Raw genomic sequence first — 288,358 nt, 5'->3', positions numbered from 1 at the left:
TCTTCAGCTCTTTTTGTCTTTTCAAAGGCTCAGCTTCTCCCCTTTGTCTTTTCTCTTCACTTGTGGGGTAGCTTTTCACAGTTGGTTCCCCATTGTCTGTAGTCCCTTTGTGTTGGGGTGCAGGCAGGGGGATTTCTCTGATGTATGGCTTGATATCGTACAGGAAGATCCAAGCTCTTCTTCCTTGTAGCTTGACTGCAGATGGAGTAACGTCTTCAACTATGAATGGTCTGTTGAACCTTGGCTCGTCCCACTTTTTCCTTGTGTGATTCCTCACCAGGACGGTGTCCCCAGGAAAGATTGAAGGAACACAGATTCGGAGCTGTGTCTGCAGTAGCATCTCCTTCTGTGCTGCCCTGCACCCTTTTCGTCATCGCTGCATCTGGCCTGCAATTACAGTAAGACAAGATGTCATGCAGTTCAAGTAATTTTGCATTTCAGACCCTAAGATTTCATTTGTCGGCTGAACATCACACCTAGCTCTGCCTCGGGGTGTCAGGGGAGTGCACATCCTTCTTCCTGTTGCTATTTGTGTGGCGTAAGGTGGTGGTCAGAACCAGGTTGGCTTCTGAGTGCATACAGTGCCAGTGGGAGGCAGTGCAGTCATCCTTTGTTTAGAGTAAGCTTCAAATTGGCTATCCTTTCCTTTAACAAGCCGTTGTGCTTCTCATAGATCCCATTACCGTGTGGATGATATGCCGACGAGAACTTGTGCTTTATACCAAGCAACAAGCTAATATTTGTTCAAAAACCTTGTTGACAAAGTGAGCCCCATTATCTGATCTCATGACTTCACATACTCCCCACCTGGGAAATACCTCTCTCACTAGAAATTTGGCCGCACAGGTAGAGTCTGGGTGTGGACATGGACCTGCTTCTATCCATCTAGAGAATGGACACACCACAACAATTAGATACCTGTACCCGTTACATACTTGAATCATATCGATGTAATCGACATGTAAGTGCTGAAAAGGTCCATTGGGCCTTGGGGTGACTCCTAATTACTTTTAGTGTGTGCCCAGCCGTGAACTGCTGGCAGATCATACAGTTAATCATAAAAAATGCAAAGTGCTCTGGTAAGTTTGGTATAAACCAATCTTCAGCGAGCGTTGCCGCAAGATTCTATTTTGTCATATGTGCTGGATAGTGTAACTGCTCCAGTCCTCATTTTAACAGGGCTATAGGCATTACTGGTTTACCAGTGCTGTCTTGTCACCGCAAGCTTTCGGAGGGGTTTAAAGAACAGCCTCGCTGCTTCCAGAGATTCTTCTCTTCCTGCGGTGCCTCCCCTTGGAGTTCCATTAACTGTGTTTGCCCCATGTTATTATAGCTCTCAGGTTCATTTCGTTCAACAATCATCTTTTCGTTTACATCTACGTCCATTATGGGTTCACCCTTGGATGCCATACGCTTGGCCTCGGTGTCTGCTGATTGATTTGCTCGGGAGATAAAATCTGTCCCCTTCGTGTGGGTGGCACATTTCAAGACCGCTAAGCCCACTGGGAGCTGTAGTGCCTTGATGAGCCTGTCCAATAAGGCTGCGTGCTGCACTGGCATGCCGTCTGCTGGGAGGTAGGCCCTCCTCTTTCATCGGGCTAGCCTTGCGTGCACTGTTGATGTCACATAGGCGGAATCACTGTACACCGTCACTTCCTGGTCTGCGTGATTCTCAATCGCGAGTATCAACGCCAATAATTCTGCAGCTTGTGCTGAATAATGAGGTGGTAATCGTGCACTAAGGAGCACTCGAAACTCTCCATTTGCTGTGTGCTTCATCACAGCGGCTCCTGTCAACAGTATATCTTTGCCCATCGCTTTGATCAATTCTCGAGGAACCGTCAACGAAGACAATTGCCAATGCATTTTCTTTCACTCTGGGAATCTCATCATAAAATTCTTCATAGTTTGCGCAGTCATGTATTGGCTCTCCTTAAGTGACTGGCTCTGCTATAAACATAGCTGGGTTCACTACCTTACATTGAACGATCTTAATCGACGGATTCAATATGATCACTTCATAGGCAGAAGCTCTCCGAGATTTCAACGTGCCCTTTGGCTTCTCCAGAATAGCAAATAGCGCATGCTCAACATACAACGTCATTGAGCATCCCTTCACAATGGTTGTCGCTTTATCTATGGCGAATGCTGCAGCAGCTAAACTTTGTTCGCACGTGAAGTGGCCTCTCATCACTGGGTCCAAATTCCCACTTTAGTATGCCAGGGACTTGTACCCCAATGTGGTTCTCTGTGCGAGTACCGTCGTCATGACGCTGCCATTTGTGTGCGAGAACAGGTAGAATTCCTCTGCATAGTTGGGAATCCATAAAACTGGTGCCGTGCAAATGGCTTTCTTGAGCTCAGTAAACCCTTCCTCCATGGTCTTGGACCACACGATTTTTTCTTTTGTCACCTGTACCTTCTTTAGGGCCTGTAACAAGGGCTTGGTATATGAGCTGTAGTCAAAGACCCACGCTCTAACATAATTGCAAAGACCTAAAAAGCTCTGCATCTGTTTTATTGTGTGTGGCTTAGCTGTGTTCAGTATGGCTTTAGCCCTTTTCGGAGTAACTCTTTTCCCATCATGTGAGATCAATTGGCCTATATACAGCACTTCTTGCTGACAATATTGTAACTTTTCTTTGTCCACTTTATATCCTTTCTCAGCTAATATAGTCAATAGCTGAATGGAATCGTGTCTGTACTTTTCCTCTGTGGTGCTGCAAATTAAGATGTCATCTACATATTGCAAGACAACACTCTCTAATGTGATATAACTTAAGTCCCTCTGTAGGACTCTATTGAAAATTGAGGGAGACTCACAGTACCCCTGGGGTAACCTCGTGCTTTTCAGACGCATCTGTCTGAAGGTAAATGATGTCAGACCTTGTGAGTCTCGATGCAATGGGATTGAGAAAAACGCATTTTTCAAGTCAATCACCATGAAATATTTTGCCTCAACAGGTATATTACATAGGATCGTGGCCGGGTTCGGGACTAAAGGGAACTCCGCTTCTACAATATCATTTATTGGGCATAGATCTTGAATTAGCCTCCAAGACCCTACCCTTGATTTCTTGACAGAGTAAACTGCGGTATTGCATGACGACTGACGTTAATAAGATGCCCTGTTCCATTAGAGCCGAAATTGTCTTGAAAAGTCCATCATCTGCCTCCCTAGACATGGGATACTGTCGTACCTTTGGTAAAATGGCTCCTGGTTTCAGTTAAATTTTGACTTCTACTCCTTTCAATAAGCCTACTTCACAGGGGCCTGTGGTCCATACTGAGACAGGCACCTGGGCCACATCGACCTCAAAATATTCAGGACGGTTCTGTGCCAACATCATTCTCTGGGGCACTTCTCTTTTGATCATATTCGCTCAAAAAGTGAGATTCACTTCAACTGTTATTTCTTCAGCATCTGTTTGTTCGTCGAACAGATCGTCATCCGTGACGTCAGTCAGCCTGTAACCTTCTTCAATGCCGATCACTGTGCCCCATTGTTGGCCTTCATCATCACAACCATCGATCAAAGCCATTTTCCCTCGCACTATGGCTGTGTGCATCATCAAGGGAAATACTTGTCCTTTCTCCTCGTGCATAGGTATTCTTGGTCTAAATAAAAACTCGTCTGGGGTCCTCATGGTTTTGTCTTCAAGGCCTGGTAGCCATGCCATCAACTCCAGTACATACACTCTAATTATCTCGCATACTTTCAAATAGTGCATTCCTGGAGTCGAGCATACTATGCCCTTCTCTGTGAATGAGATCGTTATGTTTAACTTTGTCATTAAGTCTCGTCCCAATACATTTACTGGGGTTTGCCTTGAATATAACAGTGGCATATTCATGTCACATTCTCCTATAGAGACTGGAAGTGTGTCAGTAAAAGGAACACGACTTGTTGCTCCTGTGAAGCCCTGAGTGTTTATAGCATCGCCGGACAAGGAAAACTTGCCTTCATGTATACACGAGCGTGTCGCACCCATGTCAACTAAGAAGGAATATTCTTTACCCCCTATAATGACATCCACCCTTGGCTCCTGGTGAGGGTCATGTATCATTGATAGGAAAAAACAGATCAGGTCTCGCAGTGAGCTGACCTAGTCCATATACAATCTTGTCCCATTTTGCGTGAAATGTCTTCCCCCATCACCAGTGTTAACTCTCATCCCATCGTTCACAGCTTGACCTATACTTGTTGTTTGTGACATTTGCATCGGTGACTGTTGGGACTGTCCCTGTGGACAACTTATCAAATTCTGAGGTTGCGAGCTTAGCTGTGCTCCTGGTGTTTGAGGTTGCACCATGCGATTCTGCGCAACTCATTTCCTCCCTGTTGTAATAACACAGGTGGATTCACCATACCCTCCTTCGTTCCTTGGTTGTTTTGCACCGTGCCTTGACTTCTGCATGTGTGTGCTAGGTGCCCTGTCATCCCACACACCCAACATATTGGTGGTGGTCTGATCATTTGCCCATTTGACATTTCCTGACTTCCATGTTGCATGTTTTGGAAACCTCCCTGATTACTCTGCCATCCTCTTCCTCGAAAGCCTCTCTCTGGGGTTAAACCCATTATTGCCCTGATTCCCCTGTTGATTATTGGCCTGCTGCCTGTTTGATCTTGTGTTAGTTATCATTGCTCCTTCCATGGCGTATTTTGACAATTTCTTCTGCACTAATTTCGCCTCTTCAACTTTTCATGTAGCTTCTTTTTTGCGATTTTGCTCTTGCAGCAGCCTGCAATAGTGAGCTATGGTCAACTGTATTTCAGACCACGGTTTGGCCTCGATTCCTACTAATTTCTTGAGCTGCTTCTGTACCTGATCTGGCAGCCCATGGCATAATATATGGTAGAACACGGGTATAGATGTCCCCCAGATTCCTGCATTTCAAGTACCCATGCGTCTTGGAACTTCTGAATGTAAAGCAAAGGGTCTTCTGACGCCTTCATTTTCCGTGACATTATAGCTCCCATGCCGGAAGTATTCGGATAGAGCTATTGTAATGCTCTCCATACTGTGGCTCTACAATTGTTAAACAGTGCTCCGTCATGTACGGTATTGACTGTAGTCATGCCAGGGTAACCTGCACGTGTCCACACATCGTCAGCTCGATCACCAAATATGGCGATTAAAAGACCTTTAATATCCCCAATAGCCAACGTGTTCCCTCCCGTCATTTTCCCTAACTCATGTATCCATTTTCCGGCTCCCGAAGTCAGCATTGGAAGCTTGTTTTTCAGGTTTTCCCTATCCATGTGTGGCCATGTAATATACTGCGGTCTCGCTCCTCCCTTTTTGAGCAACGGAAATTGGGACGCATACTATATCTGTATACGGTAATGGGAAGAGGGGATTGGATAACTAGCGTCAGGTGGGGCATCCAAGCCCTTCCTTCAGAATGACTACTGTAAACGTCACAAAAAGTATGTCGTCTTTGTTTCTATGGACTATAGGATCCTAGATTACTTGGTACATTGTGACTGGGTTGATACCCCGTCACCTTGCACTTTTCCACTTTGCCTAGGAGCATGCAGAATGGTCGGTCAGGTGCAGGGTGCCCGTCAGTTCCCCTAGCCTCCCACCAACCAGTAGCACCATTCATCACTAACCCACTGGCCCTGTGTCAATTATTTTCTGATTTGTAGGCCTCGATGCTGCCTCTCTGGGAGAACTCGGATATCTGTGGATGGCTCCAGGATGCGCGTAGGTGTGACGGCCCCAACTCTTCTTGCTTGGCAGGTCACGTGTCTTGGGCACTGTGAAATTGTCTCCATGTAATTCATGTATTTGATTTTAGCTTTCTGTCCACCAAATGCCTTCTGCTGCTTATTGCGACTCATTTGAACAGGATACTCCGCTCTTCTTGTCATAAATTGTATTAGCCTGTGTCAGCTTAAGATGACCTTGGTTTCTTTGCACGGGCCTCATGCCTCGGAGTTTCATTTCTGTCCTTGGCTTTTGATTCCTGTGTTTGAGGGCCTTCATTCCTGGGGCCGCTGGTAACTTACGGTTGGTCCTGCCCTTTTGCAAAGTGGACATGTACATTATATAAAGTGCTCCTTTTGAGGTAGATATGTATATGTGGGCGGGATCAAAACGAGAGCCGGGCAACTGCTTTGCCATCCAAAGACGACCAAAGTCCCAAGAAAGAGCTGTTTGCGACAGTAATAAACTCAAAGACTAAAACACTGTTTTGAACCACTGTACAGTGCACTTGACCCAGTAGGAAAGGACCAAGGACACAGTTCTAATGCAAGATGAAAAATCTTGTTGATTGCCACATTGCTCGTTTCACTCTTTCCACTCTCACCAGTGGCGCTTCAGTCAACTCTGATCTATCTTTGTGAAGTTGTCCGTTTACCCCTCAGTCATTACACTGCACAGTGGTGTGTCCTTTGTTACTGCTGTTAGTCACTTGGTCCCGGAAAAGTAGCAAAGTGGCTGGCTGCTATGGTATTTTGATGCCATTTGACCCAGACATTTTGTTTTGCTGCTTGGGGCTTTTTCTGTGAGGATTGGCAATTTTGGAAACGTATGCCCGTTAGGCATGATTGTATGCAGTTTCCTTTGGGAACACTACCACAACCCTGACTACAGGTAATAGGAAACCCAACCTTTTGTATAAGCTTGTACTACACAGTTTTGGTAGTGTGTTCAGCAGCCAGGCTTATCGCAAGAGGGGTCAATGTGAGCTGTAGGGGAGTTACACAGAATTCACAGTGACAAGCATTCAAATAAATTGATAAACAATTAATTTATCAGTCAGTTAGAGTAAGCCTTCATCAGAAGGGAGCAATATAATATTAACACTCCAATATACTTCACAAAATACACACTCTTAATATTTCTAAATCAGTAATTACCCTTTTGTGGCGGCCCACAGATACAACCCACACCCTCAGGTGACTTCAATAGCTAGGGTGCCGGGGACATTAATATATCATTGTTGCATTTAGAGTCATTTAAGAGTAAGTCAAAGGTATATTAGAACATACAAGAGACCACAAATATTCTTAAGCAGGCAAATACTTTCAGATCCCCCAATAAGAGTAATTCAGTAGAACAGGCTAAGCCAAAGTCACTGGGCAAAAGTCTGTATGAGCTGAAGCACTTCTTTGCAGGTAATGTCTTTGCACAATGTTTTAGAAGTCTTTGAAGAAAAAGAAGTATCAATGTAGGGCTACAGGCTGTTAGACTTGTGAGTAGTAGAAGATGCACGCACCGCTACAGCAAGAGGTAAGTTCTCTCAGACTTTTCACAGTACCTTTGTATTGAAGAAAAAGTGCAGCAGATGACTTCTGTTCCTGAGCAGCTCTGCAGACTCAGTGTGCGCTTACTTCTGTAGATGAGACCACCCCTGTTAATTTTTACATGCTCTTCTTTAGGCCACGCCTTCAAGTTTCAGGCCATGCCCATCAGACACACCACACCCCCTAATTAGGCCCCCCCTCTCAATTTCTTACCCCCACTTAAAGCACTGATTAATACTATATTAGTCAGGGTGCCCATCTTTTTGGGTTTCAGTTGGGATGCACATCTGTGATAATGTGGAAATGACTTCCACTCCCACAACTCCCAAACACAACCAGCCTGCTTATCTAGCTTGCCAATACAAACAGTACAGGGGATGGGGCTAGACAAAAGTACAGAAAGGGAGCTAATAGTCCTACAGGGATGCGCTTGCACTCCCAGGGACTGGTTTAGCCTTCTGGGCTTCTCTCCTTTCCTAGTCTGTCCTGTGGCCTTAGTGTCTCATGAAATATGGTACAGTATTAACACCTAGGGATAGCCCCTATATCTCCAGAGAAAAGGGTCACATGTATTATAGGTGTCAGTGGCGAACAAGCCAAGTACAAGGGCCCACTCTAAAGTGTCCATCCTAATCCCTGTTACCTAACCTACTACTCCCAATCACAGGGATATAGGGCTCAGCTAGCTATTGGTTCCCAGCAAAGTCCCAGGGATCGAACATTCAGTTTACTTGTTGAGTTTCCTTTTGGTTGAGGTATTGGCACTCACCAGCAACAACCTCTTATTCCGCGTTGCTTTGAGGAATTACCATAACCCCTTTCACGGGAATTAGCATTCACTTAACAGCAAGCATTTTTTAACCCTTGCCAGGGCTGTTGTCAAGCTGAAGTCATCACCAGCCAGACAAGGGCTGGCCACCAACCCCTCCGCACCGGCTCTGATGTTTCCCATCTTGTCTTTGGCAGACACCTTTAAGGAATTGTCAACTAACATTTGGGTGGAGGTGGATATGTTTGAAATTGCTGGGAGCCACTTAGCTCCTGCTTCTAACCTAGGAGAGCTTGGTTAACTTAAACCCAACAGTTACCAGGAGCTACTTTCGGGTTCCTCAGGCCATTTGGTGCCTTAAAAACAAGCACACGTGACATTAATTTACAGTGTTTGAGAATATAAATGAGGAAGAATTAGGACATATCTAGGACATATTTCAAAATAATGGGTCATACATAATGGGCAAAAGGTTAGTGTGCATCACATGGACATCCTGTCCACCCTCTCCTTCCCTCCCCCCAAATCCCTCTCAGTCTGTGCCTACAGACCACCCTTTAAACATCCCTACACCGTCCTTCTCTTCCTTTCCTATTTTCTTCCCTGACCAGGTCGCTAGACGAGTCCGATCTATGAAAGCTTGTCAAAACAGGTTCATCCCTGTTCCTCTAAAATCATCATGGACCACATTGACACCCTCGCCCCAGCCCTTGCTGATTTATTTTGCAACCACTCCTTTGCCTCAGGATCCTTCCCCTCCCCTCTGAAGCACTCCCTTGTGCATCCTCTTCTCAAGAAACCCACAGCGGATCCTTCCTGTCCGGCTAACTATCGCCCAATTTCCATTACCTGCTTTCTGGGAAAACTCCTGGAAAAGCTGGCCATCTCTCAGCTTAACCTGCATTCAGAGTCTTTTGGCTGTCTCCATGACCACCAGTCTGGCTTCAGAATGGTCAGAAGCACGGAAACTGCTCTCCTGAACATTCATGAAGATCTGCTCTCCAACCTGGAGTCTAACATTCCCTCTGTCCTCATCCTTCTTGATCTCTCTTCTGCCTTCGACACAGTCAACCACACCATCCTGCTCAACTGTCTCCGTGATAACTTGGGTATCACTGACAGGCTCTGGCATGGCTGACCTCTTTCCTCTCTGATCAACCCTCCCAGGTCCAACTGGGGTACTTCCTATCATCTATCTTCCTCTCTACCTGTGGGGTTCCCCAGGGATCTAACCTCTCACCCTGGCTCTTCAACCAATACCTGGCAACTCTCGCCGACTGCACTGCCATTTTCTGCTCAAATTTCCAGTGCTACGCTGATGACAGTCGACTCATTTTCTGGCTGCCCTCGGCCACCTCATCTCCCTTTCTTATCTCTGACTGCCTACCTGCCATTCAAGATTGGTGTGCCGCCAATGATCTTTGTCTGAATGCCAGCAAGACTGAGATCCTCCTCATCGGCACATCAGCTCCATCCTTTTCCCTTACTCTCTGGCCGGCGTCCCTTGGCCCTCCTCCTACCCCTACCTGCAAGGCTAAGAACCTCAGTGTCATCTTGGACTCCACACTTTCCTTATCCGCCCAGATCTCTGAGGTATCTTAAAAAGTCAAACATCCTACTGCACCTTCTCAGAGGTACTCTGCCTTTCCTCTCCTTCCCTCAGAAGCTCACTGTCTCCCAAGCTCTGGTCCTCTCTAGGTTAGACTATTGTAACAACCTCTTTCTAAATCTACCTGCCTCTACTATGCGCCCTCTGCAACTTATCCAAAACAGGACTTCGAGACTTGTCCTTGGCCTCAAGCCCTGGGATCATATCTCTCCAGCTCTGAAATTTCTCCATTGGCTCCCATTGGATGCAAGTATTAAATTCAAAACCCTCTGCATTGTCCACAAGACTTTCTGGGGCCTGGGTCCAAAATACCTTCAGCTATCCCTCCGCAAATACCTCCCCCCTTGAGCTCTTCGCTCCTCTACCTCTAACTCCCCCCGGGTCAATAGTTTTTCAAAGAAACGAGCTGGGGGTAGATCTCGATCTTTGGCTGGGGCCTCCCTCTGGAACAGCCTCTCTGCCGCTCTAAAACCTGAGGAGAACCATCTCCGGTTCCGGAAGCACCTAAAGACTTTCCTCTTTGCTTCTGCCTTTGTTCCCCCTCTCCCCTGCTGATCTGCTCTCTCTTGGCACTGTGCACCTGAAAACGCACTGTGCACCTGGCCACCCTCTGTCCCCTGGGCTCATGTACCTGCTCACCCTGCCACCCTCTTGCACTGCCTCCTGGCCACCCCTTGCACTGGGGACTGTATCCGTACCCAAATAGCCCCCCCCATTTTTCTTCTTTTTCTGCACTTATCAGACTTACCCAGTCTGCTGCCTTAAACACAGCACTTGCCACTTGCTGGTTGCACTACCAGTTTAATGCCTCCATTTTCTATTGATTTATTATTTACCTGCTCTCCTCTGCACTTTCCACTCTCCCCCTTCCATGCACTTTTTCCCTTTCACATGCACTTGCGCGTTCTCAATGTCACTGGGCCTAGTAAGATAGTTGTTGTGTTCTCCCCTTTTCCCCTCTCTTGCCTAGTCGCGCTCTGAAACACTTGTGTACGAGCGCGATACAAATAAAATATCATATCATGTGGAAGTTAGATATGTAGTGAGCTCTGTACCCGCTCCTCCTTCCCCAGAGGTAACTCCTGCTTACTGGGTGATGCTGGTTACCCAGGAACTGGTTTTAGCTCCTGCTAATCGAATCTTAATTTTGACCCACAGGAAACCTATTTAGCTTGCTTGGAAGCCGCTTATGCGCCTACAGCCAAAGCGGATTCAGCTTCCTAGTTTCTCGAGCGGATTCGAAAATGGTGCAATTTAATTGCATGACAGAAACCAGAAAATCACCAACTATGAAGCAATCTCTCCTCTCACTACTTTGGCCCATTTGGGTAAACACTACATACTGTAAGATTTTAAAATACCCCGAGCAACAGATTGTGACACCCCTTGCAATCTGGGTTTCTGCTTCACCTATGCCACGGAAACAGCACTCAAGCATTCCTCAAACTCCCTCATCATTGCTCGCCCCTTTACACTGTCAACCTTTCCACAATTTTTCTCTCGTTCCTTTGAAAAGGTCAACCACCATGTCCTCCTATTCTCTCCAACATTGGCATCTGTGACGCTACCCTTGACTAGATTGCCTCCTCTCCATTCCATGGAACATTGATGTCTCCACTCCCTTTGGGGGAAGGTCTAAGGATCTGTTTTTGCACCACTTCTCTTCACACTCTACACCTCGTCTCTGTAAATTCTCTCCTCAATTGGCTTCTCCTACCAACTTATCACAGAAGACACACAATGCCTCTTCCCTTCCTACACTCTAGACCTATTCTCCAAGGCCGACGTCATCTACTTCCCAGCTCCCAATGCCACGTCACTCTCTACACTTGCCGAACCGTTTGCCCTTCTGACCTCATAGCCCAAGGCTGCACCCATGGACTCCTATGTGTCAGCAAAGTAAACCGTTGCTGTTTATCACTTCCACTGATGAGGTAAACCTACAGAATATATACAAGATTTGCCCTCCCCGGTCACCCCCAACAATGCCGACTCATTCGGCTTCTTTATCCTTCTTGCTCCCTATCTTTGGAATGCTCTAATCCTTAACATCAAGAACACTGCTATTCTTCGGCCTTCAAGGCAGCTCTAAAAAAATCAGACCCTAGACAGAAGATGGGCATTTGACAATGTCCATGGCATCACTCAACCCTCTATCTCCTAGTCCCCAAACCCCCTCTTTGGACTGGATTACAAATATTCGTAAATACTGTAAGTGTCACAGATGTCCTCTGTCCATGGTCCTACTTGTATCTTCCCATTCATCATCTGGATCACACACCGCTCACAAAGCACCATTCACTCTTGTATTGCTCCTTGTAATGGGATTTTGATATTGCAGTTCTTTGTGAAGTGATTCTGATAGAGGCGCTTGCCCTTCGCCTCAATAAAATACCAAGGCTATCTACCACTTTGGCAAAAAAGGTATAGGAGGTAAACGCTGAGGGGAAAGGCAGTGGCACCACCTACTCCGATAAAGCGAAACTATTGCTTCCGGGAGTGGGAAGTGGGCAGAGCAGCAGCACCAGAAGGGCCTGAACGCTGTGCACGAGGCTGCTAGCCATTAATCCTAGCACAACAAGAGGGCGAGTAGGAGGGGCCACTCGACCTTTACACCAACAATGACGCTCAAGCTCCACACTGATACGAAGGGCCTGTATTGCCAGGGCACCATATTCCATCGTTGGGCAACCACCGATTGAACAGAGGCCAGTAGGCACCAGGAGAGAGAAGCATTCATTGACACCATGTGTGGCAGAGAACCTAACCTTAAGCTGGAGACGTGTATCCTTCAATGGCAAGGAGGCACACAGAGGATGCCCTCCCATGCAGCGAGCCAGGTCTTAAGTGAAGGGCGCTGAACAAGCACGACCCAACAAAGTACTATAGCAGCCTTCTCAGAGGTGGCGCTTCATGCAAAAGTGACAGTGCCAATATCTGTCCTCGAAATGTTGGGACCAAGTCCATCACGGATGTGACGGGTATGAAAGGAGTCTGCCAGATATCTATATAGTGGCTCTGGGTAGGGAGTGCAGACAATTATATTTTAGGAAGGAATAGAACGGACAATACAGACTAGATTTAATTTTAGTCATGGTCACAGATATTTCAGTGCTACATTTTATGAAGCCTATTCGACCTCATTAACAGTATAGGGGAAACTCCGCCGTACCCCATTTCCGTTGCTGTCACTAATTTTGGTGGCGATTCCAAAAGTTAAGAGAGTGGTAGCGTTGCTCCCCATTTTGGAGTCCCGTAGGTTTTCACTGGGGATTTGGAGCACTTGCTGAGGGCAATGATTACCCTATGGTGAATTCTCCTATTTTTTTTTTTTTGAGGCAACGTGGAGGACAAACCCCCAGGCAAGAGGTGGACAGTCTTTCTTCCACATCAACTACAACCCCGTAATATGGCTGTGAGGAAAAAGCAGCAGTAATTCTGTTACCACCACTTTTCTTAACCCAACACCATTCTTAAAACGTGGACCAGCGTGTGGAAGTCACGACTAACCCACCAAGTAGAGAAAACATTTTGTAGTTATTGAGTCTCTGCACACGTAGGTTTCAAGTCGGTTATGGAAACATACAACTGGAGTTCAAGGTCAGCTATGTTCTGCGGGGGTCCACCATATTCGCTTGGAGTACAGGATACAGACCGATAATGGTCATTATCATGCCAGTATAACCAACCTAAGAGAAGGCACATAAGAGACGGGCATAGTCAGATGGCTTCAGGGAGGACGTAGAGCGCTCGATTTAGCAAGAAGAGATATCAAGAAGGCAAGATCACAGAACTGAAGAGAATGCATAAGGCGTAACTAGAAAGAAAGCAATGGGTTTGGGGAACAGTGAACAAGTGTATAAAGACATTACTGAACCTCGTTGGTTATAGCCAGAACCTTCAGCCTGCAGGGTAGAAAGACATGTTTAGTAAGTGTGGCTTTGACGGTGACGACAATGGATTTACAGGTTTGCATAACATAAAACCATTTACAGTTTTATTGTGGAGTCACTGAGAACAGATCAGTAACTCATGGTCTTAGTGTATGGCATACGTACATACACAGTTGATCGTGGCCAGAGATTCTAATGTGGCACTGCATATGGAGTTAGATAGGTCGACTCCTGGCAAAAAGCCTTTGTCGCTGGCCACCGTGGGGGTTGGAGGATTTTGGTTACTGGATGTCTGGAGAACCTTGCATCCTGCGGATCGGGATCTTTCCTTTTATTCCTCCGTTCACGACATGAGATCGCATATTGATTACATTATGGTGGGTCAGGATCTTGCTCATAATAACATCAGTTGTACGTTTCTGCCGAGAACGCTGCCTGACCACTCCCTGATTCGGTGGCACTTCCGGATGGGGGGGATTTGGTTGTAAGGAGGCCTCACTGGTGCTTTAAGGGCTCAGCTTTGGTGAATGTGGTGTATCGGAATGAGGTCCTTAAGGTTATGTCCTTTTTTGCTACAAATGAAGGGTTGGTGGCTTTGGCCGATATCCTCTGGGAAACTTTCAAAGTGGTTTTGCGGGGGTGCTGTATCTCGATAGAAAATGGAGTACTTAAAGTGATCCAGAGGAGGCTGGGAGGGCACGAGACTGAGCTTAAAGAGCTCCAATCTGTAAGCGCAGATCGGGCATCGGGTGACAACCTGGCAGCGATCTGGATTGCTCTTGATCACTTCACTTGGTGCAGTGATATGGTGAAGAGGGGAGGCATTTGGGTAGCTTGATGCGGGGAAAGAGGAGCCAAACTGACATTCCTCCGATTAGGCGGACAGGTGGTGTATTGGTTTCAGAGCTTGATGCAATCCTTGAGGATTTTAGAGGATTCTACGAGTGATTGTATGCAACTAGGGAGCAAGCGGGTTGTGCAACTATGAGGTCTTTTGTGGGAGAGGCTAAGCTGGCGGGCCTTGACAATTCTGCTAAAGATGTATTGGGTGCCCCCATTACTGGCGATGACATTTTGAAAACGATCAAAGGCTTGCCAACGTCTAAGGCCCCGGGATCTGATGGCATCACCTCAGAGGTTGCAGATTACTTAACCTAGGTCTGGCAGGAAGCACTGCGGTCAGGGTCACTGCCCCGCACGATGTGGAAGGGCATCATCTCCTTGATCTTGAAACCTGGCAAGGACCCAATGGACTGCACCTTTTATCGGCCAATATCCTTGATCAACTTGGAAACTAAAATATTTTCAAAAATTCTGTCAGATAGTACATCCAGATCAGAGAATTTATTGCAGGACGCTCTACAGCGTTTCATCTACGAAGACTGCAGTGCTAGCCCAGATAGACCCCTCCATGCAGGCGGTTGGTGCGCTTTTTGACATGGAAAAGGCATTTGGTTCGGTAGCTTGGGATTTGCAGTTCTGGGTCAAGTGGGGCTTCCATCATATTATTTACGATGCATGGAAATCTTATACTATGGGGTGACTGCACGGATTGATCTTTTTGGTATGCTCTCAACATCCTTTGAACTGGGGCAGGGAACGCGACAGGGTTGTCAGTTGTCCCCTCTTTTGTTCGTAATGGCAATGGAGCTGCTTCCGGTCCGATTGAGAACGCTGCACAGGCACCCTGGGCTTACATTGGGGTGGGGGGGTGTCAGGGAACTAATATCCCTCTACGCGGATGATGTTAATTTATATGTTAAGGAGCTGGAGAGTAATATACAACCACTCTCGCAGGAGATCGAAGCATTCGGGATCATATCTGGCCTGCAGGTGAACTGGTCCAATTCCAAATTATTCCCATTGAATGAGGCCACTCTGAAGCCTCTAGGGTCAGTCGGGTTCCATTGGGAACAGACTTGTAAGACATATTTGGGTATCGTGATTTCTCAGAAGCAGATTACGTTGGCTGACAGATAACCACAGGGTGAGACACTTTGGGGGGAAGATTGAACGGTGGGCTTCACTTCTGGTTTCCCTGATGGGCAGAGTTGCAATTATAAAGATGGTGATACTTCCTACACTGTCATATTTGTTCCTTAACATACCAGTGTGGCCTGGTTCTCAATTTATCAAAGAGCTACGAACTATGTTGATTAAGTTGGTATGGAGCCCTAAAACTCCTAGAATTAAATGGTAGACACTGACCGGTACGTGGGAACAGGGGGTGTGTTAAATGTGCCCAGTATGGTTCCAGGTCTTAAAATCGCTGCAAAAATGCCCGTTTGTACAAAATATCGCAGCAAAAAGGCTATGGTTTTTTGTGCCACAATCATGTAAAGGATGCGGGGGACACCCCCGCAACCCCCAGACCCATTATGCCATTTAAGAGGAGCGGGGGAAACTCCTGCTCCCCTTAAATGGTATAATGGGGTCCACCTTTACCAGGTCATACCACAGCATTTTTGTCGCGATATTTTTTATTGGCGACATTTTTGCCACAATTTTATTACCTGTATGGAACTATTATTTGGCAGCCCAGGTCTCGTTTGCGTGGCACTGGATGCCGGGTTCGCTCTCGTTGCCACATGTGCACATTGAGAGACGGTCGGTTCATCCACCTTCTTTGCACAGCATGCTAGCGTCCATGTGGGTTGACAACAAGTGCCCATTTGACCCGGTCTCTTATACCGTCCATACATGGCAGAGATTGTGTTCAAAGTTGGGGGTGTTGGGTCTGTAAATCCTGGAACTGCCGGCCTGGGATATTCAGTGTATTGCCCCAATGTGTGATGGTAGGATTAAAAGGGAGTGGTCGAGGCTGGGTGTTAGAAACATGTTTGACTCTTATGTGGAGGGGACATTTGTTTCTTGGGAGCAGGTTGAGGCCAAGCTCGGGCCACGTTTTGGGCTGACATTCCACTATAATGGGATCCATGAGGCGCGCTCTGGGCTTGGTCCGCAAGTGTTTGCTGTTCTGAAATATCGTGTCACCTTGGTGAACGCTAGGAGAGTGGTGTCCACGATTTACCAGATGGTTCTGGGTTCAGCTCCTAGGGTGACATTAGCATGTAGATCGCAGTGGTCAGGGGATATTGGGTCAGATTTGGAAGACAGGCGGTGGCAGTGCATGTGCTTGCATACCAGGGAGGTGGCGATATGTTCAAGGTCTAAACTTATGCAATGTAAAATTCTCCACCGTGTATATTTACCCCCTTCAGTTCAGATGAAATTTGACAATTCTAATGATGGAAGAGGCCCTAGATGAAATTGGAAAACGCTGGGTTTTCTGGGAATGCCCCTCTTCATTGTTGTTTTGGTGGCAAGTAATCGAGATGACGGGCGTATGGTTTCTTGTGAAGTGCACCGAGACATTCTATGCTGTTTGTTTGGGTGACTCCCAGGGGTGTCCAAGGGCGGGAAGAAATTGTCTATATCCACGATTCTTTAATGCTCTGGCCTAGTGCTTTTGCTCCAACAGCAGCAAAATGGCTGCACGACTTGGCATAGTGCTGCGATGCAGAATACGAGTATTGCAAGTTGTTGCCTGGGAATTCTAAACTAAGTGAAGTGTGGGACCCGGTGTGCGCTTTTTTTTATTGGCGCGTGAAGCTGAAGCTGCCGATGAAGCAGGCATAGTGGAAGAGAGCGTCGGTGCTTGAGGAGGTGTTATTGGGATGAGGGTTTGGGATCAGACGGTACGACTTATTTGTTTAGTATGAGAATGTCAATGTTGTATTCGAATATACTGTGGGGATGAAGTACGGCTGATAGTTTTGGTGTCCTGCCCACCAGTGTGCATAGGCGCCTAGGACGTTGATGAGGGAGTGTTAAAAGATAGCTGGTCGCCGTATTATGATTTGCATTTCTAAACTTATGGTTTCTTCCAAGATGTACTATGTTCCCCAGTGTCGAATGGAATGTGAAACGGTTTATAAACAAAGCTTTGACCAAAAATATATGTGAGCGCAGGGTGTGTGGAATGAGCCAGTGCCTTCCACTAAATTACCAGGGAGCGGTGTGCAAGGGGACAAATGGGTTAGCTGTACAAACTACGTTTACATCCTGGGTTCTGTCTATGTACAAAGAGCAGTGCTACATATCGCCTTCATTCGAATGGATACCAGGGCTAAAAATGCATAGGAAGATGCATAGGAAGATTACATGGGAACAGAATTAGGAAAATGCCTATATTTAAAGGGGAGGCGGGGCCTAAAATGAGTGGACAGACAATAGTCAACAAACAGTTTTACTAGTCTCAAAGTTCCCAGATCTAGTGTTGCAAATGCAGTGATAGTTAAAGTGAGCCAAGCTATTCCATGTACAGCTTCCTAACGATAGACTGCCACTCCCATCTCTCCTTGACACAGTGGACCGTCCATCCCTCCTTTAGAGCATCTGTGCATGTGGCTTTAATGGTACTCTGCTTTGATGGTTTGCCTCCCCATCCGACCGCTCATCCTTTCCTGTAACTTGATCCTCCTCTCCCAATCCCCTTCCTGTGGGTGTCCCAAGGTTCTTCCCATGGATCCCTCATATTCAGGCTCTACCCCACCTCCCTAGAGTACCCACTAATCTTCGTTTCACAGCCAACCCTTTGCTGATGACACCCAGACAATCATTTGCCTTTCCACCCTTCACCGCTGCCTTTTTTAATAACATTGCTTACTGCTGCACAGCCATCAGTCACCGGATGACATTACGCTGGCTGATGCTGAACTCTTCCAAAACAATTTTTAACTTCGTCCAAAGCGAAGACCACTCTCCCATCTCCTGCTGACCGGACAGCCACACCCCATCAACAAAGGCGCGTAACCTTAGGGTACCCTCTGAATGTAGCCGAAAGCTAAAACTGTTCATTACAGCCAGTCCAACAGCTGGGCAAATCAATCTCCTCAATGTAAGAAAAAGTGGCCCTCACGCCACACACAACTCAGCCAAATTGCTAATTGCTGCTCTTGCGCTCAGTAAACTATTACTGCTCAAACATACTCCTTTGTTCCACCCCCTAACTCCTCCTCTCTTTTTAAGAAAATCCTGAACTTTCCCCTCGCTCCCTCTACAACCTACCCCATCCCTCCATCACCTCTGCACGCCAGCACCATGCAGACTGGCTTAATGCAAAAATCACATCCCATTTAAACTTCTCCTACTCTTCAAATCCATCCATGGTCTGGCCCCCCATACCTTGCTGTTTGCATCTCCCTGTACTCGTTCACAAACCCCAATTTCCTCCTCCCTCTTTAAACTGTCCCCTGCACTCCTCCACCTCCTCCCATATCCACCCTCTCCTTACTTGCTCCACTTTACTAGAAAGTGCCCCCGCCGATATCAAAAGGATTTCCATCTAAAAACGCTGCAAGACCAGACTCAAGCTCCACCTGCTGTTCTGTGAAGGGAATCCCACTGACCAAATTAACTCCAATCCACCCTGGACTGACACTGAACTCCTCTGTTCAGCTGTAAAAATGTAAACTATGATAAATGTTATGTTATAATGCATTTGTATAGCGCCTTATGTACCATTGGTATGATCACAAAGCGCTGTGGGTCGAAACACTTGTGAATATGCACGCTATAAATAAAATATATCATAACGCCCTCAGGGACCGTGGTGCGTATCAGTTGAGAGAGTATGTAGCATATAGTGCTTGTGTGCACTTGGTATGTGAGCAGTCACAGTGGTTTGGACAGGATGGCTGCATTCTAATGCTAAGTCTGGTGCAGTGGATGTAAGGGCTCATTGTAATGTACGCATTATGGAAGGTGGTCTCAGAGTCTGCATTCTGCCTGCCGTGGGGCATGTTTAAGAGATGTGTGCCACTAGGCCAATTTTTTTAGTGGGGTATAGCTGTGTTCTACCAGGCTGTTGAGGTGCTCTCCTAGTGTGTAGGCCGAATTGATAGGGGTGTAGCTGCGTTCTATTGTTTGGTGGTCTAAAGTGCAGAGTGAGTATATTTGTAGGAACAAATGTCTGTGGTTATCGGTGGGTGGCCGCCATACTTGGGATGCTTTCGGAGCTCTGTGTGCTGGCCGTCTCTGCCCTGGTGGTTCATGGTAGTGGATTTCAGAGTGATAAATTGCAGGTGGGTATTTTGTGTTATCTAGTTGGGCCGTCCTTTTCTAGACGGTCTATAGTCGGACTCTGATGGCCCATTTTCCAGGTCCCTGAAGAAATTTTAAGGTGGGTTGCTGGCTGGTTCTTGGGTTATTTAATGATTTTCCAGGAAGTTTAGCTAAGCATAGCCAAGGCAGCACAATCCGGACATTAAAGACAAGCATTTTTCAACATCTGTGAGCAATCAGAAGGTAGTAATTTGCCATAATGGGCTGTAACCTAGTATTTAAATGATCATTAAGTGAGAAGAACAAGTTACTTTCTTACCTGGTGATGTTCTTTCGATGGGATGGTCCGACGACGTATTCCATATCTATGACAGGTAATGTCCAGAGCTGTGCTGCTTCGGAAAATCTTTGGCGTCTGCGTCCTGCGTCGATAACGTTGATGCGCCGTCCCCGAGGACCTCCTCCGACGGCCGACGTCACCCGATGTGATAAGTAGGACGCACGACGCCCATAGCATCAGTTATAGTTTTTTTGCAGAACGTGTGCCACCAGTTTTCTGCCAGTCAGACACACAAGGCCTTGCGGAACGCAAGCTGTAATCGCAAAAGAAATTCTGCAGCGGGGAAGGCAGGGAGGGAGCGATATGGAATACGTCGTCGGACCATCCCATCGAAAGAACGTTACCAGGTAAGAAAGTAACTTGTTCTTCGAGGGGATTGGGTCCTCCGACGTATTCCATATCTATGACAGACTACCAATGCAGTACCAAGCAAGGAGGTGGGAAAGAATTTAGAACACAAATTTAGCATGCCCAATCAAATTGCGGAATAGAGGACTGCCGTGCAAAAGGCCAGATCCTGCCCTCTGATGGAATCGAGGGAGTAGTGACGTACAAAAGTATGCACTGAAGCCCAGGTGGCTGTATCACAGATGTGACGAATAGGAACTCCCCTCTGCAGGGCAGTAGACGCAGCCACTCCCCTGGTAGAATGGGCACGCAAGCCAGCCAGAGGATCCTTACCCGCCAAGCGGTAACACTCGGAGATAGCTAAAATAATCCAACGAGACAAAGTCTGTTTCGTCACAGCTTGTCCCAAACGCTTTCCAGCGTAACCAATGAAAAGTTGATCGTCCACTCTGACCCGGGACATGCACGAAATATAAAAGCTCAACGCTCTCCTAGGATCAAGCCTATGGAGCCTCTCCTCTTCCTTACCAGGATGTGGAGGAGGATAGAACGCCGGAAGAACAACCTTCTGGCTCAAATGAAATTCCGAAACCACCTTCGGAAGAAAAGGAGGACGAACTCTAAGGACAACCCTGTCCTTATGAAACACAGTGAAGGGTGCCTTAAATGAAAGTGCCTGTAACTCACTCACTCTGCGAGCGGAGGTAACCGCAACCAAAAACACAGTTTTCAGAGTTAACACCCTCAAAGGGCAAGAATGTAAAGGCTCAAACGGAGCACCCATAAGAAACGTAAGAACAAGGTTCAAATCCCTACCGGGCACCAGAAAAGGTGACGGAGAGAACCCATTAGTGAGCCCTTTCAAAAACTGCGAAATTAAAGGAATCTTAAAATAGGAACACTCTTCAGACGAGCGCTTAAATATGGACAGCGCCGCCAGGTAACCTTTAATGGTCCCCACTTGCAAGCCCCTGTGGGCCAAAGAAAGCAAAAAAGACAGAACCATGGGAATGTAACAGTCAAAAGGATCCACATTCTTAACTCTGCACCAGTCGCAGAACTTTCTCCAACGGCAACGGTACAGAGACTTTGTTGCCGGCCGCCTGGCCGAGAGCAACACCTCCATCACGTCTTCAGGGAGGTCCCCAATCCTTATACCTCAACCTTTCAGAAGCCAAGCGTGAAGGGTGAGGGATCTGACCTCTGGATGGACACCCTGACCCCGCTCCCGTGAGAGCAGATCGTCTTGGTAGGGAAGACGACGTGGAGGGCAGATGGACAAGTCGAGAAGGTCCGGGTACCACATCCTCCGGGCCCATGCCAGAGCAATGAGGATCACCCGGGAACCGAACCTCCGTAACCTCCGCAGTACTTGCGGGATGACGGGGACTGGAGGAAACGCGGACAGCAGTGGGAATGACCACTCCACCACGAACGCGTCTCCTAAGGCTCCTTTTGGAGGAAATTCCCGCGAGCAAAACCTTTCGCACTTCCGGTTGACACTGGAGGTGGAGAGATCCACCTGAGGGGTCCCCCAAAGGGCGAAGATCTCCAGGAGAATCTCCTGAGCCAGCTCCCACTCGTGAGAGATCGTGCTCTGCCTGCTCAGAGCGTCCGCCGTCTCGTTGTCGTCTCCGGCCAGATGAACAGCCGAGATCGAAACTCCCTGCCGGATGGCCCAGAACTCGAGCTGCATCGCCTCCCTGCACAGCGGAAGTGACCCTGCCCTCCCCTTTTTGTTGAGGTAGTGCAAGGCCACCGTATTGTTCGTTAGAATCAGGACACTCTTTCCACGCAGTCGGCAAAAAAGCCTTCAGGGCTAGCCTGACGGCCCTCAGCTCCAACAGATTGATATGGAGTCTGGACTCCGACGGAGACCAACGACCACTGACTGTCAACTCGTTGGCATGAGCTCCCCATCCCGTGAGGGATACGTCCGTCACGATCGTCACCTCCAGCCAGGGCAGCCAAAATAGGGCCCCCTTCATCAGATTGCCTTCGACAGCCCACCACAGAAGGACCTGGGCTACCGAGGGCAGCACCTGAACAGGGTCCGACAGCCTGACGGAGGACTGAGACCACTGGAGCTCGAGTGCCCACTGCAAAGATCTCATCCGCAGACGAGCCTCTGGCACCCGAAGAATGCAGGATGCCATGAGGCCGAGCAGTCTCAAGAACTCGGACGCTGGGAGATCCTGGGCAAATTGAAACTTGTTCACCATCTGCTGAATGTGAAGAGCCCTCACCTGGGGAGGAAAACACTGCACCAGGGACATGTCGAGCACTGCTCCGATGTACTGGAGTCGCTGCGTTGGTGTCAAATGGGACTTTTTTAAAATTGAGGGAGAATCCCGCCTATGAAGGGAGTGGCAGGTGACGGACAGATGATCCAGGACTTGCTCGGGAGAGCTCCCCCTGATCAACCAATCATCCAGGTAGGGGTAGATGTGAATCCCCCCTTTCCTGAGATGCGCTGCCACCACCACAATGAGCTTGGTGAAAACTCTCAGGGCGTAGGTCAATCCGAACGGCAGGACCCGAAACTGAAAGTGCGAGTCGCCAACCTCGAATCTCAGGTACTTCTTGTGCCTGGGATAAATCGGCACATGGAAGTAAGCATCCTTGAGGTCGAGAGACACCAACCAGTCCTGAAGTTGAAGGGCCTGGAGGACTTGAGAAAGAGTCACCATCTTCAACTTGTCCTTACTGAGGAGCTTGTTCAAACCGTGCAAGTCCATGATGGGTCTCAATCCCCAGTCTTTCTTCGAAATCAAAAAATAAGGGGAATACCATCCCTTGTTCCTCTCTGCTACAGGCACCAGTTCTATGGCGCTTTGCTCCAGCAGGGCTTGAATATCCTGCGCAAGGAACGGATCTGGACTCTGCAAAGAGAGGTTCCCTGGTGGATTGTCGTGAGGCCTCTGCCGAAAAGGAAGACAGTAGCCGTGGGTTATGATCTCCAGAAGCCACACATTCGAAGTAATGGCTTGCCACTCTACAAGATGCTGCGCCAGCCTTCCCCCAACCGGCGAACCATGGGACCTGGCCTCATGACTGAGTGGTAGCGGCTGCGGCGTTGCCCGAGGGCAACGAGGCAACTGCCCGAGCAGCCTTGGCACCTCGAGAACCTTTGTTTCCACCTCTGGCACTCTTACGATGGCCTCTTTGACTGCTAGCTCCCCTCGCTTTACTGAAGGACGAGTAATAGCGAAAGGAACCTGCCCTCCATTGCTGTCCCCTAGGACGAAAAGGCGTAGGTTGGCAAACTGCAGCGCCCAACGACTTCGCTGCAGCTTTGGAGGTCTGCAACCTCTCAAGGCTCTCGTCAGCCTTGCTGCCAAAAAGGTGTTCACTGTCAAAGGGCATGTTGAGGAGCCGGGACTGCACATCAGGAGCGAACCCAGACTTCCGCAACCACGCAAACCTGCGTATTACGGTGCTCGCCGCCATGGACCGGCTGACACAATCTGCCAAGTCCAAACCCGACTGAACGGCCTCACACATGGCATCCTTGCCATCCTGAACCATAGCAAGGAAACCATCCCGTTCGTCTCCTTCGGGAATATGTTCAGCCGCTAATGCAACACAGTGCCACAGAGTGTGTGTGAAACGAGACAAGGCACATATGGAGTTGGCCGCCTGAAGCGCCATACCCCCTGCAGAAAACACTTTCTTCGCCCAGCCGTCAAAACGTGTGTCGTCCTTATCCAGAGGGATGGTAGGATACGACGCCTGCTTTGCCGGGGCCGTAGCCGCCGGCACCACCAAACTCTCCGGAGTGGGGTGCCTAGACAAGTAGCAGGGGTCGCTACTGGCTGGACGGTATTTTCGCGACAAAGACTTGCCCACTGCCGGGAGGCTCTCCGGAGCAGTCCAAGCCGCCGCCACCCTTCTCTGCAGAGCCATATGAAACGGCAAAACCGGGTCAGTAGGGGGACCAAGATAAAGGATGTCCGTGAGATCATCCTGAACGAACTCCCCTGGGGGAGCAGACCAACCCAAGTACTCGGTGACCCGAGACATAAGGTGCCGATATGAAGAATCGGCATGAGTGGCAGGCTCCGGCCTACAAAACTCCACCTCCGGAGAGATGTCCAGTCCACTGGCATCATGCAGCGACTGCCTCAGGTCATCAAACTGGCTATGGCCCGAGATAAGCTCATCTGGAACCGTAACTGGAACCAAGCTGTCATCAGAGCCTTCATCACCCTCTGAAATGTACTCCAGGCGGGGAGAGGTAGACCCCTGGGGACCAAAGCAGTGTCTGACCTTAGCCAGAGCCTTCCTCCTAGGGGCTAATCCCGTGCCACGTGGCCCCTCCGACACCACCACCTCGAAAGACGTCGAGGGCGCCGAATCGGCATGGACGTCAGCTGCAGCGGTGCCAGCATCGACGGCGTCGACACAGGCCTCGAAGCCGGAGCTCCGAGCGTGTCTCTTGACGACCTAGGCACAGGATCATGCGGTCTCGAGCGCGTCGAGGACCGGGACCTGGAACAGGCATGGCGAGAACGGCTACCCTTGTCCGAGCAGGACCTCTCCCGCGAGCCGTGCCGACCACCCGAGCCTGAAGGCGTATGAGCGGTGTCTCTCGACCGGTGCCGACCGACCCCACTCGGAGGCGCGGACGGACCGGTGCCCTGCGATTCAAGAATCGCTAGCATCTGCTTCCCGAAGGAAGCCCATTCCACCGATGTCGCTTGCATGGAGGGATAAGTGACCCGCCGACGGGCGGAGTCTTCGGAAGAGGACGGGAAGGCGACGGATGCCGGCGCTTCCGGGAATGCCTCGAAGAGGCGGAGGAGTGGCAAGACCGACTCCTGGAAGGAGACCCACTGGACTTCCGACGATGACGCGGAGAGTCGCCCCTCGAGTCATCCGTCGAAAGCCCCGCAGACCTCGACTTCCGGGGCTTAGACACCCGGCCTACCGACAGCTTCTTCTTGCGTTCCCGCAAGGCCTTTGCCGTGAGCGACTGGCAGTCGATACAGTCGTCCGTATCGTGGGCCTCCCCGAAGCACCAGAGGCAGGCGTCGTGCGAGTCTGTGACCGACATCTTGGACCCACAGTCCCCGCATTTCTTGAAGCCCGGACGCGGGGTTGAAGACGAAGTAGACATCGCCACAAACAGGTCTTCACAAAAAACTGAACAGGTTTAACGAACCGAGAAATGTAAAACAGCAAACTCCAAAGAGTCGAGGCGTACCGAGATTCACGAAGCGAACACGTTCGTGGAAAAAAGAGAACTGAGGCTATGGGCGTCGTGCGTCCTACTTATCACATCGGGTGATGTCGGCCGTCGGAGGAGGACCTCGGGGACGGCGCATCGATGTCATCGACGCAGGAGCCAAAGATTTTCCAAAGCAGCACAGCTGTGGACATTACCTGTCATAGATATGGAATACGTCGGAGGACCCAATCCCCCTCAAATTATTCAATCTGAGCAAACAAAGTTATTAACATGTTAACTAACTGTATAATCCACGAGTTTCTTGCAAACAAGGCAATAAAAAGGCAATCGGATATCATGTGTAAATAAGGCATGACTGACTCTTGATTCAAGAAGCAGGTAGCACTATAGGTAAAATGCATACTTATAAGGATTAGCATGTCACTAAAAAGGATTAGCGAACTAAAGTAAATAGATTGACCAACTATTCAAATGGAATTTTGAAGATAAAATAGCCCCTTAAATCACAAGTGATTTCCTTTACATACAACCGTGTTAGTGAAAAGAGTAATAGCTATTCATTTAGGATACCCAATTGTAATTATTCAAATTAGGAATAATAGGCAACTTGAGAACAAGTAATGCAGCGTCAAAGGAAACGTTGAAACGACAAAAATGGCAGCAGCGTGGCGACGTCATCGCGCCAACAAATGTGGGCGTGGTGACTTCATCATGTGGCAGCATCAAGCGCCATAAAAACCTGCAAAATACAGTCATGATCCGTGCATCGGATCGGCTGTACGTGACTGGGGACAATTGTATCCTCACTCGCTCTAGCTTCAACTTAAAAGGTAAGAAATTAAAGCTGCAACCTGCATTCCGTGCTAACCCTATTTTCGACTTTAAAGTGTATTAGACACTTAAAAGCATTAAGAAAGCTGAATATTTTTCTTTTTGCTTTCTTTTTCATGTCTTGCTCTAGCCATTTTTAAAACTAAAAGTCTGGAGGATAAGGATTCATAAACTTAACACAAAAAAAGGAAAAAAGACAAATGCAATTAATCAATTTGAAATATCTTGAATAAGCAAATCTGAAGTACCCTACGGTGAGTGGCTAATTTTAGCCAAAACAAAATATGGGATTACTTTCCCCAGAATGTAAAGATCTATAATCACTTCTTGTATTTTTTGTCTATGTATTATGAATGGGGAAATATTACATAATCATTTAATTTGACTATCATAGATTCTCTCCTGAAGGGAATACATTATATTTTGCAAACTACTGAGTGGCTAAACTTATCATTTTGGATCTCACTTTGGAGGCCCTCTAATGTAAACTTGGATTAACACAAAAGGAACAAATTGTAAACAATGTAAAAGATTATCTGAATCAGTTGGCGCAAGAAACAGGTCATCCTCAATAAGAAAATATGTTCTACTATTCCTACAGTCAAAATAGAGTTATATACCTGTGCTGACAACTATTACAAACCTATGAAGAGTTGGACTCCCCAAAAGACATGCATTACTTACCGTAAAAGCATTTCTGGCGATTGCATCTGCTTAGATTCACATGCTGTGCATATGGTCCGACATCCAGTGGTAACCGCAGAGTATTGCATGCACCTTGTCTTTCGAGAATCGAAAGGGGACGTCGACATGGGCCTGCCTGTAACACTATCCCTATGTGACGTGTAGTGTATCCAAGATCCCTCATGCGTCGAGGTCCCTCCAAATTGTATTTCTTCTGCCAGAGGGAGCCTTATGACTATCGGGAGTGAGTACAGAAAAGAGAGAAAGTGGTAAGACGGCTGTGTTCCTTCCATCCGAGCGGGGAGGAAGGGTGGGCGCATGTGAATCTAAGTTGATACAAATCATCAGAAATGCTTTTTTACGGTAAGTAATGCATGTCTTCTGAGGTTTGTTAATCGGCTTAGAATCACATGCTGTGCATAGACTAGCGAGCATTACCCGGAGTTGGAGGTGGGTTGTGAGAAGGAACAGTAGTGAAAAGATGTCTTAGTACTGCCTGTCCCACCTGAGAATCAGACCTAGAATGAGTGTCTAGGCAATAGTGTTTTGTAAAGGTGTGTACAGAACTCCAGGTTGCCACTTTGCAAATAGATTCAAGGGGAACATTTGCAATGAATGCTATGGACGAGTCAGTGCCTCGAGTGGAATGTGCTCTAGGCTTGAAGGGCAGCTCTCTCTTAGCAAGAGTGTAGCAGAGTGTAATGCATTTGATAATCCATCTCGACAGAGTGGATTTGGAGACTCCGTCTCCTCTTCCTGCCGCCACTGAAACGAAAAACTGATTAGTCTTTCTAAGTGGTCGAATTCTTTCCATGTAGAACATGACAGCTCTGCGTACATCCAGTGTGTGCAGGGTTCTTTCTCCCAGGCTTGAAGGATTCTGAAAGAACGTTGGTAGTTCTATTGACTGGTTTACATGGAACTTGGAAATGAATTTAGGCGCAAATCTAGGGTGAGTGCGCAGAACCACCTAATCTTTGTGAACTGTTACAAAGGGATCTAGGATCAAGAGCGCCTGTAGTTCACTTACCCTCCTGATGGAGGTAATAGCCATCAAAAAAGCAGTCTTAAGGGTGAGGTCTTTCAGACTTGCCATGTGCATGGGATCGAAAGGAGCCCCCATAAGCCTAGTCAACACCACGTTTAGGTCCCATCCGGGAGCCGGGTTAGAAATGGGAGGGTGAATTCTCTTCACTTCCTCCATGAAAGCCTTAATAACTGGTATCTTCCACCATGACACTTTCTGTTGTGATGTTGTGTAGGCTAAAAGTGCAGCTAGGTGCACCTTTATGGAGTTGAAGACCAGGCCCGAGTCAAGTAGATGAGTTGGGTATAAAACAATGTGTGTGGGAGAGCAGTTAATCGGGTTAATGCTCTTTGAGTTGCACCAGATGACAAACGTTTCCATTTACTGGAATAGCAGTATCTGGTGTTCGGTTTTCTTGCTTCCCAGAGAATGTCCATACATCTCTGAGGGAGTTGCAGGTGTCCAAACTCTATGACCTCAGGAGCCAGGCCGCTAAGTTCAACGTCTGCGGGCATGGGTGAAGCGTCTCCCCTCTTGCGACAATATGTTGTACGGGCAAGGCAGTTTGACTGGAAAAGATAGGGACATCTCCATCAGATGAGCAAACCAGGGTTGGCGGGCCCACATGGGGGCCACCAGTATCATCGAGACTGGTTCCTGGTGCATCTTGTGCACAATCGTGTTGAGAAGGGGAGTCGGGGGTGGGGGGGAAAGCGTAGACACATTTCCCTGACAGCTGTGGTGCTGTCTGTGAGGTTCAGGATCGTCTTCCCCTGCAGCTGTGTCTGGAAAGCTTTTAGTGCTTTGAACACTGCCAACAGTTCCAACAAATTTATGTGGTTGGATGCTATGTTTGACGACCAAACTCTGTGCGCTGTTTGTTGAAGCAGGTGAGCTCCCCACCCTGTAAGAGACGTATCTGTGGTTAGAGTGGCTTCCATTGCGGGGTGGTAAAGGATTTCCCTTTCAAGAGGTTGTCCCTCGACCACCACTGCAGCGAGAGAAGGAGGGCCGGCGAGACAACTAGATCGTCCCACTGTCCGCTGGCCTGACACCACTGGCTGTTGAGCCACTCTTGCATTGGGCGTATGCGCAGGCTCGCGTGAGGAACCAAGTAGATACAAAACACCGTCATTCCTAGCAGTCGCATAGCCTTGCGTACAGTCACCTCTTGACTGGCTACATACTGAGGGATCTGAAACAACATGTTTTGGACCCTCTCGTTGGAGGGGAAGATGAGGCCGTCCTTTGTTCGAATTAGAGCCCCTAGGAATTATTTGACTTGACTGGGATCTAGACTGGATTTCTTCTCGTTGATCGAGAATCCCAGACTGAATAAAAGATCTATCGTCTTTTGGGTATTTGACAGACATGTTTCGCAAGAGTCCCCTGTTATGAGCCAGTCATCGAGGTAAGGATAGACCGGGACGGATTGCCTGCGCAGATGTGCTGCTGTCACCGCTAGTACCTTTGTAAATACCCTTGGTGCAGATGCTATGCCTAAGGGTAGTACTTTGAACTGATAATGTTTGTCCTGTATCATAAACCTGAGGTATTTTCTGTGCGCTGGCAACATTAAAATATGAAAGTATGCATCCTTCATGTCCAGTGTTGCCATGTAATTCCCGTGATAGCAGTGGAATTACTTCCTGTAGTGTGACCATGCAGAACTTTTGTGGCTTTACAAACTTGTTCGCTTGGCGCAGATTTAAAACAGGGCGCATGGTTAGATCATTTTTGGGTACAACGAAGTACACTGAATAAAGACCTTCTTTTACCCGAGACAGAGGTACGATTTCTATGGCTCCTTTCTCCTGTAGTGCTTCGACTTCCTGCAGAAGAATGCGAAGAAAGTCTGGTGTCAGTCGTCTTGCTCGTGGAGGTCTGAATGTTGGGGACCGGTTGATCTCTATACAGTACCTGTTGGCTACGGTCTTTAGCACCCACTGGTCTGTAGTTATTCCCACCCATGCCTGAAGAAACTGTTAGCCGGCCCCCGACCGGAGAGGCATTGGAGGGGACCCGGATCTTCGGGTCATTTCGAACCGGAGGCCGGGGAGCCTCTGGGGGTAGAGTTCTGGCCTCTACATTTGCCACAGCATTGTCTCCTTTGGGGATACGGGGTGGTGTATCCGCTATTTCCCTGTGTAGAATTCCAATTGTTTCCGGATGAGTATTGTTGCTGAGGGAAGCGTTGGCCACGAAAAAGCCGTTTGGACACAGATGCTCTTCTTGTAGAGGGTTTTTGTGTAATCTAATCCAGTGTTTTTAAGGGGTCATGTTCCTTTTTTGCGGTTTCGAGGGCCTCATCGACCGTTTTCCCAAACAAGTTGGATTCTTCCACGGGTTTGTTTATTAGTGACGCCTGCGTCTCTGGCTTGAATCCAGAGTTCCGTAGCTATGCATGTCTTTTCAGGAGTGTGCCAGGGATCGACCAGCAGTTTCTGCAGAAACCAAAGTATTCTTAAGGATGCTCTGGTTCACCTGTCTGCCTTCAGTGACAGTGGTGAGGAGACAAGTACATAGGGGTTCAGGAACCTCCTGTAGTACAGCCCACTGGGCATTGGCGTAGCTGGCAAGCAAGGTATTGTGGTTGGCAATGCGCGTTGAGAACGCTCCCGCAACCGTGATCCTTTTCCCAAGGGCGTAAAATCGTTTACCTTCCTTATCAAGGGGTGCCTCGCCTGTTGACAAAGGGACCCCTGCCCGCTTTCGAGTGGTAGTCACCACCAAGGAGTCCGGGGTGGAATGACCTCTGATATACAAAGGATCTGATGGAGAAGGGCGAAAGAGATTTTCTATTCGCGGGTTGACATCTCTTGCGAGAGCCAGTGTTGATAAGGATGGTGCCAGGCGTTTTTTAATTGAATTGAGGAGGGGAATGGCCTGGCTGGTGGTTTCTCCTCAACGATATCTTCCACAAAGTCAGCTTCGGGGACCGCCTCATCGGTAGCAATTTTAAAGTGATCAGCTGCTTTACGTAACATTACGTTAAAAGTCAACTGGTCAACCACTGGCAATGGTTGTTGCCTAGTGGGAGCGGACTGGGGAGAGTCCAGGTCCAGGACATCAGGGTCTTGATGATCCGAGGATTGCCATGATTAGGGGTCACCCACATCTGGGTTCTCTTCCCAGCCCTCTATGGGCTCAGGCATTTCCTCAGGGTTGATGAATTCCTCATCCTGGGTATCAGCATGAATGTCATCCTCCGTAAAATTTGAATTGTATATATCCTCTTGTAAAGAGGGGTCAAATAGTCTTGAAAATTTAGCTCTGGGGTCCACAGGGCTCTCATCCCTTGGCCTCCTTGGTGTGGGTTGTTCTGAACAAGAAAACCTGCCCAGCCTTTCCATGCAGTTCTCAAACTTTTCTCTAGTCCAAACCGAGGATCTAGAATGGTCTGGAGGTGGAAAAAAGTCTTGAGCGTGTTCATCCGTCGAAAAGTGTTGAGATTTTCACCTCATCGCCGAGAATAAACCATTGCCCTCGGAGAACTCCTCCTGAGGTATCGACGGAGGTGAGACGTCTCTGTGCCTCTCCTTCGACTTATGGGTGGGTTCCGGTACCCCCCCCTAGGCCATCCTTGTACCTCGACGGATCCCTGGGCCTTTCCGTGGGCCTCAGTGCATCCCTGACGTGCCGTTTCTGAGAATCGGCGGCGACAATCAGGGCTAAGCTGCCGGCGACGTCCTCCAAGGTGGGGAAGGTGCGCAGCTTCAGCCTGCGATTGCGAGGGGGTCCTCTTTGCCGGTGTCGGGGGCCTTGTCCTCAACGGCTGACTTTTTCTGTGGTGCCGGGGCATTGTCTTCTGCGACCGCCCTCTTCGGCAAAGAAAATCCGCGCATCCTTCTTTGTGATCGAGGGGCAAGCACCGTCTGTGCCTATCTTTCCAAGGGAATTTGCTCCTACAATTAGGGCAAAACCTAAAATGAGTCCTCTCCATAGCTGAGGAAGTGTAGAGTGACGAAGACCGAAAGGGAAAGAGAATGGAAAGGGAAAGGCATTCTCAATGTGTATAGGAATGTCCACCCGACCCCACTCTCCCTACTGTATAGGCCGGCGGAAGGCCCGGCAACGTGGTCGGCAGAACCGACTGGATCACCGTCCGTCGAGTGCTTTAAGGTTTTCGGCACAGGTCTGGAACAGTCATGGAAATAAGGGACGCATAGAGTAATATTGATATTTTATATAATTATTCGACCAAGGGTCGATGGGACAATAAGCAAAGTCTTTGACAAGCTCCGCATCAAGGTGACCAGTATGCTGGGCGGAAAAAAAACAATATGAGGGACCTCGACGCGTGAGGCATCTTGGGTACACTACAATTCACGTAGGGATAGTGTTACAGGCACACCCATGTCGACGTCCCTTTTTCGATTCTCGAAAGACAAGATGCAATACTCTGCGGTTTCCACTGGATGTCGGACCATATGCACAGCATGTGATTCTAAGCAGATTAACAAACATCAGAAGAACAAGTTACTTTCTTACCTGGTAACGTTCTTTCGATGGGATGGTCCGACGACGTATTCCATATCTATGACAGGTAATGTCCACAGCTGTGCCTCTTCGGAAAATCTTTGGCGTCTGGGTCCTGCGTCGATGCGCCGTCCCCGAGGACCTCCTCCGACGGCCGACGTCACCCGATGTGATAAGTAGGACACAAGACGCCCATAGCCTCAGTTATAGTTTTTTCCCAGAACGTGTGCCACCAGTTTTCTGCCAGTCAGACACACAAGGCCTTGTGGAACGCAAGCTGCAATCGCAAAAGAAATTCTGCAGCGGGGAAGGCAGGGAGGGAGCGATATGGAATACGTCGTCGGACCATCCCATCGAAAGAACGTTACCAGGTAAGAAAGTAACTTGTGCTTCGAGGGGATTGGGTCCTCCGACGTATTCCATATCTATGACAGACTCCCAAAGCAGTACCAAGCAAGGAGGTGGGAAAGAATTTAGAATACAAATTTAACATGCCCAATCAAATTGCGGAATAGAGAACTGCCTTGCCAAAGGCCAGATCTTGCCCTCCGATGGAATCAAGGGAATAGTGACGTACAAAAGTATGTACTGAAGCCCAGGTGGCTGCATCAAAGATGTGACAAATAGGACTACTGCAGGGCAGTAGACGCAGCCACTCCTCTGGTAGAATGGGCCCGCAAGCCAGCCGGAGGGTCCTTACCCGCCAAGCGGTAACACTCGGAGATAGCTAAAATAATCCGACGAGACAAAGTCTGTTTCGTCACAGTTTATCCCAAACGCTTTCCAGCATAACCAATGAAAAGTTGATCGTCCACTCTGACCCGGGACATGCGCGAAATATAAAAGCTCAACGCTCTCCGAGGATCAGGCCTATGGAGCCTCTCCTCTTCCTTACCAGGATGTGGAGGAGGATAGAACGCCGGAAGAACAACCTTCTGGCTCAAATGAAATTCCGAAACCACCTTCGGAAGAAAAGAAGGACGAACTCTAAGGACAACCCTGTCCTTATGAAACACAGTGAAGGGTGGCTTAACTGAAAGTGCCTGTAACTCACTCACTCTGCGAGCGGAGGTAACCGCAACCAAAAACACAGTTTTCAGAGTTAACAGCCTCAAAGGGCAAGAATGTAAAGGCTCAAACGGAGCACCCATAAGAAACTTAAGAACAAGGTTCAAATCCCAACCTGGCACTAAAAAAGGTGACTGAGGGAACACATTAGTGAGCCCTTTCAAAAACTGCGAAATTAAAGGAATCTTAAAATAGGAACACTCTTCAGACGAGCGCGTAAATATGGACAGCGCCGCGAGGTAACCTTTAATGGTCCCCACTTGCAAGCCCCTGTGGGCCAAAGAAACCAAAAAAGACAGAACCATGGGAATGTCACATTCAAAAGGATCCACATTCCGAACTCTGCACCAGTCGCAGAACTTTCTCCAACGGCACAGAGACTTTGTTGCCGGCCGCCTGGCCGAAAGTAACACCTCCATCACGTCTTCAGGGAGGTCCCAATCCTTACACCTCAACCTTTCAGAAGCCAAGCGTGAAGATTGAGGGATCTGACCTCTGGATGGAGAACCTGACCCCCCTCCCGTGAGAGCAGATCCTCTCGGTAGGGAAGACGACGTGGAGAGCAGATGGACACGTCTAGAAGGTCCGGGTACCACGTCCTCCGGGCCCACGCCGGAGCAATGAGGATCATCCGGGAACCGATCCTCCGTAACCTCCGCAGCACTTGCGGGATGACGGGGACTGGAGGAAACACGTACAGCAGTGGGAAAGACCACTCCACAACTAACGCCTCTCCTAAGGCTCCTTTTGGAGGAAATTCCCGCGAGCAAAACCTTTCGCACTTCCGGTTGACACTGGAGGCGAAGAGATCCACTTGAGGGGTCCCCCAAAGGGCGAAGATCTCCAGGAGAATTTCCTGAACCAGCTCCCACTCGTGAGAGATCGAACTCTGCATGCTCAGAGCATCCGCCGTCTCGTTGTCGTCTCCGGCTAGATGAACAGCCGAGATCGAAACTTCCTGCTGGATGGCCCAGAATTCGAGCTGCATCGCCTCCCTGCACAGCGGAAGTGACCCTGCCCCCCCCCCCACCCTTTTTGTTGAGGTAGTGCATGGCCACCGCGTTGTCCGTTAGAATCAGGACACTCTTTTCGCGCACAGTCGGCAGAAAACCCTTCAGGGCTAGATTGACGGCCCTCAGCTCCAACAGATTGATATGGAGTCTGGACTCCGACGGAGACCAACGACCGCTGACTGTCAACTCGTTGGCATGAGCTCCCCATCCCGTGAGGGATGCGTCCGTCACGATCATCACCTCCGGCCAGGGCAGCCAAAATGGGGCCCCCTTCATCAGATTGCCCTCGACGGCCCACCACAGAAGGTCCCGGGCTACCGAGGGCGGCACCTGAACAGGGTGCGACAGCCTGCCGGAGGACAGACCACTGGAGCTTGAGTGCCCACTGCAAAGATCTCCTCCGCAGGCGAGCCTCTGGCACCAGAAGAATGCAGGATGCCATGAGGCCGAGCAGTCTCAAGGATTCGGACGCTGGGAGATTCTGGGCAAGCTGAAACTTGTGCACCATCTGCTGAATGTGAAGAGCCCTCACCTGAGGAGGAAAACACTGCCCCAGGGACGTGTCGAGCACTGTTCCGATGTACTGGAGCCGCTGCGTTGGTGTCAAATGGGACTTTTTTTAAATTGAGGGAGAAGCCCGCCTATGAAGGGAGTGGCAGGTGACGGACAGATGATCCAGGACTTGCTCAGGAGAGCTCCCCCTGATCAACCAATCGTCCAGGTAGGGGTAGACGTGAATCCCCCCTTTCCTGAGATGCGCTGCCACCACCACCACGAGCTTGGTGAAAACCCTCGGGGCGGAGGTCAATCCGAACGGAAGGACCCGAAACTGAAAGTGCGAGTCGCCAACCGCGAACTTCAGGTACTTCTTGTGCTTGGTATGGATCTGCACATGGAAGTAAGCATCCTTGAGGTCGAGAGACACCAACCAGTCCTGAAGTTGAAGGGCCTGGAGGACTTGAGAAAGAGTCACCATCTTGAACTTGCCCTTCCTGAGGAGTTTTTTCGAACCGCGCAAGTCCATGATGGGTCTCAATCCCCAGTCTTTCTTCGAAATCAAAAAATAAGGGGAATACCATCCCTTGTTCCTCTCCGCTACAGGCACCAGTTCTATAGCGCCTTTCTCCAGCAGGGCTTGAATTTCCTGCGCAAGGAGCGGATCCGGACACTTCAAAGAGAGGCTCCCTGGTGGATTGTCGTGAGGCCTCTCCCCAAACTCGCGAACCATGGGACCTGGCCTCATGACGGAGTGGTAGCGGCTGCGGCGTTGCCTGACGGCAAAGAGGCAACAGCCCGAGCGGCCTTGGCACCTCGAGTACCTTTGTTTCCACCTCTGGCACTCTTACGATGGCCTCTTTGACTGCTAGCTCCCCTCGCTTTACTGAAGGACGAGTAATAGCGAAAGGAACCTCCCCTCCATTGCTGTCCCCTAGGACGAAAAGGCGGAGGTTGGCGAACTGCAGCGCCCAACGACTTTGCTGCAGCTTTGGAGGTCTGCAACCTCTCAAGGCTCTCGTCAGCCTTGCTGCCAAAAAGGTGTTCACCGTCAAAGGGCATGTTGAGGAGCCGGGACTGCACATCAGGAGCGAACCCAGACTCCCGGACCCATGCAAACCTGCGCATTACGGTGCTCGCCGCCATGGACCGGCTGACACAATCCGCTAAGTCCAAACCCGACTGAACGGTCTCACACATGGCATCCTTGCCATCCTGAACCATAGCAAGGAAACCATCCCGTTCGTCCCCTTCGGGAATATGATCAGCCGCTAATGCAACACAGTTCCACAGAGTGTGTGTGAAACGAGGCAAGGCACATATGGAGTTGGCCGCTTGAAGCGCCAGACCCCCCGAAGAAAACACTTTCTTCGCCCAGCCATCAAATCGTTTGTCGTCCCTATCCGGAGGGATGGTAGGATACGACGCCTGCTTTGCCGGGGCCGTAGCCGCCTGCACCACCAAACTCTCCGGGGTGGGGTGCCTAGACAAGTAGCAGGGGTCGCTACTGGCTGGACGGTATTTTCGTGACAAAGACTTGCCCACTGCCGGGAGACGCTCCGGAGCAGTCCAAGCCGCCGCCACCCTTCTCTGCAGAGCCATATGAAAAGGCAAAACCGGGTCAGTGGGTGGACCGAGATCAAGGATGTCCGTGAGATCATCCTGAACGAACTCCCCTGGGGGAGCTGACCAACCCAAGTACTCGGTAACCCGAGACATAAGGCGCCGATATGAAGAATCGGCATGAGTGCCAGGCTCCGGCCGACAAAACTCCACCTCCGGAGAGGTGTCCAGTCCACTGGCATCATGCAGTGACTGCCTCAGGTCATCAAACTGGCTATGGCCCGAGATAAGCTCATCTGGAACCGTAACCAGGCCGCCATCAGAGCCTTCATCACCCTCTGAGATGTACTCCAGGCGGGGAGAGGAAGACCTCTGTGGACCAAAGCAGTGCCGGACATTAGCCATAGCCTTTCTAGGAGGAAACCCCGTGCCACGGGGCCCCTCCGACACCACCGCCTCGAAAGGCGTCGAGGGCGCTGAACAAGTCGTCGCCGGCGTCGACGTCAGCTGCAGCGCCGCCAGCATCGGCGGCGTCGACACAGTCCTCGAAGCCGGAGCTCCAAGCGTGTCTCTCGACAACCTAGGCGCCGACGGCTTCGACGACCCCCTCGGAGGCGGAGGCAGAGCCTCGAGAGAAATCGTCGACGACCTCGGCGCCACAGGCGTTGATGTCTTCTTCGAAGACTGCACAGGATCACCTGGTCTCGAGCGCATCGAGGACCGGGACCTGGCACGGGCATGGCGAGAACAGCTACCCTTGTCCGAGCGGGACCTCTCCCGCGAGCCGTGCCGACCACTCGAGCCCGAAGGCGTACGAGCGGTGTCTTGACCGGTGCCGACCTACCCCACTCGGAGGCGCGGACGGACCGGTGCCCTGCGATTCCAGAATCGCTAGCATCTGCTTCCCGAAGGAAGCCCATTCCTCCGGTGTCGCTTGCATGGAAGGATAAGCGACCCGCCGACGGGCGGAGTCCTCGGAAGAGGACGGGGAAGGCGACCTATGCCGGCGCTTCCTGGAATGCCTCGAAGAGGCGGAGGAGTGGCGAGACCGACTCCTGGAAGGAGACCCACCGGACTTCCGACGATGAGAGTCGCCCCTCGAGTCATCCGTCGAAAGCCCCGCAGACCTCGACTTCCGGGGCTTAGAAACCCGGCCTACCGACAGCTTCTTCTTGCGTTCCCGCAAGGCCTTTGCCGTGAGCGACTGGCAGTCGACAGTCCGTATCGTGGGCCTCCCCGAGGCACCAGAGGCAGTCGTTGTGCGAGTCCGTGACCGACATCTTGGACCCACAGTCCCCGCAGTTCTTGAAGCCCGGACGCGGGGTTGAAGATGAGAAAGACATTGCCACGAACAGGTCTACACAACAAACCGAACAGGTTCAACGAACCGAGAATTGAAAACAGCAAACTCCAACGAGTCGAGGCGTACCGAGATTCACGAAGCAAACACGTTCGCGGAAAAAACGGAACTGAGGTTATGGCCGTCGTGCGTCCTACTAATCACATCGGGTGACGTCGGCCGTCGGAGGAGATCCTCGGGGACGGTGCATCGACATCATCGACGCAGGATGCAGACGCCAAAGATTTTCCGAAGCAGCACAGCTGTGGACATTACCTGTCATAGATATGGAATACGTCGGAGGACCCAATCCCCTCAACATGTAGTTTCTTTGACTGTACCCTGTGCAAAAAAAAATAGTTACTTCTGTGCCGCCGGTGCAGGGGTGTAGTTTATTTCTAGGTAGGCAGGGGTGGCCTCTATTGATCATGTAGCACCAGCTATGCATTGGCAGTGATCTAGGTGCGTGCAGCTTTTAGCTGCATAGGCCTCAAGTCCTTTGGTCAATAGGGTGACTTATGTACCCTGACTGGTCGTGCTTTTCTGGGGTTGAAGTAATTAATTAATTTGTCAACCGTTTTCTGTGGCTCTCCTGTTGTGTTTCAGGTTGGTGCTGGTTCTCACAGTACTTTGGGCATTGGGGGATGCGTTTATGGTCTTGTGCGGACTCTTGGTAAATGCCATATTTTTATGGTTTTACAGAAGGCCATGCAGTCCTGGATGTGTCGAATACAGGGAGGTAGCGAATTCCATAGAGTTGGTGCCAATGTCGAGTAAGCTGACCCAAGTCTGGCTGAATTGGAGGCTGGGATCATTAGGAGGAGGGCTGTGCTTGACCTAATGGTGCGTGTGGGTGGTAGCGCATAGTCTTCTCTGCTTGGTGGGTAAAGCACATGATTTTGAAAGTGGGCCTTCGTCCAAAGGGTATCTAGTGGAGGGTGTGGAGAGCAGATGAGATGTGGTCCCTTTGTCCCAGTGCAAGAAAGAGGTTAGCAGCTGCGTTTTGAACTCTTTGGAGTTTGTTAAGTTGGTATGCTGGAGCACTCGGGTACATGGAGTTTGCATAATCCAGTCTGGACATGACAACTGACATAATAGAAGTCAATCTGTTGGGGAAGGAGGGATAAGGGAAGATGCGTCAGCAGCCCGAGGTGGTAGTGACAGGATTTGGATACATTATTGTTCTGGTGGGACAGGGTTAGGCCCGTGTCTATTGTGCAGCTAAGGTTTTTGACAGTGTTGGCGGTTGGGGGGGCCGAGGGAGGCTGGCCATGGGTGTGGTTGCGGCAGTAGAGCTGTGCTACCACATACCATGATCTCCACTTTCCCTGGGTTGAGAAGGAGATGGTTTCTAGTCATCCATTGGTCTATATCACTGAGGCAAGCTGCTAGGTTGGGGGGCTGGGGGGTGATCAGAACTCATCTTGGGGATCCTCAGGATAATTTGGGCGTCGTCGGCATAATTGTAGCAGGTGTGGTTTTGTGAGCGGATGATGCCTGGCAGCGGGGTCAAGTAGAGGTTGAAAAGGAGCGAAGAGAGGCAAGCGCTCCGGGGTACCCCAGTGTTCAATGGGTGAGCTGAGGAAGTAAAAGGGGGAGAGATAATGATTTGTTTACTGTTAAGGAACGAGGCAATCCAGTTGAGTACCAAATCTCGGATTGCAAGGGATTGGACCTGATCGAGGAGGATTGAGTGGTTAATGGTGTCAAAGGCTGCTGAAAGATCAAGGAGAACCAGAGCGGTGCATCCTTCAGAGTCTGCAGTGACTGAGGTATTCCCAGATCAAGATCAGTGTGGTTTCAGTTCCATGGCGAGGCCGGAAGCCAGATTGAGCGGTGTCTAGTAGGTTGTTGGATTTAGCAAAGAGGTGGAGTTGAGAGTAGGCAGAGCGGTCGATGAGTTTTGCCAGGAATCTGGTCGAGATGGGCCTGTAATTGGATGGCTGGAGGGAGTCGAGGCTTGCCTCTTTCAGAAGGGGTTTGATGAGCGCTACTTTGAATAGGCCTGGGAAGAAGCTGGAGGTGAAGGAGTCCGAGTATGGGCCTAGCCTGTTCCCCTGCACAGGTGAAGATTTCTTTGAGGAGGGAGGCGCGGCAAGTGTCAACCCGGAGGGTCTGCTGCTGGACAGTAGTTTGAGGAATTCCTCACTCAAGATCGGCTTGAGGGAGTTGAAAGTCAGCGCTGCGGGGTGAGAACTTGAGCAGCGGTTGCTGTGTGAGATCGGAGAGTTTGGCATCAAGGGTGGCCGTCCTGTCCAGTGCTGTCCTGTGGAAGTAATGCGAGAGGGAGTTGCAGAGCGCTTCCGTGGGGGCAGTAGGGGCGGTGGTGCAAGTGGGTTTCACGAATCCCGAGATGATTATGTGGAGCTTTTTACTGCTGCTGCAGCAGTTTAGGATTCTTTCATATGGTAGGTTCTTTTGGCCTTTCAGATCTAGGATTTGTAGTTAAGGTGATAGGGACTTGCTAAGGTATTTTTCTATGCTCGCAGTTTGTGCTCGAGGGAACGGTTATGGGTTTTGACAGTCTTCAGGCGGGGCGTGAAACCATTTGGGGATTGGTCCTTTGCGGGTGCGAGAGTGGGTCAGAGGGAGGAGTGAGTCGTTGAGCCAAGAGTCAAAGGATTTGATAGGAAGTGCTCTGTCCTGTGGTTGGTTGTGAGCGTACTAAGACTTCAGCCAAGTCAGGGAGTACCTTCTCCTTGTTCCAGCATTTGTGGTTGTGTGGTGAGACCGGGCATACCATGGGTGATGGGGTCGGTGTGCAGATAGAGAAAGTTAGGGATGAGTGGTCTGTCCAGAGGAGGGTTTTGGGGCTGGACACCGAGACGAGGGAGAGGAGCTGAAGATTTTGGCTTCATTGGTTCAGTGCCTCTAGGCTGTTGACCATGGTTGGGACATAGGGTTGTTGGGTATATCAAACCAGATATTGAAGTCTTCCAGTGGTGAAGGACGGTTGACCAGAATGATAACTACTGAGTCACAGAGATTGCTGGCAAAGAACAAGTTACTCTTACCTGGTAACGTTCTTTCAATGGGATGGTCCGACGACGTATTCCATATCTATGACAGTTCTCACCACAGCTGTGCTGCTTCGGGAAATCTTCGGCGTATGCGTCCTGCGTCGATGACGTTGATATGCCGCCCTCGAGGACCTCCTCCGACGGCCGACGTTGCTGGATGTTATAAGTAGGACGCACGACGCCCGTAGCCTCAGTTGTAGTTTTTTCCCCAGAACGTGTGGCACCAGTCATCTGCCAGTCTGACACACAAAGCCTTGCGGAAACGTAAGCTGCAATTGCATAAGAAATTTTGTAGCTGGGAAGGCAGGGAGGGAGCGATATGGAATAAGTCGTCGGACCATCCCATCGAAAGAACGTTACCAGGTAAGAGAGTAACTTGTTCTTCGAAGGGATTGGGTCCTCCGACGTATTCCATATCTATGACAGACTCTCAAAGTAGTACCAATGCAAGGAGGTGGGAAAAGAATTTAGGAAACAGAAATTTGGAATACCCAATCAAATTGCGGAGTAAAGGACCGCCTTGCCAAAGGCCAGATCCTGCCCCCGGATGGAATCGAGGGAGTAGTGACGCACAAAAGTATGTACCGAAGCCCAGGTGGCTGCATCACAGATGTTACGAATAGGAAAACCCCTCTGTAGGGCAGTAGAGGCAGCCATACCCCTGGTAGAATGGGCCCATAAACCGACCGGAGGCTGCATCGCCTCCCTGCACAGAGGAAGTGACCCTGCCCCCCCCTTTATGTTGAGGTAGTGCTTGGCCACTGTGTTGTCCGTCAGGATGAGGACATTCTTCCCTCGCACAGTCGGCAGAAAAGCCTTCAGAGCTAGCCTGACGGCCCTCAGCACCAACAGATTGATATGGAGTCTGGACTCCCGACGGAGACCAACGACCACTGACTGTCAACTCGTTGGCATGAGCTCCCCATCCCGTGAGGGATGCGTCCGTCACGATCATCACCTCCAGCCAGCGTAGCCAAAATGGAGCCCCCTTCATCAGATTGTCTTCGACGGCCCACCACAGAAGGTCCGGGGCGACCGAGGACGGCACCTGAACAGGGTCCGACAACCTGCCGGTGGACTGAGACCACTGGAGCTTGAGTGCCCATTGCAAAGATCTCATCCGCAACCTGGCGTCTGGCACCAGAAGAATGCAGGATGCCATGAGGCCGAGCAATCTCAAGAACTCGAACGCTGGGAGATTCTGGGCAAGCTGAAACTTGTGCACCATCTGCTGAATGTGATGAGCCCTCACTTGGGGAGGAAAACACTGCCCCAGGGACGTGTCGAGCACTGCTTCGATGTACTGGAGCCTCTGAGTCAGTGTCAAATGAGATTTCTTTAAGTTGATGTAGAAGCCCAGCTTGTGGAAGGAGTGGCAGGTGACTGACAGATGATCCAGGACTTGCTCGGGAGAGCACGCCCTGATCAACCAATCGTCCAGGAAGGGGTAGACGCGAATCCCCCCTTTCCTGAGGTGTGCTGCCACCACTACCATGAGCTTGGTGAAGACCCTCGGGGCGGAAGTCAATCCGAACGGCAGGACCCGAAACTGAAAGTGCAAGTCACCAACCACGAACCTCAGGTACTTCTTGTGCTTTTGGATGTATCGGCACATGAAAATAAGCGTCCTTGAGGTCGAGAGACACCAACCAGTCCTGAAGTTGAAGGGCCTGGAGGACTTGAGAGAGAGTAACCATCTTGAACTTGTCCTTCCTGAGGAGTTTGTTCAAACCGCGCAAGTCCATGATGGGTCTCAATCCCCCGTCTTTCTTGGAAATCAAAAAATAAGGGGAATACCATCCCTTGTTCCTCTCCGCTACAGGCACCAGTTCAATGGCTCCTTTGTCCAGCAGGGATTTAATTTCCTGCGCAAGGAGCAGATCAGGACTCTTCGAAGAGAGATTCCCTGGTGGATTGTCTTGAGGCCTCTGCCGGAAAGGAAGACAGTAGCCGTGGGTTATGATCTCCAGAACCCACACATCTGAAGTAATGGCGCGCCACTCTGCAAGATGCTGCGCCAGCCTTCCCCCAACCGGCGAACCATGCCTCGAGTACCTGGTTTTCCACCTCTGGCACGCCTACGGTGGCTCCTTTGACTGGAAGCTCCTCTCGCTTTACCAAAGGATGAGTAATAACGAAAGGAACCTCCCCTCCATTGCTGTCCCCTAGGACGAAAAGGCAGAGGTTGGCGAACTGCAGCGCTCAACGACTTCGCTGCAGCTTTGGAGGTCTGCAACCTCTCAAGGCTCTAGTTAGCCTTGCTGCCAAAAAGATGTTCCCCGTCAAAGGGCATGTTGAGGAGCTGGGCCTGCACATCAGGAGCAAACCCCGACTTCTGCAACCACGCAAACCTGCGTATCATGGTGCTCGCCGTCATGGACCGGCTGACGCAATCTGCCATGTCCAAACCCGACTGAACGGCCTGACACATGGCATCCTTGCCATCCTGAACCATGGCAAGGAAACCATCCCATTCGTCCCCTTCGGGAATATGTTCAGCCGCTAAGGAAAAACAGTTCCACAGAGAGTGCGTGATACGTGACAAGGCACATACGGAGTTGGCCGCCTGAAGCGCCATACCCCCTGAAGAAAACGCTTTCTTCGCCCAGCCGTCAAAACGCTTGTCGTCCCTATCAGGAGGGATGGTAGGATACAACGCCTGCTTTCCGGGGGCGTAGCCGATTGCACCACCAAACTCTCCGGAGTGGGGTGCTTGGTCAAGTAGCAGGGGTCGCTACTGGCTGGGTGGTATTTTCGCGGCAAGACTTGCCCACTGCCGGGAAAGACTCAGAGCAGTCCAAGCTGCCCCCACCCTCCTCAGTAGAGCCATATGGAACGGCAGTACCGGGTCAGTTGGTGGACCATGGTCCGAGGATATCCGTAAGGTCATCCTGAAGAAAATCCCCTGGGGGCGCAGACCATTCCAAGTACTCGGTGCCCCTAGACATAAGGCGCCAATACGAGGAGTCGTCAAGAGTGCCAGGCTCAGGCCTACAAAACTCCACCTCCGGAGAGGTGTCCAGCCCACTGGCATCGTGCAGGGACTGCCGCAGGTCCTCAATTTGGCTATGGCCCGAGAGAATCTCGTCTGGCACTGTATCAGGATCCATGCCATCATCAGAGCCCTCATCTACCTCTGAAATAAACTCAAGATGGCGGTAAGAAAGCACAGAATGTGGAACAAAGCCATGCTTGACCTTGGCCAGAGCCTTTCTAAGGGGTTCCCCCATGCCACGGGGTACCGCCGACACCACAGCCTCTAAAGACGTTGAGGGCATCGAATGAAATCGGCGTTGACGCCGAACGCGGCGCCGACAGCATCGACACAGACCCCGAGGCCGGAGCCCCGAGCGTGTCCCACGACAGCCTGGGCGCCGATGGCGTTGAAGGCTTCTTCGGAGGCGGGGCCTCGAAAGAGTCCGTTGACGACCTCGGCGCCACCGGCGTCGACGTCTTCCTTGAAGACAGCACAGGTGCACACGGTCTCGAGCGCGTCGAGGACCTGGAATGGGCATGACGAGAACGATTCCCCTTGTCCGAGCGGGACCTCTCCTGCGAATCGTGCCGACCACCTGAGCCCGAAGGTTTTTGAGCGGTGTCTCTCGACCGATCACGACCGACCCCACTCGGAGGCACGGACGGACCAGTGCCCTGCGATTCGAGAATCGCCAACATTTTCTTGCCGAAGGAAGCCCATTCCTCCGGCGTCATATGCTTGGTGTGGTAAGCGACCCGCCGATGGGCGAGTCCTTGGATGAGGACGGGGAAGGCGACCGATGACAGCGCTTCCGGGAGTGCCTCGAAGAGGCAGAGGAGTGGCGGACCGACTCCGGGACCGAGAGCCACTGGACTTCCGACGACGACACAGAGAGTCGCCCTTCGAATCGTCCGTTGAAAGCCCTGCAGACCTTGACTTCCGTGGCTTGGACACCTTTATTACCGATAACTTCTTGCGCTCCCGCAAGGCTTTGGACGTGAGCGACTGGCAGTCGACAGTCATCCGTGTCATGGGCCTCCCCGAGGCACCAGAGGCAGGCGTTGTGCGAGTCCGTTACCGACATCTTGGACCCACAGTCCCCTCACTTCTTAAAGCCCAGACGCGGTGTGGAAGACGAGGTAGACATCAATCATGAAGAAAGACTTCACAATACGAACAGGTTCGAAGAACCGAGAAAGAACAGAAACTCCAAAGAGTCGAGGCGTGCCGAGATCTCCGAAGCGAACACACTGGTGGAAAAAACAGAACTGAGGCTATGGGCGTCGTGCGTCCTACTTATAACATCCAGTGACGTCGGAGGAGGTCCTCGAGGGCGGCGTATGGACGTCATCGACGCAGGACGCAGACGCCGAAGATTTTCCGAAGCAGCACAGCTGTGGTGATTACGGTCATAGATATGAAATACGTCGGAGGACCCAATCCCCTCGAAATGTCTGTCGTATCCCGGTGGCCTGTAGAGGAGTAGGAAAGTGGGAAACAGGGAGAGTCTGACCAGAAGGGATACAGTTAGCTGTGCATGGCTGGGTTTCGGTGAGAGAGATGGATATGTGGGGTTTGTGAAGGATGGCTATTCTGCCACCTATGGTGGCTCTGTTGTGGGGGATGAATAGTCCGGAAGGAGGGAGAGGGGGGCTGATGGGCGACTTGTTTAAAGTCGTCCCTGAAACATGTTTCAGTGACGAAGATTAGATCGGGTTTGTCAGAGGAAAGTAGGTGAAAGATGCTGTGTCAGGTATGGCCACGGAGCAGGGATTGAATAAGAGCAAGGTGACTTGGTCGGGGGAGGTGGTTCCAATGGTGGTGGTGGCCGGATGGACATGATGGGCCTGGGTAGCTGTGGGGGTCAGAAGCACCGGGAGGCTGGGCGGTGGGAGAGGCCAGAACAGTCTGAATAGTCAGGGATGATGTTTGAGGGGGTGAGGGGGTTGGAGAGAGGGAGTGGGGTTGGGTCAGAGCGGGATGAGGGAGTGTAAGGTGGCAGTTTTGCAAGCAATAAAGGCCTATATAGCTAGGTCTGTTTTGCTGTCCACGTCTTAGGTTTCTGTATCCCATTACCTGCTACTCAATCCTAGATACCCTTCAACGTATTGTAAAGACAACCCATTACATTGGTCTCTGTACTCTTTCCTATGTATGCAATTTCTCGTCAAAATGACACCACAACAAGCTGAAAAAAGAATTGGTGCCACTGTGAAACAAAACTGGGTCAGCTAGTTCCATCATTGGTTTTGAAAAAAATTACTCACTTTGGTGTTATTCGTCTGTCACGGTGCAGGGTTTTCCTCTGTATCGCCTCTTAAATCAAGTGCCCCACCAAGCCCTAGAAATCTTCTGTAGGCCCTTTTATTTGCCTTGTAAGGTTTATTGACAATGTTTGTGATACTGATGCAGTCGGCGGTAGACAAAAGGTACTTGACAGGTTCAGAGAAATGCCTGAACCAGTCAGTGAAACACATCCTTGCTAAGTAGTGTATGTTTAGAAACGTGTATACTTTTGCCTTTGAGGCCAATTGCACCTATTCCATGACAAACATCTACTTTTTGAGGTTAAATGCCTACATGTTGGGGATAAGTACCTCTGAAGGGCTAACACTCTTTATGAAAAGCAAACAGTTTAAGTTCAAGCAACATGGTGATAAGGTTGGCCTTGAAAGTGCTTGTGGTTAAACCCATGCATACGAACAAGTTCTAGGTAGGTTGCAACTTGCATGCACACATCACAAGGGGCCTAGTGCTCTCCGCAAGGAATCTTAATCTAGTTAGGGGTGCACCATTCATTCTCCCCGCCCTAGAGGTGTTGCATTGCCCACTGCTCCCAAGTGAACATGTGCATGACCTCAAGACTGGATTTAGGGCAAGATCGTTGCATCTGTTGGAGCAGCTGGAGTTCCGTCTGGTTCAGTTGCTATGAATTCAGTCACTGGTGTTTCCTGCCGGTTCCAATGAGGTGCTCAGGCTCTGATGACTTGTGCAGCAGTATTGTCAAGTCTCCGAGGCAATGTGATGTCAAACAACAATGTGCAGAAATCCATGCTGCCAACAGGGCTCACATGTGCTCCTTTATTGGAATGATCCAGTCCTTCACCCATTCTAGGTATCCCTACATTTTAAAATGCTTCTCTATCCCCCACATTGTTCTCCTCTGTGCTATGGTGACCCAACACGTGCCTCAGTACTCCCCTGTGTGCCCCTAGCCCTCGTTCATTCACCTACCCTCCCTGCTGAACTTTGACAGTGCTTTCACACAGGCCCTCCATCACTTGTGCTTTTTCTTTCACTGCTCCCAGGTTTCTCTCCTAGCCATAACATTCAAATGTTGCTTAACCCACTTGCTTTACTCTCTTTGCCTTTTTCTCCCTCTCCCCCGCCAACACCCACCACACACTGTCTCTTAAGCACCCCAATCCTTCAGCACACCATAACAAGGTTGTCTCGTCATCAATACCATATCATATCAATATAGATGCTCAACCCAGGATTCGAAACCAAAGAAACCCATGACCCGATAAAGAAGCATAGAATGCTAGAGAAAACAGGCTTACAATATATACTTTAATAGATAGATTTATATATATATATATATATATATATATATGTATGTATATAGATTTTTTCATATAATTCTCCAAAGCGATACCAAAATGAAAGAAATAAATATAATTTCACAGAGTGCAGTTATTATTGTGATGGGTTCACACAGAGTTACATGCAGTCGTGGGTGCAAAGTTTGCCTTTTCCAGAACACCATGCAGCAGAGAGCGAGTTCTATCCCAGGGTTCAATGGGCATTTAGAGGTCCTCCATTCTAGGAGAATGCATAAAGCCGTTCGTTCCAGGAATCCATGCGGTGGTCTATGTGTCCTACGACTGCATGCAAAATTAGAGGTCATAAAAGCCAGGAATCCATGCTGAGGAGGTTGATATCAGAATTCTGTGAGGTGGTGGTACTCTATATAATCCAGAATTACTTGAGATAGCAGCTTGTCTATAACACAATTCGACACAATGGCAAATGGCACACCTTTTCCAGAATTCTGTAGGAGGGCAAATGTCCTCTATCCCGAGATTCCATGCCAGAGGAGATGTCCATCACAGAGATCAATGTGATGGTGATCAAGGTCTGTTCCAGAATTCGCTTGGACAACCAACAGAATTCAATGTGTTCACAGAGGTTGTGTCTTTACTATCGTGATGAATACAGATTTATGAGAGGATGTCTATCTAAGAAATTCATGTGATGGAGGCCACCTTTGCCACAATTACTTGTAATCGCAGGGAAGGACTTGTGTAGGTAGGGTGGATTGCTATGTTTCCAAGTGCTCCTTGAAGATTATCTTTTCTCCCAGAAGTCCTAAATGGAGTGAGGCCAGTGGTTCCGAAATGTCCATCAATGACATGGATAGGCTTGGAAAGGTTCATGCAGTGGTAGGGCTTTGGAGAGTTCTCAAATGATTTCTCCCTGGTGTCCATTCACAGGCCTGCTCAGTCTCTTGAAGTAAAAATAGGAGGCATAAGGGTTGAGGGAATGTTTAGCAGGAGTCCACTTGGTGGCGATGGGAATCGGAGGGTACTTTGCTCAAGGTTCCTTGAACTGGTGATTGGAACTTCCCTGGGTTCCCTTCAACTTTTCCCCTTGAAGTCAGCCACTGTCCCCACGGCTCTGATGTTTCCCTGTTTGGGTGAGCAGAGGAACTCCCAGAAAGAGAGAAGAGCTGGAAAGAGTGGTTGTATGCAGGCGAGAAAAACCATAGTAGAGGCAGAGCAGTACAAAAGTGAAAAAGACAGTAACGGGTGAAAGATCGGAAGTTGAAGCAGAGACACCTCAAAATACTCATTACTCCATGTTCACTCATCTAACATCCCATCCCATCTGCCATTACTAATATATATTCCAATTTTTCATACACCTGGATCTTGCCCACCCCTATAAATACTACTTCTTTCATGCCTGCTCTGGTTTGGCATTTTTTCTTCCATCCTTATTCTGCGTCCCCTTTCCTTCATCCATATTGGCCCCCAATGGCACCCACATAGTGCTAGCCACTTCTTGCACCTTTACTCTCTGTGACCCATGTTCTGTTTGCACGATCACTGCACTTCCAATCTTGCCTCTAAGTGTGTGCCCATTCCTCATCTGCCAATGCAATCTTGCCACTCCTCCTACATACGGTCCTCTCCTTATCTTCATCTCCAGCCCCTCTCTCCTCCAGTTCACGCTGTCTATCTTCACCTCTCCCACGTGCTTGCTAAGAAGAATGAAAGTGGTGGCTAGTTTGACTTGGACCAGATCTTCGCACTTCCCCGAAGTCTGTAATAAAAAAAACACAAAAACCAGAAGAAATCCAAGTCAGTGACAGAACCTCCAAAGGACATCAACCCTCCCCTTCCCTGGTGGGCAGTACTTTGAATGAACCTCTACCCTCCCACAGTCCAGCACAATGAACACTACCTAGAAATCATGGTTCCCCTAACACACCCCATGAGACTCTGATCCCCCAATTCTGCTAAGAAATAGCGCCTTTCCCACATGAGAATTACCAAAGCACATCGAATCGCCATTCAAATTGGACAACCTTCAAAAAACATCTATCCCAACTCCTCTGTGCCTACAAATGCTCCAAAAACGTTTACCTAAATGCCACCCAACTGAAGTACTAGGAAAGAACTTTAACAATTCCCTTCTAACGAGCACCCTCAAAGTCACTTGACCAACTACTTCCCAGCCAGAGTTCTGCGAATATACATCCACTTCCTTCAACTCAATCATGGGCATCTTCATTACATTCATTAGTGCTATTTTTAAATACATATCATGTGTTACATTTACCTGCGTTAGAGGTCTCCAAGTAAATACCCTAGACTATTGTTTCACATCTGAAGAGATCTTTTTGGATATCAAATCTATGAAGATTGAACACAGAGAGGGTAGTGATCACCTCGCCCTGTGGGTTAAGTAGAGTACGAGTTTGCAGAATCCAGGCTCTAAATCATATTGTAATGAGCTGCATGTAAATCAAGGTGGTAATAGGGTGGCATGGAACTGGCATAATATACAAATGTTCAATAATATCTGGCCAGCCATGCACCTGTAAACTACCTTTTTTGAGCAAGTAAACATTGCCCATACCAGAAGCTACTCGGAGAGGTGGATGAGGCAATGCCAAGATCCAACAAACCTAGAATCCAGCACAAACATTTTTATGATTCAGAACTACAACGCCAAAAAAGAGTTGCGGAGGGCATCACGTCTGGTAAGCGAGAACGCGGAAGCATGACTTTAAGAACTGCTATACCAATTGGTTGCGTAAGCATAAATATCAGCACCTACTAGCCGACACTCAAAATATGCTTAGAACATTGGCACAAAAGAATATTCGTGAGTTTTGGTCCACAATCAAATCGGATGCGAGTCCTCAAACTAGTATCGAGATAAATCCCATTTCCGAAGAGAAATGGACCTCGCATTTTGGGAACATATATACGTATAATGATGGTAGTTTGAACTCCGTCATCCAGTATACTGATAGGCCTTGGACTTTTTGTAAAAGGGACCTGGATGTTCTGGTTAATCTAATTACCCTTAGTAATAACTCTAGAGCCCCAGGCCCAGATGGTCTAGCAGCGGTGGTCCCCAAAGGTAACACACACTTCTGGGCGAACATTTTACTGGCTATCTTTCAGAAAGCGATTAGATTGAGAACAAAAAAACTAAAAAAGTCCTTATGCGCTATCAATGTGCCGATCTATAAAAAAGGGCACCATATTGGTCCAGCAAACTATAGACCTATTTTGCTGTTAGACGTCCCTTCGAAGATGTTTGCCGGATGGCCTGCTGCTTCGAGATCTGCAGGAATGGGACTGTACGTCTTTCAGACAGGTTTTTGCAGGGTAGAGGGGACAACTGCCAGTGGGTTCATTCTTGGTTTGTTCAAGGACATGGAGAAGTCAAAACCACTAAATATTGCATTTGACTTCTTTCTCCATGGCCTTCGATAGTGTGAATAGGAGCAAACTGTGGGCAAAGTTACGACTTTGGGACTGCCCAGCACCTTTAACTAGAAACGCGTATTGCCCTACACGTAAACACAGGCAGTGACTGATATCAGCCCCAATAAAGAGTGAACGTGGACTGAAAAAAGGCTGCCTCCTGGCACCCCTTTTGTTTAACCTTTTTATTTCAGACATTGCCACGGCCTTTACTAACGCTGCTTTCCACCTTCTATTGCTAGAATCCCGGTGAATTATTGGTTGTATGTAGATGATATGGCCCGATGGCTCACACTCCTATAGGCCTGTAGCAGCAGTTGGATTTGGAAATGTACACAAAGGCAAATGATTTAAACATCAAGGTAATCAAAGGTCATAATTCCGTCTTGGAAGGAAAAACTTCAACGGGTGCTTCGGTAATGTATTAGAAACTGTGGGCAATTTTAGTTATTTGGGGTTTTACTTTTATGAATCTAAGAGTGAAATCGAACTGTTAAAGCATTTTTTTTTAAACCTATGAAAAATGACTGCTTTGGTGGTCCAGACAATGCAGATAAATAAGTACGGCCAATTAGCATTAGTTCTAGCTATCTAATAAGATAACAAGAACGTAGTTCCTGTTATATACAGTGCAGAAACTTTGTTTTTTGTCTTGGAGACAAATTGGATAAAACTTGAGGGTTTATTTTGGAGGCGAGTTTTAAAGCCTCCCCAGGGAGTCCCGGACCAAGTAATAAGGTATGAGCTGGGTTTACAGTCTATTGCAGTAGTGGTGATATGGAGAACTTGATGTTGGTAAAAGTGATTTGTGTAGAAGAGACCCCGTTTGGTGGCATTTGAGGCAGCTAATGGACAGACGGCTCAGTAGACCTTTGAACAACTTGGTGGTAAAGTGCCAAGAGTCTACAACATTATGACTTGGGCCTTGAATTGCTGCAGATGGCCCTGGGTAGGCAGACTGATTGGATAAACACCATTGAAGAGGTTTGTGGGTTCCATCTATACTCAGGAATATTAATAGAGGTTAGGCCTGCTGGTGTTCTCCCTCCTTACTTGCAAATGTTCCCAAGACAATATTGGCGACCACAATTAATAAGTCTGCGCTTCAATCTCTTTCCCACTAAAGAGATCCCAGGAGGAAGGGAGGGGATTGACCCTTTATGGAGGACTTGTAGGCACTGCACAGAGAGAATTAAAGAAACAATGCATCACCTCTTACTGGAATGCCACGCATTAGCTTCTCGTTGCGCATTCACAATTCAGGACTATAAAGTTTTATCATCTGGCCTAGTTTGGCAATATATTTTAACACATACATCAAATAATTGAAGATTTGCCACGCTGAGCTTTCTAAAAGAGTAGTTTAAATGACAGTGCCACGGGTGATTGCTGCAAGGGGTTATAATTAGTTTTATATGACGTTTTATACTGTTTTTTATTTACGTGTGGACTATGAAAGAATATTGATGAAATGGGGTTTATTTAGCTACAATGATTATTGTATGAATAGATAATGTTTACATTTTGACAAGGGTTTGATAAGAATGAAATGTTTCTTATTTTGTTTTCTGTCTTTTTGCAAGGGTTTATGGTTTGTTTCTCGTCTGAGGAAAAGTTCCTTGTTGAACTAATACAGTCAAATACAAAAAAGATACAAAATTAACAAGAAAGCAGCGAGGCAGGGACTGTATACAAAACTGTGCTTTTAAGGCAGCCAACCTACTCCACAGAGGAACATTTCAGCATCAGGGCAAGTTATTTTTTGTATATGAAGTACAGAGCAAGGGTTGCTTAGTGGGGCATTTATTAATTTAATAACTATACCCACAACTTAGTGCTGGTGTTACATGCAGGTAACATTTTATAAATGTGATCTTCATTCATATTCACCAGCACCAAAAACAATATTAAGTTAATGCTGAAGGATGGCTGGGGGGAGGGGGCGAAGAAGAAAAGAAAAAGGAGTCATTAAAAAAGCCAAGCTACTAAATAGGATTTCTCAAACCAGTTTGTCCCACTTTAACGTCGGCAGAACCGAGAAAGAACATGAGCTTTCTTAGCTACATTATTAGCCCCGAACACACAGATGGAAAAAACAATAAAGAGAGCTGGACACTGTTCTTTTACTCATTAAAACGAATGTCACCCACATCATTTGATTATCTTCACTGTACAAAAAGGTTTACGCATCTTCCTCCTTGGAATGATCAGCCCGCCAGAAAAGGAGAGCAGACAGATGGATTCTCTGTGGAAGAGGCGTGCGCTTAATCGTACCTGCACTGGGAACAGAGGGCCGGACTACTTATTTAGGCAAAGAAGATAGGACCTGTAGAGATATCCAAGTCTCTGGTGAGAATGTTAAAGCTCGCGGTGGTCACGCGCGCTCTTGTGATTGTTTAGCGAGAGCCGCGTGACCAGGTGGGCGGTTGGAGTGAGAGGAAAAATAATTGTACGTGACGAATGTTGGTTGGGGCTCCGGGGAGCTCCGTTTTAATAAACGAACTCTTACCTAATTCATGGTGCCGTGCCTTCTTCAGTGGCGACGAGGCACGGAGCTCGCCACGGAGCCGGCAGAGCGATCCTCTGTGGAGAGGCAGAGTGCTGGGACGTCGGAATCAGTAGCGGACCCCAGACGCCGTGCAGAGCAGCACACGGAAGTGGGGGACCGCAAGAGGACTGTCTCCGCAGCAGCCGGATGGTGAGGTGCTGCAGGGAGACGGTTTCCGCGGAGAAGGAGGATCGTAGTGCTTTTTGTTCCCCGCCTCGGCGGCTCACTGACAAGAGCCAAAGCAGTCAATCCAGGTCAGTAAAGCTTCATTGGACACAGAGGTGAGGAGTGGAGGGGGGTGAGGCTGGGCTAAGCAAGCACTAACAACAAATAACAAGAGGGGGAGGCACATTAGAGATACACTCCAAAATGAAAACAGGGCCACCTGCATTATAAGACAGTGCCACCCAGAGGATACAGATGGTATATAAAAGTGAAGTGCTGCCAAAAGAGGTTAAATAAAAAGTCAAGGTTTAAAGAACTTTGGAGTAGAGAATAGTATAGCCAAAGAAACATTGTCAGTGGGGAAGGAGGAACCAGTTAGTGACTGTCTGTGGAAAAAAAGTATATATATATATTGGAACCAACAAATCGGGATAATACAAATAAAATGGCTGCAGCAAGTATGTCACCGCCACCACCGTTCCTGGCAGAACCAGGTGCCCCGCCAATTAGGTGGGACAGGTGGAAGAAGTTATTTGACACGTATTTCATTGCCATAGGAGGTGATAAATTCGCATCACCAAGGAAAGAAGCGATTTTGCTGCACAATTTAGGAACCGAAGGCAGGAGCGTTTATGATGGGTTGCCAGATCTTCCACAGCAAGGCCAAGGAGATGTGGATCAGTATTCAATGGCAGAAAGGAAATTGGAAGTTCATTTTGAAGCTAAAAAGAACATAACATTTGAAAGACACAAGTTCTTCCAGAGGGTACAAGATCCACAAGAACCTGTGGAAAACTTTATTGCAGCGTTAAGATCCCTTAGTCACATGTGTGAATTTGGACTACTCACAGACTCTCTGATAAGAGACCAATTGGTTAGATGCACGAACAATATAAAAATACAGGAGAGGCTATTGTCAAAAGATGCATCACTGGAGTTAGCCATAGACACGGCAAGAAGCATGGAACAGACCCATAAATATATGAATACTATGAAAGGAGATAAGTCAGATGGAGAAGTGGCAGCAGTGAGGGGATTCCGTAAAGGGGTTCCTAACAAGGAAATAAGATGCTATAAGTGTGGGAGTAACCGCCACATATCAACAAGTATGTTCTGTCCAGCAAAAAATATATCGTGCCTGAAATGCAAGAAAAAGGGTCATTTTGCGAGAGTATGTCGTGAATCAGGTATGGTACAGAACATCGAAGCAGGAGGAAGAGTACATGAACAAGAAGAGGACCATGCAATGGGAGTGAGCCACCAAGCAAAACATGTGCTAGAAATATTGGAAGTTTCAGATAAAGGAGGGGCACCTACGGATGTGTTCATGATCAACGGGAGAATAGTAACAATGAAAGTGGACAGTTGTTCACCGTGGACTTTGATGTCGAAGGCAACGTTTTTGGGTTGCATGCAGGGAAATGTAAAGCAGTTGAAAGAACATGACATTGAACCCTATGCTTATGGAAATGTAAAAATTGAGATTTTAGGGATGTTTCAGGCATCCATCAAATACAAAGGAAGAAGCTGTGAAGCTGAGATATATGTTACTCAAGAAGGCTCGTCACTCCTGGGGTGGGGTGAACAGTGGAAGTTAGGGATCAGAATCCAAGCGAATGCGGAAAGGCCTATAGATGTAGCAGAGTTGAAAGATAAATGGGAGAAGGAATATCCTAGAGTGTTTCAAGAAGAATTGGAAATGTTAAAGGGATTTGAGCATCAAATCCGGTTGAAAGCAGGAGCCAATCCTAAAGTGCACAAAGTGAGGCCAGTGCCTCATGATTTAAATGAAAAGCTAAAAGTAGAAGTGGAATTGCTACTTCAAAGGGGAATAATTGAAAGGACTGAAAGCTCCGAGTGGTTGTCGCCGGTGGTGGTAGCAGCTAAGGCAAATGGAGACATTAGACTATGTGTAGACCTGCGAGATCTGAACAGAAACATCTTAATAGATAGACATCCTTTGCCGATAATTGGTGACAAGTTATCTGTGTTGAACAATGCCAAGATATTTTCAGTTATTGATCTTTCACAGGCATATCATCAAGTCCCATTGAAAGAGGATTGTCAACATTTGACGGCATTTATTACAGTGTTTGGAACATTTAAGTATTGCAGGATGCCGTTTGGACTCGCCTCGGCGGCGGCTGTATTCCAAAGGGTGATGGAGACAGTGTTGAATGGAGTAAAGAATATAATTGTGTTTCAGGATGATGTACTAATTTATGCCGGTTCCACAGTGGAACATGATGAGGTGTTAAGACAGGTGTTAAACAGATTGGGTGAGGCGGGGTTAACTGTGAAAAGGAGCAAGTGTAAGATTGCAGTAGACAAAGTGGAATATCTGGGACATGAGATAGACGAACAAGGGGTGAGACCTAAGAGGAATTTGGTGGAGGCCGTGAAAGTTGCGCCTGTGCCAGAAAATAAGGAACAAGTAAAATCATTTTTGGGGTTAGCTGAATATTATCATAAGTTTGTGAAAGATTTTGCCAGAGGGTCTAATCCTCTTAGAATGTTACTCAAGAAAGGGGCGAAATTTGAATGGTCGGTAGAATGTGATGTGGCTTTTGAGAGAGTCAAGAAAGCAGTATGTGAAGCGCCCTCCATAGGAAGATTTGATCCCAAAGACAGGAGTGTTTTGGTGGTTGATGCGAGTATGCTTGGACTGGGAGCAACATTAGTGCAGTATGACAAGGACAATACGGAAAGAGTGATTGCATTTGCGTCGAGGACACTAAGAGGAGCGGAGTGCAAATATTCCGTTATAGAAAGGGAAACTTTGGCCATGTTCTGGGCCGTAAATCATTTTAAGTTTTTCCTGTGGGGAAGAAGGTTCGTAGTCAGGTCAGACCACAAGCCCATGGTTCAGCTTTTTGAGAGTGGGAGATGGGCGTTAGGCTCTCCAAGGATTAGCAGATGGGGTTTGGGGCTTCAAAATTATAACTTTGATGTGAGTTACTTGCCGGGAAAGAGAAATGTGGTGGCGGACCGTTTGTCCAGGCTACCGGTAAACAAGGATATTGTTGAAGAAAAGGAGACAGAGGAAGAGTCAGTAGTGGCTGAAATACAGAGTGCAGTTAGTAAAGAAGAGTGGATACAGGAAGAGGATCTAGATGAAGATCTTAAACTTGTGAAGTATTGGACTGTGAAGGGATGGCCAGAGAAAGGAGAGTTAGAGAGTAAATTCAATACCTGGTGGGAGATAAAGGATGAGTTGAATTTGTGTGAAAACAGACTAAGGAGGGGTAGATGTGTTATTCCACCACAATCACTCAGGTCTGTGTTGATAAAACTGGCACATCAGGGACATCCAGGAGAAGCCGCCATGAAAAGGAAGTTGAGGCAGAATTATTGGTGGCCAGGAATAGACAGAAGTGCAGAAAGGTATGTCAAGGATTGCATGATTTGCCAAACTAGTGACAAATGCAGGGTGGTAAGAGAAGCACCATTAATACCTAATGTAGTGCCTTGGAGTAAGTTGGCTGTGGACATAATGGGTCCAATATCAGGTTTGGGAGATGGATTAAAATTTGTGTTTGTGGTGGTGGACTATCATTCTAAATGGTTTGAGTGGGAGGCGGTGAAGGAAGTCACGGCTAAGGAATTGATTGTGTTTCTGGAGAGAGTTTTTCTTAAAGAAGGAGTGCCTGTGGAAATTGTATCGGACAATGGGGTACAATTTGTGTCAGTAGCAATGAAGACATTTCTTGCAGAGTATGGCATCAAACACACGAGAACGGCATTGTATAACCCTAAGGCTAATGGGCTTGTTGAAAGGGTTAACAGGTACATAAAAGGGGGTTTACAAATGGCCATGAAATCAAGACAACCATGGAGAGAAGTATTAAGGATGTTAACATGGAATTATGTCACTACACCACACTCGGTAACTGGTATATCTCCATTTGTGTCAATGAAGAGTAGGGAACCAGGAACAAAGTTATGTCCAGGTTGGTTAGGCATGGCCAAGGTGGTGAATGTGGATCGGAGCCACATAATGAAACTCATTGCTTTGAATCAAGAGAGGAACAAGGAATTGTTTGATGATAGGATGAGAGTGAAGGAACAAGAATGGAAGATTGGAGAGATGGTGTATGTTAAAAATCCCAGACTAGTGAACAAATGTGTAGAAAGTAAGTTCCTGGGACCGAAGAGAATTTGTTCAGTAAAAAGTAATGTTGTCATTTTGGAAGGAGGAGAAGTTTGGTCTAAAGGAAGGTTGGCAAAAGTAAGGGACGTGAAAGAGAGTAAAGTGGGAGAACAGTTAGAAGGAAAAGAAGAAAAAATGAGAAATGGAAAGGAATTGGAAAAAGAGATGAAAAAGTGTGGTGACAGAAAAGAATGATGATGCTGGTCTGATAACCAATGAAGAAGGTCCGCATAGGTCTAGGTCAAAGCCAGTATGGATGAGAGATTATGAAACTTGAAATTTCATCTTGAAATGCAAATTGTATGTGGATTTAAATAAGAATATGTTAACACTTCATATTTAAAATTCAGATAACTCTTAATTTTATTGTGTTCATTATATAATAAGTTATGTTTTCTTTACTCTGTTAATATCAAATTATCTTGTTAAATTTTCTGTAAAGGGGAAAGATGTGTAGAGATATCCAAGTCTCTGGTGAGAATGTTAAAGCTCGCGGTGGTCACGCGCGCTCTTGTGATTGTTTAGCGAGAGCCGCGTGACCAGGTGGGCGGTTGGAGTGAGAGGAAAAATAATTGTACGTGACGAATGTTGGTTGGGGCTCCGGGGAGCTCCGTTTTAATAAACAAACTCTTACCTAATTCATGGTGCCGTGCCTTCTTCAGGACCCCTACGGGAGTCGGTGAAACAATTAGCAGACTACTGGGAAGTCCTTTGAGAGATATCCAACAGCAAAGAATGTGGTGGACTTGTCAGTCAACAGTGTACACGAGGAGATGCTCTTGGCTCAGATGGGCAAGTCTACAATTGATGCAAAGTGTAAGATTATGGAACACCATTTTCAGTGTCCAACCCCTTCCGTACCCACATAGATGAGAGGACGGATGAAGTCAGAGACAGAGACATGAAGTACTATAGGTCTCGACCAGAGGAAATAGGAGAATGACATGTAGTCGTGCCATACTCCGCCAAGGAGATTTTTCCCATAGTGCATTCATGGTACCCATGCACAGCCAAGTAAGCAGAACCATCTTGAGCACAAGTCCCAATACCAAAGGCAAAGATATCAACCCAAGGGAAGAGGAGAGGCTAAGCCTTTGACAGCAGTAGTAAGCCATATACAACTAAAACACAAGGTCAACGTTTTCAATTCTCCACTTCAGAATATCTAGGTTTAACAACTCATTGCGAGTCATCTGCCCAGTTTGGCAGTCGATCAGAAAAGACAATCCACTGATTAATATTGTACAGAATTGTTACATTCTCATGTTAAACAGTTCCTGACCATGCATTCATTGAGAAAAAGGCACACAACTCAGAATAACTAACGGCTGGTTCAGGAAGTCTGCATACTCTAGGAGAATTCCTTCAAGACCGTACCCAGGCACCCTAGGCACCATAGGGAGTTAACTACTGCTACGCCCTAGTGGAAGATGGGCATAACTCAGCTCAGGCCCATTTTAGACCAATAAGTAAAGAAAGAAAATTCAAAATATTGGCACTGATTTTCACACAACAATCACAAAATTAATGGATGCGCCGCATAGACCTCCATGTTACATGCTCACACATACCTATTACCAAAGAATACCCATCATTCGCGAAGACTGAATCACCACCACAAGCGATTTAGTGCATGGTAGTAGGAGCATTCCTACCTGGATGACGAAGGGAAGAAATGTTCTCTCAAAATATTGAGCTCAAACTATTGGACTTGCCAGTGAACACATTTGCCAGTGCAAATTATTAATTTCTTGAGCAGGCTTATTTTTCTTTTGAAAGAGGAGCACTTCAATCAAACAGCATTTTCTCTGAAGGACTCCTTCAATGATGGCCAGCGGTCGTGAGGAAGAAGCAACAAAATGCTCTGTTTAAAACCGGTTGGATCACAAACATTGGTGCACGTTTCAGAGGGCAGCATATAGAGCAAAATAACCGTATCAACACAAACTGGCTGGGCCTATTTGTCGCTGTAAGTTCGCATCCACAAAAAAGGACAAAACAAGGATCCCAATAGCAACCAAAGTGTGCATCTTCGCCACTAGGGCTTATCCTGTAGAGTGCAGCGGCTTAGGATGGGGTTGGACAGTCCATGCTCTCAGTAGGAAGCCTCATTCGGACTGGTGGTTCACCAGGGAGTTCAATTTTCCCACGCTTCAGGGCAGGGCTAGGAGATATGCCTAGAGAACAGGCACTGAACTTCAAAAGAAGGAAATCCAAGCAAAACATTGAGGTGTAGGGGACAAGGGATAAAGGAAAGTCTGTGTAGGGCCTAAGCTAAAAGACCAAAAGTGTCCAATCCTCATTTTATTTTCAATCTGCCGAAAGTGTGAACATGACTGAGCTCCAAGTCACTCAGAGGTGAAGGCCTTTTTGAGTGCCCCAGTACAATTCTTTGTCTGTGACTTCATCCTGTCTTTGCATTTTTAGGCCTTGCTAAACTCTCCACCTGCCTCTGACTGGGGCCTGGTACCTTCTGAGTAATACAGGAACCAGACCACCCCACCTGCCAGTCCCTCTCAGCATCCTTCGCCGGGACTTTCCCTTGGGTCCCCTTTCCGGCCTATCCCTACCCAGTCCTCCTACCCAATGCACTTGCCTCCCCTCCCCTCTCTTTCCCCTGGCACTTGCCGCCTCAGCCTGTACAGCACTTACGCCTCCTCCCCTTTGCACTTCTACCTCTACCCCCACCCCCTTGCACTTATCTCCTTAAGCATTTGCACAGCAGGATTGTCACAAGGCCAATATAACCGCCTGTTTTCCTGTTGCTGTTTTTTTTCCTCATTAGATCCCATGCTCACCCCCCCCCCCCAACCCCTTTTTTGTCTTGTGCTGCCTGGAAACACTTGTGTATAAGAGCCATACACATGTCCAATAAATAAACATGGCCAAAAGGCTAGTATTTTTAGCTAGCACCATATTGGGCCTCTCTTGCTCTAGGGCTTCTTTTTTGCTAATACAATTAGGCATTCCCCCACCTGGTTATTTCTGGGTAGAGGTTTCTCCTCTTACCCCCACATTGGTTCTCAAGGGCTAACAAGCGTTCATTTATGCTGGTAACCTTGCAGCTGCCATCAGAGCTTATGTTAAAGTCTTAGAATATTTCTCGCCAAGTCCTGGCCCCCGCCAGTATTTGGGCCCAGGGTCTCAGAGGGGCTAACTGTGTAGCCTCTTCAGTTATATGCTGTGGCTTAACTGGCACTGCCACACCCTTCTGACGTGCCATTTTGCCAACTGCCCTTCTTTGCTTGGCCAACAAAGGTTCTGCTTCTCAGATTCAGATTGTTCTTCCCTACTCACTATAAACACCACTTTCTCCCTCAATCTCTCTCAGGAATGCTACTCTAACATCCACAAATTCAGGTGGCTTGCACTGCTTATTCTAAAGGGAGTCTTAGAATGGTTGTCCCATAAGTGCTTTGATTTATAAGTTATTTTTCTCATTTGTGATTGGTCTTTCTTCAATGGTCCTGCCACCGCCTCCTTTTTGTGGCCAGTTATTCCATTTACCTGCAGGGGATTAATATGTTTGAACATGAGGGCCTTGGGTACTGTCGGATTCCGTTCAGAGGTTACAGGAACCCGACCGTCCTTGTGGGATAATGGAACCTTATCTTAGGAGCCCATTGATCTGGTGCAATGGTCCACGTGTGACAGCTCCTTTTCCCGCTTCCACTGCATCCATGGTGAAATGTGTTTGCTGTGCGTTTTCCCTGATTGGAACTTTCTGCTAGACTCCTGTCATGGACCATCCTAGAGCTTGCACACTAGACATACTACCTATTAAATCCTTAGACAAACACGGAACTGTGAATGGGTGCAGTGAATGAGTACAGAATGAACAGTCAAAGCACCAGCTCATCCTGCGTAAACTAAATAGTGGTTCTTGGGATGGTTTTCTTTGGAGTTTAAGTACAGGTTTGGCTTCTGAACTATTGCCTCACTCTCCTCTATCAAAGTGCATTTCCCAGACTGATATGGTGTACCTTTTACTAATACCGCCAATGGTGTCGCTCTCTGGGATCAGCCCTATGCTACTGGCATGGGTCGCATCACAGAGGGGGGTACCTCCCCTGCCCTGGCTCCCACAGTTTCCTCAACTCCACCTACAGGTGATAAACCGAGGACATCGTCACACAGCAACTATTCATCTCCTCTTGGTGCAACACCACCATGCACCTTCACAGTGTCTCCAGGATCAGTAATTACAGGTGTCCAATTGGGACATGCAACAAATTATCTTATGCCAATGGTTCGGTCACTATGGGGATTGTGGTGCTGGGAAGAAAGCATGCTGCATGGGGGTCCAGTCCAGTGCTTTTGCAATGGAGGCTGGTGACTGATAATCCCTGTATGGATGAATGGGAAGCCAACGTGCATCATTTACAGGACATTTCCTACATTATAGATTTCCTGAAATTGTGAGCACTTAAATTAGTGCTCAAATCATTCCTTTCTATCCATAACATCAAATTAGATAATGAAAAATGACACCACAACCAACCACCAAGTACTATCTAAACACATGCAAACATGTGATACAAGATCCACACAGCCTGCAAACGATGCCATGGTATGCAAGTCAACTACCAAGCATGGAAATCGTTCAAGACAAAGCAGATCCCTTCCATTAAAAAAACAAACGGATGAATCAAAGGTTCAGACCCTACAATCATAATGGCCTATTGCAAAGTTGAATTGTGTGAAGAAAAAATCAGAACATTGGTGACTTCAAGTCCCACAGTGCGCCACGTACTGGGACAAGGAGGAACTCCGATGCAGGCTAGTGGTTCCAATGGCCCCAACCCGATCGGGACTTTTGAATATACACGGCCCCCTCAGGTGCAGGCCATTATAATAAGAGAGTGGAGTAGTAGAAACCACCTGTTGCAGGAGAAGCAGAAGCGGAAGAAGAAGGGAAACGCCAGAGCCGCTGCTTTTGTTAAAGCCGGTATCGGTCCTGATAGGGATTCCCAGGTTTATAATCTGAATTGCAGAGGTCGAGCAGCAGAAGGTGGTATTGCAGAAAGCTTTTTCACTGGAGAGAAAGGCTCTCCTACTGGCTCGCAGTGTCCCAATGGCTGGCGAGCACCAGTGTTCACTAGGAACCAGGGAAGCTCCTTTCATGTTTGGAGCGGGCTGCAGGACGCGAGAAACAGCCTGCCGTTCAGACAGAGTCAGAAGCAGAGCGAGCAGGGGCAGCAGTTCGCACGGACGCATACACAAAAACCATAGAGTTTACCAGAAAAGGATAATCCCGGTACGCTCTATATGCGACCGCTGACTACTAAATATTTTTGAATACCAAACTAACTTAAAGAAACATGTATAAGCAGTATTACCAAAAGCCAGCTAATTGCAAACACAAATGCCAAGCAAAGAAGGGGCAACACAGAAACAAGCTAATCAGAAGTAGCATTGTCAAATTAAAGATGGGGCAATCCTTTACAGAGCTTATAAATTATGTTGGTTGAATGATAAAAGAACTTTGTGGCAGGAAGATTGTAACTGTTGTTGCCAAAGTAAAGATGGGGCAATAATTAAGCAAGATAACAACAAGCATTTCCTAGCCAAACAGAAGCAAGATTAAGAAAGAAACATTATAAGCAGTTTGTTGATATGGAAGTGGGAAAACAGAAGTGGCAGGAGAGAGGCCCTCCTGGTATAACTTCTTCAGGAGGAAGACCGCAGAGCAGCATTGCCTGTGGCAAAATTAAGAGTGCAACAAACAAATGTTTAACATGTTTTCCTAAACGAAGTTGTGAATATTGATGTGGTTAAAAGTTGAAGACTTTACTAAAGATTTGAAGTAGACCTGACCACAAAGTACTTCTAGTAGGATTAAGAGCTTTTTGCCCTGGCACATGAGTATACAAGCATAGGGACCTTTTATGGTAGCCCTGGCAGGTTAGTGGACCAGGAAGAAATCATTAAAGTACTGTGTTGTGGCTGGAGGATTTGATAAGAAGAAGAAGTGGCAAAGTCACTAAACTGTTTTAATGAATTGTGGAATCATCCTGATAAACTTTGTTGTTGATAAAGAAGAATTTGTTTGCTCAAGAAGAAATAGATAAACAAAGATGATCTTCTTGAACTATTGGTTAAAGTCTGAGTGGAAGTCTTTTGGAGCAAGAAAAATGTTATGATCCAAACTTGGTTCTTATAAAGGTACTTGCCTATTTGAAATTTTGAGTGAAAATCCTGCATTGAATCTGGGGAAGGGGGACTGTTCAAGATTACAAGAATATAGTTATAAGGTCTATGTTGAACTTAACTGTTAATTCTATTACATTTGAATTTCTATACATTTCCTTTAGGAGTTTAATGTAGGTTTAAGTGTGAGGGATACATTCCTTTTGTTACAGTGTTTTCCTTTAGTTTATTTTGATAGCCAGAGAAGTCCTTGTTAGGTTATTATTATAATTGGTTATTTATAACACGGTTAATACCCAGATGTTTCTAAGCACGGACCCGGGGATCGAACCTGCGTTACTCCACGTCGTCTTGCTTCCAAGGCAAGCGCGTTGCCCCTGAGCTATCCTCCCGAGGTTAGGGATAGTGAGGCGTTTATCCAACCTTTTTTAGTAAATAAAATGGCTTCTTTTGAAAATCCTTTACCAAGTTGTCCGCCTCACATTTCTGACCTCTCACAAAACCTAAATAGGTCTTAAATTACGAGGTTCAGGAACAGTTATTCAACCTATGGGAAAGGACACGGTTAGACTGTAACAAACCAATAAAAATGTCCAGAGTTGATGTGCAATTCACAGTGGAAAGCCCTTTTAGGGAAATGTGGGGAGTATTTCTTTGCTCTTCTCTGCCAATGCAACTTCGTCTGAAAGTAATACTCAGTTGAAGCAGTGAAAGGATTTAATGATGTAAATAGCCCCAACGGTTGGTATTCAGGACATTTTCACATGTAACCACAAAAGGGGACTGCTGTGAAGACTGAATAATCTGTCAAAAGTGAATCGCAATGTATAACACCACTGCATGCCATTGATTAACTTTGCAGCATGCCTCACAAGTACTTTCAATATGTACATTTAAATTTGCCCTTAGAAGCAAAAATTACCTCCCACACGGTCTTCCTATTCCTTAAAATATTGTATTTGTGAAGCCTAGGAAACTGCTAAAACCCCACAACACATCCGGGGGCAAAATAATACCATTGTATCCTCTATTTTTTGCTAAACCTGGCATACAATTTATTTCCTTAAACATTGATCTAGAATCCATTGTAGCGTAGCAGACGGATCCTTCCCAAGAACCTTTCTTCAAGATTCAAGTGATTAAAGATTTACTTGAAGGCTTAAAAGAACATCAATCCATCAGTGAGGTGACTATCGCCTCCTTGGGAGCTGAACTAACACTGGCAAAAATAACATGCCGCTGTTTGAGCCATTGCACAAATACACCCTTCATCCCCTCTCTCTGAAATAGCCTGCTAGAGAAGATGATCCATTCGGTCAAGCCACTTTGAGAAATCCAGGTGGCTTGGCATATTTGGTGTCCATTATGTGGGCATGGAGAGTGGGCAAGACACAGGATGTGTGGACTCCTGAAACTTAAATAACATTCTTAGAAAGTAGGGCTCATTTCTTCTGCAGGTAGTCTAAGTTTTGCTACCATAAAGTCTTCCAAATGCTTTCTCTCTTGCAGACAGGTCTCTTCATATCTCAGATGCAGAGAGGACACTTTTTCTCAATCTTGACAGTACGAAAAAGATCAGAAATTCAAAGACATTTGTGATTTATGTTGATATTCACAAGCAGTATTTCCTGCTAAGAAACTTTGATTCGCTGCAAAGATAGTCTCCTGCATTAAGATAAGCCACTAAAAGGTTAACAAATGTCTTCCATGCAGGCTTAGGGACTACTACCATATGAAAGGGGGCAACAGCAGCTCTTCTCAGGTATGCTCTGTTATGTGAAATATGTAATGCAGTTACATGGAAAAATAATACTGCATACTTGTATAGCGTTCCATGCCAGACTCCTCCAGCTTCAAAGTGCTGCAATAACAGGTGTTGGTGCCCAATTTTGAAAGGTACTTGATTTAATCTTGGAAGGATAAAGGGTTAAGTTGGTCCTGCCATGGGTGTCAAACGCAAAGTGTAGGCTGCCCTCATGTTGGACGCCAACACTTTACAACACTTTGCAGCTGTCCACAACTGACTGATGTCAGTCTGTATGTTTACCAAGCTTTACTGTGTACACTGCAAAACCAGAGCAGCCACTCAATTGGGTCAAGTCTCTTTGAAAACTAGATTTAATTAAGTTGGATTATTTTCATTTATCCCTTTTTTTCTCCCAATTACACACCGTCCATTCGACACAGATGGGATTGCTATTCCTTTCAGTTTTATTGATTAATGACAATCCTGTGATGTAGAAAAACATAAGGAAAACAATTTCTTGTAATCCTACTTCACCATGGGTATCTTAATTAAATTGATAACTATCCCATTCACCTGCACAGAGAAATAAAGAAAACGATTAGAGAAAGAAAAGGTTGATCACTGATCTGTACATCATGTACAAATGAATGGACTGACACCACTGTTGATGTACGAACTGGGATGGTCTTAAGATGACCAACCTTCTATAGATCTAGTTCACATAACCTGCTGGTTTCCTTGTTTTATTCATCTTTTTATATAAAAGAGGGATATAGAGTAGTATATATGTGTTCTCTTTGAAGGTGAACCAGGTGCTAATTCTTAAAAACAAAAGCCAGATATGGTTAAAGTGTTGCGACATCATACACATAGGCACCACATATTCACGAATTTATGAAGTTATTTATTTTATTTATTTGGATTTGTAGAGCGCGCTAGCAGCCGAGGGCATCGAGGCGCTGTAAGAGAGCTAAAGGAGGCTTACTTGAAGGCTACAATGAAGCAGCCCATGAGATAACTTGTTAATTTTACAGGGTCACAAGTTTTAGAACATAGTATGTTACTTAACAGAATACATCAGACAAAGAGGTTCGTTTTGATTGCTTAGCGAAACGCTGAGTGAGAGTCAATGAGCCGGAGGTGTGTAGGGAAGGCATTCCACAAGGTGGGTGCGACTGAAAGGAAACTAGAGCCTCCTGCACGGGCTTTGCGTGTTCTAGGGTTAGATAGCAGGTTAGAGTACTGAGATCTGGATGGTTTGTAAGTAGAGGGTTTGGTGATTCTTTGTGCTAGACAAGGAGGAGCCAGGTCGTGGAGACACTTGTGAGTCAGAGCTAGGGCTTTGAAGATGATCCTTTGCTTAACTGGAAGCCAATGGACCGGTCTCCTGAGTTCTGAGATGTGTTCTTTACGCGAGAGACCTGCGGCGGCTCTGAGCGTTGTTGTTTTGAATGTTAATGAAGATCCAATGATGGAGAGCTTACCCAACTCCTCAGTAACCAGGGCCTCAAAAAAGCTTTTAACGCAAATCCTATTCAGCCTGACATTCACAAAAATACACAGACACCCTCTCTCGAAACAAAAATGTAGAATCACCAGAAAAGCCATTTGAGCCTCTAACCTCAGAGAGTATGTACCTTTCATAAACATTTGAAATGTTTTCCTAACAAGATGTCCACCAAAGAGCCTTAAAACGACTTCCTGAACAGATCCAAAAACATTGACTACTCTTTCCTCAAACAGATAACCATCAAGCGTGACAAACCCACATACTTCACCACAAAATAACCTGGAAAAAGCCTTGAATCCAAAGCCTCTCGGAAACCGAGAACCTCAAAAAGCCTCATACACAACTCTCTCAACCAGAGAAATGCCAATGAACCTCCATCTGAAAGCCTTTCCTAGCCATATAAACTACAAGTTTCAAAACCCACTCGTCTCTAGAATAATCTGACCTTCAAGAACTTTTAATTCAAATTCTCTGTTGAAGTCCCACAAACCTATAAGCTACTTGCCTCTACCAAGAAGAGATCCTTGGCATATACCCAAACACCTGCCACCAACATGAATACCACAAAATACAGCAAACAATGTAACCCCCAGTGACCCTAAAAGGAGCATCAAGTCCTTCCCAAGAGCACCGCAAGGAGCATTCAACCTTATTTTGTTGTAGCCAGAAAAACAACCAGTGTCCATCTCAACTCCTTCCCCTATGAAACACTGTTTAAAGAATCGTTCAATACAGCCCCTTTCCAAGAGATCTTCCGAAGACCCTTTCTAAATCCTTCCCCTACCAGAGGCTCACCATGGATACTTAAACCTAGAACCATACGCTAAAGTGAACCACCAAAAAGCCCATCCAGATAACTTTCCAAGGGCCTCAATCCCAAAACAGTAAGCAGGGAAACTCCAAAATGCTTTTATGCCAACTCATCGGGAAGAAAGAAATTCAATATTCTAACCAACCCGCTTTCAAACAAGAGGCTACAACAAGCACCTAATCCAACACGGTCCCTAATAAACCCCCTAAAAACTATTCCATTACCAATTTCACTCCTACCATCAATGAGAGAACATGAACATGCATTTGGTTAAACTCCTTCCTCCAATCAGTTTATCCATAGAACATTATTGTGAACTCTTAACCCAGCATAGAACCCTAGGAATCAATATACTGCTTGCCATCAAGGAGAGAATGTTCAAATAAAAAAATGTAAAATAGAAAAATAAATCTTCCTCTACAAATGGGACAATTTCCAAAGAGCAACTGCACTAAGAACCTTCCAAGAAGACTGGTCAACTCTTAGTTTAGGATTATTTTCTGTTATTCATGCAAAGAACCCTGTAAGAGCATGAACCGAAACACATTCACCCCAATTCTTTCCCTTGAGTATATGTGACTCGCCTTCTTTAATCAAAGACATTCCTAATAGAATCTACCCAAACTCTAAAATGAACACCCCAAAAGGCATCTACTCTTGACACAATAACCCCAAAATGTTTCTAGTCCAATTTTCCATAAGCAGAATTTTAATAGAACACATACACTTGCACATCCCTCAATGAGAGAACCCCCATGCAACCGTGGAATATTGTAATGTGGCATGTAATCTTTTGTGGGTTTTTAGATCATGGGAGGACTTGTGGTAGATGGCCTTCGCACGTTGGATCAGAAGTGGACATATAGGATCTGCACATGTTGCTAGGTCTCACTGAAGCAGGAGGAGTAGATGTCCTTTAGAAGTTCTCCTGTTGGCATAGTTAGTTGGGAATGGGTGCGCAATGGGAGTGCTTCATCGAGCAGCGCATCACCTTTCAAAGATACCATGGCAAACGCTCTCTCCTTAAATCTACCTCAAATCCTCCACAAACATTTGCTACAACCCATTTGTTCAACAACAAAAAAGCTCGAAAAACCTAAACGTGAACTGCGCCCAACAGTGATACTCACCAAAGACAATTCCATCCAACTCATACCATCAGCTACCCCAAAAGCACCTGCCTCAACTATTTCAAACCCCAATCAACCTCCAATAGGAATATAGCTTCATTGTGCCAGAGAACAAACTATATGTGCACTATGCTTTGCTTACAAAAAAGTGTCTGCCAAACCCTTTATCTATCCACAAATAAGGTTACCAAGTACAACGTTTCAGTTTCCCTTCACACCCATTTTAGAGGGCACTACCCCCCCAGAAGCCTGCGTCAAGGAGTCACCACCGTCCAATCTGTCACTTCCCATTCTCTTATGACGCCCAACTCAGAACATTATGTGCTTCATCTTATTAAAGGGTCGCCTGTGACGGCGGGATGGGATATATTCACTTCAGACGCCGACTCTGGCACGTCTCAGTAACTACACAGTGACCCAACAATTTGAACCCAGCATGCCCTCTCAGATGTGCGTGTTTGGTAGCTTCTTGCAGCTTTTTCCCAGTCTCAGCACTAGGATACCAGAGGACAGGTTCAGACTGCGTTAGCTCCAGTAGATATTTGTACTTTAGGGCGTGAGCAGCTGTTGGCTCAATCCCTGTGCCGTACAGCAGCAAGTAAAGCTTCAGAGCCTCTATGTTTGAGAGATGTTCACTCATACCCAGTTCATTACCCACAAAGCAGTTCTTGATTTACAAAGGGAGTCTTAATTCATGTGAAAGTTACAAGCCTTTATTGTTTACGATAACAGAACATAACTGTCCTCTCTTGCCCCAAAGAATCGACTTCGCTCCTTCCCTCTGTAGCCATTAACAACTAAACTAAATACAGCTTCTGACAGCATTCTGAAAGGTATTTAATGAAAGGAAATAACTACAAGTCAATCAATCGTTCATGCAATAGCCTTTCCTGAACTTTCATCAGCTAATCAAAACCCAGAATTCTACATTGTCATAATATTAATATTGCCCCCTCCATGCTGTGATGAGAAATGGGTGTGCACCATTCCAAATGACATCAGCAAGTATCTTCGTGCTGCTCAGAGACACAGGTCTGACAGTTTGCGGTCTAGTCAAAAACATGTCACTACATTATTTCCAAAAAAATCTGCTAAACAGGTCCTTTGAGTCAATAGATGTGAATAAACCAGATCCCACATTGTATCCAAGAGCATTAGTCCATCCATGCCCTTTGCTGAAAAAGGTGACAAACGGAGTCCTCCACAGATCAAAGCATCGAAGCCTACTTCATTGGAGCTAAAAATATCAACTGACTTTCTCTGTTCTACCCAAAGGCATTGCTCAACTGATCCAATTACGCCCTGTGATGCTCCACCCTATAAATAAAATGCGTCACTCACTCCACACTATGTAAACTCAAATCACAAATCGGCAATCTGCATTCTATGGAAAAACATGAGCCAACAAACGCTCACCCATTTACTCAGACAGCAGCTATTAGGCTGAACCCAATCTTGAGCATTCTTTAAAAAAAGCTGTGTACTAACCAGCGCAATCTGTACTTGCCACAAAAGATGGCGCCTTAGGAGGTGGGTGAAGAGGGCAATAAGTCCATACTGGCTCAGACAGAGTTCATGGGGATGTGGTAGGAGAAAAGCATGGAAGGCGCCACCATGTACAGTCCCCCCACCTCCCACCACAGTTTCCAGATGAAAAGTCTCATGTTGGGGGCGGAGAGGAGTAGGGGGCTGTAGCCAGGCCTCACCCTTTGCCCTTTGCCGCTTTTTTGCTGGGCTGCCTCTGGTTGGTGCCGGCGGCAGGTTCTCTCATCTCCACCATGTGCTGTTCAGGGTCCTGTGACGTCACAGCAACTGCCGCTGCTGTGGCCGCTGCCGTTGTCACCTTGATGGTCTTTTTCAAGTTGGCCACCTGTAAGGAAGAGGAGAGGCTCATCAGTGTGTAATCACAAGAACGTTTCATGGGCCTTGCACTCTTTCCTGACCCCTGGTTTAAATTCAGGTGCAGCAACACAAAAAGATGTATGATAGCTATACATGTGGTGGCCTTTCTTTTAAGACCTTTCCTGTTCTCCTATTGGCTCTATGACTGAGAACGGACTGTGCAAGCATGCCTTTGCCCTGAAATACATCTATGGTTGAGTAGTCCTAGGGAGCTGGTTATTAGTGGCATCACAGAGAACTCCAAAGGAATTTGTCATTTATCTGTCAAGGTCTGTGGCCGAGGAAGCTTAGGGTTTCATCTCAACGAATAAAAACCTTAAGCAAGTTTAACTTTCAGGCCATTCTGTCCCTATGGCCCTTGTGCCCCCCCAGGGACCCTGCTCTTCTAGATCTTCTAGCTGTATGGTGGAACCTCTCGCAGAGGCTCGCTTTTCCATTCCTTCTTCGGACTATGGCTAGGGACTCGGCTGCCCTCTTTCGTAAATGTAACTGGACTAAGGAGCCATTGCTAAACTTCCTTCCTTAATCTGTATGGGTAAATGCTCCACAGGAGCTTGCCTTTCTGGTCATCCTCTCTATATCAGGCAGCTCCTATGATGCTTAAATGTATAGCCCCGCTTGTACGGTACATTTGCCATCGTAGACCCTTTTCAATTTCCATGGTGGAGGATGGTGGGGAGTCTGCCCTCTTAGTATGTTATGGTCAAGTGCTTTCAGGGATCATGCCATTGTAGTGCATTTATATATTTCTATGGCCGAGATCTACTAGTGCACTTGCCATCCTTATCCAATGGCACTTCCACTTAAACACTCACCCTTTCATATGAAGAGCCTCCCAGGATGCAACATTGCTCCCAAGAACTCACCTCTGCTTCAATCTGCTGGGTGACACTCAGATGCTGCTCCTTCTGCTGGTTGGCCCGGCTGACTTGCTCTTCAATGCCGCCAAGCATTGCCTCACATCCCTGGCACCTGGTAAGGAGAGAGAGGTGGGTGGGACAAGGGGTCAGACATGAGAAAAACAGACTAGGCCGTAGGTATAGGGTTTTGAAAGCAGAGGGTGCATGGATCACAGCCGCCAGTGGTACCAAGGAGTAATGAACACACACAGTGCTGTTATGTACACGCAGTGCAGTGGCCTACAATCCCATATCTTCAACAAAAAAAGGGCACATTGGTTTTAAGTGTCCATCTTCAGTTCTATGTCAAGGCCAGATCATACTTTTATTTCTTCAGATAAGGGATTGTTCGTTTCCCATTCCTGTAGTAATCACCACGTTCTACCACAGCTCTGTTCCTCTCCATAGAAGAGAAACATGTGGCTGCAAGATACTCCACAGTGAGCTTCACTACAGCGCCTTCCTGGGCAACTTACAGTTTCTGAACAACCCAACAAACTAAGTACTTTGGGGACATATCAATCCCCTTAAGTAACTTTCTTAAAAGGAGATTGCCCCCCCCTCTCCCCACCTGTCTATCGAAATGTAGCCTCATGGGAAAAGCAATCTTAGAACATTTCACTTGCCTATAGGTCATGGGTGCAGTGATAAATGGGTTTTCACATTGGAAAAATGAGCATTGTGCTTTAAACCGTACGCTGTACTATATGGCTAGCAATGTACTTCCATGGACAAGGACTCGGCTGAGGTGGGATATTCCTTCGCTCAGAACTCCGATACCTCCAAGAGCCACTAAACCGCCTCGGTTCCCAGGTTGGCCCTGCGTTTACTTTCATCTCAAATGCAACCGTCATTTTGTAAACCATTCTTCCCGTCATCTTTTGTTCGCTTATAGTTAATATGGAGTTGTTTTGCAGACATACTGGCACCTAGAAGAGGAGGCTGTCCCCTCCTCTGACCCTTTACTGCCCTGAAGGTGCACCTGTAGAATGTGGATGTTTTCATTAATTCACTTTAATCATAAAACACGAACATGTTGCCCATGTTCGCATTTAGTCATTTTAATTCCAGTCTCACTGTTGTTTCCACTATCTTTCCAGTCATATACGGTGTGTCAAAAATGTATAGTTATTGCACCATCACCCTGGGTTTGACACTAGGTACGTCCCTTCCTGTACTCCCACTCACCCTATCCCACCTGTCATTGGTATGTTCCCAAACCTTGAAAGACGGGGGTCTGGTCCCTCCCATAGGAGGATGTTGCTCCATTACCCTGTGCAATCCAGACCCTCTTCCAGGGAGCCTGTGCCACATCCAGTTGAGCCCAGAGGACGTGTTGCTGGGCGTTCAATCCTGCACTCATATTTGATTTCTGTTAAGGCGACTACGCTGCGTTTGCTCGGTCGCCTGCTACGCCGCATGCCACGCAGGACATTGAGAGCTAATCCAGGTACAAAGCCTGAGATCCAGATAGGAGCGAGGGAGAAGATACAGGATATGGACTTGCCCACTGCCCTGCCACACATTGCCTGCTGCAGTTTCCTCAGACAGAGGAGAAAGAAAGCCGTCAGCTTGGTAAGTTCTTTCTCACTATGCAGGAAAGTCTGGCGGTAGAGCTCTGCTCTCGGCTGCCCTACGCTAATTACATGGAAGTACTCACTATTACGAACCCTGGTTGGTCCAGGCCTTCAACAAGCGAGGGCCATTTGAGCAATCAAGCTTCCGTTACACTGCGCTCAAGGTTTTAACGTTAAAATATCTGTCATCAAGAAAGACTCGCAATCAGGCACTGTTGGGCTTTGACCCATGACTTTGGAACAACAATGGAATTTTGCTTGGCATCTTCCCCATTACATTGTAAGACAGGGCTGAAGACATTTCCAAATGCCATTTTCTGACTGCAGCATGTTTTTCCTATTTGATACGAAGTTATGTTCTTTAGGGATCACAGGGAGTGTAGCCAGATACCAAGAAAGCTCATCCACCTTTTCCCACATTGCTATACTTTGATATGATCAGGCACATGATCCCAACCGGGCAGAATTGTACAAAGGGGATTTTTGCAATCTTACTTAGAAATTCCAGAGCAGTACTCTAGTATCCTCTAAGGATCATGAATAATGTTTTGAACTGAGCTCACCTCCGACTGGTATCCAGTGAAGTCTCTCAAAGAACAGGGTTATATGATCTTCAAAAGTGACTAGAGGGAAGAACAAGTTACTTTCTTACCTGGTAACGTTCTTTCGATGGGATGGTCCGACGACGTATTCCATATCTATGACAGGTAATCACCACAGCTGTGCTGCTTCGGAAACTTTTTTTTTTTCGGCGTCTGCGTCCTGCGTCGATGACGTCGTCGAGGACCTCCTCCGATGTCCGACGTCATTCGATGTGATAAGTAGGACGCACGACGCCTGTAGCCTCAGTTGTAGTTTTTCCCCCCAGAACGTGTGACATTAGTCAACTGCCAGTCAGACACAGCCTTGCGGAACGCAAGCTGCAATCGCAAAAGAAATTCTGCAGCGGGGAAGGCAGGGAGGGAGCGATATGGAATACGTCGTCGGACCATCCCATCGAAAGAACGTTACCAGGTAAGAAAGTAACTTGTTCTTCGAGGGGATTGGGTCCTCCGACGTTTCCATATCTATGACAGACTCCCAAAGCAGTACCAGAGCAAGGAGGAGCGAAAGAATTTAGAATCAAAATTTAGAATTGACAATCAAATAGCAGAGCAAAGGACCGCCTTGCCAAAGGCCAGATCCTGCCCTCAGATGGAATCGAGGGAATAGTGACGTACAATAGTATGTACTGAAGCCCAGGTGGCTGCATCACAGATGTTGCGAATAGGAACACCCCTCTGCAGGGCAGTAGATGCAGCCATACCCCTGGTAGAATGGGCCCGCAAGCCAGCCGGCAGGTCCTTACCCGCCAAGCGGTAACACTCCGAGATGGCCAAAATAATCCAGCGAGACAAAGTCTGTTTCGTCACAGCCTGTCCCAAACGCTTTCCAGCGTAACCAATAAAGAGTTGATCGTCCACTCTGACATGCGTGAAACATAAAGGCTTAAAGCTCTCCTAGGATCAAGCCTATGGAGCCTCTCTCCTCTTCCTTACCAGGGTGCGAAGGAGGATAGAATGCCGGAAGAACAACCTTCTGGGCCAAATGAAATTCCAAAACCACCTTCGGAAGAAAAGAAGGATGAACTCTAAGGACAACCCTGTCCTTGTGAAATACAGTGAAGGGTGGCTTAACTGAAAGTGCCTGTAACTCACTCACTCTGCGAGCGGAAGTAACCGCAACCAAAAACACAGTTTTCAGAGTTAACAGCCTCAAAGGGCAAGAATGCAAAGGCTCAAACGGAGCACCCATAAGAAACTTAAGAACAAGGCTCAAATCCCAACCGGGGACCAGGAAAGGTGACGGAGGGAACACATTAGTGAGCCCTTTCAAAAACTGTGAAATTAAAGAGATTTTAAAGTAGGAACACTCTTCAGACGAGCGCTTAAAGATGGACAGCGCCGCCAGGTAACCTTTAATGGTACCCACTTGCAAGCCCCTGTGGGCCAAAGAAAGTAAAAAGGACAGAACCATGGGGATGTCACATGCAAAAGGATCCACATTCTGAAGTCTGCACCAGTCGCAGAACTTACGGCAACGGCAACGTTACAGAGACTTGGTTGCTGGCCGTCGGGCCGAGAGCAACACCTCCATCACGTCTTCAGGGAGGTCCCAATCCTTATACCTCAACCTTTCAGAAGCCAAGCGTGAAGGTTGAGGGATCTGACCTCTGGATGGAGAACCTGACCCCCCCCTCCCGTGAGAGCAGATCGTCTCGGTAGGGAAGACGACGTGGAGGGCAGATGGACAAGTCGAGAAGGTCCGGGTACCACGTCCTCCGAGCCCACGCCGGAGCAATGAGGATCATCCGAGAACCGAACTTCCGTAACCTCTGCAGCATTTGCGGGATGACGGGGACTGGAGGAAACGCGTACAGCAGCGGGAATGACCACTCCACCACGAACGCGTCTCCTAAGGCTCCTTTTGGAGGAAATTCCCGTGAGCAGAACCTCTCGCACTTCCGGTTGACACTGGAGGCGAAGAGATCCACTTGAGGGGTCCCCCAAAGGGCGAAGATCTCCAGTAGAATCTCCTGAGCCACCTCCCACTCGTGAGAGATCATGCTCTTCCTGCTCAGAGCGTCCGCCGTCACGTTTTCGTCTCCGGCTAGATGAACTGCCGAGATCGAAACTTCCTGCTGGATGGCCCAGAACTCGAGCTGCATCGCCTCCCTGCACAGAGGAAGTGACCCTGCCCCCCCTTTTTGTTGAGGTAGTGCATGGCCACTGTGTTGTCCGTCAGGATCAGGACATTCTTTCCTCGCACAGTCGGCAGAAAAGCCTTCAGGGCTAGCCTGACGGCCCTCAGCTCCAACAGATTGATATGGAGTCTGGACTCCGACGGAGACCAACGACCGCTGAATGTCAGGTCGTTGGCATGAGCTCCCCATCCCGTGAGGGATGCATCCGTCACGATCGTCACCTCCGGCCAGGGAAGCCAAAATGGAGCCCCCTTCATCAAATTGCCTTCGACGGCCCACCACAGAAGGTCCTGGGCGACCGAGGGCGGCACCTGAACCGGGTCCGACATCCTGCCGGAGGCCTGCGACCATTGCATCTTGAGTGGCCACTGCAAAGATCTCATCCCCAGGCGAGCCTCTGGCACCAGAAGAATTCAGGATGCCAAGAGGCCGAGCAACCTCAAGAACTCGAACGCTGGGAGGGTCTGGGCATGCTGAAACTTGTGCACCATCTGCTGAATGTGAAGAGCCCTCACCTGGGGAGGAAAACACTGCCCCAGGGAAGTGTCGAGCACTGCTCCGATGTACTGGAGCCGCTGTGTCGGTGTCAAATGAGACTTCTTTAAATTGAGGGAGAAGCCCAGCCTGTGAAGGGAGTGGCAGGTGACGGACAGATGATCCAGGACTTGCTCGGGAGAGCTCCCCCTGATCAACCAATCGTCCAGGTAGGGGTAGACGTGAATCCCCCCTTGCCTGAGATGCGCTGCCACCACCACCATGAGCTTGGTGAAAACCCTCGGGCGGAGGTCAATCCGAACGGCAGGACCCGAAACTGAAAGTGCGAGTCGCCAACCGCGAACCTCAGGTACTTCTTGTGCTTGGGATGGAATCGGCACATGGAAGTAAGCATCCTTGAGGTCGAGAGACACCAACCAGTCCTGAAGCTGAAGGGCCTGGAGGACTTGAGAGAGAGTAACCATCTTGAACTTGTCCTTCCTGAGGAGTTTGTTCAAACCGCGCAAGTCCATGATGGGTCTCAATCCCCCGTCTTTCTTTGAAATAAAAAAATAAGGGGAATACCATCCCTTGTTCCTCTCCGCTACAGGCACCAGTTCTATGGCGCCTTTCTCCAGCAGGGCTTGAATTTCCTGCACAAGGAGCGGATCCGGACTCTGCAAAGAGAGGTTCCCCGGTGGATTGTCGTGAGGCCTCTGCCGAAAGGGAAGACAGTAGCCGTGGGTTATGATCTCCAGAACCCACACATCTGAAGTAATGGCACGCCACACTACAAGATGCTGCGCCAGCCTTCCCCCAACCGGCGAACCATGGGACATGGCCTCATGACTGAGTGGTAGCGGCTGCGGCATTACCTGAGGGCAAAGAGCCAACTGCCCGAGCGTCCTTGGCACCACGGGTCCACCTCTGGTACCCCTGCGCTGGCCTCTTTGACTGCCAGCTCCTCTCGCTTTACTGAAGGACGAGTAATAGCGAAAGTAACCACCCCTCCATTGCTGTCCCCTAGGACGAAAAGGCGCAGGTTGGCGAACTGCAGCGCCCAACGACTTCGCTGCAGCTTTCGAGGTCTGCAACCTCTCAAGGCTCCCGTCAGTCTTGCTGCCAAAAAGGTGTTTACCGTCAAAGAGCATGTTGAGGAGCCGGGACTGCACATCAGGAGCAAACCCCGACTTTCGCAACGACGCAAACCTGCGTATCACGGTGCTCGCCGCCATGGACCTGCTAACGCATTCAGCCATGTCCAAACCCGACTGAACGGACTCACACATGACATCCTTACCATCCTGGACCATAGCAAGGAAACCATCCCGTTCGTCCCCTTCGGGAATATGTTCAGCCGCTAACGCAACACAGTTCCACAGAGTGTGTGTGAAACGAGACAAGGCACAAATGGAGTTGGCCGCCTGAAGCGCCATACCACCAGAAGAAAACACTTTCTTCGCCCAGCCATCAAAACGTTTGTCGTCCCTATCAGGAGGGATGGTAGGGTACGACGCCTGCTTCGCCGGGGCCGTGGCCGCCTGCACCACCAAACTCTCCGGAGTGGGGTGCCTGGTCAAGTAGCAGGGGTCGCTACTGGCTGGACGGTATTTTCGCGACAAGGACCTGCCCACCGCCGGGAGACTCTCCGGAGCAGTCCAAGCCACCGCTTCTCTGTAGAGCCATATGAAACGGCAGTACCGGGTCAGTTGGGGGACCAACATCAAGGATGTCCGTGAGATCATCCTGCACAAACTCCCCTGGGGGAGCAGACCATCCCAAGTACTCGGAAAACCTAGCCATAAGGCACCGGTACGAGGAATCGGCATGAGAGCCAGGCTCAGGCCTACAAAACTCCACCTCCGGAGAGGCGTCCAGTCCACTGGCATCATGCAGTGACTGCCTCAAATCGTCAAAACTGACTATGGCCCGAGACCAGTCCATCAGAATCCTCATCCACCTCCGAAATATATTCCAGGTGACGAAAAGAAGGCACCCGAGAGTGCTTGCTCTTAACCAGAGCCTTCCTAGGGGGTTCCCCCGTGCCACGGGACACCTCCGCCACCCCGGCCTCGAAAGGCGTCGAGGGCGTCTAGTGAATCGGCGCCGGCGTCGAGAGAACAGGCATCGGCGCTGAGAGGATCGGCATCGATGTCGAGTAAATCGGCGTCAACGTCAGATGCAGCGCCGCCAGCATCGACGGCGTCGACACAGTCCTCGAAGCCGGATCTCTGAGCGTGTCCTTCGACGACCTGAGCGTCGACGGCTTCGACGACTTCCTCGGAGCCGGAGCCTCGAGAAAACCTGTCGACGCCCTCGACGCCTCAGACGTCGATATCTTCCTCGAAGACATCACAGGTGCACACGGTCTCGAACGCGTCGAGGACCGGGACCTGGAACAGGTACGTCGAGAACGAGTCCCCTTGTCTGAACGGGACCTCTCCCGTGACTCGTGACTTCTTACGTTCTCGTAAGGCTTTGGACGTGAGCGACTGGCAGTCGATACAGTCATCCGTGTCGTGGGCCTCCCCGAGGCACCAGAGGCAGGCGTCATGCGAGTCCGTCACCGACATCTTGGACCCACACTCCCCGCACTTCTTGAAGCCCGGACGCGGGGTCAAAGACGAAGTAGAAGACATGTTCACACAAAGGACTTTCTCACAAAAACGAACAGGTTCGAAGAACCGAGAAGAACAGAACTCCAAAGAGTCGAGGCGTTAACCGAGATTCACGAAGCAACACGTTCACGGAAAAAACGGAACTGAGGCTACGGGCGTCGTGCGTCCTACTTATCACATCGGATGACGTCGGACGTCTGAGGAGGTCCGCGACGACGGCGCATCGACGTCATCGACGCAGGAAAAAAAAAAGTTTCCGAAGCAGCACAGCTGTGGTGATTACCTGTCATAGATATGGAATACGTCGGAGGACCCAATCCCCTCGAAGGTGGGACTAGAGGCTGAATCAACATGGGCAGCACTGAGTCTTTAGGTATACGCTTTGCTTGAGGTTTTTGGTAACCTGAATTAGCAGCAGGTTCACAGGAGGGAGAGGTTTTGCCCACACCTCTCGCATTAGCATGAAAGGGTTGGACCACATAATTCTTGCGCTGATAATAAGTTAGAGGTTTTTCATATAAAAGATTTAATCAGTGATTAAGGTAGGTCAGCCAACACGAGTTTCGAACCATCAGGGTCTTTCTCAAGGCTAAATTAATTCTTGGCTGCCCATGGTTGATTGGTTGCTGGCTTGCTTTGTAGACAATTCTGTTGGCAAAAGTGGATTCAGATTCCTTGGCTCCGTTGGGTGATTGGCAGTGGGCCACAGGCAATGTTCCCTCTAAATATTTTTCTCTATGTGCGGAACCGGTTGGCTGTTGTGCGCACATTATTTTCCATGTGCGCAACTGACTAATGAGGTAAGCCACTTTGTGAGCTACCGTCGCAGAAGAGAGTTTGGAAAGGAATTTCCTTTTCCCAGCCACTACAATTCTTTAAAAATCTTACAATACCTTTTCCAAACACATGGGCTAAAATAAAATATGTCAGTTAAATAAGATGCAGGGAGATGCTAGAGATTGCACACACAGAACACATGGTTATATTGAAAAGCCCTCAGCAGTCAAGCGTAGAAAAAAAGGAGGTGCTGTTGTCTAGATGGGTACTAGAATTTCCTATCCTTTAGCACACACGCAACACATTTCCATCAGTGTACTGCTGAAACGTGAGACTTGGTCTTTAAAATGTTCTGCTTTGTTAATCATCTGCTTCCACCCATACCCTTCCCCGGCACCTGTGCTTGCCTCCAATACTAGTTGATAGAGCACTGTAAAAAGTGAGGGATTGTAGCAGTAAACACTCAATGGGATATTTGCAGACCCACAATGCTTTGCAAGCAAGGCATATTTAAATGCCTCAACATATGATGTGAGTTTTAAGAATGTCATGACGCTGCATGTGCACAATTCTTTTGCAGTGCATACAAGTTTGTTTGCAACATACCCCACCCTTATATCATTGTGTATGATTACACAAGTGCTCAGTGAAACTGTTTTTGTATAGAAGCGAGTTACCATATAATGTGTGAAGGTCTATGCCCAAAGGAAACAATGCAGATTGTGTGAAAAGCATTCTCCTGTCTGAATATCCGGTGCCTTGATACTATGGACGTTTAATCCCAGGCATAGTTCATACCCATTATGCCTTGTAGGCTAAGTAAATGATATTGCAATGTTGCTCTCTACTTATAGGTTAATGTTAGTAATACAAAAGTAGGAGACACAGAGCATCACATTTGTCTTTTCAAAATATTTAGAGGGCAAATTAATATCGGAGATGCATAATGTGTTAACTTACAAGGGGCCCGCTTCAAAGCACTTGTGTGACTTATGTACAAAGAAGAGGAAGTGTGGGATTTGGTTACACTTCCAAGTAGCCTGCCTACTTACAGTCAGTATCCGATATTTCAGCTGGTAGTTAGATTATATAGTGTGGGTGACGCTTTTGGTAAGGCACAGTAAGTAACAAAAATTCTGGCACGTGCACATTATTCATGTTACAACAAACATAAAACAAGTGGATGTAGGTACACCTCTACTAACCTTTCGCAGAGCCAAGAGAGGAAGAGTCAAGATTGTCCGGTAGTATCTTAATGTACTCTCGGGCAGAAGTTAGAGTCATAAGGTAAAAGTGTGGTATCAGGTTTAGGAGTCAATGGGTGGGGAGGGAACATTTTTGGTTAAGGTCTGCAGGCATATCTTGGTTAGATTCTTCTGTTCATGGAGCCAGTTTTTCATATTCGTTTTTAACCTCTTGTGTTGTATTTTGCCGTTAGGGATTTTAGGTGCATAGTAGTGTAATGCAAATGAGCAGAATATCAAGACTATTTGCTTATTTTAAGAGAAAGAAATGTTCAAGTAATTGCTGTGGCTTGTGCCTTATTAAATCTTTTTGAATAGGTGAGAATTGTCTGTGTGCGCTGCTAGAAATCTTCTGAGCGTCACCCAGAAGGAAGCTGGGCAAGCGCACATGCGCACAGCTTAGAGGGATCATTGGCCACAGGTATCTGTGGCTTGGTGATCCCAACAATGTTGGCCCCGGTGGGCTTCTGGGCATTTCAGCTCCTGTTCTCCCCGACTGGTCTCTGGATAGTGACTGTCACTTCGATCCTTGGGGTGTAACCCCAATGTCTTTACTTGATGATTTAGGCGTTTAAGTCACTCCACCGCCACTCATCAAATCATCTGGCTTCAGGACACAATCACGCACATTCCTTACTGAGCAAAAGGACCCTTTAAAAAATGTTAAACCTGCTTCATCTGGAGAAAGGCAAGCAACTACCAATATAGAAGTCACTGTCATCATTTCTTCCACTTGCCAATGCAACCATGTCCTCTTCATTTGGGCTCATTGGAAGACGTTAAAGTCTTAAGTGTGGCAAGCAGAAGGCAGCCTACTTTTATGCACATTTCAAGTAAAGATGCTCTGTTCATCTGAAGTCAACATCCAGGGTGTAATTTGTGCATAGCACACACGGATCTTTGCTAGGGAGAATTCTCATTTCTGTGCTTATTCCCTTCAACCTTAGAGACCCTCAGCTATTATGCTGAACTTTAGGACTTAATTTTAACCCTGGAGTGAGTGAGACCTTTTGCTCACTCATGTGTTTTGACCCGATTTAGATTATGTTTCCTCTGTTTTTTTAGTCTGAAAAACTCCATAGGCTTCTACTTTTTGTATGGTGACACACACAGCACCTTCAGTGCAGTGTCACAGAGTCATCCTTTAGATTTCTCATAAGGTTTAAATACCTGTTCTTGTGTGAACTACTGTTCCCAAGAATAGTAAAGTGACATTGACTTTACTTCCCTTTTCTCTTTGTAGGTCCAGCACACACCATCTTATGTTGAGTGCTGGGGGTTACCTAGTAGCCCCTGATCCTACATTCTCATGTAACATTCGTTATGTTACCCTCACTATTTTAAACGGCTGATGGCAGTGGTTTGGTTTAATGTTCCTACCATTGTGCTTTTCTACAGCAAGCTGAATCCTCAGCTGCAGTATAGCACCAATGGGTGACCATTTTGTCAAAATGGCCCTGGTCTCCTTTTTATGCCATTTTCTGTTTGTGAGGTCTTTCTTGGATTTTACTCTGTGCCCAAGCCAGGTTTGATCTCTTGGTTTGTTTTGCCTTTGGCGGGCTTCAGTCCTGAAACGGCTGGTTTGGATGACTTCTTCCCTTGGGTTAGTGGAACCATCTTCCCCGATTGGCTGTACTACTTCGCCTATGCAAGAAACGAGTGCCAGGGGTCAAGAAATCCGTAGTCTAGTGCAATGTCTACTGGCAGTCACACTACCAACTTCTGTAGTACATACCTATACCAAAAGGTGGGTTACCTAATGCCAAGCAGGTAAGTGTTGTGTAGTCTCACACAGTGTTACTACATCAATTCTTACCTAACAATAGTACATGGCTGTGATACAGACAACATCCAGAGGGCCATGGCGCTGGAAAGCTACAGAGGTAGCCTTAGTAGTACAGGTGGCTGGCATATGAATCTATATGAGCATTACTTCTTACGCAGCATTAAATGATCAGGCTGATATGCAGTTTAACAATTACAAGAATTGTTTTACCAGGGTTAGAGGAATGGTCTCTTTTAAAAGAGATTTGCAAGCACATCTTATCCTGCTTCTGTATGTACTATTCTAATAGAATCCATGTAAGAACGTCTGGTGAGGATGTGGAAAAACTCCATGCAGTAGCTCTGCATATGTACTGCAGGGGGATTTTGCTAAAAAGCAAGAGTGACATTTTTAGTCCTCATGCTCCCAGGTATTCCTAGCAAATCCTTGCCAGCCAACTTGTAGCATGTTTGCATGCATTCTAAAATCCACCCTGCCTATCTTCCTTACTGACTGCTGTGCCTTTGCTTTTCAAAAGTTAACCGTTGTGTTGTGTAAACTCTCTTGCATGTAAATGACATGTAAGGGCTCTTCTAATCTTTGAAAGTTGTATTCACCAATGGATTTTGGATTTTAGATGAAAACATGCAATTCTTTTGTTTAAACCAACAGAAACCCATTAATCCAGCGATCTGATCCAAACACTTTAGAAAAAAGCTGTTTTGTGCTATGCAATTAATTTGTTTTCTCCCTCAAGAGACCCAAATTACTAAAACCAGTGGGAGGCGGGTACTACTGCTCCCATGGCATGTGAAAATGGTGTGGGAAAAACCTCAACATTGAAAGCATATTTTGTTATACGCACATCTTTTGCTTGTGTGCAGTTATGGTATTCGCCAGAGCAATTTAATGTTTAGTGTATGTTCCTTTTAATGCCGAAGGTTTTCTCCAACAACTAGTTGTTTATGTTACATGGGAGAAGCTGAATCTGCCACAAGCTGGTCTTAGTATTTCAGATTCAGACGTGCAAGTAAGTGTGTGCAGCTCGCTTACCAGTCTTTTGGAAGCTACAGCTATTAGAAAACACACATTTGGGAACATGCTCACACGGGGCTTGTATGCACCAGCCCAACTGTAGGATTTGAGAGCCTGGTCAAGGCCATATTTAGCTTTCTGTAAAGCTGGATTGCTTTAATTGGGGGTAGAATCCTTTAAATAGATTCTTTATGCACAGGTGTTTGGGTGGATCAATTACTGGCGCCTGACTGCAAGAAGTCACTTCAAGCAGAAGACAGGTGCCTGCTCAACGACTTCTTTAGGATAGCAACATACTGTTATTCGGAAGCCATGCAATTTGATTACATCATATGAAATATGACATGTTTGACATTGCGATACTACCGCCGGTGGAATTGGAACATCTGAAAGTTACTGCATGGACATTTTGAACTCTGCATAAAAATAAAAACGAGAATTTATTTGGTAAATGTATCAATGTATTTGTTTATGCTCTGGACAACAAAGTGTGCTGTCATTCACTGAAAATTGGACTAAAAAAAGGTTTCTTGCAAAGTATAAGTGCTAGTGTTGAAGAGAGAATTTACCACCATTGAATGGAGACTACAGAGTCAGAGAAGAAAGATATCACCACCCGCATCTCATTCAATGCTCAAACCACAAGAATGAAAATAAAATAATTCTCTGTTGCTGATGCAATTGTTAAAAAAAAAAAAAATACTTTCATGTGATTCTGGGACTCCTAGGAAGCATCATTCCTGGAAGAGATGGCGGTTACGATTGATATTCAGATTCCACCCTCTGGGGGCAGGGGGGATATTCTGAAATGCCAAACTATTTGTATCCGATATTGAGTGGATCTTGTCTTATTATTTTGGGACCAGATTGATGGTTCTTCCACTAAATTGAACTTCGCAACTTGTAGGGTAGTTCCGCTACTTGTAGGGTAGTTCTGCAACTTGTAGGGTAGTTCCGCTACTTGTAGGGTAGTTCTGCTACTTGTAGGGTAGTTCAAAAAATGAAAAAGCAATACCATGCCTGCTTGAACAAAAATAAATTTTGAATTATTTGTTTTCTTTTAAATTGTACTGATTGTTTTATCATGTGGACTAATGTACTTAGAATTATTTGTTTTTAGACTTTAAAAAAGAAATTCCTAAAACGATATAAATGTAATGTGAAAGGTTTAAGAAACACTAATAATTGGATAGAATTTTTTTATATGGTGAACAGAAAAGACACTAGCCAAACCCAGTCAAGGTAGAATATCTGAGCAGTAAGGCTTAGACTCAAAGGTGTGAGTGTGGTCGAGGGGTACAATGAGACACCCAGAGCACTGTTTGACAGAAGATGTACAAACATATCCAATGATGTATTAGGCCTCTGAATACAGTCTACGCAATGAAAACCACAGGTAAGTATTATCACGCAACTATTAACATATACATGCAATATTGGGGTTTACAGAACACCAACGCTTTACCTTTAAAATAGTTATGATATAGTTAGCAATTTTAGGAGCAAGCATGTGAGTTAACCTTAGACCAGGTCCTTAGTTTTTAACAAGCTAAACCATGCCTAGTGCCCACAAGTCACCAGTTCCAAATATGTACTTTGCAGGAGGGTTAACTATGTGATTCATTATGGGTAGTGTAGATCGAGCTGGGAGTGAAACACCATCTTAGGAAACATCAGCCACCTTGAAAGCGAGGCCTAGCGCCGTGCTGCAGCCAGGGCAGTAGGACCGGAATATAGAAATAGGTGGGTGCATGAGTGTTTGAGTTGCAGTGTGGGCAGCAGTGATGAAGACCAAACTTGCAGAGTTTCATAAGCCGCTCATTGTTTCCTACTATCAGTACACGTATCCCAGAAGGAATGCAACCTGCATGGCCATGAGGGGGCCGAGAGCTTCCAGTGAGAAGCTATCCCAAGAGAAGGAGGGCATGAGCCTCCGACCTTCACCAGTCTAAAGTTATAGTGGCCTGATAACCCAAGAGACCCCAACATTCCAGTGTGCCACACAGCTAGCACCAGACCACAAAACTGTTAGCATACCAATCTATCAGAAAGATCATAGCAGTACGGGGGAAGAAAACAAATCTGAACCCAGAGAGGGAGTATTTGGAGTGGCGCGACATGTTTGGGATCGAGCTGGGTTTTTTGTAAGTAACAGTGACCTTGCAAGTAAAAAAAATAAATAAATACATTTTAAAAAAAAGAATGGGGCTGCAGGGGTGTCCCAAAACACTCACTCACTATACTACACAGTATAGCATGTTTGCGTGGGAAATGTACAAACATTTTGTATTCGTGCATTTCCCATGCGAACATTTCCGTCATGGGAAAATCTGCCACAGAGATATCACGTAGATCCTCTTGAATAGCTGTCCCCCATTCTGAATAAGTGTACTGCGGGTTTTATAGATCTTGGTCTGCTTTGTGCAATCCTAAAATAGCGTAAGGAGTTATTGCTTACCTTAATCTGTGTTCCACTGATATAAAAAAGAAATGCAATAGTTTATTACAACATTAGGGCTTACTCACCTGGTATAACTGAAGGTTATCCTGAATGTAGTTATAGGCTCATACTGCTCCATGAATTTGTGTTCCACTATTCAGAAAAGTATCCAGATAGCAGGGTTGGTTTACTAAGTGATTTCTTAACCGAGTGTCACTGCATGACTGACGGGGTCTACTAACCATGACTTACTGTAATGAATCTAGAGGTAACTTGTGGTTTGACTCACCCTGAATAGGTTTGTTTTATTGATTTGTAGGGCGCACCAAACCCTTAGGTAACCGGGCGCACAACATAACAAGAATACTTAAGCTTAGTTACAGGCATAGAGGGGTACATAAAGTACATAGAGGTACAGGAAGGAAGCATACACGTAAATATAATACTGCAATCATAAGTCTTAGTGGTCGTTAAGGCGTAACCAGGTGAGGGTGTTGCGTCTGAAACTGTAGTAGGATTGATCCCTTCTGAGCTCAACTGGTAGTGCATTCCAGTGCTGGGCCGCTTTTACTGGGAAGTGGTTAGCTCCTGTTTTTTTTTGTCTGAATCTAGGTATTTGAAGGCAGTAGGAGTTGGATGTCCTGGAAGTTCCTAAGGAGGTTTTTCTAATTATTATTTCCTTCAGGTATGGGGGCTGGGGCTTTGTTATTAAGACATTTGAAGGTTAATGACCGTTTTAAGGAGGATCCTATTGCTAATTTTCAACCAGTGATGGTTTCTCCTAGCATTGGATATGTGCTCTCTGGTGGGGAGGTTCAGGGCCGTTCTGAGCGCAATATTTTGAAGTGTCTGTAGTTTGTTGATGTATTTGTTGGCTCCTAGGTACAGTGCATTACAGTTTTCCAATTTAGATAAAATGAGAGCATTAGCAAAGATAATGCAGCTGGCTAGTGAAAGGAAGGGTCTGCATGCTCTGATGAGTTTGCAGGTGTAAGCAGTGGATGAGGCCAGGGAGTTTACCTGTTTTTTTAGAGTTAGCGTGGAGTCCAGATAGAAGCCGAGTGTCTTCACTTCTTTGGCGACTGTAATTATATTGCCATCATTGTTGAAGGCGCTATAGTTAGTGTCAAGTTTTTTTTAGGTTATTAGCCGAGCCCAGGATCAGGATCTCAGTTTTATCGTCATTCAGGCAGAGGCCATGGGTTGCCATCCATGCCTGAATGAGGATGTATATTTTGTTTACTAAAGCTGTATCTGAGATGAAATTGCCAGAAAGGGGAATGGTAGGGGATTGGATGAAAAGGAGGCATTAATAGGTTTAGCGATAAAGGGGGCTAGGTCTCTAGCCGCATCCTTAATTATTGGGGCCGGACAGTTGTCTCCTTTGCAGTTTGACAGTTTTAGGGATGCAATGATTTTTTCAGTTTCCTGAATGGAGACTTTGGAGAATTTAAATGGAGCCAGATCAGGCTTGTCATTAGGAGTGGTGGTGGTTGGTATTTCGGCAAGGGGGAGAGCGGCTTTTTTAGCTGCAATTTTGGTTTGCAGTGGTTTTATTTTATTTGCTAGGGCATTCTGAATGCTGGTGCACCATTGCTTGTCTTTAGTAATGTTGTCTGGCGAGGGTATGGGGGATTCTAATTCCCGAAGGATCACAAACAGTTCCTTGGTATTGGAGCATGCTTTTGAGATTCTTTCATTGAACACTTTTTTTGTTTGGATAATTTCTTTCTTGTAATTGTTGGCGTTTAGGTTTAGTTTATTTTCTTCGGTTGGGGAATGTTGCCATATGGTTTCTAGTTTCCTTTTTTCCCATCTAAGTTCTTTAAGGTGAGGGGTGAACCAGGTGTTAAGGTGGGTCTGTTTGCTCTTGCGTACCTTCAGTGGGGCAATGGTATCAAGGAACTTAGTCATAGTGTCATTATAGGAATCCACCAAAGTATCTGGGTCGGAGTTGCTTGGCAAAGCGTTAATCACAGGAAGGAGGAGAGGTAGGATGTGGACTGGTGTGCTGTTTTTCTTTTATCTAGTGGGAAGAGGGGGTGCCATCATTTTATCTTTATCCATTTGATTGTTTAGTGTTAAGCTAAAGTAAATTAGGTGGTGGTCAGTCCAAGGTTGGAGTGTAGTTTTAGTGATGACTGTTGGGCAGTTTAAGGTGGCTACCCAGTCTAGGGTATGCCTTCATCATGAGTAGGGGAAGGACTTTTTGGATGAGGCCATGTTCAGCTAGCATGGTAGCTATCGCTTGTGCTTGTTTGTCAGCCGGATCATTAAACCCTAGGTTGAAGTCACATAAGATAATTATCTGGGATGAGTCTTTTGTATGGTTAGCTAAGAGGCTAGATATGTCCTCTTGAAAATGAGCCTATAGGTCCCGGTGGCCTATATATAAGGTAGATGGTTAAGAGTGCAGCATAGGGATAGAGGCAGTTTCGCCAAGAGTAGTTCGCAAGATTTAAGTGGGGGTAGCGTGGCTAGTCTTAAATCCAGGTTAGCTTTAGCAAGGATAGCTAGGCTGCCTCCTCTAGAATTAGGTCTGTCCATTCTTAAGAGTTGATAGCCCACTGGTAGCGCTAGTGTGAGTGCTGGGCCTTCTTCCTCATGCAGCCAGGTTGCTGTGACCACTAGGAAGTCAAGGTTGTTGGATGTTAGAATATCTGCTATTTCGGTGGCGTGAGCTACGACAGATCTGGCATTGATCAGCGCTCCAGCTATCGTAGTTGTACTAGGTGATCTCTGAAGTTTCAAAGTTACTGGTATGTGTTCTTTCGTTTTAGCTTCTGAAGTGGTTTGCATGTGGGCTTGTGCCATATGCAAAGTGGTATGTTTAGAGGAGGTACAGCGGTTTAAGTAGGTGTTGCTAGTCACTTTGAGTTCGTAGAGGGAAGAGTCTAGCTTGAAGCCTAGTATTTCTGTTCAGTGTAGGACAAGGTGCATATTTAATTTGATCCATGGTTATCAAGATTATTTGTATGAACAGCAGTGGTAAGGATAACAGCAGGGCTTTGCTGGCATACAGAGTAGGGCAGTTGGTAATGGCTACAGTAGACTGGATCAGGTGGGCTAAGGCTAATACCTAGTTAGCGTAGGCAAGGTCAGGCTAGATTCAGAATAGGTATGGTAGGCTGCGATAGTCTATGTTCAGCCTAGGCACAGTAGTTCGTAGTGGGCTGGATTCAGTGTGGGCAGATTAGGCTAAATTCACTATGGGCACAATGGGCTAAGTTAGGCGTAGACACAATGGGCGAAATTCAACAACATGGGCACAGTAGGCTAAATTAGGCATAGGCACAGTTAGCCAAGTTCAACAACATAGGAACAGTAGGCTAGGTTCAGTATAGGCACAGTGGTCTGCAAGAATATAAAGCTCGCACTAAGCAGTATGTGAGCAGACAAGGTAGGTTACTAACAAGCAAGTACAATCCATAATGGCCTATCCAATGACAATATAACAGCAAGATATCACAGCAATAAATAGTAGCCAGTATTGTTCTGGTGGTGGGAGAAGTCTAGTCTTGCTGTGGGTGAAACAAGTATACTTCCCGTGGCCACAAGGAGGTGAGGCCGTAGTAATGGAAAGGGTTGTCAACGGTGCTCGTTATGATGAGTAGCACCAGATTACGGTCCGTAAGATGCACTGGCCGGGGGAGACACGCAGTTCTAGCAGTGCTCACGGCTTTTAGTGGTTATTACTATTCAAAATGGTGCATGTGCAGTAACCATCGATCGGGCCTCACAAAAGTTTGTGGTCATAGTAAATCACAAGGAAAAGTACTTGCATGCAATGCCTGGTGACCCACGGCTCAGGTACGCATGGGTAGGACAGACTCACTGCACTAAATGCAGCAGTAAATGATTGGCAGATACAACAGATATATTTGTCAGCTCGTGTCACCCTGTGGCGAAGAGGGGCAAACGGGGCCTTTTGCAGGCCTTCGGCAAGGCCGGCGTTTCCGCCTGCCGGTGCAACTTGAATGGCAATAAAGGCTTAGTCTCCAAGCAACGGAGCGAAGCCAGCCACGTTGTGGCGCCGTGATCTGCCCGACATCTTGGAAGCAGGCAAAGCAGCTAATATGGGCAGCGCTCGACACACGGTGGGATGCTTCAGCAAAGCAGGCCAAATCAATGTAATATAGCCAATCTGGGGGCAATTTAGTGACGCCTCACCCAGTTCTCTGCAGTATTCGGAATCATAGGGCTGGATGGCTGTGGGGACGTCTGTTGGTGGCGGGTGCCACGCGGGATCATGAGATGGTCGATGAGGTTGATGAAAGCAGGGTGGTGGGGGCTCCTGCCCTCTCCACCTCAGGAGTCGGGATGGATGTGTTCTATTCCTAAGGTGTATTATTAGGTCTCACCTGCCTAGAACTACTGTTAGTTATTCTGAATAAGGTATATGCTTTGGTCTGTGTACCTTAAGCATTGTGTTGGGTTTATGATTCCATGACAAACTACTTACCCGTCCAAGATTTACCTTTGCCTGCTTGCTGTTCGGTAAGAATGGGTGCAGTCACACTGTGTGAGAGTACACAAGATTTATCTGCTTGGTATTAGGTAACCCACCTTTTGGTATAGGTCTGTACTACACAAGTTGGGAGTGTGACAGAACAGGCAGGCCTATCTCAAGAGGGGTGAATGTGAGCTGTACGGATTAAATCAGTCAATACAGGTAACCAAGTAACACTTGCACTCAAGGTTTTAGTTATAAATATATATTTATTTACACAGGTTTTAGTTAAGCATTCTTTAAAAAGGCAATTGTTTGTAACAGTCAAGCACACTTTGGAATCACTTTACATAGTCATTAAAGTTGGTGGGTACACTTTGGATCTGCTAATACATGTCTCCTACACCCTGAAGTGACTTCAATAATAAGGATAGTATTGCATTTATCATAAACACCAATATACTTTTGAGACTGAGTTGCAGGAAGGAAGGGATAAGGGAAAATAGAAATGTTAGAACATACTTTCTTATAAAGAAAAGACAGTTTTGGTTCCTCCAATGAAATCTAGTTAAGCCTTTCCCAGCAGTAAAAGTGTACAACAATTTCCAACCTACTAGGGACCAGCAATGCCAACGCAAGAAGGTAAGTACCCCCAAACCCAAAAAGGTATCCCTAGTTAGTAGAAAAGTGGTGCAGCTGGATTCCGTCTTGCTACAGCCAACCAGACCCTGGTTCCTGAGCCGCAGTCGTGTGGACAAGAGGGAGGACGTCTGGAGGGCTCCTGCAGCAGTATTCGGGAAGGTCTTCAGGGTTTAAGCGCTTCGCAAACAGCACTGATGCAGATTGAATATCTCCGGTTGGACTTGCCTTGCTCCCTCGGTCCTGGCCAATAGATAGGGATTTCCTGCTTCTGGAGTGTCCTTAGGAGGCTCCTGGAGCTTTTGGCCGAATTCGCTCTGCGGCTGATGTTGCATTCGGGTATGGACATTCGACCCCTGGCAATGGGCTTCTGCTGCAACATACAAGCACAGCAAGTCGGGGATTGCGCCAAAGTGGAGTTCGTCTCGAGGTTAGTTGGCCCCACTAAACCAAGGGAAGAAGTCATCCCCTTCCGGAGCTTTTCTGTCGATTCGAAAAAGGAGATCAGCACAGAAGCAGGGCTTCACCGGTATTTCGTGTCCAGGAGGTTGCAGCAGGCTCTTCACGGTTTCTACTTCAGATGTTTCTTCTAGTGGTAGACTATGCCTTTAGTCCCAAAACCCTCGCCTTTTAAGCAAGATTTCCCATTCAGGCACAGCCTAGGCTGTCAATCATACAGCAGGGTGGCTCTCCTATCCCGACAGCCAGCTGACCAATCCGGGCTGGTTTCGTTCAGGCATACCTAGAGACAAAGGACAGCAGAGTTTGGGGACCCTCTCCACATCCTGTCCTTCCAGACACACTGGAGCAGGAGCGGGCTTCAGGGCTGAAGCCCGCCAAAGGCAAAAAACACAAAAGGGCTCAAACCTGTCTCAACGCACAGAGTAAAAGCCAAGAGAGACCTCACAAACAGAAAATGGCGAATAAAGAAGACCCGGACCATTATGACAAAATGGACACCCATTGGTGCAGTACTGCAGCTGAGGGTTCAGCCTGCGGTAAACAAGCACACTGGTTGTAAAAATAAAACCACTACCACCAACCATTTAAAGTAGTGATGGTAACAAAAAATGTTACATGTGAAAGTAGGATAAGGGCCTACTAGGTTAGTCCACCCCCCACAACCTCTCCAACACTCCACATAAAATGGTGTGTGCGAGAGAAAAGGTAAGTAAGATCAATTTCACCTTACTATTCTTGGAACAGTAGTTCATCCAAGAAAAAGTAGTTAAACCGCAAGAGAAATCCAAAGGACTTCTCAGTGACACTGCACTGAAGGTGCTGTGGATCACTATACAAAATGTAGATTCCTATTGTTAGGTAAGATTTTCATAGAAATGGTAAGCCTTCCTGACCTGGGTCACCCCCAGAACCTTTTTGCTTTACTTTTGGGATATTTTTCCTTAATACCTCTGTAAGCAGGAACGTTCTTCCACACCCACAGAATCTTTTACTCTTTTTATGGGTGTCATTTTTAAAACTCTCCATAGTGTCTTTTTAAAGTTAACCTCTGTTAGAAGGGAATCCACACATTTCTGAGAATTCTCCCTATCTTAGAGACCCCCAGCTCTTTTTGCTGAACTTGAGGACTTTTAATTTCTAACCTGGACAAAGTAAGAGCTTTTTCCCACTCTCTTGTGTATTTTCCTGTGATTTGGACACAGTTTCTTTTGACTTTGGAGTCTGACAAACTCCATAGGCATCATCTTTACATTGCGACACCCCGCACCCTCAGTGGCACAGGGAAGGAAGTCCCTTAGATTTCCCAAAGGTTGAAATACCTTCTCTTGGTAAAACGACTGTTTCCAAGAGAAGTGAAGTGAAATTGACTTTACTTACATTTTGTAACTTTCTAGACCCAGCACACACTATCTTACAATTGGGTGCTGTAGGGGTTACTTAGTATCACCTTTGTCTAGTTTCTCATGTAACATTTCTATGCTACCCTTTCTACAATTAATGGGTGGTGGCAGTGGTTTACATTTTACTACCACTGTGTGCTTTTACCGCGTGCTGCAATTGCAGCTACAGTAAGACACCCATGGGTGCCCATTTCGCCAAAATGTGCCCCAGTCTTCTTTTTTCGCCATTTCTTGTTGGAAATGGTCCTTCTTAAGATTTACTCTGCGTGCCAAACCAGGTTTGGTCCCTTTGTTCATTTGGTCTTTGGCGGGATTCACGAGTGAAGCCCGCCTCTGGCTCCAGCATGTCTAGCAGTGCAGGAAGCGAGGGAGGTGCCGAAAACGCACTGCGCTTAGTCTCTTTGGTTACAGGAATGCACCCTACTGTGTGATTGACAGCTAGGCTGCGAATTAATGTGAAATCTGCATAAAAGGTGAGGCTTTTTGGTTGGAAGGGAGAGTTGACCACTGGATGAAGGAATCCGAAGAACAACTTGGAAGAGACGCCTGCTGCAATGCCTGGACAGTTGGTTTGCCCGGTGAAGCCCTGCTGCAGTGCTGAGGCTCCAAATTCGCCTCAACTAGAGAAGACCTGCAAAGGAAGACTTCTCCCCTCGGGTTGGTGGGACCAATCGACCAAACGACAAGCTCATCTGGACATGCTCTTGGAGCTGGCTGTACTTCCATTGCCGCTGCAGGAACCGACGTGCCAGGGAGAGGAACACCAGAATCGAGTGAACGTCCAAGTCGGACCCAAGCTCCAGGAAGATCCTCCGGACTCCCAGGAAGCAGGACTGACCAACCCTGAGCCACCTCAACAGAGTGCTGGACCCCAGATGCGAGGAAAGTCTATAGTGATATCCGAGAACCACAGTGTTGCTATTTGCAAGAGTCGCGAGGAGCTGAAACCGCAAAGTACTGCTGACCTGAAGTTTGCCCATTGCTGCCACTGATCTTACATTCGTAGTGCAGGAGTCCCCAGACGTCCTCCCTCTTGTCCCCACGAGTGAGGCCCAGGAACAACAGGATCTGCAAACCTACACAGAAACAGAAGCCAGCTGGAACCAATTTCTTCCAACCAAAGGTACTGTAAAACTAAGGGGACTTACTTCTTGTCGTGTAGCCTTGCTAGTTCTCAGTTGAGACTCGTCTTGGTTGCTTTTGCAGAGTTGCTTGCAGCTTTGCCCCCAACAAGCCTCTCAGCTTGTGGCCCTACAGTGATTCTATTTTTCTACAAAGACTTCTAAAACATTGTGCAAGACTTTTAATTACCTGCTAGAAGTGCTTCAGCTCACCTACACTTTTGTTCAATTAACATTGGCTGGTCTGGCTCCTTGAAAGACTCTTACCTCTGACTTTGTGCTTTACCTTTCCTCCAGGAAAGGGTTAATTTACTTGCCATTGGTGTGTTCAAAAGTACTTACCTGCTTCACAATATTTGTGTAACCTTTGTTTTATTCCCAAACCCTTTTCTTTGACACCAAACTCAGTAATGCTCTGAATGTACCAGTGATATATCAATGTCCACAGTGTCCCAGTTATCTAAGTCCCCTCATGATGCAGGAACCATCTGTGTGCCATCCCAAATGGGTACTTGCTGAATTAGAGAAACTAAGAGTGTGTATTTTGAAGTGTATTTTTGTGTTACTTATATATTGCTCCCTTCTGAAGAAGGCTTATTCAACTGACTGGTAAATTAATCATTGTTTTATCAAGCAACCTTGAGTGTAAGAGTTTATTTGAATACTTGTCAGTGTGAATCTGTGTAAAAACCCTACTGCTCACATTGACCCTTCTTCAGATAAACCTGGCTGCTCAGCCACACTACCAACCTGTGTAGTACAGACTTATACCAAAAGTTGGGTTACCTATTGCCAGGAGGACAAGTTGGGTGTAGTCTCCTAAAGGGTACTCCACATAATCTTGCCTAACATCCTCTAACAACTTTTTGGAAATAAGTGCTTGCTGTTGCTTGGTTGCCCTAGGGGCTCCCCTTTTAACTTTCTCTGGCTAACCTTGAGAATACTACAGATCCAAGGGTAGAAAGAAACTTTGGATCCCTTTCACATTTCATTCTGTGAAGCCAGCACACCCCACCTTATGTGGAGTGCTGGAGAGATACAATGTATCCCCTTTCACAATAAAACTAACAATTCTGTTACCGGACAAGCTTACCTTCAATGGGTAGTGGCAGTGATACCGTGTACTAATTTGGTGCACCTTTACCACAGCCTGTGTTCACAGCTGCAGCAAAGGCACCCAATGGTGCTAATTTTACCCAAATGGCCCTGGTCTTCTTTTTTCGCCATTTTAGGGTTTCTTGTCCTTCCCCAGACATCCAGGGTGGAAAACTCCTTTGTGTGATTTTTATCGGCTCTAGTCTGTCTGTGAATGCAGGAAGTGAGGGAGGAGTCCAAAACTCCACAGCCCTTTGTCTTCCTCCTTGGCTGAATGGGGACAAATCACAGGTGGAATGGGGGGGGGGCTGTCCTGATTGGACAACTAGATAGCCCCTTGTTATAAAATGCAGGGAGAGAAAGCAAAAGTTGTGCTGTAGTTTCTGTTAAATACTGCAAACCTGGAAGCTGAAGACAAGTCGACCACTGGAACTGAAACCGAAGAGGCTGATTAAGGAAAAGCGGCAGAGACGATTTCCAGCAACCGGAGAGCCTGCTGTGTAATCTGAGCCTGCTGTAGCGCTTCCTTCCAAAAAACCTTGTGACTCCGAAAACTAATAGCAGTACCCAGAGCCTGGTGAGACCCACTAGACTCAAGAAGACCTGCATTTTGAGCCATCCCACGCGTTGCTGCGCCCTTGCGGGGCTGCAATGTCCCAATAGCCTGGGTCCTCAAGCCATTGTGCAGTGCACGGTCTTACTAGAGACTTCATCAATCCCTGCTGCAAAGTTCCTTCTGAGGTTTTGTTTTCAGTCACCATGACAAGGAATCCACTGACTGGGTATTTGGCTTCAGATCCTGAAGTCGTCCTGCTGCAAAATCTTCTTCAATACTGAGGTACTGTGTTGGCTTGGGTATGTACTAACCTTAAGTTTCTTAGGATTTCTGTGTAGCTGTGGGTTGTTTTCTGTAATGGGAAGGTCTCTCATCCAGTGCACCCAGTCCCACTGCTAGAATCCTGCTAGGTTGTCTTCTGCGAAGCCCCTGGACCCTCTTCTAACTTTAAGAACTCACCTGTTTGCCTAAGAACCTGTCCTGACACAGCCTGTTGGACTCTAGATCCTAGTGACCCCCCCTTCTGCCGCTGAGAACACTCATGCTCCCAAGAATCAGGGAAAGACATAAGGGATTGGGCCTATTGCCAAGAAAAGAAAATAGTTGGTAACTGTAACTCTAAGAGTGAACAGTTACAAAAGTTCTTACTTACCTTGGATGTGTGATGCACCATTTTTAAAAGTATGGTCAACATCTTTCTTTGCTTAGAAACTGTTTGCCATTCTAAAAGAAAGTAGATGTGAAGGTATAGTACTCACCTGTGATTAGGTTCTGCCTCTTTCCAAAAGTAATGTGTTGGTTTCACCAGATTATTCCTGTTAGGATAATTGTATGAGTGTCCCCGAACTGGGTGTTGCGTCCCCTGAATGCTGTTAGGCTGTCCAGAATAAGTCTGTATGTGGTTGTTGCCTACCTAGAATAACTCAGTAAAGTGTAACATTAGGGTTTACTTTCTCTATCTAACCCAGGGTTTGTGGTTCTAACTGCCCCTTATAAGTCCTACATCAGCCACTTGTCTAGCTGGGAAAGGGTGGTCGGTCAAAAGACCGAAAAAAAAATCTCGAAATACAATAATCTCGAATCCAAAATCCCGAAAAAAAAAAAGTCGAATTTTTTATTTATTTAATTATATGCTTTTTTGGGGTCAGGTAAGTAAAAAAAATGGGTTAAAATAAAAAAAAAATAGAAAAAAGGGGGGTTGGGGGGGGAACCCCCCCCATTTCGAACAAAAAACGTCATTAAAAAAAAATTCGACTTTTTTTTTTCGAGATTTTGGATTCGAGATTATTGTATTCGGGATTTTTGTTTTCGGTTTTAGGACTATAAACCCTGGGAAAGATCTAACCTGGACTCACATTGTGAGATTAAAAATGTATATGGGTTTTACTTTCCTTGAGTTAGCTGTGTGCCATTCAAAAATAAGTTACAATAGTTACTGCTCATCTCAATCTGTGTTTCACTGATCTCAAAAGCACCTGTAATTGAATATTACATCCTTAGGCTTTACTAACCTAGTATAACTGTGTGTTATCACAAACGTATTTATAGGTTTTTACTGTGCCTGGAATAAGCGTTCCACTATTCACAAACAGTATATTGTTCAGTTGACCGATTATGTGATTTGTACTGAGAGTCATTATACAACTGGTAGCATCTACTGCCCTTGCATTACTGAATGCAATTGTGAAAGTAACCATTGGTTTTTACTTCCCAAGAATAGGTGGGACCTATACTGAATGTGTATGAAAAGGTTTTGACTTCCCTTGAACTACTGTTAGGTGTTCCAAATAAGGTGTATGCTTTAGTCTGTGCACCTTCAAGCATAGTGTTGTGTTTTGATAATTGTGATTACATATAATGTGTGATAGTACTTAATTAACCCTATATTTATCTGGGCCTACCTGTATTTAAATTAAACCTTTACAATACATAGTGTTTCAGTGTTTCTTTGGACCATTTGAATTACAATTTAATTTGTACTGATTCTACAGCCCTCTCTCCCTCCTAAGATAAGCCTGGCTGCTCGGTCTACGCTACCATGAGCTCAGGTGGTACAGCCTTATAGTAACAGTGGAGTCTTGTAATGCTTCAGTTGAATGGTTTTACTAAGCCCTTAGTTGGACTTCAGAAAATGTCCCAACACCTACGGAGTTTGTCAGGTACCACAAACAGTGAAAACATTCAATTCAAATCAGGGAAAAACACATGAGAGTGAGAAAACGGTCCCACTCATTCAGGCATTAAAATTAAAAAGTCTTAATTCCAGCAAAAGAGCTGGGGGTCTTTAAGGTTGAAAGGAATTCGCACAGAAGAACAAGTTACTTCTTACCTTGTAACGTTCTTTCGACGGGATGTTCCTCCGACTTATTCCTCATCTTAGATATCTCCTTCCAGCTCTGCTGGCCTCGGAAATTATTTTCTTTAGAGGGCGCTGCGCGTCGACGTCCTCCGAGTCGATGTCCCTCGACAGCCACCGTATCTACGTCGACGTCATCCTGGCTATAAAGGCCGCGCGCAGCGTCCGTTGCTCAGTTCCGTTTTGTAGCCCAAGATAATTCTTTCTGGACTAAACTAATCACCCTGAAGGAGCGTAAGCTGCAACAACAAGGGAAGTAGAACTGCGGGGATGGATGGGAGGGTCGATGAGGAATACGTCGGAGGAACATCCCGTCGAAAGAACGTTACAAGGTAAGAAGTAACTTGTTCTTCGACGGGATTGTGTCCTCCGACGTATTCCTCATCTTAGATAGGCTCCCAAAGCAGTATTCTATTATTGGAGGAGGGAGTACTGACTTCATGCTGTCTTCTATTGATGAATAGAATGTAGTACAGCCCTTCCAAACTTAGTCTCTTGACTGGAGGAGGAATCCAAGTTGTAAAATCTTGTAAAGGTATGGACAGACGACCATGTAGCGGCCGTACAGATGTCTTTAACCGGCACACCTCTTTTGAGGGCCGATGAAGCTGCAATACCTCTGGTCGAATGAGCCCTAAGGTTTTGAGGGGGCTCTTTCCCTGCCAGTTTATAACATTCCAGAATGGCTAGAATGATCCATCTGGAAATGGTCTGCTTAGTTATTGGTAACCCCAGCTTGTGACCAGTGTAACCTACAAACAGCTGGTCTGCCTGTCTTATCCTGGCTAGTCTACTGATGTAAAAACTTAAAGCCCTTCTAGGGTCTAGCCTGTGTAACCTCTCTTCCTCTTTCCCCGGATGAGGAGGAGGATAGAAAGATGGTAGGGTAATCTTCTGAGTGATATGGAATTCAGAAACCACCTTTGGGAGGAAATTAGGCTTCACTTGCAGGACAACTTTGTCTTTGTGAAAGATAGTGTAAGGGGGTTTACAAGAAAGAGCTTGTAATTCGCTCACCCTTCTAGCAGATTTAAGTGCTATTATTAAAACAGTTTTAAGGGTAAGGAATCTTAACGAACAAGAATGGAGTGGTTCGAAAGGTGTGCCCATCAGGAAAGTTAGGACTAAGTTTAAATCCCATAGGGGAACTTGGAATGGTCTTGGGGGATAAACATTGGTTAACCCCTTTAGAAATTGTATTACCAAGGGTAACTTGAAATAGGATGGTTCTTCCGCAGTGCGCTTAAAGATGGATAGCGCTGCGAGATAGCCCTTAATGGTGCCAACTTGAAGGCCTGAATTTGCCAAATATAGTAGGAAGGACAAAACCATTGGTGTACCACATGAAAAAGGGTCGATATTCTGTTCTCTACACCAGCTGCAAAATCTGTTCCAACGGCAGCAGTATAAAGACTTTGTTGCTGGCCTCCTTGCCGAAAGCAACACCTCCATATCATCATCAGGGAGGTCCCAATCCTTGTACCTCAGCCTTTCAGAAGCCAAGCGTGAAGGTTGAGGGTTTTGTTGTCTGGATGGAGAACCTGACCTCCCTTCTGTGAGAGTAGGTTCTCTGAGTGGAAGTCGAATTGGAGGGCAGATGGACAAGTCTAGAAGGTCCGGGTACCACGTTCTCCTGGCCCAATCCGGGGCAATTAGGATCATGGTTCTCTGGAATCTTCTCAACCTCCTGATCATTTGAGGAATGACAGGGACCGGTGGGAACGCGTACAGAAGCGGAAACTCCGAGTCCACTATGAACGCGTCTCCCAGAGCTCCTCTCGGGGGAAATTCCCTTGAGCAGAACAGATCGCATTTCCTGTTGAGGCTGGTGGCGAACAGATCTACCTGAGGGGTTCCCCAAAGGGCGAAGATCTCTTGATGGACTTCCTGAGCTAGCTCCCACTCGTGGGAGACTGTGCTCTGCCTGCTCAGAGCGTCCGCTGTCAAGTTCTTCTCTTCGGCTAGGTGAACTGCCGATAGAGAGATTCCTTTTTGGATTGCCCAAAACCAGAGCTGCATCGCCTCTCTTCACAGGGGTAGTGATCCTACGCCTCCTCTTTTGTTGAGGTAATGCATGGCCACCGTGTTGTCCGTCATTATCAGGACATTTTTCCCTTGTACAGCTGGCAGGAACGCCTTCAGCGCAAGTCTGATGGCTCTCAGCTCTAACAGGTTGATATGTAGTCTGGACTCCGATGGAGACCAACGACAGCTGATGGTCAAGTCGTTGGCGTGGGCTGTCCACCCCGTGAGTGAGGCATCCGTGACTACTGTTATCTCCGGCCAGGGTTGCCAAAAATGTTCTCCTTTCAGAATGTTCTCCTGACAGGCCCACCACTGAAGGTCTCGAGCCACCCTGTCGGGAACCTGAAGAAGATCTGTCATTCTCCCTGAGAATTGTGACCACTGAGTCCTCAGTGCCCACTGGAGGGATCTCATTCTCAGGCGAGCCTCTGGCACTAGGAAAATGCAGGATGCCATGAGGCCTAGCAACCTCAAAAAGTCGAAGGCTGGGAGACGTTGGGCATGTTGGAACTTGGTAACCATCTGTAGAATATCTTGAGTCCTCACCTCTGGTGGCAAGGCTTTTCCCAAGGAAGTGTCCAGGATCGCTCCTATGAACTGGAGTCTCTGCGATGGTATCATTTGTGACTTCTTTAAATTGAGGGAGAAGCCCAGTCTGTGAAGGGAGTGGCACACGTGATTTAGCTGGATCTGAGCTTGTTCCGAAGCCCTGATCAACCAATCGTCCAGGTAGGGGTAGACGTGAATCCCTTCCCTCCTTAGACTTGCCGCCACTACCGATATTAACTTGGTGAAGACCCTCGGGCGGAGGTCAGCCCAAATGGCAGCACTCGAAATTGATAGTGAGAGTTGCCAATTGCGAACCTCAGGTATTTCCTGTGTTTGAGATGGATAGGCACATGGAAATAAGCGTCCTGAAGGTCCAGAGATACCAACCAGTCCTGGAACTGAAGGGCCTGGAGGATCTGAGAAAAAGAGTGACCATCTTGAATTTGTCTTTCCTGAGGAATTTGTTCAATTCTCGCAAGTCCAAGATGGGTCTCAGTCCTCCGTCTTTCTTTGGAATGAGAAAGTAGGAACAAGTTACTTACCTGTAACTGTTGTTCTCCAGCATGGGTCTGGCATGGATTCACATGCTCATGAATATTCCCCGTTGTCAGGCTGGGAATCCTCGGTAAAGAAAAAAACAGTATCAGTTTCGTTTCTGATCTGTCTTTCGTAGTAATAACCAATCACTGATCTCTGTGTCATACTGACCACAGCCAATGACAGCCCTCTACCTAAGCCCCTCCTCTGGCAGCCATCTTCAGATTTGGAAGCACGTGAAGTGGCAGTATGACCAAGTGAAGAGCCGCAGAGGGGTAGGCGGGAGGGTTCGCATGTGAATCCATGCCAGACCCATGCTGGAGAACAACAGTTACAGGTAAGTAACTTGTTCCTTCTCCAGCATGGGGTCTGGCATGGATTCAGATGCTCATGAATAAAGAATACATAGCAGTACACACATGCACAACCACGGGAGGTGGCAAAGACTCAACATTAAGCATTACATCAAACTCAACATTAAGCATCTTACCTCCTCACCAGGCTCACCTCAGGCGAACAGGTTGCGCAGCACTGCTTGGCCGACCCTGGACTCCTCCCTGGAATCCTGGTCGACGCAGTAGAATTTCGTGAAGGTGTGCGTCGACCTCCACGTAGCAGCCCTGCATATGTCCAGCAGGGGCACACCAGATAGGAACGCCGTGGTAGCTGCGATCGCTCTGGTGGAATGGGCTCTCGGACGGCCAGGCAGCGGTCGGTTTGCCAACCGGTGACAGTACATGATACAGCCGGAGAGCCATCTGGAAATGGAAGCCTTCGAGAGAGCCTTCCCCTGATTGACAGGTCCAAAGTTCACAAAGAGTTGTGACGTCTTCCGAAAACACTTTGTGCGGTCCACGAAGAACTTTAGCGCTCTAGCCACATCCAGCGAGTGCAAAGTCCTCTCAGCCGGCGACGAAGGCGACGGGAAGAACACAGGCAACACCAAGGGTTCGTTGAGATGGAAGTCCGACGGTACCTTGGGCATGAAGGAGGGGTGCGTCCTGAGCACTACCCTCGTTGCGTGAAAAGTCAAGTACGGGGCCTTGCAGGAAAGGGCCTGGATCTCTCCCACTCGTCGTGCGGAGGTGATGGCCACAAGAAACGCTGTTTTCCACGACAGGAATTTCAACGGAGCTGAGTGCAGAGGCTCGAACGGAGGTCCCATGAGCTTGGTCAGCACCACGTTGAGCTCCCACGCCGGGGCCGGAGCCTTCACCGGCGGGAACGATCTGAACAGTCCCTTCATGAACTCTTTCACCAGACGATGAGACCACAAGGACGTCCGCCCCGTGGTTCTGGTGTATCGGGAGATCGCAGCAAGATGAATCTTGATGGACGCGTGTGCCAGTCCAGCTTTGGCCAGCGTCAGCAGGTACGGCAGTACTTGGGGGGCCGTAATCCGTAGAGGATTAATCTTCTGTGCGCGGCACCAGACAGAGAACCTCTTCCATTTGTGTCCGTAGCCTTTAAGAGTCGAGGACGCCCTGGCCTTTGCAAGAACCTCTCTGCAGTCGGCCGGTATGTCGTATCCTCCAAACTCTAGCGCTGCAGGAGCCAGGCCTGCAAGTTCAGCGATTTCGGGTCGTGGTGGAGGATGGCGCCCCCTTCCCTGGAGAGTAGATCCGCGTCCACCGGCAGCTTGATTGGCGGGGACGCTGACAAGTCCAGAAGGTCCGGGAACCATATCTGCCTCGGCCACGCAGGTGCGACGAGGATCATCCTGCACCGTGACCTCTTGAGCTGGTTGACGAGCCGGATTAGCAGTGGCAAAGGAGGGAACGCGTAGAGGAACAGGCCCTCCCAGGGGAACGAGAAAGCATCGCCCATGCTCCTCGCCTGGGGAAACCTGCTGGCGAACCTCCGGCACTTGGAGTTCGTCGCCGTCGCGAACAGGTCGATCTGGGGTGTGCCCCACCGTCGGAAGAGGTGCTCCACTAGATCCTGCCGTAGCTCCCACTCGTGGCACGAGCGCAGCTCCCTGCTGAGTGAGTCGGCGATGGTGTTTTTTATCCCTGCCAGATGAAACGGCACCAGAAATATCCTTTGGGCGACGGCCCAATGCCACAGGTCCTGCGCCTCCTTGGACAGTGCTGGGGACCTGGTTCCCCCGTTTCCTGATGTAAAACATGGTGGTGGTGTTGTCGGTGAAGATCCTCACCCCCTTGCCCTTGAGGGACGGAAGGAAGGACCTGAGGGCCCAAAACACTGCACGGAGCTCCAGGACGTTGATATGTAGGGATTTCTCCGTCGGGAGCCAAAGGCCTCTTGCGTGCAGATTTTCGGTGTGCGCTCCCCACCCTTCCAGGGAGGCATCCGTGGTCACTGTCTCCTGGTGGGCTGGGGTCTGGAAGTCCATGTCCGCCGTCAGATGCGCGCGGGTGCCCAACCACCAGATCGCTCGTCGGAAACTCTCGTCGAGTGTGATCCTTTCCTCGAAGCTGCCCGTCGTTTGGATCCAGCGCGCGTCCAGGAACTCCTGCAACGGGCGCATCCGGAGCCTGCACATGGGAATGAGGTAGATGCAGGAAGACATCATACCGAGGAGGGACTTGATGGACCTCACCTTGGCCGCGTCGGCCACCAACATCCGCTGCACCTTGCCCAGGATGGTCCTGGTCCTCTCCTCCGACGGGGGGGCCAGAAGGGACACTGTGTTGAGCCTCGCTCCCAGAAACAGTGCGTCTTGCGCGGGTACCAGGTGGGATTTGGCGTAGTTCACGGAGAATCCCAGGTCCGTGAGAAGTTGGACGGTCCTTGCCGTGTGAACCACGGCGAGCTCCTTCGTCTTGGCTCGGATGAGCCAGTCGTCCAGGTAGGGGTAGACGTGGACCCCCTCGCGGCGCAGCTGCGCCACCACCGGTGCGAGGCACTTGGTGAATACCCTGGGTGCCGACCGTAGTCCGAAGGGGAGGGCTTTGAACTGGTAATGACGCCCTTGGACCACAAACCTGAGGAATTTTCGGTGCCCCCTTAGAATGGGAGTATGGAAGTAGGCATCCTCCAAATCCAACGACGACAGGAAGTCTCCTTCCTCCAGCTGACCCAGGACGTGCTGGAGGGTGACCATCCGGAACTTCTGCGCCTTGATGAACTTGTTCAGACGTCGCAGGTCCAGGATGGGGCGCCATCCTCCCGTCTTCTTCTTCACGAGGAAGTATCTCGAGTAAACTCCGGAGCCCCGAAGCCTCTTTGGGACGAGTTCGATGGCGCCCTTCCTGAGCATCGCTTTTACCTCCAGGAGAAGTTGAGGGATGTGAAGTTCTTTCCTGGCCACGGGGGGGACGCGCGGACACCGTCTCTGGAACTCGAGCGCGTGGCCCCGGGCCAAGGTGTCCAGCACCCAACGGTCGGTGGAGATGGACTCCCACACGCTGACGAAGCTCGCCAGCCGGCCTCCCACCGGGGTGCTTCGGTGGGGGCCCGACCCCACGGCCGGTTCAATCCTGCTTCGACGAGGCTTTGCCGCCTTGACCTCCTTGGCGACGACGGCGGGGTCCGCCAGACTTGCCTCGTCCTCTGTAGGCCTCCTGAGACTACGAGCGGGCCGCTTGACGGTAGGTGGAGAAACCGCCGCCGGAACCTTTGGAGGCGCCCTTGCCTCCGCTGCTCCGAAAGGGCGTCCGTCGTTGTTGCAGAACTCCCAGGGCCCGGGCCGTCTCAGTGTCCGCTTTAATGGCCTGAAGGGAATCGTCCACTGTTTTCCCAAACAGGTTGTTCCCATCGAAGGGCATGTCCAGGACTCTGGTCTGAACGTCTTGACGGAAGTCCGTAGCCTTGAGCCATCCACGCCGCCTAAGGCAAACGCCGTTGCCCAACTGGCGGAACCCAGTGTCGGCGATGTCCGTCGCAACGGTAATGGCGTGGTCAGAAGCCACCTCACCTTCCTGCAGGATCTCCAGGGCCTCTGTCCTCTTGTCGTCCGGCAGGAAGTCCAGCAGGGGAGCCAGTTTGTACCAGAGCTCCCTGTCGTAGCGGGCCACGATAGCCAAGGCGTTGGCCGCTTTAATCATCGTCGCTGCCGACGAGATGACTCTGCGTCCCATAGCGTCCAACTTCTTTCCCTCACCGTCCGGTGGGGAAGTCGATGTGGAGGCCGCACCCCCCCCGCTTTCTTCCTGGCCGCCGCGGAGACGACGGAGTCCGGGGTAGGCTGCGCCCGGAGGCACAGGGCGGCCGTGTCCGGGACCCGGTACTTCTTCTCGTACCGGTCTCTTCTAGCTGGCGTCGTGGAAGGGTTCTTGAGGAGGGTGAGGCCCTCATCCCAAATGTCGTCCAATAGAGGCACTGAGAGGACCGTCTTCCTCTTGGCCTCGCGCCGCTGATAAAGGAAACCTTCCTTCTTCTTCTCCTCAGGGCAGAGTTGGAAAAGCTCAGATGCCCTGGTGATCATGGAGTGGAACGATCCAATCTCGTCGGGCGGAGAAGCCCTGGTGGGAGGCGACGACGGTACATCCTCGTCGTATACCTCGTCGTCCGTACCCGTCGCTGCCGTGTCAGTCCCCGTATCATCCCCTCGGGTGGACGGGGAGGAGGGCTGGACGGGGCGCGACGGCTGAAAAGGAGGTGGAGGGTGGATCCTTCTTTTCTTAGTAGGGGGAACACCAGAAGGTCCCGGTTCTGGGTCCCCAGACGGGAGAGGTTCCTCCGTCGGCAACGGTAGTCTCGTCCTTATCTCTGAGCATAAGGACTGTATAGCCAACAAAATGGCTGCCGAGTTGTCTCGCGGCGCTGGCAGAGGGGAATCCGACGGGCGAACAGGGGCCCCGTCGGTACCCTCGGCGATGTCGTCGTCACCTGCGTCGGGATCCATCCCGACGGGTCGGTCTTCTTCCAAGCAGAGGCCGTGGCTTAAGACCTCGACCAGTTCCTCCTCCGAGGTTGAGGCCGAATCTACGACGACGCCCTGCCCCCCCTTTCTCTTCCCCTCGGGGGATTTCAAGGGGGTCCTATCGATGGGCACAAAAGAGGACTCCCTCCGAGGTGGTAGGGAGACTCTGAGCCCCGAGGTCGCCACCACTGGTGTAGCCTGCACAGGCTGAGCCAGGGCCGCCGCGACAGTTTCGATAGAGGGCTTGGCCGGATGGATTAAGGCCTTCACCACCTTAGGTGCGCTCACCGCCTTATCCTTGAGGGGGGGACACCGCCTCGCTCCCCCTCCGCCTTCGAGCTCGACCGGGGCCTCTCCAGGAGCTTCGCCGGGTGCTCGGCCTTCCTCTTACCCGACCCAGAGCGTTGGCTCGTGGTTGATGGTGCCGGGGAGGGTGCGCCCTGCCTGGCGCCCGTAGAGCCCGACCGTTCGGCGCTCCCGGTGCCAGCGGACTCGCGGTGCTTGGCCTTATGTTGGACCCCCGTCGCATGGGGGGTCCTCAAAGGTCTTAGAAGACCGCTCGGATTTCTTCTTCTTCTTCTCGCCGGACGGGCTCTTCCCTTCTAGCCAGTTGGCGAGACGTTGATGGCGGTCCTTCATGGTCTGCTCCGACATGTTGCCGCAAAACGCACAGTCCTTCTCCACGTGCGTCTTGTCCTCATGTAGGCAGTAGAGACAAAAAGAGTGTTCGTCCTCCTTGAAGACGTTCTGCAGCTGGCATCCAGGGCAGACCCTGAACAGCTTTCCGGGCGTCGAGCTTCCCTTCTCCTGGGCCATGACCGGGCCTGAGAAACTTCTGGAGTCCTCCAAAAGCGTAGCTCGACGAAATCTTCACCCTTGAGGGGCGCAGACGAATCCGACACGGGTCCCCGTTGATCGGATAGAGAGTCGGTGGAGCTTGAGGCTCTTTTGACCGAAAAAAGAAAGTTTTTTGAGAAAAAACGTGAAAAAATAGCACTAACGCTCGAGAGCAATAGCACGAGGATCCCAACACATGAACGTGCGGTAAAAATCTGAAGATGGCTGCCAGAGGCGGGGCTTAGGTAGAGGGCAGTCATTGGCTGTGGTCAGTATGACACAGAGATCAGTGATTGGTTATTACTACGAAAGACAGATCAGAAACGAAACTGATACTGGTTTTTTTCTTTACCGAGGATTCCCAGCCTGACGACGGGGAATATTCATGAGCATGTGACTCCATGCCAGACCCCATGCTGGAGAAAGGGGAGTACCAGCTCTTGTTCCTCTCCGCTACAGGTACCGGTTCTATGGCACCTTTCTCTAGCAGGTCCAAAATTTCCTGCAAGAGGAGCGGATCTGGAGCTTTCTGAGAGCTGATCCCCGGTGGATGACTGAGGTATACGTAGGAAAGGCAGGCAGTAACCTTGGGCAACTGTTTCCAATGCCCAAGCATCTGACGTGATAGCCTGCCATACCGCCAGATGTTGAGTCAACCTGCCTCCTACAGGTGTCCTGTGAGGGAAGTCCTCAGAGTGGTTTTGGGGCGGCTGATGCAGATGCCGATGGTAAAGAGGCACCTGCTGTTGCTGCGGCTTTTGAATATCTACCCCGTCCACCTCGGGTAGTTCTTCTTTGTCCCCTTTGAGCCGGTCGTCCTCTACCTCTTCCGAATGCGGAGTAGAAGCGAAAGGACTTGCCCCTCGCAGAGGTTCCTGTGGGACGAAAAGGTGTCTGACGGATTGCAGCGCCTAGGGATTTTGCTGCTGCTTTTGAAGTTTGCAGTTTCTCTAAACTGTCATCCGCCTTTTTCCCGAACAAAGAAGAGCCATCGAATGGCATGTTCAAGAGCCTGGCTTGCACATCTGGGGCAAACCCAGACTTTCTCAACCAAGCGAATCTCCTGGTTGTTGTACTTGCCGCCATTGCTCTGCTGATACTGTCAGCCGAATCAATGCCCGTCTGGAGGGATTCGCACATAGCGTCTTTACCGTCCTGTATGATATTCAGGAACGCTTCCCTTTCTTCTCCCTCCGGGATGCAGTCAGCCGCCGTAGAAGCACACTCCCAAAGTGTATGGCTGAATCTAGCAAGGGTGCAAGTAGCATTAACAGATTTTAACGCCATGCTACATGCCGAAAAAACTTTCTTTGCCATAGCATCATATTTTTTATCGTCCCTGTCCTGTGGGACGGTAGGATAAGCCGTCTTGACATCGGTAAAGGATGCTGCCTGTACCACCAGACTTTCTGGGGATGGTGTTTTGACGAAAACTCCGGGTCTGTAGAGGATACCCTGTACTTTGTAGACAGTTTATTTACTGCCGGGACGACATCTGGGGTTTCCCAGTTCGTCATAATCTTCCTCTGAAGAGCTTTATGAAAAGGCACCACAGGATCCTCCTGTGGGCCTTTGTCAAGAATATCCGTGAGGTCATCTTGTTGGAAAGATTGTGAAGGTGCAGACCACCCTGTGATCCTGGCCATTAAGGCTCTATAGGGGGTTTCAGCATGCTTCCCCGGGTCTGGCCTAGCAAACTCCACCTCAGGGGAGGTGTCTAACCCACTTGCCTCATGTAAGGAATCATGAAGATCCTTTAACCTGCGTTCTTCAGAGGATAACTCCTCTCTAATTGGGGTTACAGGTCCCTGCAACTCAAATGTGTCTTCCTGTTCAGACAATTCACCCTCTTCCATAAATGAGGACATAGTTCTCAATTGTTCTGAACTCATACAGGGTGTAAACCCCATTTCCAAGGCAGAGGGTGCCGAACTTGTCATAATCGGCCTCGAAAACGTTGATGTCGTCGACGCCGACGTCGAAGGCTTCGAGCGTGGCGTCGAAAACAAAGGCGGAGGCCTCGATGACCTCGACAGAATTGGGATTCTGCTCGACAATCTCGAAGCCATCGACGTCGAGGACCTGGGGATAGTCACTGGGTGTGTCGTAACCGTGACTTTTCTTGGCGTCGACACTGGTGTCGAAGCTGGCGTCGAGTCGACAGACTCGTGTGTCGAAGGTCCCTTCGACAACGGCGTCGAAGACATCGACCTCGACGGAACCTTCGTCGACGGCGTCGACGGAACCTTTGAGGAAGGTTTGGAGGTCATAGTCCTACTCGAGGGTTCGTGACGCGCTCGAGAGGTTTCCTTCGCCGAGTACTGCGACTCGCAGCGTTTTTGACCTTCAGGTCTTTCGACCAGAGCATCGCTCTCGGCAGTCTTCGAGGGGGTCGAGGCCGCTTTCTCGAAGACGCTCATCATATTTTTGCGGAATTCCTCCCATTAAGCCCGGGAACTATGTTTCGTGGGGCACGGGATTCTCTTTGGCGAAACAGAGGAAGAGGAAGACGGAGAAGGGGATCTTCGACGTCTCCTCTTCGAGTGCTTCGATCTCGAGGAGTGATGAGACCCACTCCGAGATCTGGAGCGCGAATGGTGATGAGGAGACGAATGTCTCGACTTCGTCGACGAAGAAGAAGCTTTAAAAGTCTTACCTTTCTCCAGCTTCCCCCTACGCTCCTTCAGGGCCTTAGCTGTCATGGACATACAGTCCTCGCACTCTGAACAATGGTGTTCAGCTCCCAAACACCACAGACAAACTCTGTGAGGGTCAGTCAGCGACATCTTTTTCCCACAATCTCTGCATTTTTTAAAGCCGGATCGAGGAGTTGTCGGTAAAGCCATCGAGTACGGTATCGAATAACTCGAGGTAAATAGGTTTAACCTGACAAAACTGAGCAACGGTATTCCGAGGCACTGAGTAAGCGCGGAAAAAGGGAACTGAGCAACGGACGCTGCGCGCGGCCTTTATAGCCAGGATGACGTTGACGTAGATACGGCGGCTGTCGAGGGACATCGACTCGGAGGACGTCGACGCGCAGCGCCCTCCAAAGAAACATTTTTCCGAGGCCAGCAGAGCTGGAAGGAGATATCTAAGATGAGGAATACGTCGGAGGACACAATCCCTTCGAAGAACAAGTTACTTACCCCTGGTAACGTTCTTTCGACTGGATGTTCCTCCCACGTATTCCTCATCTTTGATATTCGATATCCAGCTTCAGAAAACATTTTCGGCAGAGGTTGCTGTGCATCGAGGCAGTCGACTCGATGTCCCTCAAGGGCCCCTGTCTCGAGGAGGTCATCTAAGGCATATATAGCACGCGCAGCGCCTGTTGGCTTCAGTTCTGTGTTTCTTACAGTAGAAACTACCCACATAACTTCCATGGGTTTGACCGTACTAAACTTTGAAAGAGCAAAAGCTGTGATAGCATGGGAAATTCTACTGTGGGGTAGGCTGGGAGGGCGATTAGGAATATGTGGGAGGAACATCGAAGTGAAAGAACGTTACCAAGGGATTAATTCGAATGGATTGCGTCCTCCCACCTATTCCTCATTTTTGGGGTTTGGTTTGGTGGAGGGAGTAAAAATTTAGTTTCAATGGTTTTCATGAACCGAACGGAGGACAGCTTTTCCAAAGCTACAATCCTGACGGAGGGAAGACTCAAGACAGTATTGCTTCGTGAACTTCTGAATAGTAGACCACGTAGCTGCCCCACAAATGTTTTTGATCGGTACACTCCTTTGCAGGGCTGCAGAGCTAGCCATGCCGCTGGTGGAATGGGCCCTTAATGCTCTGGAGGATCCTTGCCCACTAGTCTGTAGCATTCCGAAATTGCCAGAATGATCCACCTGGATTAGGTTTGTTTTGTCACAGCTTGACCCAGTTTGTGACCCGTCTAGCCTATAAAAAGCTGATCGTCAATACAAAGTTTGGATAGTCAGAGCTCTGTGTGGATCCAATCTATGTAATCTCTCTTCCTCTTTGCGAGCAGGAGGTGAAGGATAGAAAGAGGGCAATACCATTTTCTGCCCTACATGAAAATCAAAAATAATTTAGAGTAAAAATGAGGGCTTAACCCTCAGAACACAACCCTATCCTTGTGGTAGATAGTAGAGGGTGGCTTGGATGATAGTGCCTGCAATGCACTCATTCTACGGGCTGTGGTTAATGATACCAAGAGAATGGTTTTAAATGTTAACAACCTTAATCGACATGAATGTAAAGGTTTAAAGTGTGCACACTTTAGAAATTGTGTCACCAGTGGGATTTTGAAATATGAACATTATTCTGACAAGCGCTTAAAGATGGACAGCGCCACCAAATAGTCCTTAATACTTCAAACCTGGAGCCCCAGATTGGCCAATTATAGTCTAAAAGATAACAATTCTGGTGTTTTGCATAGAAAAGGGTCTACATTCTTGTCTTTACACCAGCTGCAGAATTTGTTCCAACCCCAACAGTACAAGGACTTTGCCGAAAGCAAAATCTCCATTACGACATCCGGTAGGTCCCAATCCTTGCGTCTCAGCCTTTCAGAAACCATGCATGAAGGCTGAGTGTCTTGACCTCTGCATGGATAACCCCGACCCTCCTCTCGCGAGAGAAGGTCCTCCCTTATTGGAAGACGTATTGGAGGGCAGATGGACATGTCCAGAAGGTCCGGCTACCACACTCTCCTGGCACAATCCAGGACAATTAGGATCATTCCTGAGATTTCTCAACCCCCTGATCACGTGAGGAATGACGGGGACTGGAGGAAACGCGTACAGGAGTGTTAACTCCCAGTCCAATACGAAAGCGTCCCCTAGAGCTCTTCTTGGAGGAAATTCCCTGGAGCAGTACAGTTCGCACTTCCGGTTGACACCGGTTGCGGACAGATCCACTTGAGGGGTTCCCCAAAGGGTGAAGATCTCTTGAAAGATTTCCTGAGCTAGTTCCCACTCGTGGGAGTCTGTGCTCTACCTGCTAAGAGAATCCGCTGTTGTGTTCTCTTCTCCGGCTAGGTGAACTGCTGATGGAGATTCCTTCTTCAATTGCCCAGTACCACAGCTGCATTGCCTCTCTGCACAGTGGTAGTGACCCTACACCTCCTCGCTTGTTGAGGTAGTACATGGCCACTGTGTTTTCGATCATTATCAGGAAATTGTTTTCCCACGCAGAGGGCAGAAAAGCCTTCAGCGCAAGTCTGATTGCCCTCAGCTCCAAAAGATTGATATGTAGTTTGGACTCCGATGGAGACCGACGACTGCTGATTAGCAGATCGTTGGTGTGGGCTCCCGTCCCAGTGAGTAAGTCGTCCGTCACTACTGTTATCTCCGGCCATGGTTCCCAAAAGGGCTCTCCCTTCAGAATGTTGTCCTCGCAGGTCCACCACAGACCCTGCTTGGAACCTGAAGTAGGTCTGACATGTTTCCTGAGAACTGGGACCATTGTGTCCTGAAGGCCCATTGAAGGGATCTCATTCTCAGGCCAGCCTCCGGCACCAGAAAAATGCAGGATGTCCTGAGGCAGAGCAACCTCAAAAAAATCATAGGCCGGGAGATGCTGAGCACTCTGAAATTTGGAGACCATCTGTAGAATGTCTTGAGCTCTCACCTCAGGTGGCAAGCTCTTACCCCAAGGATGAATCCAGTACAGCTCCAATGAACTGGAGCTTTTGAGAAGGTGCCCTATGGGACTTGTTGTAATTGAGGGAGAAGCCCAGTCTGAAGAGAGTGGCAGGTGACGTTGAGATGATCCAGGACTTGTTCAGGACAATGCGCCTGATCAGACAATGGTTCAGGTAGGGGTAGACTTGGATCTCGCCGAGTCCTGAGACTCGCTGCCACCACCGCTATCAGTTCAGTGAAAATCCTCAGGGCGGAGGTTATCCCGAATGGCAGAACTCAAAACTGATAATGAGAACTGTCAAAGGCGAACCTCATGTATTTTCTGTGCTTGAGATGGAGTGGCACAAGAAAATAAGCACCCTGCAGGTCCAGTGACACCATCCAATCCTGGAGTTGGAGGGCCCGACGGATCTGAGAAAGTATGACCATCTTGAACTCGTCCTTCCTGAGGAAGTTGTTCAAGGATGGGTCTTAGTCCTCGGTCCTTCTTGAGTATTAGGAAATATGGAGTGTACCATCCCTTGTTCCTCCCCACTACAGGCACCGGTTCTATTGTGCCTTTCTCTAGCAGGGTCAAACTTTCCTCATAAGGAGCGGATCTGGAACCCTCAAAGATTGGCTCTACGTTGGATGGTTCCGAGGTGTCTGAATGAAAGGAAGGCAGTAACGCGGGCTATGGTTACCAATGCCCAAGCATCTGTAGTAATTATCACGCTTCAGGTAACAATAGGTTTATGTACTTAGATACTCTCTCAAAGGGCCCGCTAGAATCAGTAAGAAAGACATTGCCTTGAATATTGCATTGGCTGCGCCTGTTCACACTCAAACTAAGTGCTTCCCAATGATACTCCCTACTGCCCATGAAAAGAAAAAAGGCAGAGAGATGGGTAGATCACTTGGAAGGATCATAATAAACGCCTAAAGGACACCAGGCTGAAATAACAAGAATGGAATCAGAACGTGCTCCAATATCGGCAAGGAGGAACAATAGTACAGCTACTCACTAACCTGAAAGGACTAGCCCGCACGCCTTGAAGTTGAGACGAGGAAGGTCCCGGTCTAGTTTGTGGCCCCTGAAAATAAGAGAAACCAGTTCTAATGAGACTGGACAACAATACTCCTATACCTCCCCCTTCTACTCAGAATAACAGTAGTGCTAGGTTTTTACTGTGCGGATAATGGGAAGATAGTCAAGATGAATGCTGTACGGATGCAGGTGTGAGGTAGTCTCCAGGGAAGGGAGCAAAACAAAGGAGGGGAAGGTTAGTAAGGGGACTAACCCGGGCGGAACGAGGGTCATGCTAGGTCGGGTTGCAGCACTTCTGTAACTAGGCAGCGTCCCAGTGCCGGTAAACTCCAAAGAACGGGAAGATGTAGAAGTGAGAATAAAGGGGGGTACAGGTGGGAGATGGGAGGTTTAGGGGTTACTGGGCAACAAATGATAGCAAGATCAGTAACCCATTAAACGACAAGAATGAAAACCAGTAAACGGGCCAACGTCTGTAACAGTGCGGGTAGAGACAGGAGCAAAATCGATCAGCAGGAAGGAAGCCAAGACAAGTCCAGGAGCGTAATACAGGGTCGGGAACAGGTAATCCAAAATTTCCAAAAACAGCCGGAAAGGCTTAACAAAAGTTCACACGCGAAGCTTCAGGAGGTCCAGGAATGAAGATCAGAAGCTGCGCCGGCGCAGCTGCTTTTGGTTTGTCAAGTTCTGTGAAAACGCTATTCCCTAGATTCGACGCAGACGCTGAAGTGGCTGTCTCGTGGTCATGTGACCGCACATGTTCGCAGGGCGTTGAACTCCTCCTCCGAGTTTACCTAAGGCCCAGCATGACCATGCCAACCACCACGCTGCCTTCCAGGAGCTGAAAAGCGGACGCCTGCAGAGTCTTGCACCCGACATTCTTGGCCGCAAACGAGTCATTGGAGTGGACAGAGTGTGACGGCGAAGGTACCATGGGAACTGTGACAGTAATGCCTCGCCATTCTTTCAGATGGTGATGCAGTCTGCCTCCCACTGGTGTTTGGGACTCAAAACCTCAGAGAGGTGCTCGTTTTGTTGCCATGGCTCTGCTGATGGTGTCAGCAGAATCCAGACCCAATTGAAGAGACGTAACATATGGCTTCCTTGCCGTCGCTAAAAATAGCCAAGAACCGGTCTCTTTCCTCCCGCTTGGGAATGTGCTCTGCCACCATGGAATTACGGTCCGTAGAGTGAATGAGAATTTTGCAAGGGCAAATGTGGAGTTGACCGATTTAAGAGCCATGTTCTCTGCAGAAAATACTTTCTTGCCCATCCATCTACTCTTGTCATCCCCATCTGGAGGGATAGTTGGATAAGCTGCCTGCTGGGAAGTTGTGGTAGCTGCCTGTACCACCAGACTCTCTGGAGTGGGGTGTTTAGACAGGTAGTCTGTGTCACTACTGGTCATTTTTGGTCAGGCTTTTGTTTACTGCCGGATTAGTCTCTGGTGTCTCCCAATTTGCCAACACCCTATTTTGGAGAGCGATATGAAATGGTAAAATAGGATGCATTTGCAGACCATTATCAAGGATGTCAGTCAGACCATCCTGTTCAAAGTGGAGGGGATGCCGACTCCACCACATATAGTCTACAACTTTAGACATTAGTTGTCTATATGAAGCATCTGCATGCTCACAAGCTTAAGGTCTACCAAAGTCCAACACTGGTGAGAGGTCTCCCCCCCCCCCACTGGCCGTTTGTAAATCATCATAAAGATCTTTCAATCTAGACTCTTCCGAAATAAAGCTCCCAGGCACATTTGGTGTACCAAATTGAAGACCAAGAGGCGCATCATTGTGTGGTGGTTCATTTTCCTCAAATTGCGGTGAGAGATTTGAAATAATCTTTCCTAGGTAAAGGAATATAGGTCTTGTCTGGGATAGGTATCAAAGGCTTAAGAAACTGAACTAAACGCATGAGGGGATAGCCATCTTTTTCAGTTTTGATGGCGCCATTGGTTTAGACAGCGCGGTTGGCGACGATGGTACGGCTGGCGTCGGGGGCACAGCCAGTGTCGATGGCGCAGCTGGCCTCGATGGTGTCGACGACTTTGACTTATGTTTGGATTTACGGCTTGAAGGATCCTTCGATGACTTGTCATAGCGTGGAGGCCTCGATGGCGCTCGATGAGGATCTGGCCTTCGCCCTAGGCTCTAGGGCGCGAAGGATTTGGCTTGATCCCTTTCCTTACTGGCTTCTTTGGAAGGCACGGTAGGAGTGTGGCTTGCCAAGGGTTTTTCTTTTTGAAATATTTTTAGCATTTCAGATTTAAATGCTTCCCATTCGGCAGGTGTGGAGCTTTTTGTGGGACAAGATACCCTCTCAGGGGAGGTGTCCGACAACGAAGTCGAAGAAGGCGACCTGTGGTGCCTCTTCGAGGAAGTCGAAAAAGAGGAGTTGGTGGGAGCCACTCTTCCACCTTGATCTTTTAACCTTCCTTCGAGAAGAGTCGCCTGTTGGCTCGTCGGACGAAGGTTTCTTCGACGGGATAGTCGATGGGGATTTCTAACTACCGCCAAATACCCTTTCCTCTCCTTCAAGCCTTTCTGGTCATTGACTGGCACTTGGAGCAGGCTGAGGTCTTATGCTCCACCCAGAGACACCACAGACAAACTCGGTTTGGGTCGGTTAACGACATCTTAGAATTACAGTCCCGACACTTCTTGAACCCGGTCTTCGGGGTAGTAGGTGTCAAGGAAGAAGACATTATCGTGAAGAAGGAAGCGCACCGTTGTTTCTCGAAGCGTTAGCTTAGGCAGAAAAACAGATCTGAAGCCAACGGGCACTGCACATGCTATATATGCCTTCGATGATATCATCCTCGAGATGGAGGCCTTCGAGGGACATTGCGTCGACTGCATCGACGCACATCGTCCTCTGCCGAAATTCTTTTCCGAAGCAGCTGAAGCTGGATATCGAATATCAAAGATGAGGAATATGTGGGAGGACACAATCCATTCGAAATGAAAATCCTCCCTAACACTTGCATTTATAATAAACCTTTATTTTTTATAATACTCTGCAAAGTTCAGGAGGGCTTCAGACAGGTCAACAGAACTGCTACCTCCAAGATCCAGCAACAATACAGCATGAGCAGGAAGCAGAAACAATGTCTAAATACCCTTGCACAAAGTGGCTGGACAAAGCAAGCCAGCCGATCACTAAATGGGGCTGGGCCAAAGAGTCAGATGATCATTGAGGAATGTTTCTCTTTGAGCAACTTTTCCTCAATATTCTATGGACCCTCAAACATTTTGCTTTTACACCTTGACATGACCTTTTAGTAAAGTCTTCAGCTTCACTTCACTGGCCTTTTGTGAATTGGTATGAGGAAACTGACTAGTCCTTACTGGGAAACTGTTTCCCTTTTGTCTTATTACAGGTTATCTGTTTTGGGCAACCTTTACATGTTGCACAATGCATCTTCCAAATGCAGTGCAATGGGGATACTTTTGAATCACCCTAGACCCACGCTCAAAGGATTTTTGCTTACTTTTAAACGTGCCTAAAGACAAGCTGGTGGTAACAGTTACTTTTTCTTCAATTTTGCATATTTGTATTTAGCTCTTTCGCATATTTCTTCTTTCGTATGGCTACTAACTGTGGCTAATGTCCTAACATATGCATGCCACAAGGTTTTTAGACCATTTTAATCTTTGGCCTTCTTCCTGACTTCCCAGGTCAGGAAGGTCCTTTTATGGTCATGTATTTGCCTGGCAAAGCAGTGCTTTTCACGGGGTAGTGCATGCCATATGTGTTAAACCCAGCCAGTGGGTTGGGTCTGACTGGTTTCTGTGTGTCTGGAATGTATGAATGAGTTTGCCCCACAGTAGTACCCTAGTGCCGGAGCATGGGTGTAGAGCAAATCTTTCTACTGGAGGGCGAGCTTCTGCACTCAACTGAATTTAGATGAAGAAGGAGTCCTGCAGCCATTCCAGCAGATCTGAAGAGGAGCCAAGTGTTAGGACAGTTTTTCTAAAGTCCAACTAAGGGCTTCATAAAACCATACATTGGAGGCAGTACATAAGTCCCACTCTTAGTATAAGGCTGTACCACCTGTGAATGAGGTACAATGTTAATGTTAAAGGTTACTTGTACCGCGCACTATCACCACCGGAGTGGTCCCCTGGCGCTCTGGCGGATCTGAAAAAGGACAGTGTGAAACAGGGAGGTTGTGGGAGCGGTTAGTAGGGTGCTGTGGGAATAGGAAAGTGAGATATGATGTTGTGTTGGCAGCTTCATTTCGGTTTCCACCGTTTGCTGAGCTTAGGTGCGATTTTCGAGTCATAGTGATTCCCATGTGCTGTTGTGCATGGTTATGTGTTGTTTGTATGTTGTTGCAGTGTGGTGAAGTACGTGTGGTTTGCTATGCAAAGATGTGGTAGTCTAGTTTCTGTAGGAGAAGACTTTGCGGACAAATTAGGTTTTAGTATTGGGTTAGCAGGGGAGGTGGGGTGGGGGGGTTTGTGGCCTTTTTGCTTTGGTTTCTGTGGTCGGCATCTATGACCATCCTGTGTGCTTTGATATTGTATGGCATCCTAGTTGGCAGCTATGGACACAGCAGCCAGGCTCATCTTAGGAGGGAGAGAGGGCTGTAGCTTAGTACAAAGAAATAGTATACACATGGTCCAAAGAAACACTATGCATTGTAAAAAATAAATGGTTTATTTAAATACAAGTAGGCCAAGATGAATCTTGGGTAAATTCATGGGACAGTATGTACCTATAACTACATACAGGATAACCCTCAGGTATACTGGGCGAGTAAGACCCAAGGTTGTGATACACGATTCTAAGTGAATCGGCCGCGGCTGATTTTGCTGCGGCTGGAATGTTCGCACCTTTTTCATGCAAACACACTTTCCCCCGCAACCCCTGCTCACTATACTGTTAAGAATAGTGAGCGGGGAGTTGCGGGGGACACTCCCGCAGTCTCTCTTTTTTTTTTACTTACCTGCAATGCTACCACCAAAGGTTCGAACTTTTGGTGTTCGAACCTTTGGTGGTAGCATTTTTCGGTCAGACTTTTTTTTTCAGTTCAATCGTACAAAAACCGTGATACACTATTACAGTGGCTTTTCGGATCAGTGGAACACCGATTGAGGTAAGCATTAACTCTCTAACTTAGTTTAGGATTGACCAAGGCAGACCATGGTTAGTAAAACCCCCACCTCCATTCAGGATAACATTCAGTTATACTAGGTGAGTAAGACCTAATGTTGTAATAAACTATTACAATTGTTTTTTAGATCCGTGGAACACAGACTAAGGTAAGCAAGAACTCTTTACACTATTTTAGGATTGCACCAGGCAGACCAGGTTCAGCTAAACCCACAGTACACTTATTCAGATGGGCACACAGCTATTCAAGGGGAGTAAGACTTACATACTTTTTAATGGAGCTACCAGCAACTTAAACGTATGTATAAACCTAAGACTGTTTTAGAATCTGTACAACGCGGACCAGGGAAAGCACAGGATGACAATGTTATTCAAGGTAGCTAAATGTAGACTTATTCTAGACAGGCTATACAGCAGGTCAGGGAAAGCAAGATCCAGTTGGTAAACTTATATTCTGAAATAAATGGTTAGGTGAAGCCAACAGCATTACTTTTGGGAAGTGGAGGAACCAATTCACAGGTGAATAAAATAACCTTATATACACCTTTCAGAAGGCAACACATTTAAAAAGGTAGTAATAACTTTTGTAATTTTTCAGAGGGGCAGTTACCACACCAACTCTGTTACAGGTAAGTAACTTTTAAACACTGGTTATGTTTTTCAAGGCAGAATACTTTTCTTATCCAGTCCTTCCCTAGTCTATTGCATGAGTTCTCTCACAGGCAGAAGAGGGACCTTAGCGGTCTAGGTGCCAGCTGTAGGCAGGGTGAGATAGGGTTCAGTTGCAGAAAAGTCAGAGTTCCTGAGGAAGTCTCTTCAAAACATGCAAGTAGTTCACTTTAGAGTTAGTTAGGGTCCAGGGACGTCAAAGAAGACACCATAGGAGGATTCCAGCAGTGGGCCTGGGTGAACTGGATGTGAGGACTCCCAATCACATACCCCAAAGCTACACAGGAATAACAAAAGGCTTAAGGTGAGTAATACCCCAACCAACACAGCACCTCAGCATGCAAGAAAGGTTTGCAGCAGGACGTCTTCAGGATCTGCAGTCAAAAACCCAGTCGACAAATTCCTTGTCGTGAAGACGGAAGACAGGACACTGGAAGGGAATTTGCAGCAGGGATCAACGGGGAAGACTCCAGTTAGGGTTTCTTCGTGGCTGGATGTGGCTCTGTGGTTTTGGTGCCCTTTTCAGCAGCCAGATGAAGAATGAATTTTGCTGGTTGGGTTCTCGTTTCGCTCCTGCAATCTGATGAGGGGACTTCAGAACTTCAGAGATTCAAATCATGTCTCTGGAGAGCAAGGACAAAGCTACCGAAGTTTGGATAGGATTTGGTCTTCGGAAGACCATGCACCGCACAATAGCTTGAGGTCTCAGGGTATTGGGGTATTGCAGCCCAGCAATGTCACAGCATGTGGTGGGATGGCTCCAAATGCAGGTCTGCTTGAGACTAGTGGATCAGACCTGCCTCTGGGTAAAAGTCATCACGTTTGGGACCCCCCAGGTCGATTGGAAGGAAGGGTTATAGCAGGCTCTGGTTACACAGCAGGTTCTCCGGTCACTGGAAATCGCTGCAGCTGTCTTTTCTTCATCTTCCTCTTTGGTTCAGCTCCAGTGGTTGACTTGCCAGCAGCTACCAGTTATGGAGTATTTAACAGGAACTACAGCACAACTCCCTCTGGGAGTTGGTTCCTTTCAGGCAAGGTGAAAGGCCAAGGGCTGCAGAGTTTTGGACTCCTCCCTCGCTCCCTGCCTTCTCAAACACCCTGGAGTCCGATTGGGGAATCCAAAGGATTCCCACCGAAAACAAAACCTCCATGGAGGTCATTCCCACATAGAATGGAAGGAGAAGATCGCAAACAGCAAGCACACAAGAAATGGAGGAAAAAAGGAGCCCAACATTCTACCAAAATTGTGGCCCTTCTGTGTATTACTGAGGCTTAACAGCCGGTCACTAATAAAGACTAAAAGTCATAAAGGTAAAAGCATTGCCATCAGCCACTCATGTAAAACTTGCAATTGTAACAAAACGTTACCAGTATTCCCATCGCTCCACATAAGGTGGAGTGGGCTGGCTCACATATACAAAATGTAAAGGGGATGAAAATCTCCTTACTACTTGGGAACTGTAGATCACCCAAGTATAGGAAATAAATTAACGGGGGAGCCCAAAGGGGCAACCCAGCCTAAGCCCAAGAGTTGTAGGAAACTAACTTCAACCATACACTATGTAGAGACATAAAAAGGTCACCCATGAAAAGAGTAAAAGACTAGGTGACAGGGGAAAAGGATTCCCCTGCACCTATGGACAAGGTAAAATAGTTACCAAGTCCAAGCAAAATGTTCCGGGGTTGACACAGGTCAGGAAGTGTTGGTACTGATTTTCTATACTCTGGCCTGGTGGACAGATGTATAGAAGGCCAACCTATATTGTGACAGTGATAACTCTGGGGAGCTGTAGCCAAACTAGTTCAGGTAGCAGTGACAGGCGGTCTAAGCCAGGTTCTTCATCGGTGGTGAGCTTGTAAAGGGTCCACAACGAGGTCACACAATGTGAATCTCAGATTACACTTCGACAGGATGTATAAAAATACAGATAATTAGTTGTTGGCCAAAACTCACTATAGAAAAAGGATTACTAGCAAGTAGAGTTATCACACAACACTTAATAGAAACATATGTACATTCACTTATTATAGGGCATAATACATATCACAAACTCCTGCAAAGGAAAGGTAAGTTTAGTATTATGCACTCAAGGTCCACAGAGAAGGATTCCGAACAAATTGTCCAGTCATCAGTTGTCTGAGGCCTTTTGCCCAATAGTTCAGGTTAAGGTTCCACATAATCTTTGAAGCAGGAAAAAATGCAAGTAGGACCTCTGGGGTCCAGTGAAGGGTTCTTATGGTTAGAGTACAAACTAAACTAGCTAACAGTAGTAGCCCCAACTTTCAGAAGTCTTGCGCAAGGCAGTAATGGCAAAGCCAAACGTGCTAGAATTAAGGTTTATTACAAGCCCATTGACTTATAATGGAGTATAAGGTTAGGTAAGAAGCTCTAACTCCACCCCCCCCTCAGATACTTCCCCAGACTTGGCAGGACAAAAAGAGGGTCCGAGGTTGCGTTTCCTGCCAAAAGTCAGTCCTCGATTTGCAGGGGTTACAAGTTCTAGCTGAACTCTGGTTGGTGTCTTTCATTGTTGCAAGGACTCTCAGTGGAAGAATGCAGCAAACTCGATGCACGACCCCTCTCAGGACTGGACTCCGGTCAGTTAAGCGAGTTTGGACAGTGGTCACTGCAGCACGGCAATGCAAAGGGTCTCAACTGCAGCGGTCAGACTTTCCCGCCTATCTCTGCCCCCCCTGATGCTAGGACGCCGACATTTTGCAGAGGTTAGTCACGTATGTCTGGCTGAGGATCCCCCAAATTCCTGGTCGAAACTCGGATCTGTGACGCAGGCAGCACGGTAGACCAAATTCGGAGATGGTCAGCCACAGGACACTTCTGAAGGCTCTTCATTGCAGGGTACCGAGCAGATGTCAGGAATGGAAGGTCACTCCACTCCAAGGATTGCAGCTCCTTCGCAGGACTCCTAAAGATTGTTAGCAAGACAGGGCTCCTCCAGGACAGCAAAGTTGGTTGCCAAGCCTTCTTCCGACGGGTCTCCGGTTTCTTCGCAGGTCTTGCAGCTTGATAGGGTTCTTGGCTCCTCAGGTTTCTCCAGGATCTCTGAAGAATGGGTGCAGGGGTCCTCTTCTTATCCTGAAAGCCAGGTAAGAGCTGAAACTCCCACTAGCCAATAGCAGGACTAGCCCACACGCACACACCGCCCAGCAGTGGTCCAATCAGCACCACTGATGGAACACTCATGCATACCACTCAGACACACGGAAACCAGTTTGTGGATTAGGACCAGACAGTCACAGCCCACATCCTGCCAGCAAACACACAGCCCTCCGGTAGTCTGCCAAAAGCTTCTGCTTTCAAGGCCGCTGGAAGTCCTTATACAGATTTTCCTGGTCTCACAGGCTAGGAAGGAGGAACAAGACGGCAAAAGGACAAGCGTAAAATCTCATGGCACGGCCATGTTTGACCAGTAGCCACAATAAGTAGCCAAAAGCCGTAAGGCTGAAACGAAAATTCCCCAAAGTGGTTAAAAGTCACTGCTGCCACCAGCTTATCCTTCTAGCACACTTCGAGTAACCACAAATCCTCTGAGTATTAGTCTAGGGCAAAACAAAAAGTGTACCCCATTGTACAAAGCAGGTTACAATGATAAAGGTTACCACAAGGGATTGCCTGAAAAGCCTGACAAAGCTTGCTGAAGGCCTGAAAGGACAGGAAGTGGGTAAGGTAACCAAAACTCCACTGGTCTATGTCCTGCAGTGTGCCTGCCTGGAACCAGTTTGAACTGGGAGGCTGACTGTCCATAGATATGCATCAAAGCCTTGAATGACGATAGGTGGGGTCAGCCATTTCTCTAGCACAAAAAAGAGAGGTTCCTGGAGCAGTACCTCAGAGTCGACCACAGGACTGAAGATACGAAGAGGAATTTGTAGAAGGACATCCAAACAACTTCCAAGAAACCACCAGAGCCGCTGAGTGACTGCTGAAGATCGGACACTGAATTCTGAGCGACAAGGAAGACCTCTTGAAGAAGACTTCCTCCCCTGGATTGGTGGGCATAACCAGTCTCAAGACCACCTGCACCATCCACAAAGAACTGTGGCCCTACCGGGCTGCAAACTCCCAATACCCTGGGACCTGTGCTATTTTGCTGTGCAACGTAGTGTGAAGCGCAGAGCCGTCAAACCTCGTGGGTATCCTTCTGGGCCTGCAGTGACACGTTTCCACTCCTAGACGTCCCCTCATCCGAGCCTTGGACGGAGAAGCAAAGAAACTCTACCGGAGAACAACCATCGCAGACCCAAAGCCTGGGAAGGGCTCCAACACACCAGTGCCGCGAAGATCCCATGCTGGGCGTCCCACTGCTCGAGTGCATCCGTCTGCTCCCGCCAAAGTTCCTTCTTCAGTCATTCAGGCCAAGAAATCCAAGCCGGGGACAACAGTCGCCTCTTCTTGGGGATCAAACTGCTGCACCAAGTCTTCACTGAAAAGGTACTGTTAAGCCTAGGTACTTACCTTTGTCTTGCTGCATTGCTCTGGTGTTCTTGGAGGGCTGCAGTTAGTTGTTACGTGCACCCCATTCCAGGGCACTGGGAATCATTGGTGTGAACAACCCATTGGGCTCTAAATTGCCAAAACTGACTTACTTGCCTACATACCTGAAGAAACCTTCATACACCTTGCTTGGTCTACTGTTTAACTGCCTCTTTCCTCCTCAGCCCTTGGTCACTGGGCAGGGGTTCACTAAAGCTGCAAGAGATAATCTAAGTTTGCTTATTAGTAGCAGTAGGTTTCCCTCACTTTTGTGCTGCTTTACATTTGATTTAAAGTGTGCTACCTTTTATTCTGCTGTGATATTTATTCTTACAAGCCTTAGTGTATATAAAATAAATGACTATTTTTATATACCCGCTAGTGTGTCTGTTTCCTTGAACTGATTGCATGCTCCAAGTACTGTGTGTCGTGCTACAGCCCTTCTCCCTCCTAGACTAAGCAGGGCTGCTCAGCCATTGCTACCTAACCTTTGGGTAGTTCAGGCTAAACCTAGGGGGTTGGGATTTTCCAAATTATGTTACAGACAGTAACCTGTGTAAAACCCCCTAACAGTTACTTACCTGTAACTCCTGTTCTCCAGCATTGAGCTCTTTCATGGATTCACATGCTCTTTGAATATTGCCAGTCGTCAAGCTGGCAATCCTTTAAATCAGTTAACCCTTACATTCTTAAACTGCTTGTCACTTTAGTGCTACAATAGAGTCATTTTAGGTCATACTACCCACAGCCAATTAGACAGGTTCCCTTGGCGGCCATCTTCATATTTGTCAAGGCACGTAATGTGGCAGTAAGAGCCAAGAAGAGCCAGAGAGGGGTAGGAGGCAGGGTTACATGTGAATCCACAAAAGATACCAATGCTGGCGAACAGGAGTTACAGGTAAGTAACTTATTACTTCTCCAGCATTGGATCTTACAGGAATTCCTATGCTCTTTGAATAAGATTATACAATAGTGCATATACACAATCAAAAGGGCAGAGGCACAGCTCTACAGAAGTAATCGACTCACCTCTGGAACACTCCCCTCATGCAAACAGGTTGCAAAGCACTGCCAGGCCGACACAGGACTCCTCACTGGAATCCCAATCAACGCAGTAGAACCTTGTGAAGGTATGGACAGCTCTCCCCATGGCTGCCCGGCAGATGTCCAGCAGGGAAACCATGGACATGAACGCAGTAGTAGAAGCCACTGCCCTTCTCGAGTGTGCTTTTGGTCTTTCTGGAAGGAGCATGTTGGCCGGATGGCAGCAGTGGGAAATGCACACTGACAGCTATTTCGCAATGGAAGAGTTTGATAGGGCGTTGCCCTTGCCTACAGGTCTGAAGGCAACAAACGATTGTGATGACTTTCAGAACTCTTTAGTGTGAGTCGCACAGAATTTGAGGGCTTGGGCAACATCCAGGAAATGGAATGATCGCTTTGCTAGAGAGGGAGAGCCAAAGAACACTGGCAGAATCAAAGGTTCATTAAGGTGGAACGGACCTTCGTATGAACCCTTCTTCATGCCGATGGACCACCTTAGGCGGATGAAAGGGGACATAGGGAGTTTGCAGGGGAGTGCCTGAAGTTCGCCCACCCATCTGGCTGAAGCAATGGCAACTAAGAATGCGGTCTTCCAGGAGAGAAACTTCAAGGAGGCTCTGTATAGAGGCTCTAAAGGAGTGGCCATTAGCTTCAAGAGGACTGCATTTGGATCCCAAGCAGCAGCTCAGAAAGGGGGGGGGGGGGAGAAGCATGAAACAGCCCTTCAATTAATTCTTTCGTCAACCTGTGAGGTCAAAGGGACGGCGTACCCGAGGTACACGTGTAATGCAAAACGGTTGCTAAATTCACCTTGATAGAACAGTGTGCTAAACCAGCATTTGCCAGAGGTTTGGCAAGACGTCTGTAGCCAGAACATGCAATGGTTCCCGATGTTGAGTTGCACACCCTTTGCTTCTGTAGCAGGGCAATGTAGATGGCACTCTTGCCCTGGCCAAGATGTTTCTGCAGTCTGCAGGTAGTGGTATCTTTCAAAATTCTAGGGCTGCATGAGCCAGGCGATCAAAAGTTGAGTGACGCTGGGTCTTGGTGCAGGACGGACCAGTCGTCTCTGAAGAGAAGGTCAGAGAGTGGGGGCAACCGGACGCAGGGAGCCACAGATAGGTGAAGCAGGTCCGAGTACCAAATCTGCAGCAGCCAGGGCTGGGTCACCAGAACCATTGTGCAGTGGTTCTGTTTGAGTGTACTGAGAACTCAAGGTAGCAGTGGGATCAGGGAAAAGCGCAAAGGGAACAGTCCTTCCCATGGGAACGAGAATGCGTCTCCCAGGCTCTGCCCTTGGGGAAACCCGCTCGCAAACCTGGTGCATTTCTTGTTGATCACCCAAGCGAACAGGTCGATCTCAGATGGCCCCACTCGGAGAAGAGACAGAAGTTCCCATTCGTGGCAGGACCAGAGTTCCCTGCTGAGTGAATCCGCTATCATATTGTGGATCCCTGGCAGATACAAGAGAATTAGAAACATGTTGTGCACCAGTGCCCATGTCCACAGAGCGTGAGCCTCTGCAGACAGAATTAGCGAGTGGGTCCCCCCATTTACTAGTGTTCACAGGACATGGTGGTGTTGTCTGTGAAGATGAGAACCACCGGGTTCAGAGATTGTGGCTTGAAGGATTTCAGGGCCAAGAAAACCGCCCGCTGCTCCAGAACATTGATATGTACAGCTTTTTCTTCAGGCAACCACAGGCCTCTGGCATGGAATTCTCCTGTGTGAGCTCACAACCCCCCCAACCCGCCCTTTCAATGCATCTGTGGTCTCTGTGATGATGTGCGGAAGGCGAAAAGGGGGCACCATGAGTTGAGTTTGAGACGACTCCACCATAGGATGGTGTTTCAAAAGGAAGGTGTGAGGTGAAGTTTATCATCCGAAGACCCTGTTATTTGCTGATAATGGGCACCCAGGAATTCCGGCCGTGGTCTCAATCGGAGTCTGCAGGGTGGGATCAATGGGATGCACGAGGACCTCATTTGCAGGAGGGATTTGAGAGAGTGGACTGAAGCATCGGTAGGCGTGACATCTGCTGGACCTTGTTCAGGATAGTATTCACCCTCTCCTCTGAAGGCATGGGGACACGCGAGAGTGTTGAGGCGTGAGCACAAGAACAGTGATTTCCGAGCAGGATACAAGCAGGACTTCAGAGAAACCCAGTGGTGTTAGACATATGATTGTATCCTTGGTGTGTTGCGTCGCTAGTGGAATCGATGGGGCGCGCACCAGCCAGTCATCCAGATACGGATAAACGCGAATGCTTGAACGCCGAAGGTGGGCCACTTCTTGAGCCAGGCATTTGGTGTACAACCTTGGCATGGATTCTTACCCGAAGGGCAATTGCTAGGGTTTTCCTGCAACCTTGAATCAGAGGAAATGCCTGTGCAGCCGATGAATGGGGATATGGAAGTACGCATCCTCTAGGTCTAGAGCGGAGAGAAAATTCCCTTCTTTCAGCTGGTCCAAGGTGTGCTGAAGAATCAAAATGCAAAACTTTGACACTTGAGGAATTTGTTGAGCCTTCTGAGGTCTAGTATGGGTCTCCAACCTAATGACTTTTTCTTTATCAGAAAGTATCTGGAGTATACTCTGGTGCCCCGCAGGTACAACCTCGATCACCCATATTTGTAGGAGGGACTGTACCTCTTGTAGCAGGGATAGGCGTTTTTCCACCTTTGGGACGGGAGGAATGGAGAGGTATGGCCCGGTTTAATAATGGATAGGACCCATTAGTCAGTAGTGATGGATTTCCACTGTGCGACAAAGTTGGCATGGCGCCCGCCTACTGGGGTGTCGAAGTTGGCGGCGTGGAGGGCCATTGCCAGGGCCTGCTTAGGGCCTTGACTTCTGGAGGAAACGCTAATTCATGGCTGAGAGTCCCCCCCACCAAGCCCCCGTTTTTGGTATAAAAAAGACTTTTTTTCCTAAACGGGAACCAAAAAGAAAATATTTATTTTAAAAAAAGCTATTCAACCTTTTTTTCCAGTCCTTTTGACTCTCAACTATTGTATTATATCCTTTTGTTTTCGATCCTTTGACCGGACACCACCTTGGACCTTGCGGCCAGTAGTTGGTTGCCTTAAGCCAACCTAGACGGCGTAACACTGCACTGTTAACCATCTGGAGGAACAGCATGTCTGCGATGTCCAAAGCAAAAGAGATGGCATGATCGGATGCTGCTACTCCCTCAAGTAGCAATGAAGAAAATGAAGGATTGGCCCCAGCTTGAACCAGAGTTCCCAGACACAGCGAGAGAATTACCAACGAGTTAGCCACTTTGATGGTCATAGCAGCCGTAGAGATGACCCTCTTGCAAAAGGTGTGCAGTGGTTTGCCTTCGTTGCCTGGAGGTACCATACAAGGGGACAACGAATTGGCACAGCACTTCCGGGCGGATGCAGAAACGACCAAGTCCGGGTAGGGTTGTGTGTGTGTAGGCATTTCGCCGCTGAAAACTCGACCTTTTACTTCTTGTCAAAGCGATCTTTATTGGGTGCCAATGACAACGGATTCCTCATTACTAAAAGGCTGTCTTCCCAAATATCTTCCAGCAATGGAATGGCTCCCACTGATCTTCTGGCTGAATCCCACCTTTGATAAAGGAATCCGTCCCTTTTCTGCTCCTCTGACAGGAGATCAAATAGTTTTGCTGTTCATGACATAAGAGCATGAAGGGAGGCAATCATCTGGAAGAGAATCTCTTGGAGGTAGATCTGCTGAATCACCATCAACTGGCACCATACCTTCAAACTCATCTGTAGAGCGAGTGTGTGTGTATAGAACGGTCTGTCGGATAGTTGTCTGCCGCTGTATTAGACTGGTGGCAAAAATGGAGCACCTGGAGAGGGTGCGAGTGTAGAACCGTCCGTCGGATAGTTGTCAGCAGCCGTATTTGATGAGAGCGTGCGCTCAGGGGTCTGCTGTGGCTGGCAGAGGCTTAACTGCGGACAGAGGCACCTTCATCCAAGCAAGCTACTAACCTCTGGTGGCGATCCTTGCAGGTTTTGAACGAGAATGACTGGCAGATGGTACAGTTGTTCCAGTTGTGGTCCGGGTACAGACAGACTTTGTTCATGAAGATCCTCAATGTACACGTTCTTAAATTAACAAGACGAGAAGGCTGTTAGGGAGGATTCTCAGAAATTTGCTAATTCCCTCCACCTTAGAGACCCCAAGCAACTTTGCTGGATTTTGAGGACTTGATTTATTTTTACCTGGAGAAAGTGAGACCCTTCTTTCCCCACTCTCTCATGTATTTTAATGTGATTTTGTACACTGTTTTTCTTTTGGTTATGGAGTCCGACAAACTCCATAGGCATCATCTTTATATTGTGTCACACAGCACCTTCAGTGCAGTGACACAGGGAAGTATTTCAGATTTCCCAAAGGTTTGAATACCTTCTCTGGGATAAACTACTGTTTCCCAGAGCAGTGAAGTGAAATTGACTTTACTTACATTTGTAACTTTCTAGACCCAGCACACATTATCTTACAATAAGGTGATGGAGGGGTTACCTAGTATCCTTTACCATTTTCTCACTGAATGGCTGGTGGCAGTGTTTCCGTTTTAACTACCGCGGTGTGCATTTACCGCAGGCTGTGCTCGCAGCTGTAGTAAAGCACCCAAGGGTGCCATTTTGACAAAAATGGCCCCAGTCTTCTTTTTTCGCCATTTCTTTGTGAAAAGGTCCTTCTTGAGATTTACTCTGCACGCCAAACCAGGTTTGGTTCCATTGTTTGCTTTGCCTTTGGCGGGATTCACGAGTGAAGGCTGCCTCTGGCTCCAGGGTGTCTAGGCTAGGCAGGAAGTGAGGGAGGTGCCCGAAACTCCCTGTGCTTAGTCTCCCTAGGAGACCTAAATGCACTCTATGGTGATTGGCCGGCTGTCTGGCAAGGACAGCCACCCGGCTGGGTGACTGACAGCTAAACTGTAATGAATGAGAGAGAACTGAATAAAAGGCGAGGCTTTTGGCTTGGAAGGCAGAGTCAACCACTGGATGAAGGAACCAAAGAAGAACTTGAAGAGGACACCTGCTGCAACTCCTGGACCGTTGGTTTGCCTGGTGAAGCCCTGGTGCAGTGCTGAAACGCCAAGTTCGAATGGACAGAAGCCCCTGCAAGGACGACTTCTCCCTTTGAGTTGGTGGGACCAATCAACTCCAAAGTAAGCCACGTGGACATCCATCTTGGAGCTGGTTGAATTTCCACAGAGTTGGTGCTGGACACCGTATAGCCAGGGAGAGGAACACCAGATTGTGTGCGTTGTTTTTAAGCTGGCTTAGAGCTCCAGGAAGCAGGACTGATCGAGCATGAGCCCCCTCAACAGAGTGCAGGACCCCAGAAGCAAGGAAAGTCCATCTCGACAGCCAGGAACTGCAGTGTTGCTATTTGCGGTAGACGCGAGGAGCTGAAACACTGAACAGCCACTGAAAGCAAAGTTTGCCGGTTGCGAGTTTTGACCGTCCCAGTGCAGGAGTCCCCGACATCCTCCCTCTTGTCCCCACGACTGAGGCCCAGGAACAGTGAGATCTGCAGAGCTGCACAGGAACAGGAGTCCTCTGCTGCATCTTTAAAAGGTACTGTACAAAGTCTAAGAGCACTTACCTTGCTGTAGAGTTGCTTGCATCTTCTACTACAAACAAGTAGAATCAGCTTGTGGCCCTACATTTGATTGTTCTTTTCTTCAGACTTCTAAAATATGTGCAAAGACTTTTCCATGAACCTACCAGAAGTGCTTCATCATATATAAGACTTTGTCCATTGACTTTGGCCTAACCTATTGTACTGTATGACTCTTCTTGGGGGAATCCAAACGTATTTGCCTGATTAACAATATTTATGGTCTCTTGTTTTTTCTAAATAATCTTTTCCTTTGACTTATTACTCTATGAGCCTAAATGCAACAGTGATATATTAATGTCCCCAGCACACTAGCAATTGAAGTCACCTGAGGGTGTAGGTAGTGTCTGTGGGCAATCCCAAAAGGGTATCTACTGATTTAGAGATATTAAGAGTGTGTATTTCATGAAGTGTATTTGAGTGTTACTATTATATTGCTTCCTTCTGAAGAAGGCTTATTCTAACTGACTGATACATTAATAATTGTTTATTCAAGAAACCTTGAGTGTACGAGATTATTTGAATACTGCATGGGAGGACAGGTCATGACTTATCAGCAGCGCCCCCATGCACCTAGGCCCGGGAGGCAGGGCGGCTGCGGACGACGCGTGAAGCTGCACGACCCAATAGCCTGGTATAGCATAGACACCATTTTGTAAACAGCAAGACTCCATTTTTAAGTGTGCTAAATCCCAACACATGCAGAATAACTTGCACACACAGCTGCAGCTTGGCCCTCACTTGACCGCACACGGAGAGGCCTGCACTTCCCCCAGCCTCCACCTCATGGCAGATCCGCTGAAGGCCCGTTCTCACAGGCAACCAGACGCAATCAAATAACAGAACAAACACTGTATCGTTTACCTTCCGCAGTACATCATTGCCCCAGGTGTGACCGGACTCGTAGTTGGAGTCTGGAAAATAACAGAGACCATCCCAGCCCTACATGCCCCGACCCTGCGCCTAACCCCCAGTGTTTGATATATATGAAGCCCATGACCCTCTGTCCAGCCCCCCCAGATGAAGTGTAAACCATACAGACTAAACCATTGAGTGCCACAGTCTTGTCCACGATTACTAAGATATGTGTTGGAAAAAGCTAAAATGTATAAGGCTATTAAAAGCGTGATGACCCCCGCCCACCCCAAGACATCGTGTGCTCGGATACCTAATGTATGATCACTCAAAAATCTATGTCGTGTTGACTTACGTTTGCTGCTATTGTGAAAAGGGTGATTAAGAAGCAATATGTAAAATACCTGCATATGACATGATAACACACGATTGTACTACATGTAGGCCATTTAGGGCACTGAGCCAGTTTTTACTACAATCGAAATGTTAGACTAAACACATTGCTCCCTCTGCTCCCAAGCACATAACCCAACCTCACACTACCTCACGTTTGTTATATGGTCATCGTTCTTATGAACTGCAAGTATAATGTCAACAGATGATATGTAATGTTTGTGCTAATGATAAATCCACAGCGTTGTGAACCTACTAATGCAAGCATATGTGAATCTGAAGAAATTTGTAATAACCCTAGTGCTTCCAGCTTTAACACTCACCCCCATCAAGGGTACGGTGTGCAGTCCTGTGAATGGGGACACACTCAGTTACAAGGCCATCTCCCCCTCCTCCAGCCAAGGCCTGCTGGTTTATGAGCAGCGCAGCCTTGCCTCCCCACATTCCTGCTGGACCCGCTTCAAGTATTTACCTCCCCCATATCAGAGGCCGCCACGGCCTGGCCATGTGAATTATGACCTACCTGGTCCTAAACCCCACTGCCTCCGAGGTACCAGTTACATGCCCTTATTGACCCAATGGTATTCCAGTTCACCTCAAGTTTAACGGGCCTTGGAGCTAGGTATTCACCCTTGTACTAACATATCATAAAACCATCCCTCACTACATCCAACAGGATAGAGTGACAACGCAGCTTATCCTGTGCCCCATGACGAGACACCTGGACTCATGGGATTAGCCCCTTTTATCAGGGGTGCCTCTACAATGATGTATTAGTGAACTTCCCATTGCATATCATTGTCTCCGTCTCCCTTCTTGATCCTAGGTCAATGCATTGCAGGATTTACAGGACAACTGAAACTGTATAGTATAATGAATCATTGTGAGTCTGTGGCCACAAGGGCAAAGTGTTAGTACAGCCGCCAATCAATACAAGTTGCGTCCGGCCTGACAGCTCCACCCCGAAGAGCCCAGCTGACCCGTCAACCCCACGTGGCACCGTGCAGACGTTCACCAATCCTGGAGCAGCCCAATTACACATTGTACATAGTTTAGCTAATGCCCCCCTACAGCTTACATCATGCATGACGTATTTTTGTAATAAGTATGAGTGTCTTTGCTATTGTCAGACAGAGCGCTCGGAGTTTGCAGAGTCCTTTGCATGCCCTATATTGATTTAGATAAAACCTTTTAACTTCACCAGCACTTAGTCGTAGTCTCATTCCCTCCTGGGGTGTGTCCTTTATTGCCTCTCATTGAGGGGGGTTAACTGCTTTATTGGGGGACGCTTACATTCAATACTTGTAACTGTAAATCTCTGTAACTCCACTACAGCTCACATTGACCCCTCTTGAGATAAGCCTGGCTGCTCAACACACTACCAAAACTGTGTAGTACAAGCCTATGCCAAAGGTTGGGTTTCCTATACCTGTAGTCAGAGTGGTTTGTAGTGTTCTCAGATAGTACTGCATACAAACTTTGCCTAACAAAGGCCATGAACAGGCTTTTCATCCTTGTGTCTATCAGGATGTCCATGGACTCCTGAATCAACACAAGTACAGCAACGCCGGAGGCGACAGAATGGGTCGAACCTTCACCCCAGTCAGTGAGAATTGACAGCACCAAACCAGTTGATATGATGAAAGAAACAATCAAAAATAGACAAAATCGTCCAATATCTGAAGAAAGATTTCTGGAGGACTACCAGCACAACGTCCGGAAAATAATCTGAAGATGGCCATGAAGGGTGGAGCTAAGGGGACCCAATTGGCTGTGGGCAGTATGACCCAAAAAGACTTAGAGCACTAAATTGACAAGCAGTTTAAGAATGTAAAGGTAAACTGCTTTAATGTTAGAAATTCCCAGCCTGACCGGGAATATTCAGAGAGCATGTGAATCCATGAAAGATCCAATGCTCGAGAAGTAAAAGGGTCACCCTCCAGATCAGAGCTATGAATGGGTTCCGATGTCAAACCCAGACCCTCCAACTTACAAGGAGGTGAGCGCCAGTGTGTATGCTAAGGTTTCTTGTGTTTGGAAGAAAATGAAGCTTCAGAAGTTCCAGAGCTCTGAGCCAAGTGAGGTCTATGGTCCCTCTTGCGATGGGCACCTCCCATGGTGTAAGATGATTTTGCAGGTATTTGGATTTCCAGTAACAAAGTATCGGCCTTTGGGTCTTTCAGTGGCTTAGCGGTACTAGGGAGAGGGACTCTACCTCTGAAAGAAGAGAACTGGGCTCCACCTTCTTAGGGGACGTGTGCCCAGAGAGTGTCTGTTCAGGGTGGTGCCGCCGTAGGAGCAGGTGCACCTGTTCAGGAGTGAAAAGTTGGCCCAGTACTGCAGGCCAAGCATTGCAAGTTGGTGCTTTCCCACAAATGCGTACACCTGGAGTTAACTCCTGAACCAGCTGTGGAGGGGCCCTTTGGAATATGAGGGGATTCCTGAAGACCAGTATCCAGAGAAGGCGACTCTGGGACTATGCTCATTCCCAAATGCCTCTTACTGCTAGGACGTGCAGTCTTCTCTACAGTTCAGAAGTCCATGGTGGCTTGTGGTAGTGAACCCTTCTTGAGCAGGTGTATTAAGCGAGGCTTCAGTAATCTGGGTTCCATACTCACACAGAACGGACAGTAACTTACCAGGAGAAAGTACACAAGACCAGGTAGGCAGGCTCTGTGAGGGACAGATGGCGAGAATGCTTAACGCATCCTATGTACGACTTGAAACCTGCTAATGGCATAGGCATATGTGAGGAGGGAGGCGAATGTTAGACAAATATCCGATCAATTCGAAAAAATATGCCACGGAGGAGAAGAGACAGACTTTTTTTTAAATTAAACAGGGGCGCAGAGATTGCTATTCACACGTCCAACTAATGGGGTGGAAAAAAGGAACTGGGAGGGGAACGGTTGGTGATGCACAGGTGAGGTGGGGTCTGGTGCGTGGAAGCGTCTTCGCATCTACGGTCGCATTCCAATGTTCGTACAGAAACACACTCCTCTTTTGGGGAACCTTTTTTCCCCCATTCAAGCTGTGAAGCAGGGCGAGCTGGATGCTAAAGTAATACATTTACCTTCCTTATTCTTTATTTGACAAACTATTTTTCTTGCTTGGTCCTGGTGTGATCTAGCGCAACCCATGCTTTTCTGAGTGCTTGTTTAAGCAGAGCACGTGCATCAGCCATTGTATTATTGGCAGCGTTTAGTCCAAGTGCGTTCCCAAGAAACTGGTAGTTGTGTTTTTATACGAACTTAGACGCTTTTTAAAGTAATTATTGCATACGCCATTGTATTTTAGAGCTATAATCCTGCCTTTTCAAGCGAAAACTTGATTTTGCTTTTTGAGATTTTGCCCTGCTGCAACACGTTAAAGGTGTAACGTGTTGCAGGACATGGTTGCTATGATACAACCCACTTGATATTTAGATGGAACACAGATTTCACTTTCACTAGTAATACCCAGCGGATACACAGAACCTTAGCCTGAATGATATGATAATCACACAAAAGCAATCTACACAAGAGAACAATAAGTCCTAACTACACAGGAGTCAGAAAAAATGATTGGATATTCAGCTAGACGAACATCTCAGCAAGAGCAACATTACAATTGGACGTTGAAACAGCGCATAACACGCGTCGGATAAGCTTATTCAGAAACACAATAGTTCATGCAGTAATTAGTGAAGCAAGCGCCAAGCTGGTGTAGAAGCCGAAGCGCTATAGCAAAGGAAGTAGACCAAGCTCTGCTCACACACACGTTATTAATTGCACTCAAGGCTGTAGGAAGACAGGCTAGCACAGAAACAAACCAGAACACGTATATTTCGTCATTAGCAAAATCAAGTCTATTCTTGAAGTGTGTGCATGCTCGATGGGCGCGCTCTCAATGCTCTGCACATTCCCATAGCCCTCCAGACGGCCAGCGCCTCCTGGGATTCCAGAATGCCTTATGCTTCCCGGACTCTCAGCGCCTCACAGAAGCAGCGTGGATTCCCTCTGGACTGCATCCCAGACCCACATGGAAGCTTGGAGAACAACGTTGCCCTCAAGCTTCCATCCAAGCAAGCTGGCAGCTCCCGAATGAAATCTGCATTCGCAACTGGACGTTGCAAGCGCAGGCCAGGCCTTCCTGTATGCTGAAAGCATTCTGTCCCAGCAGATAAGTTCGAGGGATCACCTACAGCTGTGGCTACTCAAGGCCTCAGATACTGTGTAGCCCATCTTACAACTGTTTAAATTCCTGCTACAGAACCCAGTGGCCTCCCTTTACATGAGCTTGCAGAAGTATGCAGCCCGTCTGCTGGCCTGTCTTGCCTCCGCCCCAGCAGTGACCTGGCAGATTGATGCAGATCTATATGGCTAAGAAAAGCAAGTAGGTTGGCGGGTGGGTTTTTGGATAGCAAATGTATTGGTGTTTTTTGTTCTGGTTTTTAATATGGTGTATAAAGCTCTTCAATGAGGCAAAATAACGAGAATGTATTTTTAATACTAGGTTAAGCTCTCCATAAATTCCATTTGATTAATTTGTATTTTTATGTTTATATAGCGCTTTATGCCAAAGGGCTTTACATTATAACAACAAGTATACATCGAAGATAACAGTAGAAGCAAATTACAAAACATGAATCAAACCAACAAAACCATATGTAGAACAATTTGCCTATGACGATAAACATGAAAAGGAGGGGGTGAAGAAGGGGAAGGAAGAGGGAGACAGGATGGGGAATAGAATGAAGATGCGAGGGGAGGAAGTGTGAGAGGAAACGGAGCAGGTAGGGAGAGGTGAGTAAGGGAAGACATGAGGGAAGAGAGAGAGGTGAAAGGAGGGGATAAGGGTGTCCAGGTGGGGAATGGAGAAGAAGAGATTTCAAGGAAGCACGGATGAGGAATAGGTGGGGATGGAGCAGATAGAAAGAGGAAGGGAGTTCCAGTGTAGGGGGGCAAGGAACTGAAAGGAGCGGAAACGAGAAGAGGCACATGGGGACAGGGGAACAGTGAGTAGGAAGAGATCGGCAGATCAGAGGGAGCGGGAGGGGGTGTAGAATTAAAGGAGAGGAGAGATACGGGGGGAGCAAGATCGTGAAGAGATTTAAAGACAACACAGAGGAAGTGAAATTTAAGTTGGGAGTGAAAGGGAAGCCAGCCGAGGTAAGAGAGCGAGGAGGAAATGGAGTTGTGAGGAGCGAGAAGACACAGGGTACAGATGGCAGAGTGGTAGAGGGATTTGAGGGGGGCGAGATGAGAAGCAGGGAGTCCAAAGAGGAGAGAAGAACAATAGAAAAGACAAGAGAAGATGAGGGAGGAGATTAAAAGTTTAGTGGCATGGAAGGTGAGAGAGGAGGAGACTTTACTAATATTGAAAAGGTGGCACCGACAGGCGCGAGAGGTAAGAGAAATATGGTGAGAAAAGGAGAGGGAGGAGTCAAAGTGAATGCCTAGATTGCGAGCATGGGTAGAGTTGGGAAGATTAGAGGGGGGGAGGGAGTGAATAAAAGGAGGGGGAGACGAAGGGGGATGCGTGTTGGAGGGAAAGAAGAGTTCAGTCTTATCAGTATTGAGAGACGTATTGAGAGAGAGAGAAAGTGGGATCCAGCTTTTGATGGCAGTAAGACAGGAAGAGAGATTAAGGTGGAGGTCAGGAGTTGAGGATGAAAAGGAAAGGAAAAGCTGAGTGTCATCGGCGTAGAAATGGTGGGAAATTCCAAAGGAAGAGTTGAATGGGGGCGAGAGGGGAAGTGTAAAGAGAGAAAAGGAAAGAGCCAAGAACAGCCTTAGGGTACACCGTAGTCCAAGGGGAGAGTAGAGGAGGTACGACCGCCTCAAGAGAAACAAAATGAGCGGTAGGAGAGGTAAGAGGAGAGCCAGTTGAGAACAGAGCTTTTGAAACCAAAGGAGGAAAGAGTATTGAGAAGTAAGGGGTGATCAACGGTATCAAAGGCAGCAGAGAGGTCAAGGAGTATGAGGACTGCTTAGGGTAGCGAGCGGTGAGGAGGGAGTTGAGAACATAAGTGAGAGCGGTCTCAGGAGTATTTAGGGCGGAACCCCGATTGAGTGGGGGGGGGGGGAGACAGGTTAGTGACAAAAGCTGAGAGCTGAGAATAGACTAAACATTCAAGTATTTTAGAGAGGAATAGAAGAAGCGAGAGTGGACTGAAGTTGGATGCCAGAAGGGGATTAGCAGAAGGTTTCTTCAGAATAGGGATGTTAGTAGCGTGCTTGAAGGCGGAGGGGAAGGTAGCAGGGGAGAGACAGATGTTGAAGGAGGTGGTTAAGTAGGGAATGAGAAGAGGGTAAATCTTAGGAATAAGGAGGGTGGGGAGACGATCGGAAGGGGCAGCAGTAGGATGAGATTTGGACAGGAGGAGGGAGACGTCAGAAGGAGTGACAGAGAAGTCCGACATGCAAGCTGAAGGGGATGGAGGGAAGGGGGAGGTGGAAAGTAGGAAGGGGAGCAATTAATGTTTTGGCCAAGAGAGAGAATTTTGGAAGAGAAGAAGTCAGCAAAATCAGAAGGAGAGAGGGAAGACATAGCTGAGGGTTCAGGAGTGGGCGGGAAGAGAAGACGAGAAAGGGTTTGAAAGATATGGCAAGGTTGAGAGGCTTGGGAGTGGAGAAGGTTAGAATAGTAGCAACGTTTAGCCGAGCTGAGGCAGGAGTCATATGGAGAGTGGTAAGAGAAATAGGAGGTTTGATTAGATGGAGAGGGGCATTCGAGCCAGCGTCGCTCGAGGCGACGGAGGAGACGACGCATGGATAGAAGGTGAAGGGAAAGTAAGGGTTGAGAAGGTTTGTGAGTAGGACGGAAGGAAGAGAGGGGGTAAAGTTGATCAAGACTGGAAGAGATAGAGGAGGACAGAGAGGATAGAGCTTCATTAGCTGAGAGAGAAGAGAAGTCGGAGAGAGGGGGAAGGGAGGAAGAGCAAGTATCGAAGAAGAGAGAAGGGCTAAAGTTACGGAGATCTTGTCGAGAGAAGGAAATGGGGAAGGGTAAAGGAGTGGATGGAAGTAGAGGGGGGAGTAAGGGAGAAGGAGAGTAAAGCATGATCAGAGAGATAGTTGGGTAAGGTGGAGGCGGGGTAGGAGGAGTAGGTTGAATTAAAGATAAGATCAAGAGTGGAGCCAGAAGAGCGAGTAGGAGAAGAAGGAAGAGGAGAGATGAGGTAATGAGGTAGGAGTCAAGGATGGAAAGAAGAGGGGATGGTTGAGGGGGAGTGTGGAGGTGAAGGTTGAAGTCGCTGAGTACAGAGAGGGGAGAACGGGAGATGAAAGAGAGGAGGTGGTCAAGATCATTATAAAAAGGAGGAGAGGGGGCCAGGAGGTCTGTAGATAATTAGAAAGGAAATAGGGTGAGGGGAAGTAAAGGATTTGTAAAGGTATTCGAAGGAAAGCAAGGCAGGATGAGGCAATGAGGAAGTAGAAGAAAGGTATTTAGGGTGGAAGAGGAGACCAATGACACCGCCATGACCAGAAGAACGAGAGAGATGAGAGAAGGAGGAGGAAGAGGTGGTGAGAGGCAGGAAAGGTAGAGTTGTGAAGGGGGATCCAAGTTTCGGTTATACAGAGAAAATCAAGGTTGAGTCGGAAGAACATGTCCAAGACATGGCTACACTGCATGACTACCGGCACCATTCTGCTACATTCGATCAACTGGGTAGACATACGTTTTTCCCCTCATTCTCTTGTATATACTACCATACAAGAAGCTGAGAATATTCCCAACACTTTGACATCTATTAATTTGACTAATGTGTTAGGATTAGCCCCATGGATTATCTCTGAATTTCCCCTCTCGATTACTTGCCGAATCGAAGGATTTCATGGGGGGGGGGGGTGGGGGAACGTAGAATGTCAAGCACCAAGTGATCACAGTCCACTGCCCTTCGATTACTGCTATGGGAATCTGGGGGCAAAGTCTGTCTTTTTTTTCCAATACACAAACTGTGTGAGTGAACCAGTTTGGAGGTTTTTAGGGCAGCCTGATTAGCTGGCCACCAAAACCTTTGGTTTGTGAGATTAAAGGGGCAGACTTAGACCAGCCCAGGAGTGAATGCGTATATCGAAGGGACTCAAATCAGCCATTCCTCAATTCTACTGGGATTTTGTAGATTTGCTTTCCAGCGTGCTAGAGGAATTTTGCCACAAAGTTGTGCTGCAATTTGTTTGACCAGTTTGGCTATGCTGGGCGGGTCCCGTTTTATGTACCCTAGCTTTAGTTTCTACTTTTGGCTACTGAACGCTATGTCTGGACTGTCTTTCATCCTTGCCTGGCCCTTCTCACTGGAGGGAGTTTTCAATAATAGGAATGATCCTCAGCAATTTCTCTGCTGCATTACAGTCTTGTCCTCCTGGTCATAGCGTCTTGAGGTAGGTAGCTGCCATCGTCCAGAAGGGTGATGGCGCACACCTACCTCACTTCTGCAGTTTGGGCCGTCTTGGGTAATCTCTACTGTGCCCCTCTCACCCCCCTGCGGACGGAACCATTTGTGGTGTCTGGTTGCACTTTTTAGCCCACATGGCCACCAGGATCTTCTTGGTCTGGTTCCTATGCAATATGAATGCCTTCTCCATCGTTGCTCCGGCTTCTGGCTGGTAGGCCACCCTCTTGGCAGGGCAGATTATTCTTTTCGGTTGTCTAGGTCGTTGTTTTCCAAGTGCAAGTCCCTCTGTAAATTGCCCTGCAAAAAATGTTATTGATACGCAGATCTTTTTGCAGTTCTCGGAAACTGGCACTTTGGAGTAGTTAGCCCCTGGTTGGTGGTTTATTTCTCAGAGGTCTGCTGGATCCATGGTAGTGGGTTCTGCAGTCCCCTTTCTGCGGTGGTTTGTCATAGTCTTACACTGACCTGGACCCTGCTTTACTTTCTTCTTTGCTAGGGCTTCTGTGTATGGAACCTGGAAACAAAATCTTCGAGAGTGTCTCCTAAGGCATTCATGATATGGCATTTATAATGCACCTATAAACAAGTGTTTCAAGGCGCGACGAGGCAAGGGAGGGGGAACAGAACAGAGAGACAACGATCCTACTAGACCAGGTGTCATTCAGATCGCGCAAGTGCATGGGAAGGGGAAGGAGGAAAGTGCGGAGGGGGAGGAGGGAGAGGACAGTGCAGTGCATGGGATAATAAAATAGATAAAGTAAATGTACGGCCAGCAGGTGACAAGGGTAAGTGCAGACAACAGGTGTCAAGTGCTGGTAGTGGGACTGTAGGGATACAGAAACAGTCCCCAAGTGCAGGAGTGCGCCTGGCGGGGGAGGGGGCCTGGGCTCGAGATCAGAGGGTGGCCAGGTAACCAGTGCTTGGAGAAGCATCTGACTCAGAGGGAGTTGGAGGCGGATGAGCGAAGAGCTCGAGACGGAAGATATTTAGGAAGAGAGAGTTGAAGGTATTGAGGCCTCAGGCCCCAGAAGGCCTTATGGACAATGCAGAGGGTTTTCAACTTAATCCTCACAGCCACTGGGAGCCAATGCAGAGATTTCAGTCATGGAGAGATATGATCCCTGGGCTTGAGGCCAAGGACAAGTCTTGCAGTCCTGTTCTAGATGAGTTGCAGAGGGCGGAAGAGTAGAAGCAGGCAGATTTAGAAAGAGGCTGTTGCAATAGTCCAGCCTAGAGATAACCAGAATTCTAGAGACAGTGAGCTTCTGGGGAAGGAGAGGAAAGGAAGAATACCTCTGAGGAGGTGCAGCTGGTAGTGAGACTTCTTAGAGACGTCACAGATGTGAGGAGAGAAGGAGAGTGTGGAGTCAAAGATGACCCCGAAGTTTTTGGCCTCACAAGTGGGAGCAGGAGGTGGGCCAAGAGAGGCCGGCCAGAGTGACAGGAAAGGAGGGAGCAGGTGTGCCGATGAGGAGAATCTCTGTTTTACTGGCATTAAGGCAGATATCATGGCAGCACACAAATCCTGGATGGGAGACAGTCAGAGATCAGAGAGGGAGAAGAGGTGGCTGAGGGCAGCCTGAAAATGAGTTGAGTGTCATCCGCATAACACTGGAAGCTGGGGCAGAGCATGGCAATGCGGTGGGCAAGTGCCAGGTATTGGTTGAACAGCCAGGGAGATAGGTTAGACCCCTGGGGAACACCACAGGTAGAGATAGAGGAGAGGAAGGACCCAAATTGAACCTGGGAAGGTCGATCAGAGGAAAGAAGTCAGCCACGTCAGGGCCAGACCGCTGATCCCCAAGTTATCACGGAGACGGTTGAGCAGGATGGCATGGTTGACCGTATCAAAGGCAGAAGAGAGATCAAGTAAGATAAGGACATAGGGGGTGCTGGAATCAAGGTTGGAGAGCAGGTCTTTACGGATGTTCAGGAGAGCAGTTTCCGTGCTTCTGGCAGCTCTGAAGCTAGACTGATGATCATGGAGACAACCAACAGATTCAGTGTGAAGATTGAGGAGTGCTTTCTCCACACCTGTGAGGTACAGAGACTTACCCGACATTTCCCCATTAATGTGCCTATGCCCATTGAATGTGACCCATTTATTCCAGAGAGAAACACATAGCAACTCTTAAACGGACTTTGAAAAGGGTTTGGGGTTGAATGACCGAGGTAGGAATGTTTAAGGGAGAAAAGACCGAAGATAATTTTTTCGAAATAACCTTCAATCTTTTCTCCCCTGAACACTTCTGACTTGGCCCACACCCCTAGTCACCCCCACGGCAAGATCACGCATCCAGTATATTTTTTTATGAACATTTTGGGCGAATCCTTGAAAAACACTTCTGTACACTAACAATTCCAGGGAATTCGTGCCCTCTCCTCAAGGGAGAAATACAAAAAAAAGAATGTAATCTTTATCACGCCATGCCAAATATGGGAAATGGCAAGGTTACAGTTTCCTTAAGTTCATTCACGAGAAGACCACAATCATTCAATCTTTCTTGGACATTTTCTCAAATGCGCTGAAGCCATCAAGTGACTGAAACATGCAGCACAAAAAACGATCGTCACGTGGAAAAGCTCCATCTGATGCAAAGCGAAAATCAATATCAAGAGCTTCTGAAACACAACAACAAACAGCAGCATGACTTGCTGACCAGAGGATAAGAGCAACATTCTCCAGGGCAAATGAGATGTCAGAGCAAACTGAAGCAAGACTTGCCGACATGAGGACAAGACCATCATCCTCCAGGCCACATGAGACACCACTCAATCAGGACACGGGCAACGCCGGGTACCCCAGCTAGTAAGTCATAAACACAACATAAAAACAAATACAGTACTTCTGGTAAGTAAACCAAAGTATAAGACACGTTTAGAATAGCAGTATGCAATTCAAGGTGAGTAGAACCACATTATTAGACTTTTAGAATGGCAGTAAGGTAAGCAAACCCTATTGGTAGTAAACTAGGTCACATTCAGTTTCAGGAATAATTCAGTTATACCAACAATGTTACTTTCTAGAATAGTGGAACACAATTTGGTACGCAATAACTTTGTTATACTTTATTATTCAGAATGGCAGTATGCACTTACGTAATAACTTAGTGAATTATATTTCAGGAATATACAATTACACCACACATAGCAAGTACTTGTAAAAGTTCCTCCTCAGAGGCCTTATACTTTAGCAGTCCTTCCCTAATCTAGAGCATGACTGTTCTCTTCGTTCAGTGGCCAACAGTAGGCATAACAGGCAAACTAGAAAATCAGAGTTCCAGAGGATACCTTCTTAGAACAAGTACATACAGTGCTTTAGAGTCGGAAAAAGGGTTCAGGGACTTTGTAGAAGGCTCCCTGCATGCGTTCTAGCGTTCGGCCTGGGTGACCGGTATAGGCGAACATTCAAGTACACAAATTAACACCCTAGCCACACAGGAGCGACATAACGACTTTAGGTTAAGTATTACCTCACGCAACACAGTACCTCAGCATTGAAGAGTATGTTGCAGACAGATGCCTTCACGATGCAGCAGCTACAGGACCAGGTCTTTGGATTCTGAGTCTTCAGACAAAAGAAGACACTGGATGGGAAATTGAAGCAGCAGTCGAGAGGAAAGGCTCCCAGCAAAGGATTCTTCAGTGCTTCTCGCGGCTCTGTTTAATTTTGGCCCCCATTTCATTACACCAGGTGGAACGGTTGTCGTCCCATCGATTCACCTTGCTTTCTCGGTTCAGCACTCTGACGAGAGGGTTTTGAGTGGAATCTTGCTTCTGGGGGTCCAGCAGTAGTCCACTAATGTTTCAGCAAGATTTGTTCATGGGAAGATGATGCACATCATTCAGACTGGAGGTGCCAGGGGATTGGCGGTTTGCAGACCCGAATTGTGTCAGCTTGTCATGGGATGACTCGAAATGCAGGCCTTCTTAAGACTGATTGGTCCCACCAGTCCAAGGGTCAGAGTAGTTGTCTTCACGACTCCTCTGTTGCATGGAAAGAGTCCGCACAGGCAGCGGCTACACAGCAGGCATCTCTGGTGGCTGGGAACTGCTACAGAAGCCTTCTCTTCTTCTGCATTGGATTCAGCTCCAGTGTTCGGTTTGCCTTCAGCTTCCAGATCCTGTCAATTTATTCAGTAATCCAGCCAATCAGCACTCATGCTGCATTCAAACTTTTGGGGGTGGCTGTCCTTAGCCAGCCTCCCAGTTAGGACTGGTTCCAGGCAGGCATGACAGAAGACAAAGGACTGCAGCGTTTCAGACTCCTCCCTCATTTCACGTCATCACAGACACTCTGGAGCCTCAGAGGGCTTCACAAAGGATTCCCATCGAAGGCGAAAATCAAACCAGGACCTCTACCACCCAAGACAATAGAAGGACCAAGAAAGAACAAGCACACAAGAAAATGGCAGAACATGAATACAGTCACCATTTTGGGTCAATGGTGACCCTTCTGTGCATTACCATGGCTGTGAACAGAGTCTGCAGGTAAAATTCACATAAAAGTCAGTAGAACATGTCCAATTCCACCAGCCGTTCAGGTATACTTGCACTAACAGAAATATTGCAGGAACACTGAGAAAGGGGATATACTATGTAACCCCTCAGCACTCCACTGGGTGGGGTGTGCTGATCTCACTATGGGGATTGCAGAAAGGATCAAAAGTATCATTCTACCCTTGGGAACATTAGTTCACACAAGGTAAATCAGAAAATAAAAAGGGAAGCCCGAGGGGCTCCCCAGTAACACTGCACAAAAAGTGCTGTGTGATGCGATAATAAAATGTAAATGCCCAAAAAGTTATAGGAAAGTATGATTCCAAAAATAAATTATGGGGAGACACAAAATTAACTCCCATAGATAGAGTAAAAGATAAGGTGAGTGAGGGGGTAGGAGGAGGTTCCCACTCGCTCTGGAAAACAGAGAAAACGCATCCCCAAGTCCAGCAAAAAGTGCTGAGGGTCTCACAGATGAGGCGGATTTAGCATAAATATGAAATCTAACCTAACAACCCATGACTGTATGTTTTTCTAAAATCACTGCATTACACGCCTGCCCAATGAAATATACGAAGTTACTTACTGAGCATCACTGCTGGTTACTTTTGCATTTCATTTCTAGGAAATGAAAAAAAGGCCCTTTGGGTCCGATATTGTAAGACTAACTTTATCCCAACTTGTGGTGCCCTGTGGGCATTAACTCCTATTCTTCCCTGTAGGTACTATGGGTAGTGTACGATGCACATTTGTAGAGGTATCTCTGCTATGAACTAGAGGTAAGGTGAACGTCTGCAATCATTCATGTGTGGCATTCTAGATCCTGAATGAGACTATAAAATGTGTTTTACTGTGGTCTAGGATTCCCTATTTCTCCCCACCACTTTGCCTTATATGTATTGTGCCTAGTGTTAGGGAGAATTTTCATTTCAGTGCTTAATGCCTCCCACCTTAGAGACCCCCAGCTCTTTTGAGAGTGGGACCTTCTTCTCACTCACTCATGTGTTTTCACCGTTTTTGGAGTCTGACAAACTCCATACGCATCTGCTTTTTGTATGACGACACAGCACTTTCAGTGCAGTGTCACTGAGAAGGCCTTTGGATTTCTCTGAAGGTTTAAATACCTTCTCTTGGGTGAACTACAGTTCCCAAGAACAGTAAGATGAAGCTAATCTTACGTACCTCTTCTCTTTGTAGGTCCAGCACACACCAGTTTATGTGGAGTGCTGGAGGGTTACATAGTAGCCCCTTATCCTACTTTCTCATGTAACATTTTTCGTTACCCTCACTACTTTAAATGGCTGATGGCAGTGGTTTAGTTGTTATTACCATTGTGCTTTTCTACCGCAGGCTGAACCCTCAGCTTTAGTACAGCACCCATGGGTGTCAATTTTGTCAAAATGGCCCCCGTATTCTTTTTTCAGCATTCTCTGTTTGTGAGGACTTTCTTTGCTTTTTTGAACACTGTGTGTTTTGCTATTGGCGGGCTTCAGCCCTAAAGCCCGCCCCTGGCTCCAATGTATCTGGAAGGGCAGGAAGTGAGGGAGGTTCCCGAAGCTTCCCTGTCCTTTGTCTCTAGAAGTGCCTGAACGAAACCAGTCCTGATTGGCAGGCTGACTGTCCTGAAAGGACAGCCACCCTGCTGTTTGATGGATGGCCTAGGCTGTGCATGAATGGGAAATCTTGCTTAAAAAGGTGAGGTTCTTGGGACTACAGGCCGAGTCGACCACTGTAAGAAACATCCGAAGAAGAAACCGTGAAGAGAAGCCTGCTGATCCTCCTGGACCTTCAATTACCCGGTGAAGCCCTGCTGCTGTGCGGACCTCCTTTTTCACATTGACAGAGAAGGTCTGAAGGAACAACGTCCCCCTTTGGGTTAGTGGGACCAACTAACCTAGAGACAAAATACACTTTTGTGCAATCCCCAACTTGCTGTGTCTCTCCGTTGCTGCAGAAGCCCAATGCCATGGGTCAAGTGTCCGTAGTGGAGTGCAAGGTCTGCCGCGGTACGAATCTGGCCAAAAGCTCCAGGAGCCTCCCAAGGACCCTCCAGAAGCAGGAAATACTGATCCAGAGTGCCCTCACCAGAGTGCATGACCAAGGGAGCAAGGAAAGTCCAACCAGTGTCCATCGTTCCGCATCAGTGCTGTTTGTGAAGCGCAGAAACCGCGAAGTGCTGCTGTAACAAAACCTGTAGCTGCCCACGACCTTTGCAAGTACTGCCACAGGAGCCCTTCAGACGTCCTCCCTCTTGTCCCCATGACTGAGGCTCAGGAACTAGGGTCTGCTTGGCTGTGGCAAGACGGAAACCAGCTGGACCCCTTTCTTTTAACCAAAGGTACTTTTTCAGGCTTGGGGGTACTTAGCTTCTTGCCTGAAGTCGTGCTGTCTCACTCGACACTTGCACTTACTTACCTTCTGAGTTGATTTCAACTCCCTTTGCACAGGCTTAACAACTTGCGTCCCTACAAGTGATTTTTCTGAACTCTCTAACTTTGTGCAAAACTCTTATCCAAGAAGTGCATCAGAACGAATTGTCCAAATGACTTTGGCTGCCCTGGTTCCCTAAAGGTACTCTTCTAAATCCATTGAGTTTGGTATTGCTCATCCCCCCGTAGGTTGTGGCTTGTTAAACACTGTTACTGCTGGGAAAGGTTTATCTAGACTTCAATGGAAGATTCAGTTGTCACATTTTCGGAGAAACTGTTCTAACCTTTTTACTTCCCTTAACCTTTCCTTTCTGCAACTCACAATCTACAAAGTATATTAGGGTGATCTATAAATGCAAATCCTTTCCTTGTGATTAAGTCGCCTCCGGGTGTAGGAGAAATGTATTAAGCAGATCCAAAGATTATTCACTGACTTTAATGATTCTGAAAAGTAATTTCAAAGTTTATTCGTATTGTTACAATCTTTTGCCTTTTTAAAGACTGCTTATTTAAAACTGACGTTAAATAAATATTTATAACAAAACTTTAGTGTAAGTGTTACTTGGCTACTTGTAGTTACAAATTTCAATTGTACAGCTCTAGAGCTCACATGTACCCGTCTTGAGATGGGCCTGGCTGCTCAGTCACACTACCAACTTGTGTAGTACAGGACTATACCAAAAGGTGGTTTACTTAATACTAAGCAGTTCAGTCTTGTGTAGTTTCACACAGTGTGACTGCACCATTTCTTACCCATCACCATGCAGTGGGCATACATTTAGAATAGCAGTGGGTAGCGTAGGTCTATGGTCCTGTACTGTGATATTTCTATAACAAAGTTTATTACATGGCCTGCGTGTAGTTAAGGTTAAGTTGCTAAACCCATAGGAAGAGCACTTTTTGGGGGGCTTATAACTTCGCTCCCCCTGGACGAATCGTCCCCAAACTATGAAAAAAGTATATGGCCCGCTCTGAATTTATTTGGCAAGTTTGGTGAGGTATCGTTAAGGGGGAGGGGGGAAGAGGGATGGCAAAGTTAAAGGGAGGGTCCCAACATTTTTTGTTTTTCCTTAGACATAATGGAAAAATGTCTGCTCACGCCTACAGCCCAAACCGTTGGACGGAGTAAATCCGTCCAGTAGATTTTTTTTTTAAAACGACCAAAAAGTAGATCCAAAAAATGTGTAATATCTGGCTCCCCTTCATTTCCCTGTTCGGTCCACGCACAGCATCCAATTGGCCTAGAAGGCAATGTGATGTTCGCAGACATTGGACGTGCCCGCCGCTTGGATGGTGAAAAGCGTGAAGTGCGTTAGATTTTTGGAAACAGCCGCCATGTTGGATGCGCTGACATTCCGGCGGTGTCCACGGACACTGCAGTATATTTTTTTTTAAAAAAAACAACATTGCACTTGTGAAACTTATCAAAAAATCTCTGGTGAGTTGAGGGGTGATGAGGATGGGATATGGCCGTATGAAGTCAAAAAACAGGTGTTTTGGACCCCAAAAGTCTGAACAGTCCAGATGTTCGAGGCCAGCCCTGTGATGTTTGCGAACACTTTAGATGTTGAGGGACATCTGTGTCTATTTCTGCATTACTTGTATGGTTTATAACTTTGGCGCCACTCAAAACTTCATGAAATTTTTGAATTTTGTCTACCCTGGATTCTGTATGGTTTTGGAAAGTGTGGAGCCGTCTCGTCAAGAGGGAACAAATTTAGAGGGCGGGGGGGGTCCCAAAATATTGTAAAGGCTTATGAATTTGGTGCCATTTGACAAACCTTCACAAAGGTTTGCAAAACAATTTTAAATCTAGATATAAATATGTTTGTAAAGTTTGGTGGGATTTTCTCAAGAGGGGGCTAAATTAGATGGGGGGGTTTCAACATTTTTAGATGGCTTATAACTTTGTTGTCGTTTGACGAATGTGCACAAAATTGTTCAGAAAGATTGTAGAACCAACCTTCAATGATTGTGTAAAGACTGAATGGATTATGTCAAGTGGGGGCTAAGTTATATGACTATTCTTTGTACATACATTTTTACACTTTGGAAAAAATAAAACATGGGCAGATTTTAAGCAAACCTGTATAAGGAGCATTGGCAAGGACCCTAGAGCATGGTTTTGCAAATGTGGCCATGTTTTATTTTTTGACACACGTCATAATCTAGGTACAAAAAATAGTGATATACCTTTGATGACTGAGATATAGCCTGTGGCCATGGCCAGTGGTCAGATTATACCTTCACCCGGACAAAGTCATGACCCAGACAATCTGGCTACTGTCCATGACGGCGAGGGACAGAAAATGGTGTTAAAAATGGCCATGTCCACCTGGGACCAACTATGTGGTAAAGTTATTCGAAAGTAGGATAGGTTTGAAAGAAAAAAAAAATATGTGCTCGTGGTAATATGGTCATAGGGTTCTGACTTTGCCTTCTCACCCCAGGTTCCCGCTTTGGGAACCAGGGGTTCTAATGGTCTTTATCCCCCATTGCAGGGGCTGCAATGGAGGATAATGGTCCGGAGCCCTCGTTATTTATTTATTGATAATGCACCAAAGCCTGCAGGCATCAGGGCGCACACAAACACACTTCGCTTGGGCCGATTACTTGGGCTGCCGGGCCGTTAACCCCTGTTCCGGTCCCTGGAATGGGGATGAACGTCACATTATTCACATTAGCATAACACAAAATGCTGATGGAAATGTTGGAAAAAACGTATTGAGTCTATGTACTTTACTGAGAAATGTAAAGTAGATGGAGCCTATAAGATTTTTTTTTGTTCTATTTTTGAACTGTGAAAAGTGGTTCCTAAAGGAACCTTTCATTTGTTGTTTTCTAAGAATATTTTTTGCAGGAGAGGTTAGAACGTAAGGTGAGGGTGGAAATGAGGGAAGAGGCACCAAGCACTAATAGGGAGGGGCAGGTGGACAGGGGAAGATGTTGCGCGTGTGATACCTCGAAGGTAGTGGGCAGCGTTTCTCATGTTCCTTCATTATAGTTTCAAAACGCACATAGAAATTGCTTCCCCCTGCAGAGTGGTGTGTTGCAGTATAAACAGAAGAGTGTTGTCTTCCAAAGATATGGATCAACAGCCTCTTTTATTACTTGCAAGGTAGCTGATGGAATTTTGTGTCCCACAGAAGTAGGCTGTGTGGTTACAGTATTGGTTGAGGAAGATAATGTGGAGGAAGCCCGCCTACTACTTGCTAAGAAAGGAACAATCTTTCCGAGAGCATTGCAGTAGTTAGATTTGGTGTGGCGGCGCATGGAGGTGGTCCCGTAGGAGTAATGTCCGGGTAGTCCATGACTGAGTACAAAGTTGCACTCCGTACATTTCACTTTTGTAGATTTAGCCTTTGGTACATTTCCAACAGTGGTAAAGAACCATCACACCCATGAATCGCTCTGGGTGGTAGAAATAGGCCCTTCCTCTACCTCATCTGGAAATACCGCACTTTCCTTGTTGTGTGGGTCCTGCAGCTAGTGGTGGTGGTGGCTCTTGGGGAAAAGGGATGGCAATAGCTGATGCCATTTTTAAGATAAATAGCAGTTTTGCTAATATTCTTCCAAGTATGTGCTGTGTACTAGGGTGTTAATGGATGAGTAAGAATAGGTGTAGGAGCTGTGCAAGGGTACATTTTGAGCTTGAAAGTTCATAGATCAGAAGAAAAAGTTCTGAGTTGTCCTTGAAGGAAGGACCCGAATGCGAAGTGCAGACGTGTTCATGGAAACTTCCTCATGCCACAAGCAAGTGCTTGGCCACGTGGCACTGTTGGAAGGTCCACAATTACCTCAGACGTTCGCAGACGTCGATGGAAGCAAAAACAGTGGAAAATGTATAGAAGTGTTAAAAAAAAATGATAGAAGGTGGGAAATGGCAGAGTTTTAAGGTGAAACGTAAATGGGACAAAAACTTTGCTATATTGGGGCAAGTGTGATATTAAGTTAAAGAGACGTTATGGTTAAGTTGCACCAATACAAACCTATAAAATTCAATGAAAATCTTTGTTAAAAGGGACGTTATGGTTGCAAGTAAAACCAAAAAACCCCAGAAAATCGTTATGGTAAGCTAAGCAATCATAACACGCGACACCATCGTGGACTGCTAAGACCAACACCCAGGACATCAAAGATGACATCACATATCTGATCCACTTGTTTTTGTTCACAGACATATCTAGGCCAGGTGCTTTTGTTCACCGAGTCAGAATATTAAAATTCAAAAGGTGCTGTATATCTAGACATTAAGCTTGTCATATGTTCTTAAAGTACTTTCCTTAGGGTTTGTTCTCGGGTCATGGTAACATACATGGGGCAATAGGCAGGCCTCAAACACACAATTCATTTGTATACATGAAGATACATTTTAATGCCTTTAACATTTTCGGATAATGCCGTTTCTTGCTTCCTTACTTTAGTTTCCCTGTATGTGCCTCTGATGTGTATGCATTGTGGGTCTTCATATATATTGTTTGTTCCAGCACAAGTGTGTAGTAAGTCTTGAATTGTTAGCTAGTATTACATGTTTAACATTACACAATCACCCCCGAAATCTTGTTACCAACATTATAAATACAACCCCTTGTAGGGACTTTTCATCAAAATAAATTTCACATGTGATGTCCTCAATGACATTTGTGATGTCATCTTTGTGTTAATCTTAGCAGAGCACGGTGGTGGCACGAGTTATGGTTGCTTAGCTTACCATAGCTGGCAAATTTATGGGGTTTTCGGTTTTACTTGTAACCATAATGTCCCTTTAACAAAGTTTTTTCATTGAATATTCTTCAGGATCAAAGTGTTGTGCGTTCTCTAGGGATAACTACTGGGAATAGGCATACTTCACTACCAACCCACCTCCCCCTCTGGGTTTAGCCCAACGGCTTTAACAATGTTACCACATATAGTGTTCAGTTTTGGTGTTTCTTGTTGGTCTTGCCTTTAGGTTAGATAGTTTTACATCCCTCAATGGAGGGCTGCGGAAAGGTCTCACTAACAATGTAGCACAAGGTTATGTTTGCTCTGACCAGATCATGCTCGTGTCCCACTTATACCTGAAAGGAATGATATGTCATTTATAATGCGTGTATAGACAAGTGTTTCACAAGTGAATGTAGAGGTAATCCTACAGCTATTGATTGCCAATAAACATTTTTGTGAAGTAAGGCTATTCGAACCACTGGGCTGCCATTTGTCCTGAATGGGCTCACAGCTTGTCAGTGAAGCATCTGTGGGGCTGGCCGAGTGGGGCTTGGGGTCTCTGAAAATCCTACCACATTGGTGAGCTATGTGCATTTCACTGATGCTCGGACTTTACTACGGTCATTGTTCACACTGGTCCCTTTACCACAGTCACTGGACCCGCCCAATCTCAAACCATGGAATTTGGAGTACCTCCTGCAGATTACAGGTGAATACAGGACGCAATCATTTTCAGCAGCTTCCTCGCAATCACAGAAATGAACGCAAGATAAAACAAATGTTTTAAAAAAGTGTAAGCAATTCCCCTATTGGTGTGCATTAGTGTGCTTAGGAATGGTATTGTCTGGGTTGTAGGTTGAGATTTACACAAATAATATGAAAGGTTTGGCCCAACATAATGTTATGTGGTGATCTTAACATTGACCTGCTGAAAACTCCAAACGTGATGACAAAAACAAACCTGAAACAAGCATGGTTAGAAGAGATGGCCGCTCGTAACTTTCAAATGTTAAATGGTAACACTTGCAATGATATGCCCCCCGCTAATACTTGGCGTCGTGCAAACCAGGCTTCGACGATTGATTATATGTTTGTCTCAGAGCAGTTACATCCACGTATAGTCTCATTGAAGGTTATAATGAAAAAGGCTAGTGACCACGACATGCTGATAGCAGAATTCATCGCACTCGAAAAAACTCAATCACCGATGTGGCAATTTAACATTCAGGCTACCTCGAATAGAGTGCGCCTATCCTTAAGGAAAGAAGAGCTGGAAAAGCTTGAAAGCGATTACTGTAAGGTTGGTCAGCATCTGGAATACGAGCAGCTGCTACAGCAATTCAAACCTAAAAGGACAGGTCTAAAAAACATGGGCTATGTGCGTGCGCACAGCTTTGATGTGGAGGTGCAACGCCAAAAACGTACACTACGCAGTAATTTAAGACACTCAAAATCCTTGGGCCAACTGGCCCGTATACAAGCTGTTAAGGCTGCAAAACAATCGTACAAGAACTGGCTAAAAGCGCACAAACATATGTTACTACAAAAAGATGCCGAAGCATTGATGAGGTCATTACAAAACAAAAATACATCAGCTTTCTGGTCTCTAATTAACAACGTGTATGCACCCCAAGAATCAATCCAAACCTGCATGGTGTCAGAAGCTGACTGGACAGCGCATTTCAGAAACTTATACAGGTCTGCTGAACATTTGGAGGTCGACATCGAAGAATGCTCCAAACCTTGGGACCTCGAATTCAGAAAAGAAGAAATAATAGAAATAATTCAGAAAGCAAAAAACTCGCGGGCACCAGGTCCAGATGGGCTTACAAACTTTACGATTAAGCAGTTTCCCGAGATATGGGCAAGTCTGTGCGAGACTCTTTTTAAAAGAATAGTACAGATTCGGCAATCCCCAAAATCGTGGAAGAGTGCGATCATCGTGCCCATCTTTAAGAAAGGAAATAGATCAGATCCAAAAAATTACAGGCCGGTGGCACTGTTAGACGTGTTAGGGAAAATCTATGCAACAATGCTACAAAAGAAACTATTAGCTTGGTCAACAAGTTCCCAACACGTCGACAAACGTCAAGCAGGCTTTGTGAAACAAGTGGGTTGCCCGTTAAATCTTCTACTGATAAACACAATCAAAATGGAGGCAATAAAAACGAACACAAAGGTGTACCTGGCCTTTATAGATTTTTCATACGCGTTCGATACTATTGATAGAGCGCTTTTGTGGGAGAAGTTGAAGAACTGGGGATGTCCAGCAGATTTAAGAGCAGCAATTAAAGAACTCCATTCAAAGACTTCCATTCGTGTGAGACTAGATCGTTCGGGCCTGTTATCCGCCCCCATTGACACATTCAGGGGAGTAAAACAAGGCTGTCCATTAGCTGCAGCCATCTTTGGATTGTTCATCTCTGATATTGGTGATTCAATCAACAATACAAAATCTTTTTCCCCGAAAGTGGCTAACACACACTTAAGTTGGCTGCTTTATGCTGATGATTTGATTGTATTGGACATGACACCAATTGGCCTGCAAAGAAAACTGAATGCTGTACATCATTATGCCGCGTCCAATAATCTTGTAATTAATATCAAGAAATGTGAGGTACTGGTATTGCAGACCTTAAATGGTGGCGGTGTAGGTGGTAAAAAAAGAATGGTTTGGTCTCTGGGGCATGAAAAGTTGCAGCTTTCACAAAGTGTCAAATACCTTGGGATGTCAATTAGCTCTTCCATCAACGACGGGCCTTGGCTTGTGGAAGCCAAAAGGAAGTGTATCCAACTCGCAAATCAAGCCCTGATACTTAACAAGAAGTTTGGCAAATTCTCACTACGTCCGGTCATAGCCTTTTACCAACAGAAGGTGATACCAGTGGTGTCTTATGGTGCTGAAAATGCGTTGGGATGCCCTTACGAGTCTTGGGCCAACCTTGAAAACTGCTTTTGGTCGAGAGTACTAGCACTCCCTAGGGGCGTGAAAACAGCCTGCATAAGATATGAACTGGCGCAAATATCTTTACACGCAAGAATCTGATGGAGCTTGCTGAGTCTGTATCGAAAAACCCGCAGTCAAGCGCAGATCCCACAGTTTGAGATTCTTCATAATATCCAACCTGGAAACTCCAAAATTATCCAGATGTGGGTGAAAAGATGCGAGGCAATTCTGAAAAAATATGACATAACGGTCGATCTGCTTCAGGAGAACCCGGACGCAGCTAAATTAAAGATCTGGCGAACCGACTGGGACGAGACTTGCGCTGAAAGAGCTGCCGCGAGAAGTTCGAGCTATGCTCCATTGGAAGCTCGTGCCTTTAACAGCTTTCAGATGTATGTGGCTCTATTCCCAAACGCTCAGGCACGCAGACTGTTTATGTTGTTTAGATTAAACATGTTTAAAACGAAAGACCGGCTCCGACTATGGAGAAGCTTTGCCCACCTAAGCCCGGAATGTAGGTTATGTGCAAACGGTCCTGAATCATTAAAACATCTAGTCTTATTTTGCACCAAACTGAGATCTGAGAGGACCAGACACTTGGGTCCATGGAGCTCAGCCCACCCATCATTGTGTGCGGATGAGTGGTGGAGCTCAATGTACCAAGGAACCGACCTAAAATTAATTCTGCCTCTAATAAGACTACTGGAAATTATAGAAGCACGTTTATTGTTATTAGGGGAAGGCATTTCGGGAAATGGAGCCCGTGGCTGAAAGAACAAAAGTGAAAAGAGAGGAGGGGAAGGAACTTGAATGGGGCAATGGATATTTGGAAAAGATGTGTGAATGTTTTGTGTCAGTTTTGTTTTTTAAAGGTTTGAAAAAAACCAATAAAAAAAAAAAAAAAAAAAAAAAAAAAAAAAAAAAATAATATGAAATATTTTGTGGCAGACAACCTGGGATGGGAACTGTGCTTACTTTCAAATTGTAATCCTCAGAAGGGGTGAGACACTACACTAAACTGGCTGAACATAATACACATTTTCAACAAAAGCAACGAATGAGCGATCTTTGTAAAAATCAATATGCAACACTATCGGACATGTAGCCAGTTTTTAAAGCGTTCTCAAAACTGCAGTAAGAAGTCTTTCCAAGAGGAGAAAATGCAGTCACGGGCAAGTATAATGCTTCTCCAAGCTAGGGCAGTAATGAGAGTTTACACACGTCACATACAACCAGTTTCTGTAGTTTTGGCTAAGCTTTTGTGTTAAAGAGGTACCTTTCGCACGAGATGTCAACAGGAGCAGTTTCTGGAATACCAGTGGAGAGCAGGCAACAGAAGACTGCAGCAGGAGGAACCAGCAAATAGAGAACCAGTTGAACAATAGGTTTGCTTAAGAGGTGGGAGAGCAATACCCTGGGCCCAAGAAGCAGTTCTGCAGCAAGCGACCAAGTGGTTTCCAGGAGCAGTCACGGTGCACGTTCGGTGACCATCAAGGGTTCCAGTGATGACACATGGGTCAAACGGGGACCACCAAAGACTTTAGCAAAATATTACATATACAGCACCTCCCAGATTGGCGGTGGGGAGGCCAAGCCAGAGGAGCCAAAATAGGAATAAGCTGCAGTCAGCAGTGGCGGCGCTACAGAATTCCTCTGTCATCACAGCCGCATGATTCTACTTCAGTGGATGGGGCTGGCATGAGAAAACCCTAGGGCAGAAGGATTTTTCATGGTCTGCCCATTGCGACTGGACACACCAAAGGGGCCAGCCACAGATTAAGGACCGGGAGGAGAGTTTGTTGGCACAGTTGAAGAACAAATGGCTTCACAGGGCCCTGGAGCTTCCCAGGTTCCTTTGTCAGATGTGCTTGAATGAATTTCAAACAAAGACTGTAGAAAGGATTCGTGCAGTTTCATAACCCGTATGCCTCGTCTGTGTTAGGACTGATTTCCGTTACTCTGGCCTGGTGGACAGATGTTAGGAAAGGTCAACCTATAGTGTGACAGGGTCAAGTCTGGGGAGCTGCAGCCAAACCAGTTCAAGGTAGCTAGGTGAGTAGTCAAGGCTAAGTCTCGAGAGGTGGTGAGCTTGTAAGGGATCAACTATGAGTACACACAGTGCAGCAGTCAAGAATTACACTTATACAATCAGGTAAAGAAATACTTCTTTACCTCTGGCCAAAACACTCAGTGAAAAATGACTACTAACAGATAATTCTATCACACAACACTAACATTAGATGCATATATCCAATTACTGGTGTACGGCAAAATACATATCAAACCCCTGAAAACAAAAAGGTACAGGTAAGTATTTGCACTACAAGTCCACAGAGAATCAACCCCAAGTTGTTTGAGGCCTTGTGCCCAAATGTTCTGCAAACTTTCATACAGTTCTTTGAAGCTGGAAAAAAATGAAGGTAGGGTCTCTCTGGTCCAGTGAACAGTTCCAAGTGTCAGGGGACAGGTAAATCGAACTAATGAACGCGTTGCCAACTTTCAGAGTGCTTGTGTGAACAAGCTATGGCAAAGCCAAAGTATTAGCAAGGTTTTGTAAAAGTTAAACATTTAAAGGGGAGTTAGGGGGCAGAGCATCGCTATAACTCACATCCTGTACTCCGACTCTTAAGGAAACTTGGCAGGTCGGCCGAAGGTCTGAGGTCGCTTTTCCTGCCACTAGCCACAGCCCTTGATCCCCAGGGGTTGCAGGTTCAAGCAGACCTCCGGTTAGTGTCTGCTGCTGGTGCAAGGACTCTCACTGGAAGAATGCAGCAAAACTGTATGCAGGGCCCCTCTCAGGACAGGAACGGACGCAGTCATTGCCGGTTAGATAGCACAGCAAGTAGAGCGCTCGCTTTGACATCTGTGCAGAGCCGGCTGATGCAGGATCGAACCCCGGCAGGGCCAAAATCAGCCTTTCATCCTTCCGAGGTCGATAAATGAGCACCACACACCGTGGGTAATAATAAGCAGCGCTCAGATACCTGAGGGTTCGTAGCGCTATATAAACGCTAAATTATTATTAGTTAAGCAATTTTGGATGATGGCCACCGATGCAAGGCAAGGCAAAGAGACTCACTTGTCAGGTTCCGAAATAGGACAGAAAGTCTGATCGTCTTAATGCTAGGACCACGAAATTTCACAGAGGTAAATCTTGCGGGCGCACGCTGAGGATCTCCCAAGTTCCAGGCCTCAACTCGGAAAGGCGATGCTGCAGCATGGTAGCCGAAACTCAAAGCAGGTCAGCCACAGGGCGGGTCTGGGGCACTTCCAACGGCACTTCTTTGTAGGACTCCGAGCTGACTTTGAGAATGGTTGTTTCCTCCACTTCAAGGGTTCCAGCTACTTCGCAGGACTGCTGAAGATCACCTTCAAGTCAGGGCTCTCCCAGGACAGCAGCAGAAGTTGGTTGCCAAGCCTCGCAGGTCTTGCAGCTGTACAGGAATCTTGGCTCCTTCAGTTTCTTCCAGGATCTCCCCAGAGTGGATTGTTATCCTAAAGGTAAGAGCAGCCCCTAGTAGAGAGACAGACAGACAGGACACACACACCCCCCCCACCACCACCACCACCACCACCACCGCCACCACCACCCATCCCCACCCCCATACCCTTGCAGTGGTCCAATCAGGACCACTGGGCGCAAAACTCATTCATTCCAAACAGACACACTAACACCAGAATCTGGATTGGGACCAGACAGTCCCAGCCCACTTCCTGGGAACACACACACACACATAGCCCTCCCGTAGCCCGCCAAAAGCTTGTGCTTTCCCGGGCACTGGAAGTCCATATAAGGATTTTCCTGGCCTGTGGAAGAAGACTAAAAAACAAGATGGCCAAAGGACAAGCAAAAATATCTCGTAGCATGGCCATGTTTGACCAGTAGCCACAGTTGGTAGCCAAACGTGGTAAGGCCAAATTGAAAAGTACCAAAAGAAATTGTAAAAAGTCACTACTGCCACCAGCTTGTCCATTTAGCACCCCAAGAGTAACCAAAAATCCTCTGAGTGGAAAGTCTAGGGCAAAACGTGTACCCCATTGTACTGCATTGGAAGATGCTTTGTACAATGATAAAAAGTTACCACAAGTGATTAAGTTACTAAAAGTAGTAACAAAGTAACTAGACTAAGGGAAACAATGTTTCCCAGTAATGACAACCTGAAGGAAAATGCCTTCATTGGGTGGGTCGGGCGGAGGGGCATTTATTCAATTTCAGTTTGCCGCTTGCACGCTCCAGCTCTCTAAGGCTGCTCTTAATTTTCCAGCGAGCAGCACCAACAACTCACAAAAGTACATCAAGGTATACTTGTGTGATAATATTCTAATACACCTGCGTAGGCACGACGTCTAGACTACGTGCCTCTTACCTTAGGTAACTTAATATGCCACCTTCCCAGCATTCCAATTATGTCTACTTTTACTTCATTCAGGTTTGGAGCAGGGTCAGACACTAGCGAACGATGTGGCTCCGCTCTATTGAGCCAGTCCACTGTAAGTCTCAGCCGGTCCTTTCTTCACCTTACTACATAACCAAGGAATGGGTCCCCACTCAAGTGGCAAGCGAGTCCACATTATTCGAATCTTACCACCTTGGGCCGCTCCCAATTCATACTCTTTCTATGCTCACCAGCGGTCCTGTTCTCTAGCACTCATGGACCCCTTCTGGTACCCTCCACCCAAGTGCTTTCCTTGGGCACCAGGCTGGCTCCCTCGCACTTCTCAACGGTTCATGTAGCATGTGGGTGTTTGGAGTGGTTTGGCACCATGCGTTTAGTCCTCTCGATGGTGATTTTTTCTCTTCTTTTCCGTGTCTTGTTCCTCTTGGTTTTCCTCTTTTGCATTTACCTCACATTGTATCAGACTGAGCAGGTTTTATTTATCTTTTATAGGGCCCTGAATTGTTCATCTTGGCCCTGAAGAAGGCATGTCTGCATCTCTCCCTACTGCCGAAACGCCACTGTGATTCTTCTGTTTTTGGCGCTGAACGCCACTGTGATTTCTGTGTTCCCGGCGTAGTCCCTATACAATTTGTACAACCATTCAGACTTGTTTAAGTACGATTTTAGTCCTCTGTATGTTCATCTATGCATTTGCCTCATGGGCATAGGATTTCTACCTTTGCTGAATTTGAGTATAAGTGTAGACCAATTGCCCCCTAATAGATTTGTTCAAGTCATTAACTGACATATGTATTTTTCTTTCTTCTTGTGCGTTTTTTGTAATCCGTGAAATTGCCACTATAAATTGCCAGAAGTATTCTCTTTTTGTTCTCTTACGTTTATGCTCATTTTGAAATGTATGAAATAAGAAATGAGCAAATGGTTCTTATTACTTTGCAGTGTATCTAAATCATTTATTGTGTGTTAACACAATTTAGCTTTAAAACCAAGTGCCTATACACTTAAATGTGATACATTTCCATGTAGCATTACTAGATGCAAATTTAGTTTTGACTAAGTCATTTGAATAAAACCTGATGGGAACACCCTTTTTGCACATCAGCCTGAAGGACAGGTCAGTTTCCCCATAACAGATGAGCAAAAAACAGGACAGATACAAAAATAAAAAGCAAAAGGTTTTTGGTGGGGGGGTGGGGGGTGGGTGGAGTCCATATAAATGGAAGGAAAGGTGTAGTAGAGAGGAGTCTTGCCGAACAGTCGCATATGCAGCCCCTGATCGTAGACCGAAAAGGAATGCTGGCCAAGCTGCAAGAGACACTCTTGACCCAGCCTTCAGATGAGGGGACTTCAAGGAGAGGTATTTTGTCAGTGGCGATCCGAAGGAGTACACCAACGTTTTGGGAGGATTTGCTCTTCGGAAGGTGATGCACTGCACACTGAAACAGTTCTCAGGCTATTGGCGGTTCTCAGCCCATGAAGGTCACAGCTCGTCGTAGGATGGCTTGAAATGCAGGTCGTCTTCAGACTGGTTGGTCCCAACCAGTTTAAAGGAGGATATTGTCCGGATCAGAGCTTCCCTGTCACTTGGAATAAAGGGCTGGACCAGCATCTATCACTCAGAGGGCTCTGGTGGTCTCTGCAGGTAGCTGCAGACGTCGTTTTTTGCTTCGGAATGAATCTTCCAGTGGTCGACTCTTGCTTCAGCATGAAGACATTCGCCTTTTATACAGGAACCCAGCCATTCAACATGCAGATTGTCAATTAAACGTGGGGGCTGTCCTTTTAGGGCAGCCATCCTCCCAGTTAGAACTGGATCTATTGCAGGCACACTGGAGGACAAAGATCTGTGGAGCTTCGATTCCTAGCTTCCTGTCCTCCCAGACACACTGGTGCCTTCCGGAGGGCTTCACAAAGGGATTCCGGTGAATGCAAAAGACACACAAGGACCCCCACCCAACAAGGCGGAAGGACCAAGAAATAACAAACCAAAGTAAGTTGGCAAAAACAGAAGACAGGAACCGTTTTGTATCAATGGTGTCCCTTGTGGGCCTTAACGGAGCCACAAATGCAGCCTGCTTTATAGGTTTCACAAAATGAGTAAGAAACGTACCCACTGCCAACAGCTCAGATGGAATTGCTACTGTAACAAAAACAGTACAGGAGAAGGGAAAAAGGGATACAAGGTGTCCCTTCCGCACTCCACATAAGGAGTCTGGGGGTGCTGGACTTACAAGAAAAGTCTAGGTAGGATAAAAAAAAAAAGAGAAAAAGTACCCTCCTATCCTTGAGAACAGAAAAAATAAAATCAAAGGGGGAAGCTCAAAGAGCTTCCAATAACACTGCACATAAGGTGCTGTGTGCTACAACTGGAAATGACACGTGCCAAAGAAAAAGATGGAGGAAAGTGACTCCATCAAAATAAAGCCAAAAGAGTTGCCCAGGGTACAAAAATAAGAATGGGCGAGTGAGGAATAAGACTCCCACTCACTCACTCATCAAAGTCATAAAACCCCAATAGTCCAGCAAAAGCGCTGGGTACTCACAGGTGAGGAGAATATCAATTAAGATGGAAATTCAACATAAACTTAGCCAAGATGGCTCGTAGGACTGGGTTGCATTTTTGGCCACCCATTTTAGCCCTACGACGATCACCCTATATTGGTTTTAGGGGGTGTGGTGGTAGCAGCTATTCAGTTTTAGCTTCACGAGTGGTATAAGCCGATTTACCTCATTAGTAGCCCAATATACCTTATGGTGGCCAGTCAAGTACTAATGAGTCTTTTTAACCACTACTCTTGGCCATTTTGTTAAAGGGATTTCCTTTGTTCAGGGTAACCAAGAGGTGTGCTTAAAATGGCCAGCCATTCCTCCCAAATAGGCACTTTATGAGCCCTGGGAAGCAGCCTTTAGATCGACTGTAACTGGTCTAAAGCAGTGAGTGGCCCTGGTCCAGATATTACACTTCCTGTGAAGTTGCATCTAGGTGTCAGATGACTTGTAAGGACAACACGATTGGCTGGCTGACAAAACATGTGTGAAATCCTCCATTTGGGTTGGGGGGGCAGAGGCCAGTCTGAGTGTGGGTACATGTAGGAGTACACTGTTCCTACACTCTGTTCCAAAAATCCAGCAGAAGGGGTTCAGGTTGACTTACCTGCTAAAGGACTTTTCACCGTTTGGTGGTGCTGCTGCATTTTTAGGACCAGGTTTGCTATACTGCCTGGCCCCCGGTTCCTAGGCTGATCTCGGTGTGGGTTTTCTGTTGCTGGGCATCCTGCCGAGTCCTCCTGTTCTTCCCATTGGTCATCCTTGCTGGCTTGTCCAGACCTTCCATCCTGGCACTGTTGTCAAGCCACTTCCTGCAGTTTACTGTATACTACCAGGGCTCTCGCCTTGATGCTGGAACCTACCGCCACCTGGAAGTGTGTTGGGACCCCAACACTCCACCTCATCTGCTGCTCTGGGCCGTTCTGGGTCACTTGCACTTCCTGCTGCAGGGGCTGTGGCCTATGTTTGCCAGCTGAGCCTGCGGGGTTGGTCTTGTACGGGTTCCTTCGTTCTCCTTGACCCATCCTGATAACTGTTTTCACTTGGGGTGGCGGGTCCCATGTAGGCGAGGCTCACATTCTCTTGGGCCATCGGGTTCGACGTAGGCTCAGCAAGTCCCTTAGTGACTGGATCCTTCATCTCGTCCAGTAAAAGATCAGTACTTACTGGATGATCTCGCCTCACTGCAACCGACGTTCCCGAAACAAGACACCACGAGTCCTTTAGCTCTGGGCTTTGGGTTAGTGGATTACTCAAGATACTCGCCCTCAATCAGTCAGTAATTCTTTACTCCGTATCCACCAAAAACAGAGTTATAAATAACAAAATCATATACATCATAAATAATCTAAACTATTCTAATACTCGGAATACTCTAAAACTTCTAAAATCCTCTTTTAAATAGTTTAAATCATCATACATAAAGCCATGCTCATTATAATGCATAAATAAAAAACTATCAGTACACAACAGAATGTAATTTCTAATAAAATATGGCCTAAACCATCTACTTCTCTGATCAGTAAAAAAAGTAGAAATGAATACAAAACGTGCCTCATCTTTACGCGACCTGCAAGCACACAACTCATCTGAGCCCCTTAAACTTGTTTGGGTCTTTAGAGGACGCACATTTAGCATAATCATGAGGGAAATCCTTTTCCACTCCTGAGATTTTATTTTGGTTAAAAAATGTGTGGTGCTACATCAACACAACCCTTACTACGAATCTTTAATAACAACAACTACTCAATGCATGGCTCTGTTCTGTCATATTCCTCTTCTGCAGCCCTCCTCCTTTCCACTGAAGTTTGGACATATATCCGAGGGTCGCTACCTCCTCAAAGCCCCATCTCTTCATTAAGACAATCCCATTCGATTGCCGGCGATACTTTCGATGCAAGGGGTATGTAACCACCTATGTGAGGGCATTCCCTATATTATCATCATTTATTGAGGGATCAAACTGAATTTTAAGAAAATGCTCTAAAAATCTCTTTTTTTTTGGTGTTTGGTGTACCCAGTATAAGAAGAGCTTATACTGGGTACACCAAACATCTCCAGGTATAGCAGGTGACAACCCTGCCAGTTTCCTCCGGAATATATTCTGGGTGGCCTCGAGACGTGCACAAGAGGAGAATCCTTAAACCTCACTTCCACCCTCTGGGTCCCCAAGGTCCGTGGTCACCGAGTTCTGCAATTCCCCAACAATTACATGTCTCCATTACCTTGCATTGGGAGCAGAACCATGCTCTGCGTCTCTACACCTCAGGCTGCTGGGCCTCGAAACTGGCACTAACTCACTTCTTTAGGGTCTCCAATGGTGCCACCTGGGCTTAGGCAGTTAGTTCTTGGTACCCAACTTTGCACAATAACCACAGGTCAGCCTACTGTTTGCTATGGGAACATTTTCTTTACAACAAAAGAACGCCTACAAATGACATTCTAGGGTACTTACCTGACGGGTGACATTTTTCTCGAGTCCTCCCTAGGGTCCCTAGTATTCTTCACCAAGCTTGGAATTTTAGTAAATACCCCTGATTTATGAGACATATTTTAACCTGTTGCATTCCGGCGACTGGATATGCAGGCCATCATTGTGTGCCGTTATTGCGCCCTTCCTTGGAATGGAATGTACCCCTCTGCACAAGTAAAGTAAACCTGGCAGCGATTTGTGGACCCTAGTTTTCTACCACTGAGCTTTAGCACTGTACTGTGGGCACATTACCTAGAGTGCAGTAGCAATCCTGGGACTCAATTCTGTGTAGTATTCATGGACCTGGACTATGATATTTACTGTTTTACCTTGTAGTGCTGTACTCTCAACTTCCCTCTGGAGATCTATATGTATAGTGTCTGACACCAGGTATGGGGCCTAGAGTTTAGGATCAACAGACAATTTACTGTTTTTATAACTACATGAGGCTCTATTTTGTGATGTTTCACCAGAGTACTTCTTACCTCACAAATTAGATGCGCGACTTTTTTTTCCTTTCAGTATACCAGTGCAGTATACTTTTGTGGTGACTGTTTTGAATAACTGTTCTTCCGTGCTGGCGTTCCTCCCTCCTGAAGTTAAGCCGCACTGCTCCGCTACCCTTACCATTATAGAGTCTGGTCTTACCTTTCCGTCGACACACTGTTCTACCATTGGGTTGGACGGTGACATAGCCTTCACCAAAGGGTTGTACAAAAATCTACTTAACACAGGTATTAAGCTGCAAAGGGCTCTTTAGACAGTGGAAAATGCCAACTAAGGTTGAGCACAAAAGCAAGGATTAAATCCAACGTCAACTGGGATTAACACGTTTTCAGTACCAATTTACAGGCCTCTGTGCCCAAGGAGGAGGATGGGTGGTCAACTGAATGTGGCTTGAAAAGAGGACAGATGCTTCCAATTCCTAAGGCTCCGTGTAGAAAGAGATTTCGTTATATTCCTACAAGGCCTGGGGTTAATGACTACAGAGCGGACTCAAAGGGAGGCAAATATGTCATGGCCACTTGAGACTCGTTAGGCCCATGCAGCTACAGGTGTGGGGAAAGGACCCCGTACCACCTACCTCTGCCCATCTACTCTGGTCTCGGAACACCCCAGAAGGTACACACATTCCAGCTTTATCCTTTGCTCGCACGCTGCTAAGGCTCATCCGCGACCCTTACCCTCCCCTCTTTTACCTCTCCTGTGCGACACACTCCATAGTCGTGCTTTCTATGCAGCTTCCTCAGCACTTGCAGGCCGTTCGGATCCTGTACACTTCCCGAGGCTATTAGGTGCCGTAAACTGGCACCTAATTGTCACAATGAGTAAACTGCACTTACAGGAATATCTCAATTCGCAACAGCCTTCATTGTCAGCAGGAGCAAAAGAGCACAGGGGGGAAGTACAGAAGCTCGACTGGAAGAACAGAATCATGATACATTTTACTTCCTGGGCAGAGAACACAATAAGGCGACACTTCGCAAATAACCTACCCAGCACGTGGGTGGAGTAAAGCAATTAACCATTAACTAAAATACGGTGCACATTGTCCCCCCTCGCCGCCCCCCCCCCCCCGCCCACATGGCTGCTTTCATGAAGCAGGAGAAGTGTACTGCGCCCCCCCCCCTTCTTCCCACTGGATGGAAGAGCTGGCCACAGTATTTTTGTGCCCCCCTTTGCAGAGTCGAGCAGGCTCCCTTTGGCGTGGAATTAGTACATGTCCTTGCTGCTCACTGAGCTGTGCCGTCTTCATGTGGCCCCTCCTCGCTTGAACTACCCCCCCCCAACCCCCATAGAATTCGGCAAGATACTTCAGCCACAAAGATTCCAAATCTCTGACACCCCTGAAGGGTGCTACCCTGAGATTAGTGTCCTAAACCCTTGTTTATCCGTCCAATGCATTACATCTTGCGCCAGATCCCAGCGGGTGGGGTGGAGGGGGGAGGGGGGCTTGGGGGTGGAAGCAATGAGGTCGGACATCAAGCTTTTGGAGCACCGCTTACATTTTCTTATATACACAGCAGGTTTCTCCAAAGCAATTACCGTTTTATGATAAAGCTCACATCAATCCTGTGGGGGCGCATCAATCTAGGGGTCTTGTGTGGACAGGGTAGGTACTTGATTTGCTATGCAAGTGGATGCATGTGTTTCTGGGCAACATGATGGAAAGCTGGCTATTATAGATGGCGGAGGGAAACAAGAAAGGTGGAAAGAAACTAGAGCGAACAAAACGGCATAGAGACAGGAACAAGCAGATGACGTGCTACCCTGGGTACTCACCAGTCCTGTAAGGTACGGGCGATGGCACTGAGGTCCTCCCGGCGGATATCCCGCCCGATGCTGTAGTCCACTTCAAGCCGCTGGTTGCGCTGGTCCAGGGTCCCTCGTACCACATCGGCATAGATGGCCTCGATAATAAGATCCTCTAGCTGTCGGACGTTTTTCAAGTGCAGCTTGTCCAGTAGCACAGAATATGGAATGCACTGCAAAGCGACAGGAGGTGGTAATCAACCCAGACAGACCAACAGGGAATTTCATGCCAAACGACAGACAGGAATCCCTACCCACACATCACGTGACTGGACATTGCATTCACCAGCAAGGCAACAGCAACCAACACACACAAGGGCACAAGGGCACAATGAAAAGGTGAATGATGCATAGACACGTGTGGACTTTTTTTGCAGAAGCCAAACGGGGCCCCTCTTCATAACCATGTTAAGAGTCCCACCCTTTTCCCCCTCCGCCAACAGTGATCGAGTGCCCCAAGGTCACTTTCTCCCCACCTCCAAAACGCCCAATCACCCGGCCACATCTGGCCCACTACCCTCTGGATCAGTGTCACGATATACTTACCTTGACCTTTGCAGCCAGTGTCACTACAGACAGGTGCCTGAGCTTGTTCTTCTGGGCATCGCTGAGAGCAGGAAGGTTTGAGGACTCTGCTAATAAACCCCACCCCCCAACAGGAAAGAGTATGGTTAGTTACACAACGAAAGCCAACTACAGAGCCCTCCTTTGCACCTGTATGATTACCATTTTCGACGATCACATACATGTGATCGTGGGCATAACGTGTGGCAAGACGAGTCTGTGGACAGGAGGAAAACGTACTTTGTGCTGAACGTGGTGAAAAGGGATGGGAGGACCTGTAGCTGTGTTAGCTAGGATGTACCACTTTGCTTTCCTTCATGCTGAAACGAGTGGGGCCCTGAATAGCTCAGATGGTGGTTCCGTAAGGAAGGGTAAGGCCATTGAAGGGCAGGATGCTGGAGGGATTGCGGATATGAATCGGATTCAGTAAAGGTGTGTTGCACCAGGACCATGCATGCAACCCCAACCTCACATCCCCCTTTCTACAAAACTCTCCCAACCGCCCTTCATATGCAACATGTCAAAAAACCAAGACCAACCCCAAGAACATCTTTCAGAGAAAGGTCACATTGTGCACAAAGATGAAATTGTAACCTAAATCTGGAGCCGTGTTATGGCATAAAGATGTATGTGGCATAACAGATGTATGTGGCATAACAGATGTATGTTGCCTCATTTGTTGCTCCCTAAAAATCCATAATATTACTTAGAAAGTCAAATGCATGTAGTACTTCGGTTAGAAAAACATCCATAACACCAGCACCGGATTTCAAGGGTTATGTCACCCATCAGTCATAACTGAGCACACCTGTGGAACCAGGGACCCAAAACTATTCCAGAGCCTTGAACTACCCTCTTGCTCCCAACCCATCCTCCCAACAACATTTTGATCTATTAAACTTCTTCATCTAGACATTCTTTTTGAAAGTAAACAGAAAGGCGCCAATAAGAATAAAATGCAGCCAAATCGCAAGAAGTGAGAGGACGCGTCGAGCAGACACAGACCTGACCGGAAGGAAAAACAGACACATGATTGGGCGACTGGGGAACACGGGCCCACGAGTGTGAAAGGAGGTTTACATTCCAGGCATTATGAACTCTAAACTCCGAGGCTGCAGCATGCCGCATCTCTGGAACACGTTTCTAGCCTGAGCTGCTGCTCGAGCAGGGTTCCCATCAAGTTAGGAAGGAGAGCGAGCACAGGCCAAACGCATCAGAAATCCAAGGCAGCATCAACTACCAAAGGCGCATTGCAGAACAACAACAACAGAGGGCTCGGGCAAGTGCAGGTGTGGGCTAGTGCCCTCTAGTAGTAGGGACTCCCTCCATTCACAAGTTGCAATTCCTAGACGGGGCACTTGCTATTCCAAACCCAGCCACCATATGGGGATAATGGAGATGAACTCGGCAGGTACCTGCAAGTGGGACTTTTCAACCGCCCTGGTCTACTCTGCACATGTGAGGGTGGAAGGTAACCCAGCGGAAGCACCCAGTGTGCCTGCAGTACTCCCAACATACGTCGATGCACAAGAGCATAATACAATGTTGCCCCACAGCCTATGTACATAACATACCCTTTTGTTTTTTTTAAATCCCCCTGTTCATGATCAGGGATGCAGTGTCTTACAAGTGAATCTCCAATGGCCATGTCTAGAGGTGTCTCCATGGCAGTCCATAGTAGCCATCTTCCATTTTCCACTCCCTCAACACTGGAGAGAAGGAACCCTACACTTCCAATGAGAAGCTTCCTAGAGGCTTCAGGGAACGCACACACCACAAACACACAGAGAAAACTAATTACCCCGTAGTCCACCGTGGAATGTGTAGTGCGCCTCCCCACCCCATGGGAAAAATACAGAAGGCTCACATTCAGTCAGAGTGTGCTCCTGACGATGATGCGATACTGGCAAAGTAATTATCAGAAACATTGACCCAAAATCCGGCCTCGCTCAGCAAGCTGAAATCAACCTCTCACATCCCCATCGAATGGCCTCTACACCCCACTGACATTATGAAGAGACCGCACAACAGACACTTCGCGGAACAGCAGACGTACTTGACCCCCTAAGACTACTTTCAGTCTTCCATGTTCCCCTCCTATGGCAAAGGGACAAAATCATGTACAAAAAGAAATTGAATTGCTCTTTTGTATCAAGCTTCATGCTGGAGTCCAGCCTCTAAGGGTGGGACGGGGATTGAACCAGCAGTGTTCTCAATGGTCTTGTTTCCAAGACAATAGCGTTGCCCCCGAGCTAGAGAGTCCAGTAGGGGCAGGCCGACAAGATGGCAGACCTGAAAGCAAGTTTCAGGTACGTCCAGGGTCTACCTTGTCAAACAGGCATCTATTGAGTAGTGGTCTGCAGCCTGTGGCTCTCCAGATATTTTGGAATGCGAATTCCATGATATCCCTCCATTGATTAGGCTGTCTAGAGCTGATGAAAGTTGTAGTCCAAAACATCTGGGAGAGCCAAACGTTGAAGACCCTTGGCTTTGAGCCAGTCCAAGGTTGGCTTGGATGCACGGTTCAGATGAGCATGCAAGCCGACACGGTCAGTCAGAAGCTGCTCTTACCTTGCACAAGGGGAAATGTGTAGTAATGCAGGTTTTACTAGGACTCTTTAAATATGGTGCTTGTGTTTTTCCCTTCCCCAGATGCAGCAGGCCACGCAAGACAATCTGACAAACATGATTTTCTAACAGTATCACAAATCACAGATATTAAGGGTGCAGAGGGAGCAATATAGCAGACAGGTGTCGCAACACCTTGAGGAGTACTCAAGGATTTGGTGGCTTTTTTCACCCATCCTTCCATTTTCATGTTTATTCCTTTAATGGATGAATGAATACAGCACACCTTAGAGATTTACTGCATGTACTGTATACACATAATGTGTTTTATTGCCGTTAAGCGCTTAGATAGACCAGCAGTAATACAGAAAGCTATTATACTTTGTGTCACTTAGAAGAAGAGAGATGTCATAGTGGCTGTCGCTTTCGAGATATTGGCCTTGGCAACTGAAACCTCCATTATGAAATGATAAAGGGCTGATTAACTGTCTCTCACAGCTGAGTGCCCCCGACAGGCAAGCTGGGAAACGAGGAGGCAGTATTACTTTATGGAGAAGCATTCGGACTGCACATCTGCAGCTGTGATAAGTCGTGACCAGCCACTGGGGCAAGGTGATCTGTAAATGATCCCTCATCCCTCACTCGGCTTCCTTCCTCCCCGCCCAGGAGAGGCCCATGTCTACTTATGAATGGACAGCAACACCATTCAGCTAGGTTTCCCCTTAAGAATACATGTTGGAAAGCAGTGTTTCAGTTGTAAATCTACTTTAGGAACAAAAAGGGGATTTTGTCTGTAAGATAACTTGCCAGAGGTTATCCTTAAGCACATTACAAGACACGCTTCAAGAAGGGAGAGGAAGCTGCTTTTTCACTGGTATATCCACCCCTGCAATACCACCCACCTAATAAAAACGATGCCACAGATTACTGCTTGCCATGCAATAACGATAGGGTAAAGAACAGCCACTTTAGAAAAATCAAAAACGCGTTTTTGAACAAAAAAAAAAAAAATCAAAAAATGTTTTTTAATCAAAATTGCATTAAGGGGCAGTGACTTGCAACATTCATTGTGGGTTTGGGCAGACTTGCATACCTCGGTCAGGGTGTAACGAAGAAATCACTTCCATGCACCCCATGGGGAAGCAAGCAGAACCCAGGCTATTTCTATTGAGCAACTACCGCCTACCTGGTCTATGGGCTCGCCTTTGTTTATCTAGAGTGGTTTTGTCCTTAAAAGTTAATTCTTTAATGGTTCTTAATACATACAGTTTCATCAGACGACTTGCTTGATGAAGGGGTAAAGAGGGCTTAATAATACTTCGGGTATTTTTTATTGGTGATCCCAAATTCCCAAAACTAACACTGCTTAATTTCAATGTGAATTGGAAATGTATAATGTGCACACCAGTGCTATACTTCATAATAATGTTAGGACTTCATTTAACTGCCCGACTCCCAGGGGACATTGCACACGGCCTGGGATTTGAAAAAAAAGGTGGGTTTTCAAGCTCTTAACTGTGAGGGGCTTCCCCATGTATCCGGGATGTCTCTGGGAACAATTTCCTCAGCGAAACTTGTCGACAGGAGAGCCGTTTGTGGCCTCACTTTGTAGGTTGTCCAGAAGGCCATATAGTTTGCGCGGCATTGCGCATTGCAGAAGGCAGGTCCATCCTAATACTATAGTGCAGCCTTGAAGGCAAGCATTTGTGGGAATGGAAGCCGCGACACATTTTTTGGGTCTAGCAAGTGGGCAACCAGGAATCAGCTTGCAGGCTGACCAGTCTTACTGTACATTTTTCGATCCTAGCGCTTGTAGAAGTTGTCCCCCACAAAGCCGAGCTAGATAATAATGATAGTAAACTGTATATTTGCCGTTTAAAACTTTTTTGATATGCCTGGCCCAGAAGATCCAAGTAGTAAAAGAAGACTCGATTAATTTCTGCTTCTTCTGCTTGAATCGCATAAAACCTATTTTATATTTAAACATACGTCTTTCTTTCCTTTATGCTTTTATTTTTTGTCATCAAATGCTTTTATGACAACTGTTAAAATAAAGATCAATGAACTGAACTGATAATAACTAAACAGAGTTTAGTCTGAGCCGTTTTTTGCCGAGATTCCAGCAGCTTTTCCAGAAGGAGATACAGGAGTTGCATTTGAAAATTGTTATGCAAGGCGCCGATTATGGCTGTGATTTAAGCTAGATGTAGAGACCCCAGATGGACAGAAATGTAGGCTCTTGGTGTTAGTTCAAGATGTGATTGGCGTGTTGAAAATGGCGCACTTGGATCCTAGGGTGGTTCTGAAGGTTGAGCGGCACGCCAGGTGGGTTGTGAAGAAAATGAACTGTTTTTGCACAGGTAAAATACTAGAGAATAACAGAGACAAGTTATGGCCTCCCAGGAGATCAGCACTCTGGTAAGCACTAAAGCAAGGCTGTTCTCTGTGTCCCCAAGAGACATGCAGCGATGCAACAGGAGAAGGACTCGCCACAAAGGAGATCATAAATAATTCAAAAGGGAAGGAGGTCTCATGTGACCAGACGTCTATTGTCTAAGGGTCAAATCCGATCAGAATAACAGTCTGGAAACATAACACATTCTGATTATGGGATCGAATAGAGTGCTCCGAGTCTTAACATGGATTGCATTGCTTCTCAAAAAGACTACCCCATAAAAATAAATCTTACATCCTAGACATTATCAGGGAAGCAGAGGGCAAGCGTTTACTCCGAATTGAGCACATGATACGAACAATTCAGAATTAAAAGTGAAATAGGGCTGTTATCACCCACACATCAAAACTTGAGAACACGTAACAAAAGTACACTTCACAAAATGGACTTAGAAAGAGGTCATACCCATATAATCACCATACGTTCCATAGGCAAAGACCGTGAGAAGCCGGAACGTGGCAGCATGATCCCCTGTTGCCAGCTGTAAAACGTTAACAAAAGGCATGAAAAACATTTCACAGTGTTGAGGGGGGCAGGCACAGCTGTAAGAGGGTTGAATTAGAAGACAAGAAGAGTGTTCATCAGGTCAGTTTGAGGTGCAATGGAAAAGCCGCACAACAGAGACTCAGCATTGATAGAGCAGTTTTTAGGTCCAGGACTGGAATGGCAGGATGTGATGCAAGGCAGACTGAGGTGCGAGTATTGGGCTTGCTCAATACTGGAATAAGCACTTTGCGCTTCAGGTTGCCACCGAGTGTCACTGCCAGCTGGGGCAGATAGCCTTCTGGCAGGGGAGCTGCAAGGCAGGACTGAGGTACACTGACAGAGCTTTATGATGGTCTTACTGAAATAGTGAGTTATTAAATGCTACGGCTGAGATACAGTGATAGAATGGTGTACGGGTCCTCGGGTTGGAAAAGCAAACAACACCCACCTCTTTCACATTTTGCATTTCGAGAAGTTCTCCAAACACGTAAACCCCGGGTGCCTCCAGCACCTGGTATATCAGTGTGGCTAGGGCTGCCCCCCTTGCAGACTTGGCCAGCAGCAGGAACTGCTCTTGGTTCTGATTGGTCACCCTCACGTCAGTTGGCATTTCTTCCATCATGATGAGACCACAGAATCCAAGCTGCAACAGAAAACGGAAGCAGTTAGGGCATTTACAATGCCCGACCATGTTCTTTATTCCTTTCATGTTATTGTATTGTGCAAATATTACCATTTACAGTTAACACCCGAGAAAGGTCACAGACATAACAGGTAAAGGTTCAAAGACATATTCATTAATTATAATAGTGAACTTATTTAGGGTATGAATTGGGCCCCAACACAACTAGCTGCACACCATACTTGCCGGAGACCCGTTCTCTGGAGGCCCCAGGCCAAACTTCCCTGCCCCTAGTTCAGGAAACCCTCTGGCTCGGACTAGAACTTATCCGATGAGCCGTTTTAATAAATATTTGTCAAACCAGTAGTTCTCATGTTCCCAAAATGCACTTTTATGTTATGGCAAGCAACCGATATTGATGGCATGCCATATTACAGTACAGTAGTCAATCCGCATACCTTTTTGCTAAGCTGCACGTTTGATCTTTCACTGAATTTCTGATATAGAAAACGCTGAGCACATTTACATTTTTACCCCTTGTAGCATAAGAATCCTGCACGCCTTTCTACGGGAACCTCACTTCCGCATCGTCAACGTTACAACATGCGAAACATATCTGCACGTTATACTTCGATAACATCAATCTGCTTGTTGCCAAGCATGGAAACTGATACACATTCATGTTAAAATTGTGAATCCCTAGGTATACAAATTTCCCAGAAGTCAGTTAACTTTTAATCTTATATTAGTACTTTACTACTATTTAATATTCCACTTATCTTTAGCATCTTCCATATAAGTGGTGACCAACCATAGTAAGACACATCTTTTGATAGTGGGTAATACCGTATCAAACACTTTCTTTTCCTGCATGAAGACCATTTCCAATAATTACATTGTACTTTCTTTGTTGCCTCTTTGGTGGATTGTACCTTTTTTGGCAGGCTTCAGTCAGACCCTCATGCCACGGTTATTAAGAATGTCAAGAGTTGGAGATGGAACGGTGAAAGTTAGAGAGGGCTGCATCAGGGTGGGAGTCAGCCGCAGGAGTTGCAGAAGAATAGGTGGAGGCAAAGGCACCCACTGACACTCTTTTCATAGGTCGGATGACCTTGAAGGAAGGAGGTGGTGTAGGGTGGGCCATTGCTAAATGAGAAGAGAGCTTCAAGTGGAAAGAGAAGAGAATGATCAGTCCATGTGAGTGAGGTGGTGAGAGAAATAGAGAGTGGAATGTCTATGGAGATGAGAGCATCCTAGGTGTGACCAGCAGTGTGCATTGGACCAAAGGGTAGGATGGAAAGAGAAAGTGAGTCACAGGTTGTGGAAAGGTCATGAATAGTCCGGAGAGTCAAGATGGATGTTAAGATCCCCCAGCAGGAGGAGTCGAGAAGATGAGGAGAGGAGAGAAGAGGCCAGATCAGCCCATTCCAAGAGGGTGGACTGGCCCAGCGGCCTATAGAAGGTGGTCAAAGTAAGAGGCGACAGGAGAGAGAGGCTGCAGACCTGGCATTCAAAAGAAGGAGTAAACCTGAGGGGGAATAATGGAAACAGGGATCCACTCAAGAAAGATTGAGGCTCCTCCACCTCCTGGCATGTTGGGCCAGGGCATGGAGAGGATCTTGTAGCCTTCAGGGAGAAGTCTGTCAAAACTACAGAGCTGTCCTTAAACCATGTCTAAATAGGAGCAAGAACATCAAGGTCCAGGAGTTCAAGGAGGTGGCAGATGTCAGAGGAGTGCTTGAAAGCGGAGCAAGAGTTTAGTGTGGCAACATGGAGCAGGTTGCCACTTTTGAAAAGGTGCAGGAGCTGGGTGCAGGGGACAGAGCCCCTGACCCTCATAAATGGCACGAGTGCCTGGAGATAGGAGTAGGCACGGATGACAAGGGTGTCAGTGAGGAGGGTGCAGGAGAGGGAGCCAGTGTGGGAGGGCCCGCAGGAGGCAAGGGCGCTATAGATGCGGTGGCAATGGGTGGCCAGGGAAGCAGGGTGGAAGAGGCTGACTGGGTTGTCAGTGTAGGGCGAGTAGGCATTGGCGCTTGTACAGTTGAAAGTGACAAGGGGGGAGTTGTGAGGGAGGTGGTGAGGTTGGCAGGAGGTAAGGTAGCCAAGGTGGGCATAGTTGACAAGGGAGCTTGCACGGCCATAGAAACGGCCTGTGTGGCCATAGAAACTGGTGGCAAGGGACACAGGAGACATCCACCGGCCTCCACTCTCACAGAAGGCTGCTTCACTCCAACTGACATTCATGGAACTTGCAGGGGCACTCACACAACAAATTTCCACAGGCATACAATTCCACCAAGCAATTTCTCAAGCAAGCATTCATGCAGGACCAAGAAAAGGAACACAAGACACAACAGACAGCAGAACCCCCAAAATTGGAAATCTCCCCTAACAAACCCAGAGAGAAGCAATTCTGTTGCCCCCTTTTTTCTTCATCAAAGGCTGGTGTTCGTTCACAATAAATCCCCTTTTATTAATGAATAATTTCTCATGTCTATCCTGCATTGCTTTTGGTCAGTTTTGCGACGCTTTTTAGACCTTTTCATGCTATGCCATCACTTGCAATGATGCATGTCTCTCTCATGACTTCTATTCCATGTCATTCTTGGGTATACGTGGCTCACTTCCCTGCCCCTCACTAGCCTGCTTACCTTTCTACTTCCTGCTGCATGATATATAATCATACCGCTTCCGGGTGTACCACTATCATTCTGGCCCTGCGTACATTTGCTCCCTGTGGGTTTGCTCCTGGGTGCCTTATTGCAATTTTGCCCACCTGGCCCCAAATGCAGATAGTGTCCTCCTGCGATTTTGTTCCCAGACGCCCAATGTAGTTTCATGTTACAGACTCCCAGAAGCCCCATTAGGACCCCGTAGCAGGATGAGTGGTTCCTAGAGACCCCAACTGGACCCAGACATCTCTGCAATTCCTACTCTGAAGTTTCCTCAGGACCTGTTCTCTCACACAGTCTACTTGGTACCCACTCCAAAATGCGTTCATCCAAAGCCTGTCGGTGTACACCGTCACAAGACATCTTGTCACAAGTACCCTACTCAAATGGCATCATCCTGCCAAGAGGTTGCCATGACCTCACCGGATGGATGCTCAAAGTTACCCACAGAGCTCCCCACTAACATTCTCAACCTTTATATGTAAAGGTCAATTTACAAATTGTAGTCGGGGCTAAACCATTCTGGCTCCGTGGCGGGCCAAAAAAGCCTCTTATGGTCTTGACACAGAACACCAAGAACCCGACAACTACAGGAGCTCAGGGCACTTCTGGTCTGCACAAAGCAACAAAACAAAGCCATCTTGCATTTTCCCTCTCGCTCCCCACAAACCTAACCCACATCCTTCTCTCTTTTGTTTTCGCTAGAGCACCTGGAGAGCATAAAAACGGAGCAGTGCCTTATAATCCCCAGTAACATAATGGGAACTCAAAAACAGACTTGTGCTGGAAAACGCTGAATTGCTATAATTGTGTGGTGAGCTCTGCGCTTCGAATCTCGACAGCACAATAGCACGGGTGCTGCTAGATTACATCCATTTATAAAACAACATTCAAGGTATGTAATATTAAATGTGTTTCCGGCATACAGTTAAAAACACGTGACTAGCACCAAGTGTATGTAATTAGCAACGCTTTGTGGGAGAGGGGGAAGTTCAGTTTGCACTGCCACCCAAACTGCCTCCATTTCATAACCGGTTCGCTTGAAAAGTTAATTGCAGTTCGAGATGTTTTAATGACTCCTCGTCTTTAATTATATTCTTTGAAGCTACCAACCTTAAATGTTAAAGGTATTTGTACCGTGCACCGTTACCAACGGAGTTGGTCCCCAGGGGCTCTGGCTGATCTGTAAATGAGAAGGTGGGGTGGGTTAGCAGGTGAAGCGGGAGTAGGATAGTGAGAGGAGTGGTGTTCTGTTGGCAGCTTCAACTCTGTATACACGGGTTGCTGAGCTTTGGTGCGAGTATTGGGTCGATGCCAGTCCTCGTGTGCTGTTGGTGTTGCTTATGTGTTGTTGTGAAGTGCATGCGGGTTGTTGTGCAAGGGATGGTTGTGTGATATTTTTGAGTGAGACAAGTTTGCAGAAATGCTGAGTTTTTTTGTTAGTCGGTTGTATGAAGGTTAGCATAAGTTCAGGAATCTGTCCGAGTGTGGCACTTGCCAGTCCTCCCAATTTCATCAGGGTGGGCAAAAGGGCTACGCCTGGCAGGGTTTGGTTTGTGTGGGGTGCTCCTTGTGCTGTTCTAACACGCTTTGCAAGTGCTCTGATTGCTCCTCGCCGTTCTATTCTAGCCAGTTCTGTAGGTGTTCTAATGCTGATAGATTAATGTGGGTTGAGTTTTATTCTCCTCCTTGGGTGCTGGGGCTGGTGTAGCGGAATCCTCTCAAACTTTCTATCTGAATGCGTCTGCCGGTTCGGATATGGTACGTCCGGGGGGAGTGGGTGAGTCATTTAGGCTCTCGTCCGGGTCTGAGTATGTGATCAGTCTCTGGAGGTCCCCTTTTGTGGCTATTTCCCATGATTTCTTATGGTCTGTCGCGTGGTCGGTTCTTTGTCTTCAGCGTTTGTCCATTTGAGAGTGGCCGAGGTTGGCGTTATTTTCATTGTTGTTTTAATGGGGTGCGCATTTATAGTGCGTTGCTGTTGTGGTTACGCTGTTGCAGAAAGTTCAATTATTTTTTGGCGTTCGCCACGATCTATTCTGATGCCTGTTTAGACACCAGGTCCACCTTGGATGGAAGGTTTCCCTTCGAACGTTACAGGGTGCAGGATGCGGGAAGAAAAGCTGCAATAGCAGCACAGCCACATGGGATCTGCACTTCCCAGCGGGACACACGAACAGCCTTGCAAACGTATCCCCGATGCTCTCATGTCTGCGCGTTACTGTGTCAAAGAGAACCTTTGAGTCACCCTACCCTACACCATCCCGTGCTCCATTCATCACAATACTCGGGGCGCCAGCATACCTACATTTCGAAGGGTTGTGGGTGCCAACTGGTGATGCAAGGGCCTCCTCAAAAACTGGACCGGGGGCAACACTTGGGAGGCTCTGACCCTCCCTTCGCCCCACCCACTCTGTTCAATCCCAAGGGTTGTATGGAGTGTGGGAGGTGGGCAGGGGGTAAGTAAACACAATATGACAGTGACAATAACCAAGTGTTTGGATTTAAAGATAACATACACATTTAGCTGCTTTGATAATTTTGATGTCTAGAGGCCAGATATCCAGAGGAACAGACTGTAAGTGCCACCCCCTTCCGTTTTCCACCCACCCCAGGAATACTCCTACCGTTTTCTGTTCCGCCTCGGTATGCCAATGCGCAGGAGCCTCTTGGCATTTCCATGTATTTTATGCCCAGTGAGCTAAAATGTCCTTATGAACACCCTAATCTTCATTCGAGTTCAGTGTTGGTACTACACGATCTGTGAGAACCTTAAGCATATATGATACAATCTGCATTTGGGTATTTTTGTACCCTTATAATATTGTCATTTTTAAGAACAATCCTGCAAGTATGCTAATGGGTTGCTGCATTTTTTGGGCAGTTCATCTATGAAGTGAGACAGGGTTCCAGCTCCTGGGAGTAGTTTTTTGCACCTAAATGATGGTTTTATACTACGAATTGATGACCAATTAGGTTTGCAAACAGCCAAACCTTTGTGCAGCGTTTGTTTTTTTTGTTCTTTATTTCTTATGTTATTTTCATAAATATTTGCCTTAAGTTGTTGCCTACTGATTTGCTTTTTATAGATGGCGGTGTGTCTATGTTTGCCATGATAAAGGAGTGACCCCTGAACTGACGGTGGCCGCCGAAAGTCGAGTTGGCATTTTGTTTGTTTGTGCCTTGCCTTTTCCAAAATTAGCCAGAGCGAAGGATTCCTTTGAGGGTGAAGCACTTTTGTGCGGTGGGCCAATAAACAAGTGTGGCTCGAGGTGTAAATGGATTAGATGTTTATTTTTTGTTTTTCTGTTGGATGTTTTTGTCATGAATTTCGGTGTATGGTTATCTTTGGTCTTTTTCGTTCAGGCAGCACGGGTTAGGCTTTGGTGTCTGTCCCTTCTTTTTTTCAGTGTTTAGGGTACTACTCCGTGTGGTTTTATTAATTTTTCCATTGCAAGGGTTGTGTGTGATCATGGTTTACCAACTGTTTTGTGTATTCATGTATTCTTCTATATGCTTGTGTAATAAATATGTATTAAAGTGGTTATATCCTTGGACCCTTGCTTTTTCTGGTGTTGCCAGTTTCAGGAAAGGCTTTCCTCCCCTCGCCGCTTAACAAAAGGACTGCACATCAGCACCCCGCACACCAAGGATGCGAGCCAACCTATGACAACATTGTGTTCTTTCGCATCCGAGAGGAGGGGGCTGATGTGCGCACTTGCATTTTGGTAAGAGGCAAGGGAAGCCTTTAGCGCTGCAAGTTTCAATCAATAAAGGATTTCCATCCTTCTGTGTCAAACGAAGTGCGGAAGCCCCGCCCCCTCAACTCACATTTCAGGAGGGAGCTGAAGCCCTATTAGAGCAATGGCATTGCGTCACTGACTAGACTAGTAAAAGGAGGGTACGGCTAGATTACGTACGTACTATTCTCCCCTCTGGCCCAATTCACTCTGCAGGGCACACTCTGGATGTTCTGATCTCCTCAGACCTTCCCCTCTGTCCCTCTCACCACTCCTCTCTCCTGGAGTGATCACTTTCTCCTCTCCTCCCACCTCACCCTCCCTACCCCTCAGGCCAAGCCACTTCCATCACTGCCACCCGCCTTTTCGGTCATCCGGCCCATGAAGCACGTGTCAGCTGAGGCTTTCGATGCCACCTTCTCATCCCCCTATCCCCTTTTGGCTGACTCTCATCCCGACATAGCCCTCACCACTCAGCTATATCCGATACTCTTGTATCCTTGCCCCTGTCATGAGAATCCGCCTGAAGCCCACAGCCAAGTGCAACTCCTGGTACGATTCCGACCTCCTCACCCTAAAACTCAAGTGTAGGGTGGCCAAGAGGAAATGGCGTGCTTCATGTACATCCTCTGACAAACTGGCCTGCCGCCTGCTGCAAAGTCAATACCGCTCTCTGTTCTAACCAAGAAGAGAGCGCATATCCAAACCTGCATCTCTGTGGCATCTAACAATTCGGACAAACTCTTTAAAATCTGCAAGGAACTGGCCAATCCTGCTGGAGTCTCTACCTCTCCCGTCGCCTCCCAGGCCCCCTGTACGGCACTGGCTTCACATTTCATCTCTAAAACCCAGGACATCCTGTCCCCTCTATCCTCCTTCTGCCGCCCCGACGGGGTTGCTATACAAGTTGCTATACAAGTCTGATCTATGAAAGTCTCGACGAAACAGGTTCACCCCTGTTCCTCCAAAACCATCAAGGACCACATCGACTCCCTGGCTCCTGCCCTGGCTGAATTCTGCAATCACTCCTTCCCCCCTGAAGCACTCCCTTGTGCATCCGCTTCTCAAAAAACCCACTGCCGACCCCTCCTGCCCGGCCAACTATCACCCAATCTCCATCACTCCCTTCCTGGGTAAGCTCCTGGAGAAACTGGCCATCTCCCAGCTCAATCTCCACACTGAATCTGTCGGCTGTCTTCATGACCATCAGTCTGGCTTCAGAGCTGCCAGAAGCACAGAAACTGCTCTCCTGAACATCCGAGAAGACCTGCTCTCCAACCTTGACTCGAACTCCCCTTGGGATCTCATCCTGCTTGATCTCTCTTCTGCCTTTGACACAGTCAACCATGCCATCCTGCTCAACTGTCTCCATGATAACCTGGGTATCACTGGTCAGGCTCTGGCGCAGCTGACTTTCTTTCCTATTCGACCGACCCTCCCAGGTCCAACTTGGGTCCTTCCTCTCTGCTATCTTTTTCTCTACCTGTGGTGTCCCCCCAGGGGTCTAACCTCTCTCCCTGGCTGTTCAACCAATACCTGGCACTCCTGGCCCACCGCATCGCTGCTCTCTGCCCCAATGTTCAGTGCTATGCGGATGGATGACACCAAGCTCATCTTCAGGCTACCCTCTGCCTCCCCCACACCTCCCCCATTTCCCTCATCTCCGACTGCTATCCAGGAGTGGTGTGCTGCCAAGGACCTCTGCCTTAATGCCAGTAAGACTGAGATTCCCCTCATCGGCACACCCGCTCCCACTTTCCCTTCAGCTCTCTGGCCAGCCTCTCTTGGCCCTCTTCCTGTTCCCACCTGCAAGGCTAAAAACCTTGGGGCCATCTCCGACTACACTTTCCTTCTCTCCTCACATCTCTGACGTCTCCAAGAAGTCACACTACCAGCTGCACCTCCTCGGAGGTATACTTCCTTTCCTCTCCTTCCCCCGGAAGTTCACTGTCTCCAGAGCTCTGATTCTCTCTAGGCTAGACTATTGCAACAGCCTCTTTCTAAATCTGCCTACTTCTACTCTCCGCCCTCTGCAACTTATCCAGAACACGACCGCGAGAATTGTCCTTGGCCTCAAGCCCAGGGATCGTATCTCTCCAGGACTGAAATCTCTGCACTGGCTCCCAGTGGCTGTGAGGATTAAGTTAAAAACTCTCTGCATCGTCCATAAGGCTTTCTGGGGTCTGGGGTCTGGGGCCTGAATACCTTCAACTCTCTCTCCCCAAACACCATCCCTCTTGAGCTCTTTACTCATTTCCCTCAAACTCCCTCAGTGTCAGTTGCGTCTCCAAGCAACGAGTTGGTGGTAGATCTCCTTCAGCTGGTGCCTCCCTCGAACAGCTTCCCTGCCTCCCTGAAACTTGGAGAATCATCTTCGATTCCGGAAGCACCTCAAAACCTTTCTCTTTGCTTCTGCTTTTTCTCCTCCTCTTGCTTGCTGACTTCCTTGCTGACACTGAATTTGCACTGGTTACCTAGTCACCCTGTGATATCGGGCCCAGGTCCCTTCCCCTGCCAGTCGCACTCCTGCACTGCCTTCCCGGCTACCCCCGCACTTGGGGACTGGTTCTGTATCCCTACAGTCCCACCACCAGCACTCGACACCTGATGTCTGCACTTATCCTTGCACTTGCCACCTGTGGGCCGTACTTTTACTTACTATTTATCTTTTATTTATTTATTTTTTGTTTGGTTCTTATCCCATGCACTGCACTGTCCTCTACCCCTTCTCCCTCACACTTCTCCTTCCCCTGCACTTGCTCGATCTGAAGGACACCTGGCCTAGTAGGATCGTTGTCTGGCCTCCCTTGTTCCCCCTCCCCTGCCTCGTCATGCCTTGAAACACTTGTGTATAGGCGCGTTATAAATGCCATATCATACGGGTCATAAACAAAAAGCATCTCCACAACCTTCACACATTTTGCGTGTTTGACGGTATTATGAAGGGAAATGGATTCCATTAAAAGAGAACGATTGTGCACAACTTTCAGTTCAAAACAAAGTGATCACTAGGGTTGGGCAAAAATTCCACTCACGAAAACAAAAAGGCGGAAGTTGCACTGAAATTCGCTTCTGACCATGCTGTGAAATCCGTATTAAGGCTCCGCCGCCACTGAAAGTTCACCCGGATCGTGGCGTTTCGTTTCCTGTAACAGTGCCACAAGAAACCTTGCATGTAATTTTGCTCTCGGCATGGGAAACTCTGCACGTTTTTTCCACTCTACGCAGTGGCAGAAGGCTCTTCACACCACTTTTCCTTTCATGCTAGGTTCGTGCTACGGCATGAGAAACTTCACTTCGGGCAGCTCTTTTTGATATGTGTGGGTGGCGGAACAGCAGATTACAGTGAAGCAGATCGAAATAGGATAGATTTTTCCTTCCACGACTTGCAGAATGGAATCCAACCTCACCCAGCCCTAGTAATCACCAGTGCCATCGCAGAATAAAAACAAAAACATTGCTGGAGACTTTTTGCACACTGCACTTTTATTTACACTCGTCTGAATTCTGCAAAGCGATAAATGAAACATTATTTCATGACCTCAAAGGAAGCATCATATCTGAAACACCCATCTACACATAGTGGTCAAAGTGGGTGGGAGCAGTGCTCAGCTCTCCAGATAAGGGGCACACGAGGCCTTTTACGCACAGACATCTTGTCAATACAGCCCTTTTAATTCTTCTTTGCACACCACTTACACAGGCTATTTATGGCAGCACCCCCATAAATCACTGGTGACAGTGTGGCTAGCAGCAGCTTGCAAACCCACTCTTTAATTTAGTAATCAACACAGTTCCTTGAAAGAGGGAACTGGGACGAGTCCTAGTATGTTTAATTTTCTTAACACTCTCCTCTGTTAATGATTCTATCAAGATAATACTTTCAGTAATGTAAAAGGGAATTTGTATTTTGTTTTTGTTCACTTTGTTCAACTGCCTGCATTTTGTAGGTTACAGTGTTATTAAAGCATCTTGAATCATGAACATGCTTTTCACTTTGCTTTAGGACACACGTAGTATTGTGTAAAATGAAAAATTGTCTTAAACAAGGGCTGCATTTTTGCTTAATTGGCTATAATAGAGGCAGCGCAGTTGCAGCAGCATGGGCATTTCATACTTTGTTTTCTTTTCATCACAGAAGCACATCAATTGCATAGCTAGACATGTGGTGTGAACTTTAACTCCCTTTCCAACCACCCAACGCAAGCAGGTATAATGGATACAGGTAGAAGCAGTGATGTATATATTGTTAGTGGCACAGATTGTACCTGTAGCTCTCAACAGGACTGGTATATATACAGGCAAAGTAGGCTAATTTATCAACGGAACTGCTATGCCATACGCATGTCATGGCACAATGCCAAATAGTCACAGCAGGGCCGATTGCATCTTGCCCACATTTCTTAGCGGACTACTATGTTTTGGAACAGTACCTGCATTTCTTAACAGAGCTGCGGTTAAGAAAGCACAAACATGTGTTGGCATTTTCTGCAGCAAGCTCAAGTACAGAGCAAGAACAGTATCTGAGCTCTTCCCACCTGACAGTGTGAGAAGATGGCATTGCTGTCATACTTCAATCCCTTCTACTAGGTCTTCAAAACTGCCCACTGCCAAAAATCTAGCACATTTCAAAGTCTCATTATGAATCGCCTGACTAGGATAGTGCAAACAGGCTTAGAGCTTTTGACAAGCCATTTAATGTCAGGCAAGCTTCACATAGAACTGCCAGTACCCTAGCCATATGTGCCTTTCAGTGTCAATAGCCTGTTGGGAAAAGCAGCTCAGTGGGTCAATAACCCTGCTGAGAGATTATTGTGTAACGTGTTAATTCAAATCCTGCTAATAGGTGAGTTAATGAGTCTGCATCAGAGATATACATTTAAGATGCAGGTAACATTCAATTGTAACACAGTTGACTTAACTATTGACTTATCAAAAGGACTACTAAATGTTCAGTGATTCAGAACACACATTTTATCCGGGATGCTCTACTTGTAATGTCTCAGAACACACAAATCATCAGGGTTGCTATACCTGCGATTGCTCAGAGCTATGCTTGTAATGGCTCAGAACACACACCTCATCTGGGCTGCTATACATGTGATGGCTCAGAACCCACATTTTATATGGGCTCTTGTACTTGTAATGGCATACAGTGTTGGTAAAGCATCTGCATTCAAGCAAGTGCTGCATCTGGTCAGCCTAATTGTCAAAAGAAGGTTTGCACACATCTCAAAAGAAACACCCAATGGTAATCCTGCACTATATTTTTCAATAGAAGAGGCATTTTCAGCATTTTGGATATTTATTGGTGCTATGTTAAAAGACAAACAGAAAACAAGAGAGGAAGAGCAACTATGAGCCTAAGCAACACAGAAGAACAAATGGCGGGGAGGAGGGCAGGGAACATACTAGACAATCCAAAACAGAAAGAGCGAGCAATGAGCTACATGATCGGGCAACACAAAGTGAGAAGGGGAACATTAATAATAGGACAAACACACAATAGGAGTGAGGGATAGAAGAAGAGCAAAAGACATTTGAGACAGTAAAATAAAACACAGATCAACAGCAGGTGGGGAGTGATGGAAATCGAAAAGCGAGACTAGCGAAGTGCAGGCCAATAACATAAGAGACAGGGCAAGAAAAAATATTTTTAAAAAAGGAGTAGCAATCACAACCAAGAAAATAAAAAACGATATAGCCAGAGTAATGACCTGAGAGAGGAAGAGAAGTTAAATCAACCGATACAGCGGGATATAGGAGGGGGAAAAAGCAACAATAGAATGCAGAGATGGGAGAGGCAGAGTGACAGAATAAAACTGCAAAATGTGGCATCCCAACACTTTAAGGTGAGAGGCAGAGTGTCAGAAAGTGAGAGACGGGGAAAACAAAGTAGTCATGGGAAGGAGAGATGGAGCAAAAACATGGAGTGGATATCAAGCAGTACCAGGCAGCAACCGTAGGCCCGAGAAGCAATGCTGGTACAGCGAGGGACTTATTTATTAATCACCCGATGTAACTAGCTGGCATCTATAGTAACACTTAGAGTTTGTGCTCAAGTATCATGAAGAGGAAGCTGGGTAGTACACATCCACACGGTTCTTGTGTGGGAAAAATGATTTCCACAGGTGCAATAAATAATTTAGAACCACTTTGAAATACAGCTGTTTTGTCACTTCTATTTTCGAACAAAGTTTTAATTTTACACACAAATTGGATAGTTGTCGGACACTTTTTCGTTTTTAACTTTTCTTTATTGGCATGGTGAGAGAACAGACAATCAACACACTGTACAGCATAGCAAGAGTGACAGGTATATACATAGTAGTGCAATACATGGGAATTTTAGGTAGGTACCGGTGGGGCCATTGCCCAGCTCCAAGCGGCAGAGCAGTTGATTAGATTACATCACCAGGAGGAGGGGAGGACAATAGTTCTAGGTCGTCTTTGTTATTTAAATATGTACAAAATTCTGTCCACACATTCCTGTGGCGGGAGGGTATTGATTTAGTCCTCCTCGCACAATTGAGTCCAGGTGAGGGCCCTCATCCACATCTCAAACGAGGGGGGGGGATTGGTGCTTCCAACATTGTAATATGCATTTTTTGGCTATTATGGTGGCAACATTGCGAAACCTAGACATTTTCCTCAACTCCGGGCTATCCCACAGGCCGAACAGTACAGCTAGGGTTCTGCAGGGAACGGGACGCTGTGATGTCTGAGAGAGCTTCAATTATGGCCATCCACTATGGGCCCACATATGAGTAGGATCTGCAGCAGGAGAACCGCACTTAGGGCAGGTGCGGGCCTGGGTGTGTGCAAACCTCTCCAGTCTTTGAGGTGTGTAATATAGTCTATTAAGGAGCTTGCATTGCAAGCACCTATGCCTGGCATTCAGAGAGGTGGTCCGAGTGTGTGTGCACATTTTCCCCCCACATTGCGTCCATGATGGGGAGGCCCAGCTCCTCACTCCACGTATCTCGCGCCTTGACTGGCACTCTGTGCGGTCGGCCATCAACAGTTTGTAAGACACTTTTTTTTTTTAACTCTTGCGAAGGATGAAAATCATTTTGACTCTCTTGAAATTTGATTTACTCTCTAATTCTAAAAATTGGGAGTAAAATACTCTCACTCCAAAATCCTATCTGGAGCACTGGCGGTGCTCTTTTACTTTTTACTGTTCCTATACTTTTATTTTAAAACAAAACCCTTGCAGAACTGTTTCTTTTTAAAATAAAAGTGCAAGAATAAGTTGAATCTTACACTTCCCTTAAACAGCAGGTGCATTTGTTTAGGGGTTTGTATGGCGCATGGAGCGGGTGTGCAATGGGGTCTGTGTGGAGCGGGCACAGGCTCAATCATGCTCTTTTCGCTTTTACCACCAGTTCCCCCTCTCTTTTGCACCTTAATTCTTTTGCTTGCTTTTCACAATTTTCTTTGCTCTTCCTTTGCCTATAATTATTTAAATAAATACTTTATTTGTTTTGGTTGGAAGTCAACCTTTTCAATTACAAAATTTGAGACATAATTTCTCAATTTACACAATCCTTTTAAAAAATGTACATTTAATTATTTCTACTATTAAAATACAGTGATCACATAAAATTCCTTTGACAATGCATTTTCTTATATCCTTAACATTTATCCCTACTAGACAATTAAAAAAATACTGCTGTTTTGGCAATAAAATCACTAAAACACTAAACACAATTAAAACATCAAGTTTCTCATTTTCTTTCAATAGATCTTTTACATTCATTGTCAAAGATTCAAATTTTTTAATTTATTTTGTTAACAAGTAACACAATGCTGTGTAATTCAGTACTGCTCTTATGATGTAGAAAATCAATTACTTCTCATGAGTTCTCACCACAAATTCAAGCTTCTTTTGTGCGTTCCATTATGGCAAAGAAATCTAGCCTTTAAGCTCCTTGGACTGTCTTTTTTATTTTATATCTAGCCATCGATTTGGTGTAAATGGTCATAGCAGATTTAGATATGATCAGTTCTGGTAACTTGTGGCAAGTCGCCATGTAGATTCAGTTTTAATAGAAATGTTACCGTTGCTATGTTCAATGAAATGTAATTTCCTTTGAAGATTAGGGACCACATTTGTTTGGGAGATATTTTGAATTCATGGAAAAATTTGTAAAAGAATTCTTTCCTCATTACAGCTAAACTCAGGCACTCTACCAAGCGATGTTCCAGAGTTTCAATTACGGCGGTGGACTCACAAAATCTACATAAATTGGAAATAGTGCCTTGTTTGGATCGCAAAGCTAGTATGGTTTTAGTCGGCCATAAGTCAAAGCACAATCGCATCAGTTAGCTCTGATCTGCAAATTTCAAAAAAGGTATTTTGGCATTTGTTTTACATTTTTTTAGCCGTGAAACTTCCACTCCTAAAAATTTTGTATTTTTGGCATTCGTCCCATAATAGACCCCAATCGGTTTGATACAATTTTGTTTTTGCACACTCTGGGTTGGAAATGAGTATGTTGCCATCAATGCAGGCTTTTTCATAATTGTCAAGCAGCGAGCTTTCCAAGTAACGAGGAATTCATCATTATTATAATTTTTTTTTTAGACACTCTGCAATAGCTGGTAATAAGCTTAATGCATGAGTTTGATGCATTAAGCACTTCCTGTAGAGAGCTACGGTCTGCCAGTCTACTATCGTTTGTAAGAATACTTGGCCTAGTTCAAACCAAATTATTTCAATAGGAATACTTTTTGGAAGTGCTAATATTCTTTTCCAATAAATCCCTTCAATGTAGTTACAGTTAGGCTGATTTTCTAGGAGTTTCGCTTGTGCTCCATAGGCGACTATTGGGACTCGTTTTTGTTTGTAGTATGTTATTATTGGGCTGCATGAAAATTTCCCGCATTTATAGTAAATTAATTTCTTTTGAGGTTAGATTTATCTTGAATTTAATCTCGTTTTTATATGGCGTATCACGCACATCGTCATTAATATTCTGGCTTAAATAGCAGAACTCATGTATTAGGTTTAATTGTTGATTGCCTATATAAACCATTTGAAGTCATGTTCCCCCACCACCCTTCCTTGGCTGCTGATAGCATTAGGATATTTGATTTGTTTATATTAATCGTCAAGGCGTTTGCCATGGCATGAGTTTGTAATGCTGCCAATTTTTCTGGAGACCAATCAGTGTTGGGTCAATGATGACTAGATCATCCGCGTATAGGAGCAGGAGATGAAAGCTTTACCAATTTCTGGCGGAAAAGATCTTGTTGCATCAAAGGCGATGTTTAAATCATTGATGTAAAAATTAAATCAAGTTGAGGCCAGGATCCAGCCTGGTTTTAGGCCTCGCTGGGTGTGGATAGGCTCAGTTAATACACCTTCCCGATTACGTTTTACTATAATACTAGTGTTTTATCAACCCGAAAATGAAGATCGGGCATCCTGCTGACCTTAGCTTTTGTCATAGATGCTCCCTTGATATTGAATCAAAGGCCTGTTTGAAGTCTATGAATGCCAAATATACCTCCTGTTTAGATGACAGGACTTGCTGTTTAATAGTTTAAATCAGCAGATTGACAGCTGTGCCCAGTCCTGCCACAACGTCTGATTGATGGCTATCTACTGTGGCTGATTTATTTAGCCACTTTCCAAATTCTTCCAATATTAAGCATGCAAAGATTTTCCCTGGAATATCCAGGAGAGCTATAGGTCGGTAGTTAAAGGGATCCTTTTGATTGCCCTTCTAGAAGATTGGAACAATAATCAAAGTTTCCCATGTAGGTGGAATTAGATTGGTTTGCAGGACTTTACGATATCAGATTTACGACGTGTGCTCATATATGTGGATTTGCTTTCAATATTGTGTTCGCAAGCCCATCTGGGCAAGGCGCACGGGAAGGGCTCAGCCTTTTTATTAAAGTAAGTATGTCTTGGTGGTCAAATGTTAGAGTTTGAGGCACATTAATACTGGTAATTTGGATCTCACTGGGATCTAGAGGCTCTACAGGGTTAGCAAATATTGCTGTGAAATGGTTCGACCATGCTCGAGCACTAATGGAGTTGGGCAAGCATGAGGGAGATGTGTCATTTGCTCCAGTTTTGCAGCTAACATACTTTCACCTGCTCTCTGTAGTTGCAAAGCTGTGTTGTACGAAATTTGGCTATTTTTTCACAAGTATTAACCGAGCTATCCGGTCTAGTTCGGGTTATCGCTCACCTCATAATAGCTTTCATATTTTGTACTGCAGAGTCATAGACTTGTTTGTGTAGGAAGGGTTGTCTCGCAGCTTTTTGTACCGGTTGGCAAAAGAAATGTAAAGTTTGAGTATACGGTACCAACTTGTTACTTTGTCGTGCATCAAGTTCTACCTGCAATAACTCTGATAGGGTATTACGTTTCAGAGTGTTCCATTTCATTCTGTGTCTACCTTGTCCCAGCTGAATTGGGAGTCTGTAATATTCCTGTAGGTTTCTGTTGAACTTGCATCCACGTGATCTCCAAGATGTTGTGATCACTATTCAATGTGGGGACAATCTTGAAGTTGTTTATATTGTTAATGGTATGCATTTGCATAAAAGCATAATCCAGAATGGCGGCGAAGGAGGAATCTCTGGACCATCTTGGCTTTGGGGGAATGTCCCTTTCAATGATGCAGTTTAGAATTGTGAATCCTCTTTCCCTCATGAGTTTCAACCAATACTGTGCTTGGTCGGTTTTCTTTTTACTCTCATCGCCAATACATCTTATATTTAGATCAACTACAATTAGAGTAGATTCAATTTTTGTATCTGTAGCCATCAGGTCCAGCATGCTAATCACAAGTTCTAGAAACGAATTGTTCTGTATTATAGCCGGATTCCAACATAGGTTAAGAATGGCCGTGTTGGCACTAAGAGGGCTCCGAGCACCTGATGAAGATAGTTTTGTCAACTGAACGCACAGGTGAGGCCCACAGGGTTAAACTAGTTTCTAAGGACAATTCTGCTGCCATTAACAGGCCTGCAGAGGGTCTGCCCTTAGGATGGGCGATATCAGGAATCCATCAGACCTTATATCCCCGGCCATGTGGGTTCAAGTAATATCCACGTTTCCTGCAGGGCTACAATGTCATAAGTGGAGAGAGGATTCCTGTAGAGCTACAATGTCATTAGTGTAGAGAGGCTTATTGATATTATTCTTGATGCCTGCGGGCTCCGGCGCTATAGAAACAAATAAAAAAATATTACTAGTCAGGTGTTTGAAGCCCGTTGTGTTCCACACAGCCATTCTACAGATATACGACAGTGGTGGTTCTTGGCATTAATGTCGCTGATGTTCATCGTTATTATTAATTGTTTTGGCCAACCAAGATCAATTAAATTCTGTGATATTCTTTTGCAATGTTCTGAACGAGACGTCCCGATGTAAGTGGCCTTGTTGTCCAGGGCAATTGATATGCAAAAAGGTCACATGTATCTGTCTGTGGCTTGTCTAACCGAATTTTATCATGGATTGGTTTGTTGATCTTGTGCGATAGTTCACTCTTACTTAGATCCAATTTGAATCCTTGTTGCTTTAGTTTGTCCGTTATGTTCCAAATTAGTTCTTTGATGATTTGAGAATGGATCGTCAAGATAACTGTATCCATCTTACTATTGATGAATTGGATGTATTGTATGTCATGTGAGCGAATTGCTTTTTAGAGATTGTATATGGATCTTAAGGCAGTAATAATTGTAGATCTGTTGGGAAATGGATCATCGATATGCCTGTTGAGCATTGTCAGCATCAGTGCATCTGTATTTTCAATACACAAGGTTTTAGGCTCAGTTTCCTGTTCCCTGTCAGACTTAACCTGGATTGGGCCTCGCTCGCTTATGAATACTTGCCTCCTTGTTGATGTTTGTCGGTCGCCTCTTTAGTGCATACTCTATCATCTCTTATGGGCATACTAGGGTGCTGAAGTGTTTTGCTTATACGATTCCGTTTTTGTTCCAGAGTCAAGAACTCCATCATCATGGTCTTCATTGTCTGTGTTGACGCCGGTCTCTTACTGCAGCCTCACAGGGGTCAGAAAGTCCTCAGGCTCCGCATGAGCTTGAAATGTTCTTTGTGAGGGTAAGGATGATATCGAGTAAGCTGATTGGTTCATGGGGTCTTGCTCATCTATTGTCTGAGGTGATGTTGCTTCCTCACACAGATCAATGTGTTCTGAGATTTCTTGGGGGCTGGATAAGCTCATGATGGGGTCATCAGAGGGAATGAAGGGCTATTGTGGCTCTTGGTCGCTTTTTTAAAATTTAGCGGAATCAACAACACTTTTTGATTTGCTTGTTGACACTGGCTGGGTTTTACAGATTCTTAGTTGTGTTTTGGGGAATGTCCCATCCATTTCCTTCTTTTTCACGGATGGAATACTTCAAATACTAATTCTTGTAAGATAAGTGACTCCACAGTGACCTCTATGACATCCTGCGGACGTGCAGGAGAATCTGCAACATTCTCTGGGACGTCTAGTACAAGAACAGGAGTGAGTAATGCAAGATGGCAAATTGCTCTCCGCCATTCAAAGCATCCGTGGTTTGAGATCCCACCTCGATTCTTAGATTGGGCTAGGGCCTCACCTGCTGATTCTTGTATAGAGGTGTCGATAGTGCTAATGCTTGCTGAAATGTATTTTGTTCAAAGGCTATCCAGTCCACCTTGGCCAAAACTATTGAGTAGATTGTTTTGTGCATCCATTTTTTTGTCTAGGGATTCAAACATTTCCATTAGGCCATATAGGCCATTAATCATGGCATTTAGGGTGCCTTTGTATAGTGTTGGCAGTTGTTTCAACCCAAAAGAGGGACGTGGGTGGGTTTCACAAATGACATGGGTGATGATACCAAGCTGTTAAAGGTTTCATTGGAGGATTCTGGATATAAAATTGGGGAATGTGATCGATTCAAAGGTTTAATAATAGGTGTGTCCTCCAATTGAGTTTCGCTAACTGTGCCATATGTGTTTGATTCAGGGCGCGAAGCCAGGGCTGTTTTGGGAAGTTCGAACGGTACACTGTCCACCGGCTGCAACGTCCTTTACTCAGTCGTCTTAACTTTTGCTAGAGCTTGTGAGTATAATAGTGGACATTGTGCAGTGTATGAATTATGGCCTCTGTTACGGAAGAGACAGTCCGCTGATGGGTTAACTATTTTGTCCGTTCCTGTATGGTTTTGGTTCATGCTTACATGACCGGGATCCGCATGTGTAGGTATGCGGTCATTATAAGCAAGAGGCTGGGTTAAGATAGATAATAGTTCAGCATCCGTGACAGGAAGTGCCTCATTTGAAGATGTTTGTTTAATCTCCATTCCTTGGGGATCTTCACATAATTGTAGTTGGTTGCTCGAAACTTGGTATCTGAATCTGTATTGGCAGGGCTGGAGCGTTTTGGATATTTATCAACCATAATTGCCAGACATCCGATGAATGCGATTTCAAACTTTTTGATTTTGCTCTTGTTAAGCTTGAGTTCGAGAAGGTGCATCGGGATTGGCCACTGTGTGTATCATTGAATACAAATCAACTTGTTAGCATCGGCCGGCATTGTGGATTTTAAGTTATAAGTTGACAAAAAAATAATGCAATTGTGAAAAAAGGCAAATAAATAGAGGAGGCTTGTGTGCAATGCTTGCTGCACAGCTGAACTGCTTAACAGCACTCACCTCATATTCCCTCGCAATTTGAAGCTTCCGGGTAAGTGGGCGTGGCTACAGCTCGCACAGTTCTCAAGAGTACTACACACAACGTTGCACAGTTGGATACAGCAAGTTCACCAGTAAAGCAGCAGTGGTAACGCAGCAGGGGTTCTAGCAGGAGGTATAGCTTAACAGCACTCGCCTCGCACTGCCACGATGTGCGCGCAGCAATTTGAAGCTTCTGGGTTAGGGGGCTTGGCTACGGCTCGCTGGTGCACAGGGCTGCCTTCCCCGGGGTCTACAGCCGCTGAAGATACATGTCAGGGAGGCGTCAGCAGCTCTGCACTCTCCTTTCCTTATGCACTCTTGTTCTTTTTCACACTTTCCTCTGGATCAAATTCTGGGATGGTCCCGGCAGAACCGGGACAGCTGGTCACCCTGTGGTGCAATTATTTACTTTCCCTATGATTTGTGGCGGTTCTCCATGGTGGCAATTACAATAACTTCTTCCACATCCCCAGCAAATCTGCAGTAACTGGTGTGGGATTCCAGATGTTTTTTTGCAGGCAGTAAAACAGCTGAAGACTTGGAAGAATATTAGGCATGTATACAGTTTTTGATATTAGAACGGCAGCTAACCAAAACTAAATTTCCTGTGAAACCCATTACAACAGAAGAACCAGTCGGCACCAGTAATTGTTCTCAGTCAGTTTACAGTCCCCTCCACAGATGCACTTCTCTGTGACAGCACTTTCTATTTCTTGCAGGCACATCTCAATATGCCTACATAAGCATTAAGGTAATCTATTCCAATCAATTCCACATGGGAAGGTGATATGTCCATCTGTGGGAGTGATTAAACACTGCAAAAAAATATTGGTCCAAATCATCCTTTAATGATGGCCTCTAACGTAGCTCCTGCTAAAAATACAATGGCTCTTTTTGCTGAATGATCTCTAGTAATACTCTTACCTGTTGCATCACCCACCAAGTCATCTTGCTAGAGAAAGGGACCACAAGGTAATGAAGTTGCCCAATCAGGCAGTGATGTACTAGAAGCAGATAGCCCAGTCCCCGAAGAACTCCTCAATGCTTTCTAGGTATGCCCTACTGGCATCTTGTAACTTAAGCATACAACTACAATCCAGGGGAATGTTGGCAAGTAGTATGTATGCGAGTTACTTCCAGTGGAACCTAGCAATGGCTCCATAGACACCCAGAAACCACAACAGCACTGGCACCTGTGATGAATCCTATGGAGCCATCACTGATTACCCGACAAAGATCTCCTCCTATGTGACCAGGGGACGGCAGCTGCTACCCGATACTGACCCTGGGGGTGGTGTTATATGGGAGGACACGGCTGTCGGGGGAAGGTGGTGACCCAATCAGGAGAGATACAGTATTCTTCCCTTCCAAGAGAAGACTTCATTCATAACACACATTTAGCTTATCTGGTCTCTAATGCTGGAAAGAGGTCTGCAGTGCAGGAAATACCGTTCCAAAGCAGGAGCTTCACTGCAGCAACGTGCCATGGGTGGGGAACGCTTCAATACACCGGTGAGTCTACCCAGACCCATTGGGGACCCCGGGGCGTACCAACATGCATATAAGCAGATAAAGATATTTGTATCCTGACCAAGTGAAAGACAGAACTTAAATCTCCATACATGAGATGTCGGTGTGGGGAAAGTTGGAAAAGTAGTACCTCAAGCCAATGAAATGGAGCACCAGGAATAATACAACTGTGCTGAATTAAAGGACAGTGAACTCAAGAAGTATTCCTGGTGAAAAGGAATACACCAGGCGTGAACATTGGTTCTATCTGGAGTGGAAATATACCTGGCAGAAGAGTATACCATGGGATCTTCAGACTCAAAGAGAATTCCTGGCAGAGGAGTATACCAGGAAGTCCAGTAAAAGTTGTAGAAAGAAACATTTATTTGGGCAAAGTATATGGTAAAGACGTATACCAGAAGAAAAAAAGATTGTTATCCTAAAAGAACTGTTATTTGAAAGACAATTTTTCCATCTTCAAAGAATTGTTTGGGAGAGACACTTTGCCATTCTTAATAAGCTATGGTTTGAAAGAGACTTTCCATCTTACTTAAAATATCCAGGGGAAGGAAAAGAAATCACCCTCTGGATCTAAGAACTCCTCCTTAGAAAAGACTGTTTTTGTTGAATTAATCTATTTATTTTATGAACACTTTTCCCAAAATACAAGTCCAATACATTTCCTTGCACCCATAGGTGTGTATTTCTTAGGGTGAGGGTCAGAGTAACATGTTTGTACACAAAGACAGTTTATGCGTTTGATGACAAGACACAGACTGTTCTTTAATTTTATTTTCCTAGGTAGGGAAACTCTTTAGGATATGAACAGAAAGGCCTATATTCAACCCTTTTATTTTAATAAAAAGGTCTGATGATGAAAACATTACAACTTTGTGTCCATCCCTCATTACTGGCCCCTCACATACCCACAGATTGCGCCTTGCCTGGCCCAATGACTGCAGGGGAAATGGGATGGACTATATTCTCAACAGGATGCAGCCCCTAGTGAAGGCTGAGTCTGTCCCCAGGGTCTCCAAGTTATCTATATTATACAACTGGAAATTCAGGAAGGAGGGCGGTCCCAAGTCTTCCATTTCCATTTCGCCCAATGGCATTTACTCTTATGTTGCATCCACCAAAACACCTACTAACCCCATGTCTAGTTTGACCACCATCAGCACTGAGAGATAGCGTTACAGTGGTTTAACACAGGTCCTACAAGCAACCAACACAACATACAAGGGACATACACTGAAAATATACTCAGAAGGGGTATCTACATCAAGCAGGGACCTACTATTGTATGTGTGGCCTACATCAGGAGTAGGGGAAATGTACAAGGATGGGGACAAGCACCTTGCAGTAACATGGATGGATAAAGCAGGCAATTACATTTTCTCCAAAGGCAGGGCGCGTGGGATCGGACTAGAAAGCATTGACAAAGTGGGGCAAGAAATGCACTGTAGAGAGTCATATGTGCTGAGGAGTAACACACACACACACCAAGAAGAGAAACAGCGAACACAGAGTAAACTACACTTAGTCCTAAAAGCACGGATTGAAGACATATGGTGCAAAAAGATAAATACGCCGAGTCGAATACACAGAGGAGTAATACGCTCATTAAAAAGACATGCAGTGATAGGGATACACACACACACCGATTGAAGACCTGTACAGTGAAAAAGAGAAATGCACTGAGTGACATACAACGAGGAGGGTCATACAAAGTAAGGCGCAACATATACACCAAGTAAGGACTTCTATACAGAGAGGAATAAATAAACCGAGCTGCAACATATTCACAGAGGAAGGACTTTGCCACGCTGGGATATATCTAAACGGAGGGGTAGGGTAAACCGGTCAAGCTATAAGCTTGACACCGCATTTCTCCACCTGCACACACCATCATTTCTTACCGGACAAGTGTCAATTATCATTCGTCATTGGATAGCACGGAGGACACATTTTGAGGCCTGCTTAGGGCGAATAGATTTCCTGAGCAGTGAGACATACAGCAAGGAGCAAACGGACACCGAGTAATGATACACAGGGATGAGACAGATACACGGACAGACAGGTTTGCCCTTTAGAAATACTTTACACAGAGACGTGCATACATACAACAAGCCGGGATACAGTCGGTGAAGTGGTACATACACACCAAACAGCCATCTAGATCTATAACCACATGCGAAGTACATCCTTCCCACTAAATGCCACCCTTCTATAGTCCCCACCCTCAGTGCTTTGCGGTGGCCGGACAGTGATCTAAAACACTATACAAGCTACTTCCTTAGCAGAACGTTATGCCCATTATCTTCCCCAGGGTGTAACACCTGCTCTTTTAATCCGATTTCTGTTCCATTTGAAGAATATGTCTCCCAAAAAGAAGTATTTTGCCCTCCAAAAGTGAAAAAAAAAACACTCGTCTCTCTTTAAATCCTTAGAAGTCCGCTCATGCGGTGTCCGTTGCTATGTCCCACCCCTCCCACTTTCATTTCTCTACCCAGGCTCCTCTTCACCTTCAGTGCCATTAAACGGCCTGCCAGCGGTGGAAAATGATACACAAGCAACCCAAATAATGCCACTCAGGCTTTCTATGTCACCCTCGATGCTCGAAGCCTTCCTGAAAGCCATGTAAATAAATACAATTAAAAATACATAAGCAAACCAACTTAGAATAATCAAGATCAGATAGGTTTATGAGGAGGCCCTTATCAAACACTTCACCTCCTTAGAAAAGCTCAGATACGTAATCACGAAATATGGAAACACATGTACACAACAAGTTAAAGAAAATCAGCCTGGCGAAGCCAGCTCTCGCAACCCATGCCACTTTCAGATAGATGAGGAACAAAAGCACTATCAACTTAGCTAGAGAGGCACAAGCATAAGATCGGTTACTCCAGTCCCGGCAAAACAAGGAAAGTTTCACAGCCAACGGTTTAGTTTCCACAAACAAACAGCAGACACGCACATATGGATTGTTCTAGAAGCCCAGCGGATTTTGAACTCATGGCCAAAACAATATCCCATCATGCCCCATATCATTAACAGTATTGTTTGGTCCATCCCCAATGGGAGAGTGTCTCCAGTCATAGCACTCAGAATGGCTGTAAACAAGCAATGAAGTAGCCAATCCATAGAAAAGCTTACTAGAGCTGGAAATCGATCTGCCTCTGCCAAAAAGGAGCAAATCGAACACACGCTTAGCCTCGTTTTAGTCCTCACTTGTGAATCATAAGCAATGGTGGGATTGTACAATGTTTCCTGTCCCTAAACGGGTTGAACGTGACAGCACCTACTGTCCCCCAGTGGCTAGCCTGCAAATGGTGGAACAGACAGGAAGCACACCAATGCTCATATCACAGATACATTTCACCATCCAATCCAGTCTGCAAACGCTGCAAACTTAAACGGTGTCAAGCTTTATGGTCATTACATCCAGGAAGTTTGGAGAGTACTCCTGCTGAAGGGAAATCTGTTCATTTAGGTGCTACTGCCAGGAACCCATAGGTAGACCAACTGAAGATCTTTGACCGCGCCCCTCGCAGGTGGGAGAAATACCACGATTTCTTTATAGATGTCAGGATCCAGCCCAGACATTAATAATCGCAATGTCCACCCACGAGCTTTCTCAGATGTCATGGGCACTGCAAATATACAGTTGACAATGGAGACTAGCTCGAAACTAGAAATTACCGATAGTATTATACATGTACAAAGTTGACAACGGACAATAACAACAATTTTTTAAAAAAGCCAGAGCTGCTTCCTCATTGCACAGGCTGCACACTGCCATTCTAAAGCAAGGCAGCGTCGTGATAGCAGGGATTGAAATAAGGATTTTATAAGCAGTAGATAAAAGCAGTACCGGTGTATGCGGCGGCATCATCCAGTAAGCAGCAGATACCCACGGGACCCAGGAGCTAGCTATTACATAGCTAGTCCCAGGAGGATAGCTCAGCGGCAGCGTGCGTGTCTTGGAAGCAAGACGACACGAAGCAACACAGGTTCGATCCCGGTTCCGCGCTTAGAAACCTCTGGGTGTTTAAGCGCGTTATAAATACGTAACTAAAACCAAAAAAAAAACACAATTACACAACTAAGAAATAGAAACAATTCCTGTAACAGCGCCTCGATGCCTGCGGGCTGTGTGAGCGCTTTATAAATATATAAAAAAATACGTTCATTTATACAAATTACAAAAATACACAATTAAATGTCATACGGATATATGTATTTATGGCACCTGTGGACCCAAATGTAGCTCCTGGTAGCCACTGGGAGTCAAGCCAACAAGGCTCTCTAGGCTATAACAAGAAGCTAAACAGCTCCCGCAATTTCAAACCATACGATACATCCCTGTATCACATCCAGCACACACGCCCACTCTTGTATCACGGAAGGGATACCCACCAATTAAGATATCGTCTCACCCTGGTTCAGCCAGTCACCCCAGGGCTCTGGGGAATGCATGCGTGTGCATTATATAGAGACTGTCAGAGCCACGTTATCCTCATAAGCATCTATATGGTGGAGCAGAATTCCATTCTTTTACTTGGGTGTCCCGGAAAACCACGTTAACAGCAGACACGACCCACTTAGCTTACCCCCTCCCCCAGATTCTTCACGGCCACTCCGGTACCCCAACACTTTAGGAATGCAGACATTGGTATCCACGACCCTAGCCCACACGACTGCAACAGATGCATATTTTGTCCCTCGGCAAAGCAGCGCCTTAGATGCTCTGTAGCAGGCCTAAAAGCGTGCAGGCACCATTGGCTGTCATCTGTGGACTCTTCTAGTTTCTACAGCCTAATGAATAGATCCTTCTGCCTTAAAGGTTTCTTACTTTAGCTCCACGTAGAGGAATTTCCAGGGAGACCATCAGCATTGATTCTTTCTGCTCAAATCAATTCAGCAGCTACAGCTGCTATTTAGGCTTGTAGCATAGAAGAGCCTGGTTAGCTGCTATCCTGCAGTTGCATTCTGCTAAAACATCCTGTAGTTTGTTCCTTCTACAGTCAGTGTCCTGGAGGGAGTTGCGGGCAGACGATGGGTGCGGAAGGGGGGAGAAGAGACCGTCACCTTGGCTTCCACTCCAAGATGCAAAAAAACGACTCAAGCAAAACTAGCTTATTTGGGCTTCTCCGTAAACAAGTCTTTGGTTGCAGTGGGAAGAGGCGATATACTGGGTGCACTTCACTATGCAGCATTGACTGGGCAGAGAAAAGCATCTTCGTGGGGCTTTTGCCTAACCAGGTTTGTGCTCTGAAATGCCTCTTCCCGAAAATGTAGGTTCATGGCCTAGTTTAGAATCTAAGTCATTAGTGCTTCTGTTCCTGTTTCAAGTGACATTGAAACAACCTTAACGGGAATAACCAAATATTTAAGACTAAGAAAGGAACATTGAAAACATCTAAAAAAGCAAGGCATGCCTGAAACGTTTAACGAAAAAAGCCACATACCTTCTCAAAACCTGACCTAATGTTTTTCCATCAATAATTATGCCAGCCAACACATTCTAAAAGTGAAACCTGGGTTGATCGTTGGAACCACTGTGTCAATCTTGGAAATTCAAATTTAAGACAATATTTTGATAAATAATGCACATGTCCCATCTTAGAAATATTTTAGAGCACATTTTTCATAAGCAACGTTTGATTGAGGCTCATATTTTGGATAAAGTATATCGCCTTATAAGGTGGCATTTGGCACACAATTCCTCCCATAACAATGCCCCGCTGTACATACCAACCTATCAGAGTGCGGTGGTGCTGTTTTTCTAGCTCAACCACTGACTGCGAGTTGCCAGTTTTCTCGTACATGCGGAGACTAATCTACCCTCTTGACATTTCATAGTTTGAAAAACAAGATGAAGGCCTGCGTTCCCAGCTGGTGGTGCTCGTGGGAACTGAGGCCATGATTGGTGTTTGTGTGTGAGGTCTGGGCCACCACGATAACGTCCGGTGTCGCCTGGTTGTGAATGTTCATATGCTTGGAAAGGGAATTGGAAGGTTAGGAACGGTTTCAGGACAATGCTACTAACAGCCAGGTGTAGAGGAGGTACCAAGCACGATTCGCACTCCAACTGCCCATTTGGAAGTACCATGAATGTTCACGCTGAAATATGTGACGTATGATGAGCAAATAAACCAGTAGAGAGCTGCAGTGGGGCTCTGTCCAGTACCTATCAGACTGACGGCGCCTATTGAAGTACCGACACCTAAGAAAACCTGGACAGTGAGGTACCCATTGAGAAAACCATACCAACAAGTGAGACAGAATGACGATTGTCAAAATGCAACACCTGAAGAAGCCAAGAAGATACTAAAAGACGACCAATGGTGACGTCACAAGAACCCGGACTGATTCACATATAGGAGATATGATGACGAGACATCCAGAGTCTAAAGTGAAATAATTGATGTCAAATGTCAGAAACTTATGCCATGAGCGTGATGAAGATAGTCAGCCAGTTTAAACGGTGTACATATGCACAGTAACCGCAAGAAGCACAGAAAATCGTGAGGCTTGCTTATGCTTAGTAGTAAAATAGATTGCGGCAAGCGCCACCTATACATATCTACCTCAAAAGGAGCACTTTATCCAAGTATACTTCCACTATGCACAAGAGCAGAATCGACCAAAGGTTACTAAAGGTCTTAAGAGGAGAGCTTCGCAGCAAGAAAATCGAGAATTAAAAGACAGAGAAGCCAAGGTAGTATCGGCTGAAATAGACCCACAGTGGATACAATTAATGAGAAGAAGAACAGAGTATCCTATTCAGAAAGGTCAAGATAAGCTGCAGATGGCTGACAGAATTAAATCAAATACACAAAATTGCATGGAGGATAAGAGGATTTCAGTGTCGAAATCACGTGACCGAGCAAGCAGAAGGGATGAAACTTTCACACCTATGCATGGACCCTTGCCATGCCGAGACGCCTTAACTTTCCCAGACCAAGAGGCAGACTCGAGGCCAAAATACAAAGAAATAATTGACACATGACCACTGAAGTGATGATTGATTATAGCAATAATTGGAGGGAGGCTGGGGATGCAGACGAAGTACCTGCACCTGGCCGGATATGCTGCATGCTGCTAAGCAAGCGGAAAGGTATGAGTGGGGTTGATGCCAACCCAATCATAGTCGGCCAAGTAATCTAGGGCCCTATAGTTAGTAGAACCAATGAGACGTCGTACTTTTAGTGACGTCTACAGTAGCCATTTTGAAGGAAGGGCTTAGATGCCCCACCTGACATTGTTTATCCAATCCTCTCACTTCGTTACCATATACAGATGTAGTACCTATATTAAAGTTACCTTCCTGGAACCAATCAAGTTGCATGCCAAGTTTTGAGATATAACACGTCAGTGATGACAAGTTTTTGGTATAAATGATGCGTTTTTTCTGAAATTAATATTGAAGCAAGAAGGAAGATCGAGCGATTGCCGATATTCATAAACTCGTTTTTTGTACTGGTCATTAAACGGACTCCCTTTGCCAAACTATCGAGTTGTCATTATTGATCTCATGAGAGAGTATTAATCTGCATCCCCATCCATCTCAAGGGTGCTGCTACTCCTCTTAAAGTGCCGTTTGGGAAACCCCAAATCCTATGGGCCGGCTGTGGTCCCTACTGCACACAGGTTTTGAGGACTTTTTTTGAAGGACATGTAGTCAGTCTTCTGGGCGGCAGATGTGAAGAGGGAGAGTATTCCAGATGGTGGGAACTGGGATAGAGAAGGCCGAGCCACCAACTTTAGTGGATTGGTAACAGGGAATAGCGAGGAGATCCGAACCAGATCTAAGGTTTCGGGGTATTGGATGATTTTTTTCTGTAGGAACTGTGGCCCTGTATTATGGAGGGCTCAGTGTGTGAGGCACTTGGATTTGAAGGTCACTCTTAGGCTGATCGGGAGCCAGTGTAGTACTCGGAGTGCAGGGGTAAGATATTGTTTGGGCAAAAGGGCACTCTGGGCGAGAGGGCAAGGAGCAGCCTGGCTGATGAGTTGGAATTTCCTGAGCTGGTATGCCGGGACGCCGAGAGGTGTTGGGCTTTAAAATTACTGCCTTTTATGATAATAGGTTAATTTCTGTCAAAGTGAAATATTAAAAAGTGATATGCTCTTAGCACAAGTACAACAACTGCAGTGGGGTTTGCAATATTGAAGTGAGGTACAAAACCAGTGGGATACATTTAACAGGTAATGGGTTTGGTTAACCCTTTATTAGTAAGCCATGGCTCACATTTTGATAAGCTCAGTCAATCTTCTTGGAATTCAGCACAAGTTCAAAACAAAGATAGATCACAGGTTTTTTTTTTAAAATCAATCCGTTTATTGTTTTCATAACAGAAAAAACAATACACAACCATACTACGAGTTATGCACAGTACATTAGAATCCATACATATTATTAGTGTTGACATGTGAGCGCCGCCTGCCAGGGCGCCTGTAAGGCGAGTTGGTAGGATGAGTGTCGGATGTCTGGGCAGTCCATCCCGTCGGGCCACTTAGCCGACATCTTCCCACTTCCCCCATATCTTCGTGAATTTCCCAGGGCAACCCCTAGCTCTATACATTCTTCTTTCTAGGGCCATACAGCGGTCCAGTTCCGAAGACCACTGATTTAGCAACATCCTGGGGCTCAGCAGAGCGCCCAAGGTTATCAGTCTTTTAGCAAGTTCCATTGCTACAGCCAGTAAGGTTTTCTCATGTTTCGTGAAATTCATGCCCTCCCATATTCCCAGTAATGGCAGTTTCGGCTCCAAGGGGTTCCGGGCCCCCATCACGGTGGACGGTGTTTGTGTGCATTTAACCCAAAAAATTCTGATTTGTGCACATTCCCAAAGCATGTGGTAAAAAGTACGTCCTTCCCTACCACATCTGAGGCATGCGTCACTGTCTATTTTGCCTCATTTGGAGAGCTTTGTGTTGTGCGTGAGTAGTATACCCTATGAAGGATTTTAAATTGCATTAGCCGCATCCGTGCTGCCATTCCCACCTCCCCCGGGAACATCAATGCCTCCACCGGTTCCTTTGGTTCCATCCTTCCCAGGTCCTGCTCTCACTTCTCTCTCAGGCTGGTAAGTCATACAGCCTCAAATGCTCTAAGCACTTGGTATAAAGTGGACGTGACCTCAGCAGAGATTCCCACTGTGAATAGGTTAGCCTCAAGCAAGGAACTATTTGGGACTTCACCCGGGGGGGGGGGGGGGAATTGGGCTGTGATGGCGTGAGATATTTGCATATATCTAAATCCCTCCCCTGTTGATAGGCCGTATTGCCTCTGCAGCTCCTCAAACGACCGAAGACGTCCATCTTGTAAGATGACCACCAAGGTGTCTATTCCGCTCGTCGCCCAGCTCTCAAACCTATCTTCATCAGCTCCCCGAGGTGCGCGTTATACCATATTGGCTGGTCGAGAGTCGGTTTTTCGGCCCCACCCCATGTCTTGGTGAGCCTCCACCCACACCTGGCACATGTGTCTCATTGGCCCAGGCAGGGTCCTCATCTATTGCTCCCCCCCCCCGCCAGAGTGAGCTTGCCTGGGCGTCCGGCCCCTCAACCTTTTCCACTCCGCAGCAATGTGCGGGAGTGATTGGTCTCTGTGTAGCCAGTCACTTATCGTCCCTAGCTGGGTAGCCCAGTAATATTTGCGCAGACCTATTCCCCCTTCGCACACTGACCGCTGGAGCGTCTTCACTGCAGCAGTGGTGGTTGTCCCCCTCCCACTTCCCCATAGGAGCCCCCTCAGGGATCCCTCAAACCTTCTTTGGGATTGGGAGTGGGGCCTTCTGTAGGGCATGTAAGAAGTTGGGTAGCGCGAGCATCTCAAACAGAGCCGCCTTGCCCAGTAAATTTAGTGCGAGGGATTGCCAATGGGTAATAGCTTGTTCGAATGTGTTCCCTACAGGCGTTAAGTTGTGCTGGACATAGTCCGCTAAGCACAAGTTAAGATGGATTCCCAGGTCTTTGAAGCCTGTTTCTGCTATTGTGTATGTGCATTCTTGGGGAAGCCATACTATTTCTCCCTGCAGTGGGAAAAGGACGAATTTTTGCCAGTTTATTTTTAACCCACTCTAAAGCGTTGGTATTCCTGTAGTATTGCCGTCACGACTCGGCACAAGGCCTTGGGGTTGCTCATCCACGTAGAGTGAGACTCTGTCTCCCCCCGCCAACCCCGGCGTCCCTCTCCCTAGTTTGAAGGTTCGGGAGGTGACGCGGTTTACTTTTACCACCGCTTCAGGGGAGGTATACAATAGCCGGACCCATGAGAGGAAGCCTTCGGCAAAACCCCATGCGGCACATTATTTCCCAAAGCGAGTCCCACTGCACAGAATGAAACGCCTTCTCGAAATCTATGGCAAGGAGCACCAGTGCGTCAGGTATTTCTGTTGCTAGACCAATAGCGAGCTGGGTGCGGCGTAGATTCATTCGCATAGATTTAGACGGCTTGAACCCACACTGGTCGGGGTGCATCAACGAGCCCATCACCCGCATTATGCGGTTTGCCAATACACGGGCCAGGATTTTAGCCTCCCCATTTATTAGGGATATTGGTCTATCGGAGGCACAATGTTCTGGGGATTTGCCAGGCTTTGGGCGAACCACTATGCTAGCCCTTCTGAAGTTGGCGGCAGTTCACATTGTAGAAAGAGGCAGCGCAGAAGGCTGCACACCTTCTCCCACAGCCGCTTCCATCTCTATTGGAAACCCGGCATCCTGGCGCCTTCCCCGTCTGCAGTTCTGCGACTGCGGCAGAGATCTCCCCCTCCGAGACGTCCTTCTCCAATCCAGAGGCTTGTTGAGCGGAGAGCCGCGGGATAGGCATCCAGTCCCATGCCTCTCGGTCCTTCTTCCCCACGCTGTATAGCGCCTTATAAATAGCCTCTGCTATGTCTGTATCCCAGGCAATTTCCTCCCATTGGGCATCACGTAGAGTGCGCACGTGCCCAGATCCTTTATCTCTCCTTTCTAACCAGCCAGCATTTTACCCCCCGTATCTCCGGTTTCATGGATTTGGCTTTGTCTGGCCGAGTGCTCTTCCTTGGCATTGTCTAATGCCATGTTGCTCAGCGTTTCTTGCACTGTGACTAGCGACCGCTTGGCATTCTGCACCCCGCCGAGAAACTCCATTTCTGCCTGTTGCACTGCCCTTTCAGCCTTCTCCACCTCAACCATATGCTGCCTGCGCTTAGCCACCACCACTGAAAGGGCCTCTGCCCAGAGCATAGCCTTGTACCCTTCTCAATGTGTGGCTGGGCTGTCAACCGTCCCTGTATTTATTTCGAAGTATTCCTCAGTCTTTGCCGCTAGGCCATCCCCAAATTTGGGGTCCCAGAGGTAATGGGTATTGAGGCACCAACTTCCTTTGGGCTTTGTGTTAGGCAGAAACCTGTGCAGTTCCCTTCGGGACCACTGCAAAAGACTTAAGACTACAGGTGTTTGTCAGTAAACCCACTTGGTAGCAGTCTGTACCACACAGATTCACTTGGTAGCTGTGGCTGAGCAGTCAGACTTCCCTCAAGAAGAGTTAGGCAGTATATAGAGTATACACAATAGGTACAGAGATACAGTAGCACAAGCAAACACTGACCAGAGCTTTGGTATAAAAGTATATAGTTATTTATTTAAAGACACTTGTAAATTACACTAGCATAAAGAGAAAAATAAATTCAGCACACAGTCACTATTATATATATACAACCCTAATTGCTTATTAGATAAGTCTTAGTGAGAAACACCACTTATTTTCAGACCGAGGTGAGCGCTTAACATAAGATGGCACTCTAATAAGTTATTAAAAAGGGAGGGAAAAGGCAGAGTTATGGAAGCACACGAATTTCAATACTTTTTAAAGAACCACAGTAAGGCAGGATAGGCAGAGTTCTACTGGAGAGCAAGGAAGTCAATTGCAAGGCCCACTCTTGGAGAGAGCAAGCAGAAGGGGTCCAGGTTCACACAGTGGGGTTATGCCCAAAGAGTCTTGTAGATAGTTCGCACACAAAGAATGAAATTAAAGTCAGGAAAAGTTAGCTAGGTTGTCCCAGGCCATCCCAGGTTAGAAAGTCGAGGCTCTACTGTCACCCCGAACGATCTGTCGCAAGGGAAGCCAGGCGAGACACAGTACCTTAAGTGTGAAGGAAGCTCCAGCGGGGGCAGTTGTTCCTGGCAGCGGGTGCAAGTCGGTGTTTCGTCCAGAGGAAGAGGAGGTCTCGCCGTGGAGGAAAGATGAAGGTCGTAACACTGCCAGGGAAGAAACCAGCCGCGGAGTTCTTCGGTTAAAAGGTACTCCCTTCTCTTCGCGGTAGTGGGAAGCCGTGGTGTTCCGGTTGCCGGGGTGCTTGGCACGGGCAAGGCGGCCACGAGATGCTCCAGGAAGGTGAAAAGAAGGCAAAACTGGTTATCCCTACCTGTCAAAGGAAGAAGACTCTCCGGACTGGAGATCTCCTCTGTCGTCGGGAAAAGTGGTGAGATGGTTCAGCAGGGCTCCACCGGTGGTGTCGTCGTTGCAGGTCGGCTCAGCTTCTCCCTCCTCGGATTCCTAGGTCCTGTGGCAACTTCTGAAGTTCCAGTCCCCAAAGCCCTGCTTTTATGCAGCAAACCCCCATTCATTCAGTCTAGCTGTCAATCAAACATGCTAAGTGGTGAGCCATCACACAAGAGTGCGACTTGAGTTGCCAAGGCAACTCAGTCCAGGGTACCTAAACCCCCTCCCTCACCCTCTGCGGTACCCAGACAGAGTGGCACCACTTTTGGAGGCTTCTGTGGAGAAGCCCGCCAAAAAGTGGAACAAAGGGCTCGACTTGGGTTGGAGTCACAGAAGAGAACACAAATGCCATTTTAGAATCGAGGTCTGGCAAAAAATACCAACCAGTGAATTAATATTAAATAAATAAGCCGGCGGTATGTTTGAGGCTATAAGAATTAAATAATTAAAGTTGGTAGCCTCGAACAATGGGAAAATCCCATAGAGATATATTCGCGGTCGAATATAAAAAGTAGTACCCTCTGCCACAAGCCAAAACTCGATCCGGGGGGACGAAGACGTGCCCCCTCGAACAACAGACCCCGGGGCAATCGAATTGCCCCGACCAGTACGTCCACAATACGATGGTTTGTACTGGTTTCTGTTCATAATTTGGGACTAGTAAAGCCAATGGTGACTTTACATGCCCTGGGAGACAGTAGTCAGTCCCAGGGTATGGAGTATATGTTTGGGGGTCGCTACGACACCCTTGGGTTACGGCACGGAGGGTGCTGTGTAACCCACATCAAAAACACATGAGTCCCTATGGAGTAAAAGACCCCATAGCCCATAAAACACATGGAAAGACAAAGGAACACCTCAAATCATGTCTAAGAGTGGGAGTAAAAGAGTCTCACTCTTAGCAGGAGAAAAAAATAAACCCCAAAAATCCAGCAAAGCTGCTGGGGGACTCACTAGGTTTGGGAAATTAGCCTTTACAGAGAATTCTCCCTAACACTTTGCCCTCCCACTCTTTAACTACATAAATGGGGGGGGGGAATGGTCGGATATCCCTCGGGCCAGGAATATGGCGGACAGCAGCCTGTGTGTCATGTTTGCTGGGACGAATAAAAGATCAATTTGTGACATTGTTGTGTGCACCCCGGACTAAAAGGAATAGCCCCATTCAGTAGGATGCATCCATCTCCATGCGTCTACCTGCCCCAGGGCTTCAGTGAACGAGCGCAATTTGGTACATGCTGCCGGGTTCCTGGTGCCCACATATGATGTGTCCAGGCCACTGTCCATCACCTCATTGAAAATCCCCCCCCCCCCCCTAGCATCCAGGTGTCAGCATGGCATTGAAGCGTCAACCTCTGTAGTTCCGCTAGGAGATCTGCGGGGAGCGGCGTAAACCGCTACCATTCCCAGGGTGTCACCCCACAACTCTCCTTTTGCCAAGACGTAGCGCCCCCTGGAGTCGGACCTCATTTCCGCTAGCTGAATTGAGACCCTCTTGTGCAGTAGTATTAGCCCTAGAAAAACCTGCGTGGAGGGGGGGGGGGGGGGGGAGATGATGGGATGTTTGGGAGAGCCTGTTAAGAAACTGTAGGACTAGCTTTCTTTTGATCCCAGAACACAGCCCATTTACGTTACAGGTCATCACTTTGACCTTCCCATCATGAGCCATTATCCCAAGGGAACTCTGCTGCAGCCCAGGTAGTGCCCATCCTTCCCTTTCCATCCCTACCGCCCATTGATCCTCCTTTCCACATGCCAGCCCTCGTTCGGGTGCCTTTGTACATTGTAAGCCCAACTCCAACAATATTCCAGCCAACAATGGTTGCCCAACTATCCCATGTTCCCTCCCCGTACTCCACCCAAACTTGAAGCACATGTAGCCCTAACACTGCACCAACTGGATGCAAAATAACTGTCAGTCATTTGCTGTGTGCCTGCAGAAGCGGTCCATGCGAGCCTCCGCTACTGATCTGTAGCCAATGTAGTCACTTGCCCCTACACATCTGGCAAGTTGTTGTCTGGCATCTGTATGCGCCAAGACAATCGTTGCCCTCTGCCCCGGGTGTGGGTTCCAGGGGTGCTGCTAGCTCTGTTGATTGCTAGTCGAACAATGTTGACAAGTGACCCAGGTCTGGTTCTCCCTTTCTGTAGCACGTATTCTGGCAGTGAGAGGACGTTGGTTTCCAGCCACGACCATGCCTCTTTTCAGATTGTTGAAGAGGTGCACTGATTCCTTGTGGTAGACTTTAAGTTGTGCTGGGGAAAAGAGCGTATATTTCATGCCGAGTGAATGTATCTTCCTCTTAACGGATTCAAAGGTTTGGTGTGCTCTCTGAACCTCCCGGGTATAGTCTGGAAAGAACCCAATCCGATAGCCATTGTATGTTATGGGACCGGTAGCCCTTGCCATTAGTAGGATGGCATCCCAGTCTATAGTTAAGCAGGCAAGCGATTATGTTGCGGGGTGCCCCGGAAACAGGGCGATTGCTGGCAGCCTGTGTGCCCTTTCCACCAAGAAGAATTTGGAGAGCTTCTTTGGGGTGAAGAGTTCTGATAGCCATTTCTCCAAGAAGAGCTCCATACTGGGTCCCTCTTCCTTTGCTGGCACACCGAGTATGCAAATGTTGTTTTGCCTAGCTCTTCCCTCGCTGTCCTCCGCCCTGTTTTCGAGCTGCGCGAACTTCTGGGTGACCACCGATAATTGCCTTTCCATTTTCTTGATGGTATCCCTCGAGGCCATGTTTCGCATGTCTTGTCTGAGGAAGGTCACCTCTGTTGAGAGGCCATCTATTTTTTCTTCCATGGAGGATCTGGATTCCACTATGGCTCCCATTACATCGCGCAGCGTGTTTTGGGAGTCTTGTGGCTCCCCTTCGTGCCTTCTGATCTGTTGGCACTAGTCGCGGGGGGCTGAGAAGCATCCTCTGTGTATTGGTCCATCTGGCATTGGAGTCCGGCCTTCTTAGCCCCATCTTTGACCATGGTGCTGTGGGGTCGGCTCCCTTTCTCACTGCACAATGTAGGTGTTGATACCCAAACAGTGAGGGCCCAGGCTTTGCTCAGTTGGGCTGACTGACCAGTGTTGCACGTGGTTAGTCTTAGCGCTTCGTCCTGTTCTTCTGTGATATGCCTTGTGTTACATCGAACTACGGCCGTTGGTCATTATGGCACCGCTGCCGTTTTCACTTCACTGTGGTGGCTGGGACTTCCAACATGGCTGCCGTCTCATGCCGTTTCTTTCCTTGCTGTTTGCCCCCTCCAGCCTCGGCGGATGTCTCGCTTGCCTTGAGTCAGCTGACCAGCTGTCCGGCTGTTCCGGACTGCACACACATCGCTACTCCCCTAGAAGATGCTCTGTAAGTTTGTGGTCCAGGGATTCTGGTTACTCACCCACTCTGTTTCTTACACTCTAATTATCCTTTGTGTTTCCAGATCTCTCTCCTTTGTGGTCACAACCACTTTTGCTGCACGAAGCAATCGCCACTCCTACATTTCTTCCCAACTACCAACTCTGAAACTGAAGCGCAGCAATAAGATAAGGATAGGTGTTTCAATCCAGGGGAAACGCCTTTGTGCTCTCCATTCCTTTCCTAACTCTCTCCCTCTGCCAGGTGTCTGTCTCTCTCTCTCTCCGGGAACAACTTTACTCTTGCCGACCTCCACGCCCCCTGCGCGGAAGCCTTTCAGCGTAAATGAAAGATCTCAAGGACAGGTCTTATCTGCAGAATAGGAACTATTCTCATCCTGTTCTTTGGGTTCCAGATATCAGCCTTTTTCCTTCAGAACAGCGTCACGTTGTTGTTCCCTCCACGGTCTCCCATTCGGGGAAGAGTTTAAACAGGCTGCAGGTGCCGATCCCCTTCTTTCCCTTTTCTCTTTCAATCCGTTTCCGAGTCTTGCACTTACTAACCTTCTTTCTTGTAGTCGACGACTTCTCTCCAACCATCGGCGAACCATCGCTCTAACACCGCTCTGCCGGGAGTCTAGAAGAAGCAGCGCAGTATTCCCCACGCTCTCAGCTCCAGTTAAGGGTTTTATTCGCCAGAGGGTTTCCCTTTGGAGGTTGCTCACCTATGTCCTGTCCCACTACAGGCAGAGGGGAGTAAGGTCCTCAGGGATTTTTCCTATCATCAAGGACCTGCAAGGTCAGTGGTTACTGCTGGGTGCTTTGTTACAAGTCATATAGTGAAACAGATTGTTAGACCTTGTCTGGGTGGGCAGGGCAAGCCCCTACGGGAGGGGGGTCCCCCACTGCTGATTGCAGTGCCGGGTCTGTCCTTTTGAATCTCACTTGTGGGGCCTTGTGTGCGTAGTATTGACCCCTCCTGGTCGGGTGTCCGGGACTGAGTCTGAGTGTCTTTGCCCTTCCCCACCTCTGATGGCCAGTATGGTCCCTGACTGGCCTTGCGGTGGCTCCTGGCTGGGTGTACTCGGGCCGCGGCTTCACTAGGGGAGCATCACTCCCCACTGTTCACCTCTTCTTCTGCTCCCGCCCCCATGTTGCTCTGCCGCCGTCATGCAGGCCAGGTATTTTTTTTCTCTGTGCCTCTACCCCTAGTCCACTAGGATGTCCGCTGCGATGGCCAGGGGAGCACTGCAATCTCTCTCCGTCTTGGGGGGAGGGCGCCCCTCATTCTGCAGTGTGGTGGGCAAGGCTGGCGTTAATGACCAGCAGTTTAGGTGGTCCGTGGCCACCAAAGGTGCCACTGATGTGTTTTTGCAGGTCTTGTGGTGGGAGGATGCAGTACTCCCGTCCCCAGAAGCTCAACAGGCAGACCTCTGGGTCAGGGACTGATGATCCGGTTTCTAGCCCATGGCAGGGGTGGGGGGAGGGCGGAGTGTGAGGTGATGGCACTGCCAGATGTAAGAGGCAGCAGTTCAGAATGGATTGCGAGGGTAGGGATCAGCCATGCCGCCTTTCTGCAGGTGCCTCAGGACCACTCCGGTCTAGCCTCTCCAGTCTAGGGCACCCATCACGCTACACATCAGCTGGAAGCTGTTGTCAACCCGTCACCGGGCTCCTCACCTCGCTTAGCTGCAGAGTTCACTTCGGAAGCTGGCTGCTAGTTGTCCAGGCACTCCCGCCCGGCTGGGGAAGGGGCACCCTGTGTCGGTACATACACCTTGCCCTGTGCAGTCTGGATTATGGCTGCATTATCCGATGGTGAGGGAGCAGGGGGGTGGGGGGAAATGGGGAGTGGGGTTTTCGAGAAGGCCGCTAGCAGCGACCAGCATTATTGCCACCCTCGGCTGCCGGCTCTGCCAGTACCACCGGGCCGCGTGGAAAGGAAGACGAAAATGGCACCTGCTGCCCTGCTCCTCCACAGGCGGCCCGTTCGCAGGGTCCCCTTGTGTGTTTTTTCCTGCGGCTGCAGCTGCTTCATTCCGCGGCCAGGGGCTGTGCTTATAAAACGTGCAAATATGCGCAAAACCAGGATTAAGGTTGTAGGATATCTGCGGGGCTCCTCGGGAGCTATGGCTGCTCATGTCGCCATGGCTCTGCTGCGCAACAGCACCCCGATAGATACAGTTTTGATGAATTTTCCTTTTTCACGTTCATTAAGGAATGGAGCTCGAATTCACTACGTTTTGAGAGGATCAAAGGGTCTGGTAAGTATTTCGGTGAGAGCTGTAAAAAGTCTCTTCCCCTTTCAAACTGTGATAAGGACTTAGTCATGACCGAGCAGAAAGATTGCTAAATGGGGGAATGCAATTCAGCAGTTAATGGCATACATTTCCATTTTAGGACTTCTACAAAACATTATCTCTGCCTACACTCAGTTTCAGGGTAAGAGCCTCGAAGATTGCTTTACTGAGGGAAACACGATCTTGCAAAATGTGATGTTTACCAAGACACCCGAGAGCAAAATGTTAAGATCATATTTTGAACTAGGATTTAAGGGAACGGGCACTTGCGAAATTTGGGAACAGATTTATAACCAGTCTACCAAAAAGGAAAACTGGCAAAGTGATACATAATCATACATTTGACCATGTAATTTTGCTCAAAAAGAGATTTGCGAGGTCTCCTTGACAGAGCGCTAAGAGGTCAGACCTGAGGGATGCCCGCAAGATGCTGGAAGCCATAGCCAGCAACAATTCATATTCCTTCTAGATCCTAATTAAAGACAATGAGAAGGCTCAAACGAGGGCGCAATTAAATACAATAACGGAAGAGTCTTGGAAGACCCACTTTGTTGAGTCTACAAATAGGAGGCGGATATCGAGTTGGAATGGCCTGAGGCCATGAGGAAAAACAACACCGTGGGGGCTAACCTGGGACTTTGAAGATCTTCAACTGATATCAAGGAGTATAAATTCGATGGCCCCGGGTCCAGATGGCCTGGCGATGAGTGTCCCAACACTGAAATTTGGGCAGGTGATCTTGGCAGTATGTTTAGAACCCTACTTAGGGGAAAAGCTGTGCCAGAGTCTTGGCTAATAGTAATTGTTGTTCCGACACTTTAAAAGGGTACCTACCCGAGTACCTCAAACTGCAGGCCGATATCCCTGTTGGACTGCCCTGCCAACATTGATGCCGAGACGTTATTTATTTCGCTTAGAGGGGAAAGGGCTAACCTCGAAGGGTCTTCTGGAGGAGAACCTTAAAGTTGCCAGCATGTGATGTCAGTACCAGTTCTAAGGTATGAACTAGGTTTGATATCACTGGAGGCTTCGGTTAAATGGAAAAACCTAGGCTTTCTGCAAAAGATCTGGCGGAAGAGAGGTCAATGTGGGGGATTCTAAAAGGTGGTAGGTCTCCTGTCGTTCTCCTAGAATGGCATCAGCAGTGTCTAGACATTTTGGAGGCTATGGACTCCTCAGTGGAGTTCCTCCTAATGTTCCCTCTAAAAGTTGAGAGTCTGGGGGGGCCGACTGGATTGAGATGATTGCCCAAGTTAGGAAGTATCATTTATTATCGGGCTTCTTGCTCAACATCAGACCCTACAACATGCTCCCGCACTATTTGAGGAAATATCTGTGCTCTTACTAGTGTGGGAAGGCCCTACACCTTCAGCTGAACTTGTTAACGAATGAAATTTTGGGTGGACGTGGTGGAATTCCCCGCAGCCAAGGTGTTGTACATTTTATAAATTGGCAAAGTCGGTCGAAACAATATAGCACTTGTTGCTTATTTGTCCTGAACTGATTACGCAACGTCAGACCCATTTGTTGCACCATTTGAAGGCTTTTGAGGCTTACCCAGGGTGAGTGTGGCAACGTATGGTTACTGATAAATCTTTTAAAGGGTTGTTGGCCGAAATACGCCTTATAAAGGAAGTTTTAATGCTTTGTTAGAAACCCGGTTGGGTTCTGCAATCCATGAAATTAGAGGTTTGGTGGTCATTAAGGCACTGCTCATAACATAGTTTTACTTAAGACATTTAGTGTTAACCATATGATGGATTACTTTTAATTATGAGAAGGGGTAGCAGGTTTCCTTTTTTGTATTCGTTTTTTAATTTTAAATAGGGTTTTTAAACAGGGTTGAAATGAAATGTAATGTAACCCATGATCACTTTGAAGCATGTTTTGGGTGCTCGTTCATGTGATAATTTTTCCCTTGTCATTATTGTGATGCTTAATTTGTGTTAACGTGTTGGTTGATTTTCGATGTGAAACGTTCGTTGTGAACTATAACACATTAAATAAAACATTCTTTAAAAAAAAATGAGAAGAATAAATTGGGACAGGAGCAAGTAGATTCACATTTTCCTGAACAGTAATCCAGATTTTTGCATTTGAGAGAAGACAAAGCAATAAAAAAATAAAAATGCCCAGTTCCTGGTTTCCTTGGGGAAATAGGTTAAAAGAACTAGAAAAAGTACAACACGTTCATATTTTAAAAGTGAGAAAACTACATAAATTGTCAATTTCACGTGAATACTACTTTCGAATTGACACTTCCAATTTTCTATGGAGCAACACATGGGGCAATATATAAGCGACCTCGGTTTTAGTAGAATCCTGTAACAAATAAAGCACTCATGTCTTTTTCCTCATTAAAGATTGAGCAGCAGCAAAAACGACATGGTAACAATAAGATCAGCCCTTTCTACAGTGCAAACGCTGTGCATCACCTTGGACGGCCGCCTGCACATGGAGCGCCTGGTGACTATGCAAACGGCAGCAGTGCGCAGTATAAATCCCACTAACGCAACATATGGTAACCGGGTTAATTTGGTTGAGAGTATTACAAGTTGCTTTTTAACCAAATTCTGCAATTTCTTTGTGAATAACATATGAGACTATAGCTATGGCTACAGTGGATGCATTGTAATGATGCCCATGGGGGTTCTGCAAAAGACCCTCGGATTCAGATGCTGCAGGTCCTATAAAATAATGTTTCAAGGATTATTACCAATGCACCTTTTCGAACATCTTGCACCATTTACACTGGCTTCACACTCAAGCTAGTATAAATTCAAGGTTGCATTATTGGCCACAAATGCATTCATGGGATTGCCCTACTACATCTGGCCTCCAGGCTTAAACTCCAGAAATCAACCAGGTTTGCGGACAAGGTTTTGTCCAAGTCTTCTCATATTGCCCTCCCTAGTTTAATTCTTTATCTGCTGGGAGGGGGGCATTTCTGTTCAGGGTGCACAGACTTAGAACGAGCACCCCAAATCCCTCAGAGGTGAACCCAATATCCTTCACTTTAGGAAAGTAATGAACAACTATTCTTTTTCGTCCGTTTTTAGAAACTTGATCTCTTTCAGTTGCTCTGTGATGTTCTCAGATCCATAACATCCGGTCAATGCACCGATATTTGTATGCAGATGCACCATACAAAGATCCGTATTGGATTGGATTGTAGTAGTCATTTATATAGCGCCTTTCAGCATTATTATAGTCTCAATGCTCTGGTGGTGGGAACACCTTCGGGGACCAAAAACCAGAGTATTGGAAGTCACGGAGTAGGATAAGAATGCTTGTCTGCATTTGGCCAAATAAGGCTTAGCAGGGTTTGCCAGGCTCTGGTAGATAGCAAGGAACCCATGGGGTCAGGCATGTGGATGGGCCTGAGAGGAGTCAGGAGATGGCTCGAGTGCTAGAGACTTGCTATGTGTCCAGCGTGGCCAAATTTGTCATAGGTCTTCGCTGCATACTGATGCCAGAGGCGTTGAGGCATAGTCTGGTGTAAGTAGGCAGAACCATTATGTGGCCAGCGAGACCGAATCTGTCGTAGTTGTTTGCTGCATTCTGATGTGTGCAGGTAGCCGTGTCTGCAGCCAGTGTCCACCGGGGTGGTGCATTATATGTAAATATCAGTTCGGGCTGAGATTTGTAATATGTGTGCCCAATCAGTTAGTGGCTTCCTCGTTGATTCTTGTGGCTGCAACAAAACAGTTAGCGATAGTTTATGCTTCACAAATTGTAACTAGAGGAGTATAGGCTATACTTCCAGGATCTACCAGGTGGAGAGCATGGCGAGTCTTCCCAGATATTGTGCACATACTAAACCTTCACAATTGTTAACTTTACCATTGGGGGCCAACTGTATAGTTCATCCAGGCGCGATACCCATATCTACCTCAAGTCCTACCAGTGCGATTCCGGACTAGTTCTAGATTGGCTTTGCGGATTAATGCATGAACCCCCCCCCCCACCTGGCCTTCTGGCGCGAATCGATCTCTATCCGAAAGCAGTGGTGCTGTTTTTCTATCTCAACCACTTTGACCGCGAGTTGCTGCCAGGTGTAGAGACTAATCTTTCCTCGCATTTCATAGTGTGAATAACGAGATGAAGGCCTGTGTTTCCAGCTGGTGGTGCTTGTGGGAACTGAGGACATGATTGGTGTTTGTGTGCGAAGTCAGGGCCGCCACGATAACGGTCGTTGTTGCCATGTGCTGCAAGGTCAGGGCTGCCCGAAAACAGCTGGTGCCGCCTGGTGGTGAATGTTCATATGCTTAGAATGGGAATTGGAAGGTTAGGGACCGTTTCAGGATAATGCTGCAAATAGCCAGATTTTGAGGACTTTTTTTGAAGGACGGGTAGTCCTCTGAGTGGCAAATGTGTGGAGACTGTTCCAGATGGTGGGAGCTTGGATGGAGGCGGCCGAGCCACCAACTCTAATGGATTGGTAACGGTGAGTAGCGAGGAGAGCCGAACTGAAGTATCTGGGTAGTGAATAATATTTTTCTGTAGGAACTCTGGTCCTGTATTATGGAGGGCTCAGTGTGTGATGAACATGGCTTTGAAGGTCACTCTTAGGCTGATCAGGAGCCAGTGTAGTACTCCGAGGGAAGAGGTGATATGTTCTCTGGGTGAGCAGTTTTGGATCCATTGGAATTTCCTGAGCTGGCATGCTGGGATGCCGAGAGGTAATGGCCAGTATTCGGGAGACTTGGAGGACAGGAGAGATAGGAAAAGATGTGCTTTAGGATGCGTTAAGTGGCATTGGCAGATTCTGGATACAGAGTTGATGCGTTTGGAGAGCGATAGGTCTGCGTCCACGGTGCATCCAAGATTTTTAACGGAGGTAGAGGCAACTGGTGGGGCTCCCAGGGCTTGTGGCCATGGTTGTAAGTTGGGGAATGAGAGCAGTTTTGCTGCATATTAGGATTTCTGATTTGCCCGGGTTGAGGATAAGGTGATTGGTTGTCATCCATAGGTTGATATCCAAGAGGCAAGGTCAGGAAGTGGCGAGTCTGTAGTCTTGGAATTTTGAAAATGATCTGAGTAATTGTAGCAGGTAAGGTTGTGAGAGCAGATGAAAGCTTGGGGTGGGGTTAGAAAAATGTTGAAGAGGAGGGGTGAAAGGGAGGCGCCTTGTGGGACCACTTTTGTGACGGGGCGAGGAGAATGTTGGGAGGAGAATGATTTGAGAGAGATTAGAAATGAATGCGGGGATCCAATTGAGGACAAAATCTTTTATGCCTAGGGAGAGGTGTCTGTTCCGGAGTATAGGGGGGGGGGGGTTATGGTGTCAAAGGCCGGAGATAGAAGAGAACGAGTGTGGCACATCCTTCTGAATCAGCAGTTCTTTTTAGGTCATCCCAGATGGAGATCAGTAAGGATTCCGTTCCACATAGGGGTTGGAACCCCGATTGGGCTGAGTCGAGGAGTATATTGGCTTCTGTGGAGAGGCCAATTTGCTTGTATGCAGAGCAGTCAATTTGTTTAGCAATTAAACGTGTGTTGGAGATTGAGCAGCAGCTTGATGTGGAGAGTGGGTCGAGGCTGTGTTTTGTGAGTAGCGGTTTGACATGAACAGTTTTAAGGGGCTCTGGGCAGTTGCCAGATGCAAGGGAGTTATTGATGATGGAGCGGGCAACGCTGCCTGCACAGGTGGTGGCAAGTATCTTTTTTAGAAGGATGGTGAGGAAGGATCTCCAAGTGAGCCAGAGGGTCGGCTAAGTGCTAGAAGGTTGAAGAAATCTGCTTGGGAAATAGCTGTGAATGACGAGAAGGGATAACAAGGAAAGGTATGGGTTTGAGAGAGGGCACGATGTGGAGGGGGCGAACATAGCTAGTTTTGCGGCGATGGCGAGTGGTTGGATAGTTCATCGCAGAGAGCTTGTATGTTAGGGGAAAGCGGGGGGGGGAGGAGTTAAGCAATGAGGAGAATTTAGAGAGAGTGTTAGAGTTGGAGATGCTGTTTCCATAGTGGGTTTTTGTGGCTTTCTTGATTTTGGACAGGTATGCCCTGTTCAGTCTTGCGAAGCCCGTTTTGTTTAGTAGGGTTGGTCCTCCAAGTTTGCTCTAGGTGATGTTTGAGGGTTTTGAGTGCTTTGCAGGAAGGTGTGGAGCACTTGTTGTGCAAGCTTGATCGTAGGGTTCCATGTCATTTCATTGCAGGAGGTTTCTTTGCTGGGGTCTTTACCGCAGATTTTTTTTTACGAAAAAACAATAGAATTTTTTTTGGGGGGGGGGGGTCTCCATCCAAACCCACCACCCCCTTTAATTTTCTATATATTCCCGAACACCGCACACAATTTATATATTTTTATAACCTCCAAAAAATGTGATTACTTTTTTCCGGCAAAAAATGTGCAGTAAAAAACCCAGCGGAAAAACATCCCGTGATGAAAGGATGTTGTACCGATCAATGGGAGGGGCAGCGGGTTGGTGTGGAGGAGGGCAGGGTCATAGCTTTGGAGAGCCAAGGTCAATGGAAAGGTGTCCTCCTTTGCGAGAGAGATCAGAAGTGTGAGTAGTCTGGAATTGGCCAGGGGTGGCTTAATTATTTTATTCCAGAGAGGGAGGGCACTGGGGTAGTTTATGAGATGTTTGCTGGAAGTGGTGAGGGGAGGGAATGGTGCCAAAGCAAGAAGAGTAGATCAGTCCAGATGACGGGGCGAGGCGGGAGTGACGAGATTAGGTCTGATGTACAGAATAGTGCGTCGCGGGTGTGCCCTGCAATGTGGGTAGGGTGGGAAATCAGTTGCGTTAGGCCGAGGGCTTCCAAATTGTCAGTGAGGAAGCAAGTCATGGGGCTGGCAGGAACATCAAACCAAATGGTGAAATCTCATAGCAAATTGAGGGAGGGATGCCGGATCAGCATGGTTGAGAGGGAGTCACAGAGGGAGTCTGCGAAGTTCCGGTCGTAGCCGGGTGGCCTATATAGGAGAAGAAACTGTGAGAGACGGAAGGGCTGAGGTGGAACTTTGCGAAAACAGTGCCGCAAGGTAGATTCTCGGTGGAGATGACTGAAAAGTGTTGTTTGTGGAGGAAGGCTAGAGAACCCCCCTCACTCTGCTGGGCCGGTTATGTACGAGCATGGAGTAGTCGGGTGGGAAGGCCTTGCGTGCGATGGGATTGAAGTCATCGGTGAACCAGGTTTCAGTGATGAATAGGAGGTCTGTGTTTTCAGTGGCTATGAGGTCAAAGATATGTTTGTTTTTGCCGACTGATCTGGCATTAAGGAGTATGCAAGATAGTTTGAGAGAATTCTGGTGTAAGGTGGGATTCAGGAGTGGCAGGGGTTTGTGGGGTAGAAAGGATGGGGAAGTGCAAGGTGGGAAGTTCAGAAGGACTGAGGTCAAGAGGGAAGTTGGTCTGGGATGGGGGGCTGGGAAGAATAGGGATGGGGTGCACTAAGGAGGAGATGGGGAGAGCAATGAGTCAGTGACCGTCTACTAGGAGTATGGCCTGCGCGATTTGTGGGGTGCTTGAGGGTAACCAGCGTGTGCAAGAGAATAGGAGGGTTTGGTGATGGGGCTGTGTTGGCCAGGGCAGCTCATGCTGTGCTGAGGGAGGGGAAGCATAGTTTGGTGTCATAGGGGGTGGGGTGGAGGGCAGAGAGGAGGAAGCCGAGGGGCGGTGCAACATTGCCACCAGAGGGGGAGAGGGTGGGTTCAGCGAGGGTGGGTTATGGTGCCAGATGTAGGCTGGAGTGCAAAGAAGGGGATCGGGAGGGTGGCGCGCTAGCAAGCTGCCCGAGCCGCCTTATTCCTGTATGGGTGCAGGGAGTGGGCGAGAAGGGTTGAGGGTGAATTTGGATGGCGGGGTGAGTTGTGTACTGATAGTTCTGGAGGGTGGCGCACCAGTGAGCTGCCCGAGTCGCCTTATTATTGGGTGAATGTGGGGTGCATGGGAGGGTTGCTGAAAGAGGGGAGAAAACGGCTTGGGAAGAGGAGAGGGCTCAGGCCGACGAGTGAAAATTACACCCTGCCAATCTCTGAGCTCCTGTTGGAAAGAAAATGTAACGGCGACAAAATGTTTACACAAATTCCTATTTGTTTGCCCAACTGGCCGTAAAATTAACACAATGCAAATGCTTAAAAAGTCTCATTCTGCACGCAGTGATAGACTCTTTAGACTTGGCAAGGCAATGGGAGGCAGTTCAATTCAACTTTGGGAGAACTGGCAAGAGTAGGCAGATTAAACTATTTCTGAGTGATGAATACCACTTAGATTCAAATTTTCACTGTGAAATGGAGAACCACCTGGAATAAACTTTTGGCAGTGCAATAGAAAAACGCCTAGATTTAACTTTGGCACAGCATTAGATAACCACCTTGAATCAAGTTTGGCACAGCAATATAAATACCACCATGAAATGAAATTTGGGCAGTGTGATGAAATCACTTCGATTCAGTTTTGGGCCAACTCTGGGCCCAGATCGTTTCAATTTTAGAAGTACAAGGAATACCAGTTACGTAATAAGACTAAGTGTATATAGGTATAATAAGACTAGGTGTATATAGGTATAAGCTATTATATAGTAAGAGTGGTGGGTTTTTACTGGAGTGCAGTAAAAGCCATATTGCTCGCCCACACCAGATTTACATCATCAGTCGCTGTAGGTAGTCACCACCAGGCGTCTCTGGCGAACAAGTGCAAACATGGAGTGGAGCTGTAGAGTAGGAGGCTGCCCTTTGCCTTGTAGCCCTTAGCCAGGTGCTTCCGTGGAAGGCTGTCTCAAAACGGACTGAAGCCCCAATAAGAGGTCGGTAGGACGGATGTGAGGAGGCTGTGGAAAGCAGGTAGTGGGGAAGATGGGGAGCGGAGAAAAGGCGCAGATCAAAAGGGGGTCGTGGGCACTCGAGGGCATACACTTACCCAGCTTAGGAAATATTTGCATTCAAACAATGTCAGAACTGCTCCATTAAAGAACATTAAAGCAATTGGCCTACGGTACCGTCGAAATTCACTGAAAAACATTTGACTGAAGGATGTAACGGCAAACAAAACCTAAAAAAATTGATAACCAAAGTCAGCTTGTTTAAATGGTGGAGATACACCAAGCCAACCAGGGTGGGCCGAACTCCAGGAAGGTCAGCTTTCGTCTATACTTGCATTCAAATTTGAATGGGAGGTGTTTGGTCGTAACCAATTTGGAGAGACCTAAATCACAAATGGGGCGAAGTCGGAGCATTGTGGGATGGGGCCCCTCTTCACTAGGTTCAGGAAGAGAAAGCTCATGGAACTGGCTCGCATTTAGGCCAATCATAGTAGGGTATTTAAATTCTGGCTGTAAATACCACTTTCATAAACAACTGCTGTGGTCTGGCCATAGAGTAACTACTAACATGTCCTTCCCAGAAAGAGATCTATAGAGAGCTGAAGTCCATGTGGGGGGTAAACGTAATGAAGGCGCCTCCATCAATTTGGATTGTCAGAAGGGGGTAGGGGGCATTGTTCAGAGAAGCGACATGAATGGAATCGCAGCCTGTGTTGCATTGCCATTAAGGCACTGCAGTCTACAGCTCAGTAAAAAGGAAGCTGCACATCACAACTTTAATTGCTCCTAGAGGAAAGAAAACACGAGCTGCCAGTGCCATGGAAATCCTCCCTGGAGGGAGAAGAGGGCAGAGCCAGTAAGCGAGCAGAGTAGAAATTGGTTAGATCAAGCTTTCAACAAATGCATCTGGACTTAATAGCATACCGGCCCCCAACCCCTTTTGCAATGCATAGAGGAAAATTGAGATTTAAGAGACACAAAAGAAAAAACGCCCCCCACATCTCACAAAAGCCGTTAAACTGTTAAGATACAACTAAATTGTGCTGTATCCATGCCCAATTAAAATTAGTCATAGGCATCTACTAAACTTTAAAAACGTGGTTTCTAATACCCTTATTGTGCCTCACAATTGAAAATAATAGTTCAGAAATGTTATTACTTCATATAATTGGTGTGTGGAGCTTTGGGCCACCAGGGGTGTTGGCATTGGATTTCAGAAATTGACAAAGATATGTCGAACAGACTAAATACTACATTTTGCACTATTTTGGTGCTGGCGCAAAAGCGTTATAAGCTGGATGGTCAGCCTTCAGGCGTGCTGGAGCTGGAACCCTGAATCCGCAAAGCACAGCATAAAGAGTGGCCAGCTGGGTTCGTAGCTCGAACACGGAGGCGAGGCGGTCCGTGTTGCTTATGAGAGCGCATTCCAGTGCTTACTATAGATGGGTGTAATGTAAACGCCTGGCCATTTTCGTTACTGACTTTGAAAAGGGGTGAACCAGGACTGTGGCAATGGTGTTGGGGAGGTGGTTCGGTATTTCTTAGGACACAAACTAGAGCCAACACGTTTTGTGGCTCTTCAAACGTTATAATCTAATCACGGGTAAACATTCCAAGCTTCTAGCCATGCATAAAAAGTCGCGCACAACCTCCACCCTCCACATGCACACAACATTTTTACCTGTCAAGAGTCAACTATCACTAATGGCTAAGCAAGCGCATGGTGTGAGGCCTGCTTACACAAAAGATGCAGCACTGACAAGGTGAAAAGGTTTCTAGTTGCAAGCTACCAGCCTGGCATTCAACGTCATCCCCCACCCCCTTAATGCCCCACAGCATTCCCCATGTCTTGACGAGTGCTCATTTTGGGACGCGATTACCCGAAACGTAGCATTTTAGTTATTTATTGCCACTAAACCTAGTTCATTGCATAGTCTTGAAACCGCTTCCGAGTGCCTGGAGAGGAATAGAGGAGGCAAGGGTCCCGATACCCTTGGGTGACCGTGTGCTTTATAAATAGGCTTAACATAACAAACGGTGAGTGAGGAAGCCCGACAGCAGGGTGAAGGCAGTCCTGCAAAAATCTTCCACGAGACAAATGATGTTCTACAAACCATCATCCACTATGGTCGATTTACCACTATGTGGTCACTGAGCAAGTAAGCATAATCATTGAACTGCCCCAGTTTCATTGTTTCTCACCAAACATTTTAGGAACGTTCCGTACAAGTGCATAAGCCAAGAAGACACAAAATCACTTCCCCTCCCTTGAGCCACAATTACATCAGACATGATTGAGAAAGCAATTGAGAATACGGGCCATCTAGTAGATTTTGCAATATTGACCAGTATGCAAGTGGTCGATTAGAATTACAGCTGGCAGAGGATTACTAATATTGGCTTTATGCAGGGTTATGTCTAAAATATTTCCCACAATGTGTGAAATTTCCCATAAACCTGGCTCCCTGGTGGGGGCTTATTGTGCAATACTGGGTGAATGGCAACACATGGAAAAGAAATGTCTAAGCATACCAAAGTGCCACCTTGCATAGCCTCAGGAATCATTTAGTATTTGTATATTAACACTTAGGATTGCACCAGGATGGGCGATACTTCGGATTAGGGTTCACGAGTTTCTAGGATACGTTTAGATTTCAAAGCTTTCTTGAATATTAGGGCTCCATTTGCCATCACAGTTCTTTTGTCTGTTATTCTAGAAGTGGGCCCGAGGGCAGACAGTCTTCTGCCTCTGGGTTTACCTTTCCTGGAAGGTACTCAATGTCTGCCTGTGAAGGACTTTCTCAGGGGACCTATGCAGGGCATGGTGCTTCCATAAACCTATTAGATAGTTCAGCAGCCAGCCGAATTCCCCAGAAACCTCAGTGAGTGATGTATAGGAGCGTGAAAGAAGATTCTTTGGTGGATATCCTGCAGGCGTTCCGTTTTCCTGCCTTTGTAGGCCCAGGATCCTTTGTGCAATCGGAATCTGCACCCGTTGCAATGGTTTCAAAGTATTTTTCGTCAGACCTGCAGAAGGGCTGTTACATTCCATTAAGCCTATCCGAAAGTTCGTTCGGCTTGTGGTGTGAAACCAATCAGGTTGCTCAGACTGTGGGCTCAACCCAACACATAACCACTCTAGTAAATACAGGCCTCTCACTTTGCACACATTACACTGTCTCCCCTTTGTAGCAAGGGTCTGGTTCAAAACCACATGCCTCTCACCTACAAGGCAACCCCCACTGGTACTCTGTGTCCAAACTGAAAACATCAGGCGACACAGTCATTTTGCAGTAAGACCATCACCAGACTGAAAACTAGGCTGATTGTCTTGCAAGCAGAAAAACAAGAAAAAACAGTCTTTCGCAGGCTATGCTCTGGCCCACTGGATTGGCACTAGGATGTTCCAAACGGCCACAAGTCTCCTTCAAAGACCTGGCTGTTCCAATGACACCTTGGTGTAACCTACATTCCGGTTATCTTGTGCACACGCCTCTCAGTATATTATACTGTGAGAATTGCTACTAATGTTTACTTGAATTGTTAAATTCTCACTTCCAATGTTTTGCTCTATAACCTGTATATTGCCTCATTGCTCCAAAGCTAGATTTGCACTATAAAAATAAATAAAACCCATCAATAAGGGGTTACATCTGAGCAAGCCGTTGACTGCTCCTACGCACACAGCCATCTCCCAATACAATTTCTAAACTTTTAAAACAAAAAAGAAAACTATTTAACTGCTGCTTCCCCTCTGCCACTATTCTCGCTGCCATCACCTGCAGGCCACTCATTTGTGAGCATGCTAGGTAGCCATCTTGTTTAATCATATTTTGTGAAGACAGGTCTTACGTGGCCTGTTCGGAACCCCACACCCCCCACTGAAAAGGTAAACAATTAGCATCTGTCATGATGATGGAGGAACAATACACTCGTACAACAGTACTTTTCTATGCAGTTTATTCTGCCGTTCTGTGGAACGGGAATACCAGAACAAGGTAGCCCATTCAGCATTGTATCCAGCCCTACAGGTAAGGGGGTGTATCAGCCACTTTTTACTCCCTAAAAATAGGCAAATACTCCCAATAAAAAAAAGGGAAATAGACACATAGGAGCTTGTGCCCCTGCTTTCACCCCAAAAGATCAATGGATGAGTCTGGACCAGTAGTTTGTGTAGTACGACAGGAAGAAAACACTAGAATTATGCAAGAGGTCAAATGCATCTTTAAATGTGCATGAATAACTTGGTGGAAATTAGTATTTCTCACAAAAATATTTCTCTTTTACAGTTGGACATATTCTTACTCGTTTATAAAATACTGCCAAACCAATGGTATTTTCCCTAACTGGTGATCCTTGCAGCTGAGGGAAGTTCTGGATACTCCCTGGTATCTGTAGGGTGATCCCTCAAGGATAATATGTCCCTCAGCCTGGAGCTCCATCCTCGATAGAGGATTAATCTAAAGTCTCTCTCAGTCACAGGCATTTGGACGTGCCCCTGGCCATAAACAGTTCTTAAAATGTGCATTTGCATATGACATGGTTTCCACATTTGCCTCAGTGTTGCACTGTATGTTTGCCTTGGTCTTGGAGGAGAGAAGCGCAGGTGCAGGCCCTTTATTAGACCCCTTACCATCTGGCTTTTATTGATACTGATGAAGGCAGGAATTCTTACCTCTACCTGGGTCTTTGGGGTAGGATTTTCTCGCCAGCTCCAATCTAGGCTCTTAAATCAAGACTTCTTCGTTTGAGCTGGTGGTCCTCCAACTGCCTCCAGGGACTGGGGTTGGAGCCTCTGGCTGGCTCCCCTGCAAATGTTTCTAATCAGAGATCAACAGTCTTTGGGCCCAGGTTCTCAGCAGCCCTGCCAATCTAGCCTGTTCCTTCACGCGGCTTCCCCTACGCTCTGGGTTAACCTGCCCCCTCATTCTCAGTTTCCCTGTTTCAACTTGTCATTCATTGGCTGGACAACAAAGGTTCTGCTCCTGCATTTCCCCTTCTGTACTCGCCAGCACACCACTCTCGTTGTCACGCTATCAGGACACACCCAAAGTTAGGTTAGTGCCCCTTTCCACAGATGTGCTATGGGACTGACTGGCACAATGAGGTATCAAATGCATGGGTCTGTTTGCCAATTAACTTTATTCTGTTTGATTGGCTCTCATCTAATGGTCCCACCTCCTTCCAATTAGCGTGGGCAGTGTTTTCATTTTCATGCAGGGGCATATTCCGTGCCCTGGTGGCCGAAAGTTACACGAGCCTGTGTGCCACGTTGGGATAAGACAGCTTTTTCATGGCAGCCTGCAGACCCGGTGCCCTGGCTCCCCCATGTCCCCCATCAGAATACCTTTCACCAGGGCCAGGGCTAATGCGCGGATGTTTGTTGGTGGAGGCTGGGCACTCTGTGTGCCCTGCTTTTCTAAACCCGCTCCACACTTGGACCTGCGACAACAACCACCAACAGATTGGTGTGTGTCAAACAATGATTCTAGTGTCCGTTTCCTCTGGGATTTTCCCTGCAATTATGTAAGCATAGGGCTGGGTATCGGACCCAAGTGTATCCTTTCTATCCACAACTCATGATGCATATTTTCCGCCGACTTACATTGAGTTTTCCTACCACTCTTGGAAATGGCCGTACTCCTGAATAATCCAAGGAAACAGTGTGGGAAGTCTGGGGATCCTCCTTATAACCCCTCTTCAAGGTGCTATGTATTTTTTCAGAAGTATCTTACTCCGTTGTATTTTTAGTTTAACAAAATAACTTTCCATTTTTCCCCCGTCTTTTTCCCAATGGGGGCCCCCCATACCCCTCTGCCCCAAACGATCCCCCACCCCCCTACACCCTAACCCTTAAAAACAAAAATAATTACTTCCCCAACTAAGTGATTTTGTCAAAGTAAATTAGAACAGAATAATGTTATAGGCCCCTCAGAAGAGAAGGGCAGTGGAGGATCTTCAAAGCAGGTGGCTTCACCTGGTCCACAGACAGGGGTGACTCTCACCCAGGACATTACACCAAGGCACTGCAATGGACTGACTCCGCTAGTTACGTCCCTCTGCCCTTGTTCTAGGTATTCTCTTTACTCGATCACCTTGGTCAGCCAGCTGTGACCGTCATCTCCCGAGTGTGGCTGTTGCAGACATCGGCATGCAACCTGTAGGTCACAGATTCAAAACTAGATGTTCATCCTTTTAAGGTCTAAAACAAAGCAACATTAAGTGGAGAAATAGCAAGGACTAGTACGACTGACAGCGCTATGAAGTCACACATACGTGACAGCAAATGCCATAAAAACAGAATGCCTTTACGACCAATAACAGCTCCGCAGCTTGGCATGATACATTTGATTTCTTTCTAAGAATGCATTCCATAAAATAACACTAATGAAAGAATGCATGAAAATTGTAAACAATCAAACGAATGGGCTTAAATGCAACGTTTTGAATTTGTACCCACCAAAAGCAAACCACTTGCCGCCTTTTGTGGTCGTAGGTACCAGGCAAGTGGAAAGCCAGAATGCCTGGGCCAGAGCATCGTTAAACCGCTTGCGGTTAAACTCGAAGTGGAGTAGGGATATGTGTGTTCCTTTAGGTTGCAGGATTTTTCAAATGGCAGCGTGTACCACTTGATACCCGGGGTTGAGTTTGGATGTTTCAGTGCAGCCCATCAGGATTGTGTACCTAGGGGTGCACTGGGATTGTCAAACTGGGAATATAATTGGATTGTACAAAGTAGCGGTATATTCGGTGCGTCATAATGGGAGTGTACTGGCGGTGCTATGTAAGGGGACCTGCCCGTTTGGTCTTCCGCTCACGCTGCAAGAAACCTGGGTTGGTGCCGATGCTTTCGGGAATCCCAGGCCTGCATGTGTGGAGCTTTTCATTGTGCCCAAAAAGCAAGAGGGCCTTGCTCAGCCCTATTTACAGAGAACTGTATGGTCTCATCGCCGCAGTACAATTAGGCCCAAGTGCGACATTTACTTATTGCTTAACCTTAGTAGTATTTAATAGCTTTCTAGGGGCTCGTTAAACAGTATGTTAATTCCAATGATCATGCAAGAACCTTTGCACAGTCGTTATGTTTTATAAAATTAAAAAAAAGAAAATGGTACTGAAATGCCTTAATATGTATTAAGACGTATACTGAATAAGCAATATATAAGTATTGCTTCTGGAACAATTTTCCTGGAATATTTATGGGTTGTTACCGTAGTGTGCTACTGATTTCATATAGTGACATTAATGCTGCCCTGATGGTACCCCTCAGGTGCTTTGGAACCTTTTATTAAAATAATGCATCAACAAATTAAATGGTGCAGACCATTCCTAAATGGCAGTACCTTTTAGGCTTACTTCTTTAATATTGTATTCAGTGGACACCCAAACGCCATATCCGTACAATATCTCACATGTTACGTTCACCTTTGGTATTCGAGTTCCCACTGCAATTAAACTTATGCCAGTCCATTCACTCCATGAGAATTCTGCATGTAGCATCATCACCAAGAAGAAAGTGGCTCTGGCGGTGGTGCAACTCAGCCCCCAACCTATGGTTGCCAATCCTTAGATTAGAGACCAAGCTAAGGATCCAGATACTTTGCTTTCAAGAGTCCACAACTTGGCATTTCATCAGATCTTCATTTCATCTTCTTGCCAATTGTTCAATTAAAGATGTGACTTAATACCGGTATTCAGTTTATTACCAACCATTCCCACAGTTATCAGACAATAAAACTGGACGGTTCCATGTGATATATATATATATATAGGCCTCCTAACAAAAAGACTGATTCCTTCCTTTGATGTCTGCTAAATCGGGGTTTTTCACACCCGAAACCCCTCCCTTCACCCACCACCTCCCTCCCCATCACACCCCAGAAATCACATATCCCAAAAACACACACACACAACACCTAATACTTATACACAAGCCAAAACTACTGTCTTTGCCAGTGCTCGTTTTTAACAGTTCTACAGCGAAGAACACGAAGAGTGCTTATAAATTGAGTGGTAAAGGCAGACCAGGTTAAGTCATTTTTATTACAGCAGCAGCGGGTTTACAACTCCAATTAACTCTCAGAAGACTGCTTTGACAAAACACTGGAAAGCACTCGAGTGCAAGGTTTGATGGAAAGGTTCGAATAAAGCGAGCTCAAAGAGTTGCCACGAGAAGGTGTTTGGGCATGGAGGGGCAGGAATAGGATCAGTCAATTGGTGGGAAAATAACAAACACCTACCTACAGGATGTGTGCCCCTCATATGCCATTCCTTCTTCCTACACGTACTCGGAAGTGATGGTTCACGATTATAATGCAGAAGCTCGGATTTCATCAGTAAACCACATCTCTCCTAAAGAATTATTATGGTGAAACATTGTGCAATATACTGGGGTTTAGTTCAGCATATAGAACTGGGAAGATTAGGCGATTGGCGCAGGATTAAATCATTTTGGTCAAATGGTGAAAACTGGGATTAGAACTTGGATTTGTTGTTCCAAAATTGGAACTTTGCTGCAACTGTCCACTTTCTACTTATTTCTAATGTTTTAGAATTATTGTAGCACATTGTACTATTGTTCCCACTTTAGGAAAATGAGGGCATTGGGGCAAAGCTAGTTAAATCGATTTACCCAAGATCACGCACTGTCAGGTGGTGAATGCCAGGACTGAAATCCGCATCTTGTTCCAGAATCTGCAGTTTAGCATCTACGCCACACACCTTCTTTCCTAGGTAATATCGTGAGTTGCGTGAACTGCTTTATATTTATGTACATTTTATTTCACAGCTCCCCCACATTTGGCAGAGGGGCAAACAGAAGCATAGTGAGATGAGGCAATGGGAGGTACAATGATATGACCAAGTGGAGAAGCCACATTACAACCCAGATTGTCTGGTTCTAAATCAGCAATTTACCCTCTAAACCCTTTCCTCTCTTCCCTTTTCCAAACCCTTATTTCCCCTTGTTCGCCTTTCCTTAGCCCCCTCCATTTCTGGTCATCGTTTGCGTCTGTGATTGGATGGGTAAAAGGTGGCGTTTCTATCGGAATCTGAGGGGTAGGGTTGTGTTGGGGGTTAATTGTAGAGGTGCTTTTGGGGGATTTGCATGCGGGGGATGTGCCTTGGAGGTTTGCTCGGTCTGCGAGCAAGGAACAGCTATGGCTTGACTTATACCTGCGCAATACGATGCTAATTCTGCACGCTAAAGGTCAGTATTGTTATCTCTCACTCTGCCTCCTCTCACTGCTTATCCCCCGCCAATTGGTCATTATAGAAAATGGCACACCTGTTCATCAGTAATGCTGGTGCTGCTGGCGAGCATGACTAATCTGCCGTTATTGTGGATCTCATACCTAGTGTGCCCATGCTCCTGCTTGACGACCCTTATTCCCAATGCCATTGAATGGACATTCTTACTATCAGGACATTACTACTTTGTGAGGGATAATGATTTGGGTCTGAACAGCGGGCAATGCATGAGAAAAATGTGCATAAAAATGCAGAAGTTAAACACCCCAAAATAGCCTTAGAATGTTAATGTTTGTTGCACAGGGAGCCCATACTATTCTAAGAGTGAGAAATAATTCATAGTGATCAAATTACAGACAAGCCTCAAACTCGGATCACTACGCTGATGTTGGTACAGTGTAAACGCTTGTTAGATACTATGATTTTACAGAATACACATAGGATAGAATTGTGCACAATGAGAATATACTTAGCCCCCTAAACTTGGAGTATGCACACTGAACCTATAGCAGAATTGGGGAAACTGGGAATATATTTAAATTGTGCAACAGTGAACTGGGAGTTTAGAATATTCAGGTATATTCATGGGTTTGCCAAATTATGGCACTCTTGGTCTCGCCATTGGCTAGCGATACTTGGCTCTTGGCGAGTACTCAATGGTGGGCTGTGCCAATGTGTACAAATGAGCCTCAAAGTGACTTTTTATGGCTGGCTAATAGCTTGCAACTTGACATTTTTACCCTTGATACAATGCCATGATATATTACAACAGGGCAAATAAAACGCATTACACATCAGGACACATTGCATATTATAACATTTTTCACATTATGTCATGAAAGGTAATGTCCAAGCTGATACCATACCCGGGTTGCAGACGTTCGCGTCTGGTACTACTTTGACACCTATGAACTGCTGGTTTTAGATCAATGAGACGATTAGCAGGTGCAAGGGCTGGTGAAATGACCCCACTTGGTGCAAATGTCATTGGACTAAGGCTAACACTAGGCGTATTTGCTCATGGTGCTTTGGTTACGATTATCAATGCAGTTGTAATAATCCATATTTGCCGTTTGAACACTGCTACAGCGACCGGGATCGTTTGGCTATTCGGCCAGCAAAGTGGCCAGAATTGTTCTGGTGTTACTGCTATTGCCAAAACAAGCACATGATGCGTAGAGTAGTGCAAATCAAGCAATTGCTCCAGTGGGAAGCCAAGCCATAGCTAGTAATTTTACGAGCAATACGATCCTTTCAAATTCGGTCAATGTTTCAGCACTAACACCAGTGCAACGGGGATCATTGCTAGCAGTAACATACATTCAATGTAGGTGTACCATAAAGAAGTTACCAAAGGGCAGTGCCATCAGAGATCCCAAACAAACCTGGCTGCTGTTGGCTTGTAGTCCAGGCCACACCAGCCAGCAAGCCAGCCAATAACAGACACAGTGGCGCAGCCAGCGGAAGGGCAGGTGCCCCTCCTGGGCCACCTCCCTTCCCGGTACCCAGAGCGCCCCCAGCCTCCCGCTGGCGCCCTATTATCCACTCCCCCTGGCAACAAAAGCTGGCTTTGCTACTGAAAGTCTTAACTGCAGTGTCCACCCCAGGCCACAGTTTTGCTGGTCATCGAGGGACTTTACCCCCCTCATATTTCGGGGAACACATGGCAAAAAATGTTGGGGGCAGACTGCTATGGCTGGACAAAGATGGACTAAGGAAGCAGATTGGAAATTATGTGGGTCTGAAAGTAAACTGGAAAGTATGTGCAAACATGCATATTGTAACGCAGCAGCAATAGGCATAATGGGTACAATAGAAACCAGTCATGATGTGCCAACTCGGTATAATGGAAAATGACAATCGTCTACCAAGTGTGCATAAACTAATACGCCAAAAGGGTAAAATGAATTTGGGGATGTTGCTGCAAGGGGGTTTTCTGGAAACCAGCAAAGATGTGCAAAGCAGACATACTACTATCAAAGGCAATGGCGCCCTAGCCAAGTTAAAATCTACATATATAAAATGCAAGGAATAGCATGTATTAATAGAAATATTTCCCATCTTTTAAGGATACGGCCGTTTTGATTATTTTTTAGTAATAGATTCACATAGTGCAACATACAACCAATTAATGGTGACATCTGGAAGCATCATTCATATTTTTTACAAGTAGCATAGCAGCTAACTACTCTGGGGAGTGCCTGTAATGAGACCATACGATTGAAAACACACTGCCAACATCTGCAGACTTAGCATGTTGACCTTTAAGCAGGACACCCCATATATCTCCGTGGGTTGGTCGCTTTTACAAGCAAGACACGTTTTATTTTTTCAGCATAATCAGTTACAGATTCAGGTAACGGTCATATTACTATGAAGTGTCCCACTTATGGAGGCAAAGAGGTTCACATACAGTCTATTAAAGTGGGCACAGTGCCCCCCACATGAAGGATTGAGACTTGGCTGTACCACAAGAGTTGTATTTCCTACTTGATGCCAGGTTTACATTCCACCTTGCTGTCCCAGACATGGCGACTCATTAAGCGTCCAAAAGCGACACCTGCTAGAGCGCTCTGAACGATGCATCTGTGCAGTACATTACGTGCTTTCTTACTAAGTGTGCAGACTACTTACTTTCTGCGGTGTTGCCTACTGCCACCCAACTTAAAAATCCTATGCAATCAAAGAGATGCTACTCACTCGTACCAATGCAACCACTACCACCAGAAAGGCACCACCAGCAGGGTTCGAAATTGAGGGGAGCTGGGAGCGATTTAGCTCCTGCTAGTAGTCTAGAAGAACCTGGTTGGCTTGACGCCAACAGCTACCAGGAGCTACTTTTGGCTCCCGGGCCAAATGATGCACAAACACACCTATATGAATTTTACTCTGCGTGTTTGGGACAAATTATAAACAAACATCAGGACACATCTAGACGACATTTAAAGCACAATGGGTCATAAATAATGAACCCAATTACATATTTCCATCTTATGCAGAAGCTAGAGTTGCGGAAGGCTTTGCACTAGCTCCTCGCTCCCCATTGGTATCTCCTGGTCACTGGCTAATGATGGATGCCATTGGCTGCTTTTACCTCCTGCTGGGCTGATTGAATCTTAATTTCGAGCCCTGCCCACTGAAAAGTTATAAGTCAGAATACGGCAATGGCAAAACGAATAAAAGTAAATTTAAAAAAGGATCAGGCCAACCTCATTTTAATTTGCTAGTTTTCAAGGTCACATGGGTCTCTAACATACAGCAACATCCCAGCTGTAATGAAGCCGTCATTTTTTGACTACAATCGAACACAAAAAAGGAAGACACAGTGACACAATTACATCGACACAAGTAATTGTATTTATGTTTCTTTATTGGCGAGACCCCGCAGCCTCTAGCTACGGCTCCCCTCGCTCAACGGCTGCTGCGGAATGTTGATTCTGAACGTATATCAACATTCCACAAGATGCCTATGCACGAGCCCGTGCGTATTACAACATATCCTCTTCCCTTGGATAAAAATATTTACAATTTTTTTTTTTTAACAATGGAACATGAAACAACATCACCTGACCTGTCATAAATGCCACTTCCTTTAACCATATAACCATCCAAGAAGCATGGATAATATTCAATGTCCTCCACTCTTAACAAACATAATCCCTAAATCTTATGGGACGCCCACAGCTCCTACCCACGCGATCCCTATTTTGAACTAGATCAGGTTCCTGAGACATAGCATTCTGAGCTTCCACATTTACCTGTGGATCCACAGGACCTAGGATTGGTACCCCCTCTTGCTGTTCACTCCCAATGGATTGAGACACCACAGGATTATAATCCATCACTGTTTCCTGTGTTTCCTCCTCCCACTCCACACCATCCTTATCCTCACGTCCACGTCCATCCACCGCCACACGCCTCTTACTCCACACAGAGCCATCCTCCAAATGCACATATCCTTTTCCCACTTTAATAACCTTCCTCGAGGGCATAAAAGTGCTGTACCCTTTATGAACTAATCTAGGATTCTTTATGTACACCTGATCCCCAGGCTTTACATTCAACTCCTTCCTACTCCTTTGTGAGGATTCCATAGTCTGCTGGCGCTCTAAAATGCTACGATGTATTGCTTGCAAATCCATCTCGCATGGGCCACCACCCCCCATAGCCAATGTCCTCAACCTTGTACCTGCCTTCCTGCCCCTCATTAGTTCAAATGGAGATCTTCCCGTTAGCACGGCCGGAGTCCTCCTATATGCAGCCAAATATTGTGTCACAACTTCTTGCCACTTCCAACCATTGGCCAACGCCAATTGTATGGCTGACTTAATCGTGCCATTAGCCCTTTCAACCAGCCCATTTGCCGACGGATTATACAAAGCTGTCCTATAATGCGAAATGGCATGCTTTTCCAAGAATTCTCTCATGGCACTACAAGTGAACTGCACACCATTATCCGTAACTAAACTTGCCGGTAAAGCCTCACGGTCAAACACTCTTCTCAGAAAATCAATTACCGTACTGGTCGTAATATCTGAACACGCCGCCACCTCAATCCACCTGGACGTATAGTCCACCAACACCAACATGTACCTGGACTCAGGCTCCAGACAGTCGAATGGACCCATAATGTCCAACGCCAATTTCGACCATACCTGCTCTGGAACCTCAACAGGATGCACCGGTTGTGGATGCAGTACCTTACTCTTATCACTGACAGAACACGCTTGACACTCTTTCACCACCTGTTCCACATCCCTGTCCATGGACGGCCACCAATACTCCTCTCTCAATCTCCTTTTAGTCAATGATCGGCCCAAATGACCTTCATGTGCCAACTCCACCATTCTCCCCCTCAAACTTATCGGGGGTATCAATCTACTACCCCTCGAGACACCCCAAGGACCCTCTGCTAATTCCTGGAGAACCTGACCATAGCCTTTCCCTTCCGGCCTCTCCTTCACAGTGTGCCACCCCTTCACCAAACCTTCCTTAATCCACTTTAACTCAATGTCACCCTCAGACTCCTGATCCCACACCGACCTCTCCACAGCCGAGGTGACCAAAGCAACCTGACACTCCTGCACATCATCCTCCTTCCCTACTTCCCCCTCACTATCCTGCTCTACAACTGGCAACCGGGACAAACAATCCGCTACCACATTCAATTTCCCCGGAACATACTGCAAAGAAAAGTTGTAATCTTGTAACTGTACAGACCACCTCGCAATCCTCGGGGATACTGCCATGACTCCCTTGGAAGAAAATACCTGTACCAACGGTTTATGATCCGTTCTGACTACATAAGGTATACCCCACACAAATGTCCTGAAATGTTTTGATGCCCACAACACTGCCAAAGTCTCTTTCTCTATTACCGAGTACCTGGTTTCCACATCTCTCAAGGTCCTCGAAGCAAAAGCCACCGGGACCCATTCCCCATTGATGCATTGCTCCAACACTGCCCCTAGGCCCACCTCACTTGCATCCACCGTCAACGCAGTTCTATTTTTTTGGTCAAATGATTTCAGACATGGAGCCTTCTCCACCTCCCTCTTAACCAGCTCAAATTCTGCCGCACACTCCGCAGACCATACAAATCTTACGCACTTCCTCATAAGAGCTCTCATGGCCACAGTTTTTTCCGCGTAATTTGACACAAATTTAACATAATACTCTGCAAGACCCAGGAAAGCCCTCAGCTGATCCTTATTAACCGGAGCTGGCGTATCCCTCAACACTTGTACCAACTCCCTTTTTGGATTTACACCTCGTGAACTCAAAGTGTGTCCCAGATATGTGACCTCCTCCACCCCCACCTGACACTTTGTTAATTTTACTGTTAGACCACTCTCTTTAAGAATTTGCATGACCTTCCTTACCCTTTCATCATGTTGCTCCTTGCTGCTGCCCCAAACCAAAATGTCATCTTGAAAATAGCTGACACCCACCACCCCTTCAAACAAATGGTGCATTAGCCTCTGAAATACTGCCGAGGCCGAAGCCAAACCAAACGGCATACGACAAAATCTGAACGCCCCGAATGGAGTCACAAATGAAGTAAGAGTTCTCGACTCAACATGTAAGTCAATTTGGTGATACGCCGTTGACAAATCAAAAGTCGAAAAATAATTAGCCTCACCCAACGTCAAGAGCAACTCATTAATATTTGGCAAAGGATGCCGATCCACCCATATGCTGGCATTCAACTCCCGGAGATCCACACACATTCTGATGCTGCCATCACCCTTCTTCACTAAAACCACAGGAAACAACCACTCCGAAGCCTCAATGGGTTCTATTATTCCTGCCGCCTGCAACCTAGACAATTCCGCCTTAAATGCCTCCCTCACTGAAACTGGCACCCCCCTCACCTTATGAACTCTAGGCACTGCACCCTTCTTCAACACAATGCGATGCGTAAAGCCCTTAAGCTTTCCCAGGATGTCAGAAAATACTTCCGGAAACTCACTCATAAGCACTGTAGGCGTTACTCTTACATCCTTCTCTTCCCTTCTCTCCCTGACACTGAGAACCGGTTCTTTTTCACCAGGATGAATTTGTATTTTAAGTGCAGCCTGCTCGTCCCAACCCAACACACTTGTCCCTTTTTTAGCCACATACAATTTACCTAAAGTTTGCCTTCCTTTGAATGAAAAGTTTGACCAATCATAACCCAGTAGCTCAATGGAACTTTGCCCATATGCATACGGTCTGATATCTGGAGCCAACAAAGTAGAGATCGGCTTACTCAAAACCTCTTGATACATTTCCGGAGACACAAGTGTATAAGGTGATCCAGAATCCACCAACATCTCCACCGGGTGCTGGTCCACCAATACTGACACCCATGGACCCTTCCGCCCATCACCTTCCACATGTAATATGACAGTCTGTTTAGGACCCCCACCTGAAACTCCCTCCAGACCCCTAGTCAACTCTTCTGCAGTTACATTTGCGACCACCTGCCCTTTACACATACGTGCAAAATGGCCCATCCTTTTACATTTCCTGCACTCTACATTGCTAGCCGGACAGAATTTCGAATCCACTGTATGACTTGCCCAACCACAATTTTTGCACACTTCTTTACTTTTTTGTGCTCTATTCCCTTGTGCAACCCCTTTGTCCAGAGCCTTCTTGCACTTTGACACCACCGCATGCACCGTCTCCCTATTTCCATCCCTTTCGGTAACCATTTGTACACTCGCCTTGGAGGCTTCAATTGCTCTAGCAATCTCCAAAACCTTATCCAGTGACGGATCGCTCTCAATCCACAATCTCTCTCTGATTTTTTGATTTGACGTTTTCATCATTATCTGATCCCTAATCTGTTCCTCACCGTTACCCGGGAACCCACATGTAGCCATGAGCGCACGTAAGGCAGTAACATATGAATCTATGCTTTCCGTGGAACCTTGTGCCCTAGAAAAGAACTTATACCGTTCTAAAACCACATTTACTCTTTTTCCAAAGCGTACTTGCAATTTCTTCAAAGCTGTCTCATAGGCACTTACAACCATTTCCCCTTCACCTCCCCCTTGAATCATTACATTCTCTCCAGGCAGGTGACGAAAGACTCTCAAGCCCTCCGTACCAATACAATTAAGCAAAGCAGCCTCCTTTTCATCATCGTTAAACTTTGCCCCACCAGCAGCCCGCAAATATACTTTAAAAGCATCTACCCACTGCTCCCAAGGCACCACTGGCTCCCCCGGGCTAGGCAGAAATGCTGGTGGAGGCCTAGCTGCTGTATGCAACATGGTCAACTTTGCTGGCTAAGAACTTGTGCCCACCCAAAATACTTATACACACTTTTTAAGTGCCCCTAAAATCAGAGACACTTTGAGGCAGTAGGCACCACATCAACCCCGATGACGGCACCCGGATGTCTTCCCTTGTGGCCTTGTGAGCGTGCACCCCCACGCATATGCAGTACAACCAAAATCCTGGCACAGGGTGAGTCACAACCAAATCCACGATGTGGGATGTCCCAACCTTACCAGCAGCCCCCCAGGCCACGTAGCTGATGTTATTCTCCTCCTGTTTATATTATTGTTCAATCCACCAACCCGACAGACAGCTGCTTCCTGAAGCACACTGCACCTGCTCCTGCAGCCCCTCCTGCTTCCTTGGAGCAACCGCAGACAGCTCTGATCACGCAGACGTCACCACAGCCCCGCCTCGTATCTACGAAGACACTATCGAGGCGGAGCTCACTGCCGGAAGAACTACTGGTGCCTGTGCTCCCGCCGGGCCCCCAGCTCAGGCACGCCACCGGGGGCGGGACCAGCTGCCGGCGGACACTATCGGGTCGGCGCCCACTGCCGGGCGAACTGCTGGTGCCCGCCAATGCCTGTGCTCCCGCTGGGCCTCCAACGCCGGAACCAGCTGCCGGCGGACAGCGAGTACCGGGCCAGCTGCCGGCGGACTGCAGGTGCGCTCGCACACCGGCCTCCGATCCAGGGCACCACACCAACTGCCCCCGGCCAACCGGCAGCGACAGTTCCTCGACCTCCGCGCCTGACGGCAACCAGCGGCAGCCCGGCCGCCCCCGCCTGGGCGCTCGAGCAGCTCCTCAACCTCCACCGGGGCTGGACCAGCAAATGACGAATGCGGGGCGAGCCGCCAGCGGACAGCTAATGCAGGCGCGCTCACCGGCCTCCGATCCGGGGCAGCGGCTCCCCGCCCGAACTGTTCCTCGACCACCACACCTCACGGGCAACCACCCGCCCGGCCTTCAAGCCCGCAGCAGCAGCTCCAGACGGTCCAGCGCCAGTCGGCCCCCGTCCACACCGACTGCGCCACAGACGATGGGGAGCCAGACAGCAGGCTAGCACACGCGTGGAACAGGGTCTCGTCCACAATCCCGGTCCTCGTCGCCAATGACACAATTACATCGACACAAGTAATTGTATTTATGTTTCTTTATTGGCGAGACCCCGCAGCCTCTAGCTACAGCTCCCCTCGCTCAACGGCTGCTGCGGAATGTTGATTCTGAACGTATATCAACATTCCACAAGATGCCTATGCACGAGCCCGTGCGTATTACAACACACAGGTTTGCCTTTAAAGGTGTGCAAGAAGGAAAATGAAAAGGGAGGTACAAAGTTGGTAAAAAACAAAAAACAGTCCGATTTCTTTTTCATCCATTAATTTAAAAAAGAAATCAAAACAGGTATTTGTTAACCAAATTCCAAGCTCCCTTTGACACCATGAAATCAAACCATATCCAACTTTTAGAGTGGTCGAAATGCCTCAATACAAGGTGCGTGGGCGTTTCCGTCATGATCCTCTCTTGTGCCTGAGCTGTACAGTAGGTGGATCACTAAAAACAACTAGGGGGACCTACGGCCCCCCAATTCGTTCAGCCTTCTGACCCATCTGTTCTTCCGTGCATGCAGTGTTTTGGGCAATGCAAAAGGATGAAACGCTCTACATTGGTCAAAATGTCCCTCGCCCAGAATGCACAGCATGCGTCTCAGGTGCCGATTACAATCCGCAAGAATTCTGCCCGTTGGGGTCATTCCCCACCACCCAACGACCTTTCCTATGTCGAGCATTTCATGGTCTATCCCACGCCCAAAACCTCCGATTTACAAATGAACGCATACAACAATAGCTAGATACAAAATAATTCCACCTTAATCTACCTTTAGTTTCTTACCTTTACTCCAAATAAATGTAATCTCCCATTATACATCTTAATTAGAAATGTTCAAGGGTGAAAGATTGCCAGATTTAATTTCTTGTCCGTATTGCCAGCAAAAGTTCCATGACACAATAGGTCTAATCCTCTATAGTCTTCGCTTATTTAAGGAGCGCCTTCTCAGATCTCATTTTAAACACAACCCGCTCCCCAGTTACCCAACCACGCCATTGAACACGAAGGGTGCTTTACCATTTAGAGAACACACTTCTTTCCATAGGCAAATATCTGCCATATCCACAAAATCTTTACGGGAGGACCGTTTTCATTTCATTCTGATGACTTCTGGCATTTCTTTACAAAAATACAGCACAATGCGTACCCGTGTGACTTAACACTGGCAGCACGTGCATTATTTGTATAGCGTTGCATGATATTGCTCTGGTCATCCTTCCTTGGTCAGGATCAATACGTAATCGGGAGGCAAAGTAGACTTTCCAAGGCGCACAAGCATGGATCCCGAAGCTGTAAAGGCCATGTGCTCCTACTGAAATGAGTGAGGCTGGGATCCACGAGCAGGGGCAGGAGATGTTGGAAGCAGCATCAGACAATTTTACTCCCTTACTAGAAAAAATATTCCCAACACAAAAAAAAAAACATTGGAAACCGACATGTCATGTCCCCCTGCTGTCACCCGCACAGCTAGGTGGTACCTGCAGAAAACGTAGTGCCAACATTTGCTTTTCAGTTAAAACATTCTTCTTGCTTATAAAAACTCCCATTAGGAATGGAACTTTGTTATTCCCAAACAACATTTTACTTCCAAATTTAAAAAAATAGGGGAGCAACAAACTCCAACTTCAAAATCTTATATGAGGGCCTGGTTGGAACCGTTGCAGCCTGACCCATGTTGACACTAAGCATCAGAGTAATGGAGTATGCTCTACATGTGTACAGCTACATCAATAAATCTGTGGCATTGCTGGAAAAGTGCATGCAGATGCATTATACCAGTTGATCAAAATTGCATTATTGACATATATGACAGTTTTCCGGGACCCTGAATTAAGATTTTTAAAACGGTATGTCATGCTCTATCTATGGTACAAGTTCTGCTACCAGAACAGAGTCCAGTCTTCTAGCTCTTACAACTCCTGTGACAAACGTCACGATCTTGTCCTGCCTAGGGTCAAGGTCTGATATATTACTTATGTCTTGGCCCTTACATCACTGAGACCACAGCGGGAAACAAGCTGTAAGCTGGGGATTGTAGAGGGGCTATCACTGCACTCGATCCTAGTGGATTTATGTGAGACTCCATCAACGTTTTCGATGACCATATTTCTAAGATGCAAACAAAGCATTGAACCTGCCTCAGAGATTCATAAAATAGAACACACAATAAATCAAGTAGAAAATGGGTGCATAAAAAGTGGTGTTGCAAGAAAATAATAATACAGATAACGTTTTTTAACAGGCCTATCGGTATGCCAAGCTCAAGGGCCAGGTTGTCAAGGATGTCCTAACGGGCAGAAGATATGCAATGTGACCAACATGAAGCAGGCGTTTGTTTCAGCGGGGAAAAAAAAAGACTTGCAGCACAGACTATTTTATGAGCAAGACAGAAGACTTTGAATGGCATTCTGGCATCCAGAGGGAGTCAGTGCTTTGGTCGTAAAAGAATTTGGATATGCTCCAGCATTCTGATCGACGAAAATGAAAAAACACCGATTCGTCTTCAGAGGAGCGAAGGTGCATTTAGGAAGGCTGTACAAAACGGAATTGGGCAAGAAAAGTAAAAGTAGGCCTCAAAAAGTGCACCTGCCACTGGATAGAGATAATCCACTGTACACGAACACGCAATGATGCGCCGCGTGCCTATAGAGAACTGAAGGGGGGCGGAGGGGGTTGCTGGCAAACTGCTGCAAAACAGTAGGTTACCAAGCTTGTCCAGCCCTCTTTGGGATTCTCCATCTAGGATTGGTCCCTTAAATTGGGGCCAGAGTGTTCATTAGTCATCGCACTCTCACCTAGGAACCCCAAAGTGTTTGCTTGAATCCGATGGGACAGCATTTTGTGTACTCCATCACGGGTTCTGTACTTTAATAAATGACTTCTTTATATATTTATATATTTTAATTTGTTCCTTGTGTTTTATCCGCCCTTTGTATTTAATATGGCCAATCTCTGCATCTTCCTTCCATGAAATCTCTTCAGAGGTGAAAGAGTGCTCTGTACAAAACACATATGTTTATATTGGGTTTTGGTTTAATAATTAAACGTTACCGCACAGAACTCAAAACATATACGATTACATTAAAAAAAGGAAGTGCAATATCAAAAATCGCATTTCATCCACATACTAGATTTTTTATCACCTTATAACCAATTAATTCTTCATTTACTTTCATAAACTAATTTTGAAAAATGTATATCGCTCAAAATTAATTTAAATGTGCTGGCCCTGTAATAATCTCAACTATTAATGTTCTTCTGAATGGCGGAAGCCACATTGTGCACAAATCGACTAATCTAAGCACCCTCCCTCCCCCAACCAGGGCACTGTATGGATAAATGTATTAAGGTATCACAGCAGTTCGTTTCCTTGCAGATGTGTTCTTTCAAACCTATTTGTGCCCTGCTATGTATGCGCCAGTGACTTCCAGGAGGACACAAAAGATTACATCCGACTCACAAAATGCCCATGTCCCTCGCAGCTGGATATAAAAAGGAGCAGCTCACCACTGGCAGCTAGACTCTTTCAGGTATTCCACTAGGGAAGACAGTTCTCCTATTGTGTTTTTGCCACCGATCATGTTTTCGCATCTTTTTCATTTCGCTCATAAAAAGGATCAAATCAAACGTAATTTCGTCTAGTGAGTTTGGATTGGGGCCTTAGAGCATCTCAAACAAAATTACTATTTAGAGCCTATTGGACAACAGAAAAGTTGTACAGAAGGCAGCTTTTGGAGAGCCAGCTCTGCTGGAAAGTGCTCAAGAGGCTCCCTCAGTCACTTGATTTGGTCTTGTCCAAAAACAATGCAGTTTTTAGAAAGAGTACGTGAGAGATTAAGTTTAGTCTTGAACACTGTGATATCCATGAATGCTTTTTTGTTGGTTCTAGGCGATATATCTTTGCTGGTTGAAGTACGATTGCTACGCGCATGCATGATTGCTAAAAAATTGCTATTGAGGTCCTGGAAATCAAGTAATTCTTTTAATATTGATGACTGGGTGGAGGACCCTCTTACTGTTTCGACATATGAAAAAGCCATTTACAAAAACACAGATGAAATTGACAAGTTTTGGGACATATGGAGCAGTTTTCTTGATGTCTATGGATGAAACAGAACTTTAATTCGAAAGAGTTTGTCTCTAGCTCTGAATATTGCTGTTGGGTATGTTTACTATTTTTTACAATGGCTGTGTGATATTTTTGTGTTTGCTACAAAATTCAATTCAATTGTAATATTTTGGTCCTTGGCTTCAATACCGTCCCTTTTTTCCTTTTCTTCCTTCTCTTTCCTTCCTCATACACTTTTATTCTTTTTCTTGTATCTGTTATTTAGAACTAGTTGGTGATGAATTTAATTGATTAACACTATGTTATGTTCTTATTTGTTATTGTGAACAATAAAATATTGAATACGTATTCTCTGGCATTCCTTAGTAAACCCATTGAAAGCACCAAACTGACACTTTCCCTATGCAATGTTCACATCACCAACAATTTCTCGTTACAGAGTGACAACATATGCACCTTTGCCAGTGCCATCAACAAGGTCTGTCCTAATGGCATCACAAGGGACAAGGATGCCTAGAAGATACCTCCAGATGTACTGTTCTGTTCAGACTGATTTTCTGTACTCTGGCCTGGTGCACAGAAGGCCAACCTATATTGTTACAGAGACAACTCTGGGGAGCTGTAGCCAAACCAGTTCAAGGTAGCAGTGACAAGGGTCTAGGCTAAGTCTCAAGAGGTGGGGAGCTTGTAAAGGGTCCACAATTAGTACACACAATGGGAATCACAGATTATACTTAGACGGTATGTATACAAATACAGTTATTTAGCACCGAACAGTAGAAGTACCTCACAACAGTAATAATAGATTACATATATACGGCCACTAATCTAGGGGACAACACCAATCAAACTCCTGTAAAAGAAAGTGCAGATTCGTTATATGTACTACAGGTCCACAGAGAATGTAACCCTAACTTCAAAAAGTCCTTCCCACGCTGTCTGAGGCCTGATGCCCAAAAGTTCAGCAGTACAGACAAAGTCTGTAAAGCTGGAAAACAAGAAGGGTCTCTGGGGTCCAGTGAACAGTTCGAAGGTTTAGAGGACAGTGTATTCCAACTACAGAAGTGTCCCCAACTTTGGGAGTGCTTGCGCCAGCAAGCTATGGTAAAACCAAAGCATAAATGTTTTGCAAAAGTTAAGAAAACTTTTACAAGGGAGTTTAGAGGCGGGTAAGGACCACTGTAACTTACCCCACGTACTCCAATTCTTCACAGTACTTGGTAGGACGATGGAAGAAGGTCCGAGGTTGCTTTTCCCACTGCCAGCATCAGTCCTTTTTGGATGGAGTTGCAGGTTCCAGCTGATCTCTCGCTGGTGCAAGGACTCTCGGATGAAGAATGCAGCAAAACTCGATGCAAGACCCCTCTCAGGGCTGGATTCAACACAGGTATGCTGTCGGGCGGTGATCATTGCAGCACGGCGACGCAAGGGGCCTCAATTGTCACGGTCAGACTTTCCCTCCTATCTCAGGTGCCCTTGACGGCAGGACTCCAAAATATCACGGAGGTAAGTCTTGTAGGACAAGCTGAGGATCCCCCAAGTTCCAGGCCACAACTCTGAACAGCAACGTTGGCAGCACGGTAGCCCAAACTCAGAGTGGGTCAGTCATAGGATGGTCCCGGGACACTTCTGACGGCTCTTCTTCGCAGGGTACCGAGCAGACGTCAGGAATGGATGTTCCCTCCACTCCAAGGGTTGCAGCTGCTACGCAGGACTGCTGAAGATCACAAGCAAAAACAGGGCTCCACCAGGACAGCAGCAGAAGTTGGTCGCCAGGCTTCCTTCGTTCGGGTCTGCGGTCTCTTCACGGGGTCTCACAGCTGGACAGGAGTCTTGGCTCCTTCAGGTTACTCCAGGATCTCTGAAGAATGGGTGCAGGTGTCCTCTTATCCTAAAAGCCAGGCCAGAGCCGAAACTCCCACTAGCAGGACTAGCCATGCACACACCCCAGCAGTGAACCAATCAGAACCACTGAAGCATACCACTCAAGACACACTGAAACCAGTTTGTGGATTGGGACCAGACAGTCCCAGCCCACATCCTGCCAGAAAAAAAAAATACTGCCCTCCATTAGCCCACCAAAAGCCTCTGCTTTCCCAGGCACTGGAAGTCCATATAAGAAAATTCCTGGCCTCAAAGGCAATGAAGATGGCCAAAGGACAAGATGGCCAAAGGACAAGCGAAAAACCATGTCGGACAGCCATGTTTGGACACTAGCCACAGTCAGTAGCCAATCACAGTAAGGCTAAAACAAAGGTAACAAAAAGAAAAATGGTAGAAAGTCACTGCTGCCACCAGCTTGTCCATTTAACACACCTAGAGTAACCGAAAATCCTTTGAGTGTTAGTCTAGGGCAAAACAAAAAAGCGTACCCCATTGTAAAATGATAAAAAGTACCACAAATGTTACTAAAAGTAGTAACAAAGTCACAAGACTAAGGGAAACAATGTTTCCCAGTACTGACAGCTGGAAGGACAGGTCAGTTTCCCCATAACAGATGAGAAAAAGACAGCGTAGTGAAGCTTGCCTGCAAAAAGTACAGGTCAGGACCAAATATAAAAGCAACAAGTTTGAAAATGGAAGGAAAGGTGCAGTAAAGAGAAATCTTTCCTAACACGTTCCAATCGATTAAGCCATCCCCACGACTTTTAGCAACAGAAGTACATTTGTGGGTGATCCCACTATGTTTCACGTCCTATGTAAATCTGATAACTCTCAGTCAGACGTCTGTCCAGAGGACACCAAGAAGAGAGGCAAGATCTTGTTCACTACTTCAAGGGGTTGTGTACCTAGCCAAAATGTTCCATTTTTTTTCAAGAATGTCATTACTTTGTCTTTGCGATATTTACCTCTAGGCATTTATTCATTGCATATGTCCATGGAGTATACAGTAAACACTGAGTCGTAGAGGTGTCTGGACTGAAAGAACAACATTGTCTGCATAGGCGAGGCAAGATATGTTTGCTTTGCCTAGTTAAGGAGGGAAATGGTGTGTTGTCTCCATCACGTCAATCATATCAGAGACATACAGATTAAAACAGGCATGAGTGTCAGAGACCTTGATAAATCAGAATATCTGTAGAAAAGAGTCCCTCAGTATTTAAACAAATGATAAGTCGTTTCGGTATGTAACATCAGACGTTTCAATAATCCTGTGTTGATGCTCGTAGTTTCTCCCAGAGAACGTCTCTATGGACCTCAAAGACTAAAATACAAATCTAGAAATGCAACATACTAAGAACCACTACGAGTTAAGGCTTGATCTTTTAACAGATTTATAACCAGCCTTTCGGGCGTAGTGCCATTCCGTTGTAGAAGCCTGCTTGATATTTCAATTACCGGTCTGAATCCAGTGCTTTTCTAGTTGTTTCAGCAAAATACTTGCAAACACTTCACTGGAAACGTTCAGTAAAGCTTTTGGGCGATACTTTCCGGTTTGTCGGTCTTCCTTTTTACAATTCTTTAGCGCACACAAACCTTAGGCATCAAGTCGCTGTTACAACCAGTTACACTCAAATCACGAAGGGAGGACAAGACCAAAGTCAGATGGCTTAGGTAAACAGCCAGGTTTTTAGCCAGGTTTTTAGTGCCTTTCTGGAGGTCCAGTAAGATTGTTCCGCTCTTAAATGTGGTGGGAGAGCGTTCCATTGGTTAGCTGCCACCGAAGGGTAACTTGCACCTTTGCCTTTTGGCCGTTTGTATACATTTTGAACAAGTCGGTGGGTGTAGGCCAGTCTCACAGGTCTGGGGGATTGGGCCTTTGAGAATTTTTGCGACAGGTTTTGTGAGGCGGAGTTGGAAATGCATTTGTGAGTGATGGATAAAGTTTTGAATATAATTCTTTCCTTGATCGGCTGCCAGTGGGCGTTTCTTCTTGCCTCTGTTATGTGCTCTCTTGATGTCAAGTGCTGCTCGGGATTGGCATGGCTCTAGATCACTTGGAGCCTATGGATGTTATGTGCTGAAGTGCCCGCAAAGAGAGCATTGCAGTAGTCTAGCCTAGCCCCTACAATGGTTCTTGCAACGAAGATACCGGTTTTTGGGGCTAGGAATGGTCTGGCAGCGTTGGTTAACTTGAATGTTGAAGTTGCAATGGCGTGGACCTGTTGAGTCATCGAAAGGGTAGAGTTGATGTGTACACCTATGTCTTCACCGAGCGGAGACAGCAATCCATAGACAGTCAATACTGAAGTTGGCATATTGGGTGCGGAGGTTCATTATTACAGAGGGAGGCCCCAACCACCAGGATCTCTGTCTTTTTGTCATTTAGACAGAAGTCATTTGCAGCCATCCACGATTGGATGGATGAGTATATGTTGTTTAAGGCACGCAAGTCGCCATGGTAGTTGCCAGTGAGGGGTAACAGAATGTGTGTGTTGTCAGTACAGTTGGTGTACGAGACGCAGACTGAGGTCAGAAGATCAAAGAGGGGTTTGGTGAATATGTTGTATAGGGTGGGGGAAACGCAGGACACTTGAGGCAATCCACATGAGATGGGAGGGAAGCGCACAGGCAACATCTGAAAAGACTCAGATGCTCTGCCCACCAGAAAGGATTCTACCCAAGACGTGGCTTCGTGTAAGAAGTAAGCAGCCGATGTGTGATGGCGACACAGAATTTTGTGGTCAACCAAGTCAAAGGCAGTGGAGAGGTCTAATGAGAGAAGGGGAGCAGTATTGCCGTCGTCTCTGAGAACATTAAGTTGGTTATTGAGGTCCAACAGGTCATTTTCGGTTCCGTAACCTGGTCGGAAGCTCGACTGGCGTAATCCTAGGATCCGATTGATTTCCAAACATTGTTGATTTTGGGTGTAGGCCGTCCCATCTAGTAGTCCTAGGATCTGATTGATTTCCAGATGTTGCTGGATTTGGGTGTAGGCAGACCGGTCTAGTATTTTTTAGCAGGAACGGGATCGTTGTGATGGTACATAGTTCCTTGGGATAGCCAGGTCTATTGTAGGTTTATCAATGGGAGAACCCAGGCTTCATTTAGGGAAGCAGGGACTATGCTTGAAGAGAAGGAGGCGTTGATAAAGCAAAGGGGGAGGGGAGTGTCAGTGAAGTCCTTTATAAAAGAGGCTGGACAGGTGTCATCTTTACATCTGGAAGGCTCAAGACTTGAGTAAGGCGGCCACTTCCATTCCCAGTGACCGGGTAGAAGTGGAAGTTTGCTGGTGGTGGTGAGGGGTGGGGGGTGGGGGAAGATTTAATTGAAGATTGCTTTGTGAGGATTTTCTCCTGTAAGAAAGCTACTTTGTCGAGTAGGGCCTTTTAAATGCTTCTACGCCACGTTTCATCTTTGGTGAGAACTAGGAGGTGTGGCTGAGACTTGCAGTTCCCTCAGGATGGTGAAAAGCACTTTCATGTTAGAGTTAGCATTGGCAATTCTGTTAGAAGTGACTTTGGCCTGTGTGATGGCCGAGATGTTTTCCAGGATGCTTCTGCCTGGTGTTTCTTTGCCCTAAACTCATGTAAATGACTTGTGAACCATGAGTTGGCATGGGTCAGTGCTTTAGTTTTATCAAGTGTTAGCAGAGCGACCGTGTCCACCATTGTTGCTATTGACTTGAGATAAATGTCAGCGAGAGCAACTGAGTTGTTGGTCAGGTGGAGGAGATGGTTCAGTTGGAGGTCAGACAGCAGTGGTGTGATGCTGTTTTAAGTAAGTTTGTGTGAGCTGAAAGCCCAGGTGGGTGGCGTGGGGGTGTTGGTCACCACAAAATGGCGGTAGTCTTGTGTTGCGTTAAAATGCTTGGCAAGTTAGCAGTTGTAGTGGGTAAGTTATGTGGTAACATATGGTGTAGAAGAGTAAAAGGGGTTTTTCAGGGGCAGTTGGCGACTGGAGGGCCTCATGGCTGAGTAAGCAGGGGACTAGTCTGCTAATATGCCATTTCTGATTATCAAAAGGGTGGACATAGGTAGTGTGTACCAGGTGTGTTTTTCATAGGCTAAAACACTTATTTCTGAGGGCAGTAGATGCAGGGTGGGTATGCCTGGTGCCAGTGGGCTTTATTAGAGGCGGGTGAGTGGTGGATAAGCCATTGTAATATGGGCTGATAGCTAGTTGTGGGGAGATATCTTCCCTGTAGCTGTGGTGAGAATCGCTGCAATAGACCTAGCACCTGGTCAGGCTGCATGCCGGAGGGGCTGGGGTTACTAGCAGACCTTACGGTCTTCTTTAGAAGCGAGAGCAGGGCTGCAGGCTTGTGGGACCGAGTGCCGGAGGGTATATAAATGGAAACTATGTGGCCTTTGGACCCAGTTTCCGAGAACCTTTCAAATAACAATGGTGAATAAGAAAAAAGATCTGACCACATAAGGATTGGGTCTTAAAACAGCATTTGCAAGGCCTTCAGGGCTAGATGTTTTTTAATTATTTGTTTATCCATTTTATATGGGCCGACACAAATTTGCCAGCCAATACATGTAAAGTTTTGTAATCTTATGCAGGAATACGGATGTTCATTGGTTCGTACATTTCTGCATACTAATGGCAGCCCACATTGGGGAGTGTTCTATTTCGTGTCAGGGGACAGCATTGCTGCTAGGTCCCAATGGTTTTGGAAGGGTTCGTGGCAGCTCCAGGAGCACAGTATACACTGGTGTCCGTGGCAGCTCGTAGCATTGCTTGCAGCCTCTTGGGCTTTCTCCTGCTAGGCTTAGCGACTATGTTTCCTTCAGCTGGTTGGAGCGATCAGACAACTAGAGTAGCCTGCCGATAGGCTCTGGTGGGCTGCCATGTTACGGGCGGTCCACCCAAACCTTTACTGTAGTTTTCTGAAAGAAACTGGCCAACATTTGTTTGAAGAGGCATGGAGCAATCCACAGTAATAATGCCCAGACACATGCAAGCGCTTAGCGAGGGGACAGGAACTGGGGTCCAACCAAATGCCACCTTCCCCCACTGTGGTAGGAATGGCTATGGTTTCTACCCTGGTAGGCCTTCCACTCCAGATCGAGAGGGTTCACCATTCCCTCTTAACAAGGGCAGTCTACTGATCCTATCACACTATTTTCCCCAGGAGGTCACTTCCCCTTTTTTCCTGTAATCTCGTCAACGTGAACTCTTACACCCCCATCCCAATGAAACCTTCATGAAACATTATGAAATGTCTGATGACTGCTGCACTTCAGACTCCTAGTTGTCATGCACCCAGCCAATTTAACATCCGTAAGCAGCTGAGAATTTTAAAAAGACAAGCACATCTATGGGTTTCCCTTATCATAGCCTTTAAGGAAATCCCACAAGCCGTGACCACTCTAATTGAATGGACTCCAAACAGACATTAATTGCTGCTTGTTGCATAATTTCCCTAAAACATTGCCCAACACAAACGTCATTGCAAAAAAGCAAAGGCTTTGAGACATCTCTTAATAACAGCATCAGTCTAGTAAATCCTTAAGCATTTAACAAAAAAGTAAGTTCGGTTGTAAAAAAATGTGGGATGAGGGAACAGAACATGCAAGCCAAAAGTGAAGATTAACAGTTTTGTGCCAGCTGGGAACTGGAAAGATCCATCTAAGTTCCCCGGGCTCTGATATATCAAGACCCAAAGGCAATAGGACAGTAGAATTATCAAATATATGAGTAAGGCCCTGCCAAGCCTGAACTGTCATTGTTACCAAAGTGGAAGATTTTAAAAAGTAATCTTCTCAGAAGAGTTGCCTACTTATCCGACTAAATGGTGTACTTCCTCGTTTTCGAAACTGTACCAAAACAGATATCACAACCTCAAATCATTTATCAGCTTTCCGATTGAGGCTCAGGCTTTTTTAAATGTATTTTTGTTTTGCATTTGTGACAACGCCCAAAGGTATCACAGCGTTAGTACCTTGTTAGAACCATGTTACAATGGGATATGAGACAGGTGAATGACTGGTCAGAGATGGCAATTCAAAGCAAGGTACAACTAAGCCATTATTCATCTGTTATTCATTAGCCACGTTTTAGCAAATTTTTTGAAGGCAGGAAAAGTATGTTGGCTGCGAATACGAGTTGGCAGACAGTGTGGGAACTGTGATGCGGAAGCTGATGCCGCCTGCTCTTCTCTTGAAGGGGTGGCGGGGGGTGTTCAGAGACACATTGGCACCGGATCTGAGAGAACGTGTAGGGACAGACTGGGTGATACAGTCAATTCAATATTGGGGGGCTTCTCTGTATAGACAGTGATGGTTAGTGTTACGAACTGCACCCAGGCTTTGACAGGGAGCCAGTGTGCTCCGCGCCTAGTGGTGGAGATGTGGTCGGATCTTTTGGGGCCAAGGGCTGTGCTTTGTTGGAGTGGATTCGTTTTGGAGTTTCCGTGAGTAGTACATTGCAGTAGTCTAGTTTTGACAGTATGAGAGCTCTGGCGAGCGTGATGCAGTTAGCTGGCGAAAGGAACGGTCTACTCAGTGCAAGGAGTCTCGACGTATAGGCGGTAGATGATGAGAGAGCCATGATTTGTCCATTCATGCAGGGATCGGATTCTAGATAGACTGGGGCCTGATTCACAGAAGCATTTTTATAATGCTGCAATCCCATTGGAAAATGCTCTGTGAACCAGGCCCATAGTGTCTTTATTTGCTTAGAGACCTGAATGGGTGTGTTGTCAACATAGGAGAAGATGGGATAGAGGGGTTTGATACAGTGCAGTATGAGAAGCTTGTTTTTTCATCATTTAGGCAGAGGTTATGGGTGGCCATCCATTTTTGGATGGTACTGTAGACTTTGCTGATTTTGGTAGTATCAGCAAAAATCACCAGCGAGCAGGATGAGGATTTGGGTATTGTCTGCAAAGTTGGTGTAGGTGAGGTCACTGGCGTCGAGAATGTCAAAGAGGTATTTAGTATAGGTGTTATAGAGGGTAGGGGAGAGGCATGACCAATATGTTACAACTAGCATTGCTGGGATCACGTCTGTCGCCTCATCCCCTATGGCCTCTCGATTAGTCCTACCGCTGAGAAAGGATGTAATCCAGTCTGTGGCTTCACGTGAGAAATGAAGTGTTGGGTGAGGTGCTGGCAAAGTGTACTGTAGTTGACAAGGTCAAAGACCGCAGAGAGAACAACAGTAGGATGGCTCTTATATGTTCTTTCTCCTCTACGTCTGGATGTTTTAACCATCATGGGGCCAAGGAAGACATTAACATCACAAGCAGTATGTGGCATGCTAGAAATGATGGCTTTATCTGGAGGGCTTTCTGTGCAGGGTTTGAAATTGCTGGGAGTTGGGAGCTTTCTAGCTCCCACTTCTAGCCTAGGAGAACCTGGCTTGCTTAAATCCAACAGCTACCATGAGCTACTTTTGGCACCTGTGGCCAACTGGTTCCTTACAAACAAATATGTCAAATTAATTGAGAAAGTTACCAAAGAAGAATTAGGACACATCTAAACATGATGGATTATACATAATGGGCAAAAAGTTAAAGTTTGCCTTTCCTGTAGAAGTTAGATGTTTGGTGTGCTGTGTAGTCACTCCTGGTACCCCATGGTAGTTCCTGCCTATTGGATGATGCCTGACACCCAGGAGCTGGATTTCTCTCCTGTCTATTGGATCTTAATTTTGAGCCCTGCGTCTGTGTCATCACTTAGAGCACAGTGGGCTGCTAAAGCCCGCTATGGAAACGGAGGAAAATGCCCATTGCTGCCAATAGGTTCCATGTCATGCATGACACTGTGAGCCACTCCTGGATTTTGCACGAAGGCCCACATTTACAATGTGAAAAACAAAACTGCAAGTCCCAGTATGTAATGGGGGAAATCGGAACTGGTTTGAGGAGTCATGTATGATAAGTCTGCGTGGCAGCTATGAATGCCCAGAGGACCTCCAAGTCGGATGACATATCTCTTGTACTATCGCACTCAGGGTTCTTTCCTGGGACCAGCCCTTGGCAGTGACACCCCCTTGAATCTCTGGGATCCATTGATCTGAAGCTTGTGTACGCAACAAATGCATCAATAGCAAATCCACGGTTTTGCACGGTTCTACCAGAAGCACTGGAATTACAGTGGAATCCTTGCCGTCTCCCTAAAGTTCTTAAGAGGTTCCATCAGCAACAAGAGAGCTCTTGTGGCTTCTTTTTAGGGACCCTCATCAGGAGAGGAAGGATACGAGGAGAGATGTACTAACGTAGCAAGAGAAAACTGCACCTATGATGTCACTTTTTAAGAGGAAAGAAGATGTCTGTAATTTTCATCAGTCAAGACATTACATCGACTGCTGCCCTAGCATTTGAAGCGGTTCCTCTATGGGGGGAAAAGACCACAGACAAAAGTAATAGCAGCTTTAGGGGGCAGATGCCCAAGAGGTTCCTCTGCTGGGTATCAGGCAGCCTCTTTGGCTCGCCCTAAAAAACGTCAATCATCATTACAGACTTAATGTGGAGATCCTACCCCTTTGGCAGCAGTGACCCAATAAAGAAAAAGGTGTCCAGGAATGGTATAGCAGAGGGAGGTCTTATTCATAGTCACCTTACATCAACAGCTTAAGTATGCATCATACATAAAGCCACGCTATGGGACAGGAATAGGGACGTAGAGAGAATGCTTTAATTACATACTGGTAATATTAATTCATCTTAGTTCTACTCCTCCTCGACACACTACTTACGTCCTGCTTCTCCCATCCTTGGTAGGATGGAAGGGCCCATAATCCAATGGGAAACTGTGGGATACTGGGGTTTATAACCCTACAGACGAATAAGGACTTAGATAAGAGGGGCCCTGTATTGGTGGTAGGTACCTAATAAGTAGTGTGACAAGGAACAGTATGAGTTATAAAGACTACAGGTAAGAAATTTAAGCCTGCCCAGCCAATTCTTCCTCTGTTGGTCAGACGAACAACAAGTGCTCGCACCCAGTTATCACACAGGCTTACAAAACCGCACAAAAACAATGTTTTACTGCTAAGAAAGCCAGATGTATTTGGGCTATGAATGCTTATTTTGCATTAGTTAACAACGGTTTGAGTTATGATTTTGGGTCAGTTTATATGAGCATAAGGACCAAGAAAAAATGTCATTGGCTATTCAGGGGACAATTTGAAATTAACTAACTACAGTTATATTTATGGTCTTTAAAGAAATAAAACAAATTAAATGTGCATCTGGTGTGCAGCATTAGTAGAATGTCAGTACAGCCAATTCCTGTCACAAAACAGCATCAAATTAAGACTCATACCTGTCGAGCGGCCTCATATGTGACACCAGGATCTGGCCCTAGATTTTAGGGCTGAAACCTGTCTCCCTCCTACGAGACAGCTCAGCTGACCTGCCAGGAAGTTCCACACGACCAATTTACCAGTCTTCCTCGCCTCGATTTAACCACCCTTTGCATCCTGCTGGCCCGATGAAATGGTGAGAATTTAGCAGTGTTTCTTCTTGCTGCTACCATGCAAGCCTACGTTCCCCGCGAGCGACTTGCGCTTCTGCTTATAATACTACGGGCTGTTCGCAAAATGGCTGGTGCAACGCGGCCTGAAAAGCGAGGCTGCCTTTGGTGGCTAAGCAACCACTAAACTACAAGAACCAATTAGGTCCGCTGGCAAAGGACGAAGGCCAGGAGAAAGGCCCGGTTCGCCTCAGGGCACCAGCAGGTGGTCTAGCTCAGGTGAGAGTCCATCCTCTTTGCCTTATTCTTTCCATACATCAGCAACTATTTTACTGCTCCCTCTTCATTTCCGTCACCCATCTCCCGGAGCCCCACTAATCAGGGGCCGCTCTGCAAGAGGCTACCCGCCGAGACCTTACACTCGCGGCCTATGCGCCTCTGCACGACCACGCCTTGCCTCGTCTGCTTCCCTCACGCCAATCCACCACCAAGGACGTTCAAAACAATCGTGACTCCAACCACCGTGAAACTCTTAGTGCCCTATCAAACATGCAAGTTGGCTTGCTTATTAACCACTAGCACAGGTCGAACAACTCCAACTACTAAGCCTGACACGAATCTACATACAGAAACTACTGCATTTCTTATATTGTATGCATGCATTACTGCCTTAGCACTCATTGGTTAAATGAAATATATATTATATATCTCCTCGCTGAAACTACTGCACTGCTGAGTTTGAAACTTACACCACCTGATTTGAATTGCAGTGCCACTATCCTTTAACACAACTGTACGCTATGCATTGACCCGATTTTCTTCAATGTAGTACACCTCATGATGTTTCTGTACAGCCGGTAGGCTTAGCTATTGCATCCACAATCCGACTATTGCTGTGTATAGCACCCTCAATCCAGCTAGCCACATATGTTCTAATGTATTATGCAATGTTATATTGAGCCTTACCACGACACAGATTTGCTCCGCTTTACACAATTGCATTATTTGAACCCTTTTGCAACTGAAGTGACCTGTTACTTTCTTGCCATTCTTCACCAACTGTGCCCCACAGTGGTGTGATCCAACACCACGGCTCAATACTACCACTATGTACGCTCTCTGTATCCTGATGTTAAAAGTACTGTTTGCCTCATTGGCTGCAAGATTACTAGCATATGCACTAGCCCTAATCAATCGTGACTACCACAGGACTGCTGACTTGTAAGGGCATCAAACCCTTTACTGAAACGATTTGCCCTATACAGTGCCTTCAGCTTAAAGGCGACCACTCCTGTTTAACTACCCTATGCCAGAGTCACCTACCAGTTCTGAACACCACTACCCAGCCAGGACACGCTAAAAATATGGGTTTTAATCATATGCCACCCACTAGCCCAAACACTCACTACCCTATCAGCCAAACCAATCTACCATGCTCTCCTCTGGTCAGAAATGCTACACTTCGGGCTAGATTAAACTCCATGAAATACCGTCCAAATCCCTTATTAAAACTAACCCTACCTCTAGGAGCAATAACATCAAAACCAAAACCTATGTCAGAAATCAAATATCTGACCCACCGTCCTCGCCCCACAAAACATGCCTGGACAAATCACCTGTTATAACCAATGACTAACTGCCCACACATCAAAACATGCCAGGATAAACCACAGGTAGCGACCATTGACCAACCCCCGGCACATCAAGGGCGCCCTAATCAACGCTTGATCCGTAGGGGCGCACACAGAAGAAATAGCGGATCTGATCGCAGCTGAGAACCTCGACTTCCTTGCCATAACGGAGTCATGGCTCCACGCTGCTGTGGGCCCAGCCCTCCTCCTAGCAATTCCCGATAACTATGAAATCATAACACTCAAACACTGTAACATGTCAAACACACCCTGGCACAGCCCTTTCCATGCTCCACTGTGCCGTATCTGATACTCTTGCCCCCATCATGAGGATCCGCTTGAAGCCCAAAGCCAAGTGCAACTCTTGGTACGACTCAGACCTCGTCATCCTCAAACGCAATTGCAGGGTGGCTAAGGCGAAATGGCGTGCTTCTGGTTCATCCTCTGACAAACTGGCCTGCCGCCTGCTCCAAAGGCAATACCGGCTCTCGGTCCGCACCAAAAAATGAGCCCACATCCAAGCCTGCGTCTCCGCAGCATCTAACAACTCAGCCAAACTCTTTAAAATCTGCACGGAGATGGCCAATCCTGCTGCAGTCTTTACCTCTCCTGTCCCCTCCCAGGCCTTCTGCACAGCCCTGGCTTCTCATTTCATCTCTAAAACTCAGGACGTCCTGTCCTCTTTCTCGCTCCTCCTCCTCTTCCTTTGGTCCTTCTTTGGCCACCTCTCCTCCCTCCTTCTCTGCTTTTCCCCTGTTCTCCTCAGACAAGGTTTCTAGACAAGTCTGATCTATGAAAGTCTCATCAAAACAGGTTGACCCCTGTTCCTCTAAAACCATCAAGAACCACATTGACATCCTGGTTCCTGCTGTGGCAGATTTCTGCAACCATTCCTTCACCACTGGAGTCTTCCCCTCCGCCCTGAAGCACTCCCTTGTGCACCCTCTTCTCAAGAAACCCTCTGCCGACCCTTCCTGCCCAGATAACTATCCCCCAATCTCCATCATTCCGTCCCTAGACAAACTCCTGGAAAAACTGGCCATCTCCCAGCTTAATCTTCACTCTGAATCTGTTGGTTGTCTCCATGACCATCAGTCTGGTTTCAGAGCTGCCAGAAGCACGGAAACTCCTCTACTGAACATCCGTGAAGACCTGCTCCCCAACCTCAATTCCAACACCCCTTGTGTCCTTATCTTACTTGATCTCTCTTCTGCCTTTGACACAGTCAACCATGATGAACTGCTCAACCGTCTCCGTGATAACCTGGGTATCACCAATCAGGCCTTCGCTTGGCTGACCTCCTTTCTTTCCGATCGACCCTCCCAGGTCCAACTTGGGTCCTTCCTCTCCTCTATCTCCATCTCTACCTGTGGAGTTCCCCAGGGGTCTAACCCCTCTCCCTGGCTGTTCAACCAGTACCTGGCACTTCTTGCCCACCGCATTGCCGCTCTCTGCTCCAACTTTCAGTGTTATGCGGATGACAACTCATTTTCAGGCTGCCCTCGGCCACCTTTTCTCCTGCTCTCATCTCTAACTGTCCGCCATTCAGGAGTGGTGTGCCGCCAATGATCTCTGCCTTAATGCCAGACCGAGATTCTCCTCATCGGCACACCTGCTGCCTCGTTTCCTGTTACTCTTTGGCCGGCCTCTCTTGGCCCTCTTCCTGCGAGGCTAAAAACCTCTGAGTCATCTTCGACTCAGCGCTTTCCTTCTCTCCCCACATCTCTGACATCTTCAAGAAGTCACACTACCCAGCTGCACCTCCTCAGAGGTATTCTTACTTTCCTTCCCCCAGAAGCTCACTGTCTCCAGAACCCTGGTACTCTCTAGGCTGGACTATTGCAACAGCCTCTTTCTAAATCTGTCTGCCTCCACTCTCCGCCCTCTGCAACTCATCCAAAACAGGACGGCAAGACTTGTCCTTGGCCTCAAGCCCAGGGACTGTATCTCTTCAGGACTGAAATCCCTGCACTGGCTCCCAGTGGCAGCCAGGATTAAGTTCAAAACCCGCTACATTGTCCACAAGGCCTTCTGGGGCCTGGGACCTCAATACCTTCAGCTCCCTCTTCCTAAATATCTACCTTCACGAGCTCTTCGCTCATCCACCTCCAACGTCCTCAGGGTCAGTCGCTTCTCCAAGCAGCGAGTTGGTGGTAGATCTTTCTTCTGGTGGGGCCTCCCTCTGGAAAAGCCTCCCTGCTTCCCTGAAACTTGAGGAGAACCATCTCCGGTTCCGGAAGCAGCTCAAGACCTCCCTCTTTGCTTCTGCTTGCTCTCCTCCTCTCCCCTGCTGATTTCCTGGCTGAATCTGAAACGGCATTGGTTATCTGACTACCCTCTGATCTGCATTGGTTACCAGCCCCCCCCCCCCACTGCCAGTTGCACACCTGCACTGCCCCCCTGTGCAGGTGCATGCTATAAATGCCATATCATATAAGAGTAGATCGAGCGGATTCAAAAGATGGGAGGCATTGCTATCATTATCAAATCCGACCTAGCTTTGAGAATAGCCCATTCTCCAGTGGTTAGCTCCTGTGAACTAATCACAGCTAAACTACCAATCTCCAATTCTGGCACCGTAACCATACACTTAATATACAGACCACCAGGACCAATTGGGTCTTTCGAAGAAGACCTCATTAATTCTCTCAGAGATCACTAAATTGACCTCTCAAATTCTCCTCTTAGGAGACTTCAACTTAGAATTCGATGATCCTAATGACCATAACACGCTAGCAATCTCTAATGCACTAACAGAATTAGGGCTCACCCAAAGAGTGACCCAGGCCACCCAAAACAAAGGAAAAACCCTTGACTGGGTAGCAGACCTTTATTGCGCAACTTCCATCACATCAATTACACCTCAGACTTGGACAGATCACTCTCTGCTCTCATTTACCTTGCCAGCTAATACCTCTAATTTCAAGGTCAATCTAACTGTACCACTTCGCCCAACGGGGGAACAAAAGGAATATTATTGCAGATAAGCTTATTCCACTTATCACGCTCACCCTTAACCTAGTGTCGAACTCAACTAGTCCAGATAACCTAGTAGATGCCTATAACGTCTCCATGACTAAAGCTCTAGACACCATTGCTCCACTTAAGATGCGCTTTAGGTTTGCTTTTACGCATTTGAACTCATGGTTCACCCCACATCTAAAAACCCTGATAACTGAAAAAAGAAAACTTGAATCTCTGTGGAAACTTCTCCCTACTGAGGAAAACAAAACTAATTTGATCAACCTAGATGCCTTCTACAAAAAGGAAATAATATGCACCAAACAAGAATCCTATAATGAGAGGATTAATAAAGCTAGCTCAAGCTCTAAGGAGCAGTTTACCATCCTAAGGGAAATGGAAGCTCCCACTCAGACAGACAAATGTCTCAAGAACAAACTCTGGTGCACAAGTGTCCAGAACGCCCTACAGAATAAAATCTCCCTCCTCCAAAGTAAAATCGGCAACAAAAAAAGCTAATGTACCTCCCGAAGGTACCCATAGCAACGCCACAGCCTCCCATAACAAACCCCCAAATCAGTTCAGCTTCTCCCGACTCTCGATCCCTAAGGTAGAAAAAAAATCATCTCCTCCCTCAAACTCTCTAAGTGTCAAGGAGATAGCTGCCCGGCACAGATAATTAAAGTCCTTGCGCCTTTCATAACCAAATTAATTAATTCCTCATTCACCTCTGGCACTGAAGATCCTCGACAAAGTAACCTACATCCAAAGTCAGGATTACCTAGAGTCTAACGACCTCCTCGGAGCACGCCAATCTGGCTTTAGAACACGCCACAGCACCGAGATAGCCCTCATAGATTTAAAAACCCAGATAGACGAACTGAAGGATAAAGGAAAAACAGGCTTGCTGCTACTTCTTGATCTTTCGGCCGCCTTTGATCTGGTGGATCACCAAGTTCTTTGTAAACATTTGGCCTCAGCAGCGCACTTTTTACGAGACGAAATTACTTGGATTAAATCCTTCATGAACACGAGGACTATGAGAGTCTTCTCTACACTAGCAGCTGCTGACCCGATACCAATAACCTGTGGTGTGCGACATGGTTCTTGCGTCTCACCTACATTGTATAATATATTCACATAGCCATTGATCAATGATCTAGACCATCTGGGTGTCACCTACACCAACTATGCAGATGATAGCCAGATCCTCATACCACTCTCTGGAGAGTATGACAAGGACCTGGCTTTGGTGAATAAAATATACCACATCATTCAGGCTTGGATGGCCGCACAAAGCCTATGGCTGAACGACGACAAGACTGTAATGTTAGGTATTCTTGTAAAGCGCACGTTCGCCAAAGGCATCTTGGCGCTATAGGAGGGAAGAGATCCAATTTACGATAACCAGACAGATAGAACAGATGGGTTTTTAATGCCTTTTTAAAGGCAAGGAGGTTTCCAAGATTCTTCAAATACAGCAGCAGCAGACTGTTCCAGAGTCTGGGGGCGACAACAGAGAAAGCACGTCCCTCACAGCAGGCACGCTGAAACACAGGGACAGTGGGAAGACCAGCGGAGGCCGAATGCATAGACGGCGTTGGAAGATAGCGAGAAAACTTTGCGCACATGTATTCTGCTCCTTGAGCCTCAAGAGCGTGATGGACCAAACATAGGGTTTTAAAAACAATGCGCCGAGCGACCGGTAGCCAATGGAGTGAGCGCAAGACCAGGGAAATATGGGCACCATAAGGAGAGCCAGTGGCTACCCAGGCCGCCATATTTTGTAGCCGCAGGATAAGACCTTTTGGTTGAGATAAATAGAGGGAATTACAATAATCTAATCGACTCAAATCAATGGCAAACCGGGGGATGAAGTTGGACGGGATCAAGAGGGAGAACCTTTCCAAGGATACGAAGATGGCATCTTGGGGCTTCATAGAGAGAGTAGCTGAAAATATAACACCCAAATTCCTCACCTAAATCGGCCGGGACCGAAGGGGACCCAAGGAAGCAGGCCAGAAAGAAGAAACCCAAAGTGAAGGATTGAGCTCCTAATACTCGGTTCTACAACTAACCTCAACAAACTGAGCTCAAACTATACCTCCTTCAATATCGATGGTAATGCCATTAAAGTGGTTAAAGAAGTAGTAGTAAAAACCCTGGGTTTTTACCTTGACTCAGCCTTCACACTCAACAAAGAAGTAAGCGCCATGGCATCCTCTACAGCCTATAACTGTAACTCTGATTAGGGCTTGCAAACCATTTTTGTCCAAAGGTAGTTGCACAATCCTAGCTAGAGCACTTATCCTATCCAAGTTCGATTATTGTAATGCTTTGTAGTTGGGGGCAAGCAAATACATCATCAAAAAATCCAAATCTTGCAAAACAATGCTCTTAGAGCAGCCCATGGCATACCAAGGAGAGAACATTTCTCGCACCTGAGGAAACAGGTCAAATGGCTCTCTACTAAAATTATGCTCAAAACCTTATCACTTCGCATAAATGCCTCAATCAAGCAGCACCCATCTACCTCTCTGAGAGAATCACCAAAAAATCCACTATACGCCCCACAAGTACAGCATGTCTGGTGGTGCCCAGATTTAAGCTTAAATAAAAAATAAAAAAAGCAGGGGGGGGGGGAAGCAGCTTCCCTGTTTTGGCAGCACAAGCATGGAACACCTTACCCCTTACACTGAGAGCCAACTAACCTTTGTTCACGTTCAGGCGTAACACCATAAATTGGCTTGTTACAAATGACTTAAATGGTTAGCTCTAGACCCGAGGATCCCTGACCGGTCTGACCTCCTTGACCTCGCCAAGTAACTTCTCCTGACTTAACCAAGTAACGCCTTCTGACCACCATGTAATTATCTTGTATCTGTACCGTTGTGTACATCTACTCACATTTCACTCAAGTAACTCATTTGTATCTGTACCCTTGTTTATATTTACCTACCTTTACTGTATAATCCACTGCATATTTGACATTCCTGTATCTACTGTAACTAAACTGAAAGTATACTTGTAACCTCCTGTGTGAAAGGCACCCAGATAGCCCTGGGTTGGGTGTGCCATACAAATAAATAAACTTACATCACTCTGCATTCTGGGATGTGTAGTGCAATACAGTGAATAGGGATCATCCACCATAAATCCCAAAATGCAAAATGTCTTTCATTAAAACGAGATCTGGCTCCACACTTGGTAACTATACCATCAATGCCAACATGGCAAGCAAAGAACATTGCAACTTTTGGTCATATTTCCACATAAGGGTGCATCTATGTACTCAATATGCAGGTGCCGTGCCTCCTAGAGCTGATGCTACCCTGGTGGGGCTCGGGCCAGCCCAAGCCCTGCTTAAGGCTCTGGCCTGACCCCCCTCTCAGGTCTGACTCCCTCTCAGGTCTGTGACTGCCCAGAGCATGGGCAGGCCACGAGCCCCACCAAGTGCCCACCCAGCCCTTCTTTTTAAAAAAAGGCACGCTCCGGGTGTGCCAACAGCACATACAGGAGCGCCTCAGCCGGTCTTCCGGTCCCGGCTGCCTGACTACCGGTCCCCCACAGCCACTCAATGATTGGCTGGGGCAGGACAGGAATAGAGCGCTTCCTGGTGGCGCTGTGAGGCGGCAGCAAATTCATACAGGTAAGTGAGCCCCTTTTTTGCACACTAGCTCCCCATCTTGCTGCTCCCAGTACCTGTTATCCCCTTTTGTGACCCCAACGCCTTTAGCTGCCCCAGCCCCGTTTTCCCCTTTTCTTGACCCCTAATCCCATTTTTCCCCTTTAGGTGCCCCTAACCACTTTAGCTACCCCCCAGTCCCGTTTTACACCTTCCCTTAACCCCCTGTCCCATTTAGTGCTTTTAGCTGCCCCAAGACCTTTTTTGCCCCTTCTCTTGACTCCAACTCCCATTCATTCCCTTTACCAGTCCCAAACCCACCCTTTCTTTGATCACCAGTACCATTTAGCCCCTTTACCTGCCCCAGACACCTTTTGCCCCTTCTCTTAAACCCTGTCCGATTTAGCCCACGTTTCCCCTTAAGATGCCCCAGACCAGTTGTATCCCTTTTCTTGATACCCAGTACTATTAGCCCCTTTTCTTGATCCTCGCTGCCCTTGTCCATTTGTTGCCCCAGTCCTGTTTAGCCCCTTTTCTTCCCCCGATCGCTTTTAGCTCCTATTCTTTCCACAGCCCCTGTTCTAGCCCAAGTCCATTTAGCCTTTTCTTGTCCCCGACTCCCTTTAGCTCTTCTGATGTGCCCTCCACCCAAAAAAAAGACTTGGCTCATTTTTTGCTCACCCCCTTTTCTTACCCCTACACCTGTCCCTCCCATGTTTTGTGGGGACATTTCCCAGGCTCGGCTCACGCTTGGCCCCCATGGCCAGGCCAGACCGCCTGGCTCGACCCTAACCATACAGTCCATGGCTCTCCCAGGTCTAGCGCCTTGCCGTCCCTTCCAGCACCACCAGCCGCTATGGGCAGTCAAAAAGGCAAACGGGAGATTAGCACTGTCTCTTGCAGGCCGCCCCAGACCGTGTGTTAAGTAACCAGGTATACGTTGACAACAGCTCCGGATTTTCGTTCCTCCCCCCATTAACCTTCCCACTTCGCTGCATGACTCCGGCTACTCACAGAACGTGCGCGTTAAGTGACTCTCTGAGCCACTGCAAACCGCACCGATCCCCAGGCCCGGTGATCCAAATGTTCCTGTCCGTCCTCCCTTTCCCGGAAGTATAAGGGAGACTCTGACACACAGATCTATGCCGTTTGTTTTTGTCCTCTTTACGGAAGTATCCTCGAGTCTCTTCTCACCCGGAAGCAGTAGCAGAAAGGCAGGGCTCCCCGATCTTTGGAAACACTTTGAACTTGATTTTCAATTAAAAGACCTGGGTAAATGTAAAAAGATAAAGCTCGTATCGGTGTATTTATTGAAAGATTTAATTAGTAATATCCATTGACCAAAAAGAAACGGAGTTTCCTAAGAATAACACAGCGACATTTGTCTTTTTAATTAAAAAAACATTTGATATGCGACTGTCCGATCTCATAGGTGCCAGGGAGTGCCACCCTCATTGTTGGGAGACATTACATTTTAAGCAAAAATGTTGTTATTCTTTTTAGTTTTAGCTATTATGTAGCACAAGTATCCGCGGAAACTATTGCAGAACAGTACAGGTAGGTGGGAGTTGTGGCTTCAGAATGAAACACTGCACGTGAGAAGATTGATGTGCTTTATTTATACAGGGTGAAGTCAGCTCGCATTACAGAGGCCCTGCTGGGCATGCAACAAGCTGCATTGATATGGCACATTACAAACTGGCACTCATGGCACTCATTTATAATAAAATGGAAGTCTCTGTACATTAAGTCAATGGGGAACGGTAAGGTTAAACTGCAGGGGGGTCTTGTTAGTGCTGTGTAGTTGCACACAGTCGGAAGCCTTGGCGTAGAACCTCCTCCTCTGCTCCGCCAGCTTCCCGCTGATCTCATGCGCATGCATGGGCTCCTACCGTGAGATCTCGCTCTGGTGAGATTTGTGCAGAGCTGCGTCTCCACATACCTCACTTTGTTGAGCAGCGTGGTGCTACTCCATTTTGAAGTCTCTGTATCTTGCCGGCCTTGTCTCTCATCATGGGCGTATCTCACTTTTGGGTGAATCGATGATCCTGCCTCACTTGCTTCCTCATTACGCTGGGGTTGTGAAGTTGTGCTTCTCTCTCTACTTGTCTCTCACTAGCGGTGTGCTTGTCTCTACATTGTTCTCTTTCCGTGGTTGAGTTGCTCCTGTATCTTGCTCAGGGGCTGACTCAGAGTCAGCTGAATTGGGTTCCTCCTCAGAGAAATCTCTCATCGTGAGACCGTCTTTTGAAAAGGGAGACTCGTTCTAAGTTCCATTTCTTTCCGTCCTCAGTACATATGTGGTTGGTGCTGTTGTAAGTCACCGCTATCAGTGAGCCGTACTTGGATTCTGTTGTCTGTTCTTTCTGGGGCCACTTTATATTCACCAGATCGCCTTGCTTCTGTTCTTCTGGTCACCCTGCGCACATCACTGAACATCTTCATGTGGTCCTTGTTTTTTTGGATTCTCCATACCAGCTCCTTCATATCTATCATCTTGCCTCACCTTGGACAACCATGGGGCAACCAGGGTGGATGCGGCCCTCTTCCCCCTCAACATCTTAGGCAATGTGCTGTTTTGGCTTCTTTTGCAGTCTTGTAAGGGTCCATTGTCAAAGCTGCTGCCAATTGTAGAGCACCCTTCACTAATCTTTTAGTCCTTTCCACAAGCCTATTGGGTTGGGGGCGATAAAGACTTGCTTTGACCCGTCTAATATTGTGTGAGTGTAGGAAAGACAATTTCCCTGGACACAAGTTGTATGCTGTTAAGATGGATTTCTGAACTCGGACCTGGTGGACAGAGGTTCAAGAATAGGTCTCAGGAGGGGTGAGGGCGATCAAAAGCCCACAATGAGCAAGCACAGTAAACAAAACCACAAATTACTCTCAGTCAGGTGTGTATCAAAAATATACATACATTTATTAAAGGCCTTTTAAGTCAAACACAAAGTAATTATTCAGCAGTAATAACAAAACCAACACAACACTAATCTAGCAAACATATATACAGTAACCAATGGCCAACAGGGATATTACTTAGTACAGTTCCACAACCTGCAAAGAAAGGGTTTATACAGTGCGAATATCTCTGTGGGAGTCCTTCAAAATTCACTCCCTAGCTAAGAGGCAGTCCAGTCCTAAGATGAGAAGACCCTTGAGCGCAAAAGTACTTTCGGTGCTGGTGCACGCGATTGTGTGGTTAAGTCAAAACAGGGTCTCTTCAAGGGGCTGTAGTGACTCAGGAAGGTGGGTGAGGCAGTGAAGAATAAGTTCCCACTATTCAAGGAGGGTCTCCCCAAAAGGACAGAACAGGATCCAAGTTGGGAATAGCACAGTAGCACAGGCTACCTTGATAGAGAGGAGTGGCCATTAGGGGACACTTGTGCGTACAAATGGATGGATGCGCGAGGGGCCACCGGTAAGGGTTGTGAGTACTCACCAACCCTCAGCACACTCCAAACCAGACTTCAACAGTCGAGTCCACTTCGGTCGCAGGTTCAAATCCTGCAGTTAAGCTGCTCTGGGGCTTTCAGGGGCTGCGTTCCAGGAATGATTCCATGGCGGGACAGTGGCGATTTCTCTGCTCCTGATGAAGGGATCAGGCCAGTTCCGCTGCAGCGAGTCTGAGGACACAGGGGCACAGCAGCAAGGCAGCCACGAAGTTCGTCACCACAGCTGGGTGACACAGTGACCGCGTATGCTTGGGTTCAGGTGTACTCTCTTAATTCCAGACCTAGGAATGCTAGGTGTACAAAACTCGGCGGTAGAGTGCATTATACCCAGAACTTACAGTCTCCAAAGGCTCAAGTGTAACACCCGAGACAGCGGCGGTTAAAGGGCAAAGGTCCTGTACGAGCTGGTCAGTACACTGGGCGGTCCAGGAACACTTCCGAAAAGGCTCGCTTACAGGTTAAGTTGGAGGTGCCGAGAATAGTTGGTGCCACTATTCCAATGGGTCGAAGCCCCCTTGCAGGCCATGTAGGTTCGATCCGAAACAAGGGGTCTGACGGGACAATAGCGAGCCAAACCTTCGAACGAGTCACCCACGGTTCCACGGCTCTGCTTCTTAGGTTCAGGATACTTGGCTCCTTTACTAAGTTCGGTGTGAACTCAGAAGAGCGACCTGGGATGGGTGTAAGATGCCTTCTCTTATCCAAAATCTCCTTCATGCCAAAGCGAAGAGAAACCAATAGGAGATCTGCTCACATACAGCCATCCCAGACGTGGACCAATCACGGACCACTGTGGTCCCAGTCATCCCAGCACACCAGACATCCTGGCACCCAGGATATGTATTGAAACTAGACAGCTCCAGCACACACCCTGGGCGCACACACAGGGCATGCAGAAGCCAGCGAAAGCTTCAGTTTGGTCGGCGGTCTGCATGACCAAATAAGGAATTTTTCGGGTCTGCTCGACCTGGGGAAGGCAAAGGGACAAGATGGCCAAAGGACAGAACAAAGGACCTCGTGGCATGGCCATTTTAAGCACTGGCCACTGTCCTGGGCCAAATGCGGTAAACCCGGTTCGGACCATTGAAAAGAGTTGAAAACACATAAAAAGTAACAGCTGGCACCAGCTCTGTCCAAGGCACACTTGTACATTCACCCCAAATCCTTTGAGGGTGTCTAGGGCCTTGAAAATGAAAAAGGGACCTCAGCACACTGAGGTCCTTTGTGCACTGATAAAATGTTACTTACGACTAGCAACAAAGTGAAAGACTAAGAGTAACAAAGTCTCCCAGTACTGACTGTCTTAAGAGCATGTCAGTTTCCCCATAATAAAATGAGCAAAAGCCCAGCGGAGTACAGCAGAAGGCTGGGCTCCACTGGCGAAAAGTCAGGCTAGGATGGTCAGACAACAGCAAAATGTTGGGGGGTACACAACTGGAGGGAAAATTACCCATGAATGGAAATATTTCCTAATATACGCAATTGTCAGTGACTATCTCCGTGGGGAGGCCTTCTCTCTGGAATATCTATAAACATCTATGACTCTGGTGGATGTTATGCTGGGTACGAATTCCACTTCAGCCCATTTGGAAAGGCATCCACCACAACAATTCTGTACTTGTGGTCTGGTTGATATTGTCCAGAGGTCCTATAAAGTCTAACCCCACTTTGTGCCAGAGGCCTTCTGGGATCTCAGTGGGAATCAACGGGCCTGGCAAGTCTTGAGTCTCTTGTCACTGTTTCTACCATGATCCTTATGTCCTGATCCATGCCTGGCCACCAGTATGTTTCTCTCACCCTCCTTCTGGTCATGTTGTCACCCAGGTGACTTGCATCCGCTCTACATAAGATCACCCTGCGCATTTCAATGGGGGGTATGATCTGGTTCTCTCTCCTGAGTAGGCCCTTAGGCTCATATATTTCCTCATTGATTTTCCAATACGGTCTCAATCCATCAGGAATGGTTATTTCACTGGGCCACCCTTTTCAGGCCCATCCGATGATTTTCGTGAACGTGGGGTCCCTTACAGATTCTTCTTTCCAGTGGCTCTCGCTCATCTCTAGGCACTCTCTGCTTCTTAAATCATCAACCAACGCTACTAAGCATTCATCCTGTAAGAACGTGGTTGGTGTCTCTTCATCTCTCAACACACGCGACATGCAATCTGCTTGCGCATTCTTCCAGCGTGGTATGCGTTTTATCTTGTAGGCGTACTCTTGCAACTTGACTGCTATCCATCCCAATCGCAGAGTGGAGCTCTTAGTGCCTCCCGGGCTCAGCATGTGAACTAACGGCTTATGGTCTGCGACTAGCTGATATTTCATGCCCCAAGTATTCCACCACCCAAGCGCAGGCGAGCATTTCCTTCTCCACTGTGAAATAGTTGTTTTCAGCGTCCAAAGGGGCTTTTGATGCAAAGGCAACCACATGTTCGACATCACCTCTTTTCTGTGTGAGGATGGCCCCCAGACCGTATGCTCTGGCATCCGTCGGTATTAAAGTGTCCCATTCAGGGTTAAATGGTTTAAGGCATGGGGCATTAGTTATTCTTCTTTTGACTTCCTTGAATGCTGTCTTCTGGTTCAGGCCCCACTCAAAGCTTGCGCCTTTCCTTAGTAGCTCATGCATCAGGGCTGTGGTTTCTTAGAATCGAGGGACAGACTTTGCCTAGTACTCTGCCAACCCAAGGAGTGAGGGTAATTCATCCTTCAATTCTGGTGCAGGGGCTTTTACTATCGCCTGGAGGAGGTTGTTCTTGGGGCTCACTCCATGTTTTGAGATTTTGTAGCCTTTATACGCCACTTCTTCCACCCCTATCATGCACTTGTCATATTTTAGTCGTACTCCTGCTTCCTGGAGCTTCTCGAGCACTTTCGTCATGTGTCTCAGCATCACTGGCGTATGTGGGAATATCATCTTGAAAGTACGAGACATTCCCTACGTTACGTAGTAGTGAGTCCATCATCTGTTGGAAGGCTGAAGCAGCTGGCGATAGTCCAAACGGCATCTTAGTTTATTGGTATGTGCCAAAGGGCGCGATAAAGGCTGTCAGTGGTTGGGACTCTTTTTGGAGACTGATTTGGTGGTATGCGTCTCGCATGTCTAGCTTGTAGAAGAGTCTGGCCTCCTTCGTCATGAGGATTAGTTCATTGATACTGGGCAAGGGATAGCTGTCCGTCACCACTTGTAAGTTCAGGCCACGTAGATCAATGTATATCCTGATGTAGTTGGAGCGATGTTTCTTGATCAGTACAACCAAGCTGAGCCACTCGGATGATTCCACACTTTCAATAGTTCCTTATATGGTAATCCTCTCCAGCTGGCTTTGTAAGGCTTCTCTCATGGTCACCTGGACGGGTCTCACTTTATGCTTGATCGGAACAGCGTTGGTTTTTAACCTGATTTCATGTACAACGTTTTTTTATCTTCCCTGAGGTGTCTGAGAATAACACTGGGAAAGCTTCCTTCAACACTGCCACTCTGCCAATTGAAATCGACAGTACTTGGTCATTGGTGCTGGGGTCTCATTTTATTTAGAGTTTGTGCTGATCATCCCAACCCAAGACTGCTTGGTCATGTTCTGAGAAGTACTCTCTGGTTTTTGCGTGCCTGTCCTTGAATTGAATGTATGTGTTGAGGTATCCCAGCAATTCTACTGACGCACCCCCGAAAACTGTGGGTTTATGTCGGATCCTCCTTATTTCAATTGTTTGTTGACCCACCATGTCTTTGTACATCTACAGTTGCACAATGTTCAGATCTGACCCTGAGTCTGCCATTACGCGGGTCTCATGGCTGTCTATTCTTATGACGCAATGTGGTTTTTCCCTTCTGCCTTTGGTGCTGTTTACCATTACGGCGGTGGTCTGCTGTCACTGGCATCATCGTTTTCACTCATGTTGCCATCACCGTCTATGTACGTGATTACCCTACCTTTCCATGTGCATGCAATGGCAATGTGTCCTATCTTTCTGAAATTAGAGCACTCCTTGGTTCTTGCAGGACATTCTTTATCATTGACTAAGTCCCGGGTGCTGGTGCACCTAAAACATTTCAAAGGTTCTTTTCTTCTTGCACCTTTCTCCTCACCGGAATTACGCCTGGGGTTGCCTTGTCGACCTCCACACTGCACAACGTTCACATCAGAGCCCGCCATTTCCTTGCGTCTGGATGATGTTTCCTCTGCCGCCCTGACGATTTGAACAGCTTTGTCCAGCGTGAGTTCTTTTTCGAGGATAAACTTGTCTTGAACTTTCCTCCAATTCGTATGGACCACTAGCATGTCGCATATCATGCTTTCGGTGTTGTGGCCAAAGTTACACTGAACTGCCAGTTCTCACATGTGAGGGACATAGTCATCAACTGGCTCTGCGCTCTCTTGCTTCCTCGTGTAGAATTTCAGGTGGTGTAGTGCTGTGTTCTCCCTGCTAGCGAATCTCTTTGCACTCCTGCGCACTGCCTCTTTAAATGCGTCATCATCATCCCCTTCGGCCTGTTATATTTTTGGCCCCTGAACTCCCATGGCATTTAATAGCATCGCCTTCTTCCTCCCAGCAGCGTAGCCCATGCCGCCCACTACCTCCAAGTATGTATTGAACAGTGGTTCCTATTGTGGCCATGGGATCGCTGCCCTGCAAGGGGACTGGAGAAAAGGGGGCTTGGCATTGCTTCTTGCATGACTGGGTGCGTGGCTCCATCTCAAATCTTTGTTGTCAGTTATATTGTGGCTTCAGAATGAAACACTGCACGTGAGAAGATTGATGTGCTTTATACAGGATTAAATCAGTTCACATTACACAGAGGCCCTGCTGGGCATGCAACAAGTTGTCTTGATATGGCACATTACAAACTGGCACTCAGATATACTTAAATGGAAGTCTCTGTGTTCATAAGTCAATGGGGAAATGTAAGGTTAAACTGCAGGGGGTCTTGTTAGTGCTGTGTAGTTGCACACAGTCGGGAGCCTTGGCGGAGAACATCTGTCTCCTATGCATCCCGCTCTCCTCGCCGACTTACCGCCAGTCTCGTGCGCATGCATGGGCTCCTCCCGCAAGATCTGCCAGGGCCGACGACAAAATGGAGGAGGCACCCCCGATAACCCGGGCAGTATCCTCCTGGTGGATCCCTTGCCCTCCCCCCCCTTTCCCTTCATGGTCGAAGGAGGGGGAGGCGCCGGTATATGGCGGCAAAACAGGCAGAAGCCCACGAAAGTGGAGCTCGGCAGGAAAGGGAAAGCCTGCGAAGCCGAAAGCGCGGCAGGTGCAAAGAAAAGCCCGCAAAGGGCAAACAAAAGAAAGGGGAGGGGTTTCCCCCTTTATAGCGAGCGGGGCCCGTACCAAAGGCAGCATCCAGCTGCAACCACGGATCCTGCTCGTGGACGTCGGGAGAAGGTTTCGTTTCTGGTTTTGTTTTTTGAGGACTTTGTCTGGGAAGTGTCGTTTGTTACTGAGGACGCCGTCTGGGAAGTGTCGTCGGGATCGTGGACTTTGTTTCGGTCGATCCAGATACAAGCAACCCGTCTCGGTGTCAGCGTTATCCACGAGCCGTGCTGAGAAGGGGAAGCGTGGGACACTCACCCGGCTGGCCGAGCAGGAAGGTCATCCAGGCAGTGTGTGGGACGGAGCTGCATCTGTGCGGGCAGCCGGAGACGCGTCAATTTTGCCTCGCTCATCTTGCAGAGCCGACACCGAGGGTGCGGCTGCAAGAGGGTGGCGCTTCAGTTTCAGCGCGGTCGCAGTGGTGAGAGGGCGGCGCGTCGCCTTTCACCAGCGGGGCCCATAGCAGCAACAGCCCAGCCCCGAAGGAACGGGAATTGGGCACGCTGGCGAGGGGATCAGCTTTGGGGGCCTAGACCGGGAAGTGGCAGCGCTGCGAGACGGTCAGCTGTGCACAACACAGAAGCTGAGCGGCAGTTTTTCGATCAGCACGGGACATACTTCACGAGCAGCGCTGTGTGCTGTAGAGACTTGCTTTTGTGCAGCCAAGTTCTCTGGCAGCGCTGTGATTTTCAGGGACTTCATTTGATTCGGCCAAGTCTTTGGAGCAGCGTGAAGGGCTTAAAGTATACGCAGGACAGGAAACTCGCTGCAAAAAGGGGAGGCCAGGGCAATCATGGACATGGAGGCCTTCCTTGCTATGGCCAAAGTGGTCGTAGCGAAGCACGGCAGCGATTGGATGCAATCCCTGGTGTGCCAGCCAGGGGGAAATCGTCCTAGCACCAGTGACAGGCCGGAATCTCCCTTAATGTTCGCAGAGGATGAGGATTTACAGAAGCAAGAGGAAGAAAGATTGCTGGGAGGGGAGGAGGAGCTTACAAGGAAGAGAAAGAGAGTAATGACACAGAGGGCCAAGGCAAGCAAAGAACAAGCAACGGGCAACAGAAAGGGGAAGGCTGGGTCCACCAGAAATAAGGTGCGGGCACAAGAGGTTGACGCTGTACCGGCACCTGCAAACATGCCTGCCTCCACGACCAAGGGAGCACCCAGCACGCCTGAAGCCAGACCGGTGGCGATGATGGAGAATGGACCACCTTGCATGGAGGTAGTGGAAAGTATGGTGTTACACTGTATGCAAGCCTGGGGGAGTGGGGGCAATGGGCCGCTCTTGAGTGGGAATGTTAATGCATTTAATCAAATGGGCAATGGGGCAAATGTAGTACAACAGAAGGAAGTGACACCTGTCCCGGCGGGGGGTGCCACCGGGAGTGGTCAAATGGGGGGAGGCCTCTCGGGGGGTATGTTGCCTGGCTTAGGAGTTCAGTGGCCTGGAAGTTGGCCTAATACGCCGATATTAAGTGGGGGGAGTCAACAAGCTATGAGTCAAAGTACGGGCACGGTGGGTAATGGACTCTCCTCAGTGCAGGTCCCTCTAGGTCAGCCCCTCTTACCTGCAAGTACCGGGATTCCAGTGGCGGGGACCAGCACAGGGAATCAGTGGGATGCAGCAGCAGGCAGTGTGACACAGCCTGCCACTTGGCGGGGCCAAGGACTATCTAACATGGGGGTGCCACAAGTCAGCATCGCTGGACAAGGTGGGATGGGGGGTACTATGACACAATATGGGAGAACTATGCCTGGTTTTGCACCAGTCAGGGTGTCAGTAAACTCCCTGTCATGGCAAATACCAACATCAGTAAAAGAACGGGTATGGAATAAGGAATTTGTTGAGATCCTGGAGTTTGTGGGGATGGAGCCTCTGGGTAACGGGTTAAAAGAATTATCCGAGAAGGAAAAAAGGGAAAAGGAGACACCCAAAACTGAGGCTTCCATTCATAATTGGATACAATCCTTTTTGATTTATACCTCTATAATGATTGAAAAACACCCACAGGATGCTTCGGCAATGTTAGCATACTGTCACTACATCCAGGATATTTATTTGAAGAGGGGAGGCGAAGGCTGGCTTAAGTATGATCGGGCATTTCGGTTAAAAATGCAGGTGTGGCCGGCCTTGGCTTGGGATGAAATGGATGTAGGGGGTGTGGTAGACAAACTAGTACTCACAAATGAAGGGGGTGAGAAACCAGCAGTTGAGAAAACCCAGGTATGGAGGGGCAGAGGTGGTTACTCCAGGCGAGGAAGGGTGTCCTTTCGCGGGCACTCCTCCTGGAATAACAGGACCAGCTACCAGGGGGAGAAGGCTGATTGCTGGAGGGTCAACTCAGAGGAAGGCTGTCCATTTGGCAAAACTTGCCGATTCAAACATCCGAAGGCAAGTAACAGCAAGGAGCACGGCTCCTCAAGTGGAGAAGGGGACGCAAGGGCAGCCCTAAGGGTAAAGGCAAGGTCAAGAATGAATAAAGTCAATGTCATACTGTCAGGAACGGCACCACGTAAAATGTGTAATGAATTGATTAAAGGCGGGCTACCTACCCCAGTTAACTTACAAGCTATGACTCCCTGGTTGAATACGTATCATAACATTGAGGATGCAAGGTTGTTGTGGGAGGGTTTAAGGTGGGGTTTCAAGATCCCATGTGCAGAAAGGAGGGGTGGGGCCAATGCAAAGAACCTGAAGTCAGCCTTAGCTATGGCGGAAGTAGTGTTGCGGAAAGTAACCAAGGAAGTGGGCTTGGGCCGGGTGGCGGGTCCCTTTAAGCATCCCCCTCTACCCAACTTGGTTATATCACCTCTGGGGCTGGTACCTAAAAAGGAGAAGGGTCAGTATCGCCTAATACATCACTTGTCATTTCCAGAGGGTGAATCAGTGAATGACGGGATAGATAAGGAGAAATGCAGGGTGCACTATGCCTCTCTGGAAGATGCTGTAGAATTGGTCAAGGCAGCAGGGAAAGGTGCCCTCATGAGGAAGTCAGACATTGAATCAGCATTCAGGCTGTTACCCATACATCAGGAAAGCCAGCACTTGTTGGGTTTTAAGGTTCAAAGGCTGTACTATGCTGACAAGTGTCTACCAATGGGGTGTGCCATTTCATGTGCTTACTTTGAAGCCTTTAGCTCCTTCCTAGAGTTCACGGTAAAACAGGAATGCAAATCTGGGGCAGTACTGCACTACCTAGATGATTTTTTATTCATTGGGAAGGAAGGAATGGCGGAATGCCGAGAGATGAGGGTGTTTCAAAACTTGATGGGAGCGATGGGGGTACCACTAGCTGAAGGGAAAACTGTGGGCCCGGTGACTTGTTTAACCTTCCTGGGGATAGATATTGACTCAGTGGAGGGTGTTTGCAGGCTGCCACAGGACAAGGTAACTAAGCTGAAGGCATGCATCAAAGAATTGAGGTCTAAGAGGAAGGCTACCCTGAAAGAGCTGCAAGTCATGGCAGGTAATCTTAATTTTGCGGCCAAAGTCATCCCGGTGGGTAAAGCCTTCGCGAGGAGTATTGAGCTGAAAATGGTAGGCCTTAAGCATGCAGGGCAACACGTCAGGTTGGGGGCTGAAGTAAGGGAGGACCTGGCTATGTGGGATGATTTCCTGGGCAGTTTTAATGGGGTCCGCGTGTGGAGAACTATGTGCAACAGCGAGGACAGGCGCAAGTTATTCACTGATGCATCCGGGGCGCTAGGATTTGGGGCAATCTTGGAGAACCAGTGGTGTGGTGCAGCGTGGCCAAAGGAGTGGCATGGCTTGGGGGTCACCAAGGACATTACACTGTTAGAGCTCTTCCCCATTGTGGTTGCATTTAAACTATGGGGGGAACAGTTGAAAGACAGAAAAGTCATATTATGGTTGGACAACTTAGCAGTGGTCCAAATAATTAATCATGGATCGGCTAGTAGCCCCAGGGTTCTGCGGTTACTGAGAGAGCTCAACAAATGCATGCTAAAATGGAACATTGAAGTGCGAGCTAGGCATATTCCAGGGGTGCAGAACACAGCAGCTGATGCTCTCTCTCGTTTACAGTGGGAGAAATTTCGAGAGTGTTGCCCGGGAGCAGAAAAAGGGATGACGCCATTCAAAGCAAAGTGGTGGGACATGATTGGGGGAATCTGAGTGCCTTGATCCAGACGGCGCTGTCACCGGGTACTAACAAAAGGTATCTGGCTTGCTGGGAACGGTACTTGAAATTCAAGCAGGAGCAGCTTGGTGTAAACAGGCAAGATATGCCAGTAAGGGCCTTTGTGGGCTGGGGATGGCAAGAGGGGAAAACCAGGTCATGGATGGCACATTACTTGTCGGCCATCGCTCATTTTTCTAAATTGCAAGGGTTAACCGATCCCACCAAAGAACACTATATCTGTATGGCCATGAAAGGTTGGCCCAGGCAAGCAAAACCCAAAGCGGACGAAAGGCGGCCCATAGATTATGTCAAATTACAGAAGGTCGTGGCCAGTCTAGATGAGATCTGTCATGGGGGTTTTGAAGTGGCGCTGTTCAGTGCAGCATTTTCATTAGCATTCTTTGGCGCATTTAGGGTAAGCGAACGAATCCCTGAGAACAGGAATGCAAAAGGCTCAAGGTATTTACAGTTTCAGGACGTACGATGTTCGGAAGGACAAGTAACACTGTGGTTAAAGAGGTCAAAAACGGATCAGGAGGGCAAAGGATGTACAGTCTCCTTACAGCCCATTGCAGGAAGTGCGGTCTGCCCAGTTACAGCTGTGGCAAGGTTCCTCAGTGTAAGACCGGCATCATTAAACGAGGCGCCTTTGCTTATTCACGAAGACGGTTCCTCTCTAAGTCGCTTTCAATTCAGGAGGGTGATGGAACTGGCACTAGAAAGAATTGGGGAAACTGAAGGGGTTTTTGGGACGCATTCATTCCGGATAGGGGCCGCGACATCGGCTGCGGCCGTGGGAATGGGAGAAGTCGCAATCAAGCAGATTAGCAGATGGAAATCAGGTTGCTTTAAAAGATACATTAGGCCTGAAAAAATGTAAGGGTGACATGCCTTCTTCTTTCTCCTCCTTTAGCGCCAGCCCAGAAGAAGAAGATATCGGTATGGGTAGTAGGACACTCCTTTGTGTCTAGGGCTGGGGCGTACTGGACAGCGGAGCAAGAAAAGCTGACGGCAGGCGAGTTCAGAATTGGGTGGCACGGGGTGCCTGACATGAAATGGGCACAGCTGCAGGGGCATGTGCGCAAGCTCCTAGCCAACAGAGCTAAGCCTGAAATCCTGATCATTCACCTGGGGGGGAATGATTTGACTAGTTTAGGGAGGGGGGCTCTCATGCGTGAAATGATGTTCTCATTGCAGGAGTTGGCGGGTCAGTTAGGGGAAACGGAGATCGTGTGGTCTGAGATCATTCCTAGGTTGGATTGGTGGAGTGCGGATAACCATGCCGCGGTGGAGAGATCCAGGCGCAAGCTTAATTGTGCAATGGCAAAATTCTGCAGGGGCAGGGGGTTTGGCCAGGTCAGACACGGCTTAATTAATTTGAAATCGCCAGAATATTTTTTAAAGGATGGGGTACACTTATCACCTTTAGGCATGGACTTGTTTTTCTGGAATATCTGCACGAAAATCCTGGAAATGTAAGGAGGGGAGCAAAAGGGGGGAGCCACGGTGGGCGGAAACCCGCTCGTGGCGTGGCAGTGTTTGGCCAGACAAACACAGGAGACAGACTCCGGAGGAGCCAGGAGAAAGCAGGAAGGGTCTTCGCTCTTCTTGGACCCAGCGCCCCTTGGGAGCCTAAGCGGCAGGAGCGTCGAGGAGGAACATTTACGGCTCAGCTTCCCCCAAACAAACGGCACTCTCCCCGCCCAGGGTCACCTGCAGGGGCAGGTGAGGCTCGGACAACAAGGTGGGGAGAGTTGGGCCTACTTATGGACGCTTAGGAAAGAAAGGGGGAAGCAGGTTCTGTGGACACGGAGCAGTCGCCGCATCTTGCGAACAAATCTTTCCACAAATGTGTGCAGTGTGGTTTTTGTTATTGTGGAATAAATTCTGTGGCCTTTTTATGCCAACAAATTATCAGGTCTCATTCTACACTTTTCTTGGGGAAAGGGGGAATGAATTATGGGTATGTGTTGGTTACGGTTGAGTATGGACAGATGCCAGGGTTATTGCTCTGGCGAGATTTGCTCAGAGCTGCGTCTCCACATGCCTCACTTTGTTGAGCAGCATGATGCTACTCCATTTTGAAGTCTCTGTATCTTGTTGGCCTTCTTCTCTCTCGTCATGGATGGAGAATCTCAGTCTCCTACGCGTCCCGCTCTCCTCCGCCAGCTTCCTGCCAGTCTGGTGCACATACACAGGCACCTCCCGCGAGATCTCGCTCTGGCGAGATTTGCGCAGAGCTGCGTCTCCATATAGGGACACTAGCATTTTTCCCTTTAAGTGCAGGGTAGAGTTCGGGTTAGTTTGAAAGAGGGAAAGGGAAATAAAGTTAGTTTCCTGTTATACCAAGAAGCGTGTGGGTGTCTGTTTTAGTTTGTGGTCGTATATTACTACAATGGCATGTGAAACTAGTGACGAGTGTGCCCAGGAGGACCCGTTTTTTGTTTCTGGCTCAGGGGCACCCGGGCCAGACACACAGTTTCTGGGGGCACCCAACAATAACAGTTTATGCTGCTTTTGTTCTGATATACAGGACTGAGCCGTCGGCAGGTGGTAGCCGGGGCCCAGCCAGCCACAGAGATAACTCACATGCACACCAGAAGAACGTGATTCGGCCTGTCCCGTTTTTGCGGGCAGTCCAACCTTTTATTAACTTTCCATCTACCACATGAAACGTCAGGACACCAATCTCACTTCCCACTCAATGCCACATCCCTCCCCAACCTACAATAAAACAGTGCACATTGCTTCTTAGCTCACAGTTTGGTAGACCCCTTTCACAATAAATCCTCTCAGCCCCGTAGATGGTCGGGCCGTTCTCGCACCTGGTACCGTTCTCTCGGAGTGCCCGCGCTGGAGTGGTGGGGTACTCATCGATGTTTTGCCTAGGGCTGGCTGAGCTCGGCCCTATTTCCTGGATTGGACTGGGCTCTCGTGGTTGCCGTTCTCCGCTCCTCCTGGGCTTTCTCGGGGGTTGCTCCTGCTGGGGGAAAGTGCGGGTGCGGGGGAGAGAGCTTCCCTCCACATGGTGTGTGGTACTTTCCAGAAATGTGATGCATTCCTTGTCACTAACTTGAACCCTTGTTCAACCCTCTGCTGTCGTGTACCCTCTGTTGCTAGTGTCTCTGGAGACTGGCACGCTGTGAGTGTAGCCTTGTGTGGGCCTACTGTCTCAGTGTCTGTTCTTTGGCCACTGCTTGGATTGTGTGTGCCTGTATCACTTGACGTGTCTGATGATGCTGCCTGGGTTGTGGCTTGCCGGTCTTGCAGCATCTCGGGCCTCCTCAGGTTAGACACTCCCTTCTTGGCCTTGATGCACTCAGCGAGTCATACGCCATCACAAAGAATGAGTAGCAAGTGGCTCGGCAGTGCGGGTTTACTGGTTATTATGAGCAGCATAGCTAGCCAAGTTGAGTTCCCCAACCGCTTGCCCGTCTGGTCCAGGTTCTCAGTATTGTGCTTTACAGCTCGTCTGAAATGTTAGTTTATTTTACACGTTCTTCCGTGCCTTCGTGATGTTGTTTGTTTTGTATTTTTTCTTATTCTGGCACCTGTCGCGTTACCTGGGCTAGACAGCAGGTGGGGCTTGCACCGCTTGTGCCGCTGCAGCTTCTCGCATCACCACTGCGGGTTTCAGGCCGCTTCTCCATTTGCTGGTGCTAACGCACAGCGTGTATAGGGCCCGGAGGCACACTGGGTCGTCTCCATTCCTCGTTGCCAATGTTATGATGTAGGGGGGTGGGCAGTCGGCTGATGGTACCCGGGGCCCAGCCAGCCACACAAGTAACTCACATACACCAGAAGTATAGTGGTTCCGACAGTACCATTTTGGCGGGCAGTCCAACCTTTTATTAACTTTCCATCTTGCCGCTCTCACTTCCCACTGTATGCCACAGCGGTCATGCAGCCACCAAAGGCAGGGGGCACCATGCTATGACCATGCTCAAATGGTCGACTGTAGGTGCTGAGATCACCCAGATCGTAGTCCCTGGCTCTGTGGGCACACGGGCCACGGGGCAAAGAATGTCAAACAGACCGTGATCACACTGAAACACCAACAAATGACATGGACATTAGTTTCCCACGCAGGGAGTCTGCTGCCGTTCTCTGCACGTGCCGGTTGAGGCTCCTTTTATTGACAGCCAGTCATGAGTACGTACGTCATGACCCGCACACTTAAAAGGGTAACACCACACTCCTCCTTTTACATAACTAAAACAACAATTGTAAACATCAAACATGTGAATCAATATTACAACCTTGCATGCATTCAGTATGTGCACCCATTCCATTATAGGAGGCAAACAGTCCTCTCGTCACCTGGCGAACCTAAACTCCAGTGTCAAACTCATCACCCCGTGGAATCTTGCTCCATTCCTTCCACACTTGCTGGTGACGCGCTGATCATATTCCTTTGCACAAAATCGGAAGAACACATACTTGTTATGCGGGGCCTCTTCCTTCTGGTGACGCCAGTTGAGCCACGGATGGTCTGGCGATCTCCTTCCTGCTGCTTGTCGAATTTTCAGGCAGCAGCTAGTACGGGTGAGACTGGTCTGGCCGGCGATGGGGCTGGACAGACTCTCGCAAAATGGTCCTCCTTTCTGCGCCTCCTGCATGTGTTTCCTTTGGACGGATACACACGTGCATGTGGCAGGCCCCAGCCACACTGTGGTCATTGCACTGTGCTCCCACACCAGCATCCTTCGAGGGACACTCCCTTTTCTTGAAGGCCTTGCATCCATGGCAGATGTTCTTACATCTGCGAGCTCCTCAGACAGGCCCAACTCTAAGATCATGGCCAATGTGATAGCAGGCTCTCTGAGGACCTGCTCCCTCAGTTTAGCTAAGCTGCAGGCAAAGATGATTTGTTGCCTAATAACATCATCCTCATTGGTGCGCAACGCACAGGATAGTGCAATGTGTCACAGCCTTTCATGGAATGCGCACAGACTTTCTCCGTCTTCCTGCCTTGCTGATCTCAACCTGAACCGCTCATAGTTACAATTGTTCATGGACATTAAATACTCATTCAGCACATCAATGGGGCTGTTTATGATAAATCCCTAGGCCGCAGTGTCTTGAACAGTTTCTGAACAGCAGGATCCGCCAAATATAGCATGGACGCCATTTTGCCCATTCACTGATCTCAACCGCATCGAAGTACAATTCAAGATTTTTGACTCATGTGGTCCACCGAGGACCAATGCTGGCTGGTGCTCCCACTGATGGTGTGCACCACCCCCAGTGTCACCCATGGCGTATTATCCAAGGCTAATGTGGCCTGTGCTCGTCTTACTGTGGTGTTCCGCAGTATTTCAGTGTGTGTGTTGGCAAAAGGGTGCACAAGCACTCACAAGGAGCCGCAAACCCTTTGGCGTCCTTAACATAGATACTCTGAGCCCCAAGCGCTATTCAGGACAATTGTTTGGCATGTATGTTTACACTGCCCCAGGCACAGATCATACACCATTCCTTTGGCACACACCACTCCTTTGCCCTTGCACTTTCTGAGCTCCTGAGCATAGAGCACGGATAAACACTTTCTGTTCCCACACCCCTATCAGAGAAGAGCTGTTTTACACTGCCCCATGCACGGAGCACAATGCAAAAGTACCTGTGATGTTTTTTTGCAGCCCTACAGATAAGGGGTGTTTCAGCCACTTTTACCCCCTAAAAATTGGCAAATACGCCCAAAAAAATTAAATAGGGATTAAAAATACTCCTAGAAAAATGGAAAAAAGACATGTAGAATCTTGCACCCCTGCTTTCACCCTCACAGCTCCATGGATATGGTTGGACCAGTAGTGCACGTTGTACCACAGGAAGAAACTACTATTTTAACTGCCTGATTGGATGAAGCAAACATTTATCTTTTAATGAGCATGAATAGGTGCAAAGAAATAAATATTACAAAAACAACTGAACTGGTGTTACCCTCACCTGGTCTCTGCGGAGGCGTTTGGGCACGGTTGCAGCCCTCCAAGGGGTGAGGCCGCTCGTGTCCGACTTCGCCCTCTGCGCTTATTTGGTGACTGGTGGTAATAGGTGATGCTGCTCAGGACTGCTCCTGCATGGAGATTAGGGGGCATGAGTATGCCAGCTTGTGTGCCTGATCCCCTTCCAGACCCCTTCTCCCAAACCGTGGTACCCGTGGGATGCGCTGTCTCTGGAAAGCTCACCTGTTGATAAGTTTTGGCAAGCACTCTGTCCTGCTGCTTCTGGCAGTGGCACTTGTATGATCTGGACTGAGTTCCTTCACTGATCCCTTGCATGTGGTAGTCCAGTCCTGCTGCGACTAAGCCACTATACTTCAGGTAAGTGTTCCTGTTTGCCTTTGTCTTTCCTTGTCTGTGTTTGTTGTTTTGTAAAGTTTGTTGTCTTGTATTGCTATCTGTTCCATTTTGATGTTTACTCTTTTGCTTTATTCCCTTGCAGGTGATGTTGCCGGCCCGGCAGAAGCTGCGGAGCTCGAGGCAGCAGACGGAGGGAATGAGGAACGAAGCTGCAGCGGTACAGTAGCTGGTAAGTTGTTAACTAGGGGGCACGCGGGGTTCAAATGCGGTGCGACCCTAGTACGGATGTTCTAACCTTGTCTTACTTCTTCTTCACAGGGTCTGAGTTCCTGGATGTGGAGTGCGGTGCTACGGTGTCGGGATCAAGATCACTGGATGTCAGGAGATGAGTCTACAGATGAAGTGATGAAGCACCGGTTTCCTGGAGGTGAGTATGCAGGAGAACGCCTGGTTTCAAAGGTAAGTAAACTGGTCCAAGCGGCGGTGAGCGTCACGTTGCACGTGAGTGCACATTAATGCGAGGCACCGACCTTAAGGATGGAGCAGCTTATATAGCTGAGCTTCTGAAGCCACGCCCATCAGGTTCAGCCTGCCTGTCACACCCGATAAGTCAGCACATGAAGACCACGCCTAGGGAGCCACACCCGATGGGTCAGCACATGAGGATGTTCTCTGGAAGAAAGGCTTTCAGCTCCTGGAAAGTTCTTATAAAATAAAAGCACTCCTGCATTGATATAAACTAAAAGCACTCCTGCACTGAAATAAAGTGTTCCTGCTCACATCTCTATATGAGCCTGGCGCCAAAGGTGCCAGGACTGAGTCCAGCCAGGGCCCCTGTGTTTATGGGTCCCAAAGGGACATAAGTGAGTCAAGTGACCCAATGTCCTCATCACTAGATGGTATGGTGTTTGTGTTCTGGGGCCTGTGCCCATGACAACTGGGTTGCCCAGCCCTTTAAGATGAGTAGTAATACCCTGGAGATGGATGGGGATGCAGATTTTATTCATACATCAATAATCAAGACGACTCAGGTAGTTTGGCAAAAGGGAGTCTGTTTTAATGTCAAATATTTAAGACAGGGCGTACAACTAACAGCAGCACTCGCTCGATCCTCTTACTCAACTTATCTTTAGTAAAAACTGATGTTATATCATGCAAAATCATCATCCGTGACGTGCTGACCTGCGTCATTACCAACGTCATCCTACGTGGCAAACTACAAATCCTATTAGAGGGAGTGATAGGCTCTAAGTGAATATCTAGGTATAAGTTCCATATCAGTATAGAACCGTGAAGAAGAGTGATAGGATACTTAACATCAGGTGGGGCAACTAAGCCCTCAACTTAAAATGAGCACTATGAACATCACTAAATACATGACGTTCCATTGTCTACACAAACTATAAGACCCTTAATTACGCGGTCCTCTACAATTGGTTGGCTTCTAACCCCCGTCAGTACTTTTCCACCTACTTCTAGCTGCATGAAGACTGAACGTCCAGGTGCTGGTAGGCTTGTCTTAACACTAGCTTCCCACCAATTAATGTATCAATCCATCATCACCTCAATGGTCCAGTGTCAATTAGTGCTTTGAAGTTTGGCCTTGAGTTTGTACTGTGCTCTGAGAAATTTAAGGAGTGTGGGCACATCCTGCCCTTGTGCGTAGTTGTGACCACCTTGATCGGCCAACTTCCTTCTTCCACGTGACTGGACACCATGAAATCGAACCTTTTCATGCATTTAATATTATTTTCTAATATTCCTCTGACATGTTTTGTTTTTCTCAAGCCTTCCGAACAGGAGTCTCTGTTCTTTCACACGATTTATATCCAATGTGAGCCAATTCCAGTTCTGATAAGACCTTGGCTTCTTGGCTCATCCAACTGCTTCTGTTGGGATTCACTTGTAATTCAATTCACTTTTTAACTGCGACACCCTGAAGTGAGGCCTTCTTGTTAACGTTCAGCACTGCTTATAATGCGTAGTGGAAACATCCATCTTTTACTTGTCCATATGCATCTATATAGATATATTGGCGCGTACCGCAATCTATTTACTATAAAGCTTGAAGCTAGCTTTTAGGATTACTTTGCTGTTTGCACTTCTTCTGCATCTGTACACGTATATGAACTAGCTTAATATCTTCATCAGTTTCTGTGGCATAAGCTTCTTCACCTTGATCCCAAGATGTCACTTATCCTTGGTTCTTTCTTGATGCCTTATAGAATATCTGCATTCTCTGGTCTCTGTATCTCTTCTGTGTGCATCATCTCTTTCTGTGTGACATCACCATTCATCTTTGCCATTCATCTTCTCTGCTTCTTTAGGAATCTCATTTAAATGGCCATCATATTGTCTTGTATGCAGGTACCGTTTTCTCAATGGGTACTGTGCCTCCCAGATCTTCTTAGGTATAGGTATTCTTATTGGTACTGCACAGAGTCCACACTCTGTTTTTTTTCTGTACACCTGTTCCGCATACATCACATACTTTGGTTCCCACTCTATAGGTAATAGAGGAGGGGCAGTTGGAGTAGGGGTACTTGGCTTCTCCTCTACACAACCGATTTTCAGTAAAAACATATTTTTACTCGCTCATAAAATACTCTCATTGGGAATTGGATTTACATTTTTACTTCCTAAAAATCATTTTACTCCTAAATTTAAAGAGTAGGGAGTAAAATACTCCCACTTCCAAATCTTATCTAGAGCACTGGTATGAGAAGAGCTCCAATCATGGAGCGCAGAGAGGAAAACAACCGTTTAGTAATAGTAAATAACTTTATTTTGGCATCTGCCATAAAAACATAAGATAACACGCCAAATACAGTATAACATATAAAACCGGATAAAAACAATAAAACAATAAAAACCAATTGATATGTGGCAGTTTAATGGCAGGTTCAATTTCTCTCTTAAGCGCCTTGCACTTTTTAAATAAGACGATTTTATTAGCAGTACAGCACTATTTTGAGTGCTTGGGTAAAACTTTAAGGCGTCTTTTATGCCATTTAAGTTATACATTTTATATATGGGACAAGCCAAGGGACATAGAAACAGGAAATGAATAAGATCTTCAAAAACACTCCCACAGACTGTACATGTAATTGAGTCAATTCTGCCCCAAGAGCTGACAACCCGTCCCTAACCTAGCTTTCAAAAACAAAGTAGGAGCCTCCTTATCTGGGATGCAGGATAGGTATTTTTCTTGACCCAGCGAGATTTTCAGCTCCAAATATTTTGCTTTAGTAACTACCTGAACGATTTCCAAAAGTACTTATTTTTTACTGTAGCCCTGCCTTCCTGAGGGCCAGACACTGTTCTTCAGCCCTGCTCCTTGCACAGAGCCAAACGAAACGCTCTCTCTGCGGTGGCTCCTGAGCAATGACAAATACTGTCATGGAATCTTTACTGTTCAATAGATCTTCGATCACTAAGGAATGCAAAGTACCGTTGATATTCTTTTCCTTATACAGGCCTTTTATTCAGCGTAGGGCTGGGAACCCAAAGAGAGTCACCACCCTCGCTATTCAAAAGCTCTGTTCCGGAGTGCACTGATGTCACCCTTCCTTTAATGCGCTGGCATGGCAGAGAGCATTCAGGCACCACCTCCAGCATAAATTATCAAGCTCGGAAGGCCATGCACCTTCCCTTTGATGAAACGCAAAGCTCTTATCACGAAGGACACAGCAGTCACTTCCGACATCTCAGGAACACACAGGGTGCATCCAGCGCTGTCAGAGTGAGCGCACTCCTCTTCCTTCAAAGCTCTGAAAACCCTGGGGTCCTCTCTCCTCATCGCCAATGTTGTGTCTGGCTTGGGGGTACCCGGGTCAGACACATAGGGGGTCATTATGACCCTGGCAGTAGCCGTGCCGTTAAATACCGGCACGGCTGTCACCGGAGTCATGAATTTACCAGCACCCGACAATGGGGAGGTACCAGGGCATTACAACCCCGGTGGACCCAGTACATTCCCATTGCCGGGTGCCAGTAATTATTACTCCCCATTCCCATTTCAGTCCCATTGGACTTAATGGGAATGGGTAGACCAGGTGCACCGGCACCATTCAAGAATGGTGCCGGTGCATCCGTCGAGGTCTGCTCGCGGAATTGTATGAACGGACCGAAAAAAAAAGTCAGAACGCACAAAAAGTCCGAAAAATGCTACCATCAAAGGTTCGGTATCCAAAAATTTGAACCTTTGGTGGTAGCATGAATTGAAGGTAAGTAAAAAAAAAAAAGACTGCGGGGGCTGTGGGGGTGTCCCCGGCAACATCCCGCTCACTATACTTTACAGTATAATGAGCAGGGGTTGTGGGGGAAACCCCTGCAGCCTTCCATAAAATAAATGTCAAAAAAGAAAAAGACCCTGCAGCCCCGGTTACCTATCGTGGAATTGAAAGGGAACTGGCGCTGCAGGGACTGAGCATGAAGAAAAGGTAAGTAGGGTTTGTTTATGTTGGGGGTGTGGGTGGGGGTTGTTGTGGGTGTGGGTGGGGTGTGGTTGTGGGTGTGGGTGGGGGTTTGGTTGTGTAGGGGTTTTGAATGTGTGTTCCCATGAGAAATGTACAAACCTTTTGTGGTTCGTACATTTGACATGCAAACTTTTCAGTCGCGAGAAAAACAGCCACGATCGGATCACGTAGATGTCTGCTTGCGGGTGCCGGTCCGCCCGCCAGAAAAGGCACCCGCGAGCAGAACTCGTAGTTTGCCAGTCCGGTAACAACAGTGGCAGTAGCTTACTGGCACCGTTGTTACCGGACCGGCAAACTTGTAATGAGGCCCATAGTCGCTGGTGGCACGCAGTAATAACAGTGTATGCAGTGGTCACGCACGCAGCAACCAAAGGCAGGGGGCACCCTGCTATGACCGTGCTAACACAGTCGAGTGAAGGAGCTGGGAAAACCCAGATTTCAGTCCCTAGCTCTGCAGGCCCACGGGCCAGGAATGTCAAACAGGCCGTGATCACACGGACACACCACGCTCTGGAGGTTGGATTCTCTTCCTTCCTTTGAAGAAGTGGCCTTCTGGCCAGGGCCGGCCTTAAGGTTGAACCGCCCGGGCACCATTAGCCTCCCACCACACCAGCTCATGGGGATTCTTTCAAGGGCTCTCCCAAGCTGGCGTG

At 47.1% G+C, this 288,358-nt stretch overlaps 1 protein-coding gene across 2 annotated transcripts; it reads right to left on the bottom strand.

The window, feature by feature from the left end:
• Nucleotides 1-47,657: 47,657 nt before the first annotated feature.
• COPS7A (COP9 signalosome subunit 7A) lies at nucleotides 47,658-265,159 on the bottom strand. Of its 2 annotated transcripts, none has more exons than XM_069650669.1 (8): nucleotides 265,033-265,159; nucleotides 173,576-173,770; nucleotides 173,047-173,122; nucleotides 167,601-167,689; nucleotides 167,025-167,227; nucleotides 71,960-72,065; nucleotides 70,898-71,061; nucleotides 47,658-49,301 (listed from the first exon to the last, which is right to left on the bottom strand). In XM_069650669.1, exons 2-8 carry the CDS (start codon nucleotides 173,747-173,749, stop codon nucleotides 49,262-49,264), a joined length of 852 nt encoding a protein of 283 aa, XP_069506770.1. In that variant the 5' UTR covers nucleotides 173,750-173,770; nucleotides 265,033-265,159; the 3' UTR covers nucleotides 47,658-49,261. The 2 variants fall into 2 exon arrangements, with proteins under 2 accessions (XP_069506770.1, XP_069506771.1); XM_069650670.1 differs by having other exon boundaries at nucleotides 49,114-49,301; nucleotides 167,601-167,686.
• Between the last annotated feature and the right edge of the window lie 23,199 nt (nucleotides 265,160-288,358).

This window comes from Ambystoma mexicanum, chromosome 3p (genome assembly GCF_040938575.1).
Source record: "Ambystoma mexicanum isolate Mex_15411 chromosome 3p, UKY_AmexF1_1, whole genome shotgun sequence".
NCBI classification, from domain to species: domain Eukaryota; kingdom Metazoa; phylum Chordata; class Amphibia; order Caudata; family Ambystomatidae; genus Ambystoma; species Ambystoma mexicanum.
Note: the sequence above shows the minus strand (reverse complement) of the source record. Positions and strands in the feature narration are given on the sequence as shown.

What these genes read in the sequence shown, in the direction of transcription:
- COPS7A (XM_069650669.1), bottom strand. Translation starts at nt 173,749, where the DNA reads ATGATGGAAGAAATGCCAACTGACGTGAGGGTGACCAATCAGAACCAA. An exon ending in AAATGCAAAATGTGAAAGAG is followed by an intron (nt 173,123 to 173,575) that starts GTGGGTGTTGTT and finishes AACGTTTTACAG; the next exon opens with CTGGCAACAGGGGATCATGC. An exon ending in CACTGGCTGCAAAGGTCAAG is followed by an intron (nt 167,228 to 167,600) that starts GTAAGTATATCG and finishes GTCGCTTTGCAG; the next exon opens with TGCATTCCATATTCTGTGCT.